Source organism: Neocloeon triangulifer, unplaced genomic scaffold, assembly GCF_031216515.1.
Source record: "Neocloeon triangulifer isolate White Clay Creek 2 clone unplaced genomic scaffold, ASM3121651v1 ptg000004l, whole genome shotgun sequence".
Taxonomy (NCBI): domain Eukaryota; kingdom Metazoa; phylum Arthropoda; class Insecta; order Ephemeroptera; family Baetidae; genus Neocloeon; species Neocloeon triangulifer.
The window spans coordinates 436,675-717,705 of record NW_026775547.1 but is presented as its reverse complement, the minus strand read 5'-3'; the positions used below and the strand labels follow the sequence as shown (position 1 = coordinate 717,705).

Genomic DNA, 281,031 nt, shown 5'->3' with positions numbered 1-281,031 from the left:
CAAATCTCGTCATCTTCGGCACGTCCGTGCGGCACAAAAAGGGTCGGTAACCTTTGGCGGTCGAAAGGCGCGCTCAAGTGAGAGAGGTCGTTTAAGTGAGCACAGGTTTTTGTCGCAACTCGAGAAACTTCAATGCCAAAAAATGAAGCGTGCTTTCTGCTCTACTTGCGTAATTAAACGATTTTTCGTTTTTGAATCTCCGGGCCGCAAAATTAACTCTAGTCAAATTTCACTTGGGGTTTCGGCCGAGAAATTTCTATTGGTCACATTTTGCGTTTTCTAGAGCACGATCATAGAAGAACTTTCTTTTCAATCTAGAAAATTTCAACTGTTTAAAATTCTTTCATTTTCATTTTACCTCTTGTTTGCAAATCTATTTTTTATCTGAATGATGAATTTTAGCTCAGAGATTTCCAGTTGATATTTTACAAAACTCAAAGTTGAAAATTTTGTTGCATAAATATCAAATTAAACTCTTGCATTCGAGTGCATGCCTGGTTAAAGCTCAAGTGCATTAAATTTTTAAAGAGGAGTAACATCCTCTCTCAGCGGTGGTCTGTTGAAACGCTAACGTTTTTTTTTAGTCATGCGATGACTATTTTTTCTAAAAAAAAAAAACTAATTGCCGAGTTTATTGCATTACTTCTTATATGTATTAAGGCCTTTCCTTTTTATTAATTTACTGCGTATAAGTAGGGAATTGATCCCAATTAAATACAATCTCATGAATTTTTAATTATAATTTAACTCCTTCTCTTTACACGGTGATTTATGAAGTAGATCGTGGGAGATTGCTCGAAAAAACTTGTGGTTTCGGCGCGTTGGATTTACTCTCATTCGCACGATTCACAAGCCCACATAAATAAACCAGATTTTCAGGTGAATATAATTTTATTAGTAAAATAATTAAAAAAAAAATAGCAATGGTAGATATTTATTAATTTGTCCCTGGACCCATTTCAGGAGCTTTTATAGATTGGCCAAAGTTAGCCAATACATTCATTTCAATTAAGTTTTTGAGTAAATCCAAGTTGTTTATGATTTTGCATAATTAATATGTAAGCTTCGTAGCTTAATGATAAATTAATTAGTGTGATTAAAATTACTATTTTTGTGCAAGGTTAAAATCAAAGTGAGCTAAAAACATCACGTTTGGGTATTTTGACAAAAAGAAATATACTTTTAATCAGTTCCGCGTCCCTCTTCAGTGTAATTTGCGACGAAGAGCCATTATCTGAATTAATAAGGCGCGAGATTCGCCGGCAAACGAATCATCAAAACGCGAAAAACGCATCATCCCGCATTAGACAGAACGCTGATGCTTGGCAAAGATAATTAAATAAAGGCTATTCTCAAAGAAACTATGGCGTTTCCTGGGTGCGTTCCTATTCTGGAAGGTCGCGTGAAGGACTAACTTTATGGTCAGCCGTAATTCTAGAAGTTCACGATTTCCGATTTGAACTTTTGAATGCATAAAATTATAGATAATTGAGAGGCATTTGACCTGAATATCATGGAAAAGCCTAGAGGCCGGCATTATGTATTCAATAAAAATTAAATACTTCCATAGATAAATTTCACATTTATTGCACTGCCTTTTTGCAGAAACTCTGCAGAAAATGAAAAATAATGTAATAATAACTAATGAACCTGGCGCAGAGAACCAAAGCCCCATTTAGTCTGCAGACAAATTGGTCGACGGAAGTGTGCGTACTTTTTGCAATTTCAAATTAAAATTATTACGAAGAAAAAATTGCTTAACAACACAATTTGAACGCGTGTGGTTCTGCCGTTTGCATCAAAAACGTTTGTTTTCCATTCCATTTACCGCCTCCAAGGTTGATATAATTCTTCATTCTTTCTTGCCAACGTCACATGTAGCGCAATTATCTCCTTCCAACGCAGCAGGTGCATCCCTGGGCAATAAAAATAGATTTTTCCAGTTACATTATAAAGCTAGGCATGCGGTACTTGCCGGCGTTTTATGGTGCGTCAATATATATTTGGAATTTTTACCGGAAAGCAGCGGGGGCCGATAAACAAATTTCTCAATATAAAAATAAGAGACGTGCGAAGAAAAATGTTTCCCTCGTTTTTTTAATAAAGATTTTTTCTGATGTTTTCTGATGTTGATGAATTTCATCAAGTAAAGTTTAAACAAAACAGGTACAAAGTCATGAGTAATTGAATGAAAGGAGAAATATTGGTTGGTGCGTCGAGCTGACGCGATAACGGTCCCGGCCCAAAATAAATAACCTCTTCACCCTGAAGGCTTTTCGTGGCCGCCTCACTGACACAATATGAAGTAAGATGTTTTAAGCATATAATGCCTTTAATTTGCGTACAATTTTACTCGAAATTTAAAAACTTGCTCAATTTTTTTTCAAATTTGCATATAAATTAAATTTCTAACCACAAAATTTGGATTAGGTTCTTCAAATTATTGTTAAAACATTTAATTTTTTTAATAAAGTATTTAAAATTTATTTTTAATTCATTAAAATTTTATTTAACAAAATGGCTGTTCTAATTTGCTATTTTATATAGATAAATTATGCCTCTGAAGTTGTTTTTATTATCCCAATTAAGCGGTGAAATTGTTGATGTTGAATCTGCAGAAAATTAAGGACCAAGCCGACCTTCGATAAAAAAAATTGTATCTAGGAGGCAGCCCTACAAAATTTCAAGAGATTTATGACCGTCTGGAAATTTTCTGCTGAAATATTTCGCGAGTGACACGCAACTCGCTAATTTGCTGCTACAATTAAATCCAAGAGCGATCCGCATCTTTTTTCGTAAATTTTTACATTATCCAATCGACAAAGGCGATTGCGTGCAGAACAAACAGTAGCGCACTCAACAATAATAAGCTGCGGTGATACAATGAGAAAAAGTAAAAGTGCGAAAACACATCAACGAGTTGCATTTCTGCCCGTCATCTCTCGTAAAAAAAAAAAAATTAGATAGAATAGTAAAATTTCCTTTCTTTCGTCCAAGTGGGCAAATTGTTACGAAACGACTCTCGATTAGGAGTTGACGCCGATTATAAATATACGGAATGTCGCACATGGAGATGCCAAAGGTGCTGGCCCGTTAGGTGGTTTTAAATGCGAATACAGTTAGATCATCTTTCTCTCTCTATTTCAATAACACTTCCTCCAGCACGGCGCGCACGGCCCGCCGAGAAAACGAGTTGCGTGCACTTTGCCATACCCAGAGACCCACTTTTCTTACTTAAGGCTGCGCACACGGCACCACACATGAATTGAAAATTGCACTCGCCGCTCGCGAGTGGGAAAATCATTAATTAACAAAATGAAAAAAACATTCAAATGAGCAAAAAATAAATGGGAACGGCAGATAATTTGCCTCGCAGCGCTGATTTGTTTTATCCTGAATTATCGATTGTGATTCATTGGAGTAAAAAAGAGAGTGAATTTTATATTCTTCTCTTGTGGTTTGTTATAAAATATTATTTGCACTGGTTGAGTAATAATAATGCACTGCAGACAGGAAGTAAAAAATTGGCGCACTCAACAATAAATGAATGAAAGTTTTGTGTGACGAAAGGAGCAGCCGTTTGGACGTCGTTCAAACTATTTCGTGATCTACTTTTTGCAGCTGGACGTTCTCGGAATTGACAAAAATTGGCAAATCATATTTATATAAATGCAGCACGTGGAGAGTATAAAAGAAATTGACCTGGATTGCATCAACACTAATTGGTGCAATAATTAACAATTAATTCAGTCCTTCGAAAGGTACTTTAATTTCAACTGCCAGCAGCTCTCGGTGATGATGATGTTTGAAAAATACGAGTAAAAATCACCGAGCAGCGCAATAATCTTTCTCATTTTTATGTGCTGACCAGATATCCCTGACCTGTATGCCGCGTCCAACACAACCGGCAGTGCAGCACTCGCGCCGTGGATATAAAATTAAACACACACGCAGCACACTCATGTGTACCGTTCAAATATAAAATATATATATTTTGTTCAAAACGTAGGCGCTGTTCTCTTTAAAAAAAAATAATGCAAGAGACGCGCTCGTAGGATGCGGAGAGAGAAAAAAGAGATTTAAAAATAATGATGCCCTCTGACTTTTGACTCGCGCATTCAAGTCTCCAGATTTGAATGGGTTGGCTTGAGAGTACTGAATAATTTGTTGTTTTGAGGTCACTGTACTTTTTCAGAGTATAAAAAAAGTAATAAAACTGTTAAAATAATATTAAAAAATAAACTAAATTATATTTTTCATGAATTATTACCATTTTTGTAAATTCAAAATTGTTTCTAATTATTTAAATTAATTGAATATTTTTTAATATTTAGTTTTTTACTTCAATTTTAATAGCAGTATTTACATTCCAAAAAGAATTAATATATTGCACTTTGTAATATACGTTTAAAATTATAAAATTAAATTCTCAATCAAATCTTTTGGTTAAATAATTAAAATTATATGATATTTAATTGACAGAGGAGTTATAATAGGAGTGTCAAAAATTAGAATTCCACATCAATCACAAATGCACCTCCGAAGAAAATATCTACATGTGAAAAAGATCAGTTCGATTGCGGCACTTGGCGCGCAATACAATCTAATCGTGTCATCGCCTATGGTGGAAGGAAGTGTCTATTAATTACCTCGCTTAATTTCTGTGTCACCGTCACACAACAGGTGAGCGACACCAACTTGCCAGAATTAAGCAACTTCTTCAGCTACTGTTAATAGCGGGTCGTCGGGGCCCAAGATCAAATTTTGTACGAAAAATAATGCGGCGAGAGATGGATAAAAACGAGTATTACAGTTACTCTCTCTCTCTCTCTCTCTCCGCCGGGCGAGCTCGCGCGCCCTGATGAGAGAGCATTTCCTGATCTTGAGATGGTCACGGTGCTGATCAAAGCAGCAGCACTACTGCCCCACAATGGGCGCGCACCAGACCAACTCTCAAGGCTGAACCGCTCGGCTTTTGTTTTAATTTTGGGCCTGAAATGATTGTTATTGTTGCTCCAAATTGATTAGCCTGCGGACAGATATTCTGCGAAAAATTTTCACTCCCTTTTGATGTAATAAAAAATTTTGACTGCTGCATACTAATTGAGGCAAACAACAAACAGACTTGCTAATTTTCAGAGGATGTTGTAAATTTTTAAGTGCCGGTATTTATTTATAAACAAGTATTCCATAATTGCAAGGATATGGTAAGATGAAACTTCAAATTTTGTCGAGCGATAAACTTTAATAAATTTTGGAAATTTCTTGCATAATTTTAACTTTTAGAAATTACAACTTGCATTGAGAAAGCTTGTTAATCTACTTAAATTTTTAATTTCTTTAGTGTTCAACAGGTTTATTAAAGAGAATTAGAATGGCTCCTTAGACCGCAAAAGTGAAATTAGTTGACATGTGCTTCTTTTTAGAAGTATTTTTTTTTTTTTTTTTTTTTTTTTAATAAAGTGTTTTAGCAAAATAATTGTGTTTTTGTCCAACATTTCAATATTTCTCTCTCTTTCTATGTAAAATTTGTGTAACATGTTGGAAAAATTAATAACAATAAAAATAAAATAAGTTTTCTTTTTTACTTGGTTTTTTTTTAGGAAGATTGCAGATAAATAAGAGTTAATAAATTCACTGACGTTTTTTCTCTAAAAGTGTGCAAACAGGTAAGAAAAACATTCCTTTGAATAAACCAACAATATTCGCAGAGGAAACTTAATTAATTAAAAAGAAAACCGCATTCTATCACACACTCGATCATTACGCGATCGGTTTGCAACAGGTGGACAGAAATATAAATTGATATAAGGTATATTTTTCCCTTTCTGTGTGTCATTGAGAGGCTGCAATAAATGGATCAAGGCGCGAAAGCCGGAGATGAAACATCAGAGATCGAAGGTTTGACTCACCATTGCTGATTTGTGTTTGTTTGTTGGTCTCGGTGAGAATAGAAAATTCGAATTTATTCGCTAAAGGCAGATGGAGATTATCTGCATAAATCTTCGCCTTTGGTTAATCCAATAACTGGGCCGACGAACTGATCACTGCCAGGGTATCCATGGCTAGCGCTGAGACATTGATCGTTGATGATCTCGGCAGCGGAGCGCGGACGTGCCTCCAACGCGAACTGAGTACAAACTGAGACTGAGACTGGAGAAGGGAGCGCTCAAGAAAGAAAGAAAGACACACACGCGGAACCACCACTGCGCCGGCACCAGGCCTCTCCAATATTCAATAGAGCAGCAGGCCTTTCATTCAATGTCTAAATAGGAGCGCTCGGCCCGGCTGGAAAAAGTTCAAAAAGGGCCTGAATTAGTGTCTAGAAAGTTCTTAGAAGTCTTTGAGGATCGTTAATCAAACTCAAAATAAATAGAAATTATTAAGGTTAATAAAATTGGTTTTCCTCTTTAATCGAATTTATGGTAATTTAAGTAATTACAACATTTTTTAATTAGTTTTATTCCGTGGAACATTAAAGAGTTTATTAATAAATACGTAAACGGCCCCGATTTTAATATTATAACGATGGATTTTTTAATTGAAATTTTCAAATCCTACTCATAAGAATCGAAATTATAGAATTTTTAACAATTCCTATTGCTTTTTTTTCAAGATTATACTGTACAATTTGGGCAAATGAACAACAATAATAATAAGAAGCCATTTTTACGTTATTTGAAAGCCTTGTGCGTTTGGGAAACATTTAGAATTCATCAATAATTGCGTAATTTTTTATATACAGTTAAATCCAATTTTAATTATTTTCTTTAAATGCAAAGAATAAATTTATAAATTAAATTATTTTTATAATTATATTATTACCTTAAAATATCTCCGCAAAATGCATTTGACTCTGATATGAAATCCCGAAAAATAGGCACAACTAAAGCGTCCAGCTGTGTGTAGGTGGCATTGAAAGCGCGAGCTTTTCCGGAAATGTATAGCCACGGAAGTGCTCTGCTGAAATGAGAGCGAAGTTTGATACCATAGGTTTCAGGGCAAAAATTGCGCTGGACTAGCCCGCTAGTTAATTAAACCCAAAAAATATTCTAGATTGCTTTTTATTTAAATATTTATTTTTTGATGTTTTGGAGGAATATTTTTATTGCATATGATAGATTTTTATATAATTGAATGGAAAAGAAAATTTCACACATTTTCATGTTACTTTGATTTACAGCATATAATATGTAACAATTATTAATATTCATAATTTTGAAATGTTTTTTTTTTAATTATTGTGAAATTGAGAATCACATACGTAGTGTACTAAAGTGGAAAATTGTTGTTATTATATAATAAGAATATTTCAAAATTTTCTAAAAATTAGTTTTATAAATTAAGTAGCCAAAAATATGAACAATTTAATTTATAAATTTTCCTTCACTTAATCCTTTAAAACTTAATAAAAACATATTAAATGTAAATAGATAAAGAGCTCATTTATTTATATATTTCTGTATATTTACGTGTAAAATATATTTTTAGTTATACATAAAATGAATTCAACGACTGGTTTCAAATACTCTAAAATTAATTTTAAAAGTAAATTATTCCTTGATAATTTGAAAGCAAACACTGCAGAATCCGTTTTGTAAATTAATTACTGACTGGGACTGAAAATCGCCGGGTACAATAATAGCATCCGTATGCGTAAGAGCAAATTTCCAGCCATTAAATCCCGCAGGCAAATCGTTCACTTACAGCACAATAACCCACGTCGGCTTTCTTCCTCAAAACCAAACATTGCGAGCCGGATTCATTCAAATCTAACGACGTCGTTCATGCACGTCATCGTCAACACAAAATCGGCCGCGCGCGCGAGAGAAAGTGAAAATTGGCCGTTTGCATAGGGCAGACGCAGACGCGCGGGTCAAACGCAGCATCCATTCTCGAAGAACCCAGCAAGTGTGAGGCTCCGGGTCGGCCTACATCAGTTTGCGTTGTCGATAATGCAGTCCGCGGCGCTTCACACAATTATATATTGCCGGGGCGTTCCACATTGAACGAAGAAAACTCGCGGACTGGCCAAAAGATAGAGAAACTGAAAAAAACAAGAAAGACACTCTGCTCCGGTATTGCTCCACATCGGTAGAGAGAGAGTACCCTATTTTCGTGCAACTTGTTTGATTTTATTCGAATTCAAGCGTTGCATTCTTGAATCGGAGCCAGAGAGCACAAGACGCGCTGAGTGCTCTGGCAAAAGTGTTTTCGAGTGAAATCACAATAATTATTTTAGTGTCATTGGGAAAGTTGAGTTGCCTTACTTTTCCAGATCTAGTTCCGACTTTTTACTTTAAACCACACAAGAAATATGTATTAAAGAATAAAAGTATTTTTCCTTTGTAATTATGTTATATAATAATGTGCTTCGATTTGGTCCGTGGAAAGACTATTTTCCCCAAAAAAAGGCTTTTTAGAAGTTAAAAAGGTGCAGGTTTGAAGCAAAAAATTATCAAAAGAGTATTTTTTTAAAGTCATTTTTCCATTCTACATATAAAATTAAGGATGTTTGTATATCAATTTTCCCTCTTCAAATGTATCAAAAAGCAATAATAATTATTTAAAGTAGGCAAATCACTGAAATTCTTAAGTCTTAAAAAAAAACAGTAATAAATGCTTGAAATTTTCAAATTAAGGTAAACACCATTGTCAAACAGTTAACAACTGTATTAAAATAAAAATAAATGTTTAAAAAGTATTAAATAGCCCTGAACATTGAAACAAAGCCTTAAAACAGACCACATAGATCTCAAAATAAGCAATTTTGAAGGAAAAAGTAAAAATAACTTTTTTCACACACATATTAGTTCAGAATGAATGGGATATTAAAAAATACACAATTGTCATAATGAATACTATAAAGGGAATTAAATGCATCGAAAAATAAAACGTTTCAACCAGTTTAGTCCCAACAATTAAAATAACAATTTGAAGAATTGACAAACAAACCTTGGTTCTACTTTAGCGAAAGGCCGCAAATCAAAACAAAATTTATTCGCAGAATCAATCAACTTTGACCCTTATAAGAGGAAGCAACTCATTTTAAATTCTAGTTTTTGTTTGCAAAAATATCTTAAAAAATTTCTGCAATGGGAGATTTTGCAATCAGATAATGAATGGCAGCACGTGTGCTGACTCCAAGTTCAATCTCTTGCACCTCTACCCGTGTCAAAAACAAACAGCGCATATAAATCGCCTTGGTCGGTCTGCGCGCTGCGGCCGCCCTGCAGGCTCGCGTTCATTGAGAGCGCGGCGTCCCTTGACCTGAATTTGATTTCCCATTATAGAGCAAAATCCACTCGACAGCCACTCATTTGCAGCACAACATTGTCCATTTAAAGATAGAAATATATTTATTTATTCTGCATAATTATATCTATGACATCTTCCGATTTCTTTTGGTCAGACTCAGATTTAATTTGGGTTTTGTATTGTAATTATTATCAGCTGTTATTTATTATATAATTTTTATCTTCTTTTGTAAAACGATAAATTCAAATTATTTGTTTTATTTATTTTGAAAAATTATTTATTCAATTATTTTATAATATATTTCAATACAAGCTCTATGATGATTTAAAATCATAGTTAATAAATTTACTAAAACCCTTTTATTTGCTTACTTTTCTTTTTTTTTAAATTGTAAATAAAATTGTTTTTTCATAGTAAACTAATTGATTTAAAAAATTATAAAAAATCTGATTCATTACACAATTTTTCTAAGGTTGGTTTTGTTCAGAAAAATTCCTTTGTACAGCCGAAAATTACGCAAATATCTCCAGACGGCTCTTATCACCGGCATTCGTGGAATTTTTCCTGTCGAGACTGATGTCGGCGGTCGGCATTTTCAATGAAAATCGCCCAAAAATGAATGGTACTGTCTTTTTATCGTTGGGAGTTTCCAGCGAAGGGTCGACCAAGGTGCGCCTTTTCTCTGATCTAGTAAAGCTTAGCGGCGCGGCTTTGTCTGCCGCTAATGAGGGTCACATTGCATGTTTTCGACCCACACCCTGAACAAAATAATCCCTTTACCAGGGAATCCCTGGTTCTTTCTTGTTTGTTCCAATTCTCTCTGGATGCATCTGTTCATTAGTGTGACACGCTCACTATGAGGAATGCTCTTAAGTTTTATCAGTTCAGTTCTTGTATATAATTAATAATTATATTAATTATTATTTATTTTATAAGAATCAAAGTTGAAGACAAACTATACTCCAACGGGAAACATGGCATTGGATCTTTTAAGTCACATCACTCTTATTTTATGTTTTTATATTAGCAAGTAGACTTTCCCCTTAAAAGATTTAAAAATTAGAATAATAATTTATACAAACGAGAGTAATATTGTTGACTGTAAGTCAAGTAAATGCCTAATTAATCTTATGGAAATATTAAATTTGAGATATATTTATATGATAAAAATTCCGAGAGCAATTAAATGATACTCTAAATCAATACAAGTATTAATTAAAATAAATTCTAGTGCAGTATTACTGAGTTAGTGTAATTATCATAAAACCGCTACTCCAGTTACTGCACGTACGCAAGAGTTCAAAAGGAAGAATAGTAATGCCGAAGGTTAAGTTTCAAAATTTAAATTCGCGGGTTAAAAAAAACGATTCGCAGCACCGCGGTCAGCAACAGGCCAGCTATCATGAGATTACATTGCTTTCGGAATAACTGGCTTAGCAGCTTTTCTGAGTGAGTCAGTGACGTTTCTCTCTCGTAAAAAGTGATTTAAGAGGAAAAACGTGTCCCGGTGCACACAGCAAAAGAGCTGAGTGGACAAATAAAGTTTTGAAAACTCTTCAACAAAATCTAAAATTCATCCATCCGCATTATATCAGAAAAGCCAGAAAAGGAGTCAAGTAGTTTTTGTTGGCAAAGCCTTTGGTAGTTGCAGGCAGACTTTTATTTTCAACGATTCAACGTTCGGTTCTTCCCAATAAATATTTTTCTGTCAATGACAAGTTTTGCAAAAATTTGAACTTCGCATACAAATAATTTTGTCTTATTATGCGATGATAAAATAATAAAATAATAACTATAATAAATAAACTTGCGCATAATTATTTTACTCCCATTTTAGGAAGAAAACCTTTTTAGGCGAAAGTTCAAATTTAAGAGAATTACATAATTATGATATTCAAGTTGCATTTCTTCTAAGGCTTTTTCTTGCAAAATATTTTTCATTTTATTATTTATCTTTTTATACAAAAGCAATTGATTATTAAATTAATTAATTTTTTATAACATATTAATTTTTTGGTATACATTACTATTATATCTCCACGTTATTATCAGATTTTTTTAATTTTTTCAATATTTAAATTATGAAAAAGAAATAATTAACATCATAATTATTTTGAACATACAACAAGAGTGATCACCAAGTGTTCTTAAATTTACACAAACTTAAAATAATTTTATTATAATTCTATAGCAAATAATAAAGATAATTTTAAGTTAAAAATTCCTCCGTGAAACCTGGTATTAACGTCAGAACCTAATTCCGTGTTCTTTAATGGTCTAAAATAACTCCTGATGCACCGATAATGGCAGTTGTGATTAATGCATTTACGCATAGAAAGTGCAGCTTAAGCCACGAGTCTCGTCATTATCCTGGTCGCCCCCAACCTTCTACCAAAATATGCAAGGCATTATTTTGTGTATACCTTTTCAGGTTCCGGGAGCAACAAAAAAACGTGAAAATCTCTCCCCTTTCCAATTGCTACCCGGATCTAATAAAAAAGAGGCACGCGTTGAACCCCGGCCGCTTTCAAATAATTCCCAACCAGGATCTTCCCTTCATCCCTTTTTTACTCAGGTGTGCATAACACGATGTTTATTTTAATGGGCCGTGTTGCGTGGAAAATATAAAAGAGTGAAAAGGGTAATTTGGGTCGCCGAGGACACGCTGCTTTATTTTGGAGTTGTCTGATTTATGGATTTCGTCAGGGAAAAATCCCGCTGGAGAAGAAAGAGTCGCGCGTGGTGCGTTTTACTGCGCGCCGCCGCGTATTACGATTTTGTCTCGATGCGTGGGCTCATCATCCGCGCTCTGTGCCAATTTAACTATGTCAAGGTTGCGTTTGACAAAAGCCAAGATCGCAGCAATTTGTTCGGAAACCGTAAATCTTGATATACCGTATCACCCTGTTATGTCACAGACTTTTAATTCTAACAAGGGGAACTGTAGCGGGAAATAAAAATTAAAACACCAAATAAGCAGGCAAATAGTTTTGCCGAGATCCGTCTCGATTATAATTTTTAGCACAAAAATATTGTAATTAAGTAAATTAATATTAATTTTATTATTTAATTGTCTTAAATGGCTCTTAAAAGATTGTGAGTGAATTTATTTGATCTTCTTTGATGGGTATTATCGGGTATTATATTGTCATATAGAAAAAAATATTGTTCTCTCATTGAAAAAAGGGTTAAAATTTACACTGATTTACATTATTTATTTTGTTTGTGTGTTTTTCTTCTTCCAAATTTTGTAATATCCATAAATGAGGGACACATCTTGATGTCCGCACAGATTGCCTTGGTGTAAGCCAATTAATATACTTCATTATCCACTTAATTCATTAACCTAGCCCAAATACAAAACATGCTTTTTCTTAGGAAATGCGTGACTCAAAAACCCACCGAGGAAAAGTCAGTTAAATTATACCGCACGATAAATCAACCCTTAAAAATTTAAATTTATTTATCCGATTTATTACATTTTTTATCTGAGTGATAAAATGTAGTGGTCAGCCAGCGTTTTAAGAGGCTAGGGAATAAAAACTAGGATTTTGAATTTGACGAATAAAAAGTTAAAATATATAATTTTTATTTCCAAGGTATAGAAAAAAGTAAAAATACCTTAAATTAGAAAAAGCAAATTTGTAATAAATCTGAAATAGCCAAATTAATTTGAAATAAATAAGCTGATTTAAGATAAAGAAAAAAAAGCCAAATTGAGATAAATTTGAAAAAAGCAAACTAATGGTAAATCAGAAATAGATAATTTAAGATAAATCAGAAAAAGTCAATATGAAATAAATCTGCTAAAGCTAAATTAAGTTGAAAAAGAATAAGCCCATGTAAGATAAATAAGAAAAAAACAAATTAAGCTAAATAAAAAAGCCTGATCGAGTAAAATTTAAAAAAGCGAAAAATTTAAAAAAGGCTAATTGAGTTGATTTTCTTTTTCTTTCATTTTCTTTGATAGATCTATCAAAGTTGAGTCGTATAGTTATTGTTTAGGAAATAAAAATCTAAAGTAAAAGCGTGAAATTTGAAAATTAATTCACCCGGTTACTTTTAATCAAAGCCCACATGGTGGGGTGTCGCACTATTAAAAGTGCCGCGCGCTGCGGGAGTCCAATTTGTCAAAATGATTAAGGCCAAGTTCAAGCTGGTGCAATTCAATTGTGAATTGCAATGCACTGCTTAATGACACATGATATATTGCTTGCAGACATTTCGGATTCCGAGCCCATTCATTTAAAATGAGGCCGATTATTAAGAGACACTCCTGCGGTCATTAGCAAAAAAAGTATACATCATTGCGATTATAAATAAAAAATTGTCACAAACGTTACAGTTGGAGATGGTAGAGTCTGCGGTGATTTTTATACCCTGTGCCCACGGCTATGATTTCACTTTCAGTCTCATCGTCAGACAATCCATGGTACACAAGAGGAAGCTGCGCGCACCATAAGCAAAAATTTGCTGCGATATCTTTTCCGCGCTCCAGTGGAATTTCTCCGACCTGCGCCACCTGTTTGTTGCCAATATGCGATGAGAACGCACCTTTCTTGAATAATATAGAGATTTAATTCCTTCTTTTTTTTATTTCAAAACAAGATATAAGACAGGTAATAATATATTCAAATTTATTTTCCTTATTAATGTTTTTCTTATTTCGTAAACTATTTGTCTTTTAAAATCAAAAATATCTTAAAAAAATTTAAAATTATCATTTGATTTATTGAAATTTCCAAAATACGGATAAAGGAATTATAAAATTGAACACGATTGATCAGTTTTCTGTTTAAATATTTTCTTCAATTTTAAAAATTGCATTGTAAAAAAAATAATTGTGCAATCTCGGGCTGAGTCAATAGACGTTCTCTGGATATCAATCATTTTAGCTGCGACTTGGCTGTCGCATTACTTTGCCACTTCGAGAGCTGCATACAAATAAATTGAATAGTGTAGCTAGGCACCTGTTGGTTGTCCGCAGCAAATGAAAGTGAAAGTCAATGCACCGCGCGCGTTACACGATTAAATATGACGCTAGCTTGCATGAATTGAAATGCATTCAGCAAAAAGAGGTGCGTTGAATGCAATAATAAATATTGACCGGAGAAATTCGCGACTCCGTCAGGTGCTGCAACTCTCCAAGGTTTTACGCAATCATCGCAAAATTAGTTTAAAATTGTAATGGGAAATAATGCAGTAATGCTATATTCAAGGCCCTTCCGCTAGTTTGTAAAAAATAGCCTCACAAAAAGGGAGTGAATATAAAAGACCTAGTGACTGATTTCGTTAACCGAAAATGTGTTTTTATTAAATCGCTGAATTAAAGTTTGTACGTGTTAGTCATCTCGATTGCATATTTGGCGGCGATTCCAAAATGAAAATATTTAAAACATATACAATTTTGGTATAAGAATTTCAGTTTTTCGAAATTCTTTGATTATTTATGGCTGACGAATATTTTTATGCTTATGCTCAAAATAGCTTCATACACCTCTCTCTGATCCAATGATATCCATTATTAATTGCATTTTTTTTACCGCTCGACGCTTTATTATTCCTGATTGAAGATCAAAAAGCATCGGTTATAAAAAATTCAACATAGAATCAACTTTTTTCACGTCTGCAATCAGACTCCAAGAGACATCTTGTGCCAAATATCATAAATTACTAAACAATTCAATTGAATTTCGCATCAATTCATTCTACGTCTGCATGGCTGTCAATGAGATCAAAATTTTCACAACCACTGTTACAGATTTCATTAGAAAATTTGACATTTTGAAAGCGATTTTACAAGAATTTTCTCATCGCAGCAGCACATGGAAGTAATAATTTTTTTAATCGGAATCACTATTAGCTACGGTGTTTGATAGTGTAATAATGAAACATTATTTGGGAATGATTACTGATTTTATTATAACTGTTATTATCCCACTTCTTTGCTGCTTATGTTGAAAACATGGTTCATCATCATATGGCAATAAAATCAATGTCATGAACCCATCTGTAGTACAATATTGCTCTTTTGCAAAAAGACAAATCAAACCAAGCCGATTGCATTTTATTCTTCCTTAATTACCATCAGGGGCGTTTTTGTAAATGCAGGATTTTTTTAAAGAAAAAAATTGTGTAGAGAAAACCCTTAACACAAAAAAATAGAAAAATAATAACAGGTGGTTGTGAAACAAATAGGTAATTGCTGCGATTTGGCCATCTTGCTCCGAGTTAAGTCGTTTTTCGTTCCGATTGACTAAGGTGGGGGGAAAGAGTCAGACCAGCTGGGGTAACAACTACAACAGCTTAACACCTCGTCACCATAATTTTAAATCCATTTATGCATCATTTTGATTAATCTTTTAAAAAAATAACCGCCTGGCAGGAGCAAGTGGTGCATAAAAGAAGATCAGGAGGAGTGAATGAATGAATGTGTGTTTTAAAGTGAAAAGGGCTGGATGGAAAAGAACTTATTTAATCATTGTGCTGCAAATGAATCGATACGAATAATAATTATTTAACTCAAGGCCGAGAGATAGGAGAAGCCGTTAAACAAGAGGCTCGTAGCCGCCTCTGATCAGTAGTTAAGCCATAGAAAGGGGAGCAAAATACGATTTTTTCCGAGTTAGATTGTGATGAGGAGAGCCAAAAGCACTTCTTCTTTCAGGGCCACGTCAGTGTTTGCTGTCTCTTTATTTCAACGATAGGTGGTAATTTTTAGATTGTTATAAAAGTGTGACCGGCAGTCGTATGCAATCGGCCGACAAACTTCCTTTTTGGCTCTCTCCCCTGTCTTTGCTGGAGGACGCTTATTTCTCCAGGGCAGTGTTGGTCTTGAGAGCAATCACGCACTCCTCACCGCAAGCCTTGAGAACAGTGCACTGAAATGACAGACACACGTTTAATACTTTATCTCGAGATAAGATTATGTGTGTTCAGGTGGCAACACTTGTTCAACTCACGAGCAAATCCTTGCCAGAGTCAAAGTCGGAGCGAAGGGTTTCGCCAAGGTCTCCGTCAGGAACCTTCAGGTCCTCACGCAAGTCTCCGTTGTCAGCCATCAGAGTTAGATATCCATCATCGGAAATATCTGTCAGCTGGAAACGAATAAATAAAATCGGTTTAAAATATGATTGAATTAAAAAAATGAGGAGAAAATCCAAACCTGGTAGTCCTCTCTCTTGACGAAAGGCACATCCATGTTGTGGGTAGAGGGGCAGATATCTTCATACTTCTTGCTAGAGAAAATGTCGATGCCGATCATGTGAACCTTAGCATGTCCGTGCTTGCCGGTCTTCGATGTGGACATTTCAACAATTTTGCACGGGCGACTCTGCGGATAGGAAAAATTTTAACCATTTGCAAGAATTTTGAATTGATATGATTTACCTTGAGCATAACAAAACCGTTTTTGCGGAGGGCAGAGCATTGCATGGGGTAGGTCTGGGAGGCACCGGAATCTCCGGTTTCGAACTGAGTATCATCCAGTGGGGCTGTGTCTGCCATTGTAGATTAAGGTGTTTTAACCAGTCTGAAATCAGAAATAAATTCATTAGAAAAATTTGCATAAAAACAATGTTGTGGATCCACATGTGGCGCAAAGTGTATCCCTGACTGGATAATTTGACACTTTTTCTAAGTCTTCCCTCGCGTTTGTCAACAAAACGCGTCGGTGCCTGCACGCAGAAACAAAGCGCTTCAATTAGCGCGTAGCAGGTGCTCCGGCAGCCGCCGACTGACAAGTCATCGAGGAAAACACGGACTCAAGCAGGGCACGGCGCCGTATACACAAGCGTATGGGCGTCGCTGCCCGCCCCAGTCCGACGCTCCTCCGGGCGTCCCGTCAGCCGGAAGGATCCGGGACGGAAGGAAAATGTCTGCATCAACTCCGGGACGACGTTTCGGACACTCCGGCGACGGGAAAAGCGGCCGTCGAGCGAAAAAGAAAGTCAACATGGCGGGAAATGTGCCCTCGTGTGGAGTCGTCAACACGACGACCGGTTTATTCGCTTTTCCACTGCAAAAATCCGCCGTGGACGCGTAACGGCGGCTGCGGAAGTGCGTTCCGGCGTCCGAAAACCGTCCGGCGGGCCCCGAGTGCGGCAATGCGTGCGGCAAAAGGGCGAAAACCGGGCAAATAGGTGGAAAAGCATACTCACATGTGGCCAAAATGGGAACTCAGGCAAGAAGAGTCATTGCGCAAGCGCACCACGTTTCCGTTTTCCATTTCGGCAAAAATCGCCAAGAAGTGACGCATGAATCGCGCAAGCCGCCGTTTCACGCGCACGACCATAGGTGGCACTTCAGACCAGCCAAGAATTTTTTTCGTCACTGTTTTCTTCTGGTTTTCTTTGCCTCTCCTATAAAGCTCGCGCAGTCCACTTTACTTTTTCGTGTAAAGCAGGTTGCCTAAGTTGCACTCTGGAGTGCATCACAATGATTGCTCAATTTGATAAAAATGAATGAGTTTACTTAATGAAGATGGGAAGTACGTTAAATTCATAAGATCAGTGGAACGCTTAAAAAGCCTTACAAAAAAAGCTTAAAAGCCAACAAATTTTCCATAAGAAATCTAAAAGTTTCTTATAATTTATAATTGTTTCTTGTCTTTTACGAATATGAAAAATAAAATTTTGAATTTGTATTATTTAATATTCCAATTTTATAGAACAATAAAGCGCGATTCAGCAGTCCTGGACGGATCACATGTAAAATCTATTTACACTTTTGGCTTTATATTTACAAATAATTTCAGAGGATAATAATCTCTGACCGCGCTTGGATTGTAATAAAAATTGTTAATTTTTTCGCTATCTTATTGTCTTTCTGCCGTTTCAATTTTACTATCTTATTACCAACCTTATTACTCTTTATAAGGAAAGGAAGTTGAAAAATTTTGAAATAATACCGCGTAAAATTTACTACCTGACCTAAAGAATATTAAATAAGTAAAAAAATACAGTCAAATTAAGTTAAAGGAAATTTGGAACTAATCTTGTGATTACCGTTTCAACGGAATGCTCAAAATATATTGGTCATCAACAAGTGTATTAACACAGCAGATTAATTCTTAGGTAGAAATCATTTCTGGCAAGTCAAATACTTCTTCACAAAAAAAAATCATGCAGTTACATTCAATTTGTGCATTTTTATTGATATATCACACATCATCAATCATATAAGTTCTCCTTTCTATATTAACATTCCAATCATTAAAGATGTTCCACATTTTCAAATTAAAATAATTTCTTAAACTTGTTTGACTTGGGAATTAATAACACACAAAATGAACTAAAATGCCGGACTGGTCAAAGATTGCAGCATTAAAAAATGAAATATTAACATAGTGAAATAAAATATGGTTAAGCAGAAGTCGGTTCCAAACTGTCAATAAAAATAATCAAAAAACCGAAAAATTTGAACCTAATAATGCATGTTAAAGTTGTCCACCTTAACATCACAATTGTGAAGAACAACCCCCCTGCCTGGTGTGGCCGTGCGAAAATGCAAAATGCGAGGAGGGACAAATCCACCTTGACGTCTGCTTGCACCTTGAGTGGGGGTTGAAAATTGCAGTGGTAAAGTGTCCCTTGCAAATGTGCTATTCAACAACCCAGAAGCCTTCAGCGTTTTGTGACGAAGTCTTCGTCCTTGATGGTTCCTACCCTTCTTACGTTTCTTTTGGATCATTGAGTTAGCCAAGGAGGTGGCTGCGGACGAAAGTTGAATAATATGTAGCGTAACTTGTTTAAGAAGGAAAATTATTTATAAAAATTTGAAAATTAAAGTTTAGGTCTCTTTAGTAACACAAATCATTATAAATATTGTAATTCCATAATAAAAGTCAGTTACAATTACAAACCTGTGTCTTGTGGATAACTTATGAGAGGTTCTTTGCTCCTGTTTTCCGCCACAAAAGATTCCAGCTCCTCTTCGTCCAAATCATCATCTGAGGAAAAATTCGATCCTGAAAACAAAAAACCATTGAAGCCATTTTCACCTATTAAAATCATTATGCAAGATATGATAAGTGTTATAAAAAAAATATGTATGAATCAAAATTAAAAAAAAAGACAGGCAGAAAAATGTATTATAATATCATGATTAAATTATGTTACAACTATTCTCACCACTTATTGGAGGCAGCTCGGAGGCACTTTGCTCAGTCAATAAAGGAGGTGATGTTGATGAAATGTCTGTTGATGGAGAGACAGAAGAAGCTTCCAGAGGAGAGACCGTAGGAGTTTTCAAACCACAAAGGACAGAGCTAGGAAGACGACTAAGAACAACGACTAGTTTCTGCAAATAGAAAAAAATAAAAAATTTAACACCAAAAATATGAATCTCAAAAAATGGCAGACTGGGATTATAATGAATTAAGTTTTCAGGGTGACGTATCGTTTGAAGTTTCAAAAAGCAATACAAAAGGAGAACAATAAAACTGCTATAAGAAAACAGTTTAATTGTCGGGCAAGTAAATTATCATGAACAAAATTTGATATAGAAAAATAGATTTTGATAGAAATATCCCCTTAATAGCATAGAAAAAATTCTCAGATGTTTTACATCAATAATGGAAGAAACTGGGAAGAAACCGCACTGAAACGGCGCCTTCTCAGCGCAGCCCCAGTCAAGGATTTAATTAATATACAAATTTTCTACAATTTAGCTAATTTAGAATTCCGAGAATGACAATCTTTCTCAATTTCAACTCAAAAGACTTTTGACAAAAGTAAATGAAATGCCCTGGACACACACCTATTCGGCGTAGCCCCGGCCACGGTTTTAATTTAATTTTATTTCTCGTTTGCAACTCAAAAAAAGAACCGCCCTGGACACACACCTATACGGCGTAGCCCCGGCCACGGTTTTAATTAAATTTTATTTCTCGTGTGCAACTCAAAAAAAGAACCGCCCTGGACACACACCTATACGGCGTAGCCCCGGCCACGGTTTTAATTAATTTTTATTTTTCGTGTGCAACTCAAAAAAAGAACCGCCCTGGACACACACCTATACGGCGTAGCCCCGGCCACGGTTTTAATTAAATTTTATTTCTCGTTTGCAACTCAAAAAAAGAACCGCCCTGGACACACACCTATACGGCGTAGCCCCGGCCACGGTTTTAATTAAATTTTATTTCTCGTTTTCAATCAAAAAAAGAACCGCCCTGGACACACACCTATACGGCGTAGCCCCGGCCACGGTTTTAATTAAATTTTATTTCTCGTTTTCAATCAAAAAAAGAACCGCCCTGGACACACACCTATACGGCGTAGCCCCGGCCACGGTTTTAATTAAATTTTATTTCTCGTTTTCAATCAAAAAAAGAACCGCCCTGGACACACACCTATACGGCGTAGCCCCGGCCACGGTTTTAATTAATTTTTATTTCTCGTGTGCAACTCAAAAAAAGAACCGCCCTGGACACACACCTATACGGCGTAGCCCCGGCCACGGTTTTAATTAAATTTTATTTCTCGTTTTCAATCAAAAAAAGAACCGCCCTGGACACACACCTATACGGCGTAGCCCCGGCCACGGTTTTAATTAAATTTAATTTCTCGTTTTCAACTCAAAAAAAGAACCGCCCTGGACACACACCTATACGGCGTAGCCCCGGCCACGGTTTTAATTAAATTTTATTTCTCGTTTTCAATCAAAAAAAGAACCGCCCTGGACACACACCTATACGGCGTAGCCCCGGCCACGGTTTTAATTAAATTTAATTTCTCGTTTTCAACTCAAAAAAAGAACCGCCCTGGACACACACCTATACGGCGTAGCCCCGGCCACGGTTTTAATTAAATTTTATTTCTCGTGTGCAACTCAAAAAAAGAACCGCCCTGGACACACACCTATACGGCGTAGCCCCGGCCACGGTTTTAATTAAATTTTATTTCTCGTGTGCAACTCAAAAAAAGAACCGCCCTGGACACACACCTATACGGCGTAGCCCCGGCCACGGTTTTAATTATATTTAATTTCTCGTTTTCAATCAAAAAAAGAACCGCCCTGGACACACACCTATACGGCGTAGCCCCGGCCACGGTTTTAATTATATTTTATTTCTCGTTTTCAATCAAAAAAAGAACCGCCCTGGACACACACCTATACGGCGTAGCCCCGGCCACGGTTTTAATTAAATTTAATTTGTCGTTTTCAACTCAAAAAAAGAACCGCCCTGGACACACACCTATACGGCGTAGCCCCGGCCACGGTTTTTATTAAATTTAATTTGTCGTTTTCAACTCAAAAAAAGAACCGCCCTGGACACACACCTATACGGCGTAGCCCCGGCCACGGTTTTAATTAAATTTTATTTCTCGTTTTCAATCAAAAAAGAACCGCCCTGGACACACACCTATACGGCGTAGCCCCGGCCACGGTTTTAATTAAATTTAATTTCTCGTTTTCAATCAAAAAAAGAACCGCCCTGGACACACACCTATACGGCGTAGCCCCGGCCACGGTTTTAATTATATTTAATTTCTCGTTTTCAATCAAAAAAAGAACCGCCCTGGACACACACCTATACGGCGTAGCCCCGGCCACGGTTTTAATTAAATTTAATTTCTCGTTTTCAATCAAAAAAAGAACCGCCCTGGACACACACCTATACGGCGTAGCCCCGGCCACGGTTTTAATTATATTTAATTTCTCGTTTTCAATCAAAAAAAGAACCGTCCTGGACACACACCTATACGGCGTAGCCCCGGCCACGGTTTTAATTAAATTTAATTTCTCGTTTTCAATCAAAAAAAGAACCGCCCTGGACACACACCTATACGGCGTAGCCCCGGCCACGGTTTTAATTATATTTAATTTCTCGTTTTCAATCAAAAAAAGAACCGTCCTGGACACACACCTATACGGCGTAGCCCCGGCCACGGTTTTAATTAAATTTAATTTCTCGTTTTCAATCAAAAAAAGAACCGCCCTGGACACACACCTATACGGCGTAGCCCCGGCCACGGTTTTAATTAAATTTTATTTCTCGTTTTCAATCAAAAAAAGAACCGCCCTGGACACACACCTATACGGCGTAGCCCCGGCCATGGTTTTAATTAAATTTTATTTATTTTAAGTTTTAAATTAACTTTATTTAGTATTCTGATGACAAAATGCTTCCTCAATTTTAACTAAAACAATAAACGGCCCTGAACTCCCACCTTCTTGACGCATCCGGTGTCACGGTTTTAATTTATTTTATATTTTTTCTACATGAAGCAAATTATATCTTTCTCCTACATTAATTTTATGAAATCAATAAAATATTCATCTTTAAATTGCTCTTTATAATCTTTAGAAATTAATATTATTTGATATACATATAACTAGAATGGGTTTGGTTCTAAACTCCAAACTCTGTTAATGTGGTTTTCTTTCATAAATAGGGGATGGATTAGGAATGCGAACGAAAAGTGGAGAAAAGAGAATTGAGGCGCATTGGATGCCTGACGCGCAAAGTCCAAACGTATTCATTCTCGTGTGCGGCTGTTAGCGTAAGCGTACTGCCTCGAAAAGGACTTTTTTCACATCCAAGAGGAAGTAAAAGTAATGATTGACCTTGTGATGGGAGCAAAGAAGAAGCAAGAAGTACATCTGAGCCAAAATTTCTCTCCCAATGGAATAAAATGGCAGAGGGATTATCATTTCTGATGTAACAACGTGGATATAATTCCACTGGAATGTTCCGCGCACATTTAATTATTAACAATAAATATTAATTTCCATCCGCCGGTTGATTTTTCCGCTTAAAATTGTATAAGTGTGCATTAATAATTGCTCGTTTTCCTTTGTCAAATCCTCGTGCACACAATTTAAGCATAAGATTTAAAAATATAAATTTAAAACAATAATGCAGTAGATAATTTGCTTATTTTTCAGTCATAATCATGTTTGCAGGATAGGATCGAAGAGAAAAAAAATGACAATGTATGAATAAAATATACATAAACGTGATTTTTACCTTTTCAGCTTCGATGTTCATCATGGCAGGCAGACGAGGTTGGACCATTTCTCTCTCTAACCTCAAGTTGAGACTTCAGACTCAGAGGACGCGCGTCCCGCGGGACAGCGAGGAAACGACCGCGTCGGCAGCAATCGGACAAATCGACATCCGCACCAACCGCACGACTTCACGGCTCGACTCGTGTGTCGTCTCTGAACTCTGAGAAGTCGGCAGTCGGCGTTCGGCGTCGGCACTGCGGGGTCTGCGGGTGCGGGCAATCGGTGATCGCTGACGCAAGTGAACGCTCTAGCTTGGCGCTTGGCGGGCGATTCAGCTTTTCATTCCGCGTCAGTGGCGTCGGTGCTGAAATTCGAGCGAAATCGAGAAATGGATCATGGATCTCGACCAATCCACACCCGTTGCCCGTTGGCGTACCCAAGCGGCCCTGCTCTTCTGTAGTTTCTGTGCTGTCTGGACATGTCTGGTCATGATGACATGATCCAGCACGACGCACGACATCGCCGAGCAACCCAGCCAATTAGTACCGTCTTTCTCCGCTTGGATACTTCTTGTTAGGAATTGTAGAACCATGGGATACGAAGAAAGGCGGAGCCCGCCCATACCCACAATGTTAAACTGGTACAATATGTATGTAATCAAATGGGAGGTGGTGCCCCGCCCTTATTTGTATCCCATAGTTCTACTATCTCTACTGTGAGTGAGTGACGTGAGTCATGAGTGTACAGGCACGTACAATATTTCGCAGTTTTCGCACCAGATTCGTACAGTTGGCTCCACAGTCCACACCACAAGCTCCACTTCATTTGCTCAATTTGCTGCACAAACTTGTCAGTGTCGGTCGGTACAGCGTCACCCAACATTTGGTTCGTTTTGTCAAAAAATAGTAAACTTGCATACAATTATAAAGCAATTTTAACTGAGTGATTGATTAGAAATTGACGATTAATTGAGATAGAATACCGTAGAATACAGCAGACGCAGTCATTAGGACTTAATCCACATCCCTTGGCAAAATTCTCACCGCAGTTTTGCTTTCACTCGAACAATTACATACCTGTATGCTTTTATCCTGAGAGCGGTGCAAATTTATGTATTATTTATTCATAAATGATTTAATTGCGGATTTAATTATGTATATTATTCATGAATTTCTTCTTAAATGAGAATTAATTCCTACATTCAGATTTTTTTAGTTGATTTATCCCTAAATTTTTTTTGCCGTTTTTTGTGTGCCTCTTTATAAAGTCAAAGTTAATTATTCAACCATACTATTGTTTATTTTACTAATTACATATTACATACGTCGCATTGTAGTAATAAATGAAAATGATAATAACAAGGTGTTTAGTATAAAATCTTTAAAAATACTAAAGATGTTCCGGTAGCGTAGTCATTGCATGTTATCATATTAATATTTAATTTATTTAATTAATGAAACAATTTCATCAGATTTTTAGACAACACACCAGAACAGCACAATGGACGAGGAAAAAGTTGTGAAGATGATCCAGTCTTGCTTGATTTTGGACAAAAAATGCGTCACCACCAGGGAACTGACAAGTAATATAATAACACCCGTAATAATAACCCCGAGAAAAAAATATAATGAAGTTTAAACAATTTTACCTTAATGAGGAAATGAGGAGTATTGATTATAATTTTTGTAATCGATGGTTTCTTTGTATCTTGGACGGAATCAAAAGGATTTCTCTATTTGCAGGGCTGTTCAGGGACCAAGTTGGATCGTCAATCCCTTATGCCAGGCTTGGCTATCCTACCCTAGTCTCTTTCCTGAAAACCATTCCTGGTGTCCATAAGGCAGGAACAACTCCAGACGGAGACATTCTCTTAGGCTACGATGCCTCACATAGCAACATGGGGCACATTCAGGAATTGATCCAGCGCCAACAGGCCAAGAGAAAACCAGCTTCTGCCAAGTACTCTGTCAAGCGACCTATGCAAGTATGTTATATTTTTATAAAATTATTTTATTCAAGTTATTCAATTATTTTAATCTTCTATTCTTTAGGTTTCTCAGAGTCGCTTCCATTACTCTCAGTCTATGAGGTCTTATCATCAACAGGTATGTTATAATTTAAATATATATATTTTTTCTGGGGAATAAAATTTTAATATGACGACTATATTATAATAATTATTTAAACTTTATAGCAAATGTCTTTGCCCAAGTGGCCCAAACATCCATCTGTTGAGATGCATCGGCCAATTTCCTCTGCTCCTGATGCCAAGCAAAATTACTTTGCTACTGCTGGTCCCTCTCAACCTTCCCTGAGCAGTTTCCAGAACACCAACCTCCAGGTTGCCAAAGAGGAACCATTCTTTAAGCAACAAAAGCCATATGAAGAGTCTAAGCCAGCATCTGACGTACCCAAGAAAGCCTTGTATGAAAGTGGCCAAGGTGATAGGAAGTCAATTTCGTTCACCTCTGAACAAAAGGAGAATCTGTTTGCCAACTTGGATTTGCACAAGCAAATCAATTATTTGCACAAGCAATTCAATACTCAGAACAAGGTTACGAGTGGTTCTGAAAATGTGAACCCTGCATGTGGTTTCAAGCCAATAACAGACGTTGAAATGGATAACAATGCCAAGCTGAACATGAAAGATGCAGATGTTGTTGATAATGGAAGCTTTGGTAAAATGCTGAAGGAAACGCATGAAATTGCAAAGGACGATCCTGCTGCTGTTATGGTTATCTTGAAAAAAATTATGCTTAGACTTAAAAATTTTAATAAAAAAGTCACACTTAAAGGTTGAGGAACCCATTGTGAAACCACCAAAATCTCCAAGGACTGAAAATCCAATGATAAGAAACCATCAGTTGGTTGGTGACGACTTCCTGATGTACTTGGCCTTTAGGAACTTGAGGGGTGTCATGAGGAAGGGATTCCCAGGTCGAATTTTATTTAATATATACAGGGATTTTTTTACAACTGAATACATATTTCAGAGACAAATTCTCTTTACTGTGGATTTTGTTTCTCGGGAGCAACCACACAGAAAGCAATTCGCTACTTGCGAGACTTCAAGGACTTCATCTGGCACAAGAAAATTGTGATGCTTGGTCACATGGACATTTTGGAAGTTGGTTTTGAATCGAGGAATTCTCAACATGTTTTAATGCAAATTAAAACTTTAGGAGGGTTACAATTTTGAGAAGAGCAAGTACAACATGAGTGTGATCTTGGAAGACCTTTACTGGCGAGGAACCAAGACCAAAGTACTGACCTTGCCATTTTTGGACCATCACCCTGGTTCAGAGAAGCACATTCACGAGTGGAATAACTGGATTCGCACTCTGACTAGTAAATCAATTTTATTTATAATCCGAAAAGAAAATATAAATTTTTTCCCTATAGAGAAAGACTATGTTGAGGAAGTGCTTGATTTGGAGAAGGCAATTACCAGTGAATTGCCTATTCAGGACGTTTACAAAACGTAAAATTATATAAATTATATATTCTTTAAAATTTGATTTGTTTACAATGATGTAACATTTTTCAGTCACAGGCACTACCCCAGAGGAATGAATTTCACCATTGGAATGTGGTCTCATTCGACCAGAGCTTACATCCAAAAGTTTCTCCATGAAAATGCTGGAATTCGTTATTAATTAACGAATGTCTTCTAAAAAGACATGTTTAGTTCCATAGTTTCCATCACTCACCTAAGGTTGTGTGTTACTCTTATTTTATATTACATAGTTTCACCAAAAAGCATTGATTGAAATGGTGGGACTTAAATTTATGTAAACTATTACATATCATCCCATTCTTAATTTCTTTGGAAAGTTAATAATTTTCCAGACTGATTCTGTTCAAAAGCTTTATGTAGAAATGAAACATAAACATGCTAAAATGAGGAATAAATAATCTTTAGATACATTTACTCAGTTAAAAATAACTGATACAATTTGGATGGAAGTATACTGAAAATAAAAAAAGCATTTGATTGTAAAATTCGGTCTATTTAATAAATGGGTGATCCCTGGAGAAATGTGAGGTCAATTCACTAAGTGACAATTACAACTTGAACTTGCTCAAGACTCCTGTCAATGGCTGCTTCAAGGAGGGCTGCTTGCTAAAATTCTAAATTTCGTGTAATAAGAGAGTCACGCCTATTTCGCGCCATTATAATCAAACGTAAGCGAAGAAAGGCCAGAGCTCGTGTGATTGGCTTTGACACTAAAAGTGGGAGGAGGCTGAGCAAAAATAATAAACAGTGAGAAGTTGGTTGATTTTGCCGACGGTGTGTAATATTTTTTAATTTTCTATCAACTTTTCCATCTTACAGAACTGCGACTGCATCTCTAAAAATTGTTCGTGTGAAGTAAGTAATTCTTAAAATAAATTCCACGTAATAATCACTAATGAAGTTATAATTAATAGAAGTGCATACTGCATCCGACTTAATCCTGAATGGCAGGCAAGCCGGACGAATGGCCTGCAGAATTTCCCAGCGAATTACGGCACCTGATCGCGACGAACAGGGCTGCTGAAGACGTCCTCGCCAACAGACATGCCCTCATCGATGTTGACAGGAGGCGTCAGAGCATGCGAGCAGCGTCCCGAGCGATTGATAACAACCCTGATCAAAGGGTCACTTTGCTCACTGGGGCTGTCATGCTGAATTTGCCAAAGACGGACGTCCAGAATATTTTAAAAAAAGGTTGATAAAGAAATAAAAATTTATTATCACTATTTCCTTTAGGCCGAAGCATGCCAATTTTATTAGCAATAATTAAGGATATCACTTCTTTAATATAAAATAATGTAATAATTATTTTATGTATTTTTTTCCTCAGATCTCCAAGAACTTGATATTGAGAGTAATCGTATCCGGAGTGAACTTAAGGAGAAAGTCAATTTGGTTCAGGAACTGGAGTTCAAGGATCCTCTGAAGGGCTATGACCTGAAACCTTTGTCGAGAACTGAAATGTCTGCTGTCGGACAAGCCTTTGGCAGATCGGCAAGGAACGAGTAAATCAACCCATCAAACTTGGTGAGTAAAAGCCTTATTTTTCTCTTCCATATACATTTTTTATATTGAAAACAAATCATAAAATTCCACTCATTGTCCAGTGCAGGATAAATTAATGCTAATTTCAATCAGTATAAATAACATTCGGAATAATCGGATGAATAATTAAGATGCAAGTGATTATTTTTTATTGATTATTTCTGCCTTGAGACGGTTGACAAGGGCCCTCCTCATTTGCAGTGCGTCTTCTGATTCTTCCTTTTCCGTATACAAGGCACTCCCACCAGCAGCTTCGTCTTCTTTGTCTGGAACTTTATCCAAGCTTGCCGATGTCTTGGACTTGCCTTTGGCCTGCATTAGCTTGTCTCGCTGTTTGCACAAGTAGTCCTTCCTCTTCTGAATTTCCTCCTCAGTCAGCTTTCTTGGAAGTTCCACTACTTTATTATCATTTTCTAAAATCAGAAATTTATAAATTTTTACAATTTTTTTTTAAAGGAAAGTACCTGTTGCCTTTGTGGCCTTGTTTTTAGCTGCACCTTGTTTTGGAACGGCAATGACCGGCTTACTTGGTTCTTCAGCCAGACTTAATCTGTTGAACTTTTTGTTCATCCTCTCCATGATTTGTGCTTCTTCCATCGACCTCCTAGCAAATTTTTATATTTATAAATCTTATAATTTTTTAATTCCGAAACACTCGAACCTGAGCACATGCTTAAGGAGCCTTTCTTCTCCATTGGCCATCAGCAGTTTTCCATCCTCGCTGTAGTCCATCGGAAGAGGCGCGCCACTTTGGTGTCTAATGGCATTCAGGGCTTGCAGTTGCAGCTCCAGGTTGTGGAGCCCCATCAAGTGGCTAAATGCCGAAAAGTCAGATGCAGCCCATATCTGCTCAAGAAGGGCGCCCTGTTAGAAAATAATAAAAACAAATTAATTTTCATATGTCATTTTTGGAGTAATAATTTTACTGGCTGGAATCGAGCTACATTGTTTGAGTTCTGGTTTGAGACAGCGTCTTGGAATTGCGAGGGAGTGATTTGAAGTTCCTCTACAAATCCTCCCAGTAGAGAGTCAACCTTTAAAATCAAACAAATATATCAAAATTTTTAATCCAACAGCGGAATTGTTTATGAATTAAATGTAACGAACGTTATTAAGTCCGGTATATAAAATGATCCAACACATAAATTTTAAAAGTAAATATTTCAGCTGGTGAGAAATGTTGAAATTATATAATTTTTATATTATTACTGAAATTTTGCTCACCAAATTTCTGTATTCCAAATGGACCTGACGGTGTTCCGGTGCACTCTGTTCGCCATCAGGATCGAAAACTAAAATTAATTTTAGAAATTAATTAGGAGCTTGACATATAAATTGGTTAAACGTACTGGCGCAGTGTTTCTCAATAAAAGCTGCAATGGGCCTGTTCCAGACGGGGCCGCTGAGGAACTGGATCAGCGAGTCAATGACCCAGGCATTGCCATCGGCAGGTTCGTCCTTGTCCTTGCTCATATTTCCGAGCACTGAACGCACTCGGGTGCACACCCGTGTTGTGGCGGTCTGTCGTCATGGGAACGGGGCCCAGTCCAGTGGATTTCCACGCGCAAAGTAATTTCCACATGAGTCACACAAACAAACTCCGCTGACCATGTGTGTTTAGATTTTACTTGATATTCTAAAGTGCGGACCCATAAATTAATAATTTTCGTTTGCTAAGTACTAGAAATTTGATTGATTGTTAAAAAAGCTGGAAAAACCTTTCAACTTTGGATAATAATTTTGATATTGTTTTCATTAAAAAATGAAGCATTGAAGATATATGTATTTTATTACGAAACGTTCATTACAGATAAAATTTTTACTTTTTTATTTAAAAGTATTTTTCTAAAACTTTCTCAAAAGTATTTCCCTGAAATTCTTTTAGAAAGCAAGATTTTTTGGCAATTGCATTATCCTTAATTATGAGTTTTATCAAATAAATGTCAGTAATATAATTTTAAAGCTAGACATGAAATTTTTTTTTTTCAATTCATTATTTGTTCCATTTTTTCAAATCCATCCAAATCTGTAGACTCATTGGCTTATGTTTTTTAAACTGTTTAAGTTCAACCCTTTTTTACATATTACATTATTATCATTTTTTCTACTGTAAAGAATTGACAATATTTTTTATTATTTTTTAGTTGTTCCACAATAAAATCCTCGGCATCTAATTTTAAAGCCATAAAATTCCATTGCTTTGAACAGTTTGAACTATAAGGGATGGCTAGTTAAAATATTTGTTCATTTGTTGTTATCCTTCTTTGACATAATTTGTCTAAAGACATAATTCAGGCTGACTTTGAACAATTTGGTTTATCAAGGAAATCAAATCCTACGGCATGTTTTTCAGCCACTGTAGGTACCACTCTGGGATGAAATAGCAATCATTGTTGCGTGGTAGTTTTCTCGCTGAGAAATGAGTTTGTCCAGGGTACCAGGTGAACTCAAAAACCTCCTCCTTGCGCGCATTCATCATCTCGTCCTTGACCTGGCGCAGGAAATCTTGAAGGAAAAGCATGCAGCTGTTTGCATCCCAACCCTAAGAATTTTCATATAAAACATCATTTCCTAAAACCTGGGAAGTTTTAATATTACTTTGGCTTGTCGTGGAATGTCATGTACTGGCAACACTTCCACCTCCCTTACAAATCCGCTATCATTTCTGTATCCAACAACGACGGAATCAATTTTAGCCAGGACGCTCTGAGCCCACCATGTGATCTTCTTGTATCTATAAACATAATAAGAGTCGATTTGTAAAATATATTATTTTATGCAACCAGTTACTTATTTAATTGCAATCATTTCTTAATAGTCTATCATCACAATAATTTGATTAAGTTTTTTTTTATAAATTATAATTATTAAAATTTCATAAATATTTATTATTTATTGGCGTAAAATATTAATTTCCAAAAATTTAGATAGAAAAAAAAACAGTAAGTTCAACTACAATCGAATTTCTAAATTTAAAAATTTAGAATTACCGAGCCAACGAATATGGATTGGGCTTCTCCTTGCAAGTCTTTAGCTCATACAGACTTGCACGATCAATTTGCTTCAGATCCTCTTCTTTGCCGAGGCCATTGACTTCAGCACAGTAAATCATACTGTTTACCCCAAATCGAGATTTGTAGACGCAGCAGAATTCTTGGAATTCAGACAAGGGCTGGCGGACGTCTGGCTTGACTCCAGGACGGTCTAAAAAATTTGAAAATTTATAATCTAAACTTATATAAACTTCTTAAGCCTCTTACTTGAAACCATGTAGTGCTCAAAAACTCGTCCATATTTGGTGAAGCGGACTTGATCATGATCTTCATTCTGTTGAGTGCAGTTCTGCTCATTTTCTGCAGTGTAGAAACGGCACAAGTAAATAGTCCCTTTGGCCTTAATGGCGCAAATCTTCAAACTCTCAGATCTATTCTTCTCATATTGGGCGCACATGATCTTCCGCAGCATGCCCCTGAAAGACGCGAATTCGGCTTCCAACCTGCAAAAGTGCATAAAATCTTCGTAGTTAATTATTTCCTAAAATTTAAATTTTTTCTTAATCTAAGACCAAGCCGAATATTTTTTTTATTCAAAAATTGCAAACCTTTTTGGCCGGCCTCTTGCGTCATTGCAATTCTTCACAATCCACTCCAAAAGTGTGTCCAAGTTTTGTTCCCTCGTATAATGGTCGGCTTCCTTCCATCGATCCTCTGGATGGCTCCGGTTCAAATCAAAGTTGATGGATCCTTTTGGCATGTATAAGAAGCGCGCGAGCTCCTCATCCTTGCCAAAAGTACCTTTTTCGTCTTTGGTGTACCAGTCGATCACTCGCACTTGAAATAAGCCCTCCATTTCTAAAATTTAATTTAAGTTTAATTCTAAATTAATACAAGTAAACCACTTGACAGGATGCAATGTATATTAAAGGAAACGGGCACTGATAAGTTCACCAAGAGATTAAGTATCAGAATGAACAAAAACGAAGCCTTTATTGCCTGTTGCAATTGCCATAAGGGATTATAACAATAATTTTTTTTTACCAATAACGACAATAAACGACAATTGTGTAATACACCCCTGTATTACACAGAACTAATGCTATTTTTGCGTGGCGCCCTTTGGTGCTTTTTTCTTCATAATATATATAATTATCCAAATTGACTAATATAGGATAGTCAATTAAAAAAAATATATATATTAAGTCTCTGAATATAGCTTCATTATAATTATATATTTTTTTTTTTAATTTTCCATCCCTTTTGGGAATGGCACTAGCAGCAGACGTTAAATCTCAAGGGCCAATTAGATAGATTTTCCTTTCTGGCTGAGAACACGGCTGTCCTTTCAATTAGACCCACTCAAAGAAATTAATTTTTAAATGCAACAGGTCTCTCTCATTTATTTGCTTTTGAGATTACGTTGATAATTGTATATAGCATATATTATAAAACTTAAAAAACTCACTATTATATTATGGAGAAATTCCTCTGGTGTGCTCTTCTTAGTTAAAATTAACCGCTTATCACGTTTAAATAATTTGTTGAAAATGGAAATCAAATCCAACGTGTGTGCTCTTTGGCTTCTCAACAGTTTCTGCTTCAGACATTCAGTCAACTACTGATTGTGAGTGTGCAGATAGAGGATAGAGGTCTACAGTCTATATCAAGCCCCGAAAATTTTGGTTCTTCCCAATGAAAAGTCGCACACAACTACACAGTCGCATCCAGATTTAGGAGTGTTCCACCGACCAAAACATACCGGTAACCGTATAACGCGGTATTTAGGAATATACCGGTATTGATTATCGGTTTCTTTTATTGAGTCTGTATTATTCTTAAAAATCCGGTAAGTTACCGGTAACCGTGAAAAATATACCGGTTAAAAAGTTACCCTCATATACCGGAACTTCCCTATTCAGATTACACATATACATAAGACTTTTGAGTTGCCATGACGCAAATTGAAGCAATTAGCAATAAGCGGATTATCGTTACATGAATAGAAAATGACTCATACTTAAATTTTGTATTGTTTTATCATTAAAAATTTTGTTTTCCCCGTTGGTTGTAGAAAGTTGGGGGAAAAATGAGCATAATATAATAAGTCTCAAGTCTCAATAGTTAAATTTGCTTTTTTTTATCAGAGTTTAAATTCCGTCTTTATCTTTACCTTGCCTTCAATATATATTTATTTATTTATTAATTTTTCAAGGGAAAACATTAATATTAAAAAAAAACATTGCTGAAATTAATGCATATTGTGTTAATAATAATGTATTTTTATAACTATTTTATAATATATAACAAAATAATATAAGCCGAAGATAACAAAATTTTGAGTATTTAACTGAAGAATATACATTTTATTTTGTTTATAAATAAGGCACTGATTGTGAGTATTATGCAAAAAAAATGAAATTATCTCAGTCTAAATTTAATTGCTTTGTTGGAGAAAATTGTTAAATTGGTAAAATCTTTGCACAGTTCAAATTATAAAATCGATTCATGTTGTGAAATAAATCAAATTAAATGATGATAACACATTAATTAAAGATTAATTTATTTTTGTTAACTGTAAAATAAATACAACTTTGCAGATTTAAGAATTTTTTTTACGAATTTGAGTAAAAGTTTGTTGTTCAGTTAGGCAGACGCTAGCCACTCTTTGAACTGCTCAGGTAAAAAGTTACAATTGTTTTCAGGATGCAGTTTTATGCCTGATACGTTTTTTTCCTTCGGATACCATTTAAATTCGTAGACGTCAGTGTCCATTGCATCCTTCATGACATACTTCGCGAAATTCCAAAAATTCCTTCGAAAACACAACACACTTAGGCGCCTTCCATACTTAATTATAAAAATTGAGAGATTGCAATAATTCAATTATTAAAAACTTAAATACTTTTGCTCGTTCTGTCATATCTGCGAGTTTTAATTCCTCCAAGTGTCGAATGAAGCCTTCTTCGTTTCGGTAGCCAACCACCACAGAGTCGATTTTGGCCAAAATACCCTGCGTCCACCACTTGAAAAGTCTGTGCCTATAAAGGTCATAAATAGGTCAATTGAAATATTTTGTTGTAGCCTCTTATCTTTAAATTGTCCATTGTACGTATTATGTTCTAATACTAAACCAGCGCAACACGGACTAAATTTATAGTAATAACCTTTTTTTTTATCTAAAATTCCTTTTGCATTCAGGTCAGCCTCCACTTCATATCTTGAAATATTTCCCAGGTTGCACTGGATGGACTTTATTCACGGTTCAGGTTAACCATGCGGATAAGTAATTTCTATAACTTATGCATACCTTGAAAAAGATTGCAAATCGAGACTTTCTTTGCAGACCTTGAGCTCCACCAACTTTGCTTTATTCAGGTTTTTCAAATCATCAACATTGCTCAAGCCGTCAATTTCGGCACCATAGAGCAGGCTGTGCTCGCCAATTTGAGACCGGTACACACAGTGGAACCCTTCATAATCAGAAATGGGCTGGCTTGGATCAGGTTTTTTTCCAAGGTCACCTGGAAAAAAAAACATTCTGCATTATCTTGCAATTTTGTAATCAAATCTTTTACTTGACACCAAATAACGTTCAAAAACGTGGCTCCACTTTGCATATTTGATATTATCTGGATTTTGTGCATGTTCAGATATTAAGTGGCGATTCTGCTCAGTGAAAAACTGGCAAAAGTAAGTGGTGCCCTTGGTCCTTATGGCGCGAATTCCCAGACTTTGCAGATTTTCGTAAGGCATATACACATTATTTTGTTGAGCACTCCTCTGTTGCAAACAAAATCCACCTCTGGTCTGTAAAGTAATTAATTGTTGCAGTTTAATTTCTACTTTTATATCATTATATATTTATTTTACCTTTTGGGTTTTCCATCTTGGTCTTTGCAGTTTGCCCTGATCCACTGCAAAATCAAGTCAATTGACTCATATGTACAATCGTATGGCTTCCATTTGTCTTTGGGGTGCGTACGGTTCAGGTCAAAGTTGACATCATCCATGTCTGGCGGCAGGTGCACATATTTCACATACTTTTCATCCACGCAGAAATCACCATCCCAATTCCTAGTGTACCATCCAACCACGTCTTTTACTTTCAACAGCTCATCCACAACACTCAAATCGTATTTATTTTTGTCACCAATTGGCATCAGGTGTAAATCCACTTCGTTTCCATTCCGAGAGAAATTTTCTCAGTTAATTACAGAAAAGATTTCAGGAATTATTATTTTTATGTATGTTTATATCAAGCTAAAAGTCACGGGTCTTGTTGGTCACGGGCGTGATTCGGGCTATTTGGGGGTGTGAGGGTTCTGTTCTGGTCACACTTGCCAACAGAATAATGAATTTAGCAGGGTTTTTTTATATTTGATACAAAAAACCCAAAATTATATTAAACGAAAAAATTGAAATGAAAACAAGTTGCAAAGTTTCAAGTGAACAGCTGCGAATTAGACAATAAGTAATTTTTAATCTTATTACAAAGATAGATAAAATAAATATTGAAAATAAAATAATAAAATATATTAAAATTTACAATAAAATAAATCTAATTTGGCAATGATGCTAGCCACTCTTGAAACCAGACAGGAAAAAAGTTGCACTCATTCCCAGAAGGCAGCTTTTGTCCGGAGTAGTTCATGTCTCCCGGATACCAGACAAACTCGAAGATGTCTGTTTCCGTTGCATCTCTCATGACATGCTTCACAAAATTCAAAAAGTCTTTTAGGAAAACCATACTTTTTGGCGCACTCCATCCCTAAAATATAAATATTAAAGTTGATAGATTAAAAATTGGGTGGAAATAATACTTTTGCTTTTTTCGGAATATCCTTGACTTTCATTGCCTCCAAACTTCTTACGCAGCCTTCGTCATTTCTGTAGCCAACCACTACAGAGTCGATTTTGGCCAAAATACTCTGCGCCCACCATTTGATCAATTTGTACCTAGAATTTTTTTAATAGATAATTATCAATTATTACAGTAATTTAAATATTCCGTACTTAGAAAAAGAATACGGATTTGGATTTTCGCGGCAGGTCTTGAGTTCCATCAACCTGGCATTAAAAAGGTTTTGTAGATCGTCTTTTTTAGATAAGCCGTCAATTTCAGCTCCGTAGACAAGACTGTGCGGCCCAAGTTGCGATCGGTATACACAATTAAGCTCCTCGTACTCAGACATAGGTTGGCTAGGGTCTGGCTGTTTTCCGGGCTCGTCTGTTGAAATAAAAAATTTAATTTACAATATTTTCTGAAAATTTTCAGCATTTACCTGAAACCATGTAATGCTCAAAAACGTGTCCCCACTTTGTAAACTTTGCAAGATCTGCATTTTCTGCTTGTGCCAATTTGTCCGTGCGGTTCTGCTCGGTGAAAAACTGGCACAAGTAAGTGGTGCCCTTGGTCCTGATGGCGCAAATCTTGAGACTCTCCTTATTTTCGTAGGGCACACACATTACTCTGTACAGCAGTCCTCGGTAGCAAACAAAATCTGCCTCTGGTCTGCACAATTGGACTAATTAATTTTCCACATTTAATTTTGGTTAAATTATACCGTTTGGGTTTTCCTTCTTCGTCTTTGCAATTCTCGGTGACCCACCGCAAAATCGAGTCAATGGACTCTTTCATCTCAACCTGTGGCTTCCAGATGTCATCATTGTGCAGTCGTTTAAGGTCAAAGTTGACCCTGCTCATGTTGGCCGGCAGGTACACATATTTGGCATGCTTTTCGTCCACACAGTAATTACCGTGCAGGTCCTTGTTGTACCATCCAACCACGTCCTGAACTTTGAAAAGCTCGTCCACATCACTCAGATCGTATTCGTCGTCGTCCTCAATTTCCAAAGTGTACTTATTAGTTTTCGTTTCCATGATTTTCTATTAAAAATAGCACATTTATTAATTTTACATTTGGAGATCAATGCAGAATTCAGGGGAGTTAATATTGATTCATTCTGCAATGTTATATAAAAGGTGCTTTATGTATTTATTTTTTTTTTAAATTTAAATAATCACCTCCTAAAAATCCGACGAGAAAGCTTTGAGAGATTAATTTCTATGTCACACTTCAGTAGCAATTGTTAATAAAATATCCAGTTATCTTTTAGAAGAGAAATCATCCCGTTTGTTCAGTTTGTTGACATTTTTCTTGTGCGGCATCAGGTCTACCAACAGAACACCAGCTGACTTATTATTTTGGTGTTTGGTGTCGCAGCTTCTCTGCTTCTGCAATCAAAATAAATAATTGATCATAGTTTACAAAGTTAACGCACTAGACGTGAGAGGCTTTATAATGCCAATAATTCCAAGCTCAGGTTGAAATCAATTTTTTTCCAAATATTGTTACTTGAAAGTTGAGAATTCTATGATAATAACAATTTACATGTTCTCAGGTCGTCGCACTTCTTCATCTTCCGAGATGCCCAGGGAGTTTAAAATCGCCGGAGGTGACGACGAGTTCAACTCGAGGAACAGGAGCGTCTTCGACCAACTCAACTCTCTGTCCCCCTCTGTACGAACCTCAACTTCTGTGTCCGTCGATGACTTCCCCGAGCGCAGCCACCGAAGGCGCAGCCACGAGACGAGACACCTTCGAGGACAAGAAAGTCTCTTCAAGAGACCGGATCCGCCGCCACCTCGCTGGCACGGTGGGCAGCGCATTGCAGACCACCAGAAGAACCCTCACAAGTGGACTCGGTACAGCCTGGGCGACGTCAGCAGCGAGGACATGTCCGACCGGACAAACACTAGTACGGCCCTGTCTTTTTTGAACGAGTTGAGGAAAAGGAGGGAGCAGAAGGAGGAAGATGAGATGGAAACTGATGAACCTACTCAGCAAGTGCAGTTCAAGAGACCGGCCAGAAAACAAGGTGCTGCCAAAGAGGCTCGAGAGGCCAGCCCCGAGGGCAAGCCGGAAGGGCCTATTTTCAGGGGCAGCAAGAGGGTCATGCCCGAATATATTGTTGGGCAGAGGAGTGGACAGAGCTCTAGACGAGGAGATAGGAAGAGTCAGGCCGATGGCAAGAGCAAAAAGTTGAAATTGGACCATTTGATGATGGAAGATGAGGATGGTGACAGTGACTGAAACAATCTGTTATTAATCAGTGCTATTTTTTAGAGTGTAAAAAATTAAGTTAAAATATGTTCAGTATCAATTAAACCATAATTATTAAAAGAAAACTAATCTTGAATTTATTCAAAATTAAATTTATATAAAATATATGTAGGTTTTACCAGTTTTACATTGTTAAGTTTTTGATGGAAGATTTTAATAATAATTAATGCACAATTCCACGTTCACAACTGATAAGGTGTGATTGTGATTTTTGTTTTATCTTTGGATAAAGAGAAATTACACTTTTTTTTTTATTCTTTGTTCTTGTTTCTCGATACATTATTCCATAATAACTGCTAATTATAATTTAATTTTAACGCATTTTTTTTATAAACATTTTTTCTAGAAGGTATTAAAACTGTTAAATATCAGTGAAGTGTGATAATTTTTTTGCACCATTAAGAAAAATGCTATTTATGGCATAGAAAATTATCGACTCGTATCACGTTTTGCCTGTAGGGCCATGCCAGGCCATGCTGTGCTGCAAATCAAATTTTTATATGTATTTTTCGCCACTCCGTAGCAAGTGACGGAACTACAAGTTTGGGCAACGCTGCATGCTAGACGGCGCAGTGCTGCCACAGGTGCCGGTCCACGAAGGTGGCGGCGGCCGCGCGAACTACGGAGAACAACGGACCTCAGTTGATCACCTGTGACGGGTGTGGGTGTTTACGGCGATTTTTTGTTGTTTACACCTAATTATCGCATTAATTACAGGTGAGCCGCGTTTCGGCGCTTCCGAAATATTTGTCGGCCGAAGTGTCCGAAGCGCTTTCGGTCATAAAAGGTGTGATACCGGCGTAAAAAGCAGAATAACTGAGTCATTAGTCATCAAGCGTCTTGCTCGGCTCTCGTACATAAAACGATGCATGCGTCACACCTTCCTTTTTGAGCAGACCGTTGTCTGTTGATAAGAAAACAATTTAAGAGCACATTATACTGACGAGCCACCTTGATTCACAGATCGGCTGATGCTTTCCTGACCGAGACCAACATGCCGGCGAACGCACCAGACTCGGACGCGCACGACGTCCGGGTCAAGACGGCCTACAATGGGTAAGTGGACCACTGGCGGACGCTTGTAAACAAACCGCCAAACCGGCCACAATCCGCTTCATATGGGCCACACCGGATGGTTTTATAAACAGCCCCTTTTCTTACATTATTGCAGGAAATTTAAATCCACAAATTCTAACGGTTCGTTTTATTTTCAGGGAGGTTATGATAACCTATGTCGACCCCAGTGTGACTTACGAGCAGCTGTGTTCGGAAATGAGAGAAATTTGTCGCTTTAGTTCGGACCAAGTGTTCACCATGAAATGGGTGGACGAAGAAGGTAAAGTGACAATTAATTTTCTCCCTCACTTGTGCTAAAATAATAATTAAAATTATATTTATCAAAAGTCATAAGAAATGCTGGCCGGATCTATTACAGAAATTTCCATTCTCTTAATATATTCAAAATTGAATTTTTATTTACATAAGGAATACAAAAAGTTCATTGCATATTCAATTCTTCTTAAAAATTGATAACTTGTGATAAATTTTACCAATATTTTAATATTTCATTTTTTTTTTCAAATCACGAAATGCATTTTTTTTATAATTTTATTTTTACTTTCTTTTTGAAATATCCCTTCGTTATTCTATATTATTTTTATTAAATATTTAAAAATTCTTTTAATTAGGAACAATTGTTGAGTATTCTTGTTACAATTGAAATTAATCTTTTGCTTGCCGCCTTATTTATCAATCATATACAAATACGACAAATACATTTCCAATATGATTTAGAGTTACATTTGTTTAAGCTAAAAGACAATTTAAAAAATTTTGGGAGATCCCTCTGTTCTTTACTAAATGTCTTGCATTCCCGGAGAAACCTTTGCAGTGCAGAAACCTGCCATATGCTTAGTCACTGCGGCAATGACAATTTTGTTCTTCACCATAATATTAATAATAATTGTAAAAAGTGAAAAGATTTTTTATTAATTGTCTATGATTTCAGGTGATCCATGCACCATATCAACGCAAGTAGAGTTAAACGAAGCAATAAGATTGTACGAGCTTAACAAAGACTCAGAACTGACCATACATGGTGAGTACAAATTTTTTTCTTCTTTCCGTCATATCTGCGAAATTCAGATCTCATTCAGTACCAAGGCATTGTGGCCTCCTGTTGTGAGAAAATTTCTCACACTAACAGAATAACAGAAACAATGCTTACGGAAGAACAAGAATAGCAAACTTCTTCATTTTATTTAAAAAGCGCCCACAATTATTATTTTGTTCCAAGGTTTTCCTCCTCCACGGAGTAAATTGTAATTTTTTTCATTATCCAAATATTTATATTCCTCGCGAACTCGAGCAAATTGAACTAGGAGGAGAAATTGTCTAACCAGGCTTTGTAATTGAAGCAACGGCAAAAGTTTTTAACGAGATGAAGCAACAATGTATTCGGGCGGACAAACACTATATCGACCGGCCGCACAGCTTTGTGGACGCGTGCGAATGTTTCTCTACACTCGGTGCGCAATAATTAAATGCCAGGCCGCGATTGTAATCGGCGTAATTACGCAGCCGCTTCTTGAGAACAGACTGAAATTAATTATACAACAGATATCTCTCTCGCGTGTTTTGGTTTCGACCGACGCGTTGGTTGATTTGCTCGGTCCGAATTGCGAAATGCGGCGCCTGCGGGAATAATGCGAATTTGTTGATTTGAACTTGTTCAATTTATATGCAGGTCTCTGGGGGTTTGAAATTAGTTTGCGTTGGGAATCGGTCAAACTTTATTGCGAATTTAAATTATTAATGAGAATTCAGCAGCAGCAAAAAAAGACGCGCACGAATTTTTGGATACAAAAATACCTGAAATAAAATTCAATAATTCAATAAATTTATTCTTCTCTGCAGGTAAATTCCTGTTTAGATGAAAGAAAAATGCACTTTTTTTATTACACTGAAGGCGTTCTGCACACGATAAATGCTGAACTATGGAGTCGATAGCGTCCTAACCTAACAATAAGAAAAAAAATTATTTGAACTTAAAATTTTCTAAAATAACAGCTCTTAATTTTTCCAATGTCGATGTTTTATTCTTTTTATTTGTTTTATTGTTAGAAAAATTAATTTTGCGTACACCAATTACAGATTTTATTTTCGAATCCAAAATTTTATTTTTATTTTTATCATTCTCGTGACTAAAATTTGTATATTTTGAGTTTTCTATAATAAAAAAAAAAAAAAATTAAAATAGATCTGTTGTAATTTTCTTAGTATAAAGTTGATTCCAAAATTCTAGAAAATCATTTTTGGTGTTCTTTTTTTTAAATTTGTATTTTGAATTAGGCTGAAAATTTCGGGTTTTGAAATAAATTGAATATGCCGAAATTAATTTTCAGGGCAAAACCTAGCTCTGATCATTAATTCTAACGGAATTTGCGGCGAAAAATTCCAATAACTGAATTTAATTCAAAAACATCATATATTATCCAAGTCTCGGATTCATAAAATTCCCAGTTTCTACTAAACCAAATTAAAATTGTGTTTTTTATAAAAAAAGAAAGTAATAAACACTTCCCTAATTTTTGATATACTTAACAATTCGCATTATTTACATATATCAAAATTTTAACGTTCATTCCCTGGCCAAATAATTGGATCATCTTGCCACGGATCGCAATCAACCCTATCGGATTTTGCCTGTCACGTCTCTTCCTAATAGGGATGGAACTATTTTAATAACGACCTCCGCGTGCAATCGATGCGACGCCGCAGGCCTGTGTGTGGGATAAGTCGCAACATCGCGCGGTCGCCGTTAATTAACTGGCAGCGCAAACATCGGCATGCGAATCTTGTTGTGCCGGCCGCCGCATGCTAATGGCTGCCGCGTAATTAAAAAAAATTCGCTCGACTTACACGTGTAAATCACGCCCGCCAGCGAAAGCCTAGGCAACCGACCGCTCATCATTATCGCGGCGTATATTATTTTGATAGCGCGTTCTTTTGCATATAATAAATTTCAATGCCGCCATAGCAAATAAATTCCACTCGCATTTCGCAATCTGGTTTATAAAAAGCTTCCTGGGGCGATTCAAAACTTTATTTTCATTGAAAGTTGTAATTGCAAAAAATCAATAATTAAGTTCGGAGGTTGAAATTATTGCCTTAATTTATGATGTAAAGTTACAATCAAAGAAATATTTCAAAAATTCAAACAAACAAAATTCAAGATTCCATTAAAATAATTTTTTTTTTTAATTTCAATTTAAATAAGAAAAACTGAAAGAAAAACAGATTAAAATTGGATAACCAGTACGAAAAAAGATTTGAGACTACAGCCCAATAATAGAATTATGAGTTTTTCTAAATATTTAATTAAGTTCTTGCTGAATTGCTATAAATAATGATATAATTTGAGTTCTAATGAAATTTTATAGTTTGGAAAATAAATATTTTGATCCACTTTATCCCAATGTAGTTTGGCAATGTAAGGGATTTGGAATAACCCTTTTGGTGTCAACGCAGGTGGCCTCGTCTTGCATCCGTTGCAGAGATAATTCCGTACCACTCTCGGTTGGTCATTCATGAAATATGGAGCGTGGCTGAAATATCAAGGTGGAGAATTTAAAAGCAAGCGTGCGTTTGGTGCGGCTGCGGATTTGCGTTATTTTGCGGTTTAATTGAGAGTGCCTTTGCGGTTGGTGCTCTCGACGCTGGATTATACTGACGTTTTTGCTTTGCCCACGCTGCCAACTCGTGCACTTAATGTCGGGTGAAATTGGGCAATTTATGGCAATGCATGCGCCCTGTAAACAGTAATTTCCAGAATAATTGTATTCCTCCCATGCTGGCTGCGGCCAAAGGGGCGCCTCGTTTATGGCGAAAGTGGTGCTTTTTTTGTCTCGCAAACTATAAATTAAGTTGTTCATTCTCTTTTATGGAACGTTTTTTTTATTTAAATTGCATTTCATTTTATTTTAAGCAAATAAATCATTTAAAGTAAATTATAAGTCGAAATAAAATATTATTTTCTCAAGTTTTTCCCTCAAGGAATTTAAGCAAGTCTCGGAGTGATTTCGATGATAATTTATATATTAAAAAGAAACTAAATTATCTTAAAACGCCACGTTTTATGAACCTCAAATAAGTGATTTCTTTTGGAATATTTTTGCTGAAAATTTTCCTGGTTAAAATAATGAAATTTTCTTCAAGACACATTTTTAAAAGAATATTGAATTCCCAGATTGCGATGAAACTTTTCAGTAATTTTAATTCTTTCAAATTTAATCAAAACAAATTCCTGTAACAAATTTTTTTTAAAAACATTTCCAGTTACCTGTTAATTAACCGTGTAATTATCAAAGAGCCGCTTCTTCTTTGCCTGCTCTCGGAGAACCTGTCGTACCCTCTCGTTGCACTCCGACACACAAGCTGAATGCAATCATTCGTGCCGTCTACGCTCGAGAGGGCTGTTAATTGGCTCGCCAAGGAGTCCGTCCACCTCGGCATGAAAGCGCTCTTTCACACTGACGATTTTATATCAAATTAAATTCCACGCCGCGGGCGTTCTGCGCCCAAAAAGTGGCTCGCTTTGTCTCGGCGGCGCTAACGATTTTTTTTCGCCGCAGTACTAACAACAAACCGGCTCGTTTTTCATTGCACTGCTGGTGGAAATCAAGCAGAGTATTAACGTGCGCCAGCACGGCCCCGACAAAAACGCGTCGAGTGCGCAAAAAACAAGGACCAAAAACTTTTTGTTTGGCACGCTTTTTTCTGCTTCTCTCCGGAACCTTCCATTTCCTTTTCACCCAAGCTCGAACCGTGCGGACGAGACTGCACTAAAATCTGCTTCTCTCTTATGTAATGAAAATATTATGCAATTCTGTATGTAAAAATATCAATGATTTTGGCTGGAGTAGGAATTTTATTGATAGTTTAAATTTCAATGTCAAGTTTTGAAAAGTTTAATATTTTCCTTCTAATACTCTACATTTTTTTTTTCACCTGAGAAATATGTTTTAATAAATAAAATTTTTCTTAACTATCATTATATGTTATTGCGTGCCTATTTTAACAATTTTAAATTTCTATCAAAATTATCAGAATTTTATAATTAATAATTATCACAAAATTAACATTTTCGTCATTAATAAATAGTTTTGAACCAAAAATGAAATGAACTAATTGTTATGTATTTTCCAAAAATGTAATTCCAGTTACGTATCCATTTATTGATTTAAAATTTTCATGAATATTTTTACCACTGCAAAAATCACTGCAAATCTGCATTAAGTAGAGCGTATAAAACACTAATTCCCACAAACATAAGGGTGGTTGAGAATTCACACATGGAAAATTTCAATTCTTTTTCTGCTCTAAAAATTCATAATTGGTTCACCTCGAAAAATACAAGAGTTAAGAGCAAAGAAAATAGAGTAGCTCATTAGATGAAGGGTCTGAAACAACAAGCGGTGCACACAGGTTGCTTAAGCAAGCAGAAAACGGAGAAAGCAATACCAGAATTTCTGCATTTCCAAGATAAACAAGCCTTGGCGAGAAATGTAATTTCACTTCTAGAATTGTTTAAAAAAAATTATCTTTTAATTGTAGTTTTTTATCCACCATTATTCGAGCGACGTTTCTAGACGGTCGAGGAGAAAAACGTCAATTGCTCAAAACTTCTTTTTTCTCTCTCTTGCCAGCTCGAGCGAGCGCAGTCGAAGGGAAGCTCAATTTTGACGTCGTCGCCGCCCTTGCCAAACTTTCGCCGCCGGTCGCAATTTGATTATGCAAATTTTCTCGCGAGACCACCCTCTTGCCTGCCTTCCAATACCGCCGCTTTTTGTCTCTTTCTCTCTCCGAGCAACCTGCAGGTGCGTTTCCACGTTGTTTGCCCACGCTCTCGTGTGTCAAAATTAAATATTAAAAAACAGTCTGGTGCAGGGAAGTGGAAAAGCGCTCTGCATTTCCCAGCCGAGCACGTGAGAGCGCCGCAGCCCCAAAAAGACAATAAATTGCGCTTATCGCGCTGCAGCGAAAGGTCGTGTTTCAATATTATGGCGTGCAGATAAAATTTAAATGACTCCCAGGGAGGTAGTGCTGCACGGTTTTTTTTTATCCTGCGCCCGATGTTTGGGGAAACATGAACCGAAATAGGCGACTAAAAGGTTTATCTCGTTCACCATTTGAAAATTCTTGCCTCAATGCGTTTAACATCCATTTAGATTCTACTTAAATTTTATAAATTGTAAACAATTTTTTTTAATTGTCATTTTGCAAGCCGTTGTATGAAGTTTAAAAATAGTTTGATGGCTTTATTCATACTGCACAGTGATCCAAATGCCAGAAATTCAAATTCTTGCAATATTTTTTGTGTGTTCTATAAATTTACGAAATTTTTAAATCTTTAATTGTTATAGTAATAATTAAATTTATTATTATGAATTGTAATTGTTGTTGTTACATCACATTTTTTACATTCAATTGCTGAAAACAAATTATTTGTAAAAGGAATTGTTGGACAAAACGGCACCACCACTGGCAAGAATTTTGATATAACTACTGAGATCAAAAAGACAAAAGACGCCATCCGCCGCATTGAGCCTTGGTTGTCTAAGTTTTTGTTCTATAAATATATAATTTAATTAGATGTTTTTTCTTTTAATTATATTTCTTACAGTCTTACATAATCTAATGGCTTTGACCAATGCTTTCATCCGCCTTTTTTTTAGTGTTTTTCTAAATTTTTAGTAATTTTTTTTATAATAGTCATTTTTTTGTTTTTGTTTGATGTTTTATAAATTCCTGGAGGTTTTATTTATGCTTGTAAACGATCCAAATGCATGAAATTCCTAATTTTGAAATATTTTATTTTTTAGTATGTACAAAGAATTTGCTACATTTTTCAGTTTTATTTTGAATTTTTCCATATAACTTATAAATTATTATCTCTACCATATTAATATCCCTTTTCCGTTTTAGTTTATTTTTTATTTCTTTTTTCTTGTGCGTTAAATCTCCAGTTGCTAACCCACCCTGCATACCCAAACAACGCCTCGGCAAAGATTTACCGACTTTTATTTTTCCAATTGGTTCTCCTTTGGGTGGCCACAGGCATATAAAGCTAAAAATCACGCAGCCCTGATGCTTGCGATCGCAAATAAACCCGCCGCCGTATACAAATCGCTTCGGCGGCTCCGCCGATATTTCACGTAATCCGGCAGTGCGGTAAAGTGGCCGCTCCGCAAAAAGTTTTCCGCTCGGAAAATCCAGCCACTCGTCCGGCAGTCGGTCCAAACTAATTGGCCCGGCCGCAGACGGCGAATTAGGTCCATTTGCGAGGCAGAAACGCCGTCCCCGTTCGCGACCGGTGATTGCTGATTGAAATTGATTTCTTCGCTCTCGTCAGCCTGGCAATCCAAACAACCCTTGCGGAGGCCCTGAAATCTGGATTTAGGTGGGGTTGTTTGTTTGATTGCCAATCAGCAAGCCTGCGCCTAAGTGGCTTTCAATTATGGAAATTAGAGGACGGCATTTAAAAAATAATTGTTTTCTTAATTGAATCGCAAAAAACAGACTCTTTTCTTCATTGAAATGTTAAAGGTGGTTTTTTGTATTTATCATATAATTTTATTAATTGTTAAATAATTAATAAAAATAATATAAAAAAACCATATTATAAAATTATTTTTTAATTTTTTTATATCAAAATTCATATAAATCAAAACATTCAGAAGTGGTCAAAAGTTAATTTACTTATTTTTTAATTAATTAAACTACCGGATGTTTAATATTAATTTTTTTATGCCATTTCATTTAATGTTAACAAATTTGTTAAAAATATTTACAATTGATTTAGAACAAAGTCGAATCTGAGATTTCAACCCTAGACTTGAGGCTGCCAGATAATTCTCTTTAAAAATTGCCTGATGGCATTGCAGAAATTCCGCTCCCAACATGAATTTTTCTTTGATCTTACCAAAGATTTTGGCGTTCGTTGGCAAAAATAAACGCGTGTTGTTTTTGGAACGGCTGTCTCTATTTCTGGGTTGTTGCGCGCGTAAATAACCCGGCACGACAGCAGGCGAAAAGAGTATTTCGGTGGCGCTATTGATCCCAGGGCTAAATTTTGCGACGAGCAGAGGAGCAAATTATCTCCGTGTTCCGCAGCTGATGACCGAGAGAAAAGTATCGGCAAAGACATAAAAGCGGCGTGTTTCGCCAGACACACGTTGGGACAAAGCACGAAACAAACCCCTGCTGACGCGCTTCTCCCGAAACAATTTGCGAGGTTGATTTATAAGTGGAAATAAAGACTCGCGCTGCCTATTCATCACGGGTCCAATTAAATTTATTAGTCTTGCGTCAGAGGCTTCTTCTTCTTCTGCCGCCGGGCTCCATTAATATCCCTTGCATGGAGAGAGTTTGGGCGAATTTATCTTCTTTTCCATCGGGGCCAAAGCAACTCCCTCGCGATAACGCCGCTGCCGAGAAGAAGTTTCCCCAGACTTATTATGTAAATGTTTTAAGCAAGGAAAAGTCTCCGAGCTGTCCATTTGTTGATTGATCTTGGTATATAAGTCGGCCCGAAGTGACAGCGGGGAAATGGAGAACCCTTGATTATCTAGAAATGGTGCCATTTCCTCCACTCGACACGTCAAGCTTCGCCGAGCTATTTTCAAGTCGGCCTACGGGAGCTAAGAAAATGGAGTGTATCAATATGCAATTGAAAAGACCTGTCTGTAGAGTAAAGACAATCATTTAATCTTTGTCTTGCAAAGTCTGCAAAAATACGAGGTGGGGTTTTAAAAAAAATGTATTTATGAATTTTATTTTTCCAAAGAAAACCTGACGGAAATTAAATAGAACACGAATAATTACAAATCTGAAAATGATTAAACGTTTAATAAATCAATCTCACAGTTTGTTCAATTAAAGAAATCTGCCATGCCTGCGAATTTGATTTTCCGGGAAAGCCATCGATTTTCGTGAAATAACTTGACAGGCACAGCGAATCCGACGTCTCGTCAAACACATATAACGTTTTTCCTAATTCAAAAAGTTTTCCTGCGGCGGCACCGCTGGTTATGCGCCATTTTCCATTTTGTATGGGTGTAAAAAAAAACTTTGCCCGTCGAAGCAGGTAAATTACGGCGGCTTTCATTTCGCGCGGCTCGTTGTTAAAAATTGATGCAGCTTTTACCTCTGCTTCTTCGGAGCAAAGTTTGCACGGCGCACTTTCGTGATAAATATTAACGAGGCTGCATCTTATTTTGCTCTTTCTTTCTTTCTTTGCAAAAGAGAACGACGAACGAATCGCTGCTGCCGAATCCAAACTTGTTATTTTTTTCAATTTATATTAATGCGGGCGGCGAGCGCTATTGTTTCTGATGCCCTTCGGTTGGCATTGTGCTTGTCTCGTTTTCACATTTTTCATTCATCGTGTGTCAAAATGGAAAAGCACTTGCGTCACAATGCTCGCGGAACATGAAATTTCCAAAGTTGGCCCGATTGTTTGCACAGAGCAGCTTCTGAATCAATAATCAGCACCCTGGGCTTTTTGGCTCATGAAATATTTAGCACAATTTTTGCGATTGAAAATTAAATTGTCATCAAGCCTTTAGTCACGGTTCCTTTCAATTAACGAGACTTGGCTAAAAATTAACTTTTTTACAATATATTTTTGTATAAAGCACTGTGCGCCACTTTTCTCCCAACAAATTTATTATAGTTGGTTCTGACTTGTTTGGATAAAATTGAATTAAATCAACAATTTCCATTAGGATAATTATATTAAGGGGTGAGCGTTTTAGTCTATTTTTAAGGTCAAAATAGTCAACTTTTTTTAGTCGATTTTCGAAATAAATTAAGTCGATTTTAGTCGATTTTCGAGCAAAAATAGTCTGTTTTAGTCGATTTTTAAAATTTAATAATGAAGGCAAGAAGGTAAAAGAAATTTTTTCCAAAAAATTTAACTAGAAATGATCCAAATGGTCCGTCCAAAATTTTTAGATGGTTGCTAAAAAACATTTTTTTTCAGTCAAGACCGTCGCAAGTAAAGTGTTTGACGGGACGTTCCAGCCATTTCAATAATACCATGTTTGGTGCTAAATAAGAGCGGAGCAAAAAACTCAGCAATTGTGCCGTAAAATTAAGAGTTAAGGCTGCTCTTTCACACTATTTTAAAGCTTTTTTTCTAGATTTTGAAGCAGTACGAGCTATACTTTGACTGAGATGTCAATATTTCAATATAACCATGTTTGGTGCTAAATACGAGCGGAGCAAATAACGCAGCTATTGTGCCGTAAAATTAAGAGTTAAGGCTGCTCTTTCACACTATTTTAAAGCTTTTTTTCTAGATTTTGAAGCAGTACGAGCTATACTTTGACTGAGATGTCAATATTTACATATATCCATGTTTGGTGCTAAATACGAGCGGAGCAAATAACGCAGCTATTGTGCCGTAAAATTAAGAGTTAAGGCTGCTCTTTCACACTATTTTAAAGCTTTTTTTCTAGATTTTGAAGCAGTATGAGCTAAACTTTGACTGAGATGTCAATATTTCAATAATACCATGTTTGGTGCTAAATACGAGCGGAGCAAATAACGCAGCTATTGTGCCGTAAAATTAAGAGTTAAGGCTGCTCTTTCACACTATTTTAAAGCTTTTTTTCTAGATTTTGAAGCAGTACGAGCTATACTTTGACTGAGATGTCAATATTTACATATATCCATGTTTGGTGCTAAATACGAGCGGAGCAAATAACGCAGCTATTGTGCCGTAAAATTAAGAGTTAAGGCTGCTCTTTCACACTATTTTAAAGCTTTTTTTCTAGATTTTGAAGCAGTACGAGCTATACTTTGACTGAGATCTCAATATTTCAATAATACCATGTTTGGTGCTAAATACGAGCGGAGCAAAAAACTCTGCAATTGTGCCGTAAAATTAAGAGTTAAGGCTGCTCTTTCACACTATTTTAAAGCTTTTTTTCTAGATTTTCAAGCAGTACGAGCTATACTTTGACTGAGATGTCAATATTTCAATAATACCATGTTTGGTGCTAAATACGAGCGGAGCAAATAACGCAGCTATTGTGCCGTAAAATTAAGATTTAAGGCTGCTCTTTCACACTATTTTAAAGCTTTTTTTCTAGATTTTGAAGCAGTATGAGCTAAACTTTGACTGAGATCTCAATATTTCAATAATACCATGTTTGGTGCTAAATAAGAGCGGAGCAAAAAACTCAGCAATTGTGCCGTAAAATTAAGAGTTAAGGCTGCTCTTTCACACTAATTTAAAGCTTTTTTTCTAGATTTTGAAGCAGTATGAGCTAAACTTTGACTGAGATCTCAATATTTCAATAATACCATGTTTGGTGCTAAATAAGAAGGGAGCAAAAAACTCAGCAATTGTGCCGTAAAATTAAGAGTTAAGGCTGCTCTTTCACACTAATTTAAAGCTTTTTTTCTAGATTTTGAAGCAGTATGAGCTAAACTTTGACTGAGATGTCAATATTTCAATAATACCATGTTTGGTGCTAATTACGAGCGGAGCAAATAACGCAGCTATTGTGCCGTAAAATTAAGAGTTAAGGCTGCTCTTTCACACTATTTTAAAGCTTTTTTTCTAGATTTTGAAGCAGTATGAGCTAAACTTTGACTGAGATCTCAATATTTCAATAATACCATGTTTGGTGCTAAATACGAGCGGAGCAAAAAACTCTGCAATTGTGCCGTAAAATTAAGAGTTAAGGCTGCTCTTTCACACTATTTTAAAGCTTTTTTTCTAGATTTTGAAGCAGTATGAGCTATACTTTGACTGAGATCTCAATATTTCAATAATACCATGTTTTGTGCTAAATACGAGCGGAGCAAAAAACTCTGCAATTGTGCCGTAAAATTAAGAGTTAAGGCTGCTCTTTCACACTATTTTAAAGCTTTTTTTCTAGATTTTGAAGCAGTACGAGCTATACTTTGACTGAGATCTCAATATTTCAATAATACCATGTTTGGTGCTAAATACGAGCGGAACAAAAAACTCAGCAATTGTGCCGTAAAATTAAGAGTTAAGGCTGCTCTTTCACACTATTTTAAAGCTTTTTTTCTAGATTTTGAAGCAGTATGAGCTATACTTTGACTGAGATCTCAATATATCAATAATACCATGTTTTGTGCTAAATAAGAGCGGAGCAAATAACGCAGCTATTGTGCCGTAAAATTAAGAGTTAAGGCTGCTCTTTCACACTATTTTAAAGCTTTTTTTCTAGATTTTGAAGCAGTACGAGCTATACTTTGACTGAGATGTCAATATTTACATATATCCATGTTTGGTGCTAAATACGAGCGGAGCAAATAACGCAGCTATTGTGCCGTAAAATTAAGAGTTAAGGCTGCTCTTTCACACTATTTTAAAGCTTTTTTTCTAGATTTTGAAGCAGTATGAGCTAAACTTTGACTGAGATGTCAATATTTCAATAATACCATGTTTGGTGCTAAATACGAGCGGAGCAAATAACGCAGCTATTGTGCCGTAAAATTAAGAGTTAAGGCTGCTCTTTCACACTATTTTAAAGCTTTTTTTCTAGATTTTGAAGCAGTACGAGCTATACTTTGACTGAGATCTCAATATTTCAATAATACCATGTTTGGTGCTAAATACGAGCGGAGCAAAAAACTCTGCAATTGTGCCGTAAAATTAAGAGTTAAGGCTGCTCTTTCACACTATTTTAAAGCTTTTTTTCTAGATTTTCAAGCAGTACGAGCTATACTTTGACTGAGATGTCAATATTTCAATAATACCATGTTTGGGGCTAAATACGAGCGGAGCAAATAACGCAGCTATTGTGCCGTAAAATTAAGAGTTAAGGCTGCTCTTTCACACTATTTTAAAGCTTTTTTTCTAGATTTTGAAGCAGTATGAGCTAAACTTTGACTGAGATCTCAATATTTCAATAATACCATGTTTGGTGCTAAATAAGAGCGGAGCAAAAAACTCAGCAATTGTGCCGTAAAATTAAGAGTTAAGGCTGCTCTTTCACACTAATTTAAAGCTTTTTTTCTAGATTTTGAAGCAGTATGAGCTAAACTTTGACTGAGATGTCAATATTTCAATAATACCATGTTTGGTGCTAATTACGAGCGGAGCAAATAACGCAGCTATTGTGCCGTAAAATTAAGAGTTAAGGCTGCTCTTTCACACTATTTTAAAGCTTTTTTTCTAGATTTTGAAGCAGTATGAGCTATACTTTGACTGAGATCTCAATATTTCAATAATACCATGTTTTGTGCTAAATACGAGCGGAGCAAAAAACTCTGCAATTGTGCCGTAAAATTAAGAGTTAAGGCTGCTCTTTCACACTATTTTAAAGCTTTTTTTCTAGATTTTGAAGCAGTACGAGCTATACTTTGACTGAGATCTCAATATTTCAATAATACCATGTTTGGTGCTAAATACGAGCGGAACAAAAAACTCAGCAATTGTGCCGTAAAATTAAGAGTTAAGGCTGCTCTTTCACACTATTTTAAAGCTTTTTTTCTAGATTTTGAAGCAGTACGAGCTATACTTTGACTGAGATGTCAATATTTACATATATCCATGTTTGGTGCTAAATACGAGCGGAGCAAATAACGCAGCTATTGTGCCGTAAAATTAAGAGTTAAGGCTGCTCTTTCACACTATTTTAAAGCTTTTTTTCTAGATTTTGAAGCAGTATGAGCTAAACTTTGACTGAGATGTCAATATTTCAATAATACCATGTTTGGTGCTAAATACGAGTGGAGCAAATAACGCAGCTATTGTGCCGTAAAATTAAGAGTTAAGGCTGCTCTTTCACACTATTTTAAAGCTTTTTTTCTAGATTTTGAAGCAGTACGAGCTATTCTTTGACTGAGATGTCAATATTTACATATATCCATGTTTGGTGCTAAATACGAGCGGAGCAAATAACGCAGCTATTGTGCCGTAAAATTAAGAGTTAAGGCTGCTCTTTCACACTATTTTAAAGCTTTTTTTCTAGATTTTGAAGCAGTATGAGCTAAACTTTGACTGAGATGTCAATATTTCAATAATACCATGTTTGGTGCTAAATACGAGCGGAGCAAATAACGCAGCTATTGTGCCGTAAAATTAAGAGTTAAGGCTGCTCTTTCACACTATTTTAAAGCTTTTTTTCTAGATTTTGAAGCAGTACGAGCTATACTTTGACTGAGATCTCAATATTTCAATAATACCATGTTTGGTGCTAAATACGAGTGGAGCAAAAAACTCTGCAATTGTGCCGTAAAATTAAGAGTTAAGGCTGCTCTTTCACACTATTTTAAAGCTTTTTTTCTAGATTTTCAAGCAGTACGAGCTATACTTTGACTGAGATGTCAATATTTCAATAATACCATGTTTGGGGCTAAATACGAGCGGAGCAAATAACGCAGCTATTGTGCCGTAAAATTAAGAGTTAAGGCTGCTCTTTCACACTATTTTAAAGCTTTTTTTCTAGATTTTGAAGCAGTATGAGCTAAACTTTGACTGAGATCTCAATATTTCAATAATACCATGTTTGGTGCTAAATAAGAGCGGAGCAAAAAACTCAGCAATTGTGCCGTAAAATTAAGAGTTAAGGCTGCTCTTTCACACTAATTTAAAGCTTTTTTTCTAGATTTTGAAGCAGTATGAGCTAAACTTTGACTGAGATGTCAATATTTCAATAATACCATGTTTGGTGCTAATTACGAGCGGAGCAAATAACGCAGCTATTGTGCCGTAAAATTAAGAGTTAAGGCTGCTCTTTCACACTATTTTAAAGCTTTTTTTCTAGATTTTGAAGCAGTATGAGCTATACTTTGACTGAGATCTCAATATTTCAATAATACCATGTTTTGTGCTAAATACGAGCGGAGCAAAAAACTCTGCAATTGTGCCGTAAAATTAAGAGTTAAGGCTGCTCTTTCACACTATTTTAAAGCTTTTTTTCTAGATTTTGAAGCAGTACGAGCTATACTTTGACTGAGATCTCAATATTTCAATAATACCATGTTTGGTGCTAAATACGAGCGGAACAAAAAACTCAGCAATTGTGCCGTAAAATTAAGAGTTAAGGCTGCTCTTTCACACTATTTTAAAGCTTTTTTTCTAGATTTTGAAGCAGTACGAGCTATACTTTGACTGAGATGTCAATATTTACATATATCCATGTTTGGTGCTAAATACGAGCGGAGCAAATAACGCAGCTATTGTGCCGTAAAATTAAGAGTTAAGGCTGCTCTTTCACACTATTTTAAAGCTTTTTTTCTAGATTTTGAAGCAGTATGAGCTAAACTTTGACTGAGATGTCAATATTTCAATAATACCATGTTTGGTGCTAAATACGAGCGGAGCAAATAACGCAGCTATTGTGCCGTAAAATTAAGAGTTAAGGCTGCTCTTTCACACTATTTTAAAGCTTTTTTTCTAGATTTTGAAGCAGTATGAGCTATACTTTGACTGAGATCTCAATATTTCAATAATACCATGTTTTGTGCTAAATACGAGCGGAGCAAAAAACTCTGCAATTGTGCCGTAAAATTAAGAGTTAAGGCTGCTCTTTCACACTATTTTAAAGCTTTTTTTCTAGATTTTGAAGCAGTACGAGCTATACTTTGACTGAGATCTCAATATTTCAATAATACCATGTTTGGTGCTAAATACGAGCGGAACAAAAAACTCAGCAATTGTGCCGTAAAATTAAGAGTTAAGGCTGCTCTTTCACACTATTTTAAAGCTTTTTTTCTAGATTTTGAAGCAGTACGAGCTATACTTTGACTGAGATGTCAATATTTACATATATCCATGTTTGGTGCTAAATACGAGCGGAGCAAATAACGCAGCTATTGTGCCGTAAAATTAAGAGTTAAGGCTGCTCTTTCACACTATTTTAAAGCTTTTTTTCTAGATTTTGAAGCAGTATGAGCTAAACTTTGACTGAGATGTCAATATTTCAATAATACCATGTTTGGTGCTAAATACGAGCGGAGCAAATAACGCAGCTATTGTGCCGTAAAATTAAGAGTTAAGGCTGCTCTTTCACACTATTTTAAAGCTTTTTTTCTAGATTTTGAAGCAGTACGAGCTATTCTTTGACTGAGATGTCAATATTTACATATATCCATGTTTGGTGCTAAATACGAGCGGAGCAAATAACGCAGCTATTGTGCCGTAAAATTAAGAGTTAAGGCTGCTCTTTCACACTATTTTAAAGCTTTTTTTCTAGATTTTGAAGCAGTATGAGCTAAACTTTGACTGAGATGTCAATATTTCAATAATACCATGTTTGGTGCTAAATACGAGCGGAGCAAATAACGCAGCTATTGTGCCGTAAAATTAAGAGTTAAGGCTGCTCTTTCACACTATTTTAAAGCTTTTTTTCTAGATTTTGAAGCAGTACGAGCTATACTTTGACTGAGATCTCAATATTTCAATAATACCATGTTTGGTGCTAAATACGAGCGGAGCAAAAAACTCTGCAATTGTGCCGTAAAATTAAGAGTTAAGGCTGCTCTTTCACACTATTTTAAAGCTTTTTTTCTAGATTTTCAAGCAGTACGAGCTATACTTTGACTGAGATGTCAATATTTCAATAATACCATGTTTGGTGCTAAATACGAGCGGAGCAAATAACGCAGCTATTGTGCCGTAAAATTAAGATTTAAGGCTGCTCTTTCACACTATTTTAAAGCTTTTTTTCTAGATTTTGAAGCAGTATGAGCTAAACTTTGACTGAGATCTCAATATTTCAATAATACCATGTTTGGTGCTAAATAAGAGCGGAGCAAAAAACTCAGCAATTGTGCCGTAAAATTAAGAGTTAAGGCTGCTCTTTCACACTAATTTAAAGCTTTTTTTCTAGATTTTGAAGCAGTATGAGCTAAACTTTGACTGAGATCTCAATATTTCAATAATACCATGTTTGGTGCTAAATAAGAAGGGAGCAAAAAACTCAGCAATTGTGCCGTAAAATTAAGAGTTAAGGCTGCTCTTTCACACTAATTTAAAGCTTTTTTTCTAGATTTTGAAGCAGTATGAGCTAAACTTTGACTGAGATGTCAATATTTCAATAATACCATGTTTGGTGCTAATTACGAGCGGAGCAAATAACGCAGCTATTGTGCCGTAAAATTAAGAGTTAAGGCTGCTCTTTCACACTATTTTAAAGCTTTTTTTCTAGATTTTGAAGCAGTATGAGCTATACTTTGACTGAGATCTCAATATTTCAATAATACCATGTTTGGTGCTAAATACGAGCGGAACAAAAAACTCAGCAATTGTGCCGTAAAATTAAGAGTTAAGGCTGCTCTTTCACACTATTTTAAAGCTTTTTTTCTAGATTTTGAAGCAGTACGAGCTATACTTTGACTGAGATCTCAATATTTCAATAATACCATGTTTGGTGCTAAATACGAGCGGAGCAAAAAACTCTGCAATTGTGCCGTAAAATTAAGAGTTAAGGCTGCTCTTTCACACTATTTTAAAGCTTTTTTTTCTAGATTTTCAAGCAGTATGAGCTAAACTTTGACTGAGATCTCAATATTTCAATAATACCATGTTTGGTGCTAAATACGAGCGGAGCAAATAACGCAGCTATTGTGCCGTAAAATTAAGAGTTAAGGCTGCTATTTCACACTATTTTAACGCTTTTTTTCTAGATTTTGAAGCAGTACGAACTATACTTTGACTGAGATGTCAATATTTCAATAATACCATGTTTGGAGCTAATTTTGAGCGGAGCAAATAACGCAGCTATTGTGCCGTAAAATTAAGAGTTAAGGCTGCTCTTTCACACTATTTTAAAGCTTTTTTTCTAGATTTTGAAGCAGTACGAGCTATACTTTGACTGAGATGTCAATATTTCAATAATACCATGTTTGGTGCTAAATACGGGCGGAGCAAAAAACTCTGCAATTGTGCCGTAAAATTAAGAGTTAAGGCTGCTCTTTCACACTATTTTAAAGCTTTATTTCTAGACTTTGAAGCAGTACGAGCTATACTTTGACTGAGATCTCAATATTTCAATAATACCATGTTTGGTGCTAAATACGAGCGGAGCAAATAACGCGGCTATTGTGCCGTAAAATTATGAGTTAAGGCTGCTCTTTCACACTATTTTAAAGCTTTTTTTCTAGATTTTGAAGCTTTTTTTCTAGATTTTGAAGCAGAACGAGCTATACTTTGACTGAGATCTCAATATTGCAATTCTTCCAGGGGTGTGGTGTAAAAATAAATGTTTCAAAACGTTAGCTAGAAATGATTCAAATGGTCTGAAAAAGATTTTTAGATGGTTGCTAAAAAACATTTTTTTTTTCAGTCAAGACCGTCACAAGGGTGGGCCAGGGTTCCAGGGGTGTGGGGTAAAAAATTAATGTTTCAAAAAAAGTTAGCTAGAAATGATTCAAATGGTCTGAAAAAGAATTTTAGATGGTTGCCAAAAGCCATTTTTTTTTTTAACTTGGAGCTCTTATTTAAAAAAAAATAGACTTTTCAGCTATTTTAGTCGGTTTTAGTCTGTTTTTAGTCGATTTGACCCTAGCTTAATCGACTCGAAATTGCATGATTCGTGCTCATTTCATAACCCTAACATCCTGCGAGGATCAGAAAAAAATAGTTGATCGACTATAACGCTCAGCCCTTATTATATTAGTTATCTTAGGACATCTTTGTTTAAATTAGACTGAACAATTGTATTAAAATTATTATTTTTTTTTATCCCAAATTACTATTTTATTCAAACTTTCCCAAATCAAAATAAATCAAATCACTGTATGTATATCATAATAAATAGGTTGGAAACAATGAACCGCTAAATTTACATTTAACCTTTTGAAAATGCAGCAAAAAATTACAGGGTAAATACCAGTTTATGTTTGTGCTCACAATCGATGAAAGTTTGATTTTGAAACGGTGGATATTCTCTCAATTTGTAATGTTGATTTAAGTTTTATTTACACACCTTTCACAATTTAGACAAATAAACAACAATAGTAATTATAATTAATTCAATTTGGCTCCTATACTGCTTAATTATTACATAATACCCTGAAAATTACTTTTGATACCATAAACGTGTTGTTTCTGATTTATATTTTTTAATCTAATGGAAAACCAATATTGTTATTTAACGAGTTAAAAGGATCTCTGAAAATTGCTCGCGGAATAATTTATAGACGCAATCGTGAATCGGTGAGGCTTTTATAAATTATTGGCGAGTCGCCATCATAATGGTGTGAGCGCATTTTTCGGGCCAACTCTCTTCCGGCGCCGTCTGTGATAAAAATTACTGCGCCTGTGGGAAAGTAGGACGCGCGGCTGACCGACGCGAGTGTGGCAAATATTAATTCCGCTCGGCGAGAAGCAAATCCCGCTCAAAGGGAAGCGACCAACAACGGCGGTTCGCCCTCCGACCTTTCGCTAAAAGCGGGCGGGCATCAAAGAGCCAAATTTCGCCGTCTGCCTTTTCGGCCGCTTTTCGCTTCATTATTTTCACTCGCCGCTGAAAGAAGACCACCTCCCTCTCTAATAACCGTGCCACTTGCAAGTTTATCACATTTTTATGGAAACGCTAAAAACGCGCGTCTCTTTTTATTTTAATTTCGCACTTGGCGCCATCCTCGCTGCGTGAAAAATTATTCATTTCGACTAACTTAGCACGTGAATATCCCCCAATATTTTCGGGCACGATTTTCAAGGGTATATTATTATTTGCATGTTTTATTATCTTATTATTGTTTTAATTTTATTGTGTTTTCTGCGCATAACTAGTAGTTAATATGTAAAGCGTTTTGCTGGAATTAAATTTTTAATCACCGCCAGAAAATATTTCTAAAATCGACCACAAGAATCACGCATTAACAATTATAGCAAATGTGGTGATTGTTGCTCAAACAACAATGACTGTTGCAATGCATTGTTCGGCCTATCAGTGTTTATAAGCCGATTTTTTTAGCACATTGTTCAGTGCACTGGCCAGCCCAGTGGGTGAGAGCTCGCGCGATAGGACTCTCAGGCTGTAAGGTACCTACAGACCTGAGAGATGGCCATGCCGGGTTCAAAACCCCACTGGGCTGGAGTTTTTCACATCTTTTTTTAGCTTCAATTTAATTCCAAATCACATTTACTTGTTAAAAAACTTGCGAAATGAGCAAAAAAAAATTAAATTAAAAAAAAATTACAAAATAGAATATTTTCTGGATACGATTTTTCAGGTCTAGATTTTCATGGGCATAATTATTATTTACATATTTTATTATCATTATTTTAATTTAACTGTGTTTTCTGCGCATAACTAGTAGTTAATATATAAAGCGTTTTGCTGGAATTAAATTTTTGATCACCGCCAGAAAAATTTCAAAATTCGACCACAAGAATCACGCATTTACAACAATTAGAGCAAATATTGTGATTGTTGCTCAAACAACAATGAGTTATCAACAGTTCGGCCTATCACTGTTGATAAGCCGATTTTTTGAGCACATTGTTCAGTGCACTGGCCAGCCCAGTGGGTGAGAGCTCGCGCGATAGGACTCTCAGGCTGTAAGGTACCTACAGACCTGTGAGATGGCCATGCCGGGTTCAAAACCCCACTGGGCTGGAGTTTTTCACATCTTTTTTTTAGCTTCAATTAAATTCCAATTCACATTTACTTGTTAAAAAACTTGCGAAATGAGCAAAAAAATTTAATTAAAAAAAAATATTCAAAAGAATAATATTTTCTGGGCACGCTCTTTCAGAACTCGATTTTCATGGACACGCTATTATTTCCTTGTTTTTTTATCATGTTATATTGTTGTTTTAATTTTACCAATATTTCCATCTTAATTTTCAACAGTTTTCAGTGCATTTTTTAATTAAATTTTTATTTATCTACCTTAAAAGCCTAAAAAGTGAAAGCCATTGTTTGAGATTTTTGTAACGGAAAATAAGAAAAAAAAATTATCAAAAATTTTGCTTATAGAGCAAAAATTTTACATTTACTTGATCTTTTAATAAGAATAAAAAAATAAAAATTTCTTAAAAGATTTATTTTCTTATTTTAGAATTTCTGTCAAATGAAAAACACGACTTCTAAGCAATGCGTAAGACTGTTTTCTGACAAATTAATTTCTGATGAATAACGGCGACTCAGTGAATTGCTCAAGAGAATACTCAGCCCCGTCTTCACTTTAATCCAAATTAATTCATAACCAACAGCCTGCCGAATTTACCGCGGCGCCATAAATTCGCGCGAGTTAATTACTCAGAATTAATTTAAATTAATTGGTAGGTGCGCGTCGTCTGGGAAGAGCCTCACCTGCTCCGGCATGCAAGGTGTGTTGCGGTTTTTCGACCAGGCGGGGGGGATAAAACAGCGCCGGGAGGCTGCAAACTTTATATCCTCGCTCGGCTATTGTGTCACGTTTTTCTCTTCTTACGCCCATGATCATCAAGGGGATAAGGCGGTGGTGCGAGTGGAAAGCCCTGTTCTATTATACAACACCCCAGATGCGTATACATAAATGCGGGAGGCGCTCTTCTTTGATTGTTCGCCGCGTCACGCTTCTCTCTATATATTTATTTATCATTTCCGCATTTAATGCGAGTTACCGCTGCTTTTTTTTTTTGCCCTCGGCAGTCATTTGCGATTCTGTTTGATTCAAGTAGGTCAGCGCATTGATCTCGCTGAAAAAATAACGCAAAAGTTTAGGCGAATTTCCATCCCTCCACCTTCCGCACACGGTACATAAATTGGACCGCCCGGCGCCGCACAAAGGGACAGAAAATCGTTTCCCGGTCTGCAACCGCGCTTCCTTCTGATCGTTGCATTAAAAAAAACGAATAAGCTCGTCTTCTGCCCCAATCGACGAGGTTGCAGATAAATCTTGCAGATGAAAGATAATTCCAAAATAAACGTCCCCTTTTATTAAATTTGGAAGGCAAAAGCTAAAAAAAAAATGTTTCTTATGTAAGTGGTTAAAATTATTTTCTTTTTACTGTTTTTTTTTCTGTATTATTTTTATTTTCAATTTAATTTGATCTTTATATTGATAGACTTGATGAACTTTAATCTTTGACCACAATAAATTGATTTCATGAAATATTCAAGAGGGGATTTTGGAAGTATTTGCAGAAATATGCGGCTCAAATTGGGAGCTCATATAATACAGACATCAAATAAAATATAAGCCTGTCTTTCAACAAATTCCTCTCTGAACCCTCTTTCTTGCCTTACTACTTTACATATTGATTCCCGACTGCGAAGTGCGCGACGATGGCTTTGCTGGAAAAATGTAGAATTGCGAGTCGCACGCCGTGCATGGTTATGCATGATGATAAAATCGATAAAGTAGCACGCCTCGGCCGTTTGTCCCGCGTGCCTCTCTGCTGCGGGCGGGCGAATGTTCCATCAGACGAGAAAAACGCCAATTCCACTCTTTTCAGATCTTTTCCCCCTCGGGTTCAACTCTTTGAAAAAAAGAAAACCTGACGAGGCGGCGTAATTAACATTACGGCTAATAACTCTCCTCGGTGTGATGAATTGGCCTAAAGAAGAAGCCCGACGGCTGTTTGTCTTCAGAATCTCTGATGGCAGAGCAAACATCCATCCCTCTCTGCAATAAAAAGCCAAGTTTTTGCGACCGCATTTCGTCACCCGCGCCCTCAAAATTTCACCGAGATTCTTCCGATCCGAGTGAAACTTTTGATCCGCGCCTCATCCCGCCGTAAAAGAGCTCTGATTAACTTATTTAGTGTTCCTTTAAGGTGCAATATATATATTCGGCCGGTTGCTAGGAGACGCACGGTGGTCTGATATAGGTCTTTATGGCAGTAGCAGCAGCTGAGGGAGGCCCGGGGTGCGCGACAAGGAGGCTCAAGCCGCACCCTTTCCGACTCGAATCGCACCCGACGGATTTTCCTGGCTCACATTTCCTGACCAAAGCTGGTCCGCAATCTAAATGGGTGGAAAAATTGCAAAATTAAAAAAAAAATTAAATTTATAAAGGAAACGAGAGGAGTGAAAAATAAGAGGGAGGAAACCTGGGTGAATTCGCCTCGGCGGCCCGGCCATGGCTGCGCACGCGTTGTGACGAGGGTGTGCCTGCCAATGTGAGGGGGCGAATGCAAAAAGCAGCAGCATAAGCACTTAGCCGCCGACTGGTGTGCATGTCGTGTCCGACACCATGGCATGGGGATACTGGAGTGCTACCGTTGTGACCGACAAGGGCCGCTCGCCCCGTAAGCAATCCACGTCGCGGCTCAGCTCGTCAAACTTCCAGCGGCGCGCCTCCTTCCGCGACCCGCTCTCGCTCTCCTCGTCCAGGGAATTCACGCTCCACTCGGTCCCTGGGCCCAGCAATCACGCCCACCACGCGCCCACCGTCTCCTCGGTGGTGCACAACCATGCGGCCGAGTGTCCGGTGGCGATCGCGGCCGCCGAGGCGGCCCACAGCGGCACGTCCTCCAGTCTGGGCCACTACCCGCCGCCGCCGATGCTCCACCACCACCACCACCACATCCAAGCGGCCTCGGCGCCCGTTTCGCCGTCTCCGACGCCCGCACCGACCCGTGAGAATTCACCAGTACCGTCCCCGGGACACACCTCGGAGGACGAGGTGGAAATTATCCTCGACGAAGGTAAATATTTGCCTCGGGCTCGGATTGAGCAAATTTGTTTAGCGCCCCAAGCTCGGCTGACGTTGACCACCGACCCAAAGTCAAACACGTTTTTATTGATTAGCTACAATTAATTTATTCTGTTTAACAAGACAGAAAGTAGATTGGGGGCTGCGGAGTCGTTATTAGATGATAAAAATATGCAGTAAAAACATGATAGAAGCCAAACGCACGCTTCTGTTTAAAAGCTTGATATTCATTTATTGAAGGCGTATTTATTTATAAATATTATTCATTAATACATTATAATGAATTATATAATTTATTCAAATTGTATTTATATAACAGTTACAAAATAACATGCAAAAAAGTAATATAAATCAATGTCATGCCTAAATGAAGGCAAAAAAATCTAAGTGCTTTTCAATTGTGGATTTGTCCTCTGTTGCTGACAAATCTAAAAAATAAAAATGTTCGCGCAGTAGATGAAATTTAAAGTTAAATTGCATGTTTCCGTATATAATTTTCTTTCAAAAACTGGAATTATTTATTCTAGAATAAAATAATAAAATATAATTTAAATAATGTTCTCAAAATCTTGAACTCTCTGTGCAACATTTTGATATAATTTAAAATGATTTAAACTTGGGAACAATGAATCCAGTTCTGATTACGAACTTCAGGGGATCCAAAACCCCCACATTAATGAACCGTATATTATATAAGATCAACGAGTGTGATAATCTTTATCAATTCCCATAATTACTTCCACAAAACTTATTTGTCAAAACCTATATACTACGTCAAGAGGCCAGATAGTATAGAAAACGTAATTCAGCGCAAATTGAGATAAGCTCGCCCCCCTTCTCGCGTATCCAACATACACACTCGCACAAATCAATCACAAAAGCCATAAATTACGCGCGCCGCCCTTATTTACCTCCAGCATACCAAATATATTCACCAACATTTGATTTATCGCACGTTTTTCCACGACGCAGTGAAAATTGCGGTGTAGTATTTGTTTACTCCTGATAAGTAGAAGGAAATAGCTGCCGAAACACACACGGGAAATCTCGAGAGATGTATAAAGGAGAGAAAACGGCGGGGATGTTTGTTTGTCGCGTGAGTTTAACTGAAAGCGTCATATCTTATTTAGGGAGTAAAACGCGCCGAGTATTGTGCGAAATGTAACCTTGGCGGAGGAAAATGTGACGACGCTGGAGAGAGGACGGAATAATTGATGAGCAAGATGAGACAAAGCTGCGCGAGTGCGTCTCTCTCATTAGTTCGGCGGCAGCTCTCTCTAATCCTCAAAACCCTTTCCTTTTGGCGCGTGTCGATCGCGCCAAAGACACACGTCTCTGTTTAATTGAAATCGCGACAAGGCGCGCTCGGATTAAAAGATTGGCGCCGCCAACGTGGTAATATGGAAGTTTCTCTGACTTTGAATCGCGCCGAACAAGTCAGATATTTGATTAACAATATTAAAGCTCCGCGCAAATCCCTTTATAAGCCGATTATTTTAAATAGACCGGAACCGCCGCCGCCGCCTTTGTTAATCGAACGCGCAGTTTGTTTGCAATTTCAAGCGACTTGATTTTGATCGCGGAAAACCCGCGCGGAAAATCCGGCTCATAATTCACCCGCAGTGGAGAAAGAAAGCAACACACGTTCCACAGTTTGTGTTTTCCACTGTCGGCGTGCGTGGGGGCCGCACGTGGTTTCCTTCTCACCATAAAATTAATGGTTTTGATTTTGATAACAACGCATCTGCGTCGTTCTCCCCAGATGGCCCAGATTATTTATTACTGAACTGATCAAAACGCAACGGCGCGACGTCAGATAATAAATTATTATTTTTATTGTTGTTTATTTGTAAAAAATTGTTATATCAAATTGTTGGAAACAATTTATTTGAAAAGAAATGAATTTTTGGACAAAACGGTACCACCACTAGCAACTTCTGAGATCAAAAAGACCCCATCCGCCGCTGTGAGCCAGTGAACCAGAAATTTTGCTGATAATTTCCCAACACTTCACATTTGACAAACGAAAGAGCAAAATTGTCTGTATTTATTGTACAATAATTTAAATTTGAACTTTGAACAAATATTTATTAAAACTGGATATTCTCGTCATTCTATGAGAAAGCGAAAAGCATTAAATATGCTCTTATCATCTTGAAATTCTTAAACGAACTTAAATGAGGAAAACAAATTTAAATTTTTATTATTTAATAATTTTTTGTATTTTTTCAATAATACATAAATAATAACCTTTTATAGAAATGTTGATGTTTCCTCGTAAATTCTCCACGGCCGTATGTTTCATTCGGGGATTATTTCCATTCCTCGCGCGTCGTATTCGTAAATCAATAGTCCGTCTGTGTATTGATATGTGAAAGCAATTTGCTGGGGCCAAACAAAAAGATCAAGTTGCCCGCTCCGAGGGATATCACTCTCCATATTGATTTCCGCACCCGTCCTCGTCGCAGCCCGAGCAACATAAATTACATTTTGACGCGTGCGAATCGCACCTTTTTTTCCCTGCCTCCACTTTGACCTCGACACTTTTCTCATTCGGCCGCCGCCGGGGAAGACGAGAAAAGCGGCCACTCGGTGCTGTGTATAATTTTTGGCCAGCTTCCATCTCGGCAGGGATTGTGGCCACGCATCTTTTTACATGGAGCTCTCTCTCATATTGATTTCTTTACTGCGGTATACTCTAGTAGAATAGGGCACACGACGACTAGCCAAAGAATAAACACATCTCTCTGGTTTTATTAAAGCTGCAGGTCGAGTGCATTAGATTGCCCGAAGGCGATGACAAAGAGCGGCTTCATTTGCAACGCTCTCTCGCGTCTTCAACGTCCGAATGGGAATTAACTCGGATCAATATGGCACACTGGTGCTCACTAGCAAAACTACTATTTACAAGCCGCGCACTTTGCGGAGGGCAATTTGAACCGTAATTTCCTCGCAACGCAAAACTCATCATGGACGCGGGGCGATTCTTGCCAATTGCCATCCCTGCTCTTTTATCTCGTGATGACGCTGATGATTCTGGAAAATGAGATTGTGGTTTTTGCAAACAAAAACTTGTGTTTTTTGCCAGTACAAAGTGTTTTTATTTTCTAAAAATGTCCACAATTTGATACAGTAATTATGAGATGAAAAATGAGGTCGTCCTCGCTGAAAATTTCATATTTCCGCGTTTTGTTCATTTCTTTTTGGTAATCCAAATAAAAAGCAGACAAAATGATACAAAATTTGATTATATCAAAAAAAGCGGGCCTTTGAAAAGAATAAATTTCTATACAAATTACAATCTAAACTTTAAATTTTAAATTTCTTTTCAAAATTAAGCTTTGCTATATGAAAACAATGAGTTTATTTTCTCTCCTTCTTTCTATGGAGTGAAACATGTGCTACATAAGTCACTCAAGCAGACTTTTCTCACGACTTATGCTCCTCTTTTTGCTCACTATTCATCGCCATATCGTTGCGAAAGTCCTTGTCAACATGCAGTTGCTCTACTTGCGGCACTCGAGCATTGTCAAGTGACTCGTCCATACAGCCCTGGGCTCTTCACTATTTACGCGCCAGTGACGTCAGAAGCGCCTGTTTTTTCCCCCAGTGGATCCATTCACTGCAATTACAGCCGTAAAAATCGCAATTAAAACGATTACTTGTGCATATATTCATAGTTGTATATCTGACATGAATGGCCCCCGTTGTTGTTGTTGATGCGAGGCGTTCGTTTTGTTGCATTGTTTTTGCTGGAAATCATTAAGGAGATAGGCAACCAGTTGAGCAGTCGCGATTAGCGCATTGCATAGCTCGCAATCTCGCAGGGGCTTTGTAACGCGATCGTATTTATCTGGCAGCCGTACTTTTTTTTTGCACGGTCGAGTCAATGCACCTGGGAGAGCCTTTTGACAGCTTTTGTGCCGGCGCTCTTTGAAGTCGAGATAAAGAAGAAAAAACTGTCCGCCGTGGAAATTCTGTGTTGAAAGAGAATTAAGGAAGTTCAAAGGTCAGTCCTTTCTTCTCTCTCTCTCGGTACTGCTTTCTTTAATTTATATATTTCATCCAAAGTCCCCTGGTCGAATTTCCCTCATCCGCAGAAACTAATTCCGGAAAGAGGCTTCACCTCAACGGGCCTTTCCGCCTGTCTGCCCCGCCGTGAAAGGGACCAGTCGAGTCAGATGTGACAGAGCGAAAGGGTGAAATCTAAACAGAACAGTCTTTTTGAAAGGCAAAAAGAATCCGTTTTTAAAATTAAAGGCTTGACAAGGAACAAAATTTGGTTTTAATGAAAATTCAGAAAAAGTGTAAATATTTCATGTGTAATTGAGATCTTTTAAATTCCAAAAAAGACTAATTGAAAATTGTGTAACTGTGTAAAAATAAGAGTGAAATTTAATGAGTTGGAATGGTTACTCTAAAAGATAGTTTCATAAAAAAATTTCTTCTAAAAGAAAAAAAAACAGCAGGTTTGCATTGTTTTAGATCCCTTTAGAAAAAAATTAGCTATTCAAAACCTAAAGTTTCAAAACATGAAAGTTCTTTTAGAACTATTTTTTTTTTTTTTTTTTATTGCTTAACGTGGATCAAAATTTAATTTTTTAAATTAAATAAAGGGAAGAGTTTTGAAACATTTTTGCATGAATATTTCCAGAAAATTGATCAAACCTAGATTTTGTGAATTATTCGTCCTTTTATTGCGGCTAGGTCGTTAGTCGGTGACCCAAAAACACGAAAAAGCGCTATAAATTTGGCATCACCCGGCACGTCTCGCAGGTATCGTATTATCATACCCCACGAGAACGAGCCACTTATACAGCGCGACAACTTTTTATGCGCGCACTCGCCGTCCCCTGAGTGGCTCGTAAATCAGTCCACTCGCGCGTTCGCGCCAAATTTCGTTCGCCGCTTTAATAAATGGCTGGCAAGAGGGGGTGCCGAACGAACCAAGTTGTTGACATGGACGCGAATTTCCGCGAGTAAACACACACATGGTTTCATCTTCCGCAGCGGTCGAGGTCAGAAGGTCGCTCGAGTTTGGCAAGGGCGGGTGCGGGAGGAGGGGGGAGGGGGGGAGCGCGCGCACATTGTCTTTGCAACGTCAATAATACACACCTCGCATTAGTGCAGCCGCCGCGAGCTTGCACAAAAATTAATTAAAACAACCGATTTATATTTCCGCCTGTTCACTTGATTAATGCTTTTTGCCCTGCACATTATTTGCACGATCGACCGTTTTTGCCGACTTTGCTGAATCTATCCCCCGTGGGCGTTGATTAAAATTTTGCTCTTGCTCGCCTTTTTGTCGCCCGGCCGCTGTTTATGACGACGTTTTTCTTAATTGCGCGTGGCCTTAATTGCACTCCGTTGCTGCGACGCAGAATTTTCGCGCGCCGGTGCGAATGCTGCCGTCTTTGTTATTCAAACTCGCAAAGTCAGACACTCGCAATCCGTGTCGTTACTACTTCTATAATGGCGTTGAGATGCAAGACAAACGACAAGATGGAATATAATTCAACAATCAGATTCCCAAATATGATGATAATTAAATGGATCGAATAGGTACTATTTTTAATTTTGTTTTTTATTTTTTTTTCACATTCAAAAGTCAAACAGTTTAATTGGCCATCATTATAGTTTGGGTGAACGTTATTAATTTAAAATTGTTTTGATCCCTAATTCTGGTTAAAAAAGAACGACAGCAGATTTCAGGGTTTAAAAACTTTTTGAATTGTTTCTCTTTTAGATTCAACATGGGTAGAAAATTCACCAAAATATTACCTCATCAGATAATATATTCAAATTGTTTTGAATTTCATCCTCTCTAAAAATCACAAAGAAGTTTTAACTAATTTTTGGTGTGAAATTTGAAAATTATTGAAAGTAAAAAGATGAAATCTTTTCTGGACTAATTTTGTGACGAATGATAATTTCAAAAGTGCAAAAAATGTGTAAGAAATGGCAAATAAATTATACTTAACGAGCAGTCAAATTTTCAAAATAAATTGTATTATTTTGGATGTACTGGAAAAATTTAACCCATCTAATTTAGAATTGGGATATGGGGTGGAAATCAAAAGAACGTTTTAATATAATATTTTTTTTATTGGTTATTTTTTTTTATAATTGTTCAAATTGTTACGGAAATTCCATTGAAAGAATGACAATTTATGTTGGGAGGGACAAATTAAATTTTTTGAAGAAAAAAAAGAACTCCAAGCAAAACTTTTTTGGCTTTAACTTTTGTGTTCAAAAAGACCCTGTCTGCCGCAGTAAGCCTAATTTTCTTTCTAATTAATAATTTAAAAATAAAAAATCGCTATAGAAATTCTTCTGAAAAATTTCATCCCACTTTAAAATACATTAGCTCTCTAGTCACTTGGCAGTTTATTTGACTCGCAGAGTTAATTACGGCCTAAGTTCTTCTCAAAAACCGCAGTCCCTGCGTGAAGGACGGCGCTGAATAATTTAAAACGCACTCCGGCCCGCCATGAATGATAAATAACAACAAAGAGTCGACGCGCGCCTGACAACTTGAATTAGTTTATTTTGCGTCCCCGCGGACACGGCGTCCATCGAGCGACTCTGCGCACGTGTTCCACCTTAATCCGCAGCGTTCGTTATGTGACGCCGTGACCTATAACACGGCGGCTGCCGGCCGTCCCGCGAGGGCCGTTTCGAGATGGTGACATATCACTCGGTAATGAGCCCCACCAACGGACGATGCAAATGTCAGCCGTCGATGGATGTGCAGTTTCGACGGCTGCTCGTTACGCGCATCATTGTTTTTGCGTTAGACCACAGTGATGGCGGTCGCACTGTTTTGTCGTTGATTATGAACTTAACAGGGTGAAAATATGACTCGGCTTGTCGTAAATTTCATTAATTGAGCCGGCGATGAAATCTGGTGCAGAGATATTTATATAAAAAGTGTATGAAACCGTGGCACTGGTATTCATTTATTCTCCATTTATTGGTATCATTACATCGCAAAATCTCACATTTCAAAATATTTCTGGAAAATGGCATAAAAAAGTGTCAACATGCTAATTTAATTCAGTACAATTTTATTTTATTTCAGACTATCAGATTTCTAGTTTCAAGAAAAAATTGGGAAAGATAATATAATCCAACTAAACCTTAATAAATCAGTTATTTAATTAATTTAGTTTATTTTATATGTGCGCTTCGTTTTCAATTTGAAAAAAGGTTTTGATAGAAAAACTAATTTAAATAAAATGTACACAATTATTATATCTCAAAATCAATGCTAACGTTGCGTAAATTAAGAAAAAAAATTTGAAAAGTTTTATTGAAACAATTATTTCATCGTTAATTTATGCCTCTAACGAAACACATAATTATAAATTACCAACTTCCTCGGTTATTGTAATTTTCTGTTAAATAATGCAAAACATAATACATATTTATATTTAAATAATTGAAATTAAAATTCCAAGCAGGAAAATTTAGTTATTCCAGATCCAGAACATAATAGAAATAAAGCCTTTGACTAATTTGAAAGGTATAAGCAAGTTTGTTTTTATGTTTAAAATTTCTCCTTTGCTCATTTCTAAATATATGAGAAACCAGCTAAATATTTAGAGAACCAGCTGTGTTGTCCGAAATTCATGTTTTCCCATCTGGCTGAAAACTATCATTATTAATTTTTATTAATTTGTAATAAATCTGATCATACTAAATTGAGTTAGAAAAAAAATTAGGCCAAGCCAATTTAGGAAAAAAAAACGAATTGAGAGAAATTTAAAAAAAAAAACCCCAAATTCATATATTTGAAAATGCAAATTTATGTTAAATCGGGAAAAAAATATTTTCAGATGAATTAAGAAAAGTCAATCTACCTTAAATTAGAAAAAGTGAATATTTAATAAATTTGAAAAAGCTAAATTAAGGCAAAAAAGAACAAGCCAATGTAGAAAAAATTAGAAAAATCTGAATTAAGATAATTAAAAAAAAAACAATAATTGAATATTTAAAAAAGTAATATAATGATAAATCAGTAAAAGTTAATTTGATATAACTCTGATAGATGTAGGTTAAAAAGAATAAGCCGATTTGGGAAAAATTAGAAAATGCGAAAATAAATTGAAACCCAAATCAAGTTATCTTCCAAAGTTTTTTTTTTATACGTTAAAATTTCCTTTGCTCATTTCTGAATATATGAGAAACCAGCTAAATATTTAGAGAACCAGCTGTGTTGTCCGAAATTCATGTTTTCCCATCTGGCTGAAAACTATCATTATTAATTTTCCAAATCTGTACGGCCGCATTTTGGAAATTCGATAATCCCCTCTTCTGCTTTTGCTCGCATGACAAGTATTTGCCTTTTAATGCATCTCGCTTCCCAGAATTTATATAAAAGCTTTTCCAGATACCCTAAAATTAATGGGTTGAAATCAAGTTTGGTTGCTGCGGAAAATACTAAGCCAGGGCCGTAAAAGAGTTAAGTGCAGGAAGCATTAGCACGTGATTTACCGCTGAGGAAGAATTCAATTTTATGTGTTTGCCTTAAAATGCTGAAACGGCTGCTTTTGCCAGAGTTTTTCCTTCGATCTCCGAACTCTTTTATTATTGCCTGTGTGGGCGAATGTAAATAAAATTCATATTTATCCCCGTGGCAGCATCCTTTGTGACGTCAAACGTCACTCGGCTCGCAACAACGCCGTCAACAATGCACGCAGCGCCAGTTCATGGCCGATTACTCCACTTATCTTGATGTACGACCGGCCACCGAAAAGCGGCGGAAAATCTTGCTCGTCCCTGCCGAGAATATAAATAAAAAATATCATCCTCGGCTTGACGTCAGAGAGGGGATCAACGTGGTCCGGGAAAGGTTATTGAGCAAGTTTTTCCCCGCAAAGGCAGGTGCCAATCAAAAGTTAATTACGACCAATTTCATCAATCCTTACCTTCTCTCAAAGCCACACTTTATTAATTTCCCTTGATTGGAGAGAGAAATATTTGCCGTCGGGAACGGAATTTCTTTGTTCATCGCATGAGAAATGGGCCTCCAAGATTGGCAGCGCGTTTCGCGTGCCGTGGAGCCGCAGCAGCCCTTTTGCTGCTCCACTGACGATGAATCCCGGCCTCATTTGCGGAAACAATTCTTTTCTGTCAGGCGCCGTTCGCACGCTACCGTGGCCTGCAAATTTATTCAAGGAACGAACATTCTTGGGGCTTCACTTTTTATAATTCATCCCCACGCATATATAGGGTCGCCATAACGCAACCGAAACTCGGTGTAGGATGAGAAACGTAAGCTTAAAAAAATCAATGCTCTTTTTAGCATTGTTAAAATTTTTAGTCACTAAAATGGAAATTTGATTAATCTTCGCCAAACATTAAATCTTTTTAAGTTAGTTGAACTGTTAGTAAATTTTTTTTACTGGAATTTATTGTTCTTTGAAAATGCGGCAAATAAAAAATAATTAAATTAAATGATGATTATCAACTTGAATTGAATTGTTTTCAAATTACGATGTGAAATAAAATAATTATATTAATAAATTTAAAACTAATAATAATAAAATTAAAATAAATCATCTTTGGAGCTTAATTTTTATTATAAAATACTTTTGTTCATAATACATAATCAAATTCTTCAAATTTTACCCTCCATTTTCTGGCTTTCTTATTTTCTGACCTAAAAAATGCGTGCGGAAAAGATTAATGAAAATAAATTTCAGATTATTATTTTAGGTGTATTTTTTCATGCCAGCGAGTTTTATAATTTTATTTGTTAAACTTTTCCACCTTTACTAATCAAATTTGCATTTTGGCGAGAAACTTTTTGGGCCAATCAGAGGCTCCCCTGAGTTATTAAGCGGGGTGCGTGGGACTGACTGCGAGGGAAACTTGCCGTCGGCCCGTAATAATTCATGCGATTGCAAAACAGGCCTCGCGAGGAGTGTCTCTCATGTGCGTTCCACCGCGAGCAGAATCTCATTATGTAAGTGAATGTGTGCGTAATCGTGCGGCAATTAAGTTAACGCACGTTTGCAAATCAAACAAGAGGCACACGCAACAATTTTCCCTGCCCGGTTTGAAACAAAAGGTGCGAGGATGGATCGGTTTTCGGCTCTCGTCGTCTGTCTGCTCGGCCATTTATCTTTGGCTCGATGATAAACTGCGACCGCTTTTTGCTCTGCAAATTTCGTCGTCACTCGTGTATGCGAATGAGCGTCAAATATTTCGGGCTCGCCTCCCCATAGATATTGATCTGCAACCACCGAAATGCGGTGTTTAATCTTTTTTGCTGCCGGCACTGTTATGGAAATCATCACTCGCGTTTTTGCTCTCGGCAGCCGCGACATGCAAATTTTGTTTGCTTTTTTGCTCTTTTGACTTTCAGCTTCGTCGCGCTCGCCAAGTTGCGATGGAAACTGGATGGATTTTTCTCTTTAACAGGAAATTCTGCGCAAATTGTGTGCAAAAATTGAAACGTGAATTGAATGATATTAAAAATTTTGTTATTTGGATGAGCAAGTTATTAAAAATAATTTTATTGTTCGTTTAATTATTCTTGCAGACGAGACTGTTATTTAAGTAAATTTCTTGCAGGAAAATTTACAGTCCTTATAAATTCTGTATCAATGTATTGTTTTTTTCCATTTTCAGAAAAAAAAAGCCATAAAAAAATCAAACTTTTAGAAATGATTGCTCAAAAAATCATTTCACTGGACATTTTTCAATTAAATGATCAATTTTCCCATTATTTTTAAATCCACGTTTAATTCTAACCACTTGATTTCGCCATATTTCAAGTTCCATAAGAAAAATTATCTAGTTATATAATCGCAACGTTTTTGCTATGAAAATCTTTCACAGCAATTTTTCTCTTTTTTATTTTTCCACTTCTTTCCACCGTCCTAATTACGACATTTCTCTCTCTTAATCACCACAAAATTACACCCAAGCACGCCAGCACGTAGTCTCAATTATGAATTTCATAAATTTTGAAGTTTCAACGTCCGTCGGTTTTTTTTACTCTGATGGGATTTTTAATCGGCTTTTAAAACTTTCTGAAATGCTTTTTTCCTGCGTGGCTGAAATGGAAGAGCCTGTAAGTTGGAATGAATAATTTAATAGAGTATTAAAGTGCCGCCTTTTTTGCAGCGTTGTGAAAGCCAAGTTGCAAAGGAAGAAATAAATAATTGAATTGGTTCGGTTTCCCTTCCTTTGCGCCCCCGACAATGGCAGGCTGCGGAGGACGTCTTTATGAATGAGGGAAGAAGTCGGCAGAGTGCATATTTCTTTCTTTATAATCTCGCCAACACAAGAGCTGCTATTATTATTTCGCGAGTGGCAAAAGCAGGTGAACGAACACCCTTGCAAGGGCCCCGGAATTATTTCCGCGGAGAGAGAGAACGAATTTATGCCCATTGGCGTAAATAATAAATGTCGGCAGCGCCGGCAAACACTGTGAATAATTCATTCATTTTATGAAATTCTGCCCCAAGCTGGATTATACGTTTGTGTGCATTTTCATCCACCCATGATTTTTGCCACTTCTTCTCGCATGATGGCAAAGAAAGCTGTCGTAAATTAAATCGTTCACTTTATGCATGATGTCGTGTGCTTGCCTCGACAACGAGGGCAGGAAATCAGCCTGCTTGTGGATAAAGTTGGCTTTTGTTCGCCCCGAGAGCGGATCATGCTGATTAGAATTTATTGCCCTGAGACGCTTTTGTTTTGGCGGAGAAAAGAGCTGCGCGGCTTTGTGGGAAGTTTAAAACTCGCTTTGTCACCGCCAAAATGGCCATTTAAATCAAAACTTTGGTCTTGTTTATTACTTTTGTGTTGTCAAGCTTACAAATGCATGCAGAGAGTTCAAACTGATTTTGACAACTTCCTTCAATTTTGTATCAACTTGGAAGATCAATAATTGTTAAATGCATTTTTTTTTACCTGTTGAAGAGGAAAGGATTGGTAAATTTATAATGAAATAATCTAAATATTTTAAAATTTAACCTCTTTTTATTTATTTTAGTAATTTTTTTGTGTGAAAAATTGGATAATTTATCTCTGCAATGAAAAATATACTGCTTTAAATTGGCGTTTTCATGTGAATTTTTTTTCATTTTACGCATACATTTGCGTTTTGTTAAACTTGGTAATTATAGAGACAATTAGAAAAATTGCCTAGTAGGAAAATAAAATTTGAATGGCAATAAAATTGATAAAATTCATTTCAAATCATTATTCATGAAGATTCTCCTAAGTAAGGGTTCTCTAGACATTTCCAAAGAATAAAAAAAAACTTTACATGTGTATTTCCCGCGAAACAAAAACGTTTGAATAATTTATACTCTTGACTTACGGGGTCAACGGAGGGTTTAGTAACCCACATTTTTCCAGAGCAAAAGAGCAAACGACGCCGGCAGCAAAAAGGCGCGGTTATGAATTATTCCCGAGGCCCAGGGCCATAAACGTGTGTGTTCAAGATGCGCGGCGCTGCAAAAAGTGTCCCCCTCGCGGCGGATGCGAAGAGAATTGCTCACGAGACACGGCGCTAATTGTTGGGCGTGCGAGCGAGGACCAGTCGGAGAAACAAAACACGCAGGGGCGTGACCTTCTGACATGTCACGGGCACTGCTCTGCTGCTCCAAACTCGAAAGCAATTCATTAATTTCGCGGCAAGCACGAGGAATAGTAAATCACCGAGCGAGAGAGCATTAAAATAATTACATGTGCGCTCAAAGCCGCTTTTTTCGCTGGCCGAGAGGTAGGTGCTCATTCCGCAGAGTGAAGTGTTTCTTTTTTTTACTAACCAGCTCGCTTTTTTATTCATTCACGGGTGCGATTTTTTGGCTGCCTCCCTATCCGGCCGAATAATCAGCGGCCGTTTATTTCATGGGTTTGGAAGAAAAATTTCCAGAAAACACGCCACTTCCTCGAATTATCGCCAACTTTGGTGCAGCGACAAGATCAGTGGACGTGATTAATAATTACCTTTCCATGTCGCAGTTCCATAAGAATCTGATTTCGGCTCCCAATTATCGGCTGATTCGGTCTCGTAAAATTTTATAGACTTTTGCGGTGGGCATTAAAATGGAGCGATAACGTCATAGCTAAGCATTTCAATATCCAGATACGTGAACTAAATTGAAAAGCTCATTTGGTTAAAGAATTCTAGAGTGAAAAATTGATTTAGCTTTAATAATGCAGAATAATGATATATTAGAAAAAATTAATTTGTAAGAAATCTGATAAAGCTAAAATAAGGTAAAAAATAATAAGCTGATTTAGGAAAAATTAGAAAAATCCATATTGAGATGAATTAGAAAAAGTAAATGTACCTCAAATTAGAAAAAGTGAATTTTTTATAATTCTGATAAAGCTAAATTAAGGTGAAAAAGAGTAAGCTGATTTAGGAAAAATTAGAAAAAGCCAATTTGATATAAATTTGCGGTGGGCATTAAAATGGAGCGATAACGTCATCGAAGCATTTCAATATCCAGATAGGTGGACTAAATTGAAAAGCTCATTTGGTTAAAGAAATCTAGAGTGAAAAATTGATTTAGCTTTTGCAGAATTTTAAAAGATGTAAAATTGATTGGAATTCATGGCACTGTTTGTAGGTTTCTTAAAGTATTTAAATTTAATGGTGAAAATTTATTTATTTTTTTATTTTATTTTTTTAAATTAAATAATAAATTAAATGTTTATAAATTTTCTAGTTGTTTCAATTGAAATCGGCATTTTATCTCATGCACTAATGTAAATATTTTAAGTTAAGCTACCCTTTGAATTTATTGATTTTGTGAAATAGAATGAAATAGATTCGGCAGATTTTGGCAAAAATTTATTTGAAAATTCTCATCCAAGAGCTAATTTTCTCAGATTCAGTTCCAGTTTTTTTCTTACATGATTTCTCATTGTAACTAAAATCAAAGTTAAACTATTAAAATAATTCGCATCAAAATAAATCAGGCTCTTTCTAGAAATTTTATGAACCAACCATGAGCAATTTAATTTATTTGATCCTAACCAAAATAAATCTTAATTTAAAGATGATAATATAAATCGAATCTCGCACTTCGGTGCTTGATAATGGAATTTCTTTTTTCACCAATGCAACATTTTTTTCTAAAAAAAAAAAATCCATTTCACCGTAAAAAGCTTTTCCTATTGTCAAACTGCCGCAGCGATCAGGATTAGCGCAAACATTCTCCATGTTCAGATCTCTATTTATTTCATTTTTGCGTGCCCCAGATCGGGGATTGCTCTTTCCGCGATGTCTGTGTTATTGAAAAAAAGTACAAGGAAAAGAGGAAAAACCCTTTCATCCATCACTTTGAGAGCACAAAAAACACACGTATTCCCACAGACTCTGCAAATCATGACCTTATTTTATGGGAAAAGTATTGGAAAATGCGCGCGGGCCGCAGTGAGATTTATGGCGTTGCGCGCTATCAAAATAAATTTGCATAAATATAATATACATGCATGCAAAACGTATTTATCCCGATACATGTCTATCCGGGCCATCTCTCTCTCGTGATTCACAAAGCCACGCTATCGTCGTCATGCCAATGCGGCAGCTTTTCCATCAAACTCGCCTCGGCCGTTTCGCCTTCACTTGATTTGTAATCCAAAGTGCACCAAAGGTCGCCCGAGGCGGTGCCAAAACAAGGCGGAATATAATTTCGAGAGCCAATTTTAACCTAAAGCCGGGGCCGATTTTGCTGCCAATTCAATTATGATCTGAACCACCCTGGCTGGCACAAATAATACTCTTCTTTTCCCTGATGACCTCGTTTTTTTTTTACTTCTTTCATTCTTCCTTATTATTGTATTGTTCCTTTTATCGCCGAGTGTTGTTGGATATATTTTTATTCCCCTTGCTCTGTGGTCAACATTTATTGACAACATCATTCTTGGCACGAAAGAATCGCGCGCGCAGGAAAAAGAAGGAAAGAAAACGACCCTTCGTGCCGGCAAGTAACATCTTGGGACTGAATGTATTATTTATCTGGATTTCCTTCTTTCCTTGGCAGCTGCGCGCCGACGAGTTCGCGCTGCGTCAATCAAAACGGGCTGCCAGAGAGCCCATTTGGGTAGAAACGCTTGTTATGCCAGAAAGTGGGAATTTGCTCCGGCGAATCAGGGTCAAATCGAAATCCGCATATGCAGCTCTTTTGGGCAAATCGTTGCAATTTCAGCAGTTTTTTTCTATAAATTTGATTCCTTTTTATGATACATTGTAAAATTTGCTTCTCTTATTAAATTTTTACAATTTGTATTTAATTTGATCCAATCTGATCCGCCACTGTTCAATTTTTTTAATTAAAAATCTGAAATTTTGGTCATTAGAATTATTGCTCTTGTAAAATTAACAAATATTAAACAATTACAATATCAATTATTTTGATAATTTCAAAGAACGTTTCGTGCGTTATTGATACTGAAAAACGTGAAATCAACAAATTGGTTGTATAGAGAATTTGTTTTTTTAATATTGATAAATCTTACGTTTTAGATGCTTTTAGTTGTCTACTTATTAAAGTAAATTCTTTTGATTCTTTTGATAAAAACTGTTAGTTTTTATTCAAATATTTGTTTTAATTTAGTTAAAAAAAGTCACTTGATTCTCTCTTCTAGTCATTTTCACGCTATGGTCGCCAAATTTGGTGACTACAATTTATCAAAATTATCTGTTCAATATTTTCAGACAGTTGCAAAAAAATAGTTTCTTGGATTTTAAAAATTATATCTCTTAAAATTAAAATATTCCACTCGTAAGTCGGTAGAAAAAATATGCATAGCTAAGAACTATGTGATATATTATGCATTTTATATAATTTATAAATTTAATGTTATCATCATTTTAATTATAATATAAATTTACTATTATTGTAAATAGAAATCTTGAAAAAAATAGCATTGTAACAAAGTAAATTGCTTTCTGCAATTTTTGTGATTATTTTTAATTTCATTTACGGAGACATTTTTCATCTTATTTAAATTTTCGAAAATTAAAACTTTATGAATTATAAACCGAATGCATTTATTTGTACGAGTTCCAACTGTTCCAATATTACTACATTGTTATTAACCACTGGAAGCCATTTCCATACAAACTAGTATTAGTTCGCGGTTGATTTATTCACATAATAATTGCACGTTCGACGAATTCAGCCGGTTTGTTAAACCACTACTATGCATCCATAAATAATCAAGCTCTATGCGAGAAGTTTGCCGAGTGATTGATAAATTAATCTATATCACGGTTGTATTATCACGACGAATAAACCCGCATGAAATGAACATATTTGCTCGTTCAACTATACAAATTCAACAAACACGCCCATGACAAATTTATACATCAGCGAAATTATTTGAGCCATCATCCGCCCACGTGTCCTCCATTTATCTCCACAATTGCAAAAAAAATAGCCAAACCGATTTTATCGTTTTAGAGATAATTACCGCGATAAGCGGGTCTTATCGACGGCCATTAAGGTGTGCAAACTCGGCGCATTGCATTGTCTCTGCGTGATCTGGTCTGGAAATAATGCGTGGCTGCAGATTATCGCACCTGCGGCGAAGTGTGAAAGGCAATATAATGATAATTGCGCGCGGTGGTACCGAATTAACGAACGGTGATTGTGTGAGCAGGCGGCGCCAAAGGGGCACTCGCCAGGACGTGTTGTCTGCGGGCCGAGAAAAGCGACGCTTCGCCGGCGACCAGTTGAGTACTTGATTTCCTCCTCCGAAGGCGCGGCTCAATTTCAAAATCGATAATACGCGCGCCGGTCCTTCTCTCCCTCGAAATTTCATATAAAACCCTCTCGCCGGCTTTTTGTTGGCTCAGCTCACGGTTTTGTTCCGTCGCTTTTAATATGACTTCATTTTCTTCGGCCGATTCGGCGCTTTTTCTGTTTGTCTTTGTCTCCAACGTTCCGTTTGCCCAAGTTGTTAAACGGCCCTTTGATAATTCTAATGGAGACAAAATGCAAATACGCCGGAACGAATTTATAATTCGTGCTGCATCGCTCGCCAGTTTGCATTGCTAATTCGCGCTTGATTGTTTTGTTTCAGTTTTCCCCAATGTGCCGGCTGCAGCTGGAATGCCATGCCAAGGAGAAGACCGTGAGTTTCGCTCATTTCCACTATCTTAATTGCTCTCATTGTCCGCGCCAGACTTAAGTACATTATAAATTTTCATGAGACGTGGAATTTTCTGTTGCGACTTCTGAGAAAGTTGAGAATGATAAAAGCCTTTAATCGCCGTTATTGTAAATTAATAATTTAAATTTTGATCTACGATTGGAGAGAAAGGTTTTTTTAAATTTTTTGTTGCTATTGTGCAATTTTTATTCTTATTTTTTATGGAAAAATATAATATAAAAGGTTTATTAATTATTTGGTTTGATATATTAAAAGTTTATTTCGGTTTATTCAGTTCAAAAACTAATATTCCATAAATTTAACGGAAATTTTAAATAAAAAAATAACCGGATAACTAAAAAATAACACATTTTATCGCTAAAATTGCTCATCCCTCTTTAATAAATATTAAATTTTTATGGTGATTTGAATTTGAAGTCAGCTTTGATGGGTTTTGTGAGCTGTAAATTGTTCTAGAAAAATAATATCCTGCTCTACATATTTCGGCTACGGGCTGCAGCCATAATTCATGAGCTGTTAATTACGGCTGCAGCCCGCAGCCTAAACATGTATAGCAGGATATTGTTTAAATTTTATTTTAAAGCAAAAACTAACGATTTAAAAACTCTTAATTTTAAATTTATTTACTAAACTCACAGACCATCTATTGACCCACATCATGTCAGTGGCCAAAAAATTAATATTAATTTTTCTTTAAATTATTTTATATATTAGAACTTGCGAGATTCTGATGATTTAATAAAATTTCTGATTTAAATTTTTCAATTTTTGTTCAGTTTCCGCCAAATTTATTTTGAACATTAATTTTTAAGAACAAAAATTCTGGTGAAATATTATATAGAAGTATCTGGATCAAGTCGAAATTAAATTCAATCGATTCCTGTTAGTGAAGAATTTTTCTCATTAAAATATAAAAGTATTCTATCTTCCTTCTCCCCTTTTCTTCATTGCAAAATCGGTGACGAAGCTAATTAGTGATATTCTCCAGAAAGCAATCAGCCGACTTCCTTTTTTTCTTTCCCCCGATCAAGCTCCTGCTAATGAGTCCCCAGTCGGCCGCCCCATTGTTAACGCTTTCCTGCTCGCCTCTGGGCCGACCGACTGCCCTTTCGATGCAAATGAGTCATCGTCGCTGCTTAGCCACTTAATAAAATCGTCCGTCGGCCAGTCAGTCAGTAACTCACTCAGCAGTCAGTCGATATTTGGCCGAGAAGCGAGTCTGTGCGTTGTCTTTAGTCGGTGCTGCCGAGAAAGAATGATCTGGGGATTTTTCGCTCGCACTCTCGAGGGTGTGTTTCAAAGGGCCGTCGAGCAAATGGTAGATTTCGACTTGATCCAGTGCAAAATCGTCGACGTGCTAGGTACGGACCGAGAGTGAAAGAGACGAACAGACAAAAGACCCTCTTGCGTGCGAGTCGAGATGGATGATTTTGATTCTGATCTTTTCAGGGAGCATTTATCGGAGGGGCGCTCGGCGCTGGCGGAAGTTGTACTTGGTCAACGGCCACATCTTCCAGGCCAAGAGGTTCAACAGGGTGAGTCGAATTAATTATTCTTTTTAATAAAAAATATAGAATTAATCAAAGTAACTTAGATCTGTTATAAATCAATAAAAATTGAATTTTGGTAATATCTTCTCTAATAATTTTGCTTTAATTTATCTCTCATAATAAATCGGCAATTTGAGATGAATTAGAAGAATTCAATGTAAAATGACAATTAGAAAAACTGAATTTGTAAACAAAAAATATGACGAACCTTAATTGAGTTAAAAAAATAGGCCAATTTTGGTAAAAACCGAATTGAGAGAAATTTAAAAAAACCCAAATTCAATATATTTGAAAATGCAAATTTATGTTAAATCGGAAAAAAATATTTTCAGATGAATTAGGAAAAATCAATCTACCTTAAATCAGAAAAAGTGAATATTTAATAAATTTGAAAAAGGTAAATTAAGGCATCTAATAAAGCTAAAATAAGCTGATTTAGGAAAAATTAGAAAAATCCAAATTGAGATAAATTAAAAAATACCCTAATTAAATATTTAAAAAATTAAATTATTGTAAATCAGAAAAAGTTAATTTAAGATGAATTAGAAATTCTGATAAAGCTAAATTAAGGTGAAAATGAATAAGCTGATTTAGGAAAAATTAGAAAAATCCATATTGAGATAAATTAAAAAATACCCTAATTAAATATTTAAAAAATTAAATTATTGTAAATCAGAAAAAGTTAATTTAAGATGAATTAGAAATTCTGATAAAGCTAAATTAAGGTGAAAAAGAATAAGCTGATTTAGGAAAAATTAGAAAAATCCATATTGAGATAAATTAAAAAATACCCTAATTAAATATTTAAAAAATTAAATTATTGTAAATCAGAAAAAGTTAATTTAAGATGAATTAGAAATTCTGATAAAGCTAAATTAAGGTGAAAAAGAATAAGCTGATTTAGGAAAAATTAGAAAAATCCATATTGAGATAAATTAAAAAATACCCTAATTAAATATTTAAAAAATTAAATTATTGTAAATCAGAAAAAGTTAATTTAAGATGAATTAGAAAAAGTCAATCTACCTTAAATTGGAAAAAGTGAATTTTTTATAATTCTGATAAAGCTAAATTAAGATGAAAAAGAATAAGCTGATTTAGGAAAAATTAGAAATATCCATATTGAGATAAATTAGAAAAAGTCAATTTAGGTCCATCAAATAAAATATTTATGACACAATTCAAAAAGATCCTGTGTCGGAATGAACTAAAATTTTATAAAAAAAAATTCAGTCTTTGCTCTACTTATCTTATTTAATTATATTTTTATTTGCAATGTCCTGATTAAGAATTTAACCGTTTTCTGACTCTTGCTTTTTTTCTTTGCTTTCAGAGAGCATTTTGCGCTTTTTGCCGGGACCGAATATGGGGCCTCGGCCGGCAAGGATTCAAATGCAACCAGTGCAAGCTGCTGGTGCACAAGAAGTGTCACAAACTGGTGCAGCGACCGTGCAACGCGGACCAGCACCACGACGATTCGCGAGACCGAGAAGAACACAACGGCGGAGGTAGCTTTTTGCCAGAGCCAGATTATTATGGGCACACGTATAGAAAAGCAGGTCAGGGAGAAATTTCAGTTCAAAACTTGTCGATGTTCTGTAGATGAGCAAGCGAGCAACTCGATGTTGTTGCCTTTCGTCAGTAGGTAACCTTTGAGTAGATTTTTACCAAACAACGCCAGACGAATCTGGTTCGTTTTTATTTCGATTGGTGTTCAGAACTTTCAGTCGAGGGAAATTTATTTGAATTTCTGCAGTAAAATCCTATTTGTATAATAAATTTCCTGAAATTTGAAAGTTTCATTTTTATTTAATTTTAAAAACTATTATTTGTTCTCTTTATTTAGCCTGAAAGTAGTAGTTTTCAAGTTTCAAGCATGTGCGTCAATATTGCGCTTGATATTATAGTTTTGGACTGAATTTCAGTTAGAAAAGGGGCTCTACGGACACGACCCTCGTATCTGATACATTATTTAGGATTAGAGCATGCCTTGACGGCCATAGACGGTCGTAATCTGACTTGGGAAAGTCGCTTCATCAATGTTTCACGCTGTACCGTCTCTTCTCGTCACTAATTTCTTTTCCGCCCACGCAGGCACTCCGACATCAGACTTGCTGCCAGATTCCAAAGAATTCCATGAATCTCCCGATGTGACTAACGAGTCAGTAGCAGTAGAAGATCCGGCCAAGTGTAAGTTGAAACAAATTTTGCACTCCATCAACTCTCTCTGCCTGCCCGATGCAAACTTTCATTTCTCATTATTTTTCACTGCTTTCACATAGACTGCTATATTTACTCACGCTGTAAGTAAAATCTGTGCACCGCGCGGCTTTGCTTCCTTCGTTTGTTCCGGCTCTGATTTTTACGCACTTGTTTCTTTTCGCAGCCGACGAAGCTCTAGAACCTGGCACGCAGCGCCAGTACTCGCTCAACGACTTTGAACTGATTCGTGTTATTGGAAGGGGCAGCTACGCCAAGGTGCTGATGGTCGAACTGAAGAAGACGCGCCGCATCTACGCCATGAAAGTCATCAAGAAGGCGCTCGTCACCGACGACGAGGTAATAAAAAAAAACCCCACCTTTGGCTAATTTGAATTTAATTGATTGCTCTTGGCAGGATATCGACTGGGTGCAAACGGAAAAGCACGTCTTCGAGACCGCCTCAAACCACCCGTTCTTGGTTGGCCTCCACTCCTGTTTCCAGACTCCAAGTAGATTGTTCTTTGTGATCGAGTTTGTGAGAGGAGGAGATTTGATGTTCCACATGCAGAGGCAGCGCCGTCTGCCTGAAGAGCATGCCCGCTTCTATGCAGCGGAAATCAGCCTGGCGCTCAATTTCTTGCACGACAAAGGTAAATAAAAACAACAATGATATATTTGTGACTTAAATACTCTTTAAATTAATGTAAATCTGAAATTTCCGATGTCTATTGATTGGACATTCAGTTTTCAAAGTGTTTGCATTTCCTTATCTATAATTTGTATTATAATTTTATTTATTTTATTCTTTTCTTTTTATTTCCTGCATTGAGGTGGTAAGTTATTTTCTTTTACAATCACCTTTATTTTTGCTATGGATTTTATCAATCATGGTTAATTTGATTGTTCTTTTCTCAGGCATTATTTACCGTGATTTGAAACTGGACAACGTCCTGCTCGATCACGAGGGTCACATTAAACTTACTGACTACGGGATGTGCAAGGAGGGAATACGACAAGGCGACACGACTTCTACATTCTGCGGCACGCCAAACTACATTGCTCCTGAAATCCTCCGAGGAGAGGATTACGGCTTCAGGTACTCAATTTTAATTCAAATTAATTACAAACTAAATGAATTCCTGCTGCAGCGTCGACTGGTGGGCGCTCGGAGTTCTGCTTTACGAAATGCTGGCTGGAAGAAGTCCATTCGACATTGCCGGGGCTTCGGACAATCCCGATCAAAACACTGAGGACTATCTTTTCCAAGGTCAGTTTTGGAGCAATCATTTTAAAACTGATTTTGATTTACGTGTAATGTTTGCAGTTATATTGGAGAAGACCATTCGAATTCCCCGCTCCTTGTCTGTGAAGGCAGCGTCGGTCCTCAAGGGCTTCCTGAACAAAAATCCAGCTGATCGTCTAGGTTGCCATCGAGAATCAGGATTCCTGGACATTGTCAATCATCCCTTCTTCAAAAGTATTGATTGGGAGCTGGTAAGCGTTTGTCTCTTCATTTATCACAATTTTATTATTTTCATAATGACTTGGTAGGCAATCCGTGATCCTTCTGATTATATTTGACTCACTCGAATAAACAAAAATAAGTATTCAACTGAGTGAGATTGAAATAAACATTTTTAACAAATTTTGATTTTCACTTGGAAAATATTTATGTGTAACTTATGAGCCAAATTAATCAAAGGATTGGATTGCTTTCGTAATAGTCTGCACATCATTTCATACCATTTTCAGCAGCCTGCTTGACCTTTTCTGTTATTTTTTTTCTTCTGATTAGAGCCCGCCAATAGGCCTTTGATTTGATAATGCATTTTACCATTAGGCCCAAACAACTCTTACTTGCATTAGATCGGCATGAGTCGCGCTTCAGCCTCTTGCTACCATTCCTCAATCACAAACATTTGCCCAGACCATACAAACTGACTCACATTGGAATGACGCTTGTTTCATCCAACTAACAATTTGAATCCGTCTTGTAAACACGAGCGACCCATTCTTTTGCAGCTCCACGAGAAACAAATTTCGCCCCCATTTCAACCCCAACTCGAGTCAGAGTTTGACTGTGACAATTTTGACCCCCAGTTCACTTTGGAGCCGGTTCAGTTGACTCCAGATGACGAGTAAGTCTCTGCGCCCCTCTTTAATCGCATTTCCTCCCCCGCGAGCTTTGGTCAGGGTTATAATTAGAGTTAAGAAAGAAAGAATAGGACAAGGTCATGCTGGCTGCTGCTTTGAGCACCGAAGGTAAGAGTGTCGGATTTTTGCAGCTGAATCAAAGACAAGTGGCGCCGCCTTACAAACCAAGACTAGATTCAGATCGTGATCTTGCAAACTTCCCACCGGAGTTCACTGACGAACCAGTACATTTAACACCTGACGATCAGTAAGTTTTGTAATTTATAGAATTTTGAAGGCAACAAATGGATGCAATATTTCCAATATTTTTAATTACTTTGGAACTCTCTTTATTAAAAAAAATATGACCCTGAAAAAATAGAGAATAATTGCAGGGTTTCGAAGAAAAAAACAGGTTTATTTAAAATGAAAAAATGCACTGCTATTTTCTGGTGTTTTTTCAGTATTTTGCTACTTTTAGTTGAATAGTTTCAAATAATTCTCATAAATAGTAAATTAACATAAGAACTTTCATAATCATGAAGGTAATTCAAGCAATACATACAAGACATTTACATTCCTGAGAAAAAAATAATAAATGAATGTCATTTAGCATTTACACCACTTCTGGCATAGTTTTTTACTTCTTTCAAAATAAAATTAAAAAAATCTCGCAAAAAAAATGTAAGGTTTTTTTCAATCTACTTTAAACTAGAAAAAGTGAATTTTTAATAAATTTGAAAAAAAAATGTAAATTAGAAAAAGTTAATTCAAGATGAATTAGAAAAAGTCAATGTACCTCAAATTAGAAAAAGTGAATTTTTTATAATTCTGATAAAGCTAAAATAAAATGAAAAAGAATTAGCCAATTTAGGAAAAATTAGAAAAAAACAAATTAAGATAAATTAGAAAAAGGTAATTTAGGTCCATCAAATAAAATATTTATGACACAATTCAAAAAGATCCTTTGTTGGAACAAACTAAAATTGTATAAACAAAAATCAGTCTTATTTAAAATAAAAAAAATCGCTGCCATTTTCTGGCGTTTTTTACTTATTTCAGTTGAATAGTTTCAAATAAATCTCATAAATAATAAATTAACATAAGAACTTTCATAATCATGAAGGTAATTCAAGCAATACGTTCAAGACATTTACAATCCTGAGAAAAAAATAACAACTGAATGTCTTTAAGCATTTTCACCACTTCTGGCATAGTTTTTTACTTCTTTCAAAATAAAATTAAAAAAATCTCGCAAAAAAAAATGTAAGGTTTTTTTAAGTGCAAACAACCGGCGAATCTGAATAATTTTTCTGATGTAATTTATATTTCAAATTGTTCATAAGTTTTTGACAACTTATATAATTATTTTCTAAAATTTTGATGTGGTTTTTTTCAGGAGGGTGATTGAAAAGATCGATCAGTCCGAGTTCGAAGGTTTCGAGTACGTCAACCCGTTACTGATGTCTCTAGAGGACTGTGTGTGACGTCCAGGATCGCGGGGGCCTCCTCCCCCGCCTCCTGCCCGGTACTCATCGGTCAGCGCCAACACAAGGAAGAGGGCGACATCGTTGGTGCGGCCTTTGCCTCGACCTCCACCTCCGGACAGACCCTCGACACCGTTAGAACCCCCGTACATGGGGAGCCTCAAATTATCAACGCGCTCGATGACTCTCACTTTGTAAATTCTAATTCCCCCTCGGGCAGGACGAAAGAAACGACGGGATTATTTTCATAAAAGAGTGTTACAAAAATTGGCTATCTAAAAATTCTGCAGACTTGTTAGCGTCAGAGGTTAATCGTTATTGCAAAAGTTGCGTCTAGTAATTGGGTGTTGAATTCTGGTAATTAGCTGACTCACTTAATTAAAACCGTACTATGAAAGAAACTGTGAACGCTTTGATATAACAAAAGGTAGCTATGATTGTTGACTAAATCCCTTAGAGAGATAATATTGAAGTAAGGTACTTCCGAATTGTATTGTTAGTTGAAGAAATCTTGTCCAAACCAAGTTGCTCATGTTATACATGTTATTAACTTACAAAGGCTTTTAAAAATATCTTGATCTAGCAGCTCATTCTTGACATTAAAAAAAATTGTTATCCTGCAAGTGAATTGATGCTATACTGCAAAAGTAGAGGAAAAGCAAGTATTTTGATCTTATAGCTTGAAGATACTTGATTTTAAACTTTTAGTTCGTCCGTTGTACTTAATTATTTTAGCTACCTGCTATTTTTTAGTAAGCTATTTTTATCATTTGACCGTGGTTTCTATTTACTGAGTATATTTGTAATGCTGTCGATAAGTATTTTGGTGCTGCTGACTTGGTCAATAGTATTTTTTCCCATTTTATTGTAAACTTCCACGCATTAATTATTAATTGATATTTACGAAGTAAAACGCTGAGCATTTGCTATGCATTCCAGTATCTCATACCATATATTTTGTCTAATATCACACTTAAGATTCCATTTAATCGCACGGAGACGATTGCATGCAATTGTCAACTTTAGTAACGAGGTCATGCTGTTGCACGCCGCCTAATGTTGTATTTTAAATAGGGCAAAACGCGTTTTAATTATTTTTAACCTAAATTAATTATTGAGAGAAAGGATATAATCAAAAGGAAAGTAATTATTATATTATAATAGCGTTATCAACTAATCAACTATCGAGCAATTTTTGTAAAAAGCACGCATCGTTTAGAGCACCTATGTTTTTTTATCACCCTTTTGTGTACATAGACGCATTTTCATGTTTAAATTATCATCTCACGCTATACAACTACATAATGTACACATGCATTCCTCGAATTTTACATTCCATTTTTAATTTGGTCACTTATCAGTTGTTTTACCAAAGATGACGAGGAAAAGGTGTATTTTGACAAAATATCTTTTAATGATTTCAACGCGAACGTGGAGAGCCACTCGCAGAGAATTGAATGTAAGCAGCCTTATCATGTATCGTGTTTTAGGATTACCTACTTGTACACTACATAACTGGCATTTTATGTGTCCACCAGTTGGATTTAATTATACATTTGTTCAAGAAATAAAATTATTGGCTATATAATATGAAACTGTATTTTTCTTCTGAATCAATGTCATAGAAAAAACTCCAATTGAATATTTGAAAAAGCAAATTAATGTTAAATCAGTAAAAGATAATTTAAGATGAATTAGGAAAAGTCAATCTACCTTAAATTGGAAAAAGCTAAATTAGGGTGAAAAATAATAAGGTAATTTAGGAAAACTTAGAATAAATGAATTTTTTATAATTTTGATAAAGCTAAAATAAGGTAAAAAATAATAAGCCAATTTTGGAAAAATTAGAAAAAACCAAATTGAGATAAATTAGAAAAAGTCAATTTAGGTCCATCAAATAAAATATTTACGACACAATTAAAAAAGATCCTTTCTTGGAATAAACTAAAATTGTATTAAAAAAAGTCTTTGCTAATTCAATCTAATCTAAGTCTTATCTAATTTAATTATATTTTTATTTACAATGTACTGATTAAGAATTAAACCGTTTGCTGACCTTCGCTTTTTATTTTTGCTTTCAGAGAGCATTTTGCGCTTTTTGCCGGGGCCTTTCTTCTGAATCAATGTCATAAATAATAATAAAAAAATAATTAATTTAAAATATAATATTGTAAGGATTTGTTTTAATTATTTTTGTTGATTTTTATTTGGTGGATTCTGGGCTTTTTTGGTGAGGGAGAATTCCGTCATCAGAAGATCAGAAGGAGTCCCTTGCTCTTGATAATAAATAATAATTATACATCTTTTGTTAGCTTTTTCACAAAACTCATAGAGTTTATTGTCTAAGGATGTGAGATTAATTTTTCAATATTGACCGGGTATTAAGTTAAAAATAGTTGGTTTTCCACAAAATATAATTTTGTGCAGCTCGAAAATTATTTTATTAGCACTTTCTTCATCATCATCAGTCATAAAATCGAAAAGCTCCAAATCGGTTCCACATACGAGAATATCCAGACCATTAAGAAGTGGTTGTTATTTTTCGGCTGTTGAAAAATTTAAGTCAAATTGTGTATGTATGAAAATTCGTTTTATAAAAATAATATTATTCAATAGAAAAAGAATGATCAAGGAACCATAATTTCGAATTAAATACTAATTTAGATAATGAAATTAATCAATTATTAAAAAAATATTTTTAATTCTTAAATCAAACTGATATTTTACTGCAAGCCTTAGCAATTTAATCAACGTTTAGATGCTCAAGAGGCACGTTTCTGACTTCTGACTTGCACTTGCAAATTGCAGGAAAGATGAGATTTCAGGAGTTTTTTTGGATCAAAAAGTAAGCAACCTTACTTAGAATATATAACTAACCTCACTTTTATATTATTAATTTATTTATTTCAAAATTTTACAATCAAAAGGCCGAACCCAAAATAGGATGATTATATTTCTTATTATTATTTTCATAAAATATTACATATATGATTTTTGCAGCAGAATTCTAGATGTTTCTTTTTAATTTTTCGATGATTTATAGCAAATCATTATTTTTAGCTTATTTTGCAATCGTTATTTCTCGAAGTTTTCCAAACCATAACACAGCTTGAAGGATGGAAATAAATCAACCTCTATGCCATGAGTGAAGGTGGCCCAGCCTACTCAGTTGAATCAATATATTTGAATTCGCAAACGCCCTTTGTTTGTGCGGCCGGAATTAGCCGCGGTTTAAAAATAGTCGTCGCACATCTATATCAGTAGGCGAGTGAGAAAGAAGGTGAGTAGTTTAATTTTAAACGCAACCCTTTGCTATTTTCGCCGCTGGCATTATTTTATCCGCGCTTCTTAAATTATGAGCGGGCCGGCCGCGGCGGGGTGTGCATTTCAGCGACATGACAGTTCCAAATTGAGCTGGAATGCTCGCTTGGGCGCCAAAGGATTGCCGCCGCCCGGTGCCGCTCATATCGTTTTTTGCCAATACATTTTATTTTCTCGCACAGCGTCCCATTCTGCGATGAAGAGACGCGGCGCCAGCCAATTTCGCATGACCTGAAATTCTCTCTCGGCAGTATCATCGCGCTGAGAGATGTTTTTGCCACGCGGCTGACGCCTGGCGAAATTCTTGCTGTCCGTGTTTATCGTTTCAAAACTTTTTGGCACGATTGTTAAGCCGTTACTTCTAGAATTAATTCTCAATATTTTTTACGCTTCAATTGCTTTTAAAATTAAGCATATATCATTTTTTTTCCACATTGATAAAAATCGGCTGAAAATTAGGATTCTTTTTCACCTTAATTTAGCTTTTTCAGATTTATTACAAATTCACTTATTCTTATTCAGGGTAAATTAATTTTTTCTAATTCAACTCAAATTAGCTTTTTATTATTTATCCTAAATTGGCTAATTCTTTTTCACCTAATTTAGCATCATCAGATTTATTATATATTAACTTTTTCTAATTTAAGGTACATTAATTTTTGCTAATTTATCTCTAATTATCTTTTTCTTATTTTACATTTATGTGGCCATTTCCAAATCAATCTAACCAGTGTTTGGCATGGGTTGTTGGATTTGGATGAAACTTGGCATGGTGATACCCTTAGGGTAGGTGGTCAACCTAAGGTATATAGTTAGTCCAATATCCCAACATTGCCTATTTTACAGGGTCTCAAAGTGGCGATTTTTGCAAAAATTAAGTTTCCTTTAATCTCAATTATCTCGGGTTCTAGTGAAACAATTTCAAAAAACTTGACACCGTTTGAAAGCCAATTAAATGGACTTGAATTCGGCTATAGCGTCAAGGTCGCAGGTCAAAGTTCAAGGTCTTTAAAATTTTGATGAAATTTTAAAAACGCCGCCAGATATTGAAGGACCAAAAATATTAAAATCTTTTCCACAGAAATAATGTTCCAAATTTAATTTTACATCGGTGTATAAATTTTGGTGGTATTTATTTTCTTAATTTTTGAGATATCTCCAGGGGAAGTTAAAAAAACGTGGTTTTTTGGCCCTTTTTTGAGGTTGTAAAATATTAAACGCCTTTAATTTTGCTAAATTTGCCATAAAATTAAGCAAATACACTTCAGGAATGAGGAACTGTCATACATAATGCAATTCAATGATCAGAGTCGATTTTGAAATCCACCCCTACCCCTGGGGATGGGTTTTGGGGTTAATTTTAAATATGCCCAATGTTTGTGTTTTTGATGTCATTTACTATGTTTTCGACATCCAGGAACACGAATCTGAAGTCAGTTTTTGTTTAAAATTAATAGCTTTATTAATAATCGCACTTGAATGCAGTGTGTTCTCAGCTTCTCGCGATTCGTCGGACGATCAAATTCGCCTCATTCAAGTGCGATTATTAATAAAGCTATTAATTTTAAACAAAAACTGACTTCAGATTCGTGTTCCTGGATGTCGAAAACATAGTAAACGACACAAAATCACAAACATTGGGCATATTTAAAATTAACCCCAAAACCCATCCCCAGGGGTAGGGGTGGATTTCAAAATCGACTCTGATCATTGAATTGCATTATATATGACAGTTCCTCATTCCTGAAGTGTATTTGCTTAATTTTATGGCAAATTTAGCAAAATTAAAGGCGTTTAAAATTTTACAACCTCAAAAAAGGGCCAAAAAACCACGTTTTTTTAACTTCCCCTGTAGATATCTCAAAAATAAAGAAAATACATACCACCAAAATATATACACCGATGTAAAATTTAATTTGGAACATTATTTCTGTGGAAAAGATTTTAATATTTTTGGTCCTTCAATATCTGGCGGCGTTTTTAAAATTTCATCAAAATTTTAGTGACCTTGAACTTTGACCTGCGACCTTGACGCTATAGCCGAATTCAAGTCCATTTAATTGGCTTTCAAACGGTGTCAAGTTTTTTGAAATTGTTTCACTAGAACCCGAGATAATTGAGATTAAAGGAAACTTAATTTTTGCAAAAATCGCCACTTTGAGCCCCTGTAAAATAGGCAATGTTGGGATATTGGACTAACTATATACCTTAGGTTGACCACCTACCCTAAGGGTATCACCATGCCAAGTTTCATCCAAATCCAACAACCCATGCCAAACACTGGTCAGATTGATTTGAAAAATTACATGTAATTTATTAAAACATCTCAAATTAGCTTTTTCCCATTTATCCTAAATTGGGTAATTCTTTTTCACCTTAATTTAGCTTTTTCAGATTTATTACAAATTCACTTATTCTTATTCAGGGTACATTATTTTTTTCTAATTCAACTCAAATTAGCTTTTTTTTTTTATTTATTATAAATTGGCTAATTCTTTTTCACCTAATTTAGCATTATCAGATTTATTATAAATTAACTTTTTCTAATTTAAGGTACATTAATTTTTCTAATTTATCTCTAATTATCTGTTTCTAATTTAACATTTATTTAAAAAGGAACGAGTAAATTTATTTTATTTTATAGATTAAAATCAAATAATCGATTAGTAAATTTTTAATCTACGAATTTGTAAATTCTTTGCAAAAAAGAGCTGATAGAGCTGATCTTGTTTATTCGTATTCAAATTATCGTGATTTTGAAAAATAAATTTGGAGTTGAGTATGAGAAATTATCATTATTTATTCTTCTCGGTCAATACGAATTTCTAATTTGAAAAATAGGGAAGAAAGGGTTTACAACTAGCAAATTAAATTTAAAAAATTACTTCACTTTAATATTGTATTTAACTAACTTTTCTGAATGGTAATTAGGTGATCCGTCAAGTTCTGTCACAGAACTTCTGTGTCAGGTTTTATTGCTGTTTTTTTTTATTACTTTTTTTGCCAAAAAATGGTGATCGGTGAGATTGGACTCGCATTAATATTTCATGCAATATAGTAAAATCCTAAAAAGCGTCGAGCTCTGTTAATCTTTCTCAATCATTTTCTGCTGCATCTTAGTCAGACGTCGTTCACAGACTTGTATTTTCACAACGATACTACTATCATTTTTTTAACAGCAGAAATTAAAAAAATAATTAAAAGATCGTACCATTTTTTATCAATTTCTGTGAACCATCTCAACATGAAGCATAGCAACTTAGCAAGTATAATTATAAACTATTTTGAAGATTAAAGTTTCAAACTAAATTTATTCTGGATCTTGATGGACGCGCAAAGCGGGCTTTAATTAAGTCTTATGCAAACCTCCAGGTGCGGCTTATTTCGCATTCACTTCGGGAGATTGCTTCTGTATTTTCGCCCTGTAAGAAAATGTGCTTTAATCCACTTAAGGGAGGTTTTGGTGCGTGCAATAAGCCGCCGATACCTTTCGCAAGAAGCCGCAACGCGCCCCTGCAAGTCTACGCATGCAACCTGCGAAACGTGCGTGCAAAGCGGATTGCATATTTCGCCACGACATCTTTATTGATTTCCGAATTGACTACAAAAAAACAACAAAATGTAAACAAGTAGCATTCCGACTCCAAAAATAACATAAATTTTACTTATATAATCATTTGAAATTCAAGGATTTATTACTTGATATCCTAGCAATTTCCTAATAAAACTAATGCGTTAGGATTTGGTTAGTTTTGATTCACCATCTTAATTGTTTATTGTTGTTCCTCGCTTGAGCATTTTATTTATTAATCATCAGAGCCGCGATTAGTTTGCCGAGTGTTGGTTTTCGTGCCCAGCTGATGTGTTGGCTGCGGCGGAAGAGGGGCGCTCTGTGCGCCGGCGCCAGCAGCGGGAGAGAAGGAGTGGGAAGAGAAAGTTAGTTCCGCTGATTTTTACCCTGGCCTTTCTTATGCAGGCGAGTGGCGACGTGTCGCGGGCGCTGCGGCTTCGGCCAGCCCCCTGGAGTTTGGGCGGCCAATCAGAGTGCGGCAAGAGGGGAGTGTGGTCATCTCCTATACCTTAAGCATTGGAAAGTTCGAGAACCTTCTAGAAGAAAGGTGGAGTCTGGGGTCTCCGATTTCCCAAGATCGTCGATTTATGCAAATGAGAAGAAATGATATAAAAACCCGAGCCGCTCGGTAAGCGGCGCACTCTTTGCTCCGGCTCCTTCGGGAGCGGGGAGCGGAGACCCCCGGCGGCCCGCAAGGGCTGCCACCAGGCTGACCTGCGGGTCAGGCTGAGGAGGGCGGCCGGAGGCTATGCCGGTTTCCCTGCTCAGTCTGGCTGCAGCAAAACGCTGGCTCTGTAAACCTGTGCACGGTTTATAGAGCCACGCGTTACGTTAGTTAAATCCCAATGCGATAATGTTTCTATCCAAGCAGCGGATCCTGCAGCCAGAGGGAGGAGCCAAATCGCCGCAGATCAGATTCAGCCTTGCAGAGAGATAGAGTCACCGGGGAACTTCGAGCTTCGAGAGCATCCAGCGTTGGAGCACCGCAGATCTTCCCTGCTCGTCGAGAAGAAAAGCCGCCTCATTGGGAGGTGCAAAAGAGCCTCCAGATCTTCTCCGGCGGCGGATAGAGCAGCGGAAAGATCGGCGCCCCAAAAGGAGTGAGCTGTTGGCAGTTGAAGCGGCAAATAAAGCGCGGCGGGACTTAGAAAATTCTGCGTGCAGCTTTTGCGAATCCAGCGGTCGGAGAACTCCGTCCCGCAGAGGGATAGAGCCGGCCCAACGCGCCTAGAGTTCAGCCAGAGTCTCCGGACCATCCTGACAAGTGTGTCCTGGAGAGAGGAGTTGGAGAGTGAGCGTGAGGGATCGTGGGAATAATGTCCGCCGAGCCCCCCGAATGCGTGGCGGCGTGCGCGACGCGGATGCGAGCGAGCGCGGAGCGGATCAAGTGGTGTCAGAAGTGGGATTTTCTCCAGCTTTAAATGAACCTCACTTAGGCAGGAAAATACGTCACCCACTTAACTTCCAGAGAAATTCTAAGTCCCAGAGAGAAAAATCACACCGTGAAGCTTTCGAGATCTTCAGCTTCAAGACCTTCAAGATCGACACAGAGTTGTGCTCTGCTGATAGAATCATCGAATAAAATCCAAAACAGAAGTCTTTGAGATCGAGCGTTAAAGGGACTGCAGGCCCTCAAATGCAGATATCTTCAAAGTTCTAATCCACAAGATGAAGTTTCAAGTCGCAGAGCAAGTCAGAGAATTATAAACAAACTATGATCGTCAAAAGAACTTCAGCAGCAAGATTCTAGAAATCTTATAAAATTGTCAATCACCAGAGAGCTTCTTCGTTTAGAAGCATCCCGAAGGAAATCTACATGAAAGTGCAAGACAACGCAGATTTTGAGCCTCAGCACCAAATATAAGCAGATTCAGCTCAAAGGTGACTGATTTAAGTTCGAGTTGCGGAGAACAGGCGAAACATCAGTGAAATCTTCAGATCTCACGGAGATATCAAAGAGCACAGAAGTGTAATAACAAGAGAAGCGAACACAGAGGGGAAAACACCATCAGCAAGGAGAACTCAGAAGCCGAGAAGCAATAATCAGTGATCTTATGAGGGAGGAACTTTGTTTGACGGAAACCCCGGCTGGCCCAGGATCTTGAGTGTTCTGAGAACCGGTCCGCGGTGGTTCTGAAGCAGGAATGGTTTGGATCTTCATCGCAGGACGGCAGAACTATTCATGCGGGACAGATGGGTGCCGATGGTCATGCAGAGGGAGGCCTGAGAAAGATGAGAGAGTTGGAGTAACATCAGATGCAGCGTTTTGAGCGTCAAAGCAGAACTTTCTGCCAACCAACTAGAGGAGCTTCAAGTGCAAGAGTTTCAGCCAACGAAGTGTTCAGCTTGTGAGTTGATGTGCTAAGATGTGCCGGTAGAGCGTAGAGTTAACTTCGGGAGGAAGGTGAAGAAACAAGAACGAAGTTTTCTTTACCTCCTTGAGGAAGAATATATCAACTGCCAAGAGTTTTTAGATTGTGCTGTCAATTTTAAAGCTTTTAGAATATCAGAGTTTTATCGTTTTATTCATCCCAGCTCGGGAGAGCTGCATCGAGGAACTTCCGTCGTGGGACAGTCATCAGGGAATCTTCCATCGGGGGAAAATCAACGAGTCTGACAGTCCTGAGTTTTGCAAGTCGTGATTTTTGAGCAGAGTTTTGTGCTTCAAGTGAATCAGCAGATGCTGATTTGAAGCAGCAGAGATGAAGGTTCGAGCCAGTCGTTCAGCACTTATGGTCGCGGGGAGTTATCTCTTCTCGATTGTGCTTTTGCCAGTTAGCTGGTTAAGGACGACTTGTGCATTCGGCCTCTATGTTTCAAGTGCGCAGCTCAGTGATGAGTCAGGGAGGAAGTTTTGCTGTCCAGTTTCGTCCAAGATCTTCAGAAGACGTGTGGTTGTATTTCGCACCAGGGTACCAAATTAGAAGAGAAGTTGAAGATGAAGTGTCCACTAAGAGAATGCGTCGGCGAGCAGAGTCGGCGAGATGAAGAGTTGACGTTGAAGAGTCATCAAGATGAGCGCTCAAGAAAGAATTGCTTCAGAGATAAATATGAATGTATGAATTATGAAGAAAGATATAATATAAACACGAAGAGTTCAGATGCCTGGTACCAGAGGTGATAAGATAGAAGAAGAGTTTCTGCGCAACCCTGAAGTCTGGAGAAGAAGTCTCCAGGAAGAGTTAGTAAGAGAGAGAATTTGTGCAGACGTGCACAGGCGCCAAAAAAAGAGAAGAAAGTCATATATGCAAAAGGAAGTAGAGATGCTTCAGGAGGTTGCGGGATATTTTGAAGAGTTAGCCAGGGCCATGAAGAGTCCTGAGCATTTTGGGAAGTAGCCCGCCGACAATGTGCGAGATCAACCGTTTTCTGTAGTAACACCAATTAATGAGATCAACCAAATATGAGTCTACCAGATCAAGTCAAGATTTAGTCAACCACAGATTTGTGTCCATCATGTTTGAGCTAGTCATCTTCCGAGTGGAGTTTTAGCCGTTTTAATGTGTGCTTTTAAGTTTTATTCGAGCCTCAGTGTTCGCGTAGTCTAAGTTTTTATTTTTCCAAGAAGCAAGAAGCCCGTAGGGAGCCTGTGGGAAAAGTGTGTGGCCGCACACTGGCTCGATCCGACGTAGCTTGGTCTTCTATGTGGAGGAGGCTATGCTCTTGTACTTCGCACTAGCTGAGCGGGCTACGCCGGTGGCCATGGGTTAGACTGAATGGTAGTGTATGTATGTGTTGTGTTGTTGTGGAGTCGGCAGAGATCGCCACAGGGGTTCCCCCTTTGAGACTGTAGGTCCATATTGCTGCTCAATGCGTCGGAGTATCTTCTCCTCGTGCCGCCAGGTGGGCCCCCGCAAACCCTCTTCTACTGACAGCACGGCACGTGTTGCAGCTGACCGCTGGCCGGAGATTCGACTGTCGGGATTTGCCGGTGTTGTTCTTCTAAAGGTCTGGTCTTCTGCGTTGAGATGGCGCCACTGTCAGGCGGCGTGTCGCTCGTAGCAGGGTTGTTGATGATTGATGATTATTTTTCGGTTCTTTTGTCTGGGCAACATTGTGGGAAAAGTGTGTGGCCGCACACTGGCTCGATCCGACGTAGCTTGGTCTTCTATGTGGAGGAGGCTATGCTCTTGTACTTCGCACTAGCTGAGCGGGCTACGCCGGTGGCCATGGGTTAGACTGAATGGTAGTGTATGTATGTGTTGTGTTGTTGTGGAGTCGGCAGAGATCGCCACAAGCCTATCAGCCTGAAGAGTTTTTCAACCACCACCAGAGATCTTCAAGAGCTTCAAGATGCGCGAGGGGAGCTAGTGAAATGCTAAGCTCGGAAGGGAGGATTTGATTCACCATCTTAATTGTTTATTGTTGTTCCTCGCTTGAGCATTTTATTTATTAATCATCAGAGCCGCGATTAGTTTGCCGAGTGTTGGTTTTCGTGCCCAGCTGATGTGTTGGCTGCGGCGGAAGAGGGGCGCTCTGTGCGCCGGCGCCAGCAGCGGGAGAGAAGGAGTGGGAAGAGAAAGTTAGTTCCGCTGATTTTTACCCTGGCCTTTCTTATGCAGGCGAGTGGCGACGTGTCGCGGGCGCTGCGGCTTCGGCCAGCCCCCTGGAGTTTGGGCGGCCAATCAGAGTGCGGCAAGAGGGGAGTGTGGTCATCTCCTATACCTTAAGCATTGGAAAGTTCGAGAACCTTCTAGAAGAAAGGTGGAGTCTGGGGTCTCCGATTTCCCAAGATCGTCGATTTATGCAAATGAGAAGAAATGATATAAAAACCCGAGCCGCTCGGTAAGCGGCGCACTCTTTGCTCCGGCTCCTTCGGGAGCGGGGAGCGGAGACCCCCGGCGGCCCGCAAGGGCTGCCACCAGGCTGACCTGCGGGTCAGGCTGAGGAGGGCGGCCGGAGGCTATGCCGGTTTCCCTGCTCAGTCTGGCTGCAGCAAAACGCTGGCTCTGTAAACCTGTGCACGGTTTATAGAGCCACGCGTTACGTTAGTTAAATCCCAATGCGATAATGTTTCTATCCAAGCAGCGGATCCTGCAGCCAGAGGGAGGAGCCAAATCGCCGCAGATCAGATTCAGCCTTGCAGAGAGATAGAGTCACCGGGGAACTTCGAGCTTCGAGAGCATCCAGCGTTGGAGCACCGCAGATCTTCCCTGCTCGTCGAGAAGAAAAGCCGCCTCATTGGGAGGTGCAAAAGAGCCTCCAGATCTTCTCCGGCGGCGGATAGAGCAGCGGAAAGATCGGCGCCCCAAAAGGAGTGAGCTGTTGGCAGTTGAAGCGGCAAATAAAGCGCGGCGGGACTTAGAAAATTCTGCGTGCAGCTTTTGCGAATCCAGCGGTCGGAGAACTCCGTCCCGCAGAGGGATAGAGCCGGCCCAACGCGCCTAGAGTTCAGCCAGAGTCTCCGGACCATCCTGACAAGTGTGTCCTGGAGAGAGGAGTTGGAGAGTGAGCGTGAGGGATCGTGGGAATAATGTCCGCCGAGCCCCCCGAATGCGTGGCGGCGTGCGCGATGCAGATGAGAGCGATCGGCGCGAGCGGATCAGTTTTGATGAACAAATAAATTTTGTTTTGCACATTTTGAAATTCAAAATGTGAGGTTTTGAGCGGTAAATTTGGGCATATCTTTCCTTAATTGAGAAAATTGAAAAATGCCTGTGCCCTGTATAGAATTAAAAAAAAAATTAAGTCCGTGGATCATGTTTATTTGGCCATAAAAAATCGCAGTTGGAAAATTTACAGTAGGTTTGGTATGAATAATTTATTTTGTGCGTTGAAGATGACAAGAATAAGGTGAAAATTTTTTTTTTAAATTAAATAATTTATTTTGTGTTTTTTTACATGAAATTTTTTCTAAATAGAGGCTACTTTTCTGGATATTTTTATTTTTGGTCTCTAAAATAACAAAATAAGTGTAATTTAATACTACAAATTAGATGATAAAACGGCAAGATAGATGAATCTAGATCCTAATTAAGGTGAAAAAGAATTACCGAATTTAGGATAAATGGGAAAAAGCTAATTTGAGATGTTTTAAAAAATTACATAAATTAGAAAAAGTTAATTTATAATAAGTCTGATAATGCTAAATTAGGTGATAAAGAATTAGCCAATTTAGGATAAATAAAAAAAGTTAATTTGAGTTGAATTAGAAAAAATGAATGTACCCTGAATAAGAATAAGTGAATTTGTAATAAATCTGAAAAAGCTAAATTAAGGTGAAAAAGAATTAACCAATTTAGGATAAATGGGAAAAAGCTAATTTGAGGTTAATGAAATAAATTTGAGATTTGTTTGAAAAATTTGATGAATAAAATTGGAAAGATTAGTTGAGATGAATTAAAAAAGTTCATTTTTACCTTATTTAGAAAAAAAATGAACCTATAATAAGCCCATATTTATTCCCACAAGATATTTGGTATAGTATAAACTGTGCACATGCACTTGACTGGGCGCGTCAGTCAAATGCAGGCACGTCAAGTTTTTTTTTATCATATCCAAGTGAATTCTCAACGGTAAAGAAAAATGAAGACGAGTTTGTTTTCATTGTCAAACTAACAATTCTGACGTCCGGCGAGAGAGAAGATATCGGCCTGCCCATTTATATTTGCCCTGTTCTCTGACAGCCGCACGTCGGCCAGATAAAAAGTAAAAGGTGGGCGTTTTTAACGTGCCGCATATAATCCCGGGAATTTCTTCCCGTCGAGAGCATATTTTCGTATGAGCGGCACATCCAGGCCCAAGCACTCGCATGGGAAACGTTTTTATGATTGCAATTCCTTTATCACGCATGTGTGCTGTTTGTGAGCAGCGTCAGTTTTTTTTTTGTGCGTGCAGCCTCTCGATGCAGGCTCTGCGTTATTTGCTCACAAAATTATAAATATATCGCCGAGAGCATCCGAGTGCGGAGCAGAATTTATGGCACCACGGACAAAAGGCTTAGCGGAGTGCTAATGTGTTTTATGCCTGCAAGTGAAAAAATTAATTTCGCGGCGGAAATATTTACGACCGCTCGCTTTCGTAAATGAAATAGCTGTGAGTGTGTGTTTGAATGCGGAGTAAAAAAAAAATGAATATAAATACCCACACACATTCACGCATTTGTTGGCGAGGACGGCGCATAGGCTTGTATTTCGCAAACTAAATTTTAAAACGAGGCTACGCCACCATCGCGCCCTGCGGCACAAATTTTCTACAAACATCTTTTCCTTTTTATTTTATGGCTCTATAATAGGGTTGGGCAAATATACGGAAGACTAAAAATAGACAATATCTTAAAGTGAGGTTGAAAAGAAAACAAAAATTGTCATTATGCTCATTAAAAAATTGAAACCGGGCGAACCTCGTTGCAAAGAAAAATGAAAAAATAAAGGACAACTGTGACAACAGGATTTTGTCAGAAAAGTCTTTGTGTTCATTGCCCTGGAAATTTCTGCCAAAATCACAGTATGAAGCTGTTGACTGACTCTTTTGCTTAATTAATTTCTGCAATTTTTGTTTATTAAAATTAAATTCTCCCAATTTTTATTTTTAATTTTTTTATTAATTTCTCCCACTTAGTTTTCGTTAGGACACGACAAAACCCTAGGTTTTTAAAGTACCAGCAGACCGCAGGTCGCCTTTGGCGGGTCAGTTATCCTTTATTTTTTCATTTTTTCTATGCAACGAGGTTCGCCCGGTTTCAATTTTTCATGAAATCCACCTCGAGTAACCATTCAATTATGTTCATTGTTAGGAAAATGAACCATGACTATTACATTGAAATTTTTAACTTTAAAAATAAATTTGTGTTAGTATTTAACATCTGGAGCTATTTTTTTCTGCATACGCTTCAAAATTAATTGATTTAAAATTTTTTTACTACAAAAAAACTGCAGTTCAAAAACACTGAAAAGGAAATGTTTTGCAAAAATTACAAAGTCATAAAGTGCATGAATTTGTATTCTAATCGGAGTAGCATTTACGTTTTGCGTTTCACTTGGCAGTCAGCAAAACGGTGATTGGTGTACGTACAACTTGGGAGGTTTTTTTTTTACGGTCAGGCCAAGACAAAGTCTTGTCAGCCTGTGCCGTCTGTACATTGGGAAAATACTATGATCAATGTGCGTTTGGCATGTTCAAAACAGCGTTTGTGGTTACAATTGTATCCTTTAGGTATAGGCAAGAATGCAGAAATCAAAGGGAACGTTTTTAAGACAGCCCTCAATAAGGAAAGCAAACCCCATCATCAATCCAGTGGACATCATCGAGGCACCCTGCTCAAGACCAGCCAGTAAAAGGTCACTGGGTTTTATTTCTATTTATTATTTATTTTTTTTGATTTTGGATTTGGAAACTAAGCATTACTATTTAATAAGCAAGTTAAAATTTCATTTGTTTTAAGAGAGAACAAAATTAAATCACTTAGTTTGCTAAACAAAACCTGACGTGAATTTGCAAGTGTTGCAATTCTTTGGTGCGCAGAGATTTTAGAAACAAAAGTGTCGCGCTCACTTGCGCGTGCTTTTCAGTCTTTTTCTTTTGCACTCTATGACGAGAAGCCGTGCAGTGCAAGGTTGGACGCACTTGTTCTTCTCAGCGATATGGCAATAAGAAGTGCATGCGACACTTAAATCTTCTTTTCCAGTGCTTGACCTGGATTTTTCCTCGCTCGTGGCGAGCGAAGAGAGGTTGCAACCTATTCTACGATTAAGATCTTTTTTTCTCTCTTTCCCTCGCTGGCTGCTCTGCAAACTGCACCCCTTAGTACGTCAAGGGTGCTGCATTTTGTTTCACGGAGTCAATGGAAAAATCAATTTGTGGTTCTCATACGGGAGGTTAAAATGCAGTGACTCGAGCCGGCGGTTTAGGGTAAACTCGCGGCCCGATGGCAACTTTTCAAACAACGCTCAAGACTGCAGAATGATAAATGCGTTTAATGTCATTATATTTATCTTGTTTTTCTGTAGGGAGGGATGGGATATGTGCTGAGGAAATCAGATTACACCCTGCGTATTTCTTTCTCCTTCGGGAGTTATTTTAAGTAAAAAAAGTATGCAACTAAAAAAAAGTAAACAGATCTGTTCTTTTTTAAATTTAATGTGGTTTTGATCAAAGATACAGAAACTTAATATTTTTTTAATTTGTTTCAAAATATCGCTGGCTTAGTATTCCATTTATCAAAACAATAAAATTAAAAATTATCAAAATTTTATTTGATGGACCTAAATTGAATTTTTTTAATTTATCTCAATTCAGCTTTTTCTAAGTTTGCCTAAATTGGCTAATTATTTTTCACCCTAATTTAGCTTTTTCTAGTTTAAGGTAGATTGAATTTTTCTAATTCATCTCTAATTAACTTTTTCAGATTTGCAATAATTTAATTTTTTAAATATTTAATTAGGGTTTTTTCTAATTTATCTCAATATGGATTTTTCTAATTTTTCCTAAATCAGCTTATTCTTTTTCACCTTATTTTAGCTTTATCAGAATTATAAATTAATTTTTTCTAATTTATCATTATTTGCTTTTCAAATATTCAATTAGATATTTTTTTAATTCATCTTAAATCAGCTTTTTCTAATTTTTCGACATTGGCTTGTTCTTTTATGCCTTAATTTACCTTTTTCAAATTTATTAAATATTCACTTTTTCTGATTTAAGGTAATTTTTCCTAATTCATCTGAAAATATTTTTTTTCCGATTTATACATTTATCTAGAAATATTCAGATTTTGTATGAACATCTTTTAAACTAGAAATATTTGTGTAGCTCAAAGTTTCTGAAAATTTTCAAATAAAGACCCCTTTTCCATCGCGGTGAGCCTTATACACACTAAATTATTTTTGTTTTTCAATTTATTTTATAATACCATCAATATTTTAAATTGTATATTCTTATAATATTTTTTGAAATGTTGCGAGTTTTAAAGCTCAATAAAGTACATATACATTTTTTTTTTTTTTTCAATTCTTTAAGGAAAAGCAATAATGTATAACGGTGAAAGTGGTGAATAATTTTTTTCCTAATTTTTCAAGCTGAATATTATCTCAGAGCTGATGCTGATATGAGCTACAACAAGTTATTCTCGCCTGTTTTACATATTTTTTATAGTTGTTGCAACTCTTCAATTATTCTGAAACACCGCAATAGTAAATGAGCTAAAATTAGATTTTTTTTTCGAGGCTGCTGTCGTAATCATAATTTTAATCATGTTCGGTTTAAATGTACGCATAATTAATTAAGCTTATGTAAGCTTTAGAAAAATGACACGAATACTGCTTCGAGGGAGAATGAAGAGTCGTTTGCTGTTTTATTTTTGCTGAGCGGCTAACAACTCTCCCTCTCCATACATAAATAAGGCGGCGCTTTTCTCTGTTTACATAATACATTATTTTATGTACTTATGTTTCCATCCAAGTTTGATGCACCAGGACACAATAATGATACCCGCACGACGTTATTTATGTAACTGCGCCGCTGCCATCAACAAACTCGAAGAAACCCTTCATTACGCATCGTTATCGGGAGAAAAATGGACGCCAATAAACAGGGTGAGTGCTCATTATGAGCCTGCGTCGTTAAAATAACGTAAATTGATCCTGTGCCATTAAAGACTGCCGGAGCTTGTTTGTGTCTGATATTATATTATATACACTGGCGAAATGCGGCACGAGGCAGAAAAGTAAAATGGAAAATATCGGAAAATACTGCAAGCCTCATTTTAATTATTCATGCACGATTATTCTCATTTTAAATGTTATATTCCACTTAAGATTTAAAAGCGTGTTCTAAAGAAATTAATTACTATTAATAATCAATAATAATAGTATTAGATAATATTTTATATTTATTGTTTAATATAAAAGAACAAATATTATTTTTATTTATAATCATGAATCCTGATGTTTATGTAATTCATTAATAAGAAACACTAATTAGTAAGTCAACTAATCGCATTTATTTCTTGAAATTTCGTTCCAACACGCGAGATATTATTTTGAAACAAACCGGACCAAAAAATTAAGAATAACCTTTTCTGCTCATTTTTCCAATATTATTTTTTTCGTATGACTAGAGTAGAATAAATAATAATGAAATTAAATATTTTTGGTGTTATATTAATACAAATGGGGATATGCGCAACTCGAATAACAAAACACTTCAATTGCAACAAAAAACATATTTTGCTGTAGAATTTCACAATCGAGGGTTGATTCATGGTGATTTGAATTTAAAATCGGCTTTTACTCGATGGGTTTTATAAAAATTTATTTAGTAATTTTTTTTTTAAATTCATATAAAAAATTTTGTGTTAAAAATTGTTTTGTGCAAAAATGAAACATTTAAATAATTTCTTCACGAAAAATTGTTAATTTGTAAGACAAATATTTTTATAAAACTGATCGTTGTACTCATTTTTGTCAAAATAATTTCACAGCTCATGAATTATGGCTGAGCCCGCAGCCGAAACATGTAGAGCAGGATATTGTTTTTCTGAAACAATAAACAACTCATAAAAACCCATCGAGGAAAAGCCGATTTTAAATTCAAATCACCATGAAAATACTTTTAGTTTAAATTAAATAATGGGAATGGGGCACTAGTAACGTATTCTGCACTTCATTATCTGTCATTTGAGAAAATTTCAAGTTCCTATAGGTGTAACAGGGGAATGAAGATTTTTTTTTTAATTCCTTGAGAAGTACAATACATTAACTTTTAAATCTATATAATCAACTGAAATATATATCTTGTCTCATTGTATATTTAAATATTTCTAAATTGATCTCATTATTATAATTATTATTTTCTTTTTCTTTCTTTTTGGGTCAGACCAAGGCAAAGTGTCTTTTCGGCCTGTGCCCTTATTGAGCTTGCGGAAGGCAAGCTCCAATCTTAAATTATTTGGGTATTTTTTTTTTAATCTTTATTATCATCAATTAATCATCATTTATTAATTCGACACGAGATTTGTCGGTCGAAACGTTGACGAGTCTTGATGGTTTTGTTGGTAGATGCTATTGGAAAGAGAGGATTAACATGGAGTTATTAATTATTATTTCGTAATAACAATAAGAAAAGCCAATAATAATAATATAAAATGAAATTTGCTTGTTACCGCTTGTTATGGGAAAAATATCAATTAAAAATTGTTAAAAATTTCCTTTAATTTACTCTGCTCTTTTACCGCCCCAATTTATTCATCAATAATGTCTCCATTATAATTTTGTTTCGGTAAATTTTTTTTTTAGTTTAAATAATTATCAGCCGAGCCTCATGAATTTTAATTTTTTTTTTATATAATTAATTGCATTTATTTCCATCTGTAACATCAGCCGAACTAGGTGGCTAGTAGGCCAGAACGAAACGCGAGACTAAACAAACAGAATGGGATTTTTAAAAGGCAGCCGGGGAATTATAAAACGCGGACTGTAAAAAAAGAACAAAGCGCGTCTAGAGGTGGTGATAGACAGGTGCATCTCGGTGGACAGAGAGAGCGCGAGCCGCTGGCGGCCTCTGGTTGCAGTCGGGAATCGAATTCGGAATTTTTATGATCGCGACTCGCGCGAGAGAGAAGAGAATCTGCGTAGTCTATGAAGCGGCGAGCGCCCCACCACGGCCGGCACGGCTGCTGCTTTATCGGCTATTTTGACGGCAGCAAGGCCACGGCTGGCGGCGCGCGAGGGGAAGGGAGCCGTCGGGCGCCCCCTCCGCTCCAGACACCGAGCCGCCCGCCCTCCACGTCTCTCGTCTCGCCGCCTGGCGATGGCTGAATACGGCGGCCGCGGATTTTGCGCAGAAGCCGTGAGGGGGTGCGGCCGCCGATCGCTCGTCGCCGCCGCCGCCGCCGAGCAGCCGGCAGACATGTTGAGCGCGGCGCACAGACAACACGTGCCGGTGATGAAGTGCGTAGTATAGAAAGGAGCCAGAGGAGTGTAGAAGAAGGAGTTGAGGTGATTTTAACACTGAACGAGAGAACAATTGATCGCAGGATGATGGAGACGGTGGTGAACGGCGGCGGCGGCGGCGCCGCCGGCCTCGACAAGCAGCAGCACCACCGCATGTACAGCCCGCACCTGAAGAAGGTGCTCAAGACGTACCAGCTGACGGCGCAGCGCAGCCTGAAGGGCCCGGCCGGCGTGTCGGGCGAGACGGCCAAGGAGGCCTGCAAGGCGGCGGCGGCGACGGCGGCCGAGGACCAGGAGCCGCCGGCGGCGCCGGCGGCGCCGAAACAGCAACACCCGCCCGTGTTCTACACGCAGGACCGGGCGCGGAACTCGGAGTTGCAGGAGACGGTGCTCAGGGGCGCCAACATCTCGTGCTTCAACGTGGGGGGCGAGCTGCGGCTGTGTCTGCCGCAGGTGTTCAACTACGTGCTGAACGGTTTCCAGCCGCCGGACATCTACCAGCAGTGCGACGAGCTGCACATCCACTGCAACCGCTGCTCGCCCGAGCAGCTGGACGTGTTGAAGGGTTGCAAGAAGCTGCCCGAGACGGCCGTGTCGTGCGGCCTCATCACGCAGACGGACGCCGAGCGGCTGTGCGGCGCCCTGCTCAACTCGGCCAACGCCAGGTCGGCGCTGCCCTGCAAGCCGTCGGCGGCCCTCAGGGTGTACCACGAGTGCTTCGGCAAGTGCCACGGCCTGCTGACGCCGTCGCTCTTCGCCCACGACGAGTCCGAGTGCGTCGAGTGCTGTGAGTGCCAGCGCATGTACAGCCCGCAGGACTTCGTCACCCACGTGCACTCGGACCTCGAGAACAGCACGTGCCATTGGGGCTTCGACTCGGCCAAGTGGCGGGCCTACCTGCTGCTCGACGAGGACCAGGACAATTTCAAGGAGCGCAAGGACGTGCTCGTCCAGCTCAAGCAACGACGCGTCGTCAAGTACGACAAGCCGCACAAGCGCAAACAGGTAGGCATGACTTTTAAATTATAATCACGAAAAAAGCCCACAAGTTCATTATAATATTTGATATAAAGTTGATTCATTAGTTTTAGATTTTGATTAGAAAACTATTAAGAAAAATGGATGAAAAAATAATTAAATCTCAAAGAAAGTATAAAGTTGCTAAAATAGTTTAATTTCCATTGATTTTGTTGAGGCAGATTTTAATTAAAATATTACTTAAAAATTTTATGTCAAAATCAATGCTAAATTTTCAATTTTTAAGAATTCGGTACTTAATTAAGCAATAAATTATCATCACAAAACACTCTGGCTGATTTCAGCAGAGATTCGTTAAAATCTCTCTCATCTCTTCGTTTCCATTCAGAATTTCTTCCCGACTCAGGGTGGGTTCTGACGGGGGAGGTTTTTTTTTCTTTCTTCCTTTCTCTCGCCAACCTCCCACAGGGAGCAGGTGGATCGACCGCCGGTTTTTGTTATTTTAATGCTGGCGTCTGCGTCGCGTTACTTTTGTGTTTTTATACCTGAGGGAGCGACGTTGTAAATCCCTGAAGGGCTTTGCACACAAGGTCGGGGACGCGGCGACGAACAATAGACCCTGAGAGAGAGAAAAAGAGTAGCCGAGACGTATCAGCAGGTTGAGAGGAAAAAAAAGAGTCGACAAATATGAATCTGCACTAAAATTCTAAATCTATAGCGCAAGATAAATAAAAATGCAAGTTTTACAGCCCGAAATTATTTATTCAGTCCAAAGCAAGAAGTAAAATAAATAAAAATTGAAAGGAAAGAATTTTTTCAGGAGAGCATTTGTTTTAAAATGAAGATAACTATTATTTTGCTAGTGATTTGAATGGAATTTTTATATGTATTTTTTTAATCATTAAGTCCTTTCGGAAAATTCAGAAATTCTGGATCGTCAGGCGTAATAAGGAGCTTTAAATTGTAAAGAAAATCTGAGAAGAAAAAATTTGGAAAAGTTAAAAAACAGGTCCAAGCGGAGGAAGCAAAAAAAATTTATATCTTGTAATGATCTTGTAGTAACTTATTTTCAATTATATCAATGGAAACTTTTGAATATTAAGTTTACATTTAAATTCTGAAAAAGTCTGAAAGTTTGGATTGAATTGTAATTATAATTTTTTGTTTTATGTTGCAGTTAAAATGATTGAAAATTGAAACAAACCATTTAGAAATAAGAGCAGGAAAATATTTTGAATTATTCAATATTTTTTGGTAAAATTAGTTTTCTTTTCTTTTAACTTATTTAATTTTTATAATTAAATTTTACATTCAAAAATCAAATAGATTGATTTATTATTAATATTTTGAATATTTTAAAGGGTTGGTCTATCTTCAAAACTAACAATCCTTTTTTATTCCAACAAACTGAGCGTTCACTGCAGACTTTGAAAGTATTGATCGAAAGCCGCCGTGCTGCTCTCTCGCCAGCCAAGTTATATATTTTAGCCGCGGCTCTCTCACTCTATCGCCCGCGAGTTCACAATGTATGCGTGCCCCGTAGTGAATTATCCAAGGTCAAGGTCTCCAGAGGCGGCAAACAAAATATTTTCTGCCGATGGCCCGCCAGCCGCTCGCGCAAATTTCCGCTCCTCCTCCACGCCGTTTTAATTCGCCGCCGCGAGCCGAAATTCGCGGACGTTCGAACTATTTAATTGTCTCGCCTGTTATACGAACGAGAGAAATTTGTGGAATTTTTGTTCCTCTTTGGAAATTTTGAATAATCGTAAAAAATTAAAATATGCAATTTTCACAAAAATCTCAAATGGCAAAAAATAGAAATCGCAGATAAAAATTTTGAACAAAAAATAGAATTGCAAATAAATTCATCCATTTTATGAAATATAAATTTGTTTTTGTTTTTTCAAATATTATTCTTGTGACTTTTTTCACCATATTATTTTCATTTGATAACAAAAAGAGATAAAGAAAAAGTGAAAAAATATTTATTCAGGCGCCGGACAAAAACAAATTGAATTGTTAATTGGTTTTGTGCGGCGGTCGTGCGGCCGCGTGATAAGAGTGGCTGTCAAAATTTTTTATTGACTCGACGCCCGCCAAGTGTGGGGAGCAATGACACCGACACACTTATTATAAATCTCCTGTCGTACGTACTCGCCGCGACACACATGCATGCATGAATATTTGCATGCGACAAGAGAAATTTATATGAATCGGTCTGACTCGCGAGACAGACGAGTACAAATATAATATTTTGGCGCATGACTCGGGCGAATCAATTCCAAACGGGAAATAATGTGACACATTATGCAAATTAGCCGCATATATTTTCAAAAAAAAGAACGCTGACAGAGGACTGAAAATTGGTCTGTCGGACACAATAAATGTGTCGCATTTTCGCTTGACAGGCCCAAAAGCCGCATTTCATTTTTTATTTATAAATTCCATAAAAAAGGAAAAAAATTTCTCTGGTTATTTAAATTTTAACGTGCTCACAAATGTGAATTTATACTGGTTTTTACTTCATTTTTACATGCTCATGAGATATATCTTGTTTAATAATAATTTTTGATATATTAATTTATATTTTAAATTCTATTAAAAAAAATACATTTAATTTTATCAAACCTTCAATTTCGAAGAAAAATAAATACTGTGCCCTAGAAAATAATTTGTTTCAAGTGACTCGCATATATTTATGTTTGACACTAAATTTTTGTAATATTTATTTGATTTTGTAAAAAAAATATGGACAAAAAGTTAGAAATGCATTAAATTGTAATGTGTGATTTGATGAAAATTGACGCGCAGAATATAAGGAGCAGCTATATTAAAAATGATTAAAATGAGGGCCTGTCGCTCCCATTCATTCAGAGAAATGCGTCTTTTGAAAGGAATAATATAAAAACGAGCACACGTTCAGCACTGCTGCTGTTTGATATCAATGAAAAAAATTCGGCGGACAAAGCGAAATCAGTGGCACGTCTCCTGCTTTTGTGCCGACGTGAGAACAGCGTCGCGGTCAAAGGGGTGACTGGCAAAGGTCAGCTCCCCGCCAATAAAGGCCACCACCAGGGGAAGAAGCGGCTTTTCATTTAGATATTTACACGGCAGGCAGCACGATGAATAAATAAAAGAGTTTCATTAAATTTGCTCGATCATGCGAAAAGTCTTCTTCACAAATGCAGCGTGTTGGATTTCATTGTGTGCGCTGCTGTTTGTGTGCGTATTTGCTCGGAACCCTCACCAGACTGGCTGTCAGGGCATTTCACTCTAATCAACTTAATGAGCTTCTCAAAAACGTGCTCGCCGCGTTTTATTATATATTTGTGCAGAAGAAGAAACAACCCAATAAAAAGTAATATGCAATCGTTGAGATGTTCTTAAAAAAAAGGGTTCTGAATGCATTTTTTTCTTTTGTATATAGGGTCGTGGGGCTTTTGTCCCGCTGCAATTATGTGCAACTGAGTGAAAAATTCTCGCAGCGAGCGAATTCTTTCTTTCATTCTTTCTCTCTCTCTAAAAACCGCCACTCGCCACTTGGCTGTCAAGCTTCTATTTCAAGTATTATTTTTTCTTGCTTCCCTTTGCGTTGCTGCTGCAATCAAAACAAATAATAAGGAATGCCATGGTTTGTTTTGCGGCCAGTTGGCTTTTATTGTGATCTTTGCATTTTGGCAAATGTACTCTGCAAATAACGAGGACGCCCTCGATTTTCTCTCTCTCTCTTGATTTCGATGGCGCCGAGAGAGCCAAAAGCCTCTTTTTATTTTGTTTTGCGCACGAGATTAAATATGTGAATGATCCGTTATCGCGTCAGTTTTTTTACTGCCGCACAAAACGCGCACTTGGCGATTGACCTTGGCGCAGATTAATTCGGGGAATTATCGCAATTCGTTATCGTTAACGAGATCTTCTGCAGAAGCGAGAATCGGAGAATTGAATAAACCGGTCTGCTATATATTAAATTGATTTTTTTTTATTTGCAAGAGCTGTATTTAAATTGGGCTCATCAAAGGTTTCGGAATGTTCAAAAATAAATAAGTAAACAGCCAATTATTTCATCCATAAAACAAAATAAAATTTGTAACGAAATAACTAATTTTTCAGCTCTTAATTCTTAAATTATATTAATTATGGACTTTGGGAGGAGCGTCAATGTTATTAAATTTGAAAAAAATTGTTTTTTAATTACTAGAGAGAATAAAAAATATTAAAATTAGTTACTCTTTAATTAAACTCTATAATTAAAAATTTCAATTCCTATTTTAAAATGTAAAAGCTACCGTAAAAGTTTTGCTAATTAATTTTTAACCTTTGTTCAATAAATATTGTAAACTTTTCCTTCTCAAAATTCATATTTGTCAACTACAATTTTGAGAATTGCATGTGTTTTGCCGAAAAATGTAATCTTTTTATTTTTTTCAAACGCGCTCATTGGCTAATTACGTCATTTAATCAAGCAGCAAATCTCGCGAAGCACGTAAATGCCCCGCAGCACATGCAAAATGGGTACGGCACACGCGACCGCGCATACGATATATATCGGAAGAGCGATCCAAACTGCTGCGCAAAATGCAAACGACACCGCTGAGGCTGCCCATTTACTTTCCGCTTTTCAGAGCGAAATTTATTCTGCAAAAGCGCGCAAAATACGTGCCACGTGCAGTGTTGTTTTCTCCGTCGGCGACTCCAATTAACGTGAGAGGGAGGTATGAAAATGTTCTCACTTGAATAATAAAATATAAAAAGAAGGAAAAAAAATCCTGAGAGGGGAGACAAGAAAATGACGAAGAACCCCTCAGAAGGAAGAAGAGGCGCGAAACAAAAAACGCCGAAAAATACGAGATGATGAAAAATTTCATATTTTTCCTCTCTTTGAGACTTTTGAGAGAGAGCAAAAGTATATAATATTCTCGACTTTTGCGTTGTTGAAGGCGTTTCTCGAACGCATATTACCCAAGCGACTCGTGTCGTTTTAATTACACAGCAGCGACGACGACGAGCCAAGGCATGCAGAGTGCATTGTGTGTGCGCGTCGTGTGTAATTATCATTATTGCGCCCAGCGAAATAATGCAATCGCGCGCGCCATGAATTTATTTTGCAGCCTCTCTGTAGTGTCACCTCTTCTCTGTCTCTCGCGAGCACACCCTCTTTTATATATATACGCTCGGAATTAATTGCACTGCAAGTCAGCCAGGCATTTTTAATTTATTTCTGCTGCCCGGCCTTTGTGCCGAGCGCGCTGATGATGAGAGCCTGCCCAATTAATTTGACGAGAGAAAGAGCCGCCTCCGCGCGCTCTCATCCTGCCCTGCTGCTGCACGTGGGTGCGGATACATACAGAAAGTAATAAAAAATTTAATGAGAGGGTGATATATGGCGAGAGCCGGTTCTTAATTTGGTATTTTGATAATCCGCTTTGCAAGTGGCTCCGAAAAGCCCTCTCGTTGTGGAAATGTGACATTTGCACGAAATGACTTTTTGGACCGCAGCGTCGACGCCCCGCTGCGGTGGATTTTTGACATTTTAATGAGGGCGAAATGGAAAAGAAATTTGCGTCTAGGGGGTGTATTTAGAGTCGCGGTTTACGACGAGCTTGACATCTTTTAATTTTTGAAGATTACGACACTTTTACAGCCAATTGCGGGCCAAAATTTGTTCTATTTTATGCGCTCGCGAGGAGATAAAAAGTTGCACGATTTTTTAAGTAATAAAAAACTGTGCTCTTAAATGAGCCCTAAAATTAAAAAAAAGAGAGAAAGAGGAGAGAAAACTGCCCCTTTGAAATGTGTAAGAAGTGCTTTCTACTTGATGCCTTAATAAATTTCATCTCTGGGAAAATTTATTGCTCTTGAAGTTTTTCTTTCGGAATATAAAAATCTAAGTTTTACTCTTGAGCTCTTTATGAACAAAAAATAATTAAAATATACAAAGTGGAATAATCATCAAATCACGTTGATGATGATGCTGATATTATGCAAAGTCAAAAAAATATTAAATAATTCAAATAAAAATTTAATTTAGATTTATATAAAAAATTTAAATATTTTGAATTGATTGAACATACTAAAATTTTTTAAATAATAAAAATTTAAAAAAAATTAAAGCAACTGAAAAAGCTGAATGTGTCCTAAATTATTCTCTTGACAATTCCGTTATTCCTTCATACATATTTTCTGTAATTAATGAACTCAGGCATAAAAGTACTGTTGTGCAATTTTTTTTTCAATCTTTTTATAAAACGTTTTCAACACTTCTCTCCTCGACGACAGAGAACATAAAAACCCTGCAGTAATATAAGTTAATTTATGCCCGCGAGTTAATGGACGCTCTTCATATTTCATTCCAGCGGCAGAGTTGTTTTGCGCTATTAAATCGTTTGGCTGGAGATGAAACAACTCCGCTGTGCTCCCATTGCAAAATTCGATGTATAAATAACCTCTCGCGCGAAAACGGCACGTCGCCTTCCAGTCTGCAGCAGCGCGAACAATAAGCATTAAAGTTGATTTGTCGAAGCTCATTAGCAATTACGTACACGCGGTATAAATGCAAGGGGCGAGACTGACAGTCATAACACTCGGCAATATACGACGGGCGAGAATGAGTGGTTTGTTTCGCAATCTAAAGAGCAGCGCGCGGTTAGAAAAATGCGCGGACGGTCGTTATTTTATGGCCGGGAAACGCCCAACTCCGCTTTTTCGTCTCATCTTGCATTAAGCGTGCGAGCAGGAAAAGGGATAAATTGGTTCGTTAGGCAGGAAAAAGGATGTGTAAATTTTTCTTCTTCTTTCCACGCTGCAGACTCTCTCGAGTGAAGAATTTCTGTGAAAGCCGACGTGGTTTAGTAACACATTCCTCCGAAAACCCTCAAAGCCCCGTGTGTTGTGTCTGATTCAAATTAGGAAATGGAGCTTTTACGGTTTTTTCAGGAATACCCGATAGCGTAAAAATTCTGGGAATGACTATTAAACCACTTGACATGCGAGTAAAGCATCGTTTTTAGGCTTTTTAATGCACAATTATTGCCTATTTCGGCAGAAATTATTGTTTCAAATTTTCCCTAAAGAGGAGCTAGGATTTTTATTAGCTTCATAAAGACACAAAGGGTGAATCATATGTTTTATAGCATTTTTATTGAGGTCTAAAAGCAGCAGAATATTATGAAGTCATTTTTGCTGTTATTTATTTTATTATATTAAAAATTCCAAAATTAAGTATGAGATAATGCAAGAAAAGTATTACTCGGAAGAATTAACGGAGAAATAAAAATGTTTGAATGGGTGGAGCCCTAAAATCTTAATAAGGGACTCTGCAAATTATGGTTCGCCCACTTTTGCTATTTTATGGAGGAAAAATTCTATTTTATTTCAAAACATTTTGTAAATTCCTGCGTGACTGTGCAATGATTTCTGTGGGTGTGCGAAAATCTTAAGAGCTGCTCATCGCAATCGATTTGTACCAGACAGTCTTAAGATAAGCGCAAACCATAAAAAAGTCTATCAACTCTTTCAACAACAACACGAATTCGTGGGGTACGAATCCAAATTACGAAACTTTCTTGGTGTCGCGATTAAAGCGCGCAAGACCGTCGTCGGTGCGAAAACACTCGAGAGCCGCAGATGCCAATCAAGCCAAGCACTCGAGAGAACAGAATTAACGCGCAGCCTAGAAGGAGGACGTGTTCTTTTTTTGTGCCAACAGCAGCCGCGCGCAGACACAATATACCTGCCTGGGTGCGCTTTTAATCCCGGTCGAATGCACGGCCAAGCCAGATAAGATAAAATGCAAGAGCCAGCGTGTATTAAATAATAATAATAGCACAAGGGGAAAGATAATTTTGCGCCTTTTTTATCTTTCCTGCGTGCAGTCTCGACGGCGAAAATATCATGCCGTGGCCTCGCAGCTGTTGATGATCAGACAAAAAAACTCGAGAGGCCAAATCATCATAAAATAATTAAAATGAAATAATCAGAGTATTAATTTGGTTAAAAGTTTGCATAAAAGTAAAAAAATTATAAGAGTTATTTTCAAATTTTAATTAAATGCATTTGAAGAATTTGTTACATAAAATAATATAATAAAATTTCAAGATCATTAAAGAATGATGAAATGGGAAAAGTGATTTTTTTAGTTTTTTTAAATTTAATTATTAATCAAATTAACAGATGCAACTCCATTTATAACAGTTTGTTATTTAAATTAATGATTTATTTATAAATATTTAATTAAAGAATAGAAGCTGAAATGAAGAACCGAATCAACCAAAGCTGAAGAGGTATTTTCGATCTCTAAAGTTGAAGTAAAATTTTGCTTGTTTGTTGGTACGGTTTTTTTTTTATAAAATAAGTAGTCTTGTGATAATTGGAGGAAAAACAATTTTTTTGTTTGTAATTTTGGTGCGTTTATTTTAATTTAAATTCAGAAACATTTTTCCCAGCTCGTTTATAAACACTCTGGGCTTTCGTCATGTTGAACGCATTTTTGAGCTTTTTATTCTGTCGTTTTACTTGCCATTTTACAAGCTTGGAGCGCACTTTGGGAAAAATTCCTCCAGCGCCACACTCTCGCCGCAACCGAGTTTAAAGCGCTCACAGCTAGTTCTGCATCATTATTTTATATTGTCGTGCGATTTGGTGCCGCGTGCAAAGTGGCTGTCCGGACGGAGATGCCGTTGACGGTTCATTCAGGCGGGCGCGCATCATCATATATACGTTGGCGCGCGAGAGCTCTGAATTGGTGGCTCAATAAGCGCGTAATAACGCCCCACCATAAATGTCAAGTACACGGCGCGGCGAAGCGGCGTTTTATGGATCACATGCCGCCGCCGCCGCCGGTCCACTCGGCGAATTTGCATAATGTGCTGGCTGAGTACTATTACACATCCTCGCACCACTCGACGCGGATCGGAGAAAGAGAGCGACTGGTCCTTTTAATAATCATCGCATAATGGGCCTCCAAACACTTGCTGACGCAACTCCCCTTTCGAAAACCGGAGCAGAAAAATTTAATTGCGAGAGTATATTTTTTTTTATATTTATATAGAGAAGAAAAACCTCTCTCTTTTCAGTCTCCTTTCAAGTATGAAGATTTTCGGCGTCCCCACGGGACTCAATTACTCTCTGGGCGGGCGGAATATCTCGCGTCTCTTTTTCTTGAATGGGGTCAACGAACGAACGAACGAGCATTGGGTCATGTGCGTGGAGTGCGCGCGACAATAATTGGAGAGGGGTGTATGGAGATGCTCAAGGAGGGTCGCGCCAGGATCGGCGCCAGACGTGCCACCCCCGCTCGGATGCTGCGATCAATGGGTAGAGTGTCGATTTTTCATTGCCACGTTCAGGCTTTATTGTCTCGCGAGCGGCGCCGGGGGTGTGTAATTTATTCCATGGCTCTTGTTGGGCCTGATTGGAAATGAATTTCGGTGCGTGTAATTTGTGCGTCTTTCCAAACCCCAGGCTATGGAAGCAGAGAAGAGGCTTTTATTGTTTCCAGAGCGTGGAATTAACGACCGGCGCTTTTTAATTAGCCTTTGCGCGAGTGTAACCTTTGTAGTAGTTAGGGAGGACAATGAGGGTCACAGCTCGTAAATTTCACAACATTTAAAAGAAAAATTTAGCGCGAATATTGTATAGTAAAATTGCCAGCCGAAATTGAAATAAAAGAGGCTGGAATAATTTATGTGAAAAGTTTTTTTTTCGTAAAAAAATTAAGTAAATTAAATAATTTCTATGATAAATTTGTCTTTTCGCAGCTTTTTTAATTAAAAATTTTTAAAATTTTCCATATTACTTATGAACATCCCTTTTAACTGATGAATATTTCTTGATGACGATATAAAAATTTAAGCATTCATTTAGTTATCATCTGCACGTTTATATAGAAGGGAAGTAGGTCAAAAAGGAAATGAAATAACGTTGGTGCGCGGCGATAAGAAGCTTCCTTTGGTCGGTCGGTTCCGTTCATAGCTGCCGAGTTACCCGCTGAAATTTCGCCAATACCAATCAATACCCAATAAGCGGAAAAGTCCTCTTTTGTTTGAACTTTCGCTGCGCCCAAGAGAACTAATAATAGGAACGAGTACGCGAATAAAAGCAAGAGCGCGGCCTCTGCTCTCTCCTGCAGCAGCCGCCCCCACCACCGACGCAACTCTGAACTTCAATGAACTTGCACACCCCCGGCTCGCGGCTCTGCGGCTGGGGTACGCACGCAAATCCTCCCCAATCGGCCCCAAATCCATTTTCAAACAAAACCGTGTCGATTCCCTTTTAAGAAAAACGTCAGACAAAAAAAGAGGTGTATTGATCGAGTTCTGCAAATTCTAGTTTTCTTTTGTACCAGCAAAATTGGAACTGGTTTGATTTTTTTTATAATTTTTGTTTGTCAAGTGAAATCTTATAAAAATTGTATCCTTTCCAAATTTGAGGAATCAATTGAAAATTTTGTTAATCACTTTATTTTAATTCTTTCAAAATTTTCAAAGTATATTTTGGTTTAATTTAGTTAATTTCAGCAATAATTTTAAATTACTTTGGTAATTTAGTCAAATTTACAATTTTTGAACCTCAAATTTGTTAGATTTTGTACTTTTTAACCCAAGTTTTAAAGTCTCACGTGCATCATGAACTTTGCGCCAATTAGCCTGATCCTTTCGCTTTTCTAGGCCAGCGATTCCTCCGTCCGGGGGTGGTTGGGTGGGTTTACAAAAGGCAGCCCGAGCGTGCGTCAAACGACGGTCTCGTTTGGAGGCGCGTGATTTCGCTCCGGAGCGAGTCACCGTGGCCGCGCCGTGGCCGCAGGCGCCAAGACCCAGAAATCGATTGCCGTCTCGTCGGGCGGGCGTCGGAGGTGCGGGGCGGCGGTGGTGCTCACCCTCGATCCATACCATCCCTCTCTTTCGTCGCGCCCGTCCCGTCAGTGGTCGTAGAACCACTTTCGTCCCCCCTCCGCCCTCCGGCCGCCCCCAGGGAGACGTGCTATGCGTCTGGCGCTGCAACCCCCGCGCGCCCGCGCGCCCGCCGTACCCTGCTCGATATTATTATGTGCAACGTTCGGGCAGCACGTGCAGTTGATACTGCACAAATGACCTCGTTTTTCAGCAACAGTCGATAAACGAGAGCAGAACCGCCCCCGTTCACTCTCTCGTTCGCTCGCAGTCGGAATGTGTGAGCCGCGCAATTTGCACATTTCCGCCGGCGTTGCATGTTCGGGCAAACTGCCGCCCTCAGCAGCAGCACGGCGTTTTTTTTTCGTTATTGGCCTTTCGCTTGCTCGCGTGACCCCTGCATGCACCACTTTCCTTTGCGGGGTGGTGGTTTTTTTTTTTGCCCGCAGAGCGCTGGCCAAATTTGCCAAAGTGAAAAACTGAAAGGTCAGCATGAAACGAAAGTTTTGACCGCTGCTAAGTAAATATAGGACGGAAAAGTTTGTATTTTTCTATTTGGTGTATAAAAAAAGACAGAAAAATGGTTGAATTTAAAATACATTTTTTAGTCTCATTGTCAAAAGCTGAAAGGGAATGTTTTATTTGATTTAAATGGAATTAATATTAAATGAAATTAAAATTCAATCAATTTGCTAAAATTGAAACAAAATGAAATAAAAGTGTTTATTTCTTAATTTACTTAATTTCTATTGTTTTTTCGTCTTTTTTTTTTGTATATTTTTATTATTTAGACAAAATTAATGTTAAAATGAAAAATTCCGAATCATCATTTCTTTTAAGCTGACATTTAATTCAGTTGGCAATGGTATGCCGTTAATTATAAAATATATTTCACTCCTTCAATATCAGACAGGACACATTACATTTAATGAAGCATGAATCGAAGGTTTGATAAGCTCAAAGTTGAGACGACTTTCCCGGGCGCAAAAATGTTTTCAATTTCCCACTCTGCCCTTTTGTCCTTACACTTTAAAGGAGCAGCAACTTTCCAGAACCCTTGCACTTTCGGTTTTTAATAAAACATAAATTTGGCGGAGAGAGAGCGAGAGTTTCTTGGTCGGCCGGCGAGAATTAAAGCTCCTTGCGAGGAGGACCGTCAAATTTATGACCATCATCAGCCGGCGCATTATTATACGCAGCGGAAAATAGCGCAGCGACGGCAGAAAATGAAAAAGATAAATTCAATTTCGGACCAACACGTTTTCGCCCCAATATAATATACGGATACTTTTCTCGCAGCTTCCATCTCAACCCTATAATATTTCTTTATCGGGAAAAACACGCCGAGTGAGATAACTTTCATGCGCGCCGGCCTCTCCGAATTGATTTACTGGGTGAGCCCTTTTCATGCGCCGTGCAATATCTGGAGCGAAAGATCATTTTGCAAGAATCGGACCAAAACCGTCAGAGAGAAACAGAAGACGGCATTCCGAAAGATCGGCTTTTCCTCCAGTCGAATTTATTGCCCCGCAGCGCAGCATAAAGAAAAAGACACGGAAAATAAATGTCGTCGACGGCGCAGTGCACGCTGGAAACGGAAACAGTTTGCGATAAAAGTGCACGAGTAGGAAAGGAAGTTTTAAAAGAAAGGGAAAATACCATAAAAGTAGCGAGAGAGAAGAAAATCGCGCGCACAAAGACGGCCGAGAGACGGCGGCACATAAATTCCGATGGCTCCCTGTGTTTGCCTAGCCATCCGGGAGTCGGTCGACAGTAATAATCATAATAATATAACCGACTGATATATATTTTTATCCACACAAAAGCGCACGGCTCTGCTGGAAGAGAAAAGTAAATGGAGTAAAAAGGGGCGCCTTTTTATGCGGCCAAGTCTCCTTTTTTTTGCAATGTTTTCCGAGCAGCGTCAGCTCGATAATATGCGCCTGATAACGAGAACCGGTCTTTGTGCGGCTTGAAAATGTGGAAAAGTTGCAAATTTTGTGCGCTGCACGAAAACGAGCCGAATATAATGTTTGCGTGATGCATTACCGGGGCTTCCTCCCTCTCGGGGACTGGATTAGAGTTGAACGGGCTCCGAATGGCCTAATTTGCATTTGACGGGTCCGCCGAAATTAGTAAATAATTATTTCGGCCCTTCTGGATGCACTATACACTTTGCTAACGCAATTATTCAAAGCGAGAAGAAGGCCCGTGGAAATGATCATTTAATTATGCACGCGGCGGCGGCGACGGCAGCTTGCTGCGTATCATGATGGCGAGTCTTCCTAATTAGCTTTGAAAGCGAGCGGCTGACCCCGGCAGAGGCAAAGCAGGTTCTAATGGACGACGACTTGATTTACTTTGTTCTTAATTTATATTCCCCCTTTTTTTTGCCACAACCTGATGATGCAAAATAAGTCCCATAGCCGGAATTTCAAGCAGGTTTTCCGCCCCATCTCAACACTGGTGGGTTTTTTCTGGTGAAAAATTACATATATATAAAATTCAAAACTTTTTGTGATTAATTAATGGACGCTGAAATATTTCTAAAAGCTTTATATTTTTTTTTTAATTGGAAAACTTTTTCGCAAATGTCACAGGAAAAACATCTAAAAATATGTCAACAAGAGAGATTTTCCTTTACTTCCCTTTTTTATGTTGGAATTTTCCTCTCGTCGCATTCGTAAAAACACGGATCAATATACAAATGTTCCTGTAAGTGCGAATTCGGTTTGTTGATTTTTCTCTTCAAGAAGCTTTTTTTGAAGAGCATTTAAACGCCTGTCTCGAGTTGAAAAAGCGTTTCCATTAGAGGGAATTTCGTACTTAAAAAATCAATACGTGTCTGCATGTGGAGATAGAGAGGAAAAAGGGCCCCATCAAAATCCAGCAACTCCTGTGGCGGCTAATCCAATTTCGCTTCACGGCTCCCCGAATATATTTCCCTCGGCGAATAAAAATTCCGCTCTCGCGAATTAAGCGTCAGAGCCAAGACGTACGCAAATCTTATTTCGCCGGCAGCGCAGACAGGTCCCCCCTGCAAGTCGGAAATTAAACGTTCATTAAGCCGCGCGAAAAAAAAGTGTATAAAAAATAATGACCGAAAATGCAAATTTTTTGGCACCGGGCGCGATCTCATTTGGCAGGGCGGAAAGAAAAAGCGGATAAATTCCGGCAGGGATTAAATTCGATTACCATCTTTTTCGCACCGCGCCGCGTGTATATTTTTATATATATATTTTCACGTATTGGCTTTCTGGCTGGCGCGAGGGAGAGCGCCCGCCTGCCATGATAAAGAAAGGGCAGGCAGAATGAGCACCACTGCAATGCGGCGCAGTATAACTGAAAAGGCGGTCGAGCCACGAGCCAGCCAGCGCGCAGTCTGACCTCGCCCGCCCGCCAGCCTCTCATGAATGCATGTGGGGCCGTTTGTGACCCTGCGCTTGTCTTCTTGGTCTGTCTGCTGCATGCACTCGCGGTATAATCAACCCCCTTTGATGACCCACCCTCTTATTCCGCGTGCACGCACCGACGACCGAGACCAGCAGCGGCGGCACTTGAAGAACAAAGGAGGAATCTCTGCTCACTTCTGGTCCGGCCATTGTGTGCGGTTGGTGACCCGCCTCGCCGAAATTGCCCCCAAATTGAATGAATTAAGTGGTCCGAGCTAGGGTGCAGCGTCTAGTTGGGGAGGATTTGATTTTTCTTGCCAAGTGAGGGAGGAGACGACTCGCTCGCTCTGTCTCTCTCTGTATTTTGAGCAGTTGCTGATTTTCCGCCGCTTCCGATTTCCTGCCTCGGGATTTGCATGGTTGCGCTTCCTGATAAGGTGCGGGATTCAATCGGGATTTTCGGCGTTGTCATTTCGGAGGGTTGCCGCCGGCATAAGTGTGTAGCAATATAAGGGTGCGGGGAAATCTTGACAAGTCCATGCTCTGCGCCGCTGCCAATCTTCTAAATTATTGGGACGTTTATGGACTGCTGGCTGAATGAAGTAGTCGAATATAAGAAGTGCTTTTTCCAAAACCAGTGGGGCTTATCTCGGAAAGTCGAAGAAACGTGGAATTTTCGAATGGGCCCATTTGTTGGAAAGGGATAAGAAAACCACCACGTCTCGGTATTTATATGAAAACCGCTTTCGGAATGAGATGAGATTTTATCAAAAAATGTTTGAAATTGACAAAATAGGAAATATATTCTCACTTTATTGATTTTTTATATAGGAAATAAAAATATTAAGTGAAGATAACCCTAAATTTGAGTAAATTTTAAATAAAATCAAAAGCGTTAAATTAGAATGAAAACATTTGGTTTTGGTTGAAATGCAGCCAAAATTTATTTTAGAATTTGAATATTTCTGCTGCAACACAAACAGATGTATCAAATCAAGCTCGTTAATTATTTTGGAAACGCTTTTGCTGTTTCAGCTTCAAAGTCAAAATTACTCTCTGCCGTCGGCTTTGACATATTTTCACAATAAAATATCGCAAAAAGGCGTCGCTCGCTTGCTCTTTTGGTATCCTCGAAGGACACCCGAGAGTCAAAACTCGGCTCTCATCTCAGCGGCGCGCGCGCCTGCTGCAGACAGATTGAAAATGTAAACTGTGACAGCTATTTTTCGCTTCCATTTCGCCACTCTCTCTCGAAAGTGTGGAAAAATGGCTCAATCCGAGCAACGTGTGTGCGCAGAGAAAGAATCGGTGACGGCTGCTTCAGAGATGAGTCTGCAGCTGAGAGACGCGCCGGCTTGTCAAAACGTCAGTCAAATAAGGATTAGAGCCGCCTGCCAAAAACTGTAATTTTGTAGCAGCTTTTTATATATAAATATTCCCCTGGCGCTCTCTCGCAGATCGTTTGAATTGCAAAAGCTCGCTCGATTTAAATTGCCTACATTATTATTAGATGCTGCGGTAAACCCGCGCCTATCAAAAACCGGGGCCCATCGGTATATGTAATATGTATCTGGAGCCTTTTGCAAATGTTTCGCGCAGATGACGCACCATTATAATGGCTCACCACACTCTCTACCCCGTAAAATAATAATTGCCGTGCTCGCGTATGAATAATTAAATCTCTCCCTTTCTTTGTTCCGCGACCGGCTGTTGTATTATGCGTTCGGAATGATTATATTCTGGGTAAACACGCGGCATTGCATATCAAAACCGAAACCAAAGTTCGGTCGGTCCGAAGGGGCGCCGCGTATCAAAAGCTGGAAATTGTGGCTTTTGCGGCCAAGAGACGATTTTATTTCCCGGCGACGATGAAATTGAAATTATGCGCCGGAGGCGGGAAGCGTCACCGACTGCGAGGAGCGCAAATATACTCTTGGGCCGGAGTAATCTTTGCAGCGTCGTAAAACGCTGCGGCTGCTTATTCAGGGGGATAATAAATTCACCCTGCCGCGCGTTGGGGCAAAAAAGACCTGGGCTGCGAAATTACGTCATCCGCGTGTGCAGCGGGACGTGCAGTCGTTTAATAATTCATGCGTCGGTAATTTGCTCCGAGCCAAGGTTCTTTGAATTTTCCAAACGGAATATTAGATATGGGCCGCGCCGAGAGAGGAACTGATTTGAATTTTGCCACGGCTAGAAGTAATTCCGTCGGCAGATTAGGCCGATGCAGCTGTACAGGAGGAAGGTCGTAAAGTTTGTTATCAGCCGCTGCTGCGAGAGATAAAAATGGCTAAAATTTCTGAAAAGCTGCGCAGGGGCTTCTCCGACAAGAGAGAGAAGAGAAGAGAGCTGCGTCATTTGCCATTCGTCTCAAGAGGTGCTGACGAGCACTCACGATGAGTTTGAAGAAGAGTGCGAGGCGCGAGCTAGAAAGTTCGGTTTGGAAGTGGATCAAAATTCCATCTAAAAATTAATGGAGTTTTGCTTTTTGATAAATTAGAATTCAAAATAACTAAAATATTAAGTTTCTTTAAGATGAAATAAGTGAAAATAACGCTATTTGTACAATAAAATTGTTTTTTTTTTAATTATAATTATTTTTTTTTCATCTTAATTTTATGTTAAAAAAGGACAATTATTTAATTTTTGTCAGAAAATATTGTAAATTTTGATGGTTTTGGATTCAAATTTCAAGCAAATTGATTACAATTGAATGTAACTTCTTTTCTGCAAATTTATTTTCTATTTAAATAAATATTAGATTTGCGACTTAAAAGTCCAAAAATAAGTCAAATTTCGTGAAATTATAAAATTATTAGTTTAATTCCAATTTTATGACTAATGAAGTTTTTTTCTTCTATAATTCCATATCTAACGATGCACGTAGCTCTGGAAGTTTAAAAAAATTTGTTTTTATCTTTGATATACATATTATTTTGCAAGACAATTAATTCAATTTTTTTAATATATATATTTTTTCCTTTTTTAATAAAATCATTGAAATTTGAATTTTATTTTTGCTATTTTGGTTTATATCTGACAATTTAGTGTCTCCCATGCAAGTTATCTTAAGTCGGCTCTGACTTATTCATTGGTATATATGAAAAGAAAATAGCCACCGCACAAAACTGACCACCAAACCCTCTATTCAGAATTTCCGCATTTTAGTACTACGTGCGCACCGCCGAACTAATTAAACTGCAGCACAGCAGATTGAAAATCTGGACCGGCTGCGGCGGCGGCGCTAATTAATTTAGGTTACGTCGCATATGAGTGTAGGTGCCGCGGCGGCAGATGCGGAGCGCGAAAGGTCACTCCGAAATGCTCAGCAGGGTCGTCGTTTCCTCTCTTTACTCTCTCGGCTGCATTCGCCAGATGCTCCTGCGTGTAAGTTGGAACGAGGAGCTTCTCTTCGCCGGTTGGGAATAACTTTCTTATATTAGCATTGCAGTGTAAATACGAAGAGAGGCTCATATGCATGTATGTATAAAAGTCTGGTACACATGCAAGGAGGCTCTCGAACGAAAAGCCGCGGTCGTAAATTTAATATCGAGCTGGCGTTATTTCACGTGCTCTCGCTGCAACGGCTCACACATGATATCAGTCATGATAATAAAAAAATGGCGAGCGCCACAAGCTGTGACAAAAATATTGTTGTATAATTTATTGCCGGGGCGCACTTTTTACGACTTGCACACATATTCGGGCATAAAAAGGGATTTATTATGCTTGGTTTCTAATAAAATCCCATGCAGAGAGAGAGAGCTGCATTTTTTTTACTGTCGTCGCATGTGCGCGGAAATTACCCTTGCATTTCTACGGGATTTTGATTCGATGTGAATCCGCGGTCCGTCCGACGCGAGAATTTCGTGCCTGGATTTTGGGAAAATCGAAAATGCATCAAAATCCTGCACGTGAATTTCTCCAGGGACCTGAAGGGATTTGAAATTCTGGAAATTCACTTTGCAAGATGCATCTGGATGCGCCACGGTTGTGAAAAGAAAAATGCAATCAAATTACGCCAGTGGCATCAAACATTTTCCTTTTCCTCTGAAAATATCAGAAAAAAAATGAGTTAAAAATATATATACATAAAAAATGTTTTAATATTTAATTAAATATTACTCGTAGATATTTATATATTAATTTAATATATTTAAGACCTGATTAAAATATTTTTCTTACAATATTTTGATATTTTAATTTAATATTTTTAGCAATTCCTTTTCAATTTCCTTTTTTCAAATAAATATATTTTTTTACTGAACAATTTTAGTCATTCTTCACAATGAATATTCAAATTAGTAGTTTAAATACCTTTGCAATGATTAGATTAAATAAAAATGAATGTGTGGTTTTGATCCTGGAGGACTTTGAATCCACTTTAGAGAAGAGTTCAATGAACTTTCAAATTTAAACAGGTTTCAAACTGTTAAATTTATACTGTTCGGTACAAGCAAAAATAAAATTAAAATATTATGTCCATAAACTCCTGGTTTTATAAAACCCCGGTATTTTCTCTCTCTAAAATAATATTTAAATTTAAATAATAAAACAACTTGTTTACGTGCATGCGTTTTGCAAATTGCAAAACTTTTCTGCTCGAAAGCAAATTCTCGCCGATGAAACCCCAACTTGAGCTCAGTTCCCTCTCGTTATAATAATTTTCAATTTTCCCTCGCCGTTTTTCCCAAAGCCAGGTGCGTAGCCGGCTTTCATTCTCCGGCGGAATCGATTTTCGCATGCAAAATGAATAGAAGCCCCGACGGCGGTTTCTGCAGCGTGAGCCGAGGAAAAAGAAAGAAAGGCTGGCCGAGCAACTTTTTCCACCAGAGAGAGAGAGAGAGAGAAAAAATTGCTGTTAATCCCATATTGCAAGCGGGGAGATTTTCTTTTGTGCAAACGGAGAATGTGTTTCCATAGCCGGCCAAGCTCTTACGAAAATAAGCATACACCTGAAAAGTTTTATATATTTTTCGAGCCGCGCAAGATGAAAAAGGAGCGCGTTGGGCGCGCGCGAGAGAGAAAATAGCTCTGACACAACCAAGTTTTTTGATGATGGCGCATTCTTTCGGCAACTTGGCATCCACAATAAAGAAGAAAGAGTGGGCGCGCGAGTCTTTTTAGCGAAAATGTGTGTCCCTCCGTCGGTGGGTCGGACGCGCGGCGGGAGGAGAGGGTTTAATGGCAGCAGGGCCAACTTCGACAAACAACCTGGGCCATCTGCGTGCTTTATGTCCATTGATTTGAGCGCGGCTAGAGAGGCTTCTTATAATGCCACGCCGACGGGCGACAAAACAGGATGCTTAGTTTTAGTGGTCGGACGGACGGACGGACTCTACGAATCGTATTTATAGCGCATACACAGAAGAGACCACACGGCCCAAGCCAAGTTTAAAACACACTTACTTACTTACTTACATACAAGAGAGAGAGACAGAGGATAATAACGAGCGGCCAAGTGTCCGAAAAGAGAGGCACCTCGGACACCGCAGATGACGGGATTTCCAAGAGGAAAAATTCCTTGGCACCCAGTCTAAGTGAAATTCCATTCTTTCTTGCAAAGTTCACAGAAATTTTATTATAAATATACACCTGGGTTTTCCGCAAGGAATGCTTGCAACATTTTGTTCATCTTTGACAAATTTAATTAAAAATTTAAATGGAAAAAATTCAAATTAGAAAATTTGTAACAAAATAGAAAAATTTGTCCCTCAGATTTTTGAGAAATTGAATGATATTTTTAGTAATTCTTTCAAATTTACATATATGCATCTTTTTTCACTATGGAGGAAATAAAATGCTCAGCTCACTGCGACGGAAGTGGTTATAATCTTGAAAGTTTTGGCCAAACTTTTGATGCTAGTGGAAGTGCCATTTTGACCATCAAGAGATTATAAACCACCGGGCTTTTCCTCTGTTTTAAAGGTGTTTCAATTAATAAGAAAAATTAATTTATTTTCATGAAAGTAAAAAAAATTAGTCAAATAAATTCAATTGAAACTTTATCATTATCAGCATTTTGCAGCAATTTGTATTTCAATTTTTTCTTCATTTCTTTTGTTAATTTTTATTAGCAATTAAACAAGCTCGCGCCTATCAAGTCACACATTTTCTTCTTTGTTCAACAAACAACTTTTTTGACAAGAAAAATAATTATATTTTTAATACCGAAAACAATTATTTAAAATTTTTAAATAATGCAATTTAAATTAAGGTAGCTAATTAATCTGAATTAAAAATTAAAAAGGTGACCACAAATTTATTCAATAATCAAATTATCAAATATGATCTAATTTGGAGCTTCTAGTTTATTAATAATTAAAGCTGAAAATAATTTTAATTTAATTAAAATTTTGGAAGTAACATGCTTGGACTTTTGAAACAATTTTAACTGATTTTGACTAAACTATGCGTGCGGTTGGTGGGCATGACCAATTGTGCACTCTCATGCAGCTGCCAGTGCACTACTTCCGACGCTCGTAATTCGTCCAAACCAACAGCCTTGGCCGCTTGTCCGTCCGTCCGCTCTCTTTTCTCTTTCCCTGCCCTGGCTCTCTCACACATTCGCTCCGACGAGCGGCTTTAATTAAATTTATCTCCGGGATGAATCGGGCGAATAAATATGGTTGTCCGCGCGCATAATGGCATCGCTTGGACCCGCCGACGGCTTCCTGCGTGACACCGAGAGTCGTAAAGTTTCCCAAATTTACAGTGTTTTGTTTGCGCACGAGGCGAGCAACAATGGAGGAAATGGAATTTAAATCAGAAACCGCCTTTTGGTATGCAAATAAATTTTCGGGACCCGACACCACACGCCTCCTATATGTAAAGCTGCATTCGCCGCAGCGTATCCAAATGCCGGACGAGAACATAAAAAAATTATCTCGTTAATTCTCTGGGGAAAATGTCCAATCTTGATAACAAAAGAACCGGCTTTGGTCAGTCGAGGTAAATTTTCATTAATTGTTATTCATATATAGAGTTTGTTGAATTTTTGTGGTTATAAATCTCTCTTCAAAATTAAACGGATTAATTTTGTTTAGAATTTAAAAAAAAATATGTGTAGAAAATTAATTTGTTTATAATTTGAATAGCAAACTAATCAAAATTAAAGCTTGAATCTTGCATGAAATTGAAATTAAAAAAAAAAAAATTGAAATGTGAAATTTTATTTCACAATTTAAAATTCATGCAGCTGCATTTTCAGTCATAAAACTTTTATTATACGATAAAAATTATTTTCTTTTCTGAAAAACCTTATCATGTGCTCGCCAAAGATACAAGAACGCCGGTGTTTGTCTTTTTCCTGCGCACGCCGGCAGCCTGGGTCGTGTTTAATAATGACTTTCACCTTGGACTGATAAATGCTCTCGGCGGAATCGGCCGCCACTTTGCACACTCTGCATACAAAATGCAAATGATAACAGCCCCTCACAGCCTGTATTGTGTGCATACGTGTGATGTGTTGGCGACGGCAGCGTTTCCGAATAAGCAAAAGAGTTGAGAGGTCGAATGACCTCTCTGCTTATTTGGATTTTCTAAAGTGGAGTCTTTTGTTGCTAATTCGAATGCATGGGCGAGCGAGCGCAGATGTTCCCAGCTCGCGCGGCTCGGCTTTGTGTGAAAAGTTAATTCAAACGAGACGAATCATATAAAGCCGGCGAGACTTGGCACCACCGATTTCGTCTAATTTAATCCTGTCTCGCAGGATTGCTGTTTGTTTTCCAAAGAGATAATCTGATCACACTGTATTTTAATCAAAAATGAAAAATATAAATGATAGGAATAAATTAACTGGAATTAAAAATAAAACTGACGATTTCATTTAAAAAAAATTATTTAAAGATAGTATAGATTTATTTTTATTTATTTTACGATTTTGTTAATTTGTAAAATTAAAACTAATATTTAATTATTAAATTCTTTATTAGATTCCATAATTTTTTAGTCTTCGCACCATCATTACAATTATCTTTAAATCAAAAATTTATTATTTTATAACTTATATACATGATTGAATGGTTCTAATTAATTATCTAAGAAAACGATCTTTATTGTCTTCCCCCAATGAGTCTTCATTATATTATACATTATCTGAACAAAAATAAGTCGATAATTAACGCATAAGCCGCCATCGTCGTTCCGAAATAAACTCGCGTGTTATGCGAGAGGAACAAACTCGATTCGGCGGAATGGGAAACAAAGGATAGGTGAGACTGATTTCGCATGCTAACCCCTAATTAGCTCTGAAAGTTTGGAGGAGTTTCGGCTCGAATGTCAGTCACGGCCTCCACACACGCCGTATAATTATTTGCATCGCGTGAACTCGTAATTTAATTTGTTATTCCTTTTGTTGCAGGTATGTGTCGTCGCCTATTTTCTTCACCCCCGCTTCTTCGGCTAAAGTAAGGAGAATTTTATATGTATTCCCCCTAAGCTTTAATCGCTCCGCCACCGCAGTGGAAACTTAAAACCGGCTCATTAAGAAGCTTTAAAATGCACTTGAAGCGCTAATGCAAGTGCAGGCGTGAAAGAAATTTACCAAGAAAGCGGCGGCGCTTTGTTTAAATTATTAATGGAGTTTGGAATTTGGACTTGGAAGCTTCATTCGACCAGCCTACTTAACAACCAAACTGCATTTTTTTTTCGTCATGCTAAATAAATCTCCCACCGCAGGCAGGCTCATCAAAAGTTTTTATAAAATATTCATTGCTTTTTTTTTATATTCCGCGAGAGATTTCGCAATTTTCTCCTCATCAGGAAATGCGCGTCTCGAAAATGAATTTCACTACTTCTTCTTCTTCTTGTGCAGTTGCACCGCGCGGTTGTCGTAATGCCAAGATTGCAAAATGCAAATGCACCGCTGAAGGTCAAATGCATCATAAAACATGCTCGTAAACCCTCCCGCCGCCGCCGCCCGACAAGTCACACAACCGCCGCCGCCGCGTGATAAATAATAAACCTTTCTCGAATGTGCATGGCTTGAAATAATGAAAGATGCGGGAAGAAAAAAAGTAACAACATAAAAAAAAATCCGCGTGACTCAAAGAAGTAACAAGAAAAACCAACACGTGATACGCGGCTTCCTTCAACTCTGATGCATTGCAAAATAATATTCTTGCAATTATATCTGCAAGTAAACAATCGTCGTTGCTGACGCAGGACAAATTTTTATTATTTTGACTGAAACGATGATTATATTGTTACACAAATATGTAAGTTGTTTATGTCGAAAATGGTTGTTGATTTTATTTGAAAAATTAAAATTATTATATTTTTATTAAAATCTTTCATTTATTTATTCAATAATTCATTTCAATTTCTCATTTTTGAATTATTTTGGGGAAATAAAAAACTGATTTTTTTAAATGATTTTCCTAATTTATATTTAAATAGAACAACATTAATTGGAAAAAACGTAATTGAACTTTCCTCACTCATGAAAATGATGCTTTTGAAAACTGTTTGATTTTTTTTTTTTATAAAATTTAACAAAACTGATTCAAAGTAGAATATAAAAATTTTAAAAAGACGAACAGTTAAAAGTCTCATTAAAAATATACTCTTCTCTGAAGTCGACGTAAATAAGTAAATGGTTAAAAGTGCTGTTGAAATGTTTTTGCAAAATGAAAACTCAGCAATTCAGCACTTTTCTCTCAACAGCAAAATGGAGCATCTCTTTGTTTCTCAATGAAATGGAAATTTTCCTCTCTCGTCAACTCCACATTTGTTGCATTTATATGATCTTGTTGGTCAATCTGGCGCTGCCATTAAAAAATTCCGCCTCCGAGGCAAAGAAAAAGCCAGCGGCGCTGCTCGATATATAAATAAATAGTGGATTTCGTAATCAGCCGCGTTTAGCCTTGCACCGCACGGCACCGAGCTGATGACTAGACACGTCTGCTTATTGACGCGCCGCCGCCAGCAGCTATACTTTTATATATTTATGTGTGGCGTGCTGCATTTTACACAAACACACATCGACATCTATTGATAACATCTGCCCGCGGATTTGCTGCATTGTTGCGTGCGAATCTCCGTGGCAGAAACAGATTGCGCCGCCGAAGTTTGCGGAGAGCCGCACAGGATGAATCAAAGTGCACAGTCATGGTGTGGCTGCCGTGCAAGGCTGCTGCACGAATATATACAAAGCGTGGATTTTCGCGGCGGGTTAATCTTTTTCGCGTTGCCTACGACTTCCTCCTCCCCTCCCACGAATTTTCGCAACGTCGCCACGTCTCTCGCTCTGCCGCTCTCCCTCTTTATTTATAATTCGCTTTGGAAATCGAACGATGCGACAATTCGACGCCGAGAGGGTCAAATCATTAAAACGCACATATTTTCAGTTTTTTTGTTTGTAATATTGGCTAAAATTTTTATATGAAGACTAATTTTATTTTTTGTTCCAAAAATTAATTAGAAATCTTGCTGATTTTTTAATTGTTTTGTGAAAAATTGATGAAACTAATTATCAGAAATAATTGTATTAATAAAAAAAGAATAACTAATAAAAATACTAAGTTTTATAATCGAAATTCTTGCTAGTGTTGATGCCATTTTGTCCTAAAGCTCAATATTTAACCATCCGACAATGGATTATTTTTCAGAAAATGTAAAAATTGGACAAAAATAAATAAAGTGAAATAAAGGAATAAAAAAAGAAAATGTGATAATTAAATTTAAATGTTCCTTTCACGTTTTAATTCATCTTTCATTAATGCACTAAAATTTCAAAATAAATTGATTCAAAATAGTGAAAAAAAAAATATTTATTTCATTGTTAATAAAAAAAAAAAACTCAATAAATTTCAACTTACTCTGCTATGATCCTCTGAATTTTGAACTTTTTGAAAGGTTCTGGAACAATCTTCCCTACAAGAAATCTGGCTAAATATTTTGCTCAGCGACTTTTGTTTATTACTTGTTAGATCCGCGTGCATTTACTCTTGGCCCGGCCTTGCTTACGGCTATTTGCGACTCGCGGATTGCGGCACTCGGTCGGCCTGGCCCCGTTTCGCCGCCGCGCTGTTTAACTTCTCGCGCCTTCCTGTTTGCAGAAATCAGCGCCCAGTGATAAAGTAACTCTTGCAAATGTTATATACACGTCGAGTTTATAAATATATATCGCTGCACGCATTGGGCGGACGCAGTCAAAACAAAAAAGAAAAGCACGTCGGTCGCTCGCTCGCTCGGCGGTGTCATCGCTCTCTCGCGAGAAGCTCTTTAACAAACACACAACGCACGCATTCTCCAAACTTCCGTCCGCGCTAATGGGTCCTAATTAATTATACTTGGCTCTGCTTGGAACAAGAAAAAACGGCTCTTTTCGTGTAAGCTGATTCTCTATCAGAAACAAATAGGAAGGGAAAAAAATTGAATGGCAAAAAAATTATTTATAATATTATATAGATAAAAATAACCCTATTCTGTGTTTAAAACTTCTTCACATTTAAATTTGTAAAATTAAAATCAGTTTTTAAACAACTGAAATTTATAAAGTTGTTACTTTAAAAAAAATTTAAAATCGGTTATAATTTTAATTTAATTTAACTGGTTAAGTTAATATGACTAATTTTTGGTATTGTTTCTCTAAATTTTGACTGCCTGGAGGAAAAAAATTGAAATTTGAATCGCGAGCAATCTTATTGAAGATTAGAATTCTGTAAACAAAGTTATAAAATTATAAGATTAAAATATATGCGGAAAAAATATAAAAATTTGCTTTATGGTTCAAAGTCTTGGATTTTTAGGCTAGGTCAAGGTTTAATTTGATAAGGAAGTTTGATTTCACAATCTAACAATCTTGTTTTTTTTTTTTAAATTTAAATTTTAATTTCACTTGCGTCATTCGTTTAAATTTGTTAACTGTTTTAATTAAATTAAGAAATATATTTTTTATATTGAAAATTGCAATTTTTTCTCTTAACGCAAAGGAGTATTTTGAAGGAAAACGCTTCTCACACGCAAAGCTTCAAGTTTTGTTTTCGACACACTTTTCCCAGGCAGAAAGCCATTCCGACTGGAGCAATTTTTCATCCGTCTCTCTCTTCTTTTTTGTCAGCGACGCTTTTATTGATATCGCGGCCAAAGACGTGAAGAGGGTCGTGGGTCGGTCGGTTTATTTTGCTCCCTTCATTCTCGGGCGAGACCTGAGAGAAAGAAGGAAAATTCCAGCGCACACACAAAAGGTCCTGAGAGTCTGCAACGCAGTCTAGACGTGACCTTACGCGCAGCAACTCCGCGGGGGGAGGAAAAAGGTTTCTGGATCAGTCAGCTGGGGGATGCTGGATTGGGGTGGAAATATTATCTGTGTATAGGTGGGAGGGACTTGGAGGTCGTTGCCTCCGCGCTCGTTGTGGTAAAAACACACAGACAGACACACACATGCAGCAACTGCCGCTTTTGAGGAAAAAGAAGGGATTCATTATATACGTTTCACCCCCCGGGAGGGAGGCAGCGAGATATGTGTGCTCACACCACTCTCGGGGTAGGTAATAAGCGTCGAGAGCAGGGGGATGAAGATGAGAAGAAGAAGCAGAAAATTCCAAGAAATCTCAACCGCCGCCCCGAGCACATATGGCCGGGCAATAAAGCCCTCTCAGCTGCTAAACAACTGCAAAGAAGGTCGCCGCCGCGCTCACAATTCTTCTCTCCTCCTATGATGCCGCATAAATGCAGACTTTAATGAGTTTCGGGGAAGTTGCGCCGAGTTTGCGTGCCCGGCAACGACACCCGATAGCTGTGCGCGACAAAGGCGCTTCCAGTCTATCGAGAAATCGGCCGTTTTTTCCCGGCAACGAAATCGAGATTGCGGTTGACATTCAATACACCCCGCGTAAATCAGCGCGCGGAATGAGTGTGTCGGCCAAAGCAATCCTTTCGATACTTAATGAGACGGCCGCAGATTTGAAAAATAAATTAAGTGAAACCAGCTCTGATGGTTTATCTTTAATTCGGATGGGCCAAAATTTACGATTTGGGGAAAACGGAGATAGATGGCTTTTGTATAAGGAAGCAGCATAATTAAGTGTATCAAGCCTTTAAAATTAATTTAATTCTTTGAAACACATTTAAAAGTTCAAATAATTGTTTGAAAGCATTTATAGCTGCTCTATTTTTAATTAGAAACTGTCGCACATCAAAGTTAGACCCACGTGCCTATAAATATAAAAAATTAAATTGATTTGATTAGTAAATTAGTTGTATTCATAATATGAAAAATAAAAATTATAAAATTCATAAATTATAAAAATAAAAATGAAATAAATTTGATATTATATATTTTACAGTTTTTGGTCGTTTAAAAATAATAAATCAAAACAAATGAGTTATTTTTGCAAACCTTCACACAAGAAATTGCTTTCAAATACAATTTCAACATAAATGGAAAAAAACGACATTAAAGTATAATTTTCACATATTTCATCTGCGAACAAAGACGGTTCGCTGAGCAAGTTTCTACTTCATATTATTATTTTTTTGTATTCCCCAAACTCCGCTTTCAGAGAACCGATTGCTTTTAATTACCCGTCGTGTGTTCGTGATTCGAACTTGGAATTCGGCTCGACCGGCCGCGCATTTATATAGAAAATTCGCCTTATAAGCGCATATAGAAGCAAAACTCGGCGCATAAATTAATGCTCGGGCAAGCTTGTTTTTATAATGGGCATCAGCAGAAAAGACGCGACCGGCTCCTATGGCTGCTCTTATTTATAAATATATATTAAACCGGCGCGAATAAAAAACCTGACCCATCCTAATATAATATAAAGAGTGATATACAAACATATCAGCGCGGCGGCGGCGGCAGCACGGCGGCGACAGGAATTCTTTTGTGTTTTGGTCTAGGCGAAATAATTCGCGTTCTGGCGAAAACAACAAAAAAGAGAGACAAGACAACTCTCGTATATATATTATTCCTTATCGGGCTGCGGCATCATCAGCGCGATTCCATTGTTTTTCGCTCTGCCATTGGAATGAAAAAAAAAATTGCGGCGGAGAGAAAAAAAAATGCGAGAGAGAATCGTGCATGCTGCAGGGATAGATAAATAAATACGGCGAGGCGCAATTTTCGCGTCGACTAGCCTCGCTGCTGGATGGTTTTTCGCAGCAACGATGCCAGATTTCGCGCGCGAAGGGGAAGAGATAAAATGAGCCGCGCCTGGGGAAGAGAGCGAGCGAATGTGTGTCACGTGACCGCCGACGAGCGTCTCCTCTCGTTACTCGCCGCATTTTGCAAAAATATCTGTTTGTTCGAAGGCTGCACTGCTCTTTTTTTATTATAACATGTTATGGGTTTGCATGAATGCTGTGTAATGAGAGAGTGCGTGCGTAGCCCGCGGAGATAGCCAAGCACGCGGTAATAAAAGTTTTACGACTTTTTAACTGCTCGCCTTCTTCTTCTTCTTATGTTCATTCCGGCTGCGATGCAATTACGCCACCGGCTTGTTTGCGCGCACCGCATCTCCACCAACTAACTAACTGAGCAACTCATGCTGCCAAAAGCCCAGAGATGATATGCCTTTTTACTCCCATCCTGTGTATGCGAACCGCCGCTCGAGCGCTCTGCAAAAAAGTAATTGGGCACTTGTACTCTTTGGGCACGTGAAGGTCAACCGAGTGCTGCTTTTTTTCCGCCGCCCGTGTACGGTGGAGGGTGCTTTAATGGCCAAACTTAATCATGAGACTCATTTTTTTAAAAGGCGCGAGCTAAAAATACAATTTTTGTTTAAAATCATGTAAGTATGCAGTGAAATTATTATTTTTTATTTATTTTAATTGAAGTTTTTTAAAAATTATTTCATGCCTGAACTAAGCAAAATAATTGTGTACTTACTTCGTTTTTGTTATTAGCCTGAAAATCACGACTAATTTACTAAAACTGAAAATTGGTTGATGAATTTTGCTGAATTAAAAAATAATAATTTAAATATTACAGTCTTTGAATCATCTAATTGAGCAGCAGGAGCCATGAATAATCTAAAAATCTCTTGATTAACAAGAAAAGTTCATCTTTTGTTCTTGAAATGATTTGTTTGTTGTTTTTATTTGCAACTTGTATGATGAAAAAATTCTGCAATATAAGAATATTAAATTTATAAATTTAAATATAATTTTTGCATCTGAAAATTTTGTATTACTTCAAATTAAAATTAAATAACAAAATTTATTGTGAACCATTTATTTATGTTGAATTTTTTTTCTGCATTGGCCAATAAAAATACATCCCTTTCGTGAAATTTAATTAAAAAGTTTTAGTTTGGCGATATTGTTTTCTCTCCTCTCTTTCAATAAAATATATAAAATATTCAATCAGATCAAAACTTTTTATCTGCCAACACGCGGGTTTTTCAATAGCAGAAATCATTAAATATTCAAAGGCCTCTTTAGGCAGGAGGCATCTCGAGACCGCATCCTTTTTCCCATTTTATTCCGCCGGCATTATAATTTCCCCTGCGTGCAGCGCGATCCGTCCGGGCAGAAAAGTACCCACGCAGAAAAGGGAAGTTTTAATATAAAAGTTTTGGAAATATTGGGAGCGATCCGACGAGTATTGTGCACACTAAACAGGAAATGAAAATTTCTCTCGCAGCAGAGAGGAAACTTATTGCAGCAAGCATGCAAATGCGGGTTCTCCTGGGAAGTTTTTCTCTCCACTTTTCCCGCCGCAGTCTGCCAAATGGGAAAAACATTTCGCCATATCGGGATAGAAAGGCAGCAGCAAACTTGCGCTCACTGGAGCAGGTATTATGTCGGCGTTTCCTTTATGCAAAAGCGATGTGTACATTTGTTTGGCAAACAGTGCAGATGTGCATGAAAATATGAGAGCGAGGGCGAAATGAAAATCTGGAGAGAGCAGAGCTTGGCTGCGTATATAATGCCTTAATAATGATCCCCGGGGCGCATTGAACTTTTCTTGTCCCTGCTGCACTTCTTCTTCTTCATGTGTACTTTGCCGCTCCCGCGAGGTGAATGATTTAACAAAATGCAGCAATATGAAGAGGAAAAAACCCTCTTCCCTCATTTCGGCGGCGAGACAAAGCCAAAAGCCCCGGCCGGATCGTGGCGGGTTTTTAATATATTATTCATCACCCGCGCGATGAAAGGGCTGCATCGAGGAGAACAAGCGGAGGGTTTCGTAATAATGATATGGTGGATGATTTTTGGTTGAAAAACGGGGCGAGAGAAATGCATCTGTCAGAATCTCTCTCGGCGCCTCGAGTGGAGCATATTCGAATATTATATAATATTTGGTGCATAATATTAAAAAAGTTTTAATACCGGAATATCAAGTTTCAGAGAGAGAAGGGTTGGTTATATTATTGGAGGTCCTCATCTCCATCTCCCTGCGCTCTCTAGAGCTTCCTTTCACTCACTCCTTCAACTCCACTCCATTGTAGGCAACTCACCGCAGATTGCTGATGATGGAATTGATAGGATTTGTTCCGAAGAGAGAGATAATAGCGCCCACCGCTCTCTGCGTCAAAGCGCGTGCAAAATGCTGTGGGTGTCACACGCACTCCTCCGCAGCTGCACTTTGGGCTCCGCGGGAATTCAATTTGACCTGACTGAGTAGGGGAGGGTGAAAGAAAAATGCCAAAATCGATCGCTCGCTAGATTTTAACGCGTCGGCGTTTTTCCGTTTATAAATTTTAGAAATTAATCTGATGGTGCGATAAAGTATTATTAAGTTGTTGGCAATGACAGCGCTGCATTCGGAGAGAGAGGGTGACGTTTTTTTAATAATGTGAAATATTGCGCGCGCCGTGAAGAGGGATTATGTGTGCAGCGCAAAAACGTCCGTCTGAAGGCAGCACCCCTGCGTAAATCATCACGACAGTTTAATCTTCATCAGTATTGAAAATCTCTTGAACGGACCTACATGCGCCGTGTCAAAAAATTCTTGACGTGCAATGGGGAAGTCTAAATTAATGGACGGGGGCGCCCTGGAAAATTCACCGCACTGTGCGTCCCGTCGAAATTAATTTTGTTGGTGTTTGATAAAGGTAAAAAATTGACAATTCTGGTGCTGACGTGAATTGAAAATAACAAACAACGTGAAAGAAATATTTTGACGTATAAAAGCCTTTTGATGTTTTGGCGCTGGCAAAAATATCAGCCGAATCATTGATTGGAATTGACATTTTATTACTGCAAACAGAATGTGAAAAGAGGGATTTTGCAGTGTCTATCTTAAAAAGTCAATTTTTAGAGATGATTAAATTTATTATTGTCAATAGTTGGACTAAAATATATGCTCTGTTTATTATTATTTTTGCATTAATTGATCTTACCTTTTTTCCAATTTTAAATTATTTTAGCAGATATAATTATTTTATTTATTTAATTTATCAGCTTCCACACTGGCAGAAGATATAATTTATTTTTCTACTTAATCTATAGGAATTGAATTGGTTAATATTTCAAAAATTTTGTCAAAATCTAAAAATCCCAATTTATTTTTTTTTCTTTGATGTTTTTCTCAAGCTGTAGAATATTATTATGTATTTGTGTGAAGCTCTTCCGAATATTTCAATGGTTACCAAATTTCTCTGCACAAATCATTTTGTTGGTGCTCAAAAGCTGCCGCATTGAATGAAAACAAACACCGTCGGAAATCCATTTTCCATTTCTGGTCTTCACTTGAGCCGCGGCGCCCGCTTTTGCCGAATTAATTTTCCTGCTCTTTGAAGTCACCGCAGCGCGAACGCATTTATACAATATCACAAATTCGGCGGGGTGCGAGAGTGGGCGAAGCCACCTCGCCCTCTCTCCACCAGTTCTATTGATTTTGCTCCAATTTTGCGTAATACGTTTTGCTCTGATTTGATTTCCGCCTGACTCGTCCCGACAGCCAGCGCGGAGTTGTAACATTTCGACGATGACGGAAAGTGCTGCAGAGGAAAAGAAAAGCCGGACCTTTTCCTCCCTCGCACATAATCTCTCCGGCACATATACATAAATTCGCACACGCAGCGAAGGAACACGCCCTGCTCGCCTCCTCCGCCGCTCTTTTACGATTATTTATTCTGGGAAATTGCGCCAGTGCGGCGCTGGGCGCGATAAGAGGGTCGGGGGTGGCGGCGGCTCCAAGGGTTGAATGCTGCGTGGGCGGCGTGTACGTGAGAGAGAGAAAAGAAAAGAGTGATCGGGCCCATTTGGCGAGCGAGGCGCGTAGTAAGTCGCCGGCGCCACGCATGCGTGCGCGCCACTCGGTCGGGCGCCGGTCCTACCGCAACATGCGATCGATACTCTCGCGCCACCGGCACGCACCCCACCCCTTACGCTGCACCCCTTTGACTGCGGCGCCCCGAATATACGCGAAAATTATACACACAGCGTGAGGTGACCCGGCGTTTTGCGGTTAATTTATGCTGCAGCCGCTTTTCCTGAATTTGACCCTTGCCAAATTCGCGACTGTTAATTGCGGTTCGCAGATCGTCGCGGGGGTGCAAATTGCGCACCCAAAACAACGGCCTATTTATATATAAAATACAAGTTGTGCGTAATTGGAGAAGCGCAGTTGGGGCGCGGCTCCTTTTCATAGCACGGAACTCGCCCTCTCGTAAATTCCTGAATTCTCGCGTCGGAATGCGAGAGAGGCGAATTTTCATACACTTAAATATTGCTTCTGTTTCGCACCTGCATGGCCGGACGATCAATAGTGCGTTCCAACTTATGGTCGATATAATAACGTTGCCAATGTCGCGCCTCCTGCTGCCTCTGAATTTGAAAACGAGGCTGGCAAAATATTATGTTCTCCGCTCCACTCGAAAGTATTGATTTAGCCCCTGCAGAACTTGGTTAAAAAGTGCCCAATGCAGCAACTCAAATAGAGCGTTTTAAAATTATTTTAGAACCGAGAAATTATTGTGATCGAAGCAGGGAAAAAGTTTTGAATACGCGATGAAAATTGGAAAATATTTCAAAAGTTGAAGTTTTACAATTTGTATTTATTTATTCTCCATTTGACACACAGTCATGAATTATGAATACGCAGCAAAAAACTATTATTAAACTATTTAGAAAAAGCTGAAAATACATTATATAATTTACTTAATTTGAATTTATTATTAAAATAAATGGAAAAAATAGCAGCTATATTGGATGGGGCGCTACATGTCCTTCAAATTTTTCAATGAAATGTCCATATTCTTGAAAATTCCACTTTTAATTTCAAACAATGAACCCAACAGCAGCATTTTCCAGCGCACGGAATTTAAATTTAATTTTTAATTTGTTTTTAATAATTATTATTTATTTAATTTTTTAATTTCAATTTATTCTGAAATTTTAATAATTTTCACAGAACAATTTTCATTTTATTTTTATAAATTAATGGAATTGTCACAAACAATAATTTATAATCGTTTATTAGAGATAACAATTCTCTCGTCTGCACGCTATCGCCCAATTTTTTGAATCCTTTTGTATTTTTCTCTATCTCAAATTATAATGTAAAAACTTTTCTGTAGAATGGAAGCTCATATATTCTAATGAATCTTTGAGATTCCCCGGAGATAAAAATGACTTATCGCCACGTGGCCGCTCCCGCCTCCCCATTTAAACAAGCGCCTTTTTAATTGCCCGGGCGCATAATACACCATCGGCAGAAGAGGAAAAACTAGCTTCCCAAACTCGCATCAGTCACTGTTGGCGGACAGGATTTATTAGCATTATTTCCTCCGCTTGCGCCAGCCGACCGACGTAATTGATGCGTCCAAATTATTGTTATTGACAATAAAGATGGAGCCCGCAGATTAATGTCCGAATCCATAAATCAACTCGCCTGCGTGCTTCTTCTTCTTCTTATACATTGGCCATGGTGGCGCGCTCGGATGCACCGGGGCGAGGAAAAAAGCAGAACTCGAAAAATGCAATCAGCCGCTAATCCATCAAGGCCATACAGACTCTGCCATAAATAAAAATGAGAAGGAACCGAAAGAGAAAAGAAAAATTTCTTCTTCTTTTCGATTCGCTGCCGCAGTTGTTTTTCCCACGTGTCATTTCTAATATCAATCAGGCTGGCCGCGTAGAAAGATTGTATACCGGATGTTATCAACATTGATTAATTCAAATGTGCACTCATCAGGCCTCGTTCGCTCGCTCGTTGGCAGGCTCGCGGGGAACGCAGAACCGCCGCACACGTCCACAGCGTGCTGCATTTCCTTGACGAGGTGTATCAAATTAATTCTTCATCCTGATGCGCAATTCCAAGAGGGAAAATAATTTTTAAATATTTATTTAAAACCTGCACGTGCATCCACCGAATCTTTATATAAATTTATTTCAATCATTCAAAGCGCTCTATATATTTTTAGTTTTTTTTCCATTGTCGGAAAGTTTTTCTTTCTTTCTTTCATGCATGCACGCTTTTATTTTTTTTTCTGGTGTGCATGATGAATTATCGCGGGATGACCGGCATTAGCTCCAAACTCGACCATTATAATCGCATTAAAGCGGCGCATTTTCTCAAACACACACACACGCGGGTATCAAAAATTAAATGAGTGTGCGGGTGGGCTGCATGCTATTTTGAAATTTTCACGCGAGAACCAACCCGTCGCGGTGCAGGTTGTATATTATATACCAGAGTACAAATGTGCCGAGCGTCATTTTCCTCGGTTCATTATGTATACTAACGTGCATAGTGGGCACCCCGGAGACCATAAACAAACCTCACGAAATGCTAAATTACGCTGCGTTACAAAAATGTAAGCGCCACAAAAACCTGCACGACAGTTTGAATAAGAAATGGTGGAAATTAAAATATTATAAATGTGGTCGCTTAAAAGGTAATTAATAATAGGGGCGGTTGCTCGAATTAAAATGAGAAATGTTCAACATGGAAGTTGGGGCCAGGTTGGAACAAAAAAAGTATTATTAATTAAAAATAAGAAGAAAAATTTAATATCATTCCTCAAAAATACAGAAAAATAATAGAAAATCAGCTTGAAATTTCACCTTATATTGGAGATTTTTTCCAATATATTGCATTTTGAATATTTTATGTCATGACTTGTACCAATTATGCATGAATCGTCATTTCAGAAGTTTGAAGACGAAATTAATGGTTTTTGAGAAAAAAAGCATTGGGCAAAATGATTTGTTAACAATTCTTTAGACTGATGCTTCCTTGGTCCTCTTTGAGCTTCCTTGCTTTTTTTTCAGATTATCAACATACAAATTTTATTGAAATAATTTTATTTGTATGAATTCTTCTAAAAACAGAGAGGGTATGTTGTTGTTGAATGCCTCAAAAATGGCAAAATTGGACAATAGTGTTAATTTTCACAATGGCAGTACAAAATTTAATCCAACATTTCGCAAAGTTGCTTGCCAAATTGTTAAAAAGAGACGTTATGCGTGCAGAATTGCACACAACGGGAAATAAGATATTTTCCTGGTGAATTAACATTTGTGCGGCGTAGGTAGCGCAGCTCGGAAAGTTTTAAACGAAAAAGTTTGCTTGCTTTTGAGCCGCACGTCGTCGGCGGCACAAAGTTCTGTATATGAACTCTTGTGAAAAAGTGCATCCAAAAGCCCGGGCGGGCGGGCGCGTTGATGGTGAAATAATATTTCGGACGGGTTTCCAGATTATATTCTTTTCATGCTTTACTGGCTCGGAAGGTGGTGTGTGTGTTTTTTGCGCGCGTCGAGATATTCATTCATTCATGCAGCGATGGCCCAGCGCGAGTTTTGAGAATGCGTTCATGTGTAATATCCTGATTGTGCCGGCGCTGAAAGAGTTTCCTCTCTCTCTCGTCCTTTTTGTCAGCGTGTTATCGCGGGCGAAACTGGTCCTGCACGCAAATTCATCCATCCTCCCGCCGCTTTTTATTGTTGTCGTCGCCGCCCTACGTGAAAAGCAGCGAGCGCCATCAAAGGAGCAAATCTGCGCGCCAGTCCGGAGAGGAGCTTTTTGATTCCGCGCCGAGATTCCATTTTTTACGCTCGACCTAAACGTCCTATGCGGATTTTATAGACAAAGAGAAAAACGCTTTGCACAGAAAGAAGCAGATGAGGGGCTTCCCGGCCGCCGGGGCAGAGAAATGACGCAGAATTTTATTTCCATCTGCAAAGCAACAGATTACGCGCGCGTTTCATAAAAGATGCATCTGGCCTTAAATAGTGCATCTACTTCAAAGGGTCTCTCGCTCTCGAAAAAGGGTACATCATTTCAGCACCGTGTGTTGGGAATTTTGAAAAGATACATCTCCTCTAGAGCATCAACCTCCGAGCCTTTGACGTTTTCATTTTTGAGCAGAGAGGGGTTTTTATACAAAGTGAGCAGGTTTTTGGAATTCAAAAGCTCTCTGTAATTCAAACACAAATGTAAAAAATATATCCGGATAAAAGGAAAAGTACTTTAAAAGCCGATTTCTAAATTTTACATATACAATTAGGTTGGTAGTCCTGAAAGCAGTCTCTTCAAAGAGAAATTTTTATAAATACATAATATGATGGTGAATAGATCAAAAATTGCCAATTAGACGTTGATATGCTAAAAAGATCAAATGGAGAAATTTGCTAAGAAAATCCTCTCCAATTTAAATTTTTCCTTTGAGCTCAAAAGGGTTTAAATAATCTGAAAATAACTGCGTAGCAACTTTTCTTTATATCTTTCTCTCTCTTTCTTTGTGCAGTCGCCACGAAAATTGAATAGAGCGAATCAGAAAAGTGGCACTTTTTCTACCGAATTTGTAAAGCAAATTGAGTTGGCATCCACGCCTATATTGTTCGCTCCGTCGGCCGTCGTGTTCCCCCAGCCTTTGCCGTTTTTTAAGCAGCGAATAAGAACACAATCCACGTACAAGAATGACGCAGAATGTAATTCTGCCGTGCACGAGAACAAGAGCACTTTGCCTCTCTTTTCTTCTTCTTCTTATTTCGCTGCTGGCAGGTCATGCGAGCTTGGCTGCCTCGCGCTCAGAGGTGCAGATTTGAAATTCTAATTGGCGCTGAGGCGAACCTGATCTTGATCTCTCGGAGCAGACTTGCTTGCTTGCTTGCTCGTGTGTGTGTGTATAATATGCACATACAAAGTACGTACATAAAATATAACGACGGTTTTTCCTCCTCCGAGTGCACTCGGCGTTATGCAAGCAAGTGTTTATTAAAATAATTACGGCGGTACTGTTACACATTGTTGGCAGCGAACCGCTCTGAAAGCGTGCGCGGCGCGCTGGCTGCAGCCAACCCTTATTATTTAGCGCACATATTTCGCTGGCAGCTGAGTAATTACACACGTGCTTTGCCGCGATGATTATCTCGGCGGCGGTGCATGAGCCGGAATGCACCCCGACGTTAATAAACCGCCACCCGCAGCACCACCGCTTTTGTTTCGAGGTGCACGGGTTTGCCGCGTGCACAACACACACTTGCAGCAAGCCCGGACGGATGGAAAATAAATGCGTCCCGGTGGTTGCGTTTTGTTCCGTGTTCATACATTACGCGTCTTCTCTTGTGGATTCGCATCTAGAGGAGGTGGTGGGACGGTTTTCCCGCTAAAAATTTAAATCAAGTACAAAATTCATTTTTCAGAATAATTTCTATAATAAATGTAGTTTTTCATTCAAAACTTTAATATACTCCACAACAATCCATATGGAAAATTGATTTCATTAATCATCAGGCAGACTAATTGGTGGACATGTTGTTAGTTGAAATTAATTAAAATAAAAAATATTATTATGCTTGATTTATTAAATTGATTTTAACACAAATAATAAGTCCAATCTGTCTGTAAGATGAAATTGGTTTTATATTAAAATATAAATTTTTTTTGCAAAAATAAATTTAAACATTAAATTAATCAATATTTTAAAACAGTAAGATTATTTTTTGAAATTGAACTAAATTTATATTATTATTATTAAATTCTACAATATTAATTTTTGGTAAATCATTTTTGATTATTTAATTTGTTTATATTATTTTCATATATTTTATTTTACGTATTCACAAAGAAATGCCTGAATTTGTAAAACGAACTGAATTTTGGAACTTTTATTTACCCAGGATTAAATTTTCATTCCGGGAACACCCTCTCTAGCCGCATGTTTGGAGGCACATACGCGCGTTTTACAACGCACGGAGTGCATGTCTTTCTTTCTCTCCGCAGCTCTCGCTGGAAGTGCCGCTGTGCATTTGGAATTTTAATGAAACGCCCTAAACGCGCGGCGAGTGCAAGCGAAAGAGCGCCTCTCTCTCTCATATAACATTCGGAGTGTTTTTTAAATGCGGAGCACACACACGCAGCAGCAGTACGCCGGAATCGTGCGAGCCGACACGCCGTTTTGTTTGTTCTTCGCACGAATTTTTTTTCGGTTCAAACCTCCCGCGAGGATTTATCTAGTGGAAATTTTTCACTCTTGCGGCCGACGCAAAATTTCCGAACGGGAATTGAATTGAAAAAGAGAGGAAAAAGTGAACTCGGCACGCAGCTTTGTGCATATTGATGCTGACGTGTGGCGCAAATACATGATAAACGATGCAAAGGAAGAAAGGTGTGCAGAGCGGTGGTTTTTGGTGCAAAAGAAGCGGCAGAAAGGAAATTCATGGAAATTGGTTTCGTCAGGTGGAAAGGGAGGAGCTCAAAAAAAGAACTGAAAATCTTTTTGCATCAAAAGATTTATAGACTTTTTATTAAATTTTCTTTAAAATTTTCTTTCTTTTCCTTTAAAGATTTTTCAAATTTTGTCAAAAGTCCTGAATTAATTAAATTATGTCATTTCGAATGAAAATATGTGAGAATAAAAAAAAAAAAATCTTTGGACTTATTCGTACAATTAAATATTTTGTTTACATTTTTAAACAATTTTGAAATTTTCTTTTTCTTTTAGAAATTGAATTTTGAGTGCATTTTATATTTAAATGACCTCACATGGCTAGTATTTTTTATCTTCAAAAGTTGAAATAAATTAAGAATATTAAAATTAACTTGTTTTTGGGCCGCATAAAGAACTTTTTCAACAGTTAAAAGAGAATGATGGAACATTTTTCTAAGGCTCTCTTTTGAATTCTTTTTAATTTTTTTATTCTCTTTATTCAATTTTTCTGTATCGTTTTGTGGAGCCGCTCGGATGTGGCTTTATAAGGTCACACAATTGGCCGTGTCTGGATGAAAAGCTGAATGCTATTTTTATTTTGGAATTCCTGCTCACTCATAATTTTCATGTCGCAAGTCGTGCTGGTGTCCCGGTGCCGCTGCTGGAGACAATCCCGTCTCACGCAGTCACGCCGTTGTGCGGAGGAGCTCGTTAAAATGTACAATAATAAAAAGTTGCGTACCAAGCGCGAAGCAACACCCATTAAATTTAAATGCGCGACCGGAGACATAAATAAATCCTGCAGCCGCTCTCGGTGTCAAAATGGAAATTCCCATGGACGTGCTCGTTTCGCAAGAAAAGTATTTACAAAAAAAAAAACTCTAATAATAAAAAAAAAATATATGATGCAGTTGCGAAAGAACAAAAGCAATCGTGGGATGGATTATTAATTGAAACTCCCAAACTCATTATTTTGAAAGCCGAATAAAAATAAATCAAATCGAGACCGGCCGAATAAATTAACATTTTTTTCTTCTCTCTCTCTATAAACGTTCCCAATTCCGCCAGCAAATATTAATCTTCCTGCGCCGGCTCGACGTTTCCAATTCCAAATTAACTCTCTCGAGGCTGAATTGCCAAATGTTCGCCTCCCACCAAAACCTGCGAGAATGCATTTTTCTCTTTCTGGGACTTTCGAAATTTCGGACGTTTGTGCACTCGAGGGCGTCCATTATCATTCCCATCGTCGGATGCAGTTTGTTGAGAGCCTGCGGAGGAGTGAATTTTCAACACATAATGATGCGTTTTCGCCGCCGCGACTGACATTGAAAATATAACGCTGGTGATGTTTTCATCTGGGAACGAGACGAGCTGCTGCGGTGTCTCGCTTTTCTCTCTCTCTCGGCAAGGCTGGAGTTTTCCCATCGTGTAATGCGATATCGGTCGGTGCAGCGGCCATGGCTGCATCCACATGCAACCGACAAAAAAACAAAAAGCGTCATGTGTGTCGGAATAGCTTCCTTGATGAAAACGCACTTGTGAATATACAACGTTGGGAAATCCGTGGAAAAGAGATTCGTTCCTGGAAATCGGCCGGGAAAGAAGGAGGAAAATCCTCCCTTTTTTCTCTCTCGCGAGGGAGAATTCTGCGAAAGTGGTGCGTCTCGGCGGCGGCGGAAAATCAATTGCGCCGCTCACTGCGGCAGACACGGTGCTCGCGCGAGGGCCGCCGGGCTTGTGTTATGGATTTTGACACGAACCGCGCGCTTGCGAAATTTCGGTGGGTGGGGCCCTTTGAGCACAATTCGGCCCCGACACCTTAACATAAAACTCAAGATGGCTCAAATTCCAGAATTACCAATGTAAGGCTTGGAATAAGAAAAATAATGAGCTAAAAAAATTGATTTTTGTGTCAATTTATTTCCGTGACAAATATGGTTGAGGTCATTGTCACCGTGAAAAGTTTCTATGACTTTGATCAGTCTTGAACACTGGAATGCTTTTGTTGGGAATTTGAAAATAAAATTACGCTTTTCCAAAATAAATAAAAAATTCATTGCATCAACTGTACATCAAACCAATTAATGTGTCTACAATTTATCAGTGGATGGATTTCTTCATTCAAAATTTTCATCAAGTTTCTGCAAAAGTCGTTCAACATGAGTTTAAAAACCTTAATTTTAATATGGATCAGAATACATTTATAATAAAAATATTAGTAAAAATAAATTAATGACTGCCGTTTGAAATTGAAAATCAATCTTTTTTTTTTAATTAAAGCATTAAAATTTAAATAATTTAATGCCTCTTTGAGTTATAAAATGAGATTAAAAGAAACATACATATGAATTCTGGACTTGCAGGTTTATCAAAAACTGTAAGAATAAAAGTAAACAAAAGTTTCATAAATTATTGAGTATAATCCAACGTTTTTGCAATAATCCAAAGTCTCCATTAATTAAATAATTCCCAAATCATTTTTTTTTTTAGAAAACGTAATTTTATTGTTCTAAGCTGATTAAACCTTTTAATTTTGAATCAAACCTCGTTACGCACTATAATTATATTTTTGCTTCATAAGTTACTATTTATCAAAGGGTTGAGTGGACATGGCGAAACACAAGGAAAATTCCCTGCCGACAAATAAGGCCACCTTGAAAAATCCCCATAGCAGAGTTCCACATTATCAACTCTTTAGAAAGGCCGTGGATTTGCAGTGCGACGCAAATTCGAAAACGGCCTCTGCATGATTGCGCCAGAGCCAATTTATTAGTCATGCTGCACGCTAATTGCATATCCGATGCAGGGGCCGAAAAAGTGCAGCTGCAGCGCTCACCGCGAAAAAAAAAAAACAATGCATCCTCGCGGCCGCCGCGTGTCCTATTTTCCGCGAACGACCGAACAAAAAGTCAAGGCTGCGCGGCGTGGATGGATCTGTCTGAAAGAAAAAGGAGCGAGATGCATTGGATGTATAATTTTTCCATACGCGACTCGGAGCTCCTTTTGCAGGCCCCTCTGCTGTGTATGCATTAAAATGCAAGGCATCTCTGCTACTGCACCGCGCGCTTGATTAACACAATGGCGGGCGGGCGGGCGGGCACGATCATTGTGTGTTTTTTTTTCTATTGACCCGAGCTGGAGTGCAGCGCGAGAAATGAGGCCAGGGTGAAATGCAAGTGCACGTGCCGTGCACTTATGCAGCCGCCGCGCGGCCAGACTGCAGCAGCACCGGAGTCGCCGCCGCCGCCGCTTGCGCCATCGCCAGCCAGTCGAGACATCAATAATGCAGCCGCGGCCTGCCCCACATCCCGTCGGAAAATGCCGCGGCACGAGGCACTCGGAAAATCGCAGCGATTATGTTGCAGCCCCTTGAGCACCTGTCTCTGCCTGCTCGTCACAAAAACTCCTCTCTCGCGGTGCCCTCGATAGAAATAAAATGCAGCTCTAGACATGACACAGTTATTTTTATGCACCATAGAGATTTTTCTTTGTTCTCTCGATCAGAGGAATTGTTGAATTATTGGTGCAGAAATGCTTTCAATATATAGGTTTGGTATGTAACTGGAAAATTGTTTTATACAAAACCGATAACCTGATTTATAACGAGGAACTCTCAGTTTTTTCCTCCATTTTTGAGATTTGCGTTGTTCACTGATGTGTGGTTTTATTAGTCTCGGAAAAAGTAAAGTTTTTAATTTTATCATGTAATATTTCAATTATTTTTACTAAGATTAGAAAATTATATAAAAATATTTATTTTTATTTAATTAAATTTATAAAGATACATTTTCAATTTTTTTTTTATAAATTAAAGATCAATAAGTTTTAATTGGATTTCCATTTGGCCTACTCTATAAATTTGTATTTATTTTATTTTATTGTAATTACATATTTTTCCAGCGTTTTCATGCAAATGAAGGCCATATTCTGGTCAATATCTTTCAATTTCAGTCATGACGCTATAATTTAAAGTTAAATGAAAAAGAGGAAAACGGTAAAAGTTAAAATATCAAATTGAATTATTTTAATCTTAAAATATTAAAAAATGCCTTTAATTATAGCTGAGTGCGAGTTAGAGCAGAGATTTATTTATCTCGGTGTTGATTCAACTGACGAAAGAGATGTTTGTCAAAAGTGACGTGTGCCAAGTGTAAGCAGACACCAAATGGCTGCACTGCTGCACGATTTTTCATTTCACCGATTTGCTTGCGCGGCTCATTTGAAATTCCAAAATAAACACCCCCTAAATTGCAGCCAATTTGTCATCTCCCGCAAAAGGCGGCGCACCATCATCATCAATTTGCAGCACAATGACCGCAGGTATTTCGGGTGTACAATCGCTTTTGCCAAAATTCCTGGAAAACCCGCGCCAATTTAGCATTTCGGAATAATACACAGAGAGGGGCACAAAGGCTCTCTCCTGCAATTTCTCCGTCGGCATGAGTCTGGAAGCGATTTATTTTTAGCCGCTCTAATTGGAAATTCCATCATCCGAGCATGAAATTTCTTTGTGCGCTGGCGAGTTCCTCCGAGAGAGTATATAAATGGGTCACATACTTATTATTAAAAGAGTTTTTTTCTCCAAATTATTATTTTTTTTATCTCTCATCGGGTTGACGCATCTCTGCGCGAAGAACGGAGAAAAAAAGAGTGCGTGCATAGCCGCGGTGAAACCGGAAACCGAGATGCGAGAGCGCAGCAGACATTAAGAAACTCAATCTTTCTTTGCTCCTCGTATCATTATTTTGGTCTCGAACGGCGCGAAATGAGTTATAATGCTGCCGGTGGGTGCGACGGCCAAGATATAAAAAAATTAATCTACGCCGCAAACAAACTGCACACAATGAAAAAGCTGCAGTGATACAAAATACGGTCTACGAGAGAGCAGATTTCTTGTGGCGTGCCGAGAGTTGATGCGCTACTCAGACGGACGGATGGATCGAGTTGGTCCGAGAGCAGATTGTGTTTCACACTCAAGAGACAGACCCTGATGACCTCGGTCTTAAGACAACTTTTATATATACAGTTTCATTATAAGATAATAAGAATGAGGGGAGCAAAATATGATAGAAAAAATGCACTTTTGTCCCCGGTGGTGTCAAATTTCCTCTAATTCCACATAGCAATAGTAATAAAGGGTTTCGGTCAATTGACGATGCTGACCCAGTTTACATGCTTAAATACAATTGAATAGAATTTATTTATTTCGCTCTGCGGTCGCGTCTCGACGGAAATATCACGAGAAGTGCGCAGTTGAATGAATACGAGAGCCGGGTCTATTTTTGGCGCCGAAAACCGCAATTAGAGAAGCGAACGTAAGTCGATCGAGCCGGGATAAAATGTGCGTGCCGCGTCGAAAGAGAAATTCAACTGCTCGAGTGTGAACAACGGCCGTGCCGAATTTATAATGCTTTGTTATGGATTATAAAAAAAAATTGGTGAAAAGTGCCAGAAATTAGATGAATCGCACGAAGAAAAAAACAGGGCAATTTTCATGTTTTCTGCGGAGGAGAAAAAAAAAATTCACTGATGAAAGTTGAAAATCTTTTTAAAGAGAGGCATAACGTGAAATTTTAAAATTGAGTGAGAAAAATCAATAATTTTTTATGAAAACGAAGTTAAAATTATGTCAAAATTTCCATAATTAAATTTTCAAGCGGCTTTTACGTGGTTTTACCGAAACTATTCGAGAAAAACATAGCTTTAAAGAATGAAATACATATCAAAATTTTTACTTTTAATTGAGGAAATATTTTTTTAAATTCATTTAAAAAAAATAAATTAATTAATACACACGAATCATAACAGAAAAACACATGCAAAGTGACAACTATTTGAAAAAAAGTGAAATTTTTGTTATGAGAAACTAAATTTCTAATTGTAAGCATCAAGGGTATTTAAAAATGTTACTTGCGTTTTTTATTATTACTTTATAGAAAACTTGGACATATTTCTAGTTTCAATTGAAATTAAGTTAATTTTGACATTTTTAGTGGTTTCTATAATTTCAAAAATATACCGAGGAATTGGGGATAATAAACTAGTTTTAAATTAACAAAATAATTATTGTATTTGTTATCCAAAGGTAAGAAGTGAAAACTGATTGATGTTGCATTTCCGCACAGAAACACTTTGAGAGGAAGTTATCGGAAATCGCAAAGTTTTAACTTCTTGAGATGAAAATCAAAAGCAAAGCTGAAACTTCAGCGCGTTCCCCCTTAACTATGCGTCAATCTGATAAACGAAACCGCTCAAATCAACCGTTGGCAAAGCCTTTGATCACCATTAATTACTCGCAGTATTTGCCTTGGCGTAAATCACGCGCGGCTCATCTCCAAATACGGCGTTTTCCTCCTACGTTATAATAATCACCAGCAAAATCGCACACCTGCGTTCCCTTCTCAATTTACGAGATGCATTTCCACGAGTGCACACGGAGAGGCTAATCACGCCGCCGAGTGGCAATCGAAGCTCGCACTCGCTTATTAATTACCGCGCACTACCATTTGTATGCGAAAATGTATGGCAAGAGTAATAATTTCGCTCGTGTGTGTTGTGCGACAATTTATCACACATGTACACATATTATGCGTGAGCCGAGGGGAGGACTGTATTATTATAACAGCAGTTTGCTTCTCTGTTGCACCATATCCATACGCAAATTAATGAATCACAGCCGGCGGGGCTCGTGAGAGAGGCGATAATTGTGTGCAAGCGTGGGCTTCGGCCAGGTTGATTGCTTTTTGCTCCGTCGCGCTATTATTATGTATTAGATCATATATTCAATGTTTGTTGCAGACGGCAATTATGGTTATTATATGATCATTGCGCACATCGGAGATCTTGAAAGAAAAGTGCCGCTATATAATAGTCGACGCGCCATGGATTTGTCATCGCGCGCGCAGTTATAATAATGTCACTTTGACACTTTGTCGCCGCCGAGCTTTTAGAGTTATTATGCATGCAGCGGCGCCTTTCCAATCTGGCTTGCTTGCTCGCATGGAAAATTCACTCGGGAGGAGAGAGAGAGAGATTTATGGCATCGGGGTGGAAATTGTCAAAATTCGACTGTTGAATATCGAAAAAAAGAGGGTTTCACGATTGAAATAAATCATTGGGACCACGAGACGAAGAGAATTAAACACATTTAATCATAGTTTAAAATAAATTTAAAACCGAAATTATAAAAATAAAATAAACTTTCCTATTTTTTAAATTTAATATTGAAATACAATTTAAATAAATTATATTTATTTTTATTCTTTTTAGTTTTTAAATCATATTTTAAATTAATCCATTATCTTGTGCTGATTTCATGAACATTTTGTCTTTCAACGATAATTGGATTGTTATTATATTTTTAAATTAAGCACCGTTTTCTTTCATTAACAGTTATGATAACTTCAAAATAAATCCATTTGTCATTTTTTCAGCTCGGTATTATTTAATTTTTATTTTTAATAAATTAATCGGAGTAATAATAAATGCAACGATTTTACATGAGGCAAAGTAATTGCTAAATCTTATAGTCTGTTCATAATTTTAATTGAAATCTCATTTTAATGAAATGATCCAGAATTTAAACTAAATTTGTTACATACTAATGTTTTTCCTTGAAAATTACGCTCATCTACAATAATAATTATGATATAAATTTTTCTATTTAGATGCAATTTTGTCCTCTTGTTCCTGTAAAATTTATAATTTTGTTTTCTCAAATTTAAATTTTTTCGTCCATCAAAGAACGGCTTCACTCTTTTTGTTGATTTTAGTCTATTCAACCTGATCAGTCCATTTTTTTAAAATTCAATCACAGTCAAGCCTTTCTTTCACCGCTATATCGTCACACACACGTCCTCTCTCTCAGCCTCTGCACTACTTTTTTTTTTATTGATTCGAGGTAAACGTCCCAGAGCAGCCGGACGGTCGGCCTGCGAGCGGCGTGAGAAACGGAGATTTTTTTGCCGGTGCAAGCAGGTTTCTCTCTCTCTCGAACTCTCGGTGTCGCGCAGATAAATTATTTTGCTCTCCGCCCTGTACGAATGCGACAGGCTTGCTTTTTTCAGCATTAAAAAGCAATTGTATCTAGTTACGTCTTGGCGAGCGAGCACCCGAAAAGGGAAAAAACAAACTTTGCGGCGGCGACTGAATCATGAAAAATTCATGCGACGTCGCTCATGAGTTCCAAGTGCGCGCCCGGGTTAATGAACCCTCATTTGGAATGAGAAAAAAGAAAGAAACAAAGGAGCTTGCTTGGGCAAATCGACAGAAAAACGCTCCTGTATAAATACATTGTTAAAATGTATTTTATATAATATACAGGTTTGTCTTTGTGTAGTTAAAAGAGCAAAAAACTGGCCGCTTGAAAAATACCTTTAAAATATTCAAGTAAAAAATTGACCAACAGGTTTGGAACGTATTTTTTTTCATTAGGACAATTTATTTTAATCAAATATTAAAATTTGTTATTTTTAATTTCCTAAAAATGCAGAAAATCTCGCTGAGAAATAATATAGAATGTCCATTTTAAAGTGCTAGTACAGCAATACAAATAAATTAATTAAGACAATTTAAAATTTAATTGATATCAGATATTTGTGTTAGCTTTGGATTTCAATTATGCCTTCTTAAGTGCATAAATGGTTTTAACTCAAATTTGAAAAGTAATTGCAAACTTTTAATCAGCCAATTTGTTTTAGTTTTTGAGTGAGGAATTTGAACTTTTATTAAAATATTCATGGAGTGAAATAAAACTTATCCTTTTTATTTTTTTAATATTTCAATCTTTAATCTTTTTCCTCTCTTCATGAATTAATATTTGATTTCAAAAAGCAGCTGGCTTCAGCGACGTCTTCAAGAATAACTTCTCGCGAGTCACAAATATTTTCCCTTTTGTTCGGCGAACACCAGCCAGCGTAAATTCCCAGACTACTACGCTATGTGAGGTGGTATGCATACCAGCACAGGTGCATAACCAACTGCAGTCAATAAAAACAAACGCAGCGGCCGGCCCCGACGGCCTGCCTGCGGAGCTGCTGAAAAACTGTGCCGCCTCACTCGCGCCTAGTCTTGCTTTTCTTTTCAATAAATCTCTCGAACAGGGCGAATTACCCGCGGATTGGAAAACGGCCGCCGTGACACCCATCTTCAAGGACGGTGACAGGCAGGACATGCAGAACTACCGCCCAATTAGTGTAACATCCCTAGTCGGAAAAGCACTCGAGAGAATTGTTCGGGACAAAATGTGCGAATTTTTTGAAAAAGAAAGGCTGATTCCGGCCTCTCAGCACGGCTTTCGCTCCAAACGCAGCTGCGTCACGCTTCTCACGGGAACCATTGACAACTGGACGGCGGCGCTCGACGAGAAAAGCGGCTCGCACTTGCACGCCGTTTTCCTGGATTGGAGCAAAGCGTTCGACCGAGTACCGCACGCGCGCCTGCTCTCGAAACTGGACCACTACGGGATAAAAGGGCGCCTCCTGTCGTGGCTCAAAAGTTTTCTAGTCGGCCGCTCCCAATTTGTTACGTTCAACGGAGGCAAATCCGAACCCTGTGAAGTTTCCTCCGGCGTTATCCAGGGTAGCGTTTTGGGGCCCCTCCTGTTCAACATCTTTGTAGCCGACCTCCCCGAGTGCGTGGCAAACAGCCAAATCGTCCAGTACGCCGACGACGCAACAATTTACAAAACAATCACCTGCCAAGAAGACGCCGACCAACTGCAAGACGATTTGTGCAATGTGGACATTTGGTGTGCAAACAACGGGATGAGTCTTAATGCGAAAAAGTGTAAAGTGATCGATATTTCTCACGCGCGCGTCCCCTTGTATTTTATGTACACCCTTGGCGAAACCGTCCTCGAGTACGTCAACCAGCAAAAATTGCTCGGCGTCAATATTTCCAGCGACCTTCGGTGGCAGGTCCACACAGAAATCGTCCGGGCAAAGGCGGCGCAAACCCTCGGCTTCGTGGCCCGCAACCTGCGTGGCTGCACCCCCCGAGTAAAAAGAATCGCGTACCTCTCTCTCGTAAAGCCAGGCATGACATACGGACTCCCTGCATGGCACCCGACGACGAATATCAATTTAAAAAAGCTCGATAGAGTGCAGAAACGGGCGCTGCACTTTATTCACGGCCGCACCCTTCCGCCGGCAAACGAGCAGAGAGTTATGCCCCTTGACATGCACCTCAGGTACACCGACCTTTTATTTTTCAAAAAGTGCCTGAGCGGCGAGACTGATTTTGACGCGCGTGCCCGAATCATCGAGGGCCGTGTGCTGCGAGGCGACAACAGCCGGCATCCCCGCCTCCAGCCACCCCCGGTCCGAAGTGTGTTTGGCCAGCGCGCTTTTTCCTTCAGGGTCGTCAAGCCCTGGAATGACCTGCCACCGACCCTCAAAGACTGTCCAACCAGCAATTTTCCCTCCCTTTGCAAGCAGCATTTGTGGCAGCAATTTTAAAGTGTCGTGATTGTTCTTTTTTTTTTTTCGATAGTGTGGGTTCACGCGGTGGCCGATCTCTTTTTGATGTCGGGCGTTTTAGCAGACCTCTGCTAGTTGTGATACCCTTTCTGCTCATTTTTCTAATAAATTTTTTCATGTATGACTTGAGTAGAATAAACAACAATAACTAAAAAAAAACTCCCTGCAAATATTTTGAATTGAATTTATCTTCCGTTACATTAATTGGCGTCAAATAAATCAAAAGTTAAAATAAATTATTAAATTCTTTCATTTTAATACAAAATTCAAAAGAAATTAATAACTTTACTTTTTCCTGGAAATAAAAAACGGGAAATGGAAAATGAATTATTAATGTACATCTAAAAATACTGCAACGTCCTTATTCCCAACTCAAATCACTCAAATGAAATACATATTAAATTGATTGAAAAACTTTTTCCATTTTTGAAAAACATGCCGCAGCGTGGCGATTTGTATAATATTTTCCGCTGCAGTGTACGACAATGCGAGCAATTTTTTAGAGTGCCCCAGTTCGGTAATCGGGAAAAAACGCGCGCGACCGAAATGCTTTTTTAATGCAGCATGCGATACAGCAATTTTTCTCTCTTTGTGCTCGCGAGACAGGCATTAAGATGGGCGCTGGCAGCCCGTTTTTCACTCTCGTTTCGCGTGGTTGCAGCGGCTGCACCACTAACGAGCCGCCGTCCGAAGAACAGAAAAGATTCACCACTAAAAAAAAAACTAGAGAAAGATGCACGCTGGACCCCCGGCGAGTCGATTATTGTTATTCAAATGACGCGTCTGGCCGAGCTGCACCAGTTTTATATATAATTTGAGAGATTCTCTTTTCGTGTCGAGACGTTTTACAGTTAAATTTCTCTCCGCAGCTGAAAAACTGGTTGCATTCACGGAAAATCTTCTTTCGTGCTCAACTGCATTTATTTACGAAACGTGTTATTATTTCTTTACCAAAGATGCATCCGTCGCCGCTCGGGAAATGCAAATCTCGCTTGGAATTATACAATCCGAGATAAAATCTTTCTCTCTCTCTTGCGGCTTCTTCGGCACGTTTCTGCCGGCGCATGCATTTTCAAACTGTTTCCGAGTGGAGGAAAGATAAAAAGCACGTTTCAAAAGTGCTGCACTCTTTAATTAGCTGCCCCTTTGTGTTTGGCTCTTTCTCTAATTGGCGTGTTGTTGAAAAATTGATGATGTCTTACGTTTTTCTTTCATGTTTCAGGTATGTTCTTTGAGCAGAGGAAGTGCGTCAGTCGCGAATGTCGTTTGCGAGAACGGTTCGGCCAAGGTACAGATAAAATTTTTATTAATGACGAGAAAATTTCCAAAGATATTCAAAGAAGTCGATGATGAATAATTCTGACACAAATTTAATAGAAGAACTCTTTTGAAGATTTAATTAAAAAAAAAACAAAAAAAAAACGATTATTGATAAACTGCCACCTTTTTATTTCAAAACAGAACTGTCTGTAATTGGCAATTACGACAATTACAGACTGTCAAAGATTATATGACTGCAGAGTTGAAAATCTCATTGTGATCAACAAAAAGTTCAAATTGTAACGCAATTTTTGGAATAAAAAATCCTGCTAATTTACAAAATATCTTTAAAATATCACATAAAATAACAAATATATATAAAATAAACAATAAAAATTGTAGAGAAAAAATTATTAAAAAATGTTTAAAATTAAAATTTGATTATTAATAAAAAAAAATAATAATTAATATTCCCCCCACATGTTCTTTAAAATAACTTGATATCCAGTTCTATTTTTTTTTAATTATCTGCTCGCAAATTTTGTTCTCCAATGTGAATAATTTTTACGAATTTCCATATAAATTTTGAGTTGTGTTTTGTAAGTTTGTTATTTTAATCTCTGTACCCACTTTTTATTATTTATGTTTCGTTTTCATTCAATGATGAATTTTCCTGTGAAATACAAAAAGCGTGGAAGGGAAATTTTAATCATCAGCCTGAATTTTCCACCAGGAAACAAAAGTGCAGATTAATCTGAAACATTTTCCTGAAACAATGAATCGATAAATTCGCCCTCGCGCAAAACCAACTCTGAAGCAGAGAAAGGCAAACAAAGCGGCTGCCATACGCTCAATTAGCGCAAATATTTGATCAAAAACGATCGGCGCACGGATTTTAATTAACAACGAGCCCGGCACGTTTCGCGTTCAAAAGAAAAATTCCCTCCGATTTTCATGCAAAAAACTTGTATGCGCTCGAAATGAAATTGTCATGCAAATTTCGGATGATATCGCATCCATATTCCGTGCGGTGGCGACAGTTTGAATTCATTTTGCTGAGCCACCACCCGCTCTCATCCCCAAATCCCCTTCGGAAAAAGCAGTTTGTTCGCAAAACAAGCGCCACGTTTGCGTCATTAAAAAGACGGGCGAGTTTATTCAACGCCGAATTGTCAAAAGAAACTGGTGGAATTTTCGCACAGCTGCCGCCGCATTATGCGCGCAGAGAGGTGTAAGCAAGCAAGAGGGACGACGGGTGTTTAGAATCTGTTGCCACAATGAGAGAGCCAGGATTTAATGAGCTTAGCGAAGATACAGCAAAACACAAGAGGGCGAGAGAGAATAATTGCGGCGAGTGACAGCAGAAATTCTCGGCTTTATTAAAAAAGACAAAGACTCGACCATATTCAATTTATATAAATATGCGTACATCGGCACCCCCTGACTTAATTCCAACCAGAGAAGAGTGCGAGACAGTTGCTGACACGTGCAGTATTAAATTTAATTAATCAATGCTTCGTCGCTCTAATCCGGCGTGAGTGCGCTTCGTTGATAAAACATACAATAAAATGTGGTGGAAACATGGTTTTTAATAAAACAAGCGGTAAATGTATTTTTTATTCATTAATTATTGGATTTTTGCAAATTGCTTTTTATTCAATTTATGAAATCTGATTTAAAACATGCGATTATAAAACTTTAAAAACTCTTTCATTCTTCTTTTTCAATTTTTAGAGTAATTTTTTTTGCAATTTTTTTTTCATTGTGAATGTTTGATTAAAAATTCAATGATTTTAATTTTGTTATTGATTAATTTCAATTAGTGAAACCTCTGGAAAGTCATTAATTTATAAAAATATCCATAAATTTTTCTTATTATTTTTTTTTCTTGAAAAGAGGTTGGAAAAAATACTAATTTTATAAATGACTGTTTTTGAACTTTTTTCCTTAAAAATGACTACCTGGGAATTTAGAAAGAAAAATTTGAACCTAAAACTTTTTATGTGGAAAAATATAGTTTTCACCAGTTGATTTATTTAATTCATCCATCAAACTGGCCTCTCTGACTTATTAATTGCTTGAGATATGAGAGGACCAATTTGCAGAATTCGTTCGATTCGACACTGCTTTTTTGATTAATGGCCGAAGACATACAGGGTGGTGCTGGCGCGCGATCAATTAATTTCTCTCTCTCTCCTCTCGACGCACGCACTATTTTTTGATAAATTGTTTCTCCGCGTGGACTGCGAAAAGCTTTTTCGATTTGAAAAATTGTTTGTCCGAGAAATATGCCCCGTTTTAATGACGAAGCTTTTAGTACGCGAGACGAAAAATGGATAAGTCCACTTAGAAGGAAAAGTGATGCTGGATATTAAAAGTAAAGCAGAGGGAAAAAATGAAAAATGAGGGGACGAGGAAAAAAACAATATATGTGGACATTAAGCTTTCACATTATTTATTTTGTCAAAATTTTATATAGGGGCTTTTAATTTTTATTAAAATGCAATTTTCTCTGGAAAAAAAATGTTTGCATTTTACCCCTTCCCACCCCCGTCGCTTATTTATTTTTTTAAATTTACATTGGTGAAAGGCATGGAATGTTTAAAATAATAAAATATAAATTGGATATAAATAGATGATGTCATAATTATGTTTTAAAGGATTTATTTATTTTCCTAAACAACAATCAATTAAAAAAAACCATTAGTAAAATCAATCTATTTAAATCCTAATTTGATTATGAAATTGGTTTTCAAATCAACTGAAATCTTAATTTATTTAATTCTTTAATTCTTGAACTTTGTCTATTGCCGTGTATGTATATTTTCTCTCGAGCTAAATCCTGATGCAGTCAAACTGGAATGCATATAATTTTTTTTTCTTTCAAAAAGTCCAGTTTCGTTCTGGCCTGCATCGATTACTGAGCTGATTGTGAGTCGATTTCTTCCACGCCAATGCTCCGGCGGCTATTTATATGGATCCAGATAATCTCACACAACCTCGGCGGCGCAGTATCAATTTCCATGACCGAGACTGACTTTCTTTGTAGGATGAAAGACTGCGCTGCTTTTCATAATCGGCGCGCGAGTGCAACAAACTCGGGCCTGACACGTACATAATGTACATAATGGGCCGCTCTTTCTTGCGGCATTTATCGCGCGGAAGCTTCACATCCCCTGCTCGAAAAGAAAAAAAGTCGCATCGGAAATCGAAAAAGATGGCGCGCGCGTTCAGCATGTTAATTGATCAGGGGCCAGCCGGCGATAAATGGGCATTGTGCATTCAGTAGATTATCAAAGTGCAGTGACTTCTAAATCGGTCCCAAGAAGCAGCACCAAGAAAAGAAGAAGGAGCTCTTTTCTTCAATGTCCCCTGCGCGCGCGAGTTTTTCTTCTCGGTTCCTCCGCGTGCTGCTGTTGAATCACAATAATGAAGTGAATATATAGAAGAGTGGCGTTTCTTTTCTTCGCGCAGACCGGTCCGGTCGGACTGGTTTGCTCGTCGTCGTCTCGGGATATTATCATAAAAGAAGCCGGAGAGAGAGATGAACTCTGAATAAAATGTTCCCTGGTAGCGCGAAAATATATTTTATATTAATGCAGTTGACAATGAAAGAAGCGGAAAAAATTAGATCGCACCCGAGCTGCGAATGAAACCGGGGAGGAAGGTTAAACGACTGACGTAGACTTTTGTACGTCAAGGGACCTGCGTATCCTTTCAATCATTGCTAATCATCACGGCCATTCAAAAATTCTTCTCTTATTGATATCAATCATTTGCGTCAAAATTTCCACAAAAGGCCAACAAGCACTTTTGAAAACTATGTTTTGACAACAAACAAAATTCAATTGAAAGAAAAAATATGTTTTTTTTTTTAACATTCCCAACATTTCTAGTTAAATTTTATACACATTAAATATATTGATAAGAATTTTAATAAAATGCACATTATTTTTTTTTAGAATTATACTTTTGTTGGTATTTATACTGTCAACTTCTTTCCTGACAATAGCTGCACTTGATCCAAAGAATATGTAAATGTTTAGAAAATTTTCTTATTTTCTTATAAATTTTTCAGTTTAAATTATTTTCAATTTTAGTTTCTTCATTAAATTTTACTCTCGATGTTATCAACTGCTGAAAAATGTGACCACTTTTAATTTCTTATTTAAATTGATATACATTTTCTACCTGATTTGTATTCAAAATTAAATCATACTGAATTTCAAACAATATTTTTTCTGCATAAATTGAATTTAAATCTTGTCAAAACCTAAAATAACCATAATATTTTCTGCGGCATCCCACCTTTGTTGATATTGAATTTTTTCTCTACTCCAATTTGCATATTTCTGAAATTTCCTGACCTGCCCCTGCCTGCTTCTTTTTTTTTAATTTTGGCGCCTTATTTATCATTTTCCCGGATCTCTTAAAGGTCCATTTCGCCGAATGCCGCCTCTCATAACTCGGAGGTCCATTAAAAAAGACGAGACACTTTTAAGAGCGCTCGCGAGGAAACTTGTTATTAAATTTTTGCGCGCTCCACTCACTTTGCTGCGCATCAGAAGTTAACGAGCCACTTTTTCCACCAAAGTATGCAACCAGGTGGCTTTCCTATTTAATACATAAAATACCACTCGCTCGCTCGGTCCTCCGCGTCGTCGTCGTCTCTGCTTTTTTTTTCATCTCACTCCAATGGATGCAGAGAGGCATGCATGCGAGACCATAATATCAAGGCCGACTGACGTAACTCTCTCTCGAACACCATCCCAGTTTGTTATTTAGCAGCGTCGAAAATTCACTCCCGCACGAAATATATATAAATTCCAAGCCGCCGGTGAAAAATCTCTCGCCGCCGCACGCGGATTAAAGGCACACGAATTCCTCGGACGTGAAACAATGGAATTATAAATTTCCGCGGTTGATTCTTCTGATGCACACGAGTTGTGAAACGGTTTCGAACTAACGAGTTGTTTTGTCATCCGAAAAGTTTTCCCCGAGCTGTAGATTAAAGTGCCGGCGCCATATTTATGATGACCAGTTTTTTTCTTCTGCTTCTACTAAAATGGAATGCGGAGATCAACTTTGAAATTATAGCGTGGAATATATTAAAAATTTCGTCTATTAATAGAATCTGGAAACTCAATAGGATCCGACAGATGGGTTGATAACTCGACCTGATTGGGTTTCAGCAGGTTTTTCTGCTAAAAAATACACCAATTTTTTTTCTATCATAGGTGTTATTTTTGTATATTGGATAAACCGTTAAAAACTGGTCTCAAAATAGCCTGATGTGATTTTGGTGCAACCCATTAAAAATCCAGACACTTGTCCAGTCACGACTTTATGGTGATAATATAAATTTAGCGCCGAGGATCGTAAAAATCTCAAAGAAAGTTTTTACCGATGAAAGATTTATGTGCAGCAAGTGAGATCAAATTTCATTGCAGATTAAAATGCGATTAACATCTTGATTGGTAGTAAAAAGTTTTTATTTTTGTTTTCGATTCGCTCAAATTTTACTGCAAATTGTGTCATTCTGATTCTAAACAGTTCGTTGATTGTGATAATTGAATATTTTGAGAGTGACCATTTTTAGACTTCATATAGATTTTTTCATTCTTTTTTTTTAGCATATAATTTTTATACTTTTTGAATGGAAACAATTGTGACTGGGAATTTTCAATCAAAAGTTTTTTTTACAATCTAACTATGAAAATAATTTACTAAAAAATTGATTCTTAAGTTAATAACAAAAGTTTAACAATAATTGCAGGAGTAAAATAAAACAATTTTCAATAAATTTCATTCATTGTATCAATAATTGTTAAAATTCTTAAATATCTGTGTTAAAATTAAACGTCTGCTATCAAAATGCAAACAATTTTCTCTCTTGCCTGCGCGTTATTGATCTTTTGAAAACCGCTGGAAGTTACATAAATACAAAGTTCAATTTATAAACCCACCGATAAATTTCGCTCAGCTCCTTTTAATAGGAACATTTCTCACACACACGACGATTCTCGGTTTCTTTCTTCAATAAAAACCCCCACATTTCTGAAGCATGATGCACGGCCTTTGCAGATATTAATAAAGCGCGCGATTCCGCCAACACACCATAAATTCCGCGAATCTCATCCGAGTGCGCTTTCCTCGGAAACCGCCACAATGAATGGAAACCTCGTGCTTTTTCAAATTTCCGGCACCTCTGCGCTTCCTCCGGAGAAAAAACAGAAGCCCTAAAAAGTAGAAAGAAAATCACTCTTTAAAAAAAAATTTCCAATAATAATTTACTTGGTGTGCGTGCGTGCACACGTAACATTGAGTGACCTTCAAATAGTCATCATTCATCCATCATTACGGCCAACTTTCTTTCTTTCCTTCACTCACTCGCAGGCGCCTTTTTTGTTCCTCTTGATGGAACTTTAATTCTCACAGCAAAAAGCCGCAAGCAAAACTGCAACGACGCCGCCGCTCTCTGATGATGCTTCTTTTTTTCAGTCATGCTCTCGCTTGATGTTCTCCGCGTCTCCATCATAACCGCCAGCATAGGATAGATGGATGGATGGAAAATTTATGGCGACGGCAAAAAAGCGCCGACTTACTATCAGCTGGGCTCGGATGTTTCAATCAGGGGCCGACCCCGAAAACGACCTTTTTGTTTTGTGATTAATCGCAGCTCACGCGACTAAAAGACTAAAAGGGTTTCCTTCCTTTTCTGCACACGAATTTTGGAGGAAAGCAAAGTGCATTCGAGATTTTAGGCGCAGGGGGATTACGATGCGCTTTCGGTCGTTATGCAACCCCTTCGCACCTCCGTCGTGCGGGCTGCCGAAATTAGAATGTAAACGAGAGTGGCTTTTAGCGCTCGAGTTTCCGCTTCTTACCTTCAATTTATCACAATCACATACTTTCGTCGGCCGAATCCATTTGTTTAATGAAACGCGCCAGCCGCGTTCGGCGCCGCCGGATATGGAACGGGTTTGAAAACTTGGGCCAAACTTCGCGTGATCGAGTTTTGCCGAGCGCAGGAAGAGTGTAATAATTTAATTTAGTTATTAATGGGAATGATATATGAAGCAAGGTGCGAAGGGGAGAAAACGCGATTCATTTATTGCGCTTCAGAGAGAGAGAAATAAGAACTTGAAGTTTAATAAAAATATTGATAAAAGGAATTTGTTTGGAAGATTTAATTATAAAAAATTATTTTTTTCCTCAAATTTGTATATTTTTTGGCTATGCAGGATGTAAAACCAGCGTTAAATAATTATTTTTATTTATTTTTAAATGAAGTATTTTATTGAGAAAGAAATTACAAGTCCAGCCAACTCCAAGTGGAGTTATCGGCCGGTGCTTTAAAAATTCAAATAATTTTTAAATCATCAATTTCCTTTATATTTAGGAACAATTTGTTCATATTAAAATCAATTGAAAACCAATAAAATATTATGTATTGTGTTTATATTAGGCAATATTAGTAAAAGCTGATAAAAAATAAATTGATGTTTATGTAATTTGCAACTAAAAGTTACCCTTTCATTGTAAAAATAACCAAAATTAAAAATAAACCATGCAGTCTTTTATTCACGCGGAGATAAAAGCCGGTTATGTGACGATTGAACAAGTGGGCTATAATTTTTTACCTTTTTTTTTTTTATCAAACTGCACCTGTGAATTTTTCAAAGCGCTCGCATAATACAGTTTTTCAAATCGGCACAAATGGCGCGTTGACATGCAAATTTTTCTACACAGCAAAAACACGCATGGAACGCGAGAGATAAAAATCAGACCCTTTCCGAGCCATTAACCAGCGGCGTGCATTTTTTAACGCTGAAATTTATTTCGCGAAAAATGCGTCGGCGCGCACAGCATAATATGCAAATGGGCCCCTTTTATTTGTTTGCAAATTCGGTGCCAATGGACTTTCGAGTGAGTTACGAATGCTTTTTGCACGCGCCAAATTTGTGTAGACGCGACTTTGGCGGCAGATAAGCGTCGACACATAATTTTTATTGTTTTTGGCCAAACCGGCAATTATCATCGACATGCGTGGAGAATCATTTTCTCGTCCCGGGCCAAATTATTACCTTGGCAGGAACCTCATTTTCTCCGACGCTTATCGCCGCTTTTGCATCTTTTCCTCTCTCGTATTATTTTTTTATTAGCTCAGTCACGAGCCAAAGTTTGAATTTTCGACACCAAAATTTTCCATAATTAACTCGATTAACGCTAAATTTAAATTCAAAACGGCGACATAATTTTTATGACTCTATTTCCCGAGTCAGCAGCCGAAGTTTATATCCGAAAAACATTAAAAGCCCCCGGGTGATGTGGTTGGCGCGCGCTGACTGCGCAAAACGCGGCCACTTTTCATCATGTTACATGACGACGGTACTTATCCGCATTTTGAAATTTAATCTCCCCCAACCAGCGCCATCAATTTCAATTCAGCACATCAAACCACGCGTTAATTAATATCGTGCGCAAAATTTTCCGAATGCTGCTGAAAAACGGGAACAAACGACCCCTATTTTCAGCTTGTTAGCACCGCGGACAGGCCATAATACAATTACGCAAATATTTGAAATTCTCTCAAATTGTTGAATGCGGTGTTTGCAAATTTCCGGTTACAATAATTTCTGATGGGATTGCAAATTAGATCAAACTTTAACGATTTGTGCCTATTCAAATGTTTCAATTTAGATGAAAAGTATTATTGTTTTTGTTGCAAAAAGGAGAGTTGGCAAAAAAAGTATTAAACCACGTAATTAATTAAATTGGTTAAGAACTGCTTTATAAAAAAGTGAATTGAAACTACTTTCTTTTATTGCAACTTACAAAAGGCTGTTTTTTTTTACACAAAAAGTTACAAGACCGGATTTATAGAAAGTAGCCGATTTAAAATTTTTTCTATTATTTCCAGATTCTTCTTATTTGTTATCTTGTTTTGTTTGCATACATAAAATAATTTAGAATAAATATTCCGCTCGGTGGAGATGATTTAAAGAAAAGAATAAAAATTGGCAGTTTATTAATTCAATAAACATTTAAAACTTTTTAACACATGAAGAGCTTTCAAAGAATTTTATTAATTTTTATAATTTTTTATTTTTTATTTTTGATCCTAACTTACTTATTTTTATCGGCCTATCCGTTAAAAGTTGCATAATTAAAACAAAGTAGGTTTTTATTTCAAGAAAGTCTTAAATCAACATCTATTTCCTCCCCGATCAAACGGCGCTTGTGTTCCTGTCTCTGTGGTATTTATTTTGGAAGCACCTGTGTACGTTCGTGTGCCAAATAAATTGACCCGAATCAATTTATAGAAGAAGCGACGGCTGCTCGCGTACGCAATTTATTAAGGCGGGCAGTAAAAAGTCGCCCCTTTCTTTCTTTCTTTCGTCAGCCAGTTTTGTTTGCGCTGCAGCCGCGCCGTGTGATTGTGTTTTTCTTTTGATCGCCATAAATTTTTTTATTGGCGTGTGCAGTGCCAACAGCCGTCTCGTCGGCGCAAACCGCATCCATTTGATCGGAAGAAACCTGCTCTCTAATGCTCTTAATAGCCTCCCCCTGCGAGGCTCCCACTTTTATTGCCACCATATAATTTTATTATATGCGCTCAGCCTATTATTTCCAATCAATAAATGCGTAATTAAATTTTATTTCGCGTGGCCCCCGCTTCCTATTAAGCGTGGTCAAGATTTTTAACGCGCGCTTTGTTCTCGGCGCGCTAATTTATTGTTGTTTCCAATTCAAAGCGTTCCAGGAACGCCCGTAAGCCTTTGATGCCCGCTCGCGATTAGCGGGAAGAGCCGCGGCCGCGCCACTTAAAAGCGTTCGTAAATAAATTCGTGACGGGCCCCGAAAGCTAATTTAGATTATTCGGTTTTGAGACTTTTAAGTACCGAGAGAGGTATTGCTTAATTAGCACCCGGTGCTCTCTTATCTGTGAATTTTTTTTCTTTCGATTTAATTGCATTTCCAATTCAAATGTGGCAATTTTCTTCGCAGCGTGATAGTGATGTTGATTAATTCATGGAAAAATAAAACAACTCTTCCTTAATCATAATATATACAGAGAATTAAAAAATTTGGTGTGAAAGAATGGGAAGATTAAACATCTTAATCAGCTCAGGTTTTAAATCAACAAATTAAATAAACATCGTTAAATAATTATATTTTGTAATTAATGGTTGGTGATTACTTTCATTGTCAGAAAATAAAAGTTCCTAAATGAGGTATTCTGACTATTTTTTTTTTTAAATGATTTCAACTTTTTAAGTACATAATGTATTTTTTTTCTTTTACGGTGTTTTTAGAATAAGTTTTTCTCTGATAAAAACTTTAAATTCTTTAAAATTTTTAAACCATGATTATTTAGAAAAAAAAGGTTTGTCATTAGCTAAGATTTGTCTGTCTGGATCAAAACTTTTTTTTTTAATTTTATTTCCAGAAAGTCTCCCCCCCCCTTTTTTTATTTTGATCCTTTACTTTTGATTTTAAATTTATATTTTATTTTACATGAAAATCCCATTTACGATGTAAGATATCATTATTTTTTTGTCTCTTTCTACTTGAAATTCAAATTAATTGGCTATCCTTGTGTGTGTCACTATGTTTTTCACCTTTGTTTCGAACTTACTTACTTGTCCTTTGTTTGCACCTCGCATCGCATACAAGAGCAAACTGTTGTTGGAGCGATAACAATCATCGCAGAGCATAATTACGGTATTTGCCACAATTAGACGGCCAATTATATGCGCACAGTGTATCCAACCTGGCGCTCTCTTGCACTTGTTGGCAGACCCTTATCTTGATCTTCGCGGCCGCGGAATAAATTTCGTGAGAGCAGACTTTGAAAATGATGAACCGAGGCGCCGCGTGTTTTGCATCGCAAATTCTTTCCGCGTCGCGTTCTTATATAATAAGTAACTTCAACAACAAGTTATTCTCCACCATTATTGAATCATTTAAAAATGTAGGAAAAATCAGTATTCAAATTTTCATTAAAAAAAATGATTGAATAATTCAAATAATATAGTGATTAAGTTAACTTAAAATGTTCGTTCTATTTAAAATAAAAAAAAATAAAATTGTTTGGAAAATTATTATTTTAATTTTTTATTATGTGATAATTCTAACAGTAAACAATAATATTTTAAATAAATTAATTAATTTACATTTAATTTTAATTTTAACATTTGAATTCTTTTTCAAATGTTGAACTGTGCAAAAGTTTTTAAAATAAATTTCATTATTTAAGTTAAAATATTTTGTTTATGCTTGTGACCAAGAAGGATTATTCATTTGATTTATAAGATTGTTCCGAGGTTTATTATGATTGCCTTGTTGTATCGGCTGTTAATTTTTAAATTCCTTTAAAAAGATAAATTTGCCAAAACTAAATATTCATATGGATTTGATCTCGACTGAACTTTTGAATAACTTCTCATTCCACTGCAAGATAAGTTGGAAATTTCCACGCGAAATTTTATTTTCCTTCTGCTTGTGAAAGAAAAGGCACAAAAAGAAGTAACGCAATTTTAATTGCGGCGGAACGGTTCTGCTTCGAGAAAAGTGCGTTACTTTTTTCCTTTTTTATTCTCCCTCACGCCGCCTTTTCCTTCTTGAATTTCGCCGCAATGAAGGTGGCAGTAATAATTCCAGCCCGAACCTGAAAGAGAGAAAAAGCAGCGGGCTCGTTATTTCTGAGCACCGCACACGCTCCTCTTCTCGCTCACTTCGGGACCGAAATTACTTTCCGCGCCGCAATTATAGAGAGGATAAAAATGTCAAGCCCGAATTTCTCCAGAACAGGGAGAGATGCAAATTCGGCTCCGCCCCGGAAAAGGAGGGAAATTTCTCTCTCTCCCGATAAATTGTTAATAAAAGTTTACGAGCGCTCGCGTGATTTTTATCCGCCGCGGTAATTGCCTTTTTCTTCTCCACACAATCACAAAAAATTTCAAGCAAACTATTATTTTTATCGAGTCGTATAAATTAAGCAGGCGTCACTCTTTTTCTAATGAGAGCGGCCGCGCTCGAGCGCTTTAATTCAATGAGGCGTTGATTGGCCTTTATTATTTTATTATTATTGCACCGGTCATTAAAATGCAAACGATGGAAATAACGAATGCACGCACACATATATGCAGATGGAGATTTGTGATAGGTCTATTCGCCCGACGAGCAAATGCCGCGCGCCTATTATGTTTCATTATCCAAGAGTGCTGCGCTCGTAAATTGGACATTATGCGCTCGCTCTATCTCCGACACTCGCGGGCAGTGCGAAAAATAATAATTTACATTTGAAGAAGTCAAGTGAGAGACTAAAAATATAAAATTTGATTTAACTTAATTAAATGACAATTAGCCCAAAATTTACATTTATTTGCTTCACATTTATTGTTGGTAAAAATTAATTTTTTTTATCGAATAAGAAGTGTGGAAAAAAAGTAGAAAAGCGTGCAAATAATTCCAGTTAATAATTTTTTTAAATTATTTTTAAATAAAATTGATAAAATATTTACACAATTAAGGTAATTTTAAATTGAAAATAAAAATCTTATATTATCTTTTTTATGCTAAATTTTCATCCTATAGTAATCATTTCCCCATTTAAATATTTTCCCTTTTGAAGTAATTCAATCTTTCATTTTGCATTAATAAATAAAAAAAAAAATTCATAAATAACATTCAGGAAGCATCAGTTGTTAATATTTTTCTAGTTTCAATAAGAAATATATGTCAATATTGAGGAAAACTATTATAAGGTTTATTGTATTAACTGTATTGAATTCTCCAAGAAATTATGTTTTAAAAATTGTTCTTACTATTATTTTGTCATTTTTTGGTGATCTCAAAAAATTTTAATAACGCTTGGTTCAAAATTATGAAAAAAAAAAAAATCATTCCACCAAGTTTTTGACTTTTACATTTTTCAGCAAGGAATTTACCCTTGTCATGGACAAACATGAGTTTTCACTTAGAATTTTTTACGTTTCGTCATATTAATTAAGCTGCCGCACGCACCACCGAGTTTACCTGCGCCAACTCATTACTCTGGCCAAATACATAATCCAATTAGGTGCGTCAGTGCAGCCGATGCTGCTTCACTGCCCCCGGTATTACTTCTTCTTCGTACTCCTTTTCCACACCTGCACTCGAGTAGTGCGTGAACGTTTCGACCTTGCAGGACAAGTCTTTTAATTGCACTCGCCACACACCCCAGCAAGCGCACGAACACGAATGCACAGTTTGTACAAACATAAATTTACATGCGGAGCTGCGCGATCGACCCCGTCTGTATATATGCGTGATGTATTAAATAATCATGTTCCAGTGCCGGTCACTCGTCCAAAATAATCCGAACGAACGGACAACGCCCTTAGCTGAGAGGGTGCGTCCATCCAATAACCCTAGACCGACCGTCCGTCACCCCCGACGACGCCTCCCAATCAACCCTTGATTAGCCCTCGAGCGAATTTAACCTGCTGCAGGCTTGGCGCAAAATCAAATTTGGTCCGAGCAGGGGTCGTGTAATCTAAGCGCGCGTGTTTCCACCCCACCGAGGGGTGGGATTTGCTATATCCTGCAAGTGCGATGATGGATTGCGAAATTGATGATGGAGCATGTTGCTGCCGAGAGATTTTTTTCTAATTTTCGGTGCTGCAGACTTTCGAGCGCGTAATTATAATTTCGACCCTTGCGCTCGCTCGCTCGGCTCGCATAAAAATCGATCGGCCGCGGTTATTTCCGGCGGCTCTCCTCCGTGCCGAAACTCGATCGGACGGACAGAGAGAGGCTTTAACGACCTGCACGCAGAAATAAGTGTCACCGGAAAGCATAAAAAACTGGCGTAAATCATAATTAGTGAAGCGTCGTGAGGTCAAGAGATGATGCCTTGTCATTTGTGTCCTAAATACATAGCATTTTTTGTGCAAATTTCATTGGTTTGTTCAATTAATATTACTGAATCGTTTGGTGTTTGGTTTTATTATTATAATAGAGTAGAAGCAGTATTTATTGATTAGTTTACAACCAATTAAAGATGAGAAATCATGAATTTTTAAATTAGTTCTATTGAGATACTTTGAATATATAAAAATTTTGGAATTGATTTCAAGAAGAAATGATAGATCAGTAAATTTATTTGTCAAATAATGATAATAATTAAATATTTTATTTTTAATATAAATATAATTTATAAAAATTAAAAAAAAGCGGAGAAAATCATTTAATTTTAACCTTAATTATTAAAATGTGATATAAACTTTTTAATAATTATTCAATTAACTTTGTAAACAAAACAGATCAATTAACTTGCTAAACACTCTCTTGATTTGCAACTTGCTTATTTTGAACTAAAATAATAAATTTATCAATTGAATCTATCATTTTATCAATATTTAATTCATTAATATGACAATCCTGTAAACAAAAATCTGAAGTATGTTGATGTATATTTAAATTAAATTAGATTTTCTCATCAAGAACATCCGACATTAATGCATTTTTAAACTAATTTCAAGCAATCAAACGAATTCTCAAAATACTTATTTGAATTGCCTTAAAAACAAAATATTTAACATTAATCTGCAGGAAAATCTTTTAGCTTCTGTACCTTGAAAGAACCAATTAACTCGTAAAATCTTGTTTGTGTATAACCATGTTAAATTTTTGTATAACCAAATTCCCAAAATTCTCTCTCGTCCCGGAGCGAACATTTTAAGTTTCCTGGGCTAATTTCGCGTGTATATGTTGCTCTTCTCATTTATGAACCATAAAAGCTGCAGAAATTTGCTCTCAAGAGCACTAATAAGTCGGCGAACCCTGGCGAACATTTCGCCACTCTGTATAATGAACGTAAAAATATCATCAGCCCCTCGCTTAATGGCCACTTGGGCCGCCGTTACGCCGTTCAAATTGGATTTTGGCAAATTTTCAATGCGGCGCTGTCGAAATATATGATCGGCTTTATTGGTGTGACGCGCGATATAAATAAAAAAGTCGCATGTGAAAAAAAAACTAATGGTTTTCTGATTTTCTTTGTTGCAGGTATGCTTGCCCCCTCGATATTACCCCAACGAAGTCAAGTCTGCGCCAACATCGCCAGTTACGCAATCAGAGGTACAGAGACACCCTCTTTTTATATATAACTGTCTGGATGTTTTCCATTTTTGGTTTCAAACTGACTGAGCTGCCAGATTCAAAAGCTGCGCCAAAATTCCAGACAGAAAAAAATTATTCAAAATTATTTAAGGTGTCTCATCAGGAACGAAAGTCCAATCTAAATTTTTAGAAGGTCATATAATTTTATTTTTTCATCTTAATCAGGATGATGTAGAGAAATTTTCATAAAATTTAGCTGGGCAGATTTCGAGCAAAAAAGTCTTGTAAAAGCTGTAAATTTTCAAACTGAATTCCCGAGACTGATCAAAAACTATCGTACGGAAATTACTTGATATACATTTTTTTTTATAATAAATGACAATTTTTTATTAAAATCACTCTCGCAAATTTTCAGTTGATGAGACTTATTAGAAAATTTAGGAATTTGTGTTCAGAATTTTGGCCTGGAAAATTCTACCAATTTAGGAAAGAACCAATGCTCAAAATTACCTCGTGAAAAATGAAATCTGGCAGCCCCGAAATAATTATACTTGTGCAGAACCCCCAATTTATTTTCAACCAACCACAAACGCAGCATGCAATTCTGCTTTTTATTAACAAAGTGAACTTTGAATGTGCGGCCGCACTTCAATTACCGTGTCCGTCCGATCGCAATCAACTTTTTTTCAAAAGGCCCCCCAGCGGTCCATCCATGTAACTTATTTACATAAAAGATCGCACAAACACGCCCTGCATCAGCGTAATTAAAGCGAACGAGTCGCCACTGCGCAAAAAAAATATAATAAAAATTCTGACTGGATCAAACGGCTGGTCTTGCTATGTATATTTTGCAAGCGCGTATTTTTACGCTGAATTCGGCCGAGTGGGTCGCACTGAGCTTGCGTGCGCGCCCATTCAGCCAGGCCGGCCGGCTTGCGGCTCTGATCAATACATGCGTCGCCCATGCACCCGAAGCAAAAGTGTAACGAACGACCAGGCGCAAACACTCGCACAGGACAGTCCAGATTTATCTAATTATAAAATGGAGGGAAATATTAATAATATAAATATAATTTAAGGGAAGTTTTTCTTTCTGGATTACAAAATATTTATCTTTTAATATTATATATTTGCCGGAATTTAACAAATATGGACACGTAATACCCCGGAATGGACAGAAATACATGCATAATTCAAAATATTTATATTATTCACATTATTAGCCGGCGTGTAACAAACACGGAAACGTTCAAATGATACAGAGATCATCGAAATTGTCAGAGTTTTCTAATTAAAGAGTAAAGAGGGTGTAATATTCAAAATATTTAATTTTACCATTATTTGCTGGCATGTAACAAACATGGAAATGTAACAGGGTAGACATCGTCTGGACTGCCCAGAGTTTACTTATTACAGAATGAAGATAAATAATATATTAGAAATATTCGGAAATATTTAAATTTTCATGTTATATTTTCCGGCATTTATCAAACATGGACAGGGTAGAGATCATGTTTGGACTGCACAAAGTTTTCTTATTACAGAACGAAGAAAAATATTATAATATTCAAAATATTTAATTTATTCATATTATTAGCTGGCGTGTAACAAACACTTAAGGTCAAAGAGATCATCCAAACTACCCAGAGTTTTTTAATAATAGAAAAAAGAGAAATTATTTATTTGATTTATTTAATTTTTTATTATGTATTACAAAACTTTTATACTTTCAATGTGTCTTATAATAGAAATGACCTAATAACCTAATATTCAAATGAAATTATATTTTGCTTCTGAAATGCTCTGTTTCAATAAGTTGCAAATACTATTTATTTATGGATCTATCACTGCCTGCAAAGAGGTAATCATAATTTCAAAGTAAATACAATACAATGGAGAGAAGAAAGGAAAATTACAGATTATATTACATTGAAATTAAAATTAAGTTTTAAATTTTATACTTTGGAATTGTGGACAAGTTTAAAGTTTATTTTTGAAAAGATGACTTTCTAGGCTAAAATTTAATCTAACAAACTGAGTAATTTTGAAGCAAAATCTTTTTATAAAATAAATCAATATTTTTTTATCTACTGATTGGCAAACAAAAAGCACTTTAATTTTGATATCAATTTTTTTGGTATAAAATTGAAAATTTCCTGTAAGTTGTTTTTGCCAGATTTTTTACACACATCGTTGAACAGAAGCAAAGTATAAAAATGATTTAGTTAGTCCAGATATATTTTGAAAATGTCATTTGTCATTATATGTGAAAATAATTTTCAATATTTTCATCGAATTTCATTATGCGAGTGAGGTGAACTTTCGGAAGTGGCAGAAAACGCAACTAGTGCCGCAAAAGTGGAGCAATCCAATATTTTCCGGGTGGAGGGTGCTGGGTGGCCACTGTGGATTTTCGCTCCATTCATATATTATATTCGGAGAGTTTGGAGAAACATTTATGCTTTTATCGGTTAGGGTTCGTCGGATGAATAAATATTGTCGGACAAAGTGTAAATAAATTATATAAAAGCCGAGCTAGCGGCCGAGTGAGGTCACTTGGTTGGACGCGTTACGGCATTCGTTCGTACGTGTTTGTTTATTATCGCGGCGATCCAACGATTATGCATCATCTCGGCTACTTTGTACTTGAAGCGCGTTGGCGGGCTGAATTCAGTGAATAAAACAAATTGTATGTACGAATGCACCTCCTTTAATGATGTGTCGATCGGAGATAGTGCGTGGTTGGCAATGAGAAATATACATGAAATACAAATACACGATTCCGAGCAGGCGATTCACATCATCAAATGGAATGACGAGAAACCAATATTGATCAAGTGAAGCAAATGACTATTTCTAAATTGTTTGCTCCGCGATACAGAAGAAGTTTGATATTATGAAACTTTTGTACGAACGATATTTGAGAAATTTTACAATCTTATGAATTTGAGCGAGAGTCAGATTCAATCGACGGGTCCTCGCTGAGCAAATTATTTTTCATTAAAATCAAAAAGGAAGTTTCAGTTACCCTGTGGAGCAAGAAAAAATATAAATTATTCAGAAAAATTAAAAATAACCTGAAATTTAACTTAAATTATAAGAAAACTCCAAATGAACATTAAATAAAGAAACATTTTCGAGCATAAATTTGTTTTTAAAATTATGGTTTATTATAAATTGGAGAGAAGATAAACAACATTTGTCCTAGTTGTAAAAATTTGCTTTTAATTTTTTAAGTTAGAATATTAATTAATTTTTTAGAATTTGAAAGAAAATTAATTTTATGTGACTTTTACAGCTAAAATTGAGATGAAAGTCTGATTTAAAGAAGTTTTTTTCTCACATATTTCCATATTAAAATTGCCTGATTATTACTTAAAATTTAAGTTTCAGACGAGGTTTAAAAAATCTTATGTCTTTTTTGCTTCAATTTTCTACCTCTTCTTAAAATTATTCTTATCTCATTTTATAAACATGAGACAATTCTATCCAAATGAAAGTTGAAAAATGAGACGATACCGAGAAGCTATTATAAAAAAACTGCTTCGCATGCAACCGTCAAGCTTTGTATTATTATTTTTTTTCACTTCCCACAAAAAAAAAATACAACTTGTCAATACACAAAAAAACATCGAAAACAAAGGCTGAGCAATTTGTATAATTTGCTCATTTTCTTAATAAGCATGCTTTCAAGGTCTCGGCTTAAACGAGCAGGTGATGACTTAATTACAGCTATTTTGGTCGCGTCAACACACCGACTTATATAAAAGTTACAAACGAATAAATTTGAATGAAATGCATCACCATTGAGCCAGTTCGTCCATTCATGCTCACGTAAAAGTTCAATACAACAATTTATTTATTAATTCCAGTAATTGCACCCACTCGCCGCGTGACTCCGCGCCAAGGCCGCCAATCTCGGTGCGTGTCACCCGCGTAGGTTTAACTCTTTTTTTTTTAGTTCGTTCGACTGGCGCGATAAAATAATTGATAATCGGCAGCTACAGCGACGCGGGAGAATGCATTCATTATATATTATGTATTTGAAATGCATCGATGCAGGTGAAGGCAAAGGTCGTCGAGGTAGGCAGTCGGTCGGTCGATTGTCATTATTATTATTGTATTGCGGCGGCCTTTCGGTGCGAATGCATGTAAAATTGTGCCGACGCACACATTATGTGCTGCACCGAGAGCGTGCAAGGTCACGTCGGGCATGCACAAGAAGTGCAGCTGCGGCCAGATTTATGGCGCGGCGCACATATATGTGGGCGAATTATGCCATTTTCTCGTATCGTGCTTAAGTGGCTGCGACAATAAAATGCAGATAAAATGTGTATAAATTTCAAACGCGCCGTGCATCGGTAATTATTATTAGGTGTGTAAAGCGGCGCCGTTCATCATTTCTGAATCAGCATCTCGCTCTGTGCTGTGGAAATAGAAACACTCACTTTGGTGCAGTCAGTACATGCAATTGTGTATCGGCGCAAATTTATGGCGGTGAAAAGTCACCGGTTCGAAGGGGAAAACGATCACGACTTGCCAGTTAAGATCTGATGAGAAAGATTAAGTACGCAGATTTGTTGCAGTGAACTAAAGTTTATAGTTGTAATTTTAATAAAATTTTAATATATAATTTAATTTTTAACAACATTTATTTTAAGCCCTTATTAGTATTTAATTATTAATGTTAAGCATTCTATTTTATTTTTTACATTTATAACAAATAGTTTAAAAAAATTTAAATTTAAAAATTTATGGTCACAATATTTTGTTCATATCTTTAGACCAGCAAAAATATCGGATTGATTTTATTTATTTATTTTAAATTTTTCTAAGTATAACGTTTTGAAATTTATTACATAACATTGTTAAAAATAATATTACAGGTTAGTCATTCTTAAAATCGGTGAAATTGTAAAATTTAATATATTCTAGCCATTAAAAATTAAATCTAAGCACAAAGCATAAAATTTCACATTTATTTCAAAAATCATATTTTTTACACCAGCCTTCTATTATTATACTTCTTTCTTACATTCGTGTTGATGAATTTATCTGGCAATACACTAAATAAAATCTACAATATTTACACAAATTTTAATTATTGTAAGAAATTTTTTTCGTCTCCTTTTTTTTAAACTAATTTATTTAAAAAAAATCTATAAAAATAATTTTAAGAAAAGTTCTATAAAATTGAGCTTTCAGTCAAGAAATTAAACCCCTATCAGAAATAGTACATAGTTCAATCAATTAATTAATTAATAAGCTTAAATCTCAAATCCTGGCAATAAATTTAAATATAACTGGCCTGTATTTTGAATACTCCCAAGGCACGAAACCTGAACGTTTCAACTGCACCTCCGCATCGCAAGTGCGCATTGTTTGTGACTTGCGATGGGCGAGGCTTTGAAAAATAAGAGTTATCACCTCTTTCTTTGTGCTCTTAGGATTTGGACCATTAACAATGCAGCCAAATTTAGCTTTTAATTATAAAATTGTTTGTTCTGGAATTTGTAATCTAGTTCTTCCACAAACAATTGCATTTATTGACAACAGACACATTCGTCTAATAACAAACAATTATTATACTAGAATAGTTTTGACAAAATTTTGTTTCGATGAAGCATTCAAATAAGATAATTGAGCGACCTAAGACACTGTCCAACAATTGGACCACAATTATTTACAGTAAACTCATCACCTAAAGGACTAATATTTATCTTTTAAAGATAATTTCTTTCATTTTCAAGTATAATAGTTTCTAGATGCACGGAATTTTCATTCTGTTGATCTTCTACAAACTGTTGACAAGTGCAGAGTAATTATTTACTAGGATATTTTGACAAAATTTTGTTTTGAAGAAGAAACATTTGACCTAAGACACTGTCCAACAATTGGACCACGAATAAGATCGAGACCAACTTGTCACGTAGTCTTACTCTGTGTACGCTTAATATTATCATCTTGGCCTATTTTGTTGATACAAATATTACAAATGATACGGGAAATAACAATAATTATATAATATTCTCCTTGAAACAAGTCATTTAAAAATTTGATAAAAAAACCTAGATCTCTTCCTTTGAAAAGCAAATTGCAATTTTGAAACATTGAACCTCTCCGTACATAAATTTACAAAATTTGAGACGCTTTTCGTCGAGATTTAAGGGATCGACTTAATTTTATCAGCAGCTTGCGGCGGCGCGCCTTTTTATTAAATAAACCGGCGCCGAGGGAAGCGTGTCGGGTTTATACATATTTGCACGCGGAATAATTCATGAGTCGCGCTGCACAAGAAACGCGAGCGAGCGAGCGCCGAGTGCCTCGAGTTAAATAATCTCTGCATAGACGTACTCTTGTGTTTTGACATAATGCGCCTCGCGAGCGCGCGGTTCGCTCCAGCGACGGCAGAAAAGTAAAGTCAACAACTATATATATGTACGCGAATTTTATGTGCAGAGAGAGAGAGAAGAGTGCGTTTATCATGCCAAATATTTGCCTCAATTTCGCTCGGCTGCTTTCTTCCTCTCTTCTTTGGCAGCTGCAATCATTTTACACTCTACTTTGCCTTGTTTGCTTTCTCGCGGGTATTTATTTACACGAATATATTTGTCCCGCTCTTTGGGGTGCAGAATAATTTCACCCAAAAAAGCTCTTTAACATTTCACTCTCGCCGTTATTGACAAGAATCAACTTTAGACAAGACTTTTAGGATTGAATTTCAGCAATTTACTTTTATTTTTTCAGTCAAGAGTTCTGTTTAATAGAGTTTTAAGAAAGTAGCTGAATTTGAAATTATTTATAATATTTTTTTGATAATAAGTGATTTTGGGCAAGACCAAGACGAAACTTGTTCAAGAGATTTGATTTGGTCGTCAATGCAAAACTTAGTGAAGATATTTTGGTTCTAATTTTAGCACTTTTCATCTAAATTTACTCTTAAATATACAGTTTTACTTTCGGGAAAAAATGCAGCAGCAATAACTTGTATAGAATTTTTTGGTCAAGGTATAAAGCTTGATCATTGCATTTTGCTCAACTCACTCAAATTTTAGTTGTACAGAGAATTAAACATCAACGCAGAACACTTAATTTTATTTTTTATATACAATTAGATTATTTTATATTTATTTGAAATAATTTGGATTTATAAACTTCAACGTAGCAGCGTTTGATCTTTTTTCTCAAAAAATCATGCTCATTAAAGGACTGTAGGAATCGATTGACAGATTATAAAGTATCGTTTTTACAAAAAAGTATTTGATTTCCATCATTTGAGAACTCACAACTAACAAATTGTTGATAAGTTAAAATAAAATTTATATTTTTATTTTTGCAAGCAAAAAACTAAAATAAAATTACATATTTAAAACTTGAATACATTTAATTAAATTTAATGTAGAAATAAAAATTATAAAAAGTTAAATTATAAAAATGAAATTGGATGAAAAAAAAATAAAACTAACATTTAAAAATAGTTTCTAGCTCCCTGATTCCATATTGCTTTTTAACCAAGAAATTTTGTTTCGTCCATAAGTTTTGTTTTGCCAATAAAATATTTAATATTAATTCAACTTGTAGTGAAGGATGTTCCTCTTCACGTTCTATAATAATATTCTTGTAAATATTGTTCTCTCTCCATCTTATATTCTGGAGTGATGAATATTTTTCGGGGAGGGAATCGATTGGCGGCCGTCATCGATGTGTTTGTGAGCGTGTGTTTGACTATCGCTCCAGTTTAGAGTAAATTGGCCCTTTAAAAGGACGGCAAACTTGTCAGAAATAATGGGTGCTCGAAAGGCAAGAGCATAATATAGACTGCAGGGCCCCGAAAATCTGATTTGCTCTTCAAGCGCGTGCTGCAAAATTTATTACCGAGCTGACAAAGTATGCGAGTGCTCGAGAGGAAATTCTTTCATGCAAAAACGAAAACTTGGGGGCGAGGGCGCGTCTTCTTGTTCCTGCCGAGGTGCCAAAGTCGCGCTAATGAAAACGGGGGCGTCCAAGAAGAAGAAGAAGAGGCAGCGCTGTTGACTTTGGCTCAGGTTCTGCTTTGATGGCACTTAACTTGCAAAATAACGCTTAAGCCTTTTAAAACACGTCCGAGGCACACAATTAATTTGTACATAATTTAAGAACTTCGTTTCGAGAGGAACAAAATCGCGAGAGAATTGATTTCAAAATCTAACTTGATTGGCTGAGTTTTATGATCCGATCCTCCACTTCAAAAATAACTTCTGAATGAATATATTTTTGCCGTTCCGTCTCATGTTTTACTCCCGAAGCCAATTTATACAGATTGTAAGTTTTGAAGAGCAGTATCGTACAACTTTTTATAAGAATCCTTTGAAGAGTTGTGTGAGAGGCTTTTATTTAAAAAATCTTCTGTCGTATTTTCGATAAAAAAAAAACTTGCATATCCTAAAATGTTTTGAGCGGAAAAAGTATAATTCTAATAATAGATCAAAAAATAAATAATAAAGAAAACGGTATGTATTTGAGACCAGGTTTAATCATTTTGTTTCATAGTATTAATATTCTGGAAATTTTTTTGAAATAAATCTTTATTTAAACATGCAAGGAAAGTCCGTTTTTAATTAACTAAATTAAAAAACTTTATTTTCAACTAAATACTCAATTTAATCAACTCGAGACTTTAAAAATGATGTACAGAATTATGTCTTGAGGTGCAATTCAGGGAATCTCCTAATTGGTCGTTAAGAGCTGCGAAAGTGGTGCGTTTCACCCTCTCTCTCTCTCACTCTCTCCCTTCGCGGCGCTCGTTAAAAATTCATAGGCAGTAATTGAACAAACGCGTGCATCTAGTTTCTCCGGAGTTTACTTCGGGTTCAGCAACAAGTTCATTATTATTAATTTCCACCCTCTCACTTTCTCACTGAACGAGCAACGATTCGGAATCGCGAGACGCTTCAAATTCCGCCGCAAACCGCGACTTCTCATTAGAAATGTTGAAAGGCAAAGTGCGCGTGTTTGATGAGAAATTCTCGGCGCGTCGCTAATAATTCGCCTCGGCGGCGGCGACTGCGGCGGGTTCAGTGACACGTTGCGATGACTGCGCGCGTCTCGAAATAATACGAGAGCGTCGTCGCCGTTCGACCGACAATGTATCTCTCACTCGGCTGTTATTAGCATTATCTCCCTCGATGCCCTCGCGTCTAATTAAGTCTGCTGCGGCTGTCATTCGATGACCTCGTTGCCACGCATATCGCTTTTGCAGCTCTTCCATGAGCGTACAATGCCCGCCCCGAGATGCACTCCTTCGTCTTCTTCTCTATCAACATATAATGCGTGGAATAAGTCAAACGTGCTCCCGGTGACAATTGACAAAGTAAGCAGCCGCAGCCCAACCAACTCTTTCAATGCGTCGGAGCGTGAAACGCCCATCGGCAACCTCGGATAAAAATGTAATGCTTTTATTATAATGTGTCAGTGAGTGCAACAAATGTAGACGTTGCATGGGTGTCGCTGCAATGGAAATTGAGCTTTTCGAAATTAATTGCTGCATTATTTATAAAATGTTGCCCAGAGAGAGTGATTTATGTGAGGTCGCGGCTTTTCCAACGCTTGGATAGATGACATAATTTTTCATCTTGATTTACCGAGATGAATTAATTAATAATTGGAATCCCGCAAAAGGGCTAAAGGCGTATCAAAGATTCCATTCCAGCTGGAGTTTGGAACTAAAATTATTATATAATTAATAGTATTTATCATTATTTTGGTGCAAGTAGCGGATTCATTATGAATTTAAATTTGAAATGATGTATTGTCTGTGTTAATATATTTGAAATTATTTTCAGTTTCATTTGGAAGAAAAACACTTTGATAGTCTTAATTTAATTTTGATTTACATAAAAAAAAAATTGATAACAAAAAGCAAGAAATAGCTTAAGCGAATGATTTTTTTTAATATTTGTATGTTAACTGTATTGATAGAAATAATATTTATGCAAATTAGAAAATTATTTACTGAAAAATCGAGCACCGTGACAAATTTTCTGAATAAAAAACCCATCAATTCCACATCCTTTGTGTTTGAGCTTAAATTATTTTGTTACAAGTTCTTAATTTATGGGGTAACTTCCAAAAGAGCCTCCGGAAGTGGCTTTTAAAGCTCGAAAAACCCATATTTCGCACAGAATTAGAATATGCAAAGCGCTGCCGGCCGCAGCACCAACAAATAACAATATTTAATAATTAAAGGCCCGCTCCGTTGTTTTCTAATACCCCAAAGTCCGGCGAAACAAACTTTGCAGCAACAAATCCCGGCCGGCTTCAGGCTTCACAACGGCCAAATTATGCAGTTTAAAAAGCTACTTGAGCTTGACCACTGCATTTATATGCATTATTTGCTTAAGTTTGGAAGGAATCTTAATTAACGAGAGCCTTCGCGTAATCACATTAATTGGCAGGCAAATATGCAGGCCTCATCAGTAAGCACCTCAGACGAAATCATTGCCGAAATCCCCGACGTAAGCTCTCTCCAGAGACCTATGCGTGTCTTCTGAAGCAGCTTTACCGGTCGTGTCACACAATCTTGGCCCGGCGAAATGCGATTTGCTTAATCCGCCGCGAGTGAGAGTGAATTATGCGCCGGCAACTTGCAGCGAATAATTTCGTTCGCTGCGTGTGTTGCGCAGAATTATATTTTAATCTGCAGTGCAAGGGAGATGAGAAGATGAAGGGTTCATTAGAGCCGCTGCGAGCTGCTGATAATGACTGAAATTTGTTTCTCCTCGCGGCGTCTCTTCTCTCTCGTCAAGTCAAGAACGCTTCAGACGCAGATTTCGAGCGTGAAATTGCGCACGGAATTAAGCGCGCATCTCTCTCTCAGGCAGGATTACGGATCAACCCCCTCGGCTTTAGTTTGCCTGGTGATTCAATTAGACGAGAGAGCGACCCCCGGAGAAACAAAGCAACAAACTCACTTTTGTCCCCGCCCGAGAGATGATTTTTGCGCTTAATCCCCGGACCGGTCGTCCGCCCGGACGCTCCCGCCACGCATCACTTGAGTGCTCCTTAATGCCGGAAACAAGTTTGTCTCGAGAGTTGCAAGCGAGTTTCGAGTTTTTCGTTTGGCTATTTGCACATTTATTCGACCCACCTAGCTCTCAAGCAAATTGAGAGACGAGGGCGATGTTTGCGAGCAAAATGAACGGCCCAAGTTTCGTGACGAACCAAACTTTGTTGACGGTGCCAGCATTTTTCCTGCACAAAAAGTTTTGCAACTTCTGCGCTAGGGGGAATGAATGACCTGGCGGAGCGCGAATTTGATTACGGCCGCTCAAAATTGACTCTTGGCTCGTCATTTTAAAATGGATATTATTTTCCTGCTGGCAAAGTTTGAGTTCGTTTGGCTGAAAATAAACTCAACTTAAAGAATAAAATTTCTTATATTAAAGAGAAAGAAAATCTTGTTAGTCTTACTTAATTTTGCCTCTCGTCGCAGAAATTTCGCTCAACGACGCAAATCCAATTTTGCCAACAGCCGCCGGCTAGTGCTGCATTAGCGTAAAATTCCAAGGAAAGCCTTTCTTTCTTTTTTTTGTTCTTTTCCGCTCTTTCTCATTGGCGCGCTCTTTTAAGTCTAACGAAGGGTGGTGCCTCCATATTTATCCAACCGTTCACTCTTTGTGTCCCATTACGCAATACAAAAGAAAGCCCAACTCGGAGGCACGAACGCGCGCCTAACGCAATTACGTTCATGCAAGCTCCAGCCCCTGCACATAAGTCGAGCGTTATTTTCTTTCTTTCTCTGCGGTGGCTGCGCCCGTTCGAACGACTGCGCGCGGCCGATTCTCTTTTCGGGTGCCAAAAATAAATCCGCAAAAGCCGCATGACTCGGTGCTCGCGACCTTTCGCTCCACTTGGCCTCAACGGGGCGCCCGTTACAAGTCCGAAATTGATCTAAATGAAAATTTAGAAGGGATGAAAGTGACGATGTTTGAAATATATTTAGAAAGCTCTTATTAAACATTTCTTCTAAATAAAATTTGAAATTAGATTGATTTCAATGCCCTAATTGTGACAATGTTTTGTAATGTTAACCAGCTTATTTGTCAAAAAAAGAACTTAAAATGTTTAAAAATATCAATTCTCTTTGTTCAAATTTTCAAATACACCGAGAAAAGTGATGAAATTTATGCCCAAAATTAAATTATACATTAGCTACATAATATCATCCATTTTTTTTATTGCAATTTAGCAAATTTCTCCTTAGTTTTTATCATAAAATGTTTTACTTTTAGAGGGAGAGTTAAAAATAAACAAATATTGAAATTAAATGTAGAATAGATGGAATAGATCAATTTTGTAAGGGCAGTAAGAATCGGTACTTTCAAATCCTGTTAAAATTTATTATTATTCTTGAAATTGCTTGGCATATTTAAAAAAGCTTTGAGCTGCATTGAAATATAGATAAAAAGTTATGGCACAAATTGAATGAAAAATTATGTCTGAATTCAGAAATTTGCCAAAAGTTTCTCTTTACCAATCCCTTTAATTTAGAGGTTTTTATCTTTTTAAATTTTTGGTCAATGGCGGTGACCCGTAGCAAGTTGTCTGCCGCGCAGCACCGAAAGGGCGTCCGTACTTTTTCTTCTTCCTCCTTTTCCACCGATTCTTTTTCTCTCGGCCCGCGAGGCACTTTGGAGAACTCTCGCTTGACGTCAGCCGGCTCACGGCAGACACGGCTCGAGAGGGGGCGCCGCAATTGATCGGCGCCCCCTCCCACCCTCGAGTGGGCCAGCCGCCCGCGCCGCCGCCGTCTGCAACCGCCGCCGCCGCCGCTTTCCTCCTGCGGCCTTTCTTCTTTCTCCGCTGCGCACCTTAATTCCGAACCTTCTCCCTCCGCGTGTTTTTCATACGCATGTTTTTTGGAAGGTGTACTTAATTTTTTACTGCTCGCTCGAAAGTCGGTCATCCGATTTGTTTTTATTGTCAGGCGGTACTGTTATGTGCGGCGAGACGCGAGGAAAGTTCGCGAATTGCGCGCAAATAAATTTCAACCAATGCCAAATGTGCAGTTAAGTGTTTGTCTGCGCGCCAGCCATGCAGCGTGTTCGGTCGCTCACGCCCCGCGGGCGCCTACGCTTTCGTGCCGCGGCATGCAAAATAGTTTTATATGTTGCGAGGATAAATTTGCAAACAACCTACGGCACGTCTGCCTGCCGAGGAATGCGTGCGTGCAGCCCAGAAACTCAAACAAAACGTTAGTTTTTTGTAAAGGAAAGTGTTACGTAATACAAAAGGCTGAAATTTTTAAGTTTTTTAAATAAAATGTTGAATTTCTTTTGTTTTTTATAATTAAGATGCGAAACAAAATTAGGAAACTAATTTTTTAATTACTTTTAGCGAAGGAAATAATTTTAAAAACGTCATTAAGTGATTATTTCAAATGAAATCTGCACTAGAATAATATTTTTTAAAAATTACTAAATTACCAGATTCTTAAATTATTATCTTATAAATATGATCAAATTTAAAAGTTGAGAGGTATATTAGGAGAAAAGTGGACGTGAAAATGATCTCTCAAGTACCTCTAGAAAGGAATTTAAACTGCAGAATAGCAAGTTCTCCATCCACTTCAAACTTAACTGTGCGCCAAGAATCATTAAGATATTGCAAATATGTACAAAATGAATCAAAATGAAAACACAATAGTTGGAATTTATTCAGATTTCATGAATATTTTTTAATAAAGTTAAGAAATTTTATTAATGTTTTAATTAAATTTAACAAATAATTTAATTATTTTATTCAAATTTAATCCCAAATCAAAGGAATTCAAATTTAAAACAGATGAAATCAATTAATTTTGTAATATATGAAGCTATATTTGAAAAAAATATATTAATCTATCATTAAAAACAGACTTATTTGATTAATTGAATCTGTTTAAATCTCATCCTGCCAACAAAAGACTTAACTCTATTCAGAATTGTGAAGTTTGTCTGTATTGAAATTGATGACAATTTTGTTGCCTTTCAAACTAAATAATTCCAACTTTTGAAGTTTTTCAAATGAATTATGTAAGGGCGTGATGAGCCATTCTTGTTGCCGTCTTGTCAAGAAGAATTTATTCTTGTCTGCTACAAAGCCGGGGCTCAATTTGGAATCGCGAGTGGTGCGCGAATTCTTCTCCCTCTGCAGAGCTAACTCGGCTCGACGGCGGCGGCGGCAGCCCTGCCTCATCAAACAAGTCCAAATCACAATGAAGATAAACTACTTCCCTTTTGTCGGCACAATTCGGCTGCACAAAAACAGCGCGCACAAAAAAAGGGCCTCCCTCAATTTCAGCGGCCGATTGTGTGCAAAAAAGCGCCGCCCTAAATCAATTTTACGAGCGCCGCACCGAGGTGGAAAATCAAAAAGGCAGGCCGATTGAAGAGAGGAAAATTCGCCGGTGGCAAAAAGAAAGGAAGAAAGTGGGCGATCGGATTTATCGCCCCCCGGCCCCCTGCGCTTAATCGGGGCCGCCGCCTGTTTTGCCTTGCTAAAATTTATTGCCCTTGTTCGCCGGCCGAGAGTGTGCCGCAATAAATAAAGTTTCGGTCGTGCGGCACGTCGTCGGCCACGGACAGTTTAACCAGTACAACTTTTTCATTCCGTCTCCTTCCTGGCCTTAATCTATTAGGTCACCTCCCACTTTCCTCGACGCGCCGCGGTACCACTTTTTTTTCTCTCTCTCGAGACGCTGCATTGAAAAGCAGTTGTTACCGGTTTTAATTGTCAATCCGCTGCGTAGTTATTTTGCAGAGGGGCGGCGCCGCGTAAATTGCGAAAATTTTCGAGCCGATTCGGGGAAAGGTCGTTGGGCTGAGGAAAATTAAATTGCGACACACACCGGGCTATTTTTTCTCCCCGTTTACTATTATTACTGCCGCGCGCTGCTATTTCTTTCTTCATTGTGTCAATTGACAAAGAGAGATTAGGAAAATAGATGGTGATTGACTGACGCTAATAGTTGTCGAGCGAGCGCCTTTTTGACACCGCGGCAGGACATTGGCTCGCTCACGTACGAACCTTTACGAAAATAGACCCCCGAGCAGGCAATCAGCCTCTCTATGCGCCTACACGCCGTGTCTCGTGGGAAAATGCAGACACCAGCATAAAAGAAGTGCATTCAACTATATTCAGTGTATGAAAAGAGTGCGTCAGGTATTTTTTCAATTTATATTTCTGTCACATAAAATACTTCCAACTGTGGACCCAATACGAATTATTAATGAAGCACTGAAATTTTGTGTAGGTTCGTTTCACTAATTCTCAAAATATTTCTTTGAAAAGAAGAGTTTGATTAAAAAAAATGTAATTTAAACCTGCAGGGAAACTATTTGAAAAGTAAGAAATATCCTTATTATTGGCATTGAATTGATGGGATAAAATTTAATTTACTTTAAAGCGAAGGAAACTGATATCAAAATGGCCAAAAATATATTTTTATTTGACATTTAAATAAATATTGATGATATTTTTTAAGTCACTTTATTTTAAATTTTTTAAGACTATAATTTAATTAATTGCCTAACCTATAGCCTAAATTAAACCAAAAATAAAAGAAAGGTTTGCATAGCCCTTTAAAAAGTCATCTAAATTACCAGTTTTGACTTCAAGGAGACAACAATTTATTTGCAACAATCAACTCAATGATTTGAATTAAGCTTCTCAGTAAACAATACCAGATATATTTTAATTTTATAATCAGAGTTTTTAATATTCTTATTATTATAAGATTTAAAAAAAAAAATATTTATGCTTGGACATGAAATACATTTTTAAAAACCTATATATGATAATTTCAAAAATGTAGTTAGATAATCTCTATGAAATTTTCTTTTTACTTTTATGCCTTTTCTGCTGCCATTTAAAATTTTAAAATGCAAAAAACATTTGCAATATATTTAAATGTTTTAAAACGGAATGTAGTTGAAGGACTAATTAAAAAATTAACTTTTCGCGCACATTACACGTCAAATATTATATTTCAACATTAAAAGTCATCACGTTTTCTTGCCCGTTTAATGTGCTTTCCCCGAATCGTCGGCGCGGAAGGAGCGCGATAAAACTTTTTGGCTCGACGCGGCATCTTTAAAAAAAAAAAAATGGGAGAGGGCAATAAATATTTTGGGCATTTTTATTTATTAAACGGCCCATAATTCTCTCTGCGCGTCTGAAGAAAGAAAGAATTTGGTAATAAAACGAGCTAAATGATGAAAAACTCTTAAGCCGGCCTGTATATCTCCCTGCGAGTGTTGCACCATCGAACAGAAAAAGAAACCACGCACATGTGTATATAAAGTACAGCAGATGCCCCGATAAATTTATTTTCTCTCTCTCTCTCTCTTTTATATGAAATATGAATAAGAAAGCTCTTTTTGATACGAGAGAGATGCACTTGAAATGCAGCTGTCAAATGCAAAGCCGAGCACAATAAAGGGATTAGAAAGAGTCTCTCAAGACGCACAACGTACAAAGTAGCCCTCGGAAGTGCGTTTTTTTTCTTCTCTCTCGTCCGTGACCTCTTGACCCTTTTTGTTTGTTTTGCCGCGACCCCTTTTTTCCTCCCTCGCGCCAATTATCCCGGCGCGCGAAAGAGCTGTTTTTAGTTTTTAGTGGGCCAAAAAATTTCTCATTAAAATACCGAGCGTGTCTCCGTTTTATAGACTGTAAATAAAAAAGACGTTTTGGTTTGAATAAAATTGTCATTCCTCGCATGCATCCCATTAATTAAAGGAGCGAGGCGGGTGGGCGGCGCGGAAATTTATTATGGAGACACGTGAGAGCGGAGCTGCTTTTCTCTCTCATTCGGGCGAAAACGTGAAACGCTCTCTTGTCATTCTGGCCCGAGACGTGTCCCGCATCTCGTCCGTCGCTGCCGTGAATGGGATTTTTTCGCCGCAAATTGGTTCTTTGATTTCACGCACACAAACGACATTGTGTGGAGAGCTGCGAAAAACACTGCCCGCGCGCCTTTATTTATCTCTCCGATGCAGCCGAAAAAAAGAAGCTCGGAGAAAGGAAATTGTGAAGCCATTACGTGTTTTTTTTTTATCCAGGGAGGGAAAAAAATACCCGACCAAGTAAATTAGTGGTCCTTTGTGGCGGGCTTTGATTAGATTTCGTTCGGTTTTGACACCATTCATTCCCCTGCCGACATTTATTTTCCTTTATCCAGCACACGTCGATGAACCGCAGAGGAGAGGAAATAAATAATATTGTTTTCCATGAAAAGTTTGGTGCGTGGTTTATCGCGAAATGCTTTTAGCGCGCGCATGAAATTTTGACAGGACAAGAGAATCAAAACATACCGCGGCGGCGTTGACAGCCGGCAAAGCCGAGCAGATAACAAAGATTTGTATGGGGATTTTTTCAGGGGATGCTTTCATTTGGGGCGACTTATCAGCCTTTGCTCTTGTGTGAGCGAAAATTGACTGGAAATCGAACGCTTTTGATGCGAGATATTCGCCTGAGGCCATTAATACAAAATCCTTTGTGTAGAATTTAAAAAGCGGAATGAATTTTTCATAAAAGCTTTATTTTTGGTGCGATTAAAACTTTAACCTCAATATTTGTCATTGATTTTTCAATATGAAAGGACGACTTTAAATAATTCAATGTCTAAACTTAAAATTTAGTCAATATTGGAATTTTTAATTAGAAATCACAATTTCTTTCACAAATTTAGTCTGCTAGAATCACTTACATTTTCACAAATAAGTAAATCGGAAACAATAAATGACTATAGGATTGTAATGTGCTTTTGATCACAAAAGTTTCAGAATTGCACGTTTAAATATATATTTGAAAATTACTTTCTCAAATTTATAATCAACAAAATTTCAATTAAATTCGCGACATTTTCTGTAAAAACTCAAGCATTATCAAATCGTCACTTTTCCTCATTCCTATTTTATTAAATTGTTCAGAAGCAAAAATTTTTTTTACACTTTTTAGTGTTCTTTTCATCTTAGATGAATCGGAGTCATTTTCATTTGAAACTGCACGTCTGGAGAGAGTGTCTCATTTGTCTGCATAATTAAATTGGCCCGCTCCGTTTTTCCCGCCACGATTCATTCGTCTTGCTTTCTTGCCCGTAATGTATGCCGTGAATTTAATTCTGCGGTTCCTCCGCCGGCAATATATATTTCTGCCGCCGCTGCGAGAGAGAGAGAGAGAGAGAGAGAGAAAATTAAGCGACGCACTCCTTCCTCTCCGTATATTATTTCATTACTCAAGCTCCCACACACTGTGTATCCAAATTCAGATGATAATTCATGAACGTCCCACAATAATTCAGATTATTGTGTTGGGCTCCATTCCGTGTGCGTTAGTTATTCTCCCGAAACTGTGAACGAGCCATTTATCAAGCGCTGCAGAGAGGCGGCATTGTCTGTCCTTTCTCTCCTCCAACTCTCTCGATGCCTCACACATGCACAAACACGCCCAAAACACACCGCACTTGATAATATGCAACGGAGTGTGGAAAATAATGACAAAAGACAGAGAACGTGGGGCGGAACAGACAAATTTCCAATTAGAACAAACACGTCGTCTGCCGACTAAAATGGTACACAAAGGAAAATTGGGCCTTCAAAAACACAAAAAAGGAGAGAGACAATCAAGTAAACTTTTGGTTAAAGCGATACTTATTATATTTCAATTATTCAAATTTAGGAAAAGTCAAATTTATAGCCAGTTTACTGAACCAAAAAATTTAAAAAAAAAAGATACATGGATAATTTTGATGATTGTTTTGATGTTTTTTGTTGCAAATTATTAACAATAAATTCATTGCAAAAGCGAAATCTTTAATAAAAATTTAATGAATTTGAAGAAATTAACAATCGGAAGTTGATAGGGACAAAAATTAAGTGGTAGCAACAATAAAACCGAATCAACCGAGGCTCATTGCGGCGGATGGGGTCTTTTAGATGACGAAAGTTTTATCAACATTCTCGCTAATTTTGTCGTTTTGTCCAAAAATCCCTTTATTTTCAAATAAATTGTTAAGAACAATTGAATGTAAGCAATGTGTTGTAAAAATTTGGACAAATAATTTGGAGAAATAAACAAAATTAATGTTTTATGGGAATTTAAAATAAAATCACTGAAGCTGCAAATCAAACTATATAAAATATTTACGAAAAAACTTCTGAACTTTCTTGTTAAAAGTTTGACCCACTGCAAAATTCAGTCGGTGCTCAATTAGGCGGCAGGTGGTGCATCTTTGCTGGCACAATCGGCTCTCTCGGCAGCCGCAAACAAGCGTTTGCATTATTCATGGGGCCGTGGCGTGATGCAAAATGCACGAGCACCTGCACCTGTGAGCGCTCAGCGTGATTGACGCCGCCGCCTCGCAATGACAGATGAGCTGATTAAATAGTAAAACACTGTGTGCGTTTATAAATAAGCCGAGTTGCGAACGTCAAGGTGGTCTTTCTTCTTCTCTTCTCAGGGAAGTTGCAATCCTTGCTCGCGCGCGCAGGTGTTTATCCGAGCTCGTTTTTTTATTTCACTCGTTTGGCTCCAAAATTCGGACCGCCGCCGCCGCTTTGTGTGCGAGCCAAGTTTGGGGTGGTCGCGCCGGCAAATATGCGCCTGCCAAAATGCGGCACCGCTGATTTATCTCCACCGAAAGCGGGACGAAAAACTTCACTAAAAAGCCACAACGCAACATAAATTTCCAAGCGCAGACAGTTGAAAATGAAATCAGAAGTGAATTTTTTACTACATAGTTGGACCGAAATAAATTTTTCTCTATTTTAATGAAAGTGAGAAATGAATTCGCTCAAATTTGTTTTTTAAATCCGATCCTAAATTTGATTCAAAATTAAATAAAGAATGATAATAAGTTCGGAATTGAATACTTCATTTTATAAAAGAATAATAAAAAGTTTGGATCGTTTTGATAAAAATTAATTTATATACATAATTCAACCTTGTTTCCTATAATTATAATTTATCTAAGGAAATAATAAGCGAGGAGCCTGCGGTATTTATAAAAGAATTTTTACTGAAACGATGGAACTTTTGATTTTATTTTGCAAACTTCATTTGGTTGTTCTGAACTTATTTAATGAGATTTTAACCAATTTAACCAGTTTTTTTGGTACAAAGTTTTTAAACAGGCCTTTATAATCTAAAACACGTGAAAATAGATGAAATTTTATGCCTTGAAATAGGTGAAAAAAGTTGAAAAATCTTAATATAGGTTATTTTAGATGATTCTAGAAGCTAAATTTTAATTAAATTAAGATGTAATTGTTCTTAAAAGTGCATTTCAGTTATTTTTTAACAAAAAGTTTTAAAAGCTGGCCATCAATTCTGGAGGAATTGAAGCTAAAATTTTATTACAAGACAATTTTTAAATAAAATTAACGAACTTATAAAGAATTAAAAGTCAGAAATTTAATGTATTTTCCAACTCACGCAAGCCGCTTATCCCACTTTCGCCTCCCCCAAAAATCGCAGCTTCGCAGCAAAGTTTTCCATTAGCAGCCGCGCACATTGCGCTAATAGCGCGTCGTGTTCCTAGTTTCCATTATGCAGCCCGTTTAGCGAGTTATGCAACACGCGCGACACCCACGCCGAGATTTTGCCTACCTCGGATTTTCCAGTGACGCACCCTCGCTCGAAAACAGGACAACTTTTCCGAGGGAAGGACTTCTTGAGAGACTGTTGAGCGCTGCATCCATACCTGCCTGCGACGGGAAACTAACTTTTGTCCAAATTCCGACTCTGCTTGTTTAGCTCGTTTAAATTTGCCGGAACACGCGCGCGCTTGCTTTGTTCCTCTCAAAGTGCAACTCCAAACAAAAGTTTCAAACTTCGCCGTGCGTGTTTAAATTGTGCACGCAAAATAAACTCGCAAAGTCTCGAGGGAGAAAATTTAAATTAATATGTAGAAAAAAAAAGAAAGGTGGTCTGGCGGGCACATTTTATTTAGTTGTGCCGAGCACTTGTTGTGCTGACGTCAGCACTCGATCTCGAAAGAGCGTCTTGCCAAATTGGCCATAAACAGTTAGAAAAATGTGCCCGGCTGCTGTTTTTCGCCTGCTTTTTATTTATAATGCGGCGCAGATTATTAATTGCGCGCGCGAGTGACGCACGGCGCCGCCGCAATTAGCGGATCCGTCTGCCTCGGGTGGACACCGCGAATATTTTTTTTCTCTCGTAATTACACCGACTTTGTCCACCCACGCTTTTCGAGAACGAGTTTTCCCATTTCAACAAGAGGAAATTGATTTTTTTATTGGGGCGTAGTCCTGAATTTTAATTATCTGTTTGGCAGGAGATGATTGATTAATTTAATCATTAGAACTTGTTAATTCATATTAAAAATGTTTATTTTTGAATTAAAGATTTTTCAAATTTTGAAAGGTTTGTGAAACTTTCATGTTTCAGTGAGAAAAAGAAACAAATTTAACTTAAATTTATTTTGAAAATAAAAATAAAATATTTTGTAAAGGTTAGTAAATAAAAAAAAGTAATTATTTTTTTTTTTAAATTTTCTAAAATTTAAAGAACTCAAATTTCTTAACCTGATCAACAACAAATAATTTTCAGTCAAAGTTTTTAATCGATGTAAGCAAATTACAGAATAAATAATATCAAAATGACGCACATAAAATTTTTTTAAAGAAATTGAGATAAAATGATCAATTTTATACAAGTACATAATTTAATCTGGAGCATCTGATAATCAAAGTTTATTAATCTATTGTCAATATAAAAAATAGTTAAAAAGAAGAAATTCATGAATTGTGTAACATTTGGTCTGAAATTAGAACACAATTTAATTTTACAATGTTTTAAATAAATTTTCCTTCAACTTCAATAATTAATTTTTGTATTTCATTATCACTTAAATTTATTTTTGATTAGCTAGCACGTAAATTTATAAAAGAAAATTTATTCAAAATACTATTTAAAAAAATCCGCTCCTGCAGGTTTAATTAAATCAGAGTCACGTCCCGGCGTAATTGCCTGTATTTATTTGGCTGAATCCAATAAAAGTTTACAACAGCGCCGGAAAATAAACCGCAGTTGTGCAAAAAAGCACCTCTAAATAGCTAAAGTTCCGTCAAAGGAATACAAAAAATTATGTATTAAGCTCCGTGTTGGAATAAATAGAAATATGGAGAGCGATGCCGGCGGCAATTATCGCAGAAATAACATCACTACGGAGCAGCTGTTGTGTCGAATCTGGCTTCATGAGCGTGCAATAAACTGAAACCGTGGCTGATGTTTGAATTGCGCCCCCTGTTGTTTTCATTTATTCCGACACCCTAACTAACTCGAAAAAGCAAGCAAGACGCCTCTGCTTGTTTTACGAGCGGCAATAACGCGATTTTAATAGTTTTATTGCGGCACGACCGTTTCGGAATTTGTACCTGCGTACTCGCAGAATGAACAGAAAAAATGGCACTCGCAATAATAAATTTATCGCGTCGCCATCTGCGCTCGTAAAAATTCGCCTATCTCAGATTTCGAACGTACATGCACGCCTCTCTCTCGCTCTCTCCATATGCGAATATAAAATAAATTCACCGCAAAATAAAAAGAAAAATAAAACGGGTGGGCAATAAATTATTTGCGGGCCGGACGTCTGTAAATAAATATGCCACGCTGAAAAAAAATCCGCAAAGTGCGTTGGCGAACCAGACACTGAGTTTGAATTTATATAGATTTTTGCATTATTTGCTTTTTGTTTGGCCAAAAACAACAGTTTTTAAGACATGACAACCTCTTTCTTGATGTTTTTCGTTTATTATTTCCACTGCCAGGTTCAAAATGTGTCAAAATTTCAGAAAGGAAATTATTCAAAATTAGTTTGAAAAGGTTAAAACTCAAGGAGATGATCACGAAAAAAGCCCGATCTCTTACAATTAATTTCCATATTCAAAATTATTTGTAAGTTCTGAAATATTTCCTTAATGTTTTCCACAATTTCAATGCAATTAAAAAAAACCTAAATTTTCATTTTTATTTTAACCTAAAAGTTGATTTCATGAATTATTTGGGAATTTTTTTAAATTATGATAGAAAGAAGTAAATAAATTTCAGTCATGCTTTGATGTTTAAATGAAGAATTTTAATAAATTTATTAATGCAGAAAAAAATTATCATAAAAAGGCCAATTTTTAGCTGACAAGACATTTTGAAGTCGGTGCACGCCTTTGTATGTGAATTGAAGAATATTTGAACCAGGATTCGGCCTGCGCTAGCAAGAGAGAGAGAGATTGAATAAAAAGCAGTTGGCCATGCCAAAACACACAGAGCCAGCCGGCCGGTCTCGTTCGTTAGACGAGTTGTACGTACTCCTTCGAGTAATGCTGCAAGAGAGGTGAACGACCTAGTCGTGCGGACATTGGTCCAGCCGCGGCCGCGCGTACACGCCGCGCTCCGAACCTCCTACTACACGCAAGGTCGATTGTTCGCCACGTCTTGAGCAACACTTTGCCATTTTTACCGCGAGTGACTTGCCAAATTGCGTGAAAAGTTGTGAAAACGTAAATGAGAGAGGAGAGAAGTTTATTTTTAGGCACTTCTTTAGTGTAAAAACCTGAAAAAAGAATTGAAAATTATATAATAAAATGTAAATTCAAGCAATTTTCAAAGCTGGAAAGCTTCAATAATTATTATTTGAAATGTTGCAAATGTGATAAATTAAATATTTATTTAAATAAATCATAAATTTAACAATTAAATTGAAATAAAGTTTATTGCAACTAAATTTTCGAAAAAGTCTGGAAAAAATATTAATAATTTTACAATATAAGAAATTATTACTAATTTTTAAAACACTGAATCCATGACTAAACTAGTATTTTTAATTTTGTTTAATAATCTCATTTTTATTATTATTAAATCATTTTTACTAGAATTAATTTTTTTGTCTCTCAAGTTTATTTCCTACCAGAAAATTTAATATTCAACTCATTACTGAAAAAAACTGTGTTTTCCTTGGAATTTAATTTACAAACATGAGGAATTCCAAGAGATTTCCATCTCAAGTATGCGTAAATTATGCTAAAATTGCATTCGCCAACACATTCCGCGCAATAATAATAACAATCTGCGGCAGATGATTTCCGCACCGTATTCGTTATTTCTGCTCGGGCTGATTTCTAGTGTTTCCATCTCGGTTTTTTTTTATTATTTTTATTGTTCTTGCGGGGCGTGAAGGAATCTCGACAACAACAACTGCATCATTAGAAAGAAGCCAGGCAGCGACGATAGAGACCGACGTGTCTAGCTGCTCTCTCGCCTCCTCCCTCTCCTCTCTCGCGTTTGCTCGCGAAGCTGTTTTAACAGGTGAATCACCTGGGCCCCTTCTTCTCACAGGAACCAAAAGTCTGCTGTTCTGCTTTCGCGGTCACACTCTGGAGGTCACGTCTGTGCGTACGTCTGACAAAATAAAAAAAAATAACATCACAGCAGTGCGTCCGTCTCTCTTTCGGTCGGCCGAAATTGTATGCTTTTTTTCTCACAAAGGACAATGCGGACGGATTTGCTCGGCTAAAATTAGCCTGCTTTGCTCTTTTCGGCCGAGCGCCCACCGAGACTGTTCTCGTCGTTTGTTGCACAAATTGCAATATAATGGCTGGACTTGTAAAAAAGTCGCTTTTTTATTCAGCGAGTGGCGAATTTAAGGCCAGATTTTGTTTAGTAAAAAAGTTGCATCAAGGAATAAAGTTTTTTTTTAATTCTACTAGGATATAATTATTTTCTATTTTTCTGTTTTTTAACTACGCTTATTTTCAAGGAACAATAGCTAAAAAAAAAACTTAAAGTTTCAGTCATAAAATAAATATAAATTGGATTTCTTGCAAAAGTCAATAACACGAATTTTTTTGTAATATTTAGTTAAAATAATAAAAAATGGTTTTGTTTCAATCTTTTTTTTTAATCATTAGGACAAAATTTGCAAAGATCTATAAATAAAAATCAGATTTCTTGCTAAAGTTAATGAAAAGCGACATTTTTTTCAATAAAGTTAAAACAAATAATTGTTTTTATTAAATATTATTTTTTTTATATATAATCAGAGCGATAAAATTTGCTAAGATCCATAAATAACAATTAGATTTCTTGCAAAAGTCAAGATTAAGTGAGAATTTATTTTTTCAAAATGAAGTTACAAAAATAAATTGTTTCGTTTTAATTTACTTAATCAGAAATGACAAAATTTCCAAAGATCCATTGTCAGAATAAAATTTTGGAGCTAAATTTAAAAAAAAAAAAAAAAAATGCACATCTTCCCACGACCTCTCCAAAAATAGACAGGGAGATTCTTCTACATATTAAATATCTATTTTAATCCAGGCAAATTATCTACGAATTAAATAAAAACTGCGGACGGAATTTAATTTATTCCGTTTAAAGTTGATATTCGGCGGCGCCTCGACTTGAGAGCTATTTCGCCTTCAGCGGCTTTCGCTCATTCCATACTACATAATTATCTTTTCTCTCTGGCCAGCTTCATCATCATCTTCTTCATTATATATCAAGAGATAACATACGGACTGGCCGCGAGAATTAAAAACTCTTTGATGCGACCGAGATGAGGAATTTCTCTCATTTCGTAAGACAGATGCATGTGTAAATTAAAATGTGAAATATCGCCGCCGCGACCGAGTGAAAAAAAATAGGAGCCGAGAAATAGACGTAAACACACGCTGGTGGTCAAAAATGCAGCCAGCCATCTCTAAAAATACGCGCATCTCTCTCGCATTTGAATAAGAGAGCGAGAGAGAGAGAGAAACGCGGGCAGTTTCGTTTTTCGAGAATGATAGATAAAACGCCAGACGCCGCACGTCGAACCGACAGAAAATAAAACAGTTGTAAAAAAAATCTGACGGCTTGAAAGTAGAAAATAAACTTGAAAATCTATTTCGACTTTGGAGCTAAATAAAAAAAAGTGGCAAAATTTTTAATTTATTTAAAATAATATTTCTGCTATAATTTAGGGCAAAAATAAAAAATAAAAATACAGTCAGAAATTTATGTTATTTATTATTATCATGAAAATATTTCAAATTGATTCTTATTTTGAACTAACTAAAATTGGATTTTGACGAAATATTTTTGATCTTTTTTGCCCGGGGAATTTAATAAGAATGATAAAAAAAATGTGCGTTTGCCGATATCGCTGCTTGGAGTGCAATTTGCGGAAAAGGTCCTCTCGTTCTATCTGCCTCAGCTGATAGAATAACAAATGATCTTGAGCGAAAAGCTGGCGCGTCGAGATGATCGATGGTTCGGCTCGTCCAAATTGGATGGAATTCGGATGTAAATCAGCCGGGCCGATTGTCATTATGTAAATCGAGTTGGGCCGCCAAGAAAACCACACTCGGCGCTAGGTGATGATGGCCGCGCGTCATAATAATAATTCAAACGCCGGCCAGACAGTTCGAACGATTCCGGCCCGGATCGCGTGATTTCCTCTCTCTCGGCCGACCAGCCAGCCAAGCCATAAAATGCACTTTCCCTAACGAACTTCTCCTTCTCTATAAGAAGATGACGCCTCCCAGTCGAATAATTTACTCGACAAGCTGCTGCTGCTGGAGGCCAACTTCCAGGGTCGATTTCGTAACGTGCGTCGAAAAAGTGGCACTACTCTTCTTGCTCCGCTGGCAAGGCTGCCACGCCGCTCGCTCGCTCGCTCGCCTTTTGCGCAATCACAACCAACTTTCTGCGTCTCGCCGATTTGTTATTGAAAACAGGACAGGGTTCATAACGGAGCCGCTCAAAAGTTGGGCAATCAGGATGTCCACCTGACCCACCGACAAATCCCTCTCACTTCGAAGGAGGAAAGAAATTAATTAATGATCCGAAAAAGTGGAGTACGAAGCAAGTTATGCAACCCCTGTGCAGATACGTCGCAATGGTTGCATAAGTTGGAAGGTTTAAGGGGTTTGTTGATATTTTCTTGAATTTATCCTTTAATTTTTTTATCCTGCAATGGAAAAAGAAAGAATTTTATCAACATTTTCTATTTAAATTTAAGAAACAACAAAACCTGGTGAAAAATCAGTCCCAAATTATCGTTTGGAAGCCAAGGAAATAATGGAAAAAAACTATTCTTCAGACTGAAAATTGCAAAAAAAAACTTACTAAAAGAAATGTCTGTCTATGAATTTTTAATTTTGAACTTTCATTAAACATAAAAGCAAATAAAATCCTAGACATTATCGAGACAATGACTGAAATTTGGTCACTTCAAACACCAGTTCTTAAAGATAATTTTGCTTTTAATCGTGCAGTATTTTTTTCATTTGAATGATTTCGTCCATTCTCCTCAAAATATTTGCTAAAAAGTTACTTTCCCATACGCTGACCTGTGCGAAATTTGGTTGAATTCAGGGTATAATTGAAAGTTGCGGCGCAATAAAAACGGGCGCCGGCGTGGAAAGCAAAGGCGCTCGCTTGTTTTGTGCATGTAGGGCGATGCGAAGACTCTTCTCTTTTTTTCTCGCATTATGCAGCAGTGACGAAAGGCGCCAGTCGAGTAAATAAATGCGCGGATAAATAAATTGGACTCATCGAGATAATTTTCTCCGCGCTTTAGTCGCAGCACTCGACTTCAAAGGGAGAGACGCGCAGACAAAAAAACATGAGCGCTTTTTGAACTGGCGCGCTCAAAGAAGAAAGAAACTCATTCCAATTCTCTCCTCCGTTTTTCATCTCAAAGTTTAAACGACTCATTCGAAGCAATTAAGAGTGAAATAAATATAAACTCTTTCTTTTTTACATTCGGAGCCCCAAGGGAATTCGGCTCTTTTTTGCATTCCTTTTGAAAAGCTTCGGCCACACAATTAGAGTTTTAAATATAATTATAAATTCGCTTTCGCCACCAAAACTAAATTTCGCCCTTTCTTTCTTATTGTTGCAGTTCGAGGATCAGATCAAGGCGGAGACGCCGCCGCCGCACGGCCCCCTGGTCAACGGCAAGAGGCAGCGTCTGCACTACGACGGCTACCTGCTGCCCCCGGAGCCCCAGACGCTCTACACCAGCGGCCCGCCACCCTATTCCTTCCACGACCCCTTCCACTACGCGTGGCTACAGCACGACTGGGCAGCCAGGATGGCCATTACCTACCGCAACTGGTCCATTCCACCAACGAAAGAGGCCATCAAGGGCCTTCAAGTCAGAGACCCGTGAGTGTTTTTTTTTTTTAATAAATTGTAATCAAATTTTTCAATTTGACTCATTAAATTCGGTGATTTTTGGTCCAACATGGATTTGAAAATCGATTCATTCTGTTATTTTTAGTCCCCAAACGGCAGTTGTCAGTTTTCAATTCATTAATCCCCAGACGATAATTTAGTTTCGATGAGCACGAATATCAATATTTTCTCTGTCGTTTAAATGTTTTTGACAATTATCTCAATATATTTGGTTTCATAAATTTTCATTCGTTTTTATTCCTCGGATTCGTGATAAATTCAATATTATACACACAGATAGATAAGCGATGGCATTCCTTGAGAAATAAATTATCGGAAATTATATTGCTACATGAATTGTCGTTGATACCAATCTATTTTCTCTCTTCCAGGATGACCTTATCGTTCTTGAGTCACGCACCGCCGATTCTGATGAATCCCAACAGGGTTGTGCCTTTTTCAGAGTCTGATCGGTTCGAGTCGCAGCCAAACGTGGCTCTGGCGCCATTGTCCCAGTCATTGCAGAGGTCATCTGCGCAGGTAATTAATGTGCCGACCGCGTAGAGAATTGAAAAGAAAAAATCACCAGCAATTACAATTATATCTATAAAGAAAGAAAGACTTGTTGGTCAAGGCTGCTCTTAAGAGCTTTTTTACCACTTTATTTTTAGATCTTAATTGACTTCTTTTGTTTTTTTCTACAACTAGTTATTAATCGAATGAAAATAACTTCAGCAGGTGAGAAAAGAAGTGAGCGCGTCGCTGGGCAAGGAGCCGAAGCAGGAGCCCGTGCAGCGGCCTTCGTCGACCACAGCACCTGTCCATTTGTACAACCCCGAGATCGAGCTCTCGACGGACACCGAGGACAGCAACTCGGCCAACGGCGTCGAGGACGAGACGCCAGAGCTGCTGAGCAGACTGGTGCGCTGCGTCCAGGAGACGGAGGGTGACACGAGGCGGCAGGGCGAGGCCGCCCTCAACACCCTCAGTGCCAGCCTGATCGCCACAAGGGAGGCGCATAAGGCGCTGGCCACCGAGTTCCAACTCATGAAGGACAGGGTGGAGCAGCTCGAGGCCAGATTGTGTGAGGAGCGGGCTCAGCACGATAAGGTTTGTTCCCTCAGTTTTTTAGCAAATAAATGTTTTTTTATAAATATTTAAAAAAAATTCTTATACTTAAAAATTGGAGTCAATTGTCGTTTAATTTTTTTAATGTTTCAACTCTAAACTTCCTTTTTTTAATATTTCTTGAAAATTTAAGAAATATTAAATAAATAGGGAATAAAGAATATTTTAAAAACTCTTTTTGTTCATAAATCATTAATTTTAATCGATTTTAACATTTTATATTATTTATGAATTTAATTTATTTGATTACGGTTACAAAAGCTCAATTATTTTAATTTTTTTAGTTCAAGTGTTAATTTAGAACGATTAAATAGAAAGTAATTCAAATTGCTAAAAGAAAATGGATTGAAATGAATTTAAAAAATAAAAATTTATTATCCGATTGTTTTTCATTCTTTATTTGTTTTTCATTCAAATTCATGCTCCTTTGACGACACCAAAATTTACAAAACGCTCTTAATAGTAATTAAATTTTAATTAAATTTGTATTCGCATTTTAGGAAATTGCTGCAATGAGTCTTGACCGCCTTCGGACTGCCCGGGAACATCACGTTGTCGTCCAGCACCCCCACATCTTGCAAAACGGTTCGCCACAGCGGACGTCGCCAGCCACATCAGTCATCACTTCTTCGTCAGCCATTGTGAAGAAGGAGCCGTTGAACGTGGATTGAACTCTTTCGAGCGTCCAGCTCACGCGGCTCAGACGCTGGTTTGGCCGATCAAACTGCTACTAAAGCTGCACTCTCTTATTTCTCTCTTGGGATAGTACAAACTACTGTTTAATTTGAACTCCTGTTTTCTTTTTGAATTGTGCTGTGACAAAGAAGATGAAGAAGAAAAGAAAGAAGATAATTTAATTAAGAAGAAAAGGGTTATCGCAATCTTAAATTACCGATTTTGTTACTCTTCCTACGGTGATGACAGAGGGGATAGGTTTTTCTCACAAGATGCACAACCAGATTTTAAGAATAGGACTCGCGAATGTTTCTTCGATGTGTACATAGTGTAAATATGTAATTAACTACCATTATAATCCACTGTCCTTTCAAATGTATAATATAAGAGTTTTATCGCGCAGTTACGAAAACAAGAAGAATGTGTTAAACAAAAAAATTGAAAAGGGAAAACTTAGCAGAGCAGACAGAAACGCTATTGACTGAGATTCTGGACACTGAATCTCACTCACACTGTTGGTTTTTACGTAAACGATTCACTCAGGCATCATGATAAAACGCTAATTCCGAAAGAGAGACACTCACACAGTTGACACCCTTGTGTACCAAGGAAATCTAGCTTTTTGAACTGGCCCCATTTTGACTTAAACCCTAAAATTCACAGAAAGCATAACAAAAAAGAAACGACTGATGATGTGATTTTGGGGTCGGAGACAGACTTGGGTGTTTAAATAGACTTTGAAATGTTTTTTTAGTAACTCTAATGTGCCAACATTCTGCTGCTGTTATAACCTGACTGATTGAAAAACTAATTTTATCTGTTTACTGAAGAAAGTAGAATGTTGCCGTCAGTGCGGGAGAAACCAAAAGAAAAAATATGACAAAAGAAAGGAAAGCCTCTTGAGTTGCACGATGAACAGTTTTTAAAAGACTTTACGGCAGTATTTTGACACTAGACAAAGTAAGAAGTAATTTCAAGTAAAAAAGATAAAAACACGTTTGTAAATAGCCAAAAATTTATTCTGGCAGCTCTTTATATTGCGACAAGGAGATAATACAAATGAGCTCTCAGGGTTTCTTTTTAACTGAAAAAGAAATGATGTAACAGATGAAAAGCCAGTTTGTCACTGCCAAACAGTTTTGACGATGATATGCGAAAGACAGCATAACAGGCAAAAATACCAAATTCTAGAAAAGTACCGTCGAGGGAAAAATCAAATGCTGCATGTTTCGGAGGATTTGAAATTCCAAGAAATGTTTGACAAGCACCACAGTTTAGCAGTTTGGATCACGAAAGTTGTATATCTCTCTCAGTAAAAGTCAGGGAAGTTTGCAGGCCTTGTCTGAATATATAACCAGTAATAATTTTTGACTGAACAGATTTTCAGCAGATCGTTCCCCCGCGTCACGATTCAGCCCTCGTTTAAATGTTTCTTCTCCTCGCTGTACTCTTTTGTTTTAATTGTTTTTGCAAGTGCTATCGCGAGCACTGTTTCTTGTAAATACAATTTTACTTACTCGGACAAATATAAATATATATTTTTGTTGGAAGTCTTTGAAAATTGTTCAAGGCTATTGTGAACAGGTAGTTATTATTAATATTATTTAACTTCTTTCACTAATTATGACCCGAGCGTTTATTGTAATTTGGTAAATTTTTTTATATTTAATTTTTCCTTCATCAACCCTTTTCTATACAGTGTTATTGTGACGAAGAGGAATATTTTAATTGCATAATGTCTTTGTCCTCCAATACAGTACCTGATAATTTACAGATGATATGATGAGAATATTTGACTCCTGCTACGTACGCATACACGCATTACATTACAAGCATACATTATACGCGCGGTTAATGAATAATTAAATTACCGTACCTATATATTGTAAAGAGATGATGAGAGAGAGAATCCATAATATATTAAAATAATAGTCTCTTCGCTGAGAAGAAATAAACACACTGGCGACGATTTTAAAATCTAGACAAAGCAAGCCCACACTTCTTAAAAAGCAAATTTGAAAGAATAAAAAAAAACAACACCCTCGAATACAACAAATTTAATAAACACACACACACTCGAAAAGTGTCATAGTTTTTACTGAGCAAGAACTTGTTGCAAGTGTAAATATTTATACGCGAAAAATGTAAAATTATAAAAGCGCATTTAATGTTGATTAGGCTGAGAAAAAATTAATCTGCTGCTGCTCCAAACAAGTCCAAAGGAAAATATATTTGAGCCAATTTGAGCAATACTTCTTGAAAGTCGCTCTCACTGCGCAGAGCCTCTACCCTTTTCACCTTCCACGGGATAATTATTGTTGAACCCTTTCTGCTGTTACCCTCTTATTGGGATGTATAGTTCAATTAGCCAGGGAATGCGGGATGGGCGTTTGTGAAGAGAATTAAATCCGCCGCGAATCCGGTGCTTACAATTAGAGTTGGAATCGAAACAATATATTGCATGACACAACTTCTGTGATTCACAGACCGTTGATCGTTGATTGTAAAAAACTGAAATCTGTTAATGTGAAAGAAAAAAACAATTTGATGTTGCTTACGTATATAAATTGAGAGATTTATAATATGACGACGAGAATCCAAAAAAGAATAATGAGCTTGAATCACAATTGTTGTGCTGTACACGTATTAATTAAATGTGGCTGAAAGATGGAAAAAAACTAAGCGCGAGTAAAATCAAATTGATTATTAAAAATTAATCTCTTTCCAATTGGTTTTTTTTTTATAGCGTAAAATTAACTGAAATTGCTGCTTCGGTCACAAGAATAACCGGAATTAGGGGAACTAAATGTAGTGGACAAAAAAATGCTTGCACCGGGAGAAGATTTCAGTAGCTGCGGATCAATGCCTTAAAATCACTTTTATGGCTCAAGGAAATAATAATTGCATAATTACAAGTAGGCGGCGGAACCAGTGCGCGGTTCCTAGGAATCAAAGCAAAATCAATTACTCATCTTCACACTGCAGCTTCTCTAGTATTAATCTCCGTAGGTTTGATGCAACATTTTCAAAAAAGGGGAAACGATTAAAAAAAATTAAATTGGTTAAAAAAATTGCTAATTTCATTGAGCTGGTTTCATGGAAAACAAAATACTGTATATTGCTTAAATTATGTTGTTTTATAATATTTAAAATGGTACACACACATAAAGTATGTAAAATTTGTGAAAATTGTACTCGGCATCGATTTGTGTTAAAAAGGCGAAAAACTCTGTTAATATATAATTAATTATTACAAGGAAATGTAAAACTTGCCTACTTGCGGACGGTGTGGAAAAGAAAGAGATGTGAATGGGTTTGAACGGCTCGTTGATGACGGTGTGATGATTTCTATGAAAAGCGTATATATTACAAAATATTTAAAAAAGTGACAAAAAGAAGCAAAAAATACAATTATTATTATTATACACTGATTACAAAACATGACATGATAATGTTACATTAGATGCAATTGGTAGCATGAATTTATGAAAAACGATGTATGTTGTCAATAAGTGTTGCAATTACTGTACTGGAATGCTGGAAAATGCAATGTTTCGGAAAAATCGAGAAGGAGAAGAGATGCAAAAAACAGCTCAATCCCTAATCCCCGTGCACTACTTTTTCCTCCAGAGAAGAGTAAAAGCAAAAGAGGTTCTCTCTGGACTTCTCTTCTTGATACTATGAAAAAGAAAACAGTTTTTACGAACTTTCAAGTTTTGAAATAATTAGTTACCACCACGTGTGAAGTTGCGATGAATCGGGAATTTACTCAAACTTTGAGAGGAATTTCGGAGAATACAACAAAAAATGCTGGGTTATCTAATAATTGCTTCTCGTTACGCCAATGAATTCTCTTCCACTAAAAAGTTACCCAAATTATGTATCAATACCGCACTTCACTCGCGAATCAATTAATTCCTAGTAGGTAATAAAACCACCCCAGAGTAGAAGTACAATCATTCAATATTGACATAGACTTTTAAAAAAGCAGACCGAGAGTAAAATGTTTTCACAGAGAGAGATAAATAAATAGGCCTAAGTTGTGCAATTATAATTATTCAGTTGAGCGTCAGAATCGAGAAAACATAAATAGATTTGCCTTAATTAGATCATTTTTTTTTATATAATTTTAAAACAACTAGAGATTATACTGATTTTACACATCCACGCTGGTTTCAATAACTTTCAGGAATATATTTGCCATCATTGTTATTATTTTTGTTCACTTTTACACACAAATGCTATACACGTTTTTTTTTTAATTATTATTTAACTAATATATTATTATATTACTCTGCCGGAGCCATTTTTAACTTGAAATAGGTGAGAAAAATCTTCATAAGAAGGCGATTCAAGTACAAAGCACCCCCCTTTCATATGTAGTTGCGATTTTGACTTACTGTTCTTACTTAATTAGAGCGTAAAAATTGATTAATTGCTTTTCGCTAGTCGAAAGTTTCTTTTAAACATTTGCATCCTTTTCATCTTGACGAGCAAACGATTTTTAATTTGAAAAGCTGGAAATCTTTAGTAATAGTTTTATGGCAGCTCTTTTTTTTTAATTTATTGACATTTTAATTGATGACCTACGAGGTCTTGTTTGCCCTTCGAACAAAACACGTCGTTGTTATATTTTGAGATACAAAGCAAATCGAGGTGATGTGAATGTACGATTTCTCCCCTTCAACAATTGATTGAATCCTACTCTTAAAATACGTTCATTGTATGTCCGCGGTTTTCAACTAAAATTAATTATGTTGCTCGCAATCGTACGTAATAAATATATATGCTGAGAAGATGTATGTTGGCTGATATGGCTCGCTTTGATTGGAGAAAACATGACACACGATGATGGGACATGTGGATCTTTTACTCCGTTTTCGTTGTGTTTTATGAATGAAGTGCAATTGTCATTTTGGATACTGAGAACTACTTGAAACACACACACATACACACACTTACTATATATGCCACCAGTTGATTACATACAAAAAAAAAAAAAAATTGAAACAAAAATTGAAACGCAATTTCTTCAAATGCACACACGCCGTATTAATAGTTATGATAAAGTGATTAATAAATTGCATCTAAGTCAAGAAGTTGTCTTTTCTTTCTTCAAACCTTCCTTCACAAAACCGCACAAAACCAAATTTTCAAAATACAAGAAAAAATTATCGTAGAAATTAAAAAATTTTGATTTTTTTTTATTGATGAATAAATTCAATAATTTATTAAAAAAAAAGATACAATATTCAATGAGAAGAATAAAATTTAGCATTTTAATATAGAGAGTAAATTATTGCCAGGAAATTTAATTTTCCAATAATTTTCTGTAATTGTCTTAAAAAAATGAAAGCCTAACATTAAAATGTACGGTATTTTTCATTCATTATTAAAAATTCGAGATTTAATTATTTTCCAGATTCTTAGTATTTGATTTATAAATTTAAAAAAAATTATTATCGAAAACTAATGAAACACAATTCCTTCATATTCACACCGTATAAAGTTATGATAAATAGCAATAGTGATTAATTTATTGGATAAATGTCAAAAAGTTGCAAATTTCTTGCTTCAAATTAAGCCTTTCTTCGTAAAAAGTAAAAGAATAATACAAGAGAAAAAGTGGTAGATATTTATTATTTCAATGGAACATATAAAATTTTGTAAAAAAATTAACTATTAAAGATTATTAAAATAAACTTTTTTTTTAAAAAAAAAGTGGAATTCATAATGAGAAGATGAAGAAATTTTCCATTGCATAAAGGCAAAAATTTAATTCTAAAATAATAAATTCCGATAAATTCATTTCTTCTCTGGTATATTTTAAAAATTTTATGGAAGCCTACAGTTCGGTATTTTTCACAGCTATTTGATTATGTAATATTTTCAAATTTCCTAGCTTTTTATTTAAGTTGTTAAAGCAAAGAAATTTATATAATTTAATTAACATTGTTTTTTTTAATATATTTTATGCAAATTAAATCCAATCCATTATAAACGTTGAACACCAAACGCTGACCAGGCTAGAAAGTATGGATATGTACAACTATTTTTCGTCCTTTTCAATCATCCGAGAGAGGAACTTAACTGTACATAGTTTAAAGTGGAACGATTCCTGCAAAAAAAAATCTGCAGCGATTGCAAAAGTGGTCTTGAATTGCAATGTACATCATACAAGTGACGTCGAGCTGCTGCTTTCTCTTCGCGCTGCCAGAGTGCGCAGTTCGCGCTTCACTTGTTTTCTTTCCGCCATATTGTGGGACAAGGGTAAGCTCGTTCTTGAATTTAATTTACCTATTTTCAATTAATTAGGGTGGATTTTGGGGTTTCCAACGTTTGAATTTTTTCTTCTGACATTCTAAATAATGCAATTTACTGAAATTCGCCAAAATCCGACTCGATTTTGGCGAGAATTTTGAAAAAAACGTGGTGAACCTTGGGCTGCTGGAGACGTGTTACTCTCTCATTTTGATTGACACAAATTTATTTGCGTTTTTCAGAGCGTTCCACTTATAACATCCAGACCTCCAGATTTTCCACGCAACCCTTATCCACCATGTAAGTAAAATTTTCCATTTTCGGTCGCATTTTTGCCCACGATTTTCATGACGCCCCCGTCAATCATATCGCAGGTTTCGCAACAACAGCCGACCTGGAGATAACATGAAGCGTAGCAACAACAATCGATTCGAGGAACGAAGGAGCTACGGCGGTGGAGGAGGAAGTTTCGGCGGCGGCAACAGTTTCGGCGGAGGCAGAGGAGATTTCGGCCGCAACAACAAGACGGGCCGAAACCCGGGCGAGGGACTTCGCAAGCCAGTCTGGAATTTGAAATCGCTGCAGCCGTTCTCGAAGAACTTCTACGTCCCTCACGCGAATGTGGCCAGCAGGTCTCGCATGGAGGTGGAGGCCTATCGAGGAGGCAAGGAGATCACCGTCAAGGGCACCACGGTCCCCAACCCTTTGCAACAGTTCGAGGAATGCAACTTCCCCGACTACATCATCAACGAGATCAAGTACGTTTTCATGGATTATAATCAAAAACCTATTAAATTGATCAAATTCTAAATTTATATTCAATTAGTCTTCTTCTCAACGAATTTTGTTAATTTCTTTGGTCGAAATCTTTTATAAATCAACATTTTTCCTTATCCTCCTGAACACGCTAGGCATTTAAAAATGGCCGCCAGCTCAGATTTCTATTAAGAATTTTATCTCCCATTTTAAAATAATTTCATTTTTTGTCAGATTCAAACAATCTCATTCAAGGCCGATAAGTTTACCAGTCCGTTTAGTTCCAAAAACACCCATTTCGTGAATTATTCCTTGTAATAATTGATTTTATGCAAATTTCAGGAAGCAAGGCTTCAACGAGCCAACCTCCATCCAGTCTCAGGGTTGGCCGATCGCCCTCAGCGGCAGGGACATGGTGGGCATTGCGATGACCGGCTCCGGCAAGACCTTGGCTTACATGCTGCCCTCGGTGGTGCACATCAACAACCAGCAGCCCCTCGGCAAGGGCGACGGACCCATTGCCCTGGTCTTGGCGCCCACGCGAGAATTGGCCCAGCAGATCCAGCAAGTGGCCAACGACTTTGGCACCTCCACTTTCATCCGCAACACTTGCATCTTCGGCGGCGCCCCGAAAGGCCCCCAGGCCAGGGATCTGGAGAGGGGCGTCGAAATTGTCATCGCCACCCCAGGCAGGCTGATAGACTTTTTGGAAAGGGGCACCACCAACCTCAGGCGATGCACCTACCTGGTTCTGGACGAGGCTGACCGCATGCTGGACATGGGTTTCGAGCCGCAGATCAGGAAAATTGTGGAACAAATTAGGGTGAGAATTGATTTTTTCTTTTTTTGTATATTTACATAAATCCATGTTGGGACTCATTATGGGAAGGAAATGCTGAGAAAGAAATTAACATAGTAAATCACAATTTAAAATTATTTTCCCAAATTTCTAAAATTAAAAGAATAAAATTTCCTTAATTTATTTTGTTTTTTGGTTAAGAGTTATGAAATTTTCATTTTATTACTCTCATTGTTTCACAAATTAATGTAAATTGTCTTTGGTACTTAACTTTTGTTTTGTTCTAACAGCCGGACAGGCAGACTCTGATGTGGTCTGCGACGTGGCCGAAAGAGGTGAAAAACCTAGCCGAAGAATTCTTGACTGATTACATCCAAATCAACATTGGCTCGCTTCAGCTGTCAGCCAACCACAACATTTTGCAAATTGTGGACGTCTGCATGGAGCATGAAAAGCAATTCAAGTAATTTGATTTCAAACGATTTGGGTCATTAAATTCTAAATGGCCCATTTTAGGCTTAGCAAACTTCTGCAAGAGGTAGGAGCCGAGAGTGATAACAAGACCATCATCTTTGTTGAGACCAAGCGCAAGGTTGAGGAAATTACAAGGAACATCAAGCGAGAAGGGTGGGTTAAAAGAAATTCAAAAGATTTATAGGCTCTAACTTGTAATTTTTTTCAGTTGGCCCGCAGTTGCCATCCACGGGGACAAATCTCAGCCTGAGCGCGACCATGTTCTCAAAGGTATGCCTCGGACAATCTCCTGGAATTAATCTTTATATAATTTAGGGGAATATGAAAAAAAAATATAATTATAGAGAAGTATACAAGATAAAAACTTTCTCGTTCTTGCTTTTGAAAATGTTTCGTCCGTCCTTATTGACTCTGGTTAAAATTTGTCATTTGCAGAGTTCAGAAATGGCCGCTGCCCAATTCTCGTGGCCACCGATGTCGCAGCTCGTGGCTTAGGTCAGTGGAGTATGATTGAGACTGCTGTTGGGTGAGAAGGTAGCACTCGAAGGGGTTCCAGACTGATAGCATGATGGTAGGATAGCGAAGTTACCAAACCTCTCAGTCTGGTGCCAAGTTCATTTTTGCATTGTTTTTTCCAGAGGCAGGTGTCTGATGGTTGCCGTGTGAATTTGTTAGGCTCGGAGCCGCAATCACGCTGCTTCATTGGGCATTGCCTCTTCTAGTGTGAGGGGCATCTCTCTATCTCTCTCTTGGCCAGTGTGTGTGTCGGACTTGGTTCGCATAAGTTATTTTTCTTTTCGCATTTTGTACACAATAGCAAGCAAGGCTGCACTTGTTTAAAGGTAAGTCTTGCTGAAGAGCGAACCTTTTCTATTTATAGTCCGTACACTATGTTAAATATTATTATTATTATTATTATTATTATACAACAATAATCTATACAAACATGTTTTGTTTTCTACTTTTAATGTCATTTTATGCTGCTTCCTCATTCAAAGTTCACTAAAAGAACCATATAAATCAAATTTGATCATGTGCTACTTTCAGCTCACCAATAATTATTATTATATTCTATATATCAAACGAAAATTGCTATTCAAGAGTTGTGCAAAATTGTTGACTCTCAATTATATTAACAAGTTATAATTTTTTTCTCGAAATGAATCAACAATTTTCCCCTGCTCTGTTGTAATAATTGCATGCGTGCATGGATGAAGAGAGTTTGAATCTGAGGCGTCCGTTCCTAATGATTTGTCCAACAGATGTTGAAGATGTCAAATTTGTCATCAACTTTGACTACCCGAACTCGTCTGAGGACTACATTCATCGCATTGGACGAACTGGACGGTCTTGCCAGAGCGGCACATCGTACGCCTTCTTCACTCCCAACAACGCTCGGCAGGCCAAGGACTTGGTGTCTGTTCTCCGAGAGGCAAACCAGGTGGTCAACCCAAAGCTGCTCGAGCTGGCAAACTCCAGGGGCTCATACGGAGGCGGTGCTAATGGCAAAAGTAAATAAATTATATCAATTGTTATTAAATTTAAAGAGGGAAAAGAAATTGAAGCTCAAATTTAGCAAAGATTTAAATTTTCATACATTTTTATTAGTTTATTTTAGTTTTTTGTTATATTTTTTAAATTAATATTAAAAAATTTCAAAATTGCGAGGAATTTGTTGAATTCAAGAAACTTTAAAATCAATGAAATAAGAATTTAGAAAACTCATTTTTAAAATTAGTAATTGAAAATATTTAAATAGTTTGCACCACTTACAGAGGCTACAAAGTAAGCTTCATTGTTGGCGCTGATTTTAGTGCCTCGTGGACTTCAATTTGATAAAGCCACACTTACATACTTTCTTTCACAATGCCAAAGATGAACCTCATTTTTGTAGCCTCCACATTTAAACAAAATTTCTAAATAACTGTTTACTTTGCTAAGCTTATTATTTATTAAATAAAATAGTACATAATTTATTCTGCCTTTTTTCTAATCATCTGAAAATTTTTATTATTCTTTCAAAGAATTCTAAAAAATTCAACTTTTCATGTAGATCGGCCTCGATGGAACAACTCGAACGGCTACAGCAACGGTCGGGACATGAAGAACGGAGGCGGCCACCCCCGTCACAACGGCCAGTACAACGGCTCCAGCATGGGCGGCGGCAGCAGTGCCTCCAGCGGTGGCCGCTGGGACCAGCCCCAGAACGGCTACTCCCACGGCCCCCCGAAACACCTCCAGAACAACTTCAACGTCCCTCCCCCTCCCCTGAACGGCTACGAGACCAAAGCGATTCCCGCGTCCAACGGATACGGGTACCACAGCCAGAAGGTGGAGACGGCCGTCCCACCGCCCCCTGCCTCGACCGCGGCCGCCATCAAGGCCCTCACATCCCAACCCCCACCCCCGCCACCAACCGACAATTTCTACCAGGCTTACTATCAAGCCTACTGCAGTCAAATGGGCGTTGCGGCCCCCTCAACCTAAGGATATAAAACGTTTTCTTGTTGCTTGGATCACTGTTTCTTGACAAAAATATCAATGTGTTAATTCATTTCTTGGGACGTCGACACTGAAGATCTCTCCGATTTGAAATCTCGTATAGGCAAGACTTGAAGATAAATTTTTGAAAACAGGGTCTTGGAATGAAATGAGAATTTTACAAAAAATAGATTTGAACCACTCCGTCCTTGTGGTCGAACAGTTGTGAAATGCTCTGAGCACAAGGTTGGTTTTCGAAAAGTTGATTTTATTTCCCGGATCTCCCTAAGGGGTGTTGCTTTAGTTTTTGTTCTCTTATTGCACAATTTGCCTCTTGTTAAATCATTAATCATTCGAAACTAAAATGAAAGTGAGATGAAAACCAAAACATTCTGATTGTGTTGAAAGCTAAATAAATTTCTTCTAACGGATGAAAATGTTAAGTAAGCTTGCCTAACGCATAGTTAATTAATGGTTTAAGATTCTTAGTCCTATTGCTATTCTAAAATGTTGTATAATTAAATGCAAAGGGATGGACCAGGCGTTTGTTCTAGCATTCGTTAATTTGCTGTTGTATACTTTTTTAATTGAACCTGGTCCAAAGTTTGTGTATAATGAACTGCGTCTGCTGCTGTGTTTTTGAGAACGACTCTCTACAGAATGGTTGTACTGTGATTGCACCCGACGGGAGTTTTCATGAGATATTCTTGGTGCATAATTGGATTGCAATGTACTTTAAAGTGGAAAATCTGCAAAATTGATCGAAAGCTCCTATGAATCCCAAAGTAGAAGCATGTGTAGAAAGTTGTTGTTTTATAGCAGAAGGCAAATTTAGGAAACAACTGAAAAAAAAATAATAATTCCTCTAGTTGATATAAGTACAGGAGCGCTGAGTGTGCTTTCAAGTGTCGGATAGACTGCTGAGAATTTAACCAGGAGTTAATAATCAGTCGAACTCCTCCGAAGATGTTGTAATAGGCGGCAGCTAGCAAAATTTGTATGCCTATAGTTGTCAATTTCGTGAATCCGATTGCAAAAGAAGCAGAACAAACGGCATATCTTTAGAACCAAATCAACAAGGTCACTGAATACATAAAAAAAATATTTCAGTTTGAGTGAAAATCATGATCCAAAAGTCACAAAAATCACATTATTATAAATATATAATTACACTAAGATTGCAAAAGAATTGTGTGGAACCGCAATCCCAAATGGGTTGCAAGAGTTTCCTTCATATTGATCAATGTTTCATCATATTTGCTATTGTTCTTCACTCGTGAACTTGAATTTTGGCTGTGAGTCAAATTTTGAGTGACGCAAATTGAAAAAAAGAGTTGTTTTGAATTGAGTAAAACTGTAGTTGCTCTGATGCTGGAAGTCGCTGACTGTGATTTGATCAGTTTGGGCTGATGGAATTCGTTGTCTCGCACTATAATAGTGCAGCAAAAGCAGTGCACAAGCTCAATTTGAAGGATCGTTCTTAATAGCTTCTGAAAACATGAGGAAATATCACTGCACACACTGAAATTATTCTGTATGACTATAGACATTCTTTCTGTGATGTTTAGATGATTTCCTATAATTTATTTCCTTGTAATTTAACTAGAAATAAAAAGTTCTCTTAACATTGAATATTCTGGACTTCTTTATTTTAGTGCAAACTCAAATGTAACCATCAAATCATTCATTCATTCAATTATAAAAGCAATTTTTATATTAAAATTCCTAGAAGTCAATAAGGTTTTGAATTATTTCACAGAAGAATTTACCAATTAAACCTTAACTTAAAAACTATTCATTTTCTAATTGCTATTCAGTGGTCCACTGCATCCTTCTTTATTTTATCCTTTTTATTATTAATCTTTTATGTAGTTAAATAATTTCATGCTGATTATTGATCAGTGATGAAATTCAATCCGATCTAAAGAGCACCGGATTTTCTGTGTATTTGATTAAAACAATTTTTTTCAATCATTTTCATATTTTATTTTCCTTCTCTTAATTTATTATAACATCAGGTCTGTGAAACAACAATCCATTGATAATAAATATAGTATGGTGACACACAATGAGACTTAATTTGATTAAAAAAGTGTTGGAAATGAGATTTGATTTTCGAACATGAAATGAACATTATTAAAATATCTGACAAATGGATTTTGAACACAGTGAGCGCAGTAATAGGAGATGGACCAGGATGGACGTGGAATTTTGGTCTTTTAAAGATACAGGATGCAAAAATATAGGTTTTATATCATTTCATCAGCTAGAATGTTTTATTTTTAGTACATCTCAGTTCATGTAATTGCAAAAGGGGAGAATATGGAGAAAAATTTGTAAATACTGAAGACATAGAAGCAAATTAACAAACTGGGTAAAATTTGGCAAAATTCTTAGAAGGAATTTTTAATTTTCAAATATATAAGTTGCGAATTTATCTTGAGCATTTTGTGCTGAATCGTGCTATACCCAGATTTTTATATTTTGATCACTTGTGTTGTTTGAAGGTGTAAATAGGTTCATATATAATTTTTTTTGTATAATATATTTTTATAACACATCAATTATTGGTCACACACAAATGTCAAAAATCTCGAGCGTGTAAATCTAACCGCTAAGTATAGGAGAGCATTTTTTTTTTCATATTTTTTGTATGGAAGTAAAAGTGCGGACTCGATCAATGCAATTCTCATCATCTCTCGTCGCGTTCTCTCCGTCAGTCCTTTCAGTCTTGAGTTGACCCTAGTGATGCGTTTGCGCCCAAATATATTAAAGAGGCTCGGCCGCCGACCGCAGAAGACTCCTTCTAATTAAATAATTGTTTTCAATCCAAGGAACTTCCGATCTTCCGTCTTTTGCTTTATTTCTCCCTCTGATCAAGATTAAGTGTGTGATTTTGAGTTATAAAGGGGTTGAAACACCGAGGGGCACACGCGCCTGAATCCGACAGGGACATTTATTGACACCGATTATTTATTTATTTTAAATTACTTTCTTCTTTCCGAGAAGAGATTTACGCGAATCCGCTTTAGATTTCGTAGTTGCGGAACTTGCTGACCACTTCTGTCGGCGACTCGGACTTCCACGGAACGGAGCCCTTGACGCCCCAGCGAATGTTGGGGCCGCCCTCGGACGCGCGGCGCTTTTCCTCGCGCGCCACGGCCGCCACGCCGCCGCCGCCGCTGCTGCTGCTGCCCTCCTCCAGCATCCGGTCTTTGGTCTTCGGGACGCTCCAGTGCATTGACTGAAATCATCCAGGATGAGTTTTAATTAGGTAAAAAAATTAAGATTTCTGATAGTGAAGTAATTGAAAGAAAAAATAAATTAATTAATCTATAATATTATGGAATTTAAAAAGTATTATTTACTGAAGCAAAAACGTGTAAATTTGTAGCAGAATTGTTTATTTTGAATTCTTAAAGGTGATTTGTAACGTTTTATCACTATTGATTGCTTCCTTTACTTGAAAAGTAAAAATAATAGTTATCAAAAAACTTTGATGAGATTGAAAATTTTAAAATCTTGGAGGATATTTTCATCCGTATTATCTCTTGAAACTATTAGTATTAATAAGAGGATATTTCAATTATTGGAAGATAATTTGTAAATTTATTTGATCTTGATTTGATTTTGCTAGATTCATTTTTATTTTAATAAATTTCTTAAAGTTCTTCCGCAAATCGCACAAAAGGTTTTCATTATTTTCAAAATTTAGTTTTAATCAACTCTTGCGACCGACGCAGATGTGCGATATGATTAAAAGCTTTCATGTACTTTAGAAGTTGCCAACAACAATTAACAAGCAAGTTTATTAATCCTGAAAATCTCAAAATTTATGGAATAGGAAAGTGAGAGAGAAAACTTGTTCCAAACTTTGTAAGCTGCGAGAAGTGCGGAAAATAATTAAAGAGCATTTGCCTCTATACAAGGCCTTTTTGGTACATAAAATGTCAAAGTTAAAAAGTTTCCTTTTTAATTAAAATATTATTTCACGCTTTCAAGAACCAAATAATAGAAAGAACAGGAAAAAAACAAAGATTTAAATATCAGATTCCTTTAACTTATTTATAATTTGTCAAAATAATGAGAAACATTGTTTTCCAACCAAATTAAATTTCAGTGAAAAATTATTTTCTTTTGTAAATCTGGAGAGTATTTTATATCAAATTAGAGAAAAAAAAGTATTTTTAAAGTTATTTATCTCATCAAATATATAAAAATATTTAATCCAGATTTGTTTTGGCGAATTCTAGGAATTTATAACAAAAAAATGTACGCCATTTACATTAACGAGGTTAGCCTTTGACCTTTGGGCAGAGGCGTTTTTTACCTGCTGGACGCTGTCCTTCATGCTCATCCACTGTTTGTAGCTGATGGCGATGCCGCTGCCTCGCCACTTGTCGTAGAGGGTTCTTTTCTCGGGGTCGCTGAGCACATCCCTCGCCTCCTGCAACAGGCACCACCCGCCATTGATTTCTCTCCCACTCTCGGGGTCGGTAGGCAACCCCGCCGCACACACACACACAAACAAACCGCCCAGCATCGCGTCATCAAATGGACCACGAAATCAGCGTTGATTTTTTCGGCTCTGTTTTGCGCCCCGCCATATCAATCCATCGCAAACATCCCCGAGGCTCGCGCGGCATGCGAGAGGGCGACGCGCTCCCCAGAGCCCGGCATTATATATCATTGGAACTCTCGACGAGCATGTTTTTGTTCGCCAACAGCCATATCCATGTGTATATATGCCGGGCAAAAAGGGCAGTTTGCCTTATCGAGTGCTGCCAAGTGGCTCGATCGTGTCCACCGAGCATTTTTATTTGCATCGCCAACGTTTGCACAGGAGCAAAAAATTATCGGAATGGAATGAAGTTTGCTCGACGTTTGTAAATAATATCGTAAATCAGGAACATTAGAAAAATTACATTTTCAGGAAAAGTGCTGTTCAGGAAATAGAAAAAAAGTATATTTTTTTTTTGCAAAATAGGAAAAAAAATTAGTTTTCAAATATTATTTTTTAATCAAGAATGACACAATTGCTGGGATGCCTTTGAGTATGAATCAGTTTTTTTTAAATTTTTTCTTTAATTAATTTGTTTCCTTTTTCAATTATTCTCAGCTTCAATATAAAAATTTAGTTTTTTAAAGAAATATGAAAATTTAGTTTTTTAAAGAAATGTTCCTGAATCACAAGAATCAAGAGTAAATTTTAATTGTTGAGAAGTGATCTGATTAATTACAATTACTACAACATTCTTGAACCCAAATCAGTCGCAATTAAAGTTATAAAATTGTTGCGAACTGCGAACTATAATTTAAAGTGAAATTGCGATTTTTTTTCAATGTTTATATAAACTTAAAATTTTAATTAATTAAAATGCCGAATGTAAAACTTATTTCTGAGAGCAAAATGTAAATATAATTATGTTGACGTGGTTTGAGAATACTGAAGTTGTCGTCAATCTGAGATGCAACATTTTTTGAATAGTGATCAGCGCTTTGCTTAATTTCAAGGCGCACAAATGCAGCGGAGATTAACCTGGTTTTAGAAATCATTCCAAAAATACTTTATTTTGTATTCATACATCAACCCAGACCTTTCCAAGAATTTTAATTGTTATTTTTCCATCTGTTTAAAAGGCAGAATTTATTTTATGCTTCAGTAATTGGTAGAACATTCTAGAGCTCAAAAATGTTTTTTTTTTGTTATATAATTTTTTTATGGCGACGTTCATATTTTTAGATTGATGAGCAAATAAACGAGTGATAATTTTTACTTGATTACATCAAAAATTATCAAATAAATATATGTGTAAAATTATAATTAGTGATTTTAAGATGATAATTAAAAAAAAATTAAACAAAAATCTCTTCTTGTTTTTTTATATATATAAAGCGACTTTCAAATAAAGTAGAGAAGACTGCTTTGTATGATAGTGATTAATAATTCAGGAAATCCTCTGCCAAAATGACACAGGGGAAATCCGAAACTTAATATTTTTTTCCTCCGAACAAGATAAACCTACCATAATGGAAAGTTAAAATCTAAACAGCATTTTTTCCGTCTCATTAACCATCGCGAAAGTGCGAAAAACCGGAATCACAGAAACGAGTCTGTTTTAAACAACGCGCGGCTCCCGAACTTGAATTATCTCACCGTAGTCGGAATGAAAGTTGCGGCGGCCTCCCCACATCCAATGCCTTTTTCGTGACGTAATGTTTGTTGATAATATATAGAATGGTATAACGTGTTGGATGGAAAGTGAATGTGGTCACACGAGAAATAAATGTAAAGCATAAAACTCGGACGCGGTGCAGAAATTAAATAATAAATTAGAGAGAGAAGAGAAGAGAAGCCCGGCCGGTCCAGAATTTTCCGTTTTCCCATCGGCGGGGAAAATCAATAGGCATAAAGCTGTGCAAAAATTGCGTGGGTTGCGACAGAAATAACAACCGACGATGCGCAAAATATAATTGTTTCAACAAAATAATAAAATTGCAGTAAATTGTGGTTTCAAAAAAATTTAATATTTTTACTTTCTCGTGAATTAGAGCCAAATTATTGTTTTCCTTTAAGATTGAAACCAATTTTGAATTATCACAAAGAGAAATTATTTTAATTTTGAACAATTGCATAATTTTTATTTTTAATAATTTACCTTGAGTAACTGGAATTTTGCCTCACTTTCCTTGTCGCCGTCGTTTTTGTCAGGGTGCAGCTGGAGGGCCCTGGCCTTGTACTCGGCGCTGATTTGCTCCACCTGAAAACAGGTGAAAGCAGCAAAAAATTAAAGCCAAACAAAGGGTCTGCTTTCTCCGATTCGTACCGACGACGACTCGTCGACGCCGAGGATTTTGTAGTAGTCTTCGTGCTCGCTCTTCTCGTAGCTGAGGATCTGGTCGATGGCCGAGGCGGCAGAACTCTGCATGTTGCTGCTGCGGGGACCTTTGGCTGGCGAATGTGGGTCGTTGGCTCGTTCGTCCTTTGCCTCGCTCGCTCGCTCGGCTCCGACGCTCGGGCCCGCGCACTCACTCGCTCTGCCAGCGCGCAATCCAATTATCCTCCAGCCAGCTCGAAACGCACTTGCAATCCCTCGGCATTGTCTCGCCGGCTGCAGTAATTAAATCGGCGATTGCACTTTACTTATAATATGACACTTTGAATTGCACTTGATGAGAAGCACTTTAATTGTGCATCCGTGCAATAAATCATTAAATCAAAGCGAAGCGTCCGGATATGGGGAAAATAAAATTACAAGGTGGTCTGATCTCTAAACCTTTGTAGGCCTGTTTGCTTGACGTTGACAGGTACTAATAAAGCTGAAATATACCTTGATTAAGATAAAACTGAAGTTCCAGAATTACCTATTTCATAATAAATCATCTATTTCACAAAAGAAAAAACATATCTGATTTGATCACCTATTTTTAAATGAAATTTTACATTCTACCTCCAACTTTCAAGAAAAATCCCATCACAAAAAATTCACCTAAAAGCAGATTAAAACACAAACATTTTGTATAAAAATACCTCTTTCATTTATAATATTTCAGCTTTATAAAAAGTCAATAATTCTGTGCTTATATCTTTCAAAAAATAAAGAAAAAAAATATGCCTATTTTTCCATTCAAAAATAAAGTTTTAAGTTTTGTTCACTTCTTTGATAAATCTGATATTTTTCATACCCAAAGAAAGAAAATTTTTTAAAGCTCTACTAGTGACAAATTTGTAAATAAAAAGCATTCATTTCAAGATTTTTGTTCTGTTAATCCAGTATCAATTTTAATTCAGATTATTTAAACCTACTGTAAACTTTAAAAATTTAAATTTTGCTGTTGCGTATATCGATTGCGGGCAAAAACATTATTATTATTGTTTAATTTAAGTTGTTTTCATCATCTAACAGTTTTTAAGTTTATATTATCTTCAATGATATATCTTTCAGAATCTCTATCAATAAAAAGTCACACAAATTACAAATTGCACTGAGCGATAATATTTTCAAACTTTCTTTCTTATATATTCCAATTTTTTTGTCCAATCATTATATATAACAAATTTTAAGTCTTAATTTTTGCGTTTACCACAGAATGAAACTGAAGCCACAAAATACAAAATTTTATTTTAAATAATTAAAGAGCATTAAATGAATTTATTTTTTATTCATAAAATAATTAAGTAAATATTATAAAATTTTAAATTAAAATAAATTTTAAATTATAAGACATAAAAAATGTATATATTATAAAATTTAAATTTCTTTTTAAATTTAAATTTTACTTATAAAGTACTTACACAGACAGGAACAATTGGTAAAAATACAATCTTTCTTTATTTTTCTTTTTTGACACTAAAAGAAAGCATTAATTTCAATGAGCGTCACTTTATAAGTAACCAACCGGTTGGAATGTTGTTTACGGCTCGTCAATCTGATTCGCGAATCGCAGCTCGCTCTTGATACAGTGCAGATGTTCAAAGTCATCTAATGCGCGAGAGGGCTTTTAATTTATGGACGCGCTGAGGCGGCATAATATAATATAATATTCCTTTAACAGTCTCGAGAGCACGTCACATGGTGATATGCGAAAAAGGCAAGTAAAGGGCGCGGAGAAATTTTTATTTTCAAGCGCGCGCGCGCGCGATCCTCGGCCGCTTTCACATCAAGCGGACTTTTTGCTCTTTTAATTCACTTGGTCTGAGAAGAACGAGAGACAAGTTTTTGTATCAAGGCACTTTTAAATCAAATTTCGCGGCGACTGATGAAAGGCGGCTCTTTGTGCTGAGAGACGCAAAAACCTCAAAAGTCCAATTACCCGCAGAAAACGCTGCTTGTCTCCTCGCCTGTCTAGGGAACATCAGCGATTTTCAGTTTGGCTTAGGAACATATTTTTGTCTACTTTTCAAATCAAAATTTAGTTTTTCAAGCTCATTTTAGGTTATAAAATGTTTATTATGGATATTTTTATTTAAATTCATTGTTGTGCCTCTGTGAGAATAATTTATCAAAATAATTGTTTAAAAAAACTGAAAGAAAATTTGTACGTTTAATAACTAAAAAAAAAAAAAAAAAAAATGAAGGTGAAATTCAATTGAAAGAATTTTAATATGTCAATATTTGCCACATATTTTCACTAATTATTAACATTTTCATTTCGACACAAAATTTATTTGCATTTTGACGAGTTGTATAAATTTTGAAGCTATATTTGAGCAGACAACAAAAAATTATCATGCATATAGAACAATTTGATTCACAGTTATACTGCTGAAGATTGATGGCGTTCCCTTGTTGAGATAGAGGAAAAGAAACTTCCCTCGGCATAATATTGAGCTCTTGTGATCATTGTTCCCTTTCATCATTTTTTTTTTTTCATTTTAGAGGTCGCCCGTATGTATATCTGAAGCTCCCAAGCGAAAGATGATCTAGAGAGGAAATGAGTGTCCCTCAGCATATTTTGTTTGCAAGCGAAATTTCTTCACCATGTCGCATGTAAACAAAGTTCGAACTGCCAAACGATTTGCTCTGAAAGTGCATCTTTGTCTCTCGGGAAACATACATAATAATAATTTCCTGCTTTTTCTGCGTCTCTGTTTTTCTGTTTGCCACAGTTTGAAATGGTAAACCGCGAGGGAGCTCATAAATTTCTGCCTACTTGACACTCCGCTGACAGATCAAGGGAAAATCCCGAGACTGCCACAAAGTTTAAAAGGAAAAGGAGATTATCTCAGATTCCCTCTCTATGTAATAAAAGAAGTTAAGGATGCTGACTTGTGCTTTATATTAACGAGACGAAAACTAGCTGCAAAAAAATGTGATGAAAAACACTTACTTTTGTTGTAAATTTAAAACATGTTACTTTCTAAATTTGTATTATTCAATTTTGAATTCACGGAATTGAGTTTTTTTTTAAGGAAAAGCACAAATTTTAATTTAAATAAATGTTAAACTATTTATAGTTTATAAGGTTTCACTTAAAACTTAACGTCAAAAATTAAAATATTATTCTCAATTTCGACAGATTAATTTGACAAACCAAGATAAATCCAAAAAATCCAATGGTCGATTTACATGCTTTCAAATTAAGCTTATTGAGTTAATTTTTTACTATAGAGCTGACTTTCGTGTGAACCTTTGACCTGTTGGCAAGAGAACAAACGAATTGAATTAAAATGTAATATTTTCTTGCCTTTCCCCCGAAGATTTTTTATTCATAATTTTCCGTTTTTAAATTGGTTCATCAAAATATTAGTTTATCAAGAAAATCGATTAAGCAAACAAATTAAATTAATCATAGGCAAATATTCTTTTTGTTTCATTTGTTCTATTTCACCTTGTTTATCTTTTGGTGTTGATTTTATTTAAAAGTTTTAAGTCATTCTATAATTTTATTCATGCAGGACAAACAAATTTCTTGATTTCATTATTTTTCCAAAATCGGCTTTAAAACACCGCTCATCTGTACCACTTTCATAAAATTTTGCCCGAAATGAGTAAAAACTTTCATGCCTACAATTTGTAAATTTAAATGAAATAATAATAAATCAAAATCACTCATGCCCAACTAAATTTACTATATTAAGGAGCCTTATTTTTCTTCACAAAACATTTCTTTTTGGAGAGTATTTTCTTGGTAATAGGTTCATATAAACGTCGTCGTAAAAATCGGCGTGACGGATTTGAAAGAATGAAATATATATTGAGTCCTGGAAAAGCCGGGGACTCCATCAAGAGTGTACAAATTGGGCCATTTGCGTCCAACTGCGAAGGGAACAAAACGCGATTGTTGGTCGACCCTGGTTTTCTTAGGGGTGTTTTTTTTCTCTTCCTTTATTATTTTTCTATGGAAATGCCGGTTGGCATGTGCCCGCGTGTTGTGAATGAAAAGGAAGAGCTCTGGATCGAGTGACAATGTATGCTGGAAAAAACGGGTAGGGAGAAAAGGAAGCTCTCACAAGTGCCATGCACATGTGGGGAGCACCCGGCTCTGCTCCTCGCCCGCCTCTCGCTCTTCTCTCTCTAGTAGTACTCGTAGTTTACTCTCGCGGCTTTAGTCCAAGATTAGCATCGGCCAGGAGCGACGCAGGAAGTGAGCATCTCTGCCGGTCCGTCGATCTTCTTCGTTGTTTGATTCGCCTGATCGGAATATTCAATTTGACTTTTATTGCAATTACGCGCACGAGAAATTTGCGCCGGTGAGTGTTTGTACGTTTTATGCATGTGTTAGTTGGTTTTGCTGCGGCGGCGGACGTGCGAGTTGGTTCCGTAGGGGGTTTGTTTGTGGTTTCGAGCGCTCCTGTCAAATTGTGACAGGAAGCTCTGGGATTAGGCCGCGAGTTTATGTACCGAGTTTTGTATAAACAATATGTTGCGCTCCGTACATTTGCGCAGAGTAATTATCGTCAATCACACGTCTCGTGCAGGGAAATTCGTGGAAATTTAGGTCAAAGATCAATTTTTTTAAATGAAAAACAACAATGATTGCAAATTAAAAATAATCAGTTTTTTTATTGCTGAAGAGTTTCAATTTAATAATAAATTCTCTGCCACCAGAATTTTTTATACTCTCAGCAGAATGTAACAACTTTATATAAAACTTGGAGCTCCTCAATTAAGGCTATTCATTGTACGTGTGTAACTGTCATGGAAATTATAAAAAATTCAATCTCTTGCTCCGGTTCTTTCCTATGCAAGCAATCGCCAATTAATAGACTTGGTAACACAAATATTTTTTTTTATCTTATATTTAAATTTCGATATCATCCAAAATTCATTTTGATCCAAAACTGGAATAAAAACTTGAAAATCTTTGATGAGTCCTGTTTTGTTTCAAAATGACATCTTAAAGAAAATTTGATCATACAAAATTTAATAGGATAAAGTTAGTACATGTTATTAATATTTATAATTATTATATATTATAAAATCATCAAATTATATTTACTTTTTTACTTTCTATTTTATACGTTTTAATATTATATTTTTAAAAAAAAAACAATAAAAATTTTTGCTTTTTTATTTTTGTAAGCAAGCTTTGTAAATAATTATTTATTATATTAAATTAAAATAAGCATGTTGTTTCATAAATATTATAAATATTTGCTCTTTGCTCAAACTCTATAATTAAGGAATATTAATAAATATATTCCCTGTTGATAATTCGCTGCCTTAATTCATAAATTGAAAATTTTAAATCCTTAACTTAAATTCAACATGATCATATTATCAGTCTCTCTATCCCAACTCCTTGAAATTATTATTTAAGTTTATTTCTCCACAAAATTAATAAATTATTATCTTACTCTTGTGATAATCCAATTGGATTATTTTGGAAATAATCTATCATTGTTACAAATTAAAACATAATATTATTAATTAAAATAAATGAGTTTATATTAGTATCGCTATAATGTAATTTTTTTTCATTCTAAAAATTCAATAGTATTACAATTATTTAGTATTCAAGAGACGCGTTCTTGGCGGTCCAAACTCCAAACATAAGCCCTTCCCTATTCTCAAATCCCCCTAACAAATATATGTATTTCATATCTCGAAATAATAATCGAATTTGATTTATTTATTTATAAAACAAACCATCGCTTGTCTAGCTTACTAATGATTTCGGCCCAGACGACAAATGAAATTGAAAATAATAATAATCTATCAAGTCGTTTCATATCAAATTGAAATTAATTATTCATGCAGTTTGTTCAAAATAAAAATGCGTTATTTTTTCGTGTCCCTTAGGAAGCGTGGAGGGATTAGTATGCGTGTCTGGTAGCAAAACCTAGCGATGGCCTACACAAACGTCCCCTCTTCGAGTCTGGTGTGTCTGCCGGCGATGCTGGAGGCGACCCATTGCCGCAGACCCTCTCTCATGTTGCGGAGTCTCAGCAGCTCGTCCAACCCTCTGCCCTACCGCTGCGGCCACTCACCCCTCACCACCTTCAGCATCCCCCTGGACGAGTACAAAGAGTCGCACTACAAGGTGCCCCCGACCAGCAGCAGAATCGACCAGCCGGGCGCCGAGTTGTGCGTCGGCAACCGAAGGCATTCCATCAGCGGCGCCTTCAGGGAGTCGGAATTGCTCGCCTCCGTTCAGGGACCCACAGGCACCTTGAAGGGCTTTCGCAGGGCGACGATCGAGGCTGAAGTTCATCAGCAGCCGGCCGAGGGCAAGAAAATCAGGATCAAAGGTAGGACAATTCGTTTTATTGTTGTTTCTTTCTATAAAATACGTTAAACTTTTAAAAAAAAAATGGAATATTTTGCTACACTTTTTCTTTAAAATAATACATGAAAGTTCATGACGATTGGCACTCAGTGAAATACCATCTGCAAATAATAAAATCCAAGTATTAGGAAAAACTTCCCAAATGGAATCACTATATTTCCTAAATTTGTTATAGCAAAAAAACAAACTTGAGTTGATGAGCAAAATTATTTTCATTAATTTTATTTTTTAGACAAATATTACAAAAGGATAAAGAACTGCATTTTTACTTAAGAGTTTAGTAATTTAAAAGGATTTAGAATGGGGGGGGGGGGGGGGTGGAATTTATAAAAAGCTTAACACAATTTAATAAAAGTACAAAAAGTAATATATACAAAATAAACTGTTGATTTTTCTCTTCTTTCAGTAATTTCTTTGCTTTATTTTGGGCAAATTTGACATAATTATTTCATGTAGTTTAATGTTAATTCTGATTTAATCGAGTTTCTGAAACATTCTGTTCTGTCAAAATTTTCCCGCCTGAATAACAGAACAACTGTAAACAAAATAACGAGATAATTTATTTAAGGGCAAACGCATGTTAGACATTACTAATTACTAATTTTAAATAATGTAAATTTTAAATTTTAAGTAATAGTTTTAATAATTCAATATTACTAAACTTTTTATTTAAATATTTTTACATATTATTATAATTATTTCATTATCTAAGAATTTTTAAATTTCTAGTAAAATATATGATATTCAGATAATTTTGTTTCAAATATTCAATTTCCTTGCAATTTCCGTTGCATATTATTTTTAAATTAAAAAATTTTATTAAAATTAATACTACAACTTACCCTCACGCTTAGATAATTAATATTATTATAAAATACATAAGTTGAGTCCAATTGTAAGTCTTGTTCAAGAATAATGAATTCAAAAACATTTAAAAAAAATTAAATTGATAATTTCTATGATAGCTACCATTTGTAACAGAATAAATAGATACTCTCATCTGCGTCTTTCTGTTCAGCTACAACAAAGTTCTCATATAAATCTTTAAAAGTAAATATTCTTGAATACATTTGAATGCTTTCGTCGTTGTCGGTGCTCATGGTCGGAATTCCAATTAAAAACATAATATCCGCCCCAGAGAAATTATGCACGAGCCAATAGACAAAAAGCGATTTTGCTTCATTTGCCAAGCCGGCACTTTGCCTTCAATTACTAGCGCTTGATTAATTTTCACGGTCCCTGACGACGGCCCCGCGCACTCCGTCGCCTGCTCCACAAGGAGATCCATAAAGTTTCCAGTGGCACAGACGCAATCTCTCGAGACGCCCACATGCGTTATTGGTATATTTATCGTCATTATTTTAATAGTTAATGCCGCTCGAGCCGAGACCCAATCATAAATAATTCAACGCCAGCAAACAAAGTGTGGATGACCCCCGGATGTGCGGCTATATGGGGAAAAGACGCGCCGTTTCCTGCCTCCCCGACCACCCCTAGAAAACAGGGCCAACCCCTTTTTCGCGCCACTTAAAAAATCATCGCCGCTAGAGATAGAGCTTGGCTCATTCAAAGCCGTGTTTGTGTCGTCGGCTCGTATTTTTATTTTCGGTCTCTCACTTTTTTGTGACTTATCCCGACTTTTTTGCGCTCGACTTGAGAAAAATGAGCCGTTCTAATTTGTAGCTTTGATTCAAAGAGTTGAGCGTTTTCTTTATATTTATAGTTGGAGGAAAAATCTCTGGTTGGGCGATAAAATTAGAGAGATGCGCGCGTACAAAAAATGTTCTGGGGGAATTTTCATATTTTTTGGGTTAATTTTGTTTTCTTTAAAAGCGGCAGGAGAAAGTGAAATGAATAACGGACCGTGTAGAGATTTGTAAAAAATGTCCCTCCCTAAAATGTTTATTTTGATGCGAAGCGTCGCTTCCTGAGTCCGTAAATAATGTGGTCGGCCAACTGTTTCCATTGCAAGCTCTATTTTTCATTGAACATGAAAAAATGTCATAAAAAATAGAGCAGGCTTCACTTTTTTTTACAAGATTTCCTATAAAATGAAATTTTAACCTCTTTATAATATGAAAATAGTTTGTTATATCGAAAAATATTAAATTAATTGTTATTTTAATAAAAATTAGGAGGATTTTTTTTTTTTTTGTAGTAGAAGTTCACGATCGAGGGTTGATTCATGGTGGATTGAATTTAAATTCGGCTTTTCCTCGATGGGTTTTTGTGAGTCTTCTCTCGACCACCGCCGAGAAAGCTCATGAATTATGGCTGCAGCCCGCAGCCGAAACATGTAGAGCAGGATATTGTTTTTCTTAAACAATAAAAACTCACAAAAACCCATCGAGGAAAAGCCGAATTTAAATTCAATCCACCAGGATTTTTTTTATTATTTAATTCAGATCGAGACATTTCTGGAGTGGCTCTGTGTATTAAAAGTTTGTAAACTCTGTGCTGGGAAGTATAACAAATTTTCAAAATAAAAATAATTATTAAATTATCATAAAAGAGATAAGAAAATTTAATTTCTTTTTGAATGTAATGCCCAATCAAGCTAAATCTAAAAATCAATGCAACGATAGATAGAAATCAAACGCTAACAATGAAGAAAAATAAACTACAAATATTTTGATTTTTCGATAAAAATTCAAATTTTTCCACTGGAATTTTGTACTTGCTAATTAAAATTAGCTTGTTCTTAAAGAGCTCTCAAGAATGTTATTTCTTATTTTAATTTACTAAAAATCACCCATTTTGGTGTCTATGTTGAAAAAAACCCGTCAAGTTTATTGAATTTGCGTAATTTAATTTAAACTGGAAGTTTCTGCCAGCCAATTTCGCAAAGCGTCCCACACACAGCGATCTCTCTTTCATCTGCGCCTAATTGAATTTGCAAATTTCGGAGAAAAAAGCGGTGCACTCGGGGGCTGATGAAAAGCTTTTCAATTCGCCAAAGCCATCAGAGCTAATTTTGCAAAGTCGGCCGAGTGCCAGCAGGCAGGAGAATTCCACGAGAGCATCAATCCGAAGCTTCCGCTGATCCGGTGCTGTTTTTTGGAAATTAAGTTGCCGAGAGAGAGGAAGAGCACTTGTTAGGCTGCCTGTCGGAATTTCAACTGAAACTGGATCCAAAGAAAGCACTCCGACGGCGCAAATTCGTTTTGTCGCCGAGATGTAAAGGATACGCATCAGTGTGTGTGTCGTGAGATAACACATTTATTCGCGGCGCGACATCAAAACAAGCCAGGCACTCACCCCGAGAAAAGAGAGTCGGAATGAGCACTTGCAAGGGCACAATATTTGCGTGTCTCTCTCTCTCTCTCTGTGTCGCGCGCGTACATATGCGAATTTATTAAAGCCAAGAGCAGCAGAGTTGCCATGACGATGAGATGGATGCACGTGACGTCAGTCGCGGCTCAACCGGGCAGAGAGAGGTTCGCAACGGAGGAAAGGGTTGACCCATGCCCCGTCGCCTGTACAGGTCAAATATTTGGCCGCGGCTACTCCAGCGCAAATAGCTTCAGGGCGGATGAGATTCTTATAAAGCCTGATTTCTTCAAAGAGAAAATTTCATCTTTTTTTCATTTGATTTATTTTCTTTCAAATTCATAAAAAAAAAAAAATATGTATTTCCCACAAAAAAAAAAATAAATAGTAACTTTTCCATGTTATTCAGGTATTCATTTTTTTATTTTTAATTACATTAAAAACAGAAACGCTGTTTGAATACCTCTTTCAAGCTACGATTTGGAAATTATTAATCACATATGAAATAAAATCATTGGGAGTGCTACTATTTTGTTGACCAGGAACTTTTGAAATAATTGATGACAAAAAAATATTGTAGTAGAAGTTCACGATCGAGGGTTGATTCATGGTGGATTGAATTTAAATTCGGCTTTTCCTCGATGGGTTTTTGTGAGTTTTTATTGTTTAAGAAAAACAATATCCTGCTCTACATGTATTGTCAATTTGAAAGAAAAATAATTTTTGAAAAATATTTAATTTTGTACTAATTTTTGTCAAAATGTTTTTCACAGCTCATGAATTATGGCTGCAGCCCGCAGCCGAAACATGTAGAGCAGGATATTGTTTTTCTTAAACAATAAAAACTCACAAAAACCCATCGAGGAAAAGCCGAATTTAAATTCAATCCACGATAAAAAAATATTTTGGACAATAATTAAGCTCCATGAAAAATAAAACAATAAACTGTATCTTCTTTCAAGCACTTTTTCTTCTGATTTGCATTATGAATTTTTGAATAATGAAAGAAACTAATTTGTTATTAATTTGAAATAATTAGTCTTTTTTTCTAGACAAATTGTTACATCAAATAACTCTAAATAGTCATATATTTCATGCTTTTTGAAGTGACATCATATCTCCTGATATCTCCCTACCAAAAAATAGTTAAAATTAATTTTCGTCCATCCGTAATTATTATAGAAACCGCATCCACACAAAGAAGAAGCCGCCCCACGTAATATTGCACGTTCTCTCTTTGTAGTGTCATTTTTTCCCGCTGGGTCGATGCCAAATTTTGGTCTCTTTCAATTGGAAACGCTTTAGCATTCCACTTCTTGAAGGTGGGCCAACTCTCGTCGGCTAATGAATGATATTATTTTCGGACCGTTTAAAACAGGAAACTAATTTTTCGGCGGAAAGAGATAGGCAAAGAGCAAAAAGTCATCTTCGGTGTCAGATCTTTCACTCGCAGCTGCCGCCACTCCTCTTAATGATTGTGTAGTTGAATAACAAATGTGTACTTTTTTATCCCATTCACTTCCATATAAACATTTTTAATTGCACTGAAGTTTATTGAAAGTGTATAGAAGTGAAAGGGAGGAAAAAAGGTCCATTGAATAAATGTTTTTGAAGTAGGACGGTCGAAATTTAATTTAATGCATTCGGAATATAGTGCGACTTTTTCTTCCTTACAATTAGAGTATCATATAATAATTATATGAAATGGCCGGGTTGCAAATGAAATGTTTTAAATATGTTAGAGGAATAGGCTAAAAACGCTTTTTTGCAACCTTAATAAATTTTTACCACTTTTGGTACAGGATGGAAAATAGCTTTGATTCAAATTTACATGAAAATCTATAGGTTCCTGATTTGAATAATAATGAAAATAATTACATAATTTCATTAAAAACGGAAAAGAACAGTTGTAAAATGATAAAATTAAACATTATTTGATTATAAGTTTGAAGAGCCGATTAAAATTTTAAATAACTTTTCCCGTTTTGAAGTGAGAGTATTTTTTTTTTTTGAAAGCACCCAGTAATTTTGCTTTGATAATGTAAATAAGCTTTAAAATAATGTGGATCACAGTTTTAGCATAAAATAATTATTGGAACAAATGGAATTAAGATGTACAGGGTTTCATTAATAAAAGTTAATGTTTTAATTTAAGTTTAAGTTACCTACTTTAAATTAATTTTAAAAAATATTTTATTTTCAAACCTAATTATTAAATATTTAGTTTTTTATTATTATTATTATTGCAATTATATTTCAAATTTCAACATTTTTTTATTAGAAAAATATCATATCATAGTAAACAAATTTTACGCTGTTATTTAAATTTGGCCAACTCATTTACAACATCGATATATGATTGACATAAATTGCAAAATACATTCACAAATTTCAGGTTCATAGCACTTTACATGGTTTATATTAGCATCAAAGACCTTTTGAAAATTAATTATGATTGAAAATGCAAAAGAAGTGAAAAACTAACAGGAGGAGATTTTAAATTTTTCCTTAGCAAGTTAAAAATAATCGTCTGAAAAACAAACACCAATTAAAAGAACCCTGTTATTTATCACCCCAATCGATGTTCGCCACTTAAGTCTTCATTAGCGAACAAGCAACGGATCCGTGGCGCCTAAAGGGAAGAAAAACTCGTGAAAAATCGACTGTCAAACTCTTAAAAAGCGTGCAGCGCATCCCGTTGTCAATCACTGAAAGGAAATGGTAGGAAACGTCCAATTTGAGAATGAAATGTTTCAAAGCCGAAAATACACAGAACGGAAGCTTCTGTCGCGGCCCAACTCAAAACTCATGATAGCTGCTACACTTTCTACCCCGAGACTTGATTTAAAACTAATGCTATTAAAAAGTCTCATTATTTAAAAATAAAAAATATAATGTTATATTTACAATCAACTATAATTTTTGTAATTATAATTTCCATTTTCATCAGATTGCTCTCACGAACTATAGATTATTTTAAATCAACATAATTTTTTTATTTTATTTTTTTTATAAGTTGTCGCTCAAAAATTTGACCAACTCAAGTTAATAAATAATAAATTATAATTCACCAAAACGTGTTTTCCAAAATAAAATTATAATAGCAGAGCTTTGGAAAACGTTTTCTTGGTAAAAATCCCTTGGACTGATGAGACAAATTAATTAAAATTTAAAATGAATCTGATTAAGATTTATCACCGTTCTCATTATAAACAAGGCGAGATTTATTAGCTCTTAAACTCGCACACGCCACGGCGGTTTTTTCTCGCGCATTGCCATATTGTAATTTAACAACCCTTTCTCTCGCCACACACACATGCAAACAAAAACGGCACGCGTGTGTTTCGCGCAAAAACGCCCAAACAAAATGGGCTGTGCAAACAAAACGGGAAGGAATGTTATTATATATTCAAGTTGAACGCCAGACGCGCAGGTTTAATAATAAAAAGAGCAGGAAAGTCTGGACCACGAGTGTATAATTATGAAGTGCTGCTGGATTTGAGAGAGGAGCAGATGCCCCTGCCAGATAGATAGGGCGCGTCTTCATCTCTGAATGAATCCGGCCATTCTGAAAAGCTGCACAGCTGGCATCCGGCCAGGCCAACTTGGCCCACCTCACATGTGCTGTGCACCATAGCGTGCTGCACTTCATCTTCTTCTTCTTCTTGGGCACACGATGGCATTCTTGCGGCCTGCACAATGGACGCCCACCGTGCCCACGTGCGCGCCTCATGTCACTGGAAAAATCTTCGCTCTCGTAAAAGCAAATAGGTATTGATGTTTTGAATGCCTGCGTGCAGCAGCAGTTAGCATTATATTTACTTTGGCCGCTTCATCTCCACAGGGGTGAGAGAAGGATCACTCGGGGTTATTTTCAGACACACCCGCCGTATAATCAAGAATAATAACTGTGCGTGGCGTTGACGGAATTTGTTTGGTTTTAATTTTTTCCCCCACTTTATGACGCGGCCTGGCTGCTGGTTAACTCTAAAATAAGTAGAGTGCAGACAGCAAAATAATTTTCTCACTCCCAAATTCGAGCTACAGAAATTAAAGAATGAATTTTTAAAATGTCCATATTTTATTTGTTAAGTCAACTCAAGTCGACTTCACTTGGGGGAATGAGGTATTTATTATCTTGGAAGTTATAACAAAATCTTTGCAATAGTGGTGATGCCTTTGTGTTTTGTTTATACCATACAATATTTTTTTTTCTCAAATGTTAAATGGGAGTGGATTTTTAGATTATGTGCGTGTCAGAACCAGAACGTTATTAAGGTGTTTTTGTAAACATTTTTAACGATTTAATTTCGATTGGCATTTTCAATTTGGGCGTTTTCAAATAATTTCTTGAATATCATGTCTATTTATATAACATTTGATTTGAACCTTATGTGATTTAAAATAATATAAAATTGTCATAGAAATTTAAAAATCCTAGTAGCTTTTTATATTAACCGGCACTAAGGCATTTGAATGCCTAAATATTGTTTAATGTTCTTTTCCATTTACAATTTATCAATATCCAATGATCTCTTTAGCTCGGACACCTAACCTCGCATTCGATAAAATACTGCCAACAATTTAACTAATGATTATAAAAAACAGGTTAATTTATAATTATTTAGGATGGTAATAAACAGTTTTGATTAAAACTATAAATAAACAAGCAGAAAAAAAATATTAAATTTGTATAGCTATAAATCCACAATTAAAATATTTATTTGTTTAAACAAATTTTTTTACGATATAAAAAAATCATGTCTAAAAATTAGTGATTTAAGAGATTATAAGCATTAAAACTTATAATGAATGTTGCAAAAGAATTTATGTTTCTTACTTTTGTACTTTTTTTTATCAGAGCCCTATATATTTATCATTGTTATTTGTTAATGGTTTTACATTTTTGTTTGTTCTTTTAAAGTTGAATTAAAACCAAGCAAACATTCAATTTTTTTATGCATATTTGCCTTTTTTAAAGTAATCTTTTAATATTTAAAAAAAATTTACTGCTAGTAACTTTCATGAAAGGCCTGAGCTTAAATTTGTTCAAAATAGAGAAAAAAAAGATGATTGAAGGTTTCGTACGTTTCCTTTCTACGTTTGATAAAAAATATAGTTTCTTCGAAAAGTCATTTATCTGGATGAATGGAAAACAAACAGCGGTGACAATGAAGAATAACAACTTCCGTTTCGCCCTCCCGAAATACCTGATGCAGCGGCGACGGCGATTGTGAGATGCGCGTCCACAAAAAGCCAGCCAGGCTTCAAAGGGGAGCCACGCACAAAGCGTCCTAATGAACCGACGGCGGCGCGCGAGATGTTTTCAAGTTAAATGGAACATGTAATCTGTGGCTCGTCAATCTCGAGAGGTTTCACACGCACACACATCCTTCCATTCCGAAAACTAATATTGTTTTTCTTGCCACTGGAGAGCAAAACCACAAGTTGCCCAAAAATTGATTTATTATACGAGAGCGTTAAAAGCATAATTTAAAAAAAAGATCTGGACCAAATATTACTAATGATTTAAAACGAGGACACTGCATTGTTAGTTCTGAAAATTGTTATGCAATTTGGTACAAATTTAATCGTCAATTACCGTCGCCTTCATTTATTATATCCCTCCAGCCTAAATCAAATAATTGGCTTCCATCCAATCAAATCACGATCCCCACAGCTTCTAATCTTGTATCAGACCCTATGAGTAATAAAAAAAGATTCTTTGGCTACTCAATTACAAAAACTACTTGAATGCGAAGTACTCAAATAGTTAAATATTAAGCAGAATATTAAAAAAATCGTGAATTTCCCCTCTGCCAACATTAAAATATTGTATGTTAATTGATTAACTTTGATGAATGATTGACTGCGAATTGGCTTAAATTTGAATTTGTTCAAAATATTATCCGGGACCCATTTTTTTTTTAATCTCCTCTGACCAAAATGAGGCTTTTTTTTAAATTTCAAGATTGCAAATTGTAGCTTCTATAGAGGGAATTTTGAGGTTTTCTCGAAAGAATTTTCCGTAAATCAATTTTGCGCAAGTCAACGGTCAAGATCACAATATTGCGCATTTTTTTATAAATGGTGTTTTTTTTTTATAAAATAAATATTATATGTTTTTATATTTTGTGTGTAAAATGAAGAACTTGTGCAATTAGCTTGGTTAGTGATTTTCAGAATGGTTTTATTTGTGATATTTCTGCAATTTATAAGAGCAAGATTTAAAAAACGTATTTTCTCAAAATTGACAATTTTTAAGAGTATTTTATGATCATGTGAATTTTACCCGCCTATTGTTTTGTTCACAAATTTAGCAATTTACATCAAAATATCCAGGTTCGATCATAAACAAATAAGTCACCATAAGCAGTAAAAGTTGTGTGAAATAATAAAGCTTCTGATTACGAGTTCAAAATTATTATGTATTCAAAAGAGAGAGATCGTTTTCTCTTGTTACTCCTCCTCGCATGTGTTTTGCTCCGGGCGCTGCTGCTCGTTGTTCAGTTTTTTTTTTATGCTCACTCTAGAAATCTTTTGAAAGGGAAATCGGATGTCGCGGGACCCTCTTGAACGGCCTTTCTGCTTCATTAAACTGATCTAGACACAATTTCTAAAAAACGACTTCTTCCGATGTACGAACCGGCCTGACCACTTATTTTTCTCTCAAAAATGTTTATAATGCGATGGCGATTATTTCACGCGCGAATTATAATAAAGCCGAAAGTGAAAGAGGATGACATATTCGACGGAGCACTTTCCATTTCCGAAATTTATCTCACAGCGTTAATAGCTCATTTTTTATTAAACACGCGACCAGATGATGGACCTGGTGAAGGTCGTCTAGAAATTTCTAATAGATAGACTAGACAAGCGCTTGTTAACACGGTGATTTTGATAAATCATGACAGTCACCTTTTAGCAATTTTATAAATGCTACCGGTTTTTTAACGACGATGATCATGTTTTCAGCTTTTTTTTAATAATGTGCGGCCACTTCATCACTTTCTCCTAAAGATTTAAAATTAATTTATAAAAAAAAAATACAGTTATGGGAAATAAATTAATTCGTGAGATTTTTGTGCAAAGCGTTAATTTTTTTTCCATTGATACAGAATATTATATCACATCTTCAAAAAGTTATGGAAGTTAATCAAGAAGCATCTCAAATGTGGAAAAAAAATTTATTTAAGCTGAAAATTGCTATTAACCTATTACAATTTTTTTTTAGTTTTAGTTTATAGTTTATAAATTTATAACAAAACAAAAAAATTAAAAAGTGTTAATATATACCATAATTAAGCATTTTATTTACAATCAGTAACTGTTGCTTTTAAAAATATTTTATTTAATATTTTATTTTTTATTGATTATTTTAATTTGTTAACTATTTACGTGTAATGTAAGATTATTAAGTTAAAAATAAATGTTTGGTATTTTTTTTTATCAATAAGTAAATAAATAAAATCAAAATTCAATATTTTCAACTATATTTTTGAAAAAGATATGTGCGTTGGTGTAGCATGAGTTAAGCGTTTAATTATTATACATTATTTATTATCCTAAATAAAAATGCAATAATTTACATAGCTATTCTACTATCCAGCATTCAATGTTTTATTTTTTTTCTAATTAAATATTTTTCTACAAGTGCAATATTTTCAAACAAGTTAACTTGTCTTCTTGTTTTTTTTTCTTTTTTTATTTTTAATTTGGAACTTCTTTCATATATTTACATCCAAATCATAAGATATGTTTGCAAATTTCATTTTATCCCTTTAATGCAAGCAAAACAAAAAATCAAAAGTCATTGACGAGTGAGGTGAATGATTTCTTTGTATTTATTATTTGAATATAAATTAACACCGTCGCAGCAGATGCAGCAGCCCATTCCGAATTTAATTAAATGGCGGTGCACGTTTTGGGCTTGCAAAAACACGCCCGAGTCGGACATTGAATTTTGAATCGTCAATAAGCATCACATCCGATCCGCAGCAGACACGGCCGCAGTCGCGAGAGGGCCGCGGTCGGTCAGAGAAAGAAAGACTCGGAAGCTCGTTGGCAGTCGGCGGCTCCGAGCACCACAAGTGAACACGCAACTGGCGCTCTCGCAGTAAAGTTCTGCCTCTCGGTCGTTCGGCTACCAGCTTAGGTGAGCAAATTTTTTTTTTGGACCTTTGGACACACTTGGCGCGGCCAGATTTTTAATTACTTTTGCGCACCAGCAGATAAGATAATTAATAGTGAATTGGACGAGCAAATCTCATATTCGATACTTCAAACTGACGGAATTGTGTGTAGTTGATTAGATTTTGCAGGACAGTGTTGACGTCTGATGCTGTAATTTGTGCCGAGTTTTGAGGTTTGCATTTCACTTAAAAATTAGATTACCTTTGAATTCTTAAATAATCTTAAGAACTCGCAATTTTTAATTATTTTTGATAATATTATTTCATGTTTTGCTGTTTGCAAATATTTATACGGTGAAAAATGGCCAGCAAGGTTAGATAATTTGATGAGACGGAATATATTGCAGTTGATTAGATTCTGCCACAGTGTAGACATTTTTTATGATCTAATTTTTGCTTGATTCAGAATAAATTTAAATTTTGTTTAAAAACTTTCTACACTTTTATATAGAAATATAATTATATGCTCAAATAAATCAATTTTTATTTATTAACCAATTAAGTTTGTATTTATGACTATTTAAATGATTAGGTTAAAATTTTTTGATTTTTAGAAGAAAAAAATAATAATTTGATTGAGGCTTTCTACAGAATGGGGTATTTTTTTATCTCCGAAGTTTTAGCGAAATCTCTTTGTACAAAAAAATTGAAATTTCTCTCACAACAATTATTTCACAATTTAATTTTGGTGTAACAATCAAAACAAATAATCAATAATCAACAATAATTAAAAATTCTGTTCTTAAACTACTCTTTAAAATTCTAAACTTTTGACTTTCCGAATGATTTTTTTTTTAATTTTTTGGATTTTTGGAATTTTTAACATTATTTATGTGTTGCGAAGAGGCTGCATAAAACAATGAGACACAATTCCACCCACCCACATTTGATTGAAATGCGTCATGACTCAGAAAAGCTAATTCGCTTTATGCTAATCGAGCATCGGCGCCTTGCCCGGCGATGGAATGTCTCTCATTACACGCGGTCTCGCATTCAATTTGGCCTGTCGTGAATAAAAAAAAAATAACTCAGCGGTGCCACTCCATTGTTTGTTCTTGTTGGCGATTTGCTAGATGCCTCACGTTGCAGGTCGCTTGCTTGGCCGCGTGTTGGAATTTTTTTCGCGACTCGACACGGTGACGCCGAAACGCTTTTTCAGCAAATTCGCTTTTTCCTCCTCCTGATTAACTCACGCTGAGTGAACGACCACCAGTCTCAATTGACCCCCGCCGACCCTTTGACATTAAAATTCAAAATAGGTCAGTTATTCACAAGCCCATATGCTTAAAATTTGTATATTTTTCTATCGGGCGACAATGATTATATTGATTTGACCCCCGCAGTTCAATTTTTATATTGATTCCCATGACCGTTCGATTAAAGTTTATAGTTTCGTCTATGTTCACTCTTGTGTGATGCATTTTGATTCACGCTGATTTTTCTCACGGGATTTCTTTTCTTTTGTTTCGGTTTCGGCCATAAATTGAATAACCCGCGCGTTTCTGTGAATCATTTAGTATTTTCCTCTCGTTTCCGATTTTTTCCTGGCATTGTCCCCAACTTTGATGATTTTTTTTTAGCTTTCCAAGCTAGTCGCGTATGGAGCGGCGAAAGAATGAATCCCGAAGCAGGCCCAGTGGCGGCGAACAGATAAAGTTTCAAAGACGCTCTTCTCTCTCTCTCTCTTTATCATATCTGATGCACATGGTCAAGGTTCCGGCGAGAGCGCTCCTTTATTGAACCCCATAAAAAATTCAGCCGAGGTTCAAATAGGGCTCATTCACTAATTCACAGACCGACATAATGTTTTATGCCGTCAGACCTGAACGCCTCTCCTAGAAATTAACGCGCGTCTGTTTTTCGACCACGGAAGCCGACAGGAAGACAGACAGCATGAAAGTAAAAATCTTACCTAATTATCGTGGGGACGCTCAATCATAATGAGTCTCCTCTCGAGTTTTTATATAAAACTTCCTGTTTGATGATTCAGAAAGGAAAGTGTCATAAATTTAATAATAATTTATAAAAATTTGCATAATTTTTATTTACATTGTTCAAAGTTTGAGCTTGGTGAGAGAATTATTTGTTTATTTTTTATTATTCAACCGTTTTTAATTCATTTTTTAAATTTGTAACCAGAACAGCCTTTTGATAAAAGAGAAAATTATTGAACACAAATGTCCTTATTACTAAGTAGGTTGTTAGGATTGCCAGAAATCTTGGGTATAATTTTGATGACAAATATTTAAAAAAAAAAAAATGAATGAATATCTTAAGTTGCAATACTTAGCTTTAATTATATAAAATATTTCATTGATAAAAATTGAACATATAAATCTTTTCAAAGAGAAGATTTAGTTCAATTTCATAAAAAGTATTTAAATAATAATAATTTAACTAAATTTAACTTTATATAAATAATGGACACAGCCATGATCTTGTGTTTAAATTTATAAAATTAAAACAATTTAACTCTATGTAATTCAAAGCAAAATTTTCTCAAAATTAGAAATCTTTAATCTTTACTAATTATTTTGATGATATTAATACAATCAAATGTTAAAATATAATATTAATGGTTTAACCTTCTAATTTAAAGAAAAAAATAATTAATGCAACCTTAAAATAATTAAAATAAATAACAAATGAAGCTAGTTTTTACCTTCTCAATCTAATGAGCAATATTTTTTTAATTAAAGTGTTGTAAATGTGATCTGAATTCATCGACCTGAATACTTTTCGCACCTGATTCTGTGACATAATTTCTGTACAAATTCGTTTAATAATATCCCGCGGTCTTTAAAGAAAATTGCTCGACAGCCAAAACCACAAATGCGCTTAGCGTTTTGCAAAGTGAAAATTGAGCCGCGCCGTTTTCCTTGAGGCTGTGACGTTCTAATTTGCATCAAATGCGGCTTTTGTGGGCTGACTCAGAACAAAAAGCGCGAGAACGAGGAAACAGTTTGCTGACTAAACATCTGGTCGGATTTAGAATGATTGCGTGCGTTATTCTCACGAGACGATGCGCAAGACTTTTGATATTTTTTTTATTTTTCGCACAATGTCCGGTGCTGGTCCGAAAAAGGCGAGAGATAAGCAAGCGGTGCGTTGAACCTTCCGGAAAGCGCAGGGGCTGATCGTGGGTGTGAATGCAATTAGAAAATTAAATATGCACGGTGGGGCTCGCGCACACACACACATAAGAGAGGCTGCCTTTTTTGGCGGCGGTGTCTCTTGGCCGGATATGGTCGCATCGGAAGGCCAAAAAGCGCGATAATGGCCAGTCGGTGAACGCGAGGCGGGTCGCCGCTTTTTTCGGACTAATTGGTCCTGGGCTGTGTCTCGGTGTGTTTGTAAATATTCGGGAGCGCTGCTGGCAGGAAGTGCCGCGCTGGAAAAAAGCAGACGCCATCGCAGGGCACGTGCTCGGAGAGAAAAATCAGAGGGAATACATCGCATTTTGTCTCTGTGTTTAGTATGCAAGCCCTGGCCTTAGGAATAAAGTAGTATATACACGTGCACAATATTATATATAAAGCCCGCGCTCATGTTTATGAACCGAGTCTCCTTTATTTTTCGAGAAAATAAGCAGAGATTTAGGGCTGATGACGGCCGCGATCATGCCTCAAATCCAAAGCAGATTTGGTTTTTTATATATATTTTGGCTGAGATCACGCTCGGCCGTTTTCCTGGAATGCCGAGCGTGTGGTGAAATTTGAGCTGCGGCGCCGCCGTTCCCTATATTTTACACGAGGAAGCTCTCAACGCTCATTAAAGTCACAAAATTTTCATCCCTCTCCGTATGGTTTCGCGGATGTAACAGATTTTGCGTTTGTGTCGGAACGAAATGGCCCGGAAGTAAAAAAATGCGCGGCGCTTCTTTAAAGCTTTCAGATGTCGGCAGGCGCAGCGTGATTCCGATTAACGACTTTTGGTTTTACTCACTCAGAAAGAAATAGAGACATTACATTTGACAGGAAACGTCGTAAAACTTTAATCCTTGAAGACGGATATGGCAAAAAATTTCAAAAATTATATTTAAAAAAATGAATTCAAATAAAATTGACTTAAAACTTTTTATTTACTGTGCCAAATTCAGGTTCAATAATGTTAAAATTCATTGATTAAATAGCACTGGTTTTTATCCACACAGGTCCAAGTAATTATGAATGAATCATAGGTTCCAAGTAGGATTGATAATAGTTTTGTGACTTTTGCAATCAAAATTGTTTAGTTTCCTCTCACATCATGACATGATAACTTTTATCTTGGTTAAAATGGGTGCACTATTTATTTTTATAAAAAAATTTTATTTAAAATTTCTTATGTTGAGTGTCCAACTAAATTTTAAATATCTTTATTTAAATTTATTTAAATATTAAATTCAATAGTTGCTTAGTTTCTCTTATTATTTATGAAAAGAAAAATGCAAACATGCCTAAATTTTATGAGCAGAGGAGCTTAAAAAAAAAGTTTGAAACGTAATAATAATTAATAAATTTATTACTTTTACAAAATTACTTTAAAATATTATCAAACAGAGAGTCAAAAGAATACTTTTAGAGGTTTAAATTGGAACGTAGAAGTAAAGCGTAGATAATAATAGATAAATAATTCACAAAACGCAAAATATAATTTGAAGAAAGTATTTTTTTAATTTCTACAATTTACTATACAGATTGTATTTTGTGTGTGTTTCAGCATTGGTGCCAATGCCGCCGATGAGGTCCAGCGGCAGCAGGGATGACATCCTCATCCTCTCAAACCAGCAAAGTCACGTGGCCAACCTTTGGGCCAACTACCTCTCGTCATGCTTCGAGCAAATGTGCCAAAAGCGAAACAGGCCACCCTTCAGGTACAAAACCATAACTGTACCGCCCTTTTTCAGAGAGTGCAATTCGCGAGGCTTTGTTTGTATAGTCGACGCCTGAGCCCATCATTGTCGTATTTCATCGACGTCAAAACAGATCCTGAAAAATTCCTCTGTCCAATTTCAGAGTGATAACTGTATACTTATGACTCACTAATTAGCACCCAAGTGTCAGTTTTTTTATTACCTTTTTTAAATAAATAAATAAATTTCGGCAGGATTTTGCGTGTTGGTCTGGACGACATTGTTGGCGCCGTTCCTTTTGCTCTCGAGGAACGCATTGTCCAGGTCAAACTGAAGCTGGTGATCATGTGCCCCATGTTTTTGCAACAAGTCATGGAGCATCCGAAACCCAGCCTGGACCTGACCAAACTGCTCAGCCCCAACAGGGTTCTGGCGATGCTTTTGGGCGTCGAGGAGGAACAAGTCACTGAGCAACACCGTGCAGGTGTGTTTTCATTTTTTAAATAAATAAATTATTAAATTTTTTTTTTAATTGCAAGAATTTTTTCATTAGGTTCAAAATGATTTAAGTTAATTTCATGAAAATATATTTTTTTTAAATGGAAATTTTAAAAACTGATTATTTTTCAATAAAATAATTCATTTCTGAAATTTTCAGCAATAGCAAATTTCAATCAGTGGCAACGTGTTGCCGTCAGAAATAAGGATGCAGCGTTTGTAAGCGAGTTTCTCAACGACTCGATGGCGATCCTCACGCGAGTGGCTCAGGAGGAACAGTCCATGAACCAAAATAAAGCCGCATTTTCCCTCCAGCCCAAGAAAGTCAACAACGTGAGTAGGCTAATAGCATATCATCCTCCATAGGACTAATTTTAACTCTTGACCGCGTTCGAGCGCATTGTGCAATCAACGCATTGCTTGATTCCACTCTATTTGCATGTGTAAATATGTGAGTGTTTTGACATCACTTGTCTTGTAACAGGCGCACAACAAAGTTCTCGTCATGCTCAACGAGCCTGTCGGTCCGGAGGACAACCTCAAAATCACCATCAGCAAGTGCGGCGAAACGGTCGAGGTTTTGACCGCCAAAAAGAGGAACCCTTACACCATCATGTTTACAGTACCAGGTAAATAATAGTGCATAAATTTAAATTATAGTTTATTTTCATTTAATTTCAATATTTCTTTATTACATTATTATTTGCTAAAACTAATTTTAATTTTAAATATGTTAATACTTCTAATTTTATAGTTTTTATTTTTACATGGGGTTTTTTAAAATCTCTCTATGAACTTTATTAACAAATTTTTTTTGTTTATAACAATAAATATTACGTTTAGTCCAAATTTTTTTTTCAATACAATTCCACATTGCATTTTGCTAATTTGCTTTGAAAGTTGTTCGTGTGATTTGATATTTTATATTGCGTTATAGTAATTGTATTGGACCATAATTATTATATTAATTAAGGTATGAATGATAATTATACACATCATTCTATGCAATATTAAAAAGAGCCTGCCATTTACTGAATCTCCACAATTTATAAAAAATCAACACTTAAACAAGCAACAATTTTTTTTTCAATTTCATTATTTTTAATTTCCTGCAGAGTCGTGCTTAGTGGTGTCAATGCTAGTTGGGGTCCAAGTGGAGAAAAACGGTGTTTCAATGGGATGCCGACAGATAAAGTGCGAAAGTCGAATGCGCGAACTCGACCAGCTTTTGAGGAACATAGGCAACCCTCTTGACTTCATATGCCAGGTTTGACGTTTTAGATTTTTTTTATTTTTTTGTTTTATAATTCTTTAATTCTCATCACAGACTCTCGGAGTGCAAATGGGTGAAAGAGATCAGCTGGACAACTATATGGTCAGCGCATTCCAAAAGAATGTTCCTCCTAATTTCAATCTGCTGCAATCACAAGACAGCAACACAAGGAAATCAGTCATTTGTGAGTAATTTTTTTTAAACAATATATTACATTTTTTTAAACTTTTTAAAACTCTATTGCCTGAAATAAGTTGAAACATTTCCTTCTTGTTTTTTTACGATTTTTTTTTCAATTTTAAAGGCTCTGAAGAATATCCGACTCTGCTTCACTTTGCGGCAAAGTTTGGCCTGGAAAAATTAGTCTGGCAACTGATGGAGTGCCCAGGTGGAGACGTTGCAAGCGAGATGAGGAACTGCCACGACCAAACACCCACAGAAATAGCCGAGCTGGCTGGACATGCAAAAGTGGCAAACACCATCAGAGGATATACAGTAAGTTTCATGATCTTTAATTTTGATATTCACTTAAAATTAATTTCCTTTTCAGCAAATGAACGAGTTCACAAATATCTACAGCTACATGAAGATGACTGCTGAGAACAAAGGAAAATGTAAAAAAAAAATTTATATTTTGGAATAATTATTTTGACTCGAATTTATTTTTATAGACACAGTTGAAGACACGTACAACCTGCCTAGGCCACTCAATGAAACTTATCAGGTGCCGCCTGCGGCCAGACCATTCAGAAAAGCTTCGACGTCATCGAATGGGTCGTCGGATGCCGACCATCCTTTAGAATATCTGCGAATGAACTCTTTGAAAAGTAAGAACTTGAATGGAAAATAAAATTATATTTATTCATATAAATTTTTTTATATATTTTTAGAAAATTCAAAGAAGGAGAACCATTCGCCCAATCATCACCCCAGATCTTTGAGCAGAAAGGAGACGTTTGTTCACTCCGATGACTCGATCACCGTCGAAAAGAACAAGCACCACACCAGTGAAGAAAGTATTGGTAAAATAAAATTATTAATTTTAATATTTTTAAATTATTAAATTTTAATTTAAATAGGGGCTGCTTCAGCGAGCAAGCAGAGCAAATCGCGAGAGCAACTGGCGTTTTCAACTGACGACGAGCTAGTGGAGATCTTTAACGATTTCAAGAACAATGTTTACACACTGGCCGAAGTGGAAAAGTTGGTCGAGAGCTGGAAAAACAGGAACGACGTTCAGCAGTCCCTGATCGAGAAGCAAGAGTATTTCAAGCAGCTGCGGGCAGACTATGACAGAATCCAAAATAAAATGAAGGAGGACATGAAAAGAACAACCCCTTTTGACAAACTAAAGAAGTTTTTCTTTCGAGGAAAAGGTAAAACCAGAAAAAATAATTTAATTCTAAAATTAAAAAAATTATTCTTTTAGAAAAAAGTGTGTCCAAAGCAAATCAGGAAAGGAACAACAACCATGGACTGAACTCCTCCCTGGAGCCGAACATTCAGCACGGTTTACCCTTCAGGCCTACTAGCAGTCTCAGTATTAACAGCAACTGCAGTAAGTTTTAGATAATTTTAAATTATTTACAAGTAAATTTCCCCTTTTAGGCTCTTCGTCGTCAGAAAGAATGAGCACCGGAAGCAATTGCAGTGGCACTAGTCTAGGGGACAGTGGCACCCATTCAGACCACGAGGACAGAAAAGTGCGTTTTTTAATTTAAAATTTTATTTTCTATTTCTGACTGATTTGTTTCAGGCCATTTTGACTAATTTGAAGGAACCTCCTCAAATTGTGGAGGAGGAAGAGGACGATTCGCTTAACCACGAATACACCGCTGTCCAGAATTACTCAGTTCCTCCGCTACCTCGTCCAGTCATGGAGGCGAAGAACAAGCCGAAAGTCGCCAAAATTCACCTAGAGGTAATAAATGGAAAATTAAACTGTTTCAAATTAAATATTTTAAATTTATAAATTCTAGGAGCTTCCGCCCTTACCAGCGCCCAATCGGCCTTGCAACTTGTCCATCAAAGAAGAGGATCCAAACGCCTACATCATACCTGAGTGCCTACTCAATCGTAAGTTAATTCATTGATTAAAAATATTTTGTTTTCCGAAATTTTAGATTAAATTTTAATTATTTTAAATGTTTGCTCAATTGGAAGTATTTAAATAAATTATTTTCTTTAATAATATAATATAACTTTTGCAGCTGCCGGACATCCAGACACACCGCCTGTGACACCTCACACAGCCGACTCTGAGAATGCGCCCGACTACATGAACTGGTCTGCTCCTCAGGACAAGATGCCCAGCTACATGAACCTCGTTCCCCCTCCAGTACCACCAAGATGTGAGTGAAACTCTCATATTTCTCTCTCTATTAAACTGAATAAAAAAATACAATATATATCTCAATGCAAACCAAATCAACTGATTACCTGTTCAATATCATTTTGTAGTGTCGGCCAGACAACCTGCTCTGGTGTAGGATAAGTCAATCTTTTCTATTTAAGTTCTAGATTTTAAGGCCTTGCTGGTGGTGAATTGATTACCTTTCTTTGATTGATTTAAATATATATATGACGATTTATATATAAAATTATATAATCAAAACTGACCGATTGATTTAATTATTAGAGTCCCACAATTTTAAATTAGAGCACACATTATAAAGATATTATTGAAACTCTGAGAAGTCTCTAATTGTGTAATCTGTGATTGAAAGGAATTTGCACAAAGTATGAACTACTATTACAAAAAAAAACTTTTGTTGTGTAAAGTGAACTTCTAAAGTCAATTGAAAATCAATTTAATATTAATTATATACCACCTATTGTGTAAGATTGCTCGATATGCTGTCAGTTTTGTACACCAAAGTGTGATGCATGCCATTTTTTAATAATTCTGAACTGTATAATTTGTACTTCTGCGCTTTAATAAAAATTACCACAAAATATAATTAATATTAAAACAAAATTTTATTTCACTGTACATTGAGATAATAATATAATTACTTAATTAAAGGTTTGAGGATGACCTTTCCTATGTTTTTCCGCTCCTGCAACAATTTGTTTGCCTCCACAACCTAGATTTTTTTCAAAATTCAGTAATTATTATTATTATTTTTTTTTTAAATCAAACCTTTTCAAATGGCCAGACAGAATCGATTTTGGGGCTGATCAGTTTTTGCTCGTACATGGAAAAAAGCGTCTGGAGAGCTTGTCGAACCCTGACAGGATCATCCCTGAGCAAATTCGCCAGGTGAAGTCCGGCCACCACTTTGCTCTCGTTGATCATTTCCGTCGGAGAGATGCTCTTGGTGCGCCACCACACGCACAGCATGTCCCAGAAACTCAATTTTCGGTCGTTATTCAACATACTGCTCGCACCTTTAGTATTTTTGTTGTTTTTGTAAATATTTCTTAGGGTAAGATTTAATTTAATGAACCTGTTAGAACGGCCCTTCCCAGAGGTTTGAGAAGCCGCTGCGACTTGAGAAAGTTTGCTCCTCCGATGCTATCCACAATCAAATGGACCCCTTTGGGCTCCACTTGCTTCAACTGCTCTTCATAGTTCTGCGAGTCGAGGACTTTATTCACCCCGTTTTCTTTGACGGCCGCGTGCTTTTCTTCCCGTGAAGTGGTGCCGTAAACTTTGACTTCGGGGACAGTGTGCGCTAATTGAGTAGCTGCCCATCCAACTCCACCTGAAAAAAAAATATTAATAAATTCAATTGTGATAATTTTATTTTTGATTTTAACATTTTTAAACTGTATTTAATAAGTTATTGATATTGTGTTTTATTTTATTTTATTTTTTAAAACTATATTTATATAATTATTATTTATTGTTAGGTTTTATTTTTTAATTTTCCGTGTCAAATGATAAAAATTTAAGAATTTTAAATAATTAAGGATTAGTAAAATATAAATAATGTTATTGTTGGTTGATTCACTTCATTTATATGGTTTAAATGATCAGTAGGTCGCTGCAATGTTTCAATATTATTATTTAAAATTCAGTTAAACTTGAAAATGAAAATAAAAATAAAAAACACAAATTTATCCAATAAAAATTAGCAAAAGAAAAATATATGAAAAATATACCAGCGCACGAGTGGATCAAAACAGTTTGTCCAGCTTGCAGATTTCCAATGTCGAGGACGCTGAAGTACGCCGTCAGGTAATTGACAAAAAGGGCAGCTCCGACTTCAAATGGAACCTGAGGTGGCAGCAGAAAACACGCCTCCTGCGGCACCAACACCGACTCCTGGTAAAGTCCTCCGGACAACTGGTAGCAGATGACCCTGTCCCCGACCTTCAGGGTGTTCGCGCCCGGACCGAGGGCGCTCACCTCACCCGAACACTCCATGCCTAAGGTCAAAGGGGGTTGCAGGTTGCGCATCAAACCCTGTCTCATGTAAAGGTCGGCGAAGTTGACTCCGCACGCGTGAACTTTGACTTCGACGTGCCCTGCCGGTATTTCCAAAGGAAGCTCAATTTTCTCGACCTTTCAAAAATGAAAATTTTAGTATTTTATGTTTAGCAAGTGAGAATTATATAATTTATAAGTTCGTTTGAAAATTTATAATTATGTTCCGAGTACCTTAATTTTATCAAAACCACCAAACGCAGTAATTCTCACAGCCAAAACCTCGAGATTGTCTGGTTTTTCGTCTGGATCGTGGTGAAACGCAGCACTTCTATCCTCTGGAGTTTGAGACATTTTATTCCTCTGTAAATTTTACAGTTACAGATAAAGTAATAAAAAAATATGTATATAATTACAAGCCATTTTAAGACTTTTCTTGTCAGCAACTTAAAAATAATTAAAATAGTTAATTTAAATGTAATTAATTTCTTGCTAAGCTTTTATTTTGTCGAAAAATCTTTCTTTGGCCTCAAGAATAAGAATAGCTTGTGTTGAAAGTCTACGTTTAAGTAATTAAAGCATTAACAAAACAAAAAACTGTCTTATATTATTTCATTGTAAACAACAACGGGGTTTTCCTTCTCAAAGTTTTAAAATAATTATTGTGTTGTACTCACTCGCCGGTTTGCGGTCCGCCAGAAATGTGGTGTTTGTTGTTGCAGTGCAATAAATGCTCACAATGCGCCGTCGGAGCGCTCGAGATAAACGTTGGCCGGAGACTGTCGGTGACCTTGTGGTGCCTCTCCTGGTGCTCACAGACCTGAGCAGCGACATCTAAGCATAAATATGTACGATTTCTCCAGCGCATATGAATAATACGGCGGCGGCGCTTTTTATGTTAAATTTAATCACGCGTCAAAGGGCATTGGAAACTTCTTAAAAGGAAAAATTTCTAGGTATATTTGTTTAGACGCACAGAGATAATTGATATTAATGTCTCGCCGTTTCTATTGAAAATTAATTATTTATTGCGTTCCAGTTCTTTCTAAACTTGATTTAATAGTAGTTTGACTTTCAGAGGATGACAGAGCTTCTCAGAAATTCCAATTAATTAGAATTGTTAAACGATCGTCTGCCTCTGGTTCAACGACTTCTTATGGAATGAAGTTAAAAAAAAGAATACGTCAGTGATTTTTTTATTTTTCCAAGTAAAGTTTTTATTTTCAAAGGAACAGAACAAACTGAAATTTGCATTAAATCATAGAATACTAACTACATGTAACTATTTCTAAACAAAAACCACTTCGTGCAATAAAAGTGTAAAAATTAGGCAAAAAATTGGTTAAAAATTTTCAGAATTGAAAGCTGATGTAAACTTTTCCAATTCCTCTCTCTTCTCGTCTCTAGTTGTCGGCAGCAATCTTGTTGATGTTCTCATTGATGCTGAGTGTTTGTTCCACAAACTCTTGGTTCTCCACGATGGTGGCCAATGTTGCCAGCAGGCTCAGAAGGTCGTTCTCGAGCATGCCGAGTTGGATCGCACACTCCTCAACCAGCTCTTCAATTTCTGAAAAAATTATTTACAATCAGTTGTTATTTTCAAAAAAACCTCGAAAACGTATGCAACCCTGTAGGCAGGAGTGTCAAACAGGTTGCCTACAAGCTGGTTTGCAGGAGTTAAATCAAATCAGTATAATTTATTATAAAATCAAAAGTTCAAATTCATTGATCAATTTAAATTTTGTAATAAAGTAAATATTAAAAAAAAAATGGATTTTATTATACCAAATATAAAAATCTCTGGTATTTGGGGCAAAGTAAAAAAAAACACATCATTGTAACGGAAACTCACCCGTTGCCAAGCTTTTCTTCAAAAAGACACCAAAGTCCACCTTCCTCTTCGTTTTCTTGCCTTCGTCGTCGTTGCAGAACAAGGTGACCTTGTCCTTCGAGGTCAGGTCAAAGTAGATCCCGGCAATGACGTGGCCTTTGGTGTCCCTGGCCAGGAGGCTCTTGAAGTTGTAGACCAAGTTGCGCCTCTCTGTGCACTGGACGGCGCACAGGAAGGGCTGCTCCACATAGATGAGGCTGGCGTTGTCCTGGCTCTGGCCTCGCGGGTTGGTCTCGTGGATGCGCCACACCAGGTAGCGGCCAAGGGCGTCCATCTCGTAGTTGTACTCCTTCACACCGGTTTCGTCATCTTTCTGAGTGAACCAACCTGAATTTTTTATATTAATTAGTGAAAATTTATCAATTTATAAATTATAATTTTTATAATGTACCTGTGTGTGGGTACTGCTTGTCCGCCATGACAGTAACCGCCCTTGCAACATGATAGCCAGGGTCCAAAACCAGAAATCCACTTCTGTTCCCAACCATGATTCTTAGGGCCAGCAAAATGTGTTCCTTCTCGGCCAGTTGGACAGGCGGAGGACCGTTGGCCATGTAGCGCTCGGTGTTTTCAATGGCCTAGAAATTTCATTCAAATGAACATCAATTTTTAATAAAGGTAACAAGAAGAAAAATGAGCAAAATCGATAAAATTGATTTACCTCTTCGCACGAGATGACGTAGAACTTTGATGCGAGGCCTGGAAACTTAGACTCGAGGAGCCAAAGCTTCTTCAAAAGCTCAAGTCCGAGGCCGACGCAAGTGTGGTGCTCTGGAGTGATGGGTGGCGAGTACTCCCTGAAGAACTGGTCCAGTTGAGTGAAGCCGCTTGATTGGAATTCCATGAAGAATCTGACAAATTAAATAAAAAAAATTTTATTATTATTTACTTTCACTTTTTATTTATTAAATTAAATTTTTATTTGGTTTTAAAACTATTAAAATTTTTGTTTGCTAATTATTTTTTTGTTGCAAACAATGGAAAATTATATTTTTCTATCATTCCTTGCATAAGTGAAAAGAAATAAATTAAATAGTGACATTTACATAGAAAAATTAAAACTAATACTTAAAAACAGTCAGACATGTAAAGTTTAAATTGAGCAAAAATTAATATTTAACATGTTAAAAAGATGTAAAATACCTGACGAAATTGCCGACGGTGTTGTAGTGGTGCTCCTGCAGCAGGTTCTGTACCTGAAACTCGACGCTAGCGGCCAGGTCTTGATAGGCCTCAATCGAGGGTACGCAGAAGGACTGCGGGGCGTTCCGTGCCCACTGGGGCAGGGGCAGGGGCCGGTCCGTGGGCCATGCTAGGCCCTTGGCATGAGGCGCGTCCGAGTCGGGCGTTTCGAGTCAACTTGGCCATTCACAGCCCCACCTGCCGACGGAGGGCACGAAGTCCTCCGGCGACGCCATCGAGTCGATGATTTCGCTGCTGCACACCGGGTTTCCATTTTTGGCCGGCGCCGTTTTGCTGGAGCTCGAGACTTTCGGGAGCTGCGTTCTGCTGGAGGCGCCGATGGACCTCCTGCTGGACGATAAATGACAATCGTCCTCTAGATCTGCAAAATGAAACACAAAATATTGCAATTTCGAGTAAATTATAAATTAAAAAATGAGCTTATCTACAAATCTTAAAAAAAAATTTAAATATCTGCCCTGTGGTTAAATGTTATCATAATTTAACATTCAAAAAATTATTGTCTACATATTTTTACAAAATGAAATAAATATATTTAAATAAGAAGTAAATAATGTCAAGATAAAAAAGCAATTCTTAATTGAAGATTGATTTATTTTATTTTATGCAAAAAAAAAATGATGCTTTTGCTTTGCTTGGTTCAGATTAAATAATACTTTTGATCTATTTTGAGAATTTTCCTATATAAAAAAATGCGACGTAGTTTTTTTTCTTTACTGTTTTCTCTAACAAAAACCAAATGCATATTTATTCTCAGCGTCATTATTGCAATTGTCTTTGAGTGAGAACAAGTGTACTTTGCTATTTTTTACACTTTCAAAGCTTTTGAAAGCAACTCCTCGAGGCCATACAAGCCCTGCATAGTAATAACTGAAATAATATAACTCCCCGTCGTGTGCAGCTCTATATTTTGCGCTACGGCCTTGACCATGTGGTGCAGCAGACCGACTGACGTCATGGAAAATTTGCACGGGTCAATAATTCAAGCGTGTGCAGAAATTTGGAGAAGAACGATTGAAAAAATTTGCATTTCACCTTGGAATATTAATTACATAGCATTAAAAGAGAAGGTCTGCGTTTAGAAAAGTTCTTGGCAATGATTTAATAATTATACTTGAGCAACATCCCAATCTACGCCGGCACATTTAAATATCGTATCTAGGTCAGCATTTATTGAATTTACCACTCTATTCGGCTTTGTCTTATTTTTTCAGGTTTAGTCTAGACTCGTTGAGAAATGAGTCCACCGCGGTCAATAGTCATTAGTCACGTCGACCCTTTCTTTTCCTTTGAACTGTCGCTGATATGAAACATTCATTGCTTGCACCCCTGTCTATGTGAGGTTGAGTGATTTGATATAAATTGATTTGTGATTGCCTTCCAGCGCTTTCTATGGAAAAACCAGTGAGATGTGGAAAGTTCTGGCCGCTTTAGGTCAATGCGAAATTAATGCTGACCCCCTTGTGTGTATTGTACGTAATTAAAATCTATTGAGAAGTTCGCGTGAGTCATTCACCGCTCCACTCAATGACGTCAACCCCACGACGTACCGTTCTCTAATGGGACAAAATAAAAGTGTGTATCCGGTGCTGATAACGACCCGCGCCAACCTCTTGTATATCAAAATAAAATTGCGCACTTTCCAGAAACCTCTGAAACACGAAACGCCAACAGGGAAATATTTAAAATAAATGCAGAAAATGAAATATTCATATATTATAAAAAAATTAATACAACCAAAGGAAAGATTGAAATATCGCTTTAAAAAGTTTATACGAGACGATTAACTAAGTGATCTATTATTTAAAATAAAAATAGTCTTAAAAAAAGGTAAATTGTTGTATTATTTTTCAAAATTTTATAATAATTATGAAACACATTTCATGTAAAAATCAAAAAAATTTAATATTTATTGAAAATAAAATTTTATATATATATTATTAAAATGTTAAATTGTGTTAAAAAATGTCATAAATACTGTAAGAATTTTGTAATTATATTTGCATTTTATTTTATAAACTTTAAAAAGTATTTTTTATACAATATTTTTATTACTCTTTAGCAACGTTTAAATTCTTCAGAATTCTTGGAGCTAATTATTTTACACCTATTTTAATCAATTTGTTTTCTAAAGTTTACTGCAAATAATAAATAAAAAAAGGTGAATTGTAAACTGTAATTGCGATTATGTAAAATATAAACTGAATTTTAATATGACAATTACAAAGTTTTTTATTTTCCGCGTGTATTTCAAATTCTCTGTTCCAAGTCGCTACGGTTTCTGTGCAATATTTTATTGTGAAAAATATACAGCCCAAGAATTAGGAGCTTCGCTGCCTTTTAAAAAGTTTTGCAAATTATAAATTTTTTTTTTACTCTTCCGCATAAGTCTTAACAAAGAGTAAAGTAAAAGTAACATCAGGTTAATTAAAATTGCAACAGGTGCATATATCTCGGTCATTAAATGGAAATCCGCGATCCGCACGGTCGACCCTGAAAATAAACAAGTATTGCACGCGAGCGTACAAAGTGAACGCAATTGCTCAACACGTGCACTAATTAACCGTGTCTTGAGCATTAGCATGTAACCGTTTTATTTACAATCCCGTCCTTGTTTCGTCCTTTCTCGCGATAAAACAAAGGTGCTCCCCTTTCGCTCTGACGGACCCATTGAACAAATAATAATGATCATCCTGCGAGCACATGCAAGTGTGCGTGAGTTGTTGGGTAAGCCGACAAAAACAGCTCACCTGACTGTCGAGAGCAAAATCAATAGACAGACACAACGAGAGATAAGCTCGGGCACAGCTGAACACGTTTCGCAGCTGCACCATCCAAGGCTGCATTTTTATTATTGTTGAAGGAAGTGCTACGATTTTTTTTTTTGCAATAAATTCATCGGTTGCCATGCTGGATTAGTCATGCACATATTTCTGCAGTGCTCAAAGGGGTAGCGGCTGAGGGGAGCAGGCCGCGCGCCGACGGAAGTCAACAAAGCAGGCGAAAATCGATTTTTATACATGTATTCGAGGAAAAACGTGCTGACGCGCGGGGATTGTCAGAAGTGGGTAACGTGCATGAGTTCCTATTTGCTGGAAACACGTAATCTAAAACTTCCGCGTTTCTCCCAAGGAATAATGTGTAAAAAAAGTAACGAGAAAGTAGATAATTGAGAACTTTGCCATCTCACATACAATCAGGTCACTCAAACCAATGAAAAAATAATACTGAAAAATATGAAATTCATTTCAATTCTAGAAGAGTTGCAGACAGTTTTAAAATTTAATTAAACCTCCGAAGTTCGTCAACCCTAAAATTTTTATTTACTATTTTTGGGTGGCACAATTAACTTTTCTTTTGACGTTTAGCGACAGATTATTATTTTCTACCTGAGAATTTTTAATTAATATGGAAACAAATTTATTCACTCACCCATAAAACAAAAGAGTGGGTTACAACCGAAATTGCGTCGTTTTGCGACCTCAATCGCTTGGTGTGGTCGCCTGACTGTCTGGTGCTCCTCTGTCGGTGCCGATGGAGAGTTTCTCTCTGACGCATGCACTGTGCCGCCCTGTATTTATACACACGGCGCCGCCGAGAGCGCGGGGTGCTGCTGGCTGGCAACTCGGCGAACCAACAACTGCAATTTATTTTATTATTAGTAGCACACATATGCATATATGTAAATACGTACGTAACTGCACCGCGGTTGACAAACTCGGCTAGCTATCTTTGTGTTTGTTTACTCTTTGCTCTTGGTTGTGCTTTTTTCGTTTTCGTGTGAATATATATGTTGGCGGTCCGTCACGTGAACGCTAACTGCGCACTGCTGGTGTAAAAAATAAGTGAGAGAGCGACCACCTCTCTTTCTTTTTGAACCGATTAGCTAATTCCGCTAATGTGAAATGGGAAGAAGAAGAAGAAGTGGTAGCTGCGAATTAAATATTGGCCAACGCGAAAACAACAGGGGGGCCCAACAGAATACAAGTTGTCCTCTCGCTTTGAAAGTCAAAACACGTGACATGTAAAAAGCAATTGTATTGTGCTTTGGTTAAAAGAATAAATATAGAAGGGCATTTTTTTTATAGTTTTAAGGGTAATTGCTGAATTCCGAAAACGAAAACATGCCATTTTGGTTTTCAAACATGTTGTTGGGTATGATAAGAGGTACCTCTCCCTAAATTTTCAGATGAAAATTTCATGTGCTTTTCCGGGAAATCGGATTTCCGTAAAAAACCAAAAAATGGAATATCTTTGTTTCTAATAAGAAATTTCAAGTACTCTCTTCGTTTCTAGGTGTAACTTTTTATGCTGAACAACTTTGCCGTTGACAACTTTTGTGTAGGTCAAAGGTCAAGGTCACTAAATTACAAATTTCACTTTTGAACGCAATTTTCAAAAAGAAGCACACCTTTGATTTTTTTCTAGGTATAGGAAAAAATGTAGCCCCAAGTGTGTAGAACAATATACTTGATTTTCAAAATGGCATTATTTTTAGTTCAAAAGATAATTTTAAGTGAATATTAAAAAACTGATAAAAATCGCTATTCGGCAATAGAAATTAATTTTCAAACAGCAATAACTTAGTTCCTGTGAGAGATACGTCCGTAGTTGTATTGACAAAAAGTGTTGTAAATTACTTTTTCTATCGAACCATGTATTGGTCATCCATGTTTGGTCGCTTAAGGTTATTGACCCCTGTGACCTATGACCTTAAAAAAGGGTTAATCAAAATTGTGGCACAAAAAATTGAAGAATACTTTTAAAACAATGTTTTTGTATGAAATTTTATGCAAAAATATTTTTCTAAGGTCATAGGTCACTGGGGTCAATAACCGTAAGTGACCAAACATGGATGACCACTACATGGTTCGATAGAAAAAGTAATTTAAAACACTTTTTGTCAATACAACTACGGACGTATCTCTCACAGGAACTAAGTTATTGCTGTTTGAAAATTAATTTCTATTGCCGAATAGCGATTTTTATCAGTTTTTTAATATTCACTTAAAATTATCTTTTGAACTAAAAATAATGCCATTTTGAAAATCAAGTATATTGTTCTACACACTTGGGGCTACATTTTTTCCTATACCTAGAAAAAAATCAAAGGTGTGCTTCTTTTTGAAAATTGCGTTCAAAAGTGAAATTTGTAATTTAGTGACCTTGACCTTTGACCTACACAAAAGTTGTCAACGGCAAAGTTGTTCAGCATAAAAAGTTACACCTAGAAACGAAGAGAGTACTTGAAATTTCTTATTAGAAACAAAGATATTCCATTTTTTGGTTTTTTACGGAAATCCGATTTCCCGGAAAAGCACATGAAATTTTCATCTGAAAATTTAGGGAGAGGTACCTCTTATCATACCCAACAACATGTCTGAAAACCAAAATGGCATGTTTTCGTTTTCGGAATTCAGCAATTACCCTTAAAACTATAAAAAAAATGCCCAGAAGCGGATGACCAAATTGCGAGCCAAGAAGTGCCTAGCACACCAAAATAAACAGAAGCGTTTCCAAATTTCACTTAGTGTTTGTATTTTCCTCTAGAGGATTTTTTTTATGATTCCAATTAAATTCGATTATATTGTTCCTAAAACTTTTTACAAATATTTAAAATTGTTATTTATTTTTTACATTTTATTGTTGAAAACAATTTATTTGCATATTTTTTGAGACTATGAAGTAGTTCGTTAAATTAAATTAAAATTAATATTTTGTATTGTATGCCAACAAGTGTAAAACTTTCAAATTATTATTCAAGGCGATAAAAATTGGTGCCACGAGGGCCACGCCAATAATTTGTGTCTTATTACTGTTATATAATTAAAAAAGAAATTACCAGAATAAATTTGTCAAATTTGTATTTATTCGAGTATGGACAGTAAGGAAAACCCGATTTTTTTAATTATTCGTTTATTCATTTTCTGATTGAAACTTCAATCTGCAGGAAGCGAATTTTCCGGAATTCTTCATCTTTTTTCTTTTTGTAGTTTCTAGAAAAGGTTTTGTGTTGTGCGGGTTGCGTACAGGTTACGTACGGGTGAACGATTGGGAGAACCTCTCATGTTATTTTGTTTTGTTGGCAGCACTGTTTGTGTATGTTCCTGTTGCGGACGCAAAAGAGGGGCGGCGACGGACGATTTTTCGTTCGACACAATCAACCTTTTATTCGAGCCTTTTCCGGCCGAATTGTCGGCAATTTTCCGAAAATACGATGACCTTGTAGACGCAACCTTGCCCTGAGGAGTGCTCTCGGCGTCATGCTGCTCAGCGTGGCCCTCAGGTAAGCCAATCGTGGTTGGTGTTTTGTGTCCATGGAAAATTAAACGAGTGCTCTTTTAACAGGAAACTCTGCGGGCCGTCGCTTCCATTCCGCGAAACTGCTGAAATTTCACCATTTGAAGGTAACAAAACCGGTGACGATGAAAATTGCCGTAATTTTATTTATCTTTTCCCTTCAAAAATGCAAGCAGTTGTGACAAATTTTACTGCTTTTGTTGATGATGATTTCATTGTTTGTTATGTATTTCATTTATTTGCTCTGTCTGATGGTTTATTTATTTTATTTGTAGGATGAGTCACTCGTAGTGGCCGGACAAATGGGTTGCATCTCGAGCAAACCAGACATCAACGACGTGCACGCCCACATCTTCCGGGTTATGAACCTGGATGACGCCGGCCAGGTTCTGTGCTCGGGACAGCTTGAGGTCAGTGACCACGAGCTGATCCTGTACCAACACGGCAAGAATCCAGTCAAGTGGCCTCTCAGGTGTCTTCGGAGGTATGGCTTCGATGCAGACGTCTTCACCTTTGAGTCTGGCAGGCGATGCGTCACAGGCCCCGGAATTTACGCCTTCAAATGCCAACGGGCCGAACACCTTTTCAACCTTTTGCAAGTTAGTTGATTAAGATATCTTCTGATGAACTATTTTCATTACACCATTTTCTGTAGAGCAAGGAAAATGCGAAGAAAAACGTCGACTTATTTATTGTAAACAAAGAAAGAAAATTATTTATCCCGATTTATCCTTATTGCAGTTAATTAAATTTAAAAATTGCAATATTACCTCATTTTAGAGATTTTATAATTTTATTTTTCATTTGAAACGCGAATCTTGCTTTTCCAGCTCAATGTCCAAGCTCTTGGCCCCGACGACACTCTGTCCCGCGACCTTCCAGCTCCCACCGTGTCCCCACCTGGAACTCTTCCGCACAACCACTCTTTCAGCCCCATGGTCGACAGCCCGAACGAACCAAACTACCTAGAGCCCCTGCGCACCAGCCGGTCGGTGACCTTTGACCGGCACTCCCTGGGCCTGCTGAGTCCCCAGACCTCTGTGCCTGTGATCGCCAACAGAAACGGCGGCGCCGTCTACGCCAACGACCTTCCTCCTGCCGCACAGGTTGCTGAAAGGGTGTGGCCTGTGGTGGCAGAGGAGACAGTGCGGACGCCGACCACCCCAAAGGCGGCCAACGTTTTCGGAGAAGAGGCCCACCTGTACATGAATGTGGGCTCGGTGGCCACACCTGAAGAGGTGGCGACCCCTGTCAGCAGGGCGCCGCTGCAGGTCCTGGAGATGCCGGAACTGATGGACCCTCATTTTTATGCCAACCTTAGCCTAGAGCTGCGAACCGTGCCGCCTTTATCTGCACCGGAACCTGTTGAAGAGGTGAGGCATTAAAAAAAAAATTAGAATTTCTCAATTATTTATAAGAAAATCATTAGAATTTTATTTGTACTTTATAATATAATGGAAAATCAACCAATTTTCCCCATTTTAAATAAAATTCGTATTAAAATGAAAAATTTTAACAGCCGACGAGCATTGTTTCAAATTTTGACGGAGATGACTCTTACATGTTGATGGTGAACTTAATCAAAATTGAAATGCTGTCACTTAATTTTCTCTCAATCTAACCATTTTCAATTCTATTCCAGGTGAAGAGGGTAAATTACATAGAATTGGACCTTGACGGTGGCGGTGAAAGCTCTCAGTCGACCCCCCTGTCGCCAGCCAACTCCCTAGTGTCAACCCCGACGGCAGTCAACTCGCCCAAAGGCGCCACTGGCTACGCGTCCATTGACTTTGACAAGACAGCTGCGCTGTCCAGCATTGACCAGAAGTGCTTGCGCAAAACCAGACACAACTCGTCGAAAAACGAGGTGCTGCCTGGCGAGTAGTGGCGCAGCTACGTACAAAAGTCGTGAATGCAATTTTGGTCTCAGCTTTGGTCGGTGCCCTGCCTTTTGGTTCTAATTTTTGTTACCAACCTGTGATTATTATTATCACTCAACAGGCAGCCAAATGTTTTGTTTCAAGGCCTAATGACAAAAGAAACTCAGACTGGCGAATTTGAAAACAGACGTTTGCTGTGAATGAAACTTGTTTCTCTGTAAAATCGTATATTATGAAATTTCCCAATGCTCAAGATTACGCATTTTTCGCAAGCACAAATTGATTGTTTTGAGAGAGAGAAAAAAATAGGGAACTTTTGTGTCATAAGATTCAGCTCGATTGTCAAGCTAATTAAGAGAAACGATTGGTGTAATAATTATGGTGGCTCTGTGAAATGTTGAACAATGTTTAAATAGCCTATTTTATTGCTATGGTAACCAAACAAGGCATGCTTTTTACGATATTATACTTTTTACTGTTATGTTTTTTGTTCCGAGGAGTACAAATCTCAAAATTTTTAACCTTTATTTATACATTATTATCTTTGTGACACATACACAGCGTTTGAACTGCAAAAAGTTTTGTTTTTAAAACGGTTTTTTAATTTCAATCTTTTGAGCTCCGCTTGCCAAGTTTTGAAGGTCCAAGTTGTGGACCGATTCAAATGACACCTACGATGAAATATGTTGTGGATTCAAAGTTTGACCTGCATTGAGTCTGCAAGACTGGCGGTGTGTTCACCACGATTGAACTCGTGTGAGTGCATTGGACCCTCTCCGCACAATGCCAACTTTGATAGTGTACTCCGTGATAAAAGTGTTTGCCAAAGAGATGCGAGGCTGGTTGCAAAATAGCCAATTGATCTGCGTGAATAAGTTTTTCAAATGCCAGTAACAAATATTCAATAACTATAATTATACTCCTGTTCTGCAACCGGCCATTATTTATACATAATGCTTATGCGCTGCATACAATTTTGTATATTTGTTTTCTATGGCTGTAATTATAAAAATTGATTAAAAAGAAATAAATGAATGTGCAGCTCAAAATTAACACTCTTGTTTAACTTGAAAATTGAAGTTTTCATGCTATTTGTATTCGCGTGATACAATATACAATTAGGAATACATTATAAATTTTGTTCCTTTCTTAAAAACCAATTGGAAATTTTTCTATTTTAGATTTGTCTTCCCATTTAATTTTACAATTATTCACTTTTAAAACACTTAATTCTAGAATTCTGTAAGCTCAAAATGGGCCAACTAACACCCCCCCCCCCCCCCATTAAGCTGCGGATAAGATAGATTAAAGAACACTAATTACTTTGTTTATGACATGACCTGCATCTCAGGCTCCCGCGGTAGAGAGTGACTGAGGTGGTTTATTGACGCGTTAGTGTCGGCCGGTGCCTATAATACAAGTAAACAACCTGAGCAAGCTGAAGGCTTGCCCCACATAAAAGACAAGAGGGCTGTTCCTTCACAATTTTAGAGACACTCCAACTTTGATTCAATCCACATTAATTGATAGCTTTCACAATAAAATAAATAATCAAATACATTTATGCAAATTTTACAAAAATATATCAATTGAGGCTTATTCTTACTATTATTTTGAATCACATCACAAAAATAAAATTATCAGGAATTTATAAAAAAAAAAATGGGTGACAAATTGTCAAAATATAAAATTAGTATGAATCCTGAACAACTTCTAGTCTGACTCTGAATCCTCCATTCCAGTTGGGAGTCCATAAACAAACGTCTTAATCTGGTTTCGAAACATCAACTTCCCCTTGGTAGATTTGCTTCCATCGTACCAATTTCTGATATCCTCTGCCGACAATACTTCCAATTCATAAAGTTCTTTGATGATGCTTGAGAACAGCGGTTTGACGTGTTTGTCGGCAAAGCAGTATTCCTGCACAGTTAGCATAAGACGTTGCTTACTTTTGGCTGATTGAGTGAAGGCAGTAAAGACAGGGGCATAAGCCTTCAGATGCTTCAGGGCCTGCTCGGCAACCAGCTCCTTCTCCACGTTCTCATCATCTTGTGACATGGCACTTGTCCAGAGTAACGGGATGACTTCACTGCCACAAGTGCCACTCATAGTGGAAGCCAACCTTTGGATTTCTCTGACATGGTCCTTGATGGCGTGCCCTTTCAATAGCAAATCCTCGAGATCCTTCAGCAGCTTACCTTAAATGAAAGAGGCACAGTAATGAAAAAGAGCTCTTAAAATTATTTCTGTTAAATACCTAGATTTTTAATCTGTTTAACTTTATCCCCTTCATATCTTAAGTGGCGTTCGATTTTGCTTTTTATTATGTTTACCACTATCTCGTCCTTGGTGTCGTCCTTTGGTATTTCAACTTTGGTATCTGCGGTTATTGTGGCTGCTAAGTCCTCGAAGTCCTTGTATGATGATTTGACAATGGCTTTAAAAGAAAATGAAGTAATATAAGAAATAAGTAAGGAACGTTTATAATATCAGATTTTACCAATTATGTTCTCAACTACGTGATCTGGGAGTTTAGTTTTCTTCTTGTTATATAATGAGTACTGGTGCTCGTTACCTTGTCCACATACCAACTTGGCGATTCCCCCAACATAATGTCTAAAAATTCACAGGTGAAAATGTTAACGACTATTATATGCCCCATGCTTAAGGACTAATATAAGGACTACTAACAATAAGCGCATTAAGTTTTTGCACTTGATTTCCGTCTGTACAGGCCTATTGAGATGGTCAATACGCACACTTACGTGACCTTATGGCCCCTTTTATTTTTGATAATATCGTCTCAATTTACCATCCAGAGCCATATGAACTTGCCTTAAATTATAACCAGATATTTTAAAACTCAAAATCCAAGATGGCTCTCCATTGCCAATAGGTAACAAAGAGTTATAATTAATGGGCATTTTCTTGAAGGAGACAAAAATCTAATCAATTATTTTGATGGTGTCAAAATTTCCAAAAATTATCTCTCCGCAAAAATTGCGCGTGGAATATTCCTCGTATTAGTCCTTATTTATTAATCCATTTACATAGCATAAAGACTTTCTTTAAAATTATTCTATTTCTCACCCGAACGTCTTCTTTTGCAACTTGATTCTGCGAATCCTTGAATCGTCCAAAGCAATTGTGTTGAACGGAATCTAAAACAATAAACATATTAAGTAAAGAATGCTATTTTTTCTCGCGTCATAAAAAATAACTTGGGTGTAGAATCCCCAGTTGCCAAAACCGACTTTTATCCGGATCCTCTCTAGAGAGGATAATATCCCGATAAATTTTAATTTTGGCAGCTGCCGTAAATTGCTGTAATTTAATATTTACCTTGTGTGGAGTGCTCTGCTGATTTACATTTTCCTTGTTCGAAGTGGCCTCATGAGTCTTTTGAAGATCTCTGGTTGTTGCCTTGGTGACACTGAGAACTTTTTCTGATGTTGATTTCACTTCTGCTTCTGTATTCAGATGCTTGTCTGGAATCTCCTTTTGATTTGGCTTCCCCTCAGTGACAACAGGGTTGGCAGCCATTTTATTTAACTTTTCAGACAAATTTCTCACTTCTTCTTTTAGAGATTTTATGACCTTAGTCTTGTCCATTAGCTCCAAGTCCTGGCGCTCATCTTCTCTCTCCATTAATTCCATCTTTTCCGTCAAATCTTTTAACTTTAGAGATAGTTTGCTGACCAACGCCTATGAAAATAATACAAATTTAATTCACAAAACAATGAAATATTTATGGATTTTGTACAAGCATACCTCTTTCTTCATCATGTCGGCCTCAAGCGATCTTATTATTTGGGTCTTTTCAGTAAGCTCCTTGTCAGTGGCAAGTGTGACAGCCATTTTCTCCAACTTGTCGGTCAAATTCATCACTTTTTCCTCTAGAGATTTTATGATGGTGGTCTTGTCAAGTAACTCCTTGTTCTTTTGCTCAATTATCTGTTCTAGCTCCTTGTTATCAGGTCCTGCTCGTGCCCGTGCGGCTATCAGAGCCTGTCTCAGGTGCTCAATTTTTTGCTCGTAATCCAACACCTGCTTGGTCGGACGCAGGCATATTTGCGGCCTGTTTACTATGCTCTTTGCCCTGTGAGCGTAATCCAGAGTCATAAGAGTCTCCTCAAGGTTGGACAGCACCGGGGAGATTGTGGCCACAATGGCTGTCTTAGTGTTGCCTCCCAACGAATCTCGAAGCAATCTTGTAAGTTTCGCATCTCTGTAGGGGACGTGCACCTTTTTCTCAACAAGGGCTGTAATTACTCTGCCTAACGTCAAAAGACTCTGGTTGATGTTGCAAGCCTCTTTGGCCCTCAAGTTTGTGGCACCTGAACGGCCGATTGACTCGGAGCCAGCAAGGTCGACCAGGTTTATTTTACCGGTTTTGATCAGGTCTTGGCCAGCTTCGGTCAACTCGCACATTTGAATGGTGATCATGAAGATTCCATGTGAACGACTAAAATCAAAGATATTTATAATAATGGATTAAACATTTGACTTTTAAATGGATTGCCTAGAGGTTGCGTTCATGAGGGTGGCAGCTGTTTGTCTCTTTTTTGCGCCTCTTGACAATATGTCAAAAACCTGCTCTTTGTGTGTCACCAACACATCTGAAATTCCTTGCACAATCACAGAGCCTCTAGAATGGGTGTTGTCTTCCAGCAAGCTTAAAATATGAATAAATTTTTTAGTCAACGTACAATATAATTTTTAAGTAAAATTACCGAAGTTTAGTCTTGTTCTCGTCTGATGATAACAAATCAATGAGCTCTTCGTTGTAAATCTCAAGATAGCTGACAGTCATTTTGTGATTTTTCTGCTTGAGCTCTTCAAGTAAATGGCAAACAATCCTAGGAACTAATCCATTCAGGGATTCCTAAAAATAAAATTTATTATTATATTATTGAACAATTAAAAACAGAAAAATGTATGTACCAATGTAATTAAAATTAAATTGGAAAATCTGTTCATTCATGAGCTTTTATATTCAGAAATTATAGTCTTACTTGATCGCAGAGAGAATGTGAACCACCCTCCATAGTGAAGGTTTTGCCACTGCCTGTTTGCCCATAAGCAAATATTGTGCCGTTGTAGCCTTCGAGCACTCGAGTCACCATGGGAAGTGCAACTTTTTCAAAGACTTCAGCCTGTTGTCTGTTTGGGCCAAAGACTTCGTTGAAAACAAACGTTTTCTTTTTCTCCAAGTTGTTGCGGTCAGGCACAATAATGATATTTTTGTCTGCTTTGTTCACCTCAACCACGATGCGGTTGTGGTCTTTTTGCTTCTGTCGCTCCTCATTTTCAGTCATTGGCCTGCATTGCGACAAATTTATATTAATATAAGATATTTGTTGGAAATAATTTTGCAGTAGTGTATGTAACTGTGTATGTGCAAGAATTATTGAAAAATCGCACCTGACGCGAATGTAGACCTGGATATTTTCGCGTTTGACGGCTGCCATTTTTGCAGGGTCTCTGGTGACGGTGACGGCGTCTCTCTATTATGACCTCTGCGTTAAGGTGTGACATCATTCAATTGGCAGTAGCCCCTTCGTCTTATGACACGATGAAAATTTGCGGAATTTTCTAATAAAACAAGAACGGACAGTCTATCAACACTTCCTTGCTGCCAACTCCAACCTCGGCACCAAGCACAAGCAGCACCAATAAGTGCTCGGCAGCTACCACGCCCCCTTTCTCGGCACATGTTCACCAATCAGCGAAGCCAAGACAAATGACTAACGTGTCACTAATTGTTGAAAATCAACTTGAAAATCTTAGTGCCGATAAAGGGGGCGCGGTTCTAATTTTTAAGTTACCTGCCATTTAACTGATATATATTAAAATATTATAGGTACATAAATTTTACTATATCCATAATGTAGATAAGGTTATCTGAGCCGAATCATAATTTTTTTATTTAATCTGCTCACAAATTGAGAAATGACCAATGATGAAAAAACAAAAATTTTAGCTTCTTCCTCTATGTAGCAAGGTTCAATATCAGACCGCTTATCGATTCCAGTTATAGAAGTTTTTTTGTCCATCATTATCAGATTAAAAAATGCCTTGTTTACGTTAGATATCAAATAGATAAAAATACATTTATTTCATGAGGAGAATTGCCAAATATTTATTAGTGCATTTTACATGTCGTCTAAAACTACTCAAATCTGCTGGTTTTACACATCAACTCATACTGAAAACAAAACAAGCACCTCGTGCTGTTGCAAACTGCGATAATCTATCATCAGTATGTGATTACTTCTAGAAAAATGTACGATAAATTATAACTTTAAGCTAAAAGTACGAAGTTTTTTTTCTTATGATGGAATCGCAGGTCCATGTCGTGGAACACCCGCCTCTGTTTTACTTTTCGTCATTTGGTCCTGCTAAGAAAACTTGGTATGAGAAAAATTCCACTTTTTTTCACAAGCATTACCTAATCAACGGCTTCTGGACTTGGAACGGCTAGGGCTGCGGCTCTTCCTGTCAGCAGGAGAGCGGCGGACAGAGCGTGACCTGGAGCGGCTCCTGGATGCTGGCGACCTGGATCCAGATCTGCTGCGACGGCTGCGGCTGCGAGAGCGGGAACGAGAGTAAGACCTGCATTTCAAAATCCAAAATGAATCGCTTTGACCCAGGGATAGGAACGCCTATAAATACGTTAGATTGCCGAATAGCTCCATTTGAGTGTTCGATTATGAGATTTAAATTAGACAAGAATGACGCCGTTTTTTTTTCTTATGAAAAAAATTAAACCGTAAGAGCGGGCTGGGAATGCTTTCAGACCACTTTTGGTAATGAAAATTATGAAAATGCAAGAGGGGCTTTGACTTTAAGGAAAATTGAATTTACAAATCGGTGTTAGTTGGATTTATACTTTTGAAAGGACTCGACGATGGTTATTCTCGATTTGAGAAATCTTTTGAATTTGCTGCCCGTCCTTACAGGACTCTCGGGGTCTGCGCAGTACATAAATCAGTCAGCATTTGATCGGGGCTTGTAGAGCTGAATGTGTGTGTCTGTAAGTGACGGTTGCATCAGACGGACTGGCTGATCTCTTTATAAGTAGAAGATCTAGTAAGGAAGGACTACGCAGTCTGTCTCGCAGTGGCAAAGACGCAAAACTCGCGAGTGGACTCGGAGAGGTGCACAAGGCGGATTCTTTCTTTCGATCGAGAGAGCGCAGATTGCAAATTTACGCGCGGAACGTAGGTCGAACACTTCAGCCAAACTGCCTATAAAGGTAACACAGCATTCAATTATCACCAATTCATCTGAATAATCCAAAGTCTAGTGAGGACCACGGATTTGCTACTTAATGAAATTTTAAACAATGATTAAAAACTAAATTGAGTGATCTTCGGAAGCTTTTAAATGTCTTAATTGAGTCCCTCAATAAAATATGGATTATTTTCCCACTCAAAAACATCTAAATATTTAATGCATTGAAACTTATTTGTTGAGCAATCCATTTCCCAATTTCAGCAAAACCTCAGCGGTCCTCACGCTGCCTGAGACACTCAAAGTGATAATAAATGGATAAAAATTGAGAATTGAAGTGCGCTTTGGCAATGCATAATTCACAGGCATCCTGTGCAATGCCCCCAGTCTGCAGTGGGAATTCAAGCGGATCCATTCTTACCTGCGACGTCCGCCGCCGCCACCACTGCCTCCGCCACCACGGCGGCTGTAGCGGGAGCAGTCCCTGGCATAGTGGCCCCTCTCGCCACATTCGTAGCATCTGTCTTCAGGGTGGAAGGGGCGGCCTCGACGGCTGTTGCCACCCCTGAACCGCGACTTGCTCATGCCATTTGACATTTCCACTCGAACTCGACGGCCACAGATGGTCCTTTAAACAAGTTGAAGTAAAATTAATTTTTGGTTTATTTTTCATAGAATTTCTAATTTATATTTTTATAAAAAAAAAATATTTGATTTGGGCCAAACCTTCCATCGAGGCCTCTGACAGAATCCTCAGCATCTCGGCACTCTTCAAATTCGACGAAAGCAAAGCCGGGTGGGTTTCTGGCCACCCAAACATTCCTCAAGGGTCCGTAGTAGGAAAATGCTTCTTCCAGCTCTTGCTTGGACGCATTGGAGCCTAAAACGAGATTTGAAAGGTCAAGTGATTAAAATCTTTTTCATTTCAAGAGAATTTGGAAAGTTTTTGAGTTGGAAAACGGGGGTGCCGGAAGAAATGATGGAAGTGCGTGTTAATTTCGTTTATCAAGGTCTGATTAGGCCCACCATAGCGGCATTTTGAAATACGACGGTATGTAAAATTTGTCAGACTCACACTCACCCAGATCTCCGACGTAGACCTTGCAATCCGCCACTGCTGAATCGCGGTGCCGCGACATGTTCACCTGCGGTCACAGGTACACCTCTGCAATTGAAAATTGGCCGCTTTTCGCCTTCTTTTCCGGTCGATCCGTCAAATTTGTCGGCAAATTTCCCAGGGACGCTCTTCTTCCTTCGAGGTAAATGGGTGGGGAGGTGGGAGTACTGGGGGGAGTAGAGTTAAAGTCGGCAAATGCTGCCACCTAGCGGTAAGTGCCTTTTTTCTAGGGCGCGAAACACGAAAATACAAAACTCTTAATCCATGGATGTAGAAAACAAATTTTGACTTTGACAACTTTAACCTTCAACGATATTTGAGGTACAAATTTATTTGTAAAAACAAAATCCTCCATATTTTACAGTAGATATTTTATAATATTTGTTATCATTGTATTACATATAACAAATTTAAAGCATAATTTATTCTTGCAATTTTTTTTTTTTTTAAAGTTATCGCTAATGAAAAGAAGCATTTTTGAGCATGTACATGCGACAGCAACATAAATATAATTGAAATGAATTTTAAATTCAATGTAATTCATTTTATTGTTTGAAAAGTCCATAATTTCATCACATAGCTTACTGCTAAATTGCAAACTCACAATCATGTGTCTAAACAGTGGCAAATGGATCCTTGTCATAGACAAAACAGAACATCAAAAACAACATTCTTTCAGCAGCAGCTTTGATGCATTCCTCTGGACTTTTTCCCCATCCCTTGCAGGTCAAATTCATAGGTCTAATGTGGACAGTTGTCGAACATGAAAAGTAGACTGAAAATAATTTTATTTTTAATATTTATTTATTTAGAGTTTATAAATCATGTCTTACCTTGATCCTGTTCCATAATTGTGCCCTCGGTCTCAGAGAAATCTCTATAAATTTGATTTATGTAAAATATAAACATTCCACAATTTTCTTTGTAAATCCTCACCCATTGTTGACGTTTGCATTGAATTTGTTAAAATTATAGTACGAAAGCATGTTCTCTCCAAGGACTGAACACACATCTTGCAGTCTAGCACAGGGGTCCCAATCACTTTTCAGTCTGTCTTCCTAATATTATAAATAAATTTTACAAAATTTCAATTTTTTTTTTCAAACTTAAAAATAAAATAATAGATTCTCACAGGATAGCTCGCAAGGCTGGGCAAGTCTTTGCAGTAAAACTGTTTGAAGATGTCGTTGGTTTTGTTGACGTTCTCCAACTTTGGAGCAGCCGATTTGTGAAGGGCCAACACCCTCTTAATAACCACCTTTTCTTCTTCACTCATATTGGACAAATCTAACAGCTTCTCTCGCTTCTCTTGTGGCATCTACAAAATTTCTAAATTTCAAAATTGAACGTTTGTGATTTAAAAAAAGAAAACTTTACCTCTTCAGGATCTTTTAAGGATTGAAGTCTTTCCAGCACTTGCTTTGCTGCCAATTGTTTGGCTTGCTTTTTAGTAGGGCCTTTTGCTAAAAAAAAAAAAAAAAAAAAAAAAAATAAGGAAGGAAAAAAATTCTTAATTTTCAACAGATGAAGTAAAGTAAAAATAATAATTGAACTTATAACTTTTATTTTCCTGATGAAACAAAGGATTCCCTTTAAAAATCATTTACAAAATGTTGAAAAATTCATCAATCAAAATCAGCTTTAAGAGCGTTATTATACAAAATGATTTTAAGTTAAAATTATACCTTCAGCAGAAAAGTTACTGACGGTGCACTTCATGGTAAAGGTGGGGTCGTGGGCGGCTCCGCTGGCCTCCACTTCTGCATACACCGGCCTTTCAGCAAAGTGCAGCACCTCCAGACAGTACTCGGCCAGTTCTCCGACAAAGTTCCTCTGGACCTTGTTGCTATGAGGCAGGACCACATTATCAGGCACCACATTTCTGAACAAAGAAAATTTTAGTTTCATAGAAAAAGAATCTATAAATTCTGAAAACCAACAGAATAGACTCATTCTCCAAGTCGGATTGGAGCAACCTCAGCAGGGCGTCTGCAGATTCATGTTTCGCATCCCTCTTGGTGCGACCTGAACCCTCAGCTGCGGAGACAGAAGTAAACAATTATTTGTAAACAGAAACTAATTGATAAAATTTTACCACTGGTGCCGTTGAAAATGCACTTGAAGGTGAAGGAAGGATTCAAACCTTCCTGCCTGCTGAAGGTGAGCTCGTACTCAGGTGGAGCTAATTTCATTTTCATACTGATTTCTTGGAGACGAGACACTGGCGTTTTCGTGGTCATCTTGCTTCAATCTTCAATGAAAAGTAAAAAATAAACATGCAGAAATTACATAAACAAAGGCAAAAATGTGTACGTACCACTAAAATTCAAGTTGAATTTCACAAACAGACTCAAATTATAATTGAATTTCTGGTGGTTTTTCACCAAAATGATGATTCAGCCGGTTTTGTTTTTATTTGATCCGACATATCTGAATTCTGAGATCATATTATAATATTATCTTTCCCAAATCCCAATATCTCCTCCCACCAAAGTCACCAACACCACCGGCGGGCACGTGTGTGATTGGCGGAGGTGCTGGGGGCCGAGCGCTGCACATCTGTGAATTCAAGGTCGCACAAGCCCCTTTTCGAAGAGACGGCGAGAGCGGTCGGACGAAAATAAATTTCTTCTCTTCGACAATTTCGCCTTCGTTCGTTCGCACCGCGAAAATGGCCTTTTCCACTTTGGCGAGGAACCTCAAAGTTTGCTCCAACGGCAACGCCGTCGTTTTTGCACGTGAGTTACGCCCGCGAATTCTGCCGCAGAATTAATTTCTTCTTTGCGAACCAATAAATTGCGAATCAATTATGGCCGAGTTCATAATTCTCCGAGAGAGAACCGCACGTAGGCGGAATGGCCTTGAAGGCAGTCTTACTCTTATCAGGACATTATTTGCTCTGCAATTTATTTTAAATTTCAACATTTCATGAACGTTGAAATTTTTTAATTACAATTTACTGAAATTTTTATATTTAATTTAGTCAATTTAAAATCGATTTTTTTTCATTATAAATTTGTATCAAATTATTTTATTTAAAAGAGTTGAAAATGTTATAGTTATCACCTTTTTTGTGCCTAAGCTTGCTTGAAAATAAAATTTTATTTGATGCAAAATATTATTATTTGATTTTTCATTTTGAATTCCAGGTCGTCATGCCTCCTCCAACGTCGGATTCATCGGCTTGGGAAACATGGGTGGATTCATGGCAAAGAATCTGATGAACAAAGTAAAAACCTCACAATTAATTCGATTCTAATTCAATTATATGAAAATATTTCAATCGCAGGGCCACAAATTGGTTGTCTACGACGTTTCGAAAGCAGCCACCGAGGCATTGGCTAAGGCAGGTGCCACCGTTGGCAAAAGTCCCGCTGACGTTGCTTCCCAGTCCGGCACCATTGTCACCATGCTCCCCAATAATGATATTGTCACGAACGTCTACACTGGAAAGGATGGCGTCTTTGAGTAATAATATTGCATTTTATATCCAGGGTTTCACTATATTGGTATTAAAAAATTAAAAAAAAAAATCAAATCAAATTTTTTGTATATAAATACAAATAATTTTGAGCATTAAATGCTACTAGCTACTAGCATAATATATTTTGTTACATTTCTCATTAAAATCATTAAATTTAAAACTTTGGCAAAAATTCAAAACCCAAACTATTTTTTTTTACAAACGAAAATTTTAAACAGTTTTGATTTGTAAAAAAATTACTAGCATTAGTACTTATTTAATGATTTTTTTATTGCTCAATGCAAATATTTTAAATCTGACCTTCAATCTGATTAAAATAATTATTTAATTGCTTATTAAAATTTACAGGGGACTGCAGAGTGGATCGATTCTGTTGGATTCAAGCACTGTTGACCCGTCCGTTCCCATTGCCCTGGTGAAACAGGCAAACGCCAAGGGCTCTTCATTCTTGGACACTCCTGTGTCCGGAGGTGCAGAAAATAATTTCAAATTTGTTTCTTTTTTTCTAAATATATTATCCTGCTAGGTGTGATCGCTGCCCAGTCCGGAGAGCTGACCTTCATGGTCGGAGGTGACAAGGAGGTGTTCGAAAAAGCCAAGGGCGTGCTCAGCGGAATGGGCAAGAAACTTGTGCACTGCGGTGACATTGGCATGGGCCAGGCGGCCAAAATTTGCAACAACATGCTGCTGGGCATCAGCATGGCTGGCGTGGCCGAGGCCATGAATCTCGGCATCCGTCTCGGCTTGGACGGCAAATTGCTGATGGACATTGTCAACAACAGCACTGGCCGCTGCTGGTCATCCGAAATCTACAACCCTGTTCCCGGACTGATGCCCAATGTGCCCTCTGCTCGGGACTACGAGGTAATTTGAATTAAATCAAAATCAAGGAAATAAAGATCTGTAATGTATGTGACTCTTTTTCAATAATATTGATTTAATTTTATAGAGGCAATTAATAATTTTTTTCTAATTCTAAAATTGAATTTGAATTGGCATCAAAAAAAGAGTTTAGACTTTTTTTAAATATATAATTTTTCTTCGTACAATTGTATTTTTTTCAAATCTGAAATTTATTGAAAAATTTTAGGGTGGCTTCTACAGTGGTCTGATTGCCAAGGACTTGGGACTGGCCCAGGGTCTGGCCACTCGCACTGGCTCTCCCATTCCAATGGGTGCCCTCGCCTCTCAAATCTACCGTCTCATGTGTAAGGCTGGTTTGGAAAACAGGGATTTCTCCAGCGTTTACAAGTTCATCCAGGACGGACAGAAAATCTAAAAATCTCCATTTATAGCTTGAAATGATAAGCTTTAAAATATGTGTCTTCCATGCAGCTCAAAGCCTACAACGTGCCTTGCCTTGATAATATTGTTAAAAAAAATTATTTTTGTTACCGTTCTCTGTGCCATGAGTTATAATAATCAAATAAAGGTGATCTTTGATTGTAAGAGGAGTGTCAGATAACCTCAACGGCCAAATATCCTCTTACTTTGACACCGTAATTTTATCATGGTGACAAAAGATTGTTTTATCAACCTAAGGTCTAGCCGTCCTGTGAAGTATGCGAATCGTACTTTTGGAATCTGTGAAATAAAAAGCAATGCCATTTATTTTTCTGAATAAATCTGAGACGCACTCGTTATTTAATGCTTTTTGTTTTATTTACAGCTGTGGGTGAAGTCATGTGTAGAAATTGAGTAACATTTTTGTCAAATTACATTTTTATTACTCAAACAATTGACTTTGAATGTAAAAACAAGACTGCAATAATTGTGTGACGTTAAGATAGAAGTTTTTTCAAAATACAATATCTTCCTTCTAGTTTTAACACAGTTTTCCAGTTTAAGGCACTTGGCATGATATTTGGCAAGCCTATGAAACAATATCTAACTTATTAAGTACATTGCAAGTTAACACCTAAAAGAGAAACTCATTTTGGCATAATTACATGAATAAGCGATACTTAAATAACTCTACATTTTGATCGTAAAAAAGTGACTTAGCTTTGATTGGGCGTGAAAGAGAGGAACCATATAATAATTTCAAAGTTAACTAAACATTTAAAGCTAAATAAAAAAATCCAAATAATAATGATACAAGCAAAATTCAAAACATCCCAATTGAACCTCCTCTCTTGAAGCAGAGATTTTTGTTGCTGAGAAAAGAAAGTTAACACATACAAGTTTAAATAAGTGTGATTAAATCATCCGAGATTGAGGAGCTTGTTCTCTGTCAGAAGTGGAAACTCAACACTACTCAACGCAATATCAAATTGGTCAAAGGTTGCAGGTACTCGTTCTTCAATCCCAAAATTTATGGTCTACGACGCTTCTGTTTGATCCTTCGAAACTTCAGCCTCCTCTTTGGGGAGCTCTTCCTTGATTGCTGCGGCTTCACCAGTCTCACCTTTGCTTGTCTCTTCAACTTCTTGCACTTCAACTTCTTCAACAGCTTCTTTTATGAATAAAAATATGAGTTAATTAAATTGATTGGAAAATATTTTGCCATAAATCAAATTAATAAATATATGATGATTGAATCTTTAAGAAATTTTTACTAATATTGGACCCATAGTGGGAAAGTTTAAAGCAACAAAATAAGAATTAAAATAAATTAATCTATCACAGAACTTTAATAATTTTTTTTTTAATAAGAGGTTTTTTAAAATTCTCACTTCATTGCTCCAAACTCTATTTAAAATCAAAATTCTTGTTTATTAAAAATTCTTACCTGGTGCATTTCCTTCTTTAGGCTCTTCTTCTGCTACCTTTTCCTCCTGTGCCGTTTCCTCAGCCTCAGATTCACTTGAAGGACTGGACTCGCCGCCATTTTCATCAGCAGGGGCGGATGGCAGAGGCAGCAGAGGAGCCGGGGGACGCTGTTTGCGAGCTGGATTCCAACAGTAGCAGTAGCAGCAACGGAAAGCTACACATCAAATTTTAGAAATTCATGTTTACCACTTTCTAACAAAGAGGTTACCAAGGTATTCAAACTCTTCCTGCAGGGCCATGCCGTTGTGAGAGGCGCACTGTCTGCAAATCAGGGCAAATCGATTGCTCGGACCGTCTCCGACGATGAACTCGACCAACTTGTCCATCACTCCTCTATCCCTGGGCAAGATCGGTCTTGCCATTGGCGGCCCAGCAGGCATTGCTCCAGCAGGTCCTGAAGAAATTGGTTGATGTAGAAAACAAATTGCGAAAAAAGAAAACACAAACTTTGAGGTAAAGCTGGATAAGGAAGGGGTGCATTTCTCGTCAGAGGGGTTCCCTGGGGACCCTGGGGCTGGCCGCCAACCTGAGGGGTAGTCGTCCTCCGCCTCAGTTCCTGGTTAACAAGTTGAGCACTTTGTAGGTTTGGCATTGGCATTCCTGGTCTTGCAATTTGTTGTTGGGGCGACACTCGAGGAACAAGAGCATTTTGCTGAAAATTTTCAGATGGAATTTATTAAATTGCCTTACTATAATTTTAATACAAACAAAAGGGCTTGGATATTTTAAAACTTTCAATCTGGAGACTTTGAAATAAAATTAATCTAAAATTACATTATTCTCTTTCCGAAGCTGTTCCGGTGCAAATTGTTCAAGTATTTCCTTGGCAGTTTTGTACGTTTCCTTGTCCATAACCTCATCGAGCAGTTTTTTCTTCTCCTCGCGCAGTCTGGTCAGTTTAATTTCATTATCGTTGATCTGCCTTGCGTAGTACCAGTTGATCAATCTCTTCACAAATACGATTCTGGCAAAATTAAATTACAATTATATTTCATTTAGAATTTAAAATTTAAGTCCATAAGTTGCTCACAAGAAGGGTGCGATGAAAAAGGGTGCTAGGCACAAGAATTTGTCCAGTGTCCGCTCGGGCAAGGTCCAGAAGTAGAGGAAGATGCCGGCAAAGATGAGCGCAAGGACCGAGAAAAGGACGACCCGGGCCACAACAGCCTTCTGCTTTTGCTGTGTGTGCAGCCTGAAGACCTCTATGTTCGATATGTCCTGAAAAAATCAAGGTCAGTTTGAAGGTTGAAATTTCAATTAAATGCCCATAAATGGTCATCGTACCTTGGAGATGGACTGGAGCCTCTCCTTGACGGTGACGTTCCTCTGCAAGAAAAGTCTTAATTTTCAGGTCGTGTCAGTGCGAAATGGGATGCAAACCTTAAACCTGGAGATGATGATGCCCATCGTGACGTCGTCCGCCGATTTCCAGCTGCCGAGATGCGCACTTGGGCGATTTGCTTGAGTAGGCAAAGAGAGTGACGACGTCGAACAAAATAGGCACCGATGCGTTTCTCCCCTTTCTTTCTCTGTTTATTTTTCTGCTTTTCGCCGCGCCTCTGTCTTTGCAGCTCACGTTACATGCTCTCGAGACGAGGCGCGTCGGCCGCCGATCGATTCGCCGTCCGTCCGACTCGTCTGGCCGAACGAGCGCCGACGAGAATTAAAAAATTATTGTTTTCCCTGCAGCAGAGGTGCCCTTTCGCCGAATCAACAGCTGCTCTTTCACTGCCGGTTCAAATTTCGCCTCCCAAATGTCTTTCGAGCGTCTGGTTGGCTCGTTTGAATGCGGCTCGCGACCTCGATGGCGCGAAATCCGATGAGATCATTGCACAGTAAAAATTACAATTGAACGCTCCTTTGTCAATTTAGCTTCAATAGCAAAGAAAATAATAATCATCAAAAGTTTACTTGATTATTAAATTTATTGACTAATTTTTAATATTTGAAATATATGGAAACATTAATTTTTTTCAATGCCTAGTAATTCTCAAAGAACAAAATTTGTTCTTTGAGAATTTATTGTAATTTAATTACAATAAATTAAATTTCAAAAGACTTATAAATAAGTTTTTTGAAATTTTTATTTCTTTTGTACTTATTGTAATTCTGTTATTTCAGTCTAATCAAGGATTAGATGGGTTTTTCCTCCTAAATTATTGTTTAATATCTAATTATTAATTAGATATGAATTAAAAAAATATAATTAAAATATTATATGAATTAAAATAAATAAAAATAACACTGAAAAAATTTAAGAAGTGACATTACATACACATTTCAAGAGTTACTTTTTTATCGTATTTACATTCTTTTTATTATGATCTAAACAAATTTGATACTATAAAGAGAGCGAGAAATGCTCTGGGGTTTCACTATTTTTAATTTTTTGTTCTATTCTTGGTGATAGCAGCCAGGTATATTTCAGGGCAAGGCTCAACAAGCCCAACTGGCCCATCTGCGTGTGTTCCAGTCACGACCTGCACAAATATCTCGTCTAAACACCCTCCTTCTTTGACTTCAGTCAGTGATCCTATTAACAAAATTAATTATTTTCATTTTCGGAAAGCAAAAGATCTAGACAGTATTGACAAAATAATCTATTTTTAACACTTAAGCAAAATTATTAGTCGCCTTCCTCTTATGAGATTCCAAAAAAGGCAAGAATTAATATTTTTCAAGAAAAATTAATTGGTGTATTAATTTTGAATTTTAAAAATTTAAACAAAATGAAAACTTTGTTTGAAGAAAGGAGATTATCGTGGAAGTGAAGATATCGGGCTCTTTCCTCGTGGAGGAAACAAGGAAGAAAAAGTCCAATCCCTTATTCACTTCCAAAATAAAAACTCTTTTAAGTGTCAATTTCTCTGCCCTTAAAAAATGTTTTTATTTAATTTTTAGTAGTTTGCACAGCACAAAAATATTTGATTTATCTGATTTATCTTGTTTTACCTTTTGCTCCTCCCTGACAGCAAGTGTCGAAGCACTGGTTGAGGCATCCAGGGTACTGCATCTGATGGGGACCCAGTCTCGAATTCACCCTGGCGCAAAAGGTCGACCCGCTGGCACAATTGCAAAGACGGTTGCACTGTTCTGGTAACGCGCCCGCTGCAAATCATAAGTCGCGACGACATTAAATTTATAATAAATTATTGATAATTCTACACTCTGAACCTGCAAAGGACGTGCTAAGAAGCAAAACCGTGATAATAAGCTGGCGAGTCCTCATCGTGTCATCGATCGTCATCGACTATATTGAGTGCGTGAAAGAGACGCTCTTTAAATAAATAACGTGCAGCCCTCGGATGGTAAAGAGGTTATCGCGCACCAGCAGCCCAGCTGTAAAGCTATCAACTTCTCTTCTAAAACTCATATCTGCTCATTAGAATATCAGAACAATTAAGCGTCAATCGCCTACGCACACATATTGAAATGAAAGTGGAATTACTCTATTCCAGCATGGGTGATTGCTCAAGGTAATTTCTCTTACCTTTGAAAAATACTTAAATCAAACTATTATTTAAAAATCAATAAATAATTTTAATTTAATATTTTTTCCTAAATTTAAATTATAGAATTAAAAGTAATTAATAATTCAGTAAGAGTTTAGACTTTGAGATAAGGAAAAGACGTTGTTTAATGATGCAGAAATTTTCTTATTATCTTTTTGGATTGATAATATGTTTCAAAATAGTTTATTTTGAAATGCGATTCTTGCAAAATTCCATAATTTTTTAATCATGTCATCAGAAATTTATTAAATTGTCGTGTAGAACAAATATTGCATATATGTTGTACACAAAAGTGTTTAATATATTTCTGATTACATGATTTATTTATTATTAAGGGTTAAAAACCTTAAGTTTAAATTATTAAAAATATTGAAAATCATTCTCTTAAAAAAAGGAGAGTGTATCAATTAGAGCGCCTGCTGGGGGACCTTTTGAGTCCAATTTCATGGGGGGCATCTTTATTTCTCTCTTTTGCTGGTGAATACGTGTGTAATGGATTCGCAAGTGTCTGGCTAATTAAAAATCAGGCAATGATAAAATAATTATGGCGCCGGTGCGAGGGCAATAAAAGAAGATTGCTCGCTTCTCTCTCTGGCATGGTGGAGCGGTTATGAGCGCCGTAAATTAAAATCTCGTCGGCTGCAACACAAAAGTAGATACATAGGATGTATATAAATGTATATTCGAGGCGGGCGCAGAAGCAATCTGGTGTGAGTCGGGGAGGAGCTGCGAGAGGTTAATAATTCGCGCGCAGGCCTTTTCCCCAGAGGAAGCGCCAGCGCCAGATTATTGTTTAATAATTGAATGTTATTAGAGTGCCTGATTCGGTTTATGGCGAGAATCATGAGTCGCAGAGGCGCTTTAGTGCCCGCCTCGCTCTAAAATATTCCGACCTCGGCGCAAATTTAATCTCGCTCTCCGGCGCCTCAGCACCGTGCACTGAAAAATATACACACGCTCGCAAATTTATCTTCGGGGAATAGAGGCCGCCATGCTGCCGGGCTTTATAGCCCTCCAACCCCTAGGTGTTAAAACAATCTCCCCACCAATCTGCTGCGCGCCGCCGCCGCCGCCGGAAAAGCTTGCAAAGACTCCTTTATTCGCCCTATTAATATTTCACCAACATCAACGGCACACACAGCAGACCGAACTATTCCGAGAGCGTTCTAATTTATGGTCGCGGAAAAACGT

At 37.0% G+C, this 281,031-nt stretch overlaps 24 protein-coding genes across 49 annotated transcripts in view; 9 read left to right on the top strand and 15 right to left on the bottom strand.

Moving 5' to 3' along the window:
* LOC132193373 (patched domain-containing protein 3) overlaps positions 1-7,957 on the bottom strand; it is a 29,646-nt gene extending 21,689 nt beyond the window's left edge. Inside the window, exons 1-3 of one of the 2 annotated variants that reach the window (XM_059614004.1) lie at positions 7,708-7,957; positions 6,826-6,960; positions 5,913-6,288 (exon numbers count right to left, since the gene is read on the bottom strand). In XM_059614004.1, coding sequence (XP_059469987.1) covers positions 5,913-5,915 — 3 coding nt within the window. In that variant the 5' untranslated portion in view covers positions 5,916-6,288; positions 6,826-6,960; positions 7,708-7,957. The remainder of the gene's footprint in view (positions 1-5,912; positions 6,289-6,825; positions 6,961-7,707) is intronic. The other variant, XM_059614005.1, reaches the window with a different exon arrangement.
* Positions 7,958-14,545: 6,588 nt separating this feature from the next.
* LOC132193513 (eukaryotic translation initiation factor 5A) lies at positions 14,546-17,539 on the bottom strand. The gene is made up of 5 exons (XM_059614231.1): positions 17,418-17,539; positions 16,648-16,789; positions 16,424-16,591; positions 16,221-16,355; positions 14,546-16,139 (listed from the first exon to the last, which is right to left on the bottom strand). The coding sequence occupies exons 2-5, from the start codon at positions 16,762-16,764 to the stop codon at positions 16,068-16,070; spliced, it is 492 nt and encodes a 163-aa protein (XP_059470214.1). The 5' UTR covers positions 16,765-16,789; positions 17,418-17,539; the 3' UTR covers positions 14,546-16,067.
* Positions 17,540-18,386: 847 nt separating this feature from the next.
* Positions 18,387-23,747, bottom strand: LOC132193462 (uncharacterized). The gene is made up of 4 exons (XM_059614163.1): positions 23,231-23,747; positions 19,389-19,557; positions 19,121-19,225; positions 18,387-18,968 (listed from the first exon to the last, which is right to left on the bottom strand). Exons 1-4 carry the CDS (start codon positions 23,276-23,278, stop codon positions 18,682-18,684), a joined length of 609 nt encoding a protein of 202 aa, XP_059470146.1. The 5' UTR covers positions 23,279-23,747; the 3' UTR covers positions 18,387-18,681.
* Positions 23,748-23,939: 192 nt separating this feature from the next.
* Positions 23,940-27,189, top strand: LOC132193428 (uncharacterized). Of its 3 annotated transcripts, none has more exons than XM_059614086.1 (10): positions 23,940-24,096; positions 24,683-24,793; positions 24,954-25,195; positions 25,263-25,316; positions 25,406-25,945; positions 26,007-26,148; positions 26,205-26,338; positions 26,394-26,559; positions 26,614-26,692; positions 26,759-27,188. In XM_059614086.1, the coding sequence occupies exons 2-10, from the start codon at positions 24,712-24,714 to the stop codon at positions 26,865-26,867; spliced, it is 1,548 nt and encodes a 515-aa protein (XP_059470069.1). In that variant the 5' UTR covers positions 23,940-24,096; positions 24,683-24,711; the 3' UTR covers positions 26,868-27,188. The 3 variants fall into 3 exon arrangements, with proteins under 3 accessions (XP_059470069.1, XP_059470070.1, XP_059470071.1); XM_059614087.1 differs by having other exon boundaries at positions 24,012-24,070; positions 26,759-27,189; XM_059614088.1 differs by lacking the exon at positions 23,940-24,096 and adding an exon at positions 24,179-24,289 and having other exon boundaries at positions 26,759-27,189.
* Positions 27,190-27,672: 483 nt separating this feature from the next.
* LOC132193664 (p53 and DNA damage-regulated protein 1) lies at positions 27,673-28,237 on the top strand. The gene is made up of 2 exons (XM_059614486.1): positions 27,673-27,922; positions 28,059-28,237. The coding sequence occupies exons 1-2, from the start codon at positions 27,673-27,675 to the stop codon at positions 28,235-28,237; spliced, it is 429 nt and encodes a 142-aa protein (XP_059470469.1).
* LOC132193401 (U5 small nuclear ribonucleoprotein TSSC4) lies at positions 28,115-38,458 on the top strand. 2 transcript variants are annotated; one of them, XM_059614046.1, is made up of 2 exons: positions 28,115-28,255; positions 37,672-38,458. In XM_059614046.1, the coding sequence occupies exon 2, from the start codon at positions 37,698-37,700 to the stop codon at positions 38,361-38,363; it is 666 nt and encodes a 221-aa protein (XP_059470029.1). In that variant the 5' UTR covers positions 28,115-28,255; positions 37,672-37,697; the 3' UTR covers positions 38,364-38,458. The 2 variants fall into 2 exon arrangements, with proteins under 2 accessions (XP_059470029.1, XP_059470028.1); XM_059614045.1 differs by lacking the exon at positions 28,115-28,255 and adding an exon at positions 37,441-37,593.
* LOC132193400 (cilia- and flagella-associated protein 36) lies at positions 28,239-29,917 on the bottom strand. The gene is made up of 6 exons (XM_059614044.1): positions 29,623-29,917; positions 29,498-29,565; positions 29,200-29,307; positions 28,935-29,137; positions 28,738-28,877; positions 28,239-28,686 (listed from the first exon to the last, which is right to left on the bottom strand). The coding sequence occupies exons 1-6, from the start codon at positions 29,744-29,746 to the stop codon at positions 28,415-28,417; spliced, it is 915 nt and encodes a 304-aa protein (XP_059470027.1). The 5' UTR covers positions 29,747-29,917; the 3' UTR covers positions 28,239-28,414.
* Positions 30,044-33,007, bottom strand: LOC132193399 (decapping and exoribonuclease protein-like). Its single transcript, XM_059614043.1, has 6 exons — positions 32,735-33,007; positions 31,875-32,124; positions 31,534-31,769; positions 31,264-31,477; positions 30,872-31,007; positions 30,044-30,815 (listed from the first exon to the last, which is right to left on the bottom strand). Exons 2-6 carry the CDS (start codon positions 32,120-32,122, stop codon positions 30,609-30,611), a joined length of 1,041 nt encoding a protein of 346 aa, XP_059470026.1. The 5' UTR covers positions 32,123-32,124; positions 32,735-33,007; the 3' UTR covers positions 30,044-30,608.
* Positions 33,824-37,448, bottom strand: LOC132193398 (decapping and exoribonuclease protein-like). Of its 3 annotated transcripts, none has more exons than XM_059614040.1 (11): positions 37,295-37,448; positions 36,834-37,156; positions 36,552-36,781; positions 36,283-36,496; positions 36,090-36,225; positions 35,140-36,037; positions 34,845-35,076; positions 34,577-34,790; positions 34,434-34,518; positions 34,172-34,307; positions 33,824-34,116 (listed from the first exon to the last, which is right to left on the bottom strand). In XM_059614040.1, exons 2-6 carry the CDS (start codon positions 37,148-37,150, stop codon positions 35,828-35,830), a joined length of 1,107 nt encoding a protein of 368 aa, XP_059470023.1. In that variant the 5' UTR covers positions 37,151-37,156; positions 37,295-37,448; the 3' UTR covers positions 33,824-34,116; positions 34,172-34,307; positions 34,434-34,518; positions 34,577-34,790; positions 34,845-35,076; positions 35,140-35,827. The 3 variants fall into 3 exon arrangements, with proteins under 3 accessions (XP_059470023.1, XP_059470025.1, XP_059470024.1); XM_059614042.1 differs by having other exon boundaries at positions 33,824-34,081; XM_059614041.1 differs by lacking the exon at positions 34,434-34,518.
* LOC132193663 (decapping and exoribonuclease protein-like) lies at positions 33,913-35,429 on the bottom strand. Its single transcript, XM_059614485.1, has 5 exons — positions 35,140-35,429; positions 34,845-34,978; positions 34,577-34,790; positions 34,172-34,307; positions 33,913-34,059 (listed from the first exon to the last, which is right to left on the bottom strand). Exons 1-5 carry the CDS (start codon positions 35,427-35,429, stop codon positions 33,913-33,915), a joined length of 921 nt encoding a protein of 306 aa, XP_059470468.1.
* A 528-nt stretch (positions 38,459-38,986) lies between the features above and the next one.
* LOC132193458 (atypical protein kinase C) lies at positions 38,987-88,020 on the top strand. 10 transcript variants are annotated; one of them, XM_059614154.1, is made up of 17 exons: positions 39,032-39,054; positions 39,111-39,180; positions 39,357-39,449; positions 39,608-39,729; positions 40,402-40,491; positions 80,103-80,153; positions 81,642-81,727; positions 83,076-83,301; positions 83,837-83,932; positions 84,025-84,045; positions 84,129-84,301; positions 84,360-84,594; positions 84,860-85,040; positions 85,093-85,211; positions 85,269-85,438; positions 86,230-86,345; positions 87,477-88,020. In XM_059614154.1, exons 3-17 carry the CDS (start codon positions 39,388-39,390, stop codon positions 87,562-87,564), a joined length of 1,836 nt encoding a protein of 611 aa, XP_059470137.1. In that variant the 5' UTR covers positions 39,032-39,054; positions 39,111-39,180; positions 39,357-39,387; the 3' UTR covers positions 87,565-88,020. The 10 variants fall into 10 exon arrangements, with proteins under 10 accessions (XP_059470136.1, XP_059470140.1, XP_059470137.1 ...); XM_059614153.1 differs by lacking the exon at positions 39,111-39,180 and having other exon boundaries at positions 38,987-39,110; XM_059614157.1 differs by lacking the exons at positions 39,111-39,180; positions 86,230-86,345 and adding an exon at positions 85,967-86,082 and having other exon boundaries at positions 38,987-39,110.
* A 19,194-nt stretch (positions 88,021-107,214) lies between these two features.
* LOC132193624 (ski oncogene) lies at positions 107,215-209,018 on the top strand. Of its 3 annotated transcripts, none has more exons than XM_059614402.1 (6): positions 107,215-108,351; positions 173,952-174,023; positions 201,925-202,190; positions 202,592-202,739; positions 202,938-203,309; positions 203,828-209,018. In XM_059614402.1, exons 1-6 carry the CDS (start codon positions 107,431-107,433, stop codon positions 203,996-203,998), a joined length of 1,950 nt encoding a protein of 649 aa, XP_059470385.1. In that variant the 5' UTR covers positions 107,215-107,430; the 3' UTR covers positions 203,999-209,018. The 3 variants fall into 3 exon arrangements, with proteins under 3 accessions (XP_059470385.1, XP_059470384.1, XP_059470386.1); XM_059614401.1 differs by having other exon boundaries at positions 107,223-108,351; positions 202,935-203,309; XM_059614403.1 differs by lacking the exon at positions 173,952-174,023 and having other exon boundaries at positions 107,223-108,351; positions 202,935-203,309.
* Positions 209,019-210,235: 1,217 nt separating this feature from the next.
* LOC132193301 (uncharacterized) lies at positions 210,236-216,405 on the top strand. The gene is made up of 10 exons (XM_059613880.1): positions 210,236-210,272; positions 210,506-210,563; positions 210,638-211,021; positions 211,362-211,842; positions 212,109-212,281; positions 212,335-212,445; positions 212,501-212,562; positions 212,728-212,787; positions 213,555-213,803; positions 214,346-216,405. Coding segments are annotated over exons 2-10 (1,956 nt in total). The 5' UTR covers positions 210,236-210,272; positions 210,506-210,561; the 3' UTR covers positions 214,780-216,405.
* A 327-nt stretch (positions 216,406-216,732) lies between these two features.
* Positions 216,733-221,764, bottom strand: LOC132193302 (J domain-containing protein). Its single transcript, XM_059613882.1, has 4 exons — positions 221,601-221,764; positions 221,433-221,534; positions 219,104-219,220; positions 216,733-218,017 (listed from the first exon to the last, which is right to left on the bottom strand). Exons 1-4 carry the CDS (start codon positions 221,700-221,702, stop codon positions 217,802-217,804), a joined length of 537 nt encoding a protein of 178 aa, XP_059469865.1. The 5' UTR covers positions 221,703-221,764; the 3' UTR covers positions 216,733-217,801.
* A 4,061-nt stretch (positions 221,765-225,825) lies between these two features.
* LOC132193696 (phosphoinositide 3-kinase adapter protein 1) lies at positions 225,826-249,032 on the top strand. Of its 3 annotated transcripts, XM_059614525.1 has the most exons (19): positions 225,826-225,967; positions 227,520-227,968; positions 244,170-244,323; positions 244,557-244,786; positions 244,961-245,133; positions 245,285-245,429; positions 245,916-246,067; positions 246,128-246,257; positions 246,378-246,568; positions 246,624-246,687; positions 246,745-246,900; positions 246,964-247,095; positions 247,153-247,449; positions 247,503-247,631; positions 247,682-247,776; positions 247,830-247,994; positions 248,053-248,149; positions 248,284-248,424; positions 248,534-249,032. In XM_059614525.1, the coding sequence occupies exons 2-19, from the start codon at positions 227,566-227,568 to the stop codon at positions 248,560-248,562; spliced, it is 2,883 nt and encodes a 960-aa protein (XP_059470508.1). In that variant the 5' UTR covers positions 225,826-225,967; positions 227,520-227,565; the 3' UTR covers positions 248,563-249,032. The 3 variants fall into 3 exon arrangements, with proteins under 3 accessions (XP_059470508.1, XP_059470509.1, XP_059470510.1); XM_059614526.1 differs by lacking the exons at positions 225,826-225,967; positions 227,520-227,968 and adding an exon at positions 239,275-239,431; XM_059614527.1 differs by lacking the exons at positions 225,826-225,967; positions 227,520-227,968 and adding an exon at positions 239,497-239,641.
* Positions 249,031-251,273, bottom strand: LOC132193698 (synaptic vesicle membrane protein VAT-1 homolog). Its single transcript, XM_059614529.1, has 6 exons — positions 251,123-251,273; positions 250,680-250,808; positions 250,181-250,583; positions 249,523-249,780; positions 249,216-249,463; positions 249,031-249,159 (listed from the first exon to the last, which is right to left on the bottom strand). The coding sequence occupies exons 2-6, from the start codon at positions 250,797-250,799 to the stop codon at positions 249,085-249,087; spliced, it is 1,104 nt and encodes a 367-aa protein (XP_059470512.1). The 5' UTR covers positions 250,800-250,808; positions 251,123-251,273; the 3' UTR covers positions 249,031-249,084.
* A 360-nt stretch (positions 251,274-251,633) lies between these two features.
* On the bottom strand, positions 251,634-257,368 carry LOC132193701 (uncharacterized). The gene is made up of 7 exons (XM_059614531.1): positions 257,234-257,368; positions 256,972-257,179; positions 253,480-253,900; positions 252,998-253,187; positions 252,728-252,914; positions 252,298-252,663; positions 251,634-252,012 (listed from the first exon to the last, which is right to left on the bottom strand). The coding sequence occupies exons 4-7, from the start codon at positions 253,178-253,180 to the stop codon at positions 251,849-251,851; spliced, it is 900 nt and encodes a 299-aa protein (XP_059470514.1). The 5' UTR covers positions 253,181-253,187; positions 253,480-253,900; positions 256,972-257,179; positions 257,234-257,368; the 3' UTR covers positions 251,634-251,848.
* Positions 257,369-259,631: 2,263 nt separating this feature from the next.
* Positions 259,632-262,772, top strand: LOC132193699 (fibroblast growth factor receptor substrate 2). The gene is made up of 5 exons (XM_059614530.1): positions 259,632-259,825; positions 259,888-259,946; positions 260,115-260,438; positions 260,670-261,212; positions 261,482-262,772. The coding sequence occupies exons 3-5, from the start codon at positions 260,142-260,144 to the stop codon at positions 261,722-261,724; spliced, it is 1,083 nt and encodes a 360-aa protein (XP_059470513.1). The 5' UTR covers positions 259,632-259,825; positions 259,888-259,946; positions 260,115-260,141; the 3' UTR covers positions 261,725-262,772.
* Positions 262,773-263,366: 594 nt separating this feature from the next.
* Positions 263,367-267,393, bottom strand: LOC132193697 (kinesin-like protein KIF11-B). Its single transcript, XM_059614528.1, has 10 exons — positions 267,144-267,393; positions 266,735-267,041; positions 266,453-266,604; positions 266,242-266,394; positions 265,491-266,184; positions 265,062-265,424; positions 264,810-264,880; positions 264,220-264,335; positions 263,977-264,156; positions 263,367-263,917 (listed from the first exon to the last, which is right to left on the bottom strand). The coding sequence occupies exons 1-10, from the start codon at positions 267,188-267,190 to the stop codon at positions 263,433-263,435; spliced, it is 2,568 nt and encodes an 855-aa protein (XP_059470511.1). The 5' UTR covers positions 267,191-267,393; the 3' UTR covers positions 263,367-263,432.
* A 439-nt stretch (positions 267,394-267,832) lies between these two features.
* LOC132193352 (serine/arginine-rich splicing factor 7-like) lies at positions 267,833-270,237 on the bottom strand. 4 transcript variants are annotated; one of them, XM_059613968.1, is made up of 5 exons: positions 270,031-270,237; positions 269,682-269,835; positions 269,377-269,583; positions 268,171-268,334; positions 267,833-268,120 (listed from the first exon to the last, which is right to left on the bottom strand). In XM_059613968.1, the coding sequence occupies exons 1-4, from the start codon at positions 270,092-270,094 to the stop codon at positions 268,175-268,177; spliced, it is 585 nt and encodes a 194-aa protein (XP_059469951.1). In that variant the 5' UTR covers positions 270,095-270,237; the 3' UTR covers positions 267,833-268,120; positions 268,171-268,174. The 4 variants fall into 4 exon arrangements, with proteins under 4 accessions (XP_059469951.1, XP_059469950.1, XP_059469953.1 ...); XM_059613967.1 differs by having other exon boundaries at positions 267,833-268,117; XM_059613970.1 differs by having other exon boundaries at positions 267,833-268,117; positions 268,171-268,307.
* Positions 270,238-270,606: 369 nt separating this feature from the next.
* On the bottom strand, positions 270,607-272,767 carry LOC132193393 (interferon-inducible double-stranded RNA-dependent protein kinase activator A homolog). Its single transcript, XM_059614035.1, has 9 exons — positions 272,390-272,767; positions 272,168-272,323; positions 272,013-272,109; positions 271,758-271,954; positions 271,450-271,535; positions 271,205-271,390; positions 271,009-271,130; positions 270,906-270,949; positions 270,607-270,847 (listed from the first exon to the last, which is right to left on the bottom strand). The coding sequence occupies exons 2-9, from the start codon at positions 272,310-272,312 to the stop codon at positions 270,687-270,689; spliced, it is 1,038 nt and encodes a 345-aa protein (XP_059470018.1). The 5' UTR covers positions 272,313-272,323; positions 272,390-272,767; the 3' UTR covers positions 270,607-270,686.
* On the top strand, positions 272,648-275,204 carry LOC132193394 (3-hydroxyisobutyrate dehydrogenase, mitochondrial). The gene is made up of 6 exons (XM_059614036.1): positions 272,648-272,810; positions 273,222-273,301; positions 273,362-273,540; positions 273,905-274,026; positions 274,083-274,420; positions 274,647-275,204. Exons 1-6 carry the CDS (start codon positions 272,744-272,746, stop codon positions 274,833-274,835), a joined length of 975 nt encoding a protein of 324 aa, XP_059470019.1. The 5' UTR covers positions 272,648-272,743; the 3' UTR covers positions 274,836-275,204.
* Positions 275,205-275,876: 672 nt separating this feature from the next.
* LOC132193392 (endoplasmic reticulum junction formation protein lunapark-B) lies at positions 275,877-278,065 on the bottom strand. Of its 3 annotated transcripts, none has more exons than XM_059614031.1 (8): positions 277,709-278,065; positions 277,613-277,654; positions 277,359-277,546; positions 277,103-277,292; positions 276,776-276,980; positions 276,537-276,722; positions 276,288-276,482; positions 275,877-276,014 (listed from the first exon to the last, which is right to left on the bottom strand). In XM_059614031.1, exons 1-8 carry the CDS (start codon positions 277,733-277,735, stop codon positions 275,878-275,880), a joined length of 1,170 nt encoding a protein of 389 aa, XP_059470014.1. In that variant the 5' UTR covers positions 277,736-278,065; the 3' UTR covers position 275,877. The 3 variants fall into 3 exon arrangements, with proteins under 3 accessions (XP_059470014.1, XP_059470016.1, XP_059470017.1); XM_059614033.1 differs by having other exon boundaries at positions 275,877-276,011; XM_059614034.1 differs by having other exon boundaries at positions 275,877-276,008.
* Positions 278,066-278,411: 346 nt separating this feature from the next.
* Positions 278,412-279,663, bottom strand: LOC132193536 (uncharacterized). Of its 2 annotated transcripts, none has more exons than XM_059614265.1 (3): positions 279,494-279,595; positions 279,281-279,436; positions 278,412-278,861 (listed from the first exon to the last, which is right to left on the bottom strand). In XM_059614265.1, exons 1-3 carry the CDS (start codon positions 279,573-279,575, stop codon positions 278,710-278,712), a joined length of 390 nt encoding a protein of 129 aa, XP_059470248.1. In that variant the 5' UTR covers positions 279,576-279,595; the 3' UTR covers positions 278,412-278,709. The 2 variants fall into 2 exon arrangements, with proteins under 2 accessions (XP_059470248.1, XP_059470249.1); XM_059614266.1 differs by having other exon boundaries at positions 278,420-278,861; positions 279,503-279,663.
* Between the last annotated feature and the right edge of the window lie 1,368 nt (positions 279,664-281,031).

Bases quoted from the DNA above. Each gene is read 5' to 3' on its own strand.
- LOC132193513 (XM_059614231.1), bottom strand. From the start codon at position 16,764: ATGGCAGACACAGCCCCACTGGATGATACTCAGTTCGAAACCGGAGAT. The intron at 16,592-16,647 runs GTAAATCATATC...TCCTATCCGCAG, and splicing joins ACGGTTTTGTTATGCTCAAG to AGTCGCCCGTGCAAAATTGT. The intron at 16,356-16,423 runs GTTTGGATTTTC...ATTCGTTTCCAG, and splicing joins TCAAGAGAGAGGACTACCAG to CTGACAGATATTTCCGATGA.
- LOC132193462 (XM_059614163.1), bottom strand. From the start codon at position 23,278: ATGGTCCAACCTCGTCTGCCTGCCATGATGAACATCGAAGCTGAAAAG. The intron at 19,558-23,230 runs GTAAAAATCACG...TTCTATTTGCAG, and splicing joins TGAACATCGAAGCTGAAAAG to AAACTAGTCGTTGTTCTTAG. The intron at 18,969-19,120 runs GTTTGTAATTGT...TTTCGTCCGCAG, and splicing joins AAGTTATCCACAAGACACAG to CCACCTCCTTGGCTAACTCA.
- LOC132193428 (XM_059614087.1), top strand. From the start codon at position 24,712: ATGGACGAGGAAAAAGTTGTGAAGATGATCCAGTCTTGCTTGATTTTG. The intron at 26,339-26,393 runs GTTGGTTTTGAA...TTAAAACTTTAG, and splicing joins GTCACATGGACATTTTGGAA to GAGGGTTACAATTTTGAGAA. The intron at 26,693-26,758 runs GTAAAATTATAT...AACATTTTTCAG, and splicing joins ATTCAGGACGTTTACAAAAC to TCACAGGCACTACCCCAGAG.
- LOC132193664 (XM_059614486.1), top strand. From the start codon at position 27,673: ATGGCAGGCAAGCCGGACGAATGGCCTGCAGAATTTCCCAGCGAATTA. The intron at 27,923-28,058 runs GTTGATAAAGAA...TTTTTTCCTCAG, and splicing joins CCAGAATATTTTAAAAAAAG to ATCTCCAAGAACTTGATATT.
- LOC132193400 (XM_059614044.1), bottom strand. From the start codon at position 29,746: ATGAGCAAGGACAAGGACGAACCTGCCGATGGCAATGCCTGGGTCATT. The intron at 29,566-29,622 runs GTACGTTTAACC...AATTAATTTTAG, and splicing joins TATTGAGAAACACTGCGCCA to TTTTCGATCCTGATGGCGAA. The intron at 28,687-28,737 runs GTACTTTCCTTT...TTCTGATTTTAG, and splicing joins CAAGGCCACAAAGGCAACAG to AAAATGATAATAAAGTAGTG.
- LOC132193399 (XM_059614043.1), bottom strand. From the start codon at position 32,122: ATGGAGGGCTTATTTCAAGTGCGAGTGATCGACTGGTACACCAAAGAC. The intron at 31,770-31,874 runs GTTTGCAATTTT...GCACTTTTGCAG, and splicing joins GCAAGAGGCCGGCCAAAAAG to GTTGGAAGCCGAATTCGCGT. The intron at 30,816-30,871 runs GTAATATTAAAA...GAAAATTCTTAG, and splicing joins ACATTCCACGACAAGCCAAA to GGTTGGGATGCAAACAGCTG.
- LOC132193663 (XM_059614485.1), bottom strand. From the start codon at position 35,429: ATGCCAATTGGTGACAAAAATAAATACGATTTGAGTGTTGTGGATGAG. The intron at 34,791-34,844 runs GTAAAAGATTTG...TTTTTTTTCCAG, and splicing joins TGAACGTTATTTGGTGTCAA to GTGACCTTGGAAAAAAACCT. The intron at 34,308-34,576 runs GTATGCATAAGT...TGACCTTTATAG, and splicing joins GATTTGCAATCTTTTTCAAG to GCACAGACTTTTCAAGTGGT.
- LOC132193398 (XM_059614040.1), bottom strand. From the start codon at position 37,150: ATGGAAACGAAAACTAATAAGTACACTTTGGAAATTGAGGACGACGAC. The intron at 36,497-36,551 runs GTAAATGCTGAA...TTATTTCAACAG, and splicing joins TGAGCATTACATGGTTTCAG to ACGAGCCCGGAAAACAGCCA. The intron at 36,038-36,089 runs GTATTATTTCCA...TTTATATTTTAG, and splicing joins ATATTCCGAAAAAAGCAAAA to GGATGGAGTGCGCCAAAAAG.
- LOC132193401 (XM_059614045.1), top strand. From the start codon at position 37,572: ATGCCAATAATTCCAAGCTCAG. The intron at 37,594-37,671 runs GTTGAAATCAAT...ACATGTTCTCAG, and splicing joins GCCAATAATTCCAAGCTCAG to GTCGTCGCACTTCTTCATCT.
- LOC132193458 (XM_059614148.1), top strand. From the start codon at position 62,577: ATGGCATGGGGATACTGGAGTGCTACCGTTGTGACCGACAAGGGCCGC. The intron at 63,031-80,102 runs GTAAATATTTGC...GTTTTGTTTCAG, and splicing joins GGAAATTATCCTCGACGAAG to TTTTCCCCAATGTGCCGGCT. The intron at 85,041-85,092 runs GTACTCAATTTT...TTCCTGCTGCAG, and splicing joins GGAGAGGATTACGGCTTCAG to CGTCGACTGGTGGGCGCTCG.
- LOC132193624 (XM_059614401.1), top strand. From the start codon at position 107,431: ATGATGGAGACGGTGGTGAACGGCGGCGGCGGCGGCGCCGCCGGCCTC. The intron at 202,740-202,934 runs GTAATTAATGTG...AAATAACTTCAG, and splicing joins TGCAGAGGTCATCTGCGCAG to CAGGTGAGAAAAGAAGTGAG. The intron at 203,310-203,827 runs GTTTGTTCCCTC...TTCGCATTTTAG, and splicing joins AGCGGGCTCAGCACGATAAG to GAAATTGCTGCAATGAGTCT.
- LOC132193301 (XM_059613880.1), top strand. The intron at 212,563-212,727 runs GTATGCCTCGGA...TGTCATTTGCAG, and splicing joins GCGCGACCATGTTCTCAAAG to AGTTCAGAAATGGCCGCTGC. The intron at 213,804-214,345 runs GTAAATAAATTA...CTTTTCATGTAG, and splicing joins AGGCGGTGCTAATGGCAAAA to ATCGGCCTCGATGGAACAAC.
- LOC132193302 (XM_059613882.1), bottom strand. From the start codon at position 221,702: ATGCAGAGTTCTGCCGCCTCGGCCATCGACCAGATCCTCAGCTACGAG. The intron at 221,535-221,600 runs GTACGAATCGGA...ACCTGTTTTCAG, and splicing joins GCGTCGACGAGTCGTCGTCG to GTGGAGCAAATCAGCGCCGA. The intron at 219,221-221,432 runs GTAAATTATTAA...TGCCTGTTGCAG, and splicing joins CAAAATTCCAGTTACTCAAG to GAGGCGAGGGATGTGCTCAG.
- LOC132193696 (XM_059614525.1), top strand. From the start codon at position 227,566: ATGGCCTACACAAACGTCCCCTCTTCGAGTCTGGTGTGTCTGCCGGCG. The intron at 246,258-246,377 runs GTGAGTAATTTT...TCAATTTTAAAG, and splicing joins CACAAGGAAATCAGTCATTT to GCTCTGAAGAATATCCGACT. The intron at 246,569-246,623 runs GTAAGTTTCATG...TTTCCTTTTCAG, and splicing joins ACACCATCAGAGGATATACA to CAAATGAACGAGTTCACAAA.
- LOC132193698 (XM_059614529.1), bottom strand. From the start codon at position 250,799: ATGTCTCAAACTCCAGAGGATAGAAGTGCTGCGTTTCACCACGATCCA. The intron at 249,464-249,522 runs GTTCATTAAATT...AAAATACTAAAG, and splicing joins GGGAAGGGCCGTTCTAACAG to GTGCGAGCAGTATGTTGAAT. The intron at 249,160-249,215 runs GTTTGATTTAAA...AAAAAAATCTAG, and splicing joins CTGTCTGGCCATTTGAAAAG to GTTGTGGAGGCAAACAAATT.
- LOC132193701 (XM_059614531.1), bottom strand. From the start codon at position 253,180: ATGGAATTCCAATCAAGCGGCTTCACTCAACTGGACCAGTTCTTCAGG. The intron at 252,915-252,997 runs GTAAATCAATTT...TGAAATTTCTAG, and splicing joins ACGTCATCTCGTGCGAAGAG to GCCATTGAAAACACCGAGCG. The intron at 252,013-252,297 runs GTGAGTTTCCGT...TAATTTTTTCAG, and splicing joins GAAGAAAAGCTTGGCAACGG to AAATTGAAGAGCTGGTTGAG.
- LOC132193699 (XM_059614530.1), top strand. From the start codon at position 260,142: ATGGGTTGCATCTCGAGCAAACCAGACATCAACGACGTGCACGCCCAC. The intron at 260,439-260,669 runs GTTAGTTGATTA...TTGCTTTTCCAG, and splicing joins ACCTTTTCAACCTTTTGCAA to CTCAATGTCCAAGCTCTTGG. The intron at 261,213-261,481 runs GTGAGGCATTAA...ATTCTATTCCAG, and splicing joins CACCGGAACCTGTTGAAGAG to GTGAAGAGGGTAAATTACAT.
- LOC132193697 (XM_059614528.1), bottom strand. From the start codon at position 267,190: ATGGCAGCCGTCAAACGCGAAAATATCCAGGTCTACATTCGCGTCAG. The intron at 266,605-266,734 runs GTAAGACTATAA...TTTTATTTTTAG, and splicing joins CACATTCTCTCTGCGATCAA to GAATCCCTGAATGGATTAGT. The intron at 264,157-264,219 runs GTAAAATCTGAT...TTTCTTTTAAAG, and splicing joins CGTAGTTGAGAACATAATTG to CCATTGTCAAATCATCATAC.
- LOC132193352 (XM_059613968.1), bottom strand. From the start codon at position 270,094: ATGTCGCGGCACCGCGATTCAGCAGTGGCGGATTGCAAGGTCTACGTC. The intron at 269,836-270,030 runs GTGAGTCTGACA...ATCTCGTTTTAG, and splicing joins CGTCGGAGATCTGGGTGAGT to GCTCCAATGCGTCCAAGCAA. The intron at 269,584-269,681 runs GTTTGGCCCAAA...ACTTGTTTAAAG, and splicing joins GTCAGAGGCCTCGATGGAAG to GACCATCTGTGGCCGTCGAG.
- LOC132193393 (XM_059614035.1), bottom strand. From the start codon at position 272,312: ATGACCACGAAAACGCCAGTGTCTCGTCTCCAAGAAATCAGTATGAAA. The intron at 271,955-272,012 runs GTTGGTTTTCAG...TTCTTTGTTCAG, and splicing joins TTGGAGAATGAGTCTATTCT to AAATGTGGTGCCTGATAATG. The intron at 271,391-271,449 runs GTAAAGTTTTCT...GAAATTTTGTAG, and splicing joins CCTTAAAAGATCCTGAAGAG to ATGCCACAAGAGAAGCGAGA.
- LOC132193394 (XM_059614036.1), top strand. From the start codon at position 272,744: ATGGCCTTTTCCACTTTGGCGAGGAACCTCAAAGTTTGCTCCAACGGC. The intron at 272,811-273,221 runs GTGAGTTACGCC...TTTGAATTCCAG, and splicing joins CAACGCCGTCGTTTTTGCAC to GTCGTCATGCCTCCTCCAAC. The intron at 274,421-274,646 runs GTAATTTGAATT...GAAAAATTTTAG, and splicing joins CCTCTGCTCGGGACTACGAG to GGTGGCTTCTACAGTGGTCT.
- LOC132193392 (XM_059614031.1), bottom strand. From the start codon at position 277,735: ATGGGCATCATCATCTCCAGGTTTAAG. The intron at 276,723-276,775 runs GTTTGTGTTTTC...CAATTTCTTCAG, and splicing joins TTATCCAGCTTTACCTCAAA to GACCTGCTGGAGCAATGCCT. The intron at 276,483-276,536 runs GTAACCTCTTTG...TTTGATGTGTAG, and splicing joins GGAAGAGTTTGAATACCTTG to CTTTCCGTTGCTGCTACTGC.
- LOC132193536 (XM_059614265.1), bottom strand. From the start codon at position 279,575: ATGACGATCGATGACACGATGAGGACTCGCCAGCTTATTATCACGGTT. The intron at 279,437-279,493 runs GTAGAATTATCA...TATGATTTGCAG, and splicing joins GTCCTTTGCAGGTTCAGAGT to CGGGCGCGTTACCAGAACAG. The intron at 278,862-279,280 runs GTAAAACAAGAT...TTTTGTTAATAG, and splicing joins CTGTCAGGGAGGAGCAAAAG to GATCACTGACTGAAGTCAAA.